The sequence below is a fragment of the Antennarius striatus genome, chromosome 5 (assembly GCF_040054535.1).
Source record: "Antennarius striatus isolate MH-2024 chromosome 5, ASM4005453v1, whole genome shotgun sequence".
NCBI lineage: Eukaryota > Metazoa > Chordata > Actinopteri > Lophiiformes > Antennariidae > Antennarius > Antennarius striatus.
The window spans coordinates 7,016,233-7,304,590 of NC_090780.1; the positions used below are offsets into that span (position 1 = coordinate 7,016,233).

The 288,358-nt window shown below is 42.7% G+C and overlaps 3 protein-coding genes and 1 long non-coding RNA gene across 6 annotated transcripts; 2 read left to right on the forward strand and 2 right to left on the reverse strand.

The window, feature by feature from the left end:
- The first annotated feature begins 32,457 nt into the window (after positions 1 to 32,457).
- Positions 32,458 to 42,966, forward strand: LOC137595951 (uncharacterized). The gene is made up of 4 exons (XR_011035480.1): positions 32,458 to 32,595; positions 33,991 to 34,029; positions 38,653 to 38,738; positions 41,446 to 42,966. It is a non-coding gene; the product is annotated as an uncharacterized lncRNA (long non-coding RNA).
- On the forward strand, positions 34,090 to 37,227 carry LOC137595950 (piggyBac transposable element-derived protein 4-like). Its single transcript, XM_068316328.1, has 2 exons — positions 34,090 to 34,993; positions 35,429 to 37,227. Exons 1-2 carry the CDS (start codon positions 34,618 to 34,620, stop codon positions 37,045 to 37,047), a joined length of 1,995 nt encoding a protein of 664 aa, XP_068172429.1. The 5' UTR covers positions 34,090 to 34,617; the 3' UTR covers positions 37,048 to 37,227.
- Positions 42,967 to 49,741: 6,775 nt separating the features above from the next.
- shmt2 (serine hydroxymethyltransferase 2 (mitochondrial)) lies at positions 49,742 to 107,882 on the reverse strand. Of its 2 annotated transcripts, XM_068314364.1 has the most exons (13): positions 107,729 to 107,882; positions 81,976 to 82,167; positions 81,478 to 81,502; positions 74,965 to 75,044; positions 71,000 to 71,200; positions 70,799 to 70,880; positions 60,044 to 60,166; positions 58,266 to 58,405; positions 53,923 to 54,085; positions 53,284 to 53,383; positions 52,171 to 52,326; positions 51,577 to 51,684; positions 49,742 to 51,377 (listed from the first exon to the last, which is right to left on the reverse strand). In XM_068314364.1, exons 2-13 carry the CDS (start codon positions 82,092 to 82,094, stop codon positions 51,250 to 51,252), a joined length of 1,425 nt encoding a protein of 474 aa, XP_068170465.1. In that variant the 5' UTR covers positions 82,095 to 82,167; positions 107,729 to 107,882; the 3' UTR covers positions 49,742 to 51,249. The 2 variants fall into 2 exon arrangements, with proteins under 2 accessions (XP_068170465.1, XP_068170464.1); XM_068314363.1 differs by lacking the exon at positions 81,478 to 81,502 and having other exon boundaries at positions 49,747 to 51,377.
- A 1,391-nt stretch (positions 107,883 to 109,273) lies between these two features.
- Positions 109,274 to 170,922, reverse strand: LOC137595582 (neurexophilin-2). 2 transcript variants are annotated; one of them, XM_068315785.1, is made up of 3 exons: positions 170,545 to 170,922; positions 110,383 to 111,093; positions 109,274 to 109,975 (listed from the first exon to the last, which is right to left on the reverse strand). In XM_068315785.1, exons 1-3 carry the CDS (start codon positions 170,596 to 170,598, stop codon positions 109,877 to 109,879), a joined length of 864 nt encoding a protein of 287 aa, XP_068171886.1. In that variant the 5' UTR covers positions 170,599 to 170,922; the 3' UTR covers positions 109,274 to 109,876. The 2 variants fall into 2 exon arrangements, with proteins under 2 accessions (XP_068171886.1, XP_068171885.1); XM_068315784.1 differs by having other exon boundaries at positions 109,274 to 111,093.
- Between the last annotated feature and the right edge of the window lie 117,436 nt (positions 170,923 to 288,358).

The window sequence follows — 288,358 nt, forward strand, 5'->3', positions numbered from 1 at the left end:
CTGGCAGTCTTTTTTTTAAAAGGATGCATGCTGACATCCAGGTGGATTTTCTTTTCTCCTGTTGAAATCATATCAATATTGGCGCAAAAAACAGGAGCAGCCGACAAGTAAAGTGAACAGATGCACATATGCCTGGAAAAGTTAACCACCATAAGTTTCCTTGAACGCCTCATGGAAGCCGCACCATCGAGACCCCCTAAAGCTGTGTGACAGCTGGCTGTTGTTAGTTTGAAATGAAACTACATGAGAAGAGGGCCGGTAATAAAGCTCACAGAGATGGGACTCCTCAGCCAGAGGCCCCCAGAGTCTATGAGCAACCTGTGAAGAGAGCAACAATGATTGTCTTTGAACTTCCTCAAGCAAATGTTGGTTTGACCTGATTGGTGCTTTCTTACTTTTCTACCTTGTTCAAGGAGGTTGAATTGAAGTGAGGACAACAGCAGCTTCGACACTTCTCATTCTCCACCACACCGGGGAGCTCCTGAACCACAACTGCTCCTGCCTGGCCCGTGCGAAGCGTCAGCATCACAAACCTCCTGCTTCTCAGCAGAATCAGTGTCTTTGTGCTCTTAATCTCATCTAGAGATACACAAGCATCGCGATTCATCTCTCCTCATGCATATCAAACTTCTTGTGTTTGGTGTCACCAATCGGTTTCAGCCGAACACAAATGAAGTCGGCTTACACAGTTTGTGAAATTACTCAGAATATAACAACTCAGACACATGATAACTGGTTTGTAATTCAATAGGTGCACGAGCCTGAATAAAAATACACAACATTTTGAATAAATCACCATCATGATGATGCAGCATGTTTTTCCGGTCGGATAAGGTTCACACCACACTGACCAGATTTAGCCCTCATAAGGATTCATTATTTCTAGCTGTATGCTGTCACAGCAGGTACAGTGCCATTGCCCTCTGCTCTTGTTCTCTTCACACACCCTCTTTCCTCAAAGTTTGATGGGTCAGCCAGTGAAGCAAGCACACCTTGCTGGTGTTGTTTCCCTGAAGATTTACCACGGATTGAATGGTAGCTACCCTGAACAAGACCTCATCACCTCTGTGTGTGTGTGTGTGTTTGTGTGTGTGTATGAGTGTCTGTGCGTGGTTCTTGGCCGAGTAAATAATTCAGTCAAGAGAGCTGTATAAGGAGAACTAAGAGTGCTGGTGGTCTGTGCCAGATATCAACGCTTGCTTTATTCAGAAATAGGAGCCTTGACAGCACTGTGACACAAGCTACACACACACACAGACACACACACACACACACGCGCACACACACACACACACACACACACACACACACACACAGAGGAAGAAGGAGATGCCCGGTCCTCATTACCCATGATGAGGAGAGGGAGCTGCCATCGCCTCTCCATCCCCTGCATGTCCCCCATGGCTAGGAACAAATTGGTGATAGCGCTCCCAGCCACTTCGTCGGGCTACCTGATCCACACTGGGCTCTGTCGAGGCTCCTGCTTCCTCCCTGCTGCTGTGAATTTGCGTATCTCTGTTTTTTTAGCTTCCTCTGAAAACACACACACATATAAGAAACAGAAGCGAGGCCGCAGCTCCTTGATTACACTCCTGCTCACCTTTCGCTCGTTCCAGAACTGAGTCAAGTTTCAAGTGCAATACTTCAATTGGTTGGCCTCCAGTTTGATGAGGGTCGCCTCTCCCAGCACAAGGGGTTCAAGGGTTTCAAATGTGTCTCAGCTCCAGACTCAGGCCCGCTGCACCTTTTTATTAAGTCAGACGCGTGGTCAGTGTGACTGTTGTCACGGCAGCACAGACTGAAATCATTACAGTACAGTTAGGCTGACACAAGTGTTGGAAGGGATGTGTGAGTTGTTGCAAAGTGCTGATGCAAGCAGTGATTTCTAAACATATGGCACAGTGCACACACACACTCTCACAAACACACACCTTATATGCATACTCAAATGCACTTCCTGACAAGCTGCCTGTTTCCCCTCCCACACCCTTTTATTTTTCCATGATTATTTTCTTCCTCACTGTTTCCTCTCCGCTGTGTTCTGCACCTGCTCATTATCTCACTAAATTCCCTTTCCCACCTCTGTATCCCTGTCTCCTGACCCACTCGGTAAACTTCTTAGCCCTTCAAGCGATCTTGTATAGCGATGGAGAGACACCTACTCCGTTAACTTCACAGGTTCAAAGAAATCCTGTGAATTTCTTTACAGCAGAGTATGGTATAAAGTTTCAAGGTACGAACTTCTCTCACCCTTTTTTTTGTGCCTTCACCCTCTTTTCCTTGTATTTTTTGTGACCAAACCTCATTTCCTCCTCCTCTTCTTCTCTCTCGTCTCCTGTCTCCATGTTAAGTTTAGCAGATGCACCTGATGGCAGCATCATCCTGAAGCACCTGTCAGCTGTCTGCCTTCATCACGGCTCCTCTGCTGCCACCGGGGCCATGGGGGAAGCAAACCTGGAGACAGTTGCTACTATCAACAGCTGCATCTTTTTATTTTAAACACTGTGCCAGTCAATTTCCACCAGAGATGCACACATTTATTCATTTATTTATTTGTTTAGCGTGTGTGTGTGTGTGTGTGTGTGTGTGTGTGTGTGTGTGTGTGTGTGTGTGTGTGTGTGTGTGAGACACCTCTTCCTTATCATTATTGCTCCTTTGGATTCAGAAACTCAGCTGTTAAATGCAAGCAATTAGACTGCAGTAGAGATGGAGGCAAGAGAGGAAACAGAGTAGTGCAGAGTTTATCCAGCCGGTGACAGAGGAGAAAGGGGGTGAAGAAGCAGCAGCCTTAAGTCAAAGTGTTCCTGACAGTTGCGGAACATGTTTATAACTGTCTGTTAGCTGTATGCCTGTTACCTGTCGAGCAGGCAGCTGGGTCACTCAGCTCGCAGTCTGTTCGTGCAACACTGGATTCAAAGCTTAGCCGCACAATGACAGAGAATCTGCCTACAGTGGATTCACAACTTTTATAAGAAATCAAAACACTAGCAATGGCATTTCTTCTTGAAGATTTACTCATAATTATCAATAACAAAAAGTCAGCATCAGATGCATGAATGAGAGTAAAATGAAACATAAGTGGATGAAGGGTTCCTGCTGTTGAACACGTTCAACATTTCTCCTGAGCTCAAATGTTTGTATTGGTGTGGAGCTATGAACCTCTGCTTTATAACAAATGCATTTTCAACATTAGTTTGTTATCAGTTTGTAGATAAATACCACCCATTTAGCCCCATCAGCTGATTTCATTTGGGTATGTTTCCCTCCATTCAACTGTGATGTCCTGTCATCCCAGTTAATTAGTAGTGCCTGCTAGTTATGGTATATTTGAGATATCTGTAAATGAATCCAGGTGGGGATTAATGCATGCTCTGCAGTGTGTTGCCTTCTGGTTTATCGTAAGTCAAATGAAGCAAATTAACTCAAATACAGTACATCATGCTATGGAAAACTGACAATGTTCCAGAGGCTGAGCTACAGGACACGTGTATTTTTAAGGCCCGCTTGTCTCCCACCGTAGTCATCAAATTAATATTTTAACAATAATCCACTCAAATTTATGCTAATTCTGATTATACTGAAAATTATCAAAAGTAATCTCTGGGTTTTTTTCTGTATAGACTCCAGTTCATAGTCCATGTAGACCATGTGTGTACATGACTGTAATGTAGGTTAGATGGAAGGGAGTTCTGCATCGGTCTACTGCAATAGTTTGACACTTTTATCCTCTGGTACAACACAAGAATCCTCTGAAGATGACATATCCTCAGTCATCATCAAAGAATCAAGAGTCATGAAGAAATAAATATATATGCAGAATTGCGAATCATAGATTATTTCTAAAATTAGTTGAAGCTGTACAATTTCTTGATAAAATAATTTGTCAGGATAAAAAAATGATTACAGATGAACAGATGGCCAGACAGATGGTATGCGCTGACCGTTGTACTGTAAACCTCCCTCATTTTCTTTTTTCCAGCGGTTATGGCAATAAATCAATTATTTGAAGATATGGAAAAGCTACAAAAATGTATTTATAGAGTAATTCAGAGACTCCCTTAATAATTGCCACTTCTATATTTTAACTTTATGCTTGCCTTGTACAATTACAACTTCTTTTATTTTATTCAGATATTAAATCTGTGATTAAAGTTGAGAGAAAGAGTGGTGCATTCACTTCTACTGCTGCGACCTGAAATATTCATCCTATTGTTCGTCAGTTATCTTGGCTCTTTGTTTATGCGTACATTTACAGATAAAGCTGCGACTGAAACACTCCACATGAACAAAAAGGTTTCAAAATAACACTCATCTTTAATGGTTGAATAAAATACATTTCACATCATTAACTTTATAACTTTAACAGTTACTGGGTGTACAGCTTCATCTTCTGTTACAATGTGAAGCAGCAGCAAAAAAATAATTCAAGATGATACTAAAAAATAAAAGCTTATGTCGTTGTTTTCTTGTTTCCTCCTTAAGTGATTCCTTTATTAGTCTCCTTACGTCCTTTGCTTCTATACTTACTTAACCGCTCCCTTCATCGTCCCTTCCTTTCATCACTTTCTTTGTCCTCCACTTTTGTATGTCTCATTTGTCATTTTCCATCTTACTTTCCTTCGTCTGCAGGTTTTCCTTTCTTCCCACCAACAGTAGCTTCCTCACTTTCTGATGGCGGCTGATTCTCAACAGGAATGAGAAAGAAAAATACCTCTGACTTGTTTTGCAATGAGTTAACTGAGCAGTTCTATATTTATTTGTCTGTTTTTGTTTCTTTGTTTGTTTCTTTTTTTAAAAATGTAATACATTGAAAGAATGTGAGTTCTCCACAGTGGTGCAAAGATCATATGGATTAATTTCTGCATAAAGTATAATTTTGCTCAAGGGCTCTTCAACAAACAGATTTGCTTGGAAACTATATTATTTCTAAGTAACAGTATTCCAGAGAAAAAGTAAAAGCTAACATCAGTTCTGATTCCAGATCAAAATTTATGGAAGAGCAGAAACAATGCAGACTACAATAGAAAATCATAGAGCCGAGATAATCCGTCATGATCAGTCTGTTTGTACTCTGGGAGTAGAGTAAACCAAAACTACAGCAATAGTTGAAAGCGATCGAACTGTTTGGCTGTGCGCTCTTCATAATGAATGTATCTCATAAATCCTCCCTAAACGATTCCTCCTTAAATGATTCCCACAGCTCAGACTGTCTGCTCAGTGGAGGGCACTCATGGATCAAACCATTAACTGGAACCCAGGCTATGGAGACCGGTGGAGGCCAACAAGATCAGGCCCCAGATCATCACCCTGTTCCAAACCCGCTGCCGTCCCCAGCCCTAATGGAAAGAAAACAGACAGACAATTTCTTTCAATTAGCCTGAATTGGCCGACCCAATAAATTTTAGTTTGTTCCTCACGACGTACGAGCTCTGTTGCATGTCCCGTTGAAAATGAAGACTAATGGGGTATTGTGAAGCTGCTGAGTGCTTGCCTTTGTACACCATTCATGTCCCTGCCCCCCCTTTCCACTCTGGCCATGCCTCTTACTCTGTCCAACTGGAATCAGTGCTGACCAGGCACAACACAAATGTTAAATACATTTCTTCACAATTTGGGTTTTAAGTCCATAGTTAGCTGGTGTTATTCATCACAGATTGACTAAACCTATGAATATTGTTTACCCTCAGTGTAAGCTGGAGTGATGTCCTGTGGTTTGATGTGGAACTGTCACACCTTTGCTGCACCTCACTATTCCTTTAAAAAAAAACGCACCTCTGAGATAGCAATGGACTTTGTAATACCAAATGTATGTCTGTGGCCAGTGCGGCAACAGGACATAGCATTATTTTAATTTAATTTTCTTAAATTTTAAGAAAATACTTTCTATAGGGAAAGTATTCATTCATTTATTCAGTGTCTATCGCTTTATCCGCTGTGGCGGGTCACGGGGAACTGACTGAGGGCGTGAGGCAGAGGAAACTCCAGGCGTGACACCAGTGCACTGCGGTAGCGAAATACACACACACACACACACACACGCACACGCACACACACACACACACGCGCGCGCGCACACACACACACACGCACACACACACGTACACACAGTGGAGGAAATAAGTATATAAGTATGTCATACTAAGATATAAATTAACAGTCTTGGATTTTTATGGCAGCTTTACAGTATTTTAACAGTAAAGAAAGAATATTAAAAAAATTGAGAAAATTACATGAAATGAAAAATAAAAATTAATTTGCATGTAACTGAGAAAAATATGTATTTGATCCCTGACCAACGTTGACCAATGTTGGCTCCCACAGACCATTGACATACTCCTAGTCTCACATACAGTATTACCTGCATGACAGACACCTGTTCCAAATTGTCACCTGCATAAAAAGCCACCTCGCTACAGACTCTGTAATACTCCACCATCTCCACCATGGGTAAGACTAAAAAGTTGTCAAAAGATGTCAGGGACAAAGTTGTTGAACTCCACAAGGTTGGAATGAGCCACAAAACTGTAAGTAAGAAGTTGAATGAGAAGGTGACAACTGTTGGTGCAATTATTCGGAAGTGGAAGAAGTACAAAATGACTGTTAATCGACCTAGGCTGGGGGCTACATGGAAGACATCACCTCGTGGGGTTTCAACGATCATAAGAAAGGTTAGTGATCAGCCGAGAAGTACACAGGAGGAATTGGTTGATGATCTGAAGGCAGCTGGGACCACAGTCACCAAGAAAACTATTGGTAATACACGCAATGGCTTAAAATCCTGCAGTGCACGCAAGGTCCCTCTGCTCAAGAAGGCTCACATCTAGGCCCGCCTTGAGTTTGCCAAGGAACATATTAATGACTCAGAAAGAAACTGGGAGAAAGTGTTGCGGTCAGATAAGACCAAAATTGAGCTCTTTGGCCCAACTCAACGTGTTTGGAGGAAGAGAAATGCTGAATAAAATAAAATAAAAACGTCATCCCTACTATCAAGCATGTTGGTGGAAGCTTTATGTTTTGGGGGTGTTTCTCTTCTAATAAGTCGACCACATCGACTTATTATGAAAGTCGATGTGGTCAACTTCACCACATCGATGGGAAGATGAACGGGGCCATGTACCGCAAAATCTTCAGACCACCTTGCCTCCACCAGGACACTGAAAATGGGTCGTGGATGGGTTTCCAACATGACGACCCAAAACATACAGCCAAGGAAACAAAGGAGTAGCTCCATAAGAAGCACATCAAGGTCATGGAAAGGCGTAGCCAGTCTCCTGACCTTAATCTTATTGAAAATCTATGGAGAGAGCTGAAGCTTCGAGTTTCCAAGCACCAGTCTCAAAAACTTCAGGATTTGGAGATGATCTGCAGAGAGAAATGGACGAAAATTACTGATGTGTGTACAAACCTAGTGAGCAAATACAAGAATTGTCTGACAGCTGTTCTTACCAACAAGGGTTTTGCCACCAAGTATTAGATCCTGTTTTGCTAGGGGATCAAATACTTATTTCCCTCAATGATATGCAAATACATTGTTATATTTCATTTCATGCAATTTTGTCAATATTTTTCTTAATATTCTTTTTATAACCATTAAAATAAAGCTGTCATAAAAATCCAAGGCTGTATATTAATTTCTCAGTATGACAACTGCCAAAATCAGTGAAAATCCAACAAATAACTTGTGTTGTCTACATTATCGTATATGATTGATACTTCATAATTGCATGATCAATTATCATGAAATTAGCACATCAACATATTTGGTTAATGTGCTAATTTCAACCAAATCAGTGTAGCCTCTGACATTTAAAATATTTCTAAATATACTTTAAGTATATTTTGTATGTAAACTAACAATCTGAACGGTATTGAGCACACGCTGTTGTCAAATAAATGTAACGGAGTAAAATGTCCAATACTTCCAAATAGAGGTACCTTGTGTAAATTTTTACACTCAGTTAATTTCCTTGCAGGTCATAAATGAACAGTTTTATTAGTGTGTTGGCTTTCAGTAAAAAAAAAAAGGCAGAAATGCCAATAACAATGAAAATGAATAATTTGAAATATATTTGCAATCAAATCTAAACACGAGAGATCCTCAGGCTAGCCCTGGTTGATGAGGGACGAAACAAAGTTGCTTTGTCATGGGGAGAGATATTTACTAGAGAACAGTGGGTAAGGAGACATTGATTTTACAATTCAGCACTCAATCAAAGAGATTTATGGATGGCAGGACTACTGTGATTTGCCTGTGCTACTCATTAAGCTTAACATCCTCGGTGTGTATCTCCCTCTGGCAATGCAGGAATAAGATTTACAGAAGCAGGTTAAATCCAGTACAATACTTGAGAGGTGAAGTCACATGATGGCTAATAATGGTGGGTGAGCCTCAAAGGGAGAACAGAGAAAACAAAACATGAAGGGGAAACAAAGAGGGAAGCAGAGAAGAGGAAGGGTTGGATGAAGGAGGTGAATGGAAACAGAAGGGAGAACAGACTGAGGGGGAAAAGGAAAGAAAGAGATGCCCTTATTATGATAGCCTGAACTTATACACCATGCATATAAAAACAGAGGATTTATTGAAAAATCATTTTTATGCGTGCTGTGAGGGCATAAAAATGAGAGTCCAATGTTCAAACACCAAAATTCAACATTGCACAAGCCAGTTTGTGGTTTTTTTCTGCATCCTTTCCCCAAGATTCCCAATCAGATCTTGTAGCTCCCTGCAGGCTTTTACGCCAGCCACAAATTGTGTGACTGTCAGTCTGACAAACACGCAATCACTCAGAGAAGAGGAGGAAAAAGCCTCTCCAACTCAGCCTTTTAATAAGCTCATGAAAAGAGCAAGTAATCCTTTGCAATGATTTCATTAGATGCCCTCATCACACCTGGAGATAATTCCATTATGATTGCGGCAATAAAATGAGGTTTTCATCACGACTTCCAGACAGAAGGAGGAAAAGCTATTATTCCTTTCGTATCCAGATATGACGTTGCTTCTAATATTATGATACTAGGCTATTTGGCAGAATTTATGACACTTAAGTTAATCCATAATGCTTCTAGACAGTTTCCCCACTAACAATACCAAACATTTTAAATGTGCCTCATGCTGCACCCATAAAGGGAGAGTGATTTTTGGTGTTAGGAAATTATACATTATAAAAAAAAAATAAACTATTTTTTTTTGGAACCATATATTACAAGTGAATTAAAGCTTTTAAATGAGGATGCTGGCTTAGATGAGACAAAAACGGCCTGTTCAGCTTAGTATCTCGCGTAATTTTAAATGTATTTTGTGTTTAACACCAAACAATGTTGGATAAATATACCTGTAAAACTCATCACCCAAAAAGGACAACAACACTTTTATCATAATGGTCAACAACTTGTTTGTGCGATATTTCCTAAAGAACAAAAAAACAAAAAAAACAAAATTGCCTTAAGATAATGTGTATAAATTTAAATATAAGATAATATTTCAGGTAATATTTCATGAATAATTAATCATTGAGCTGCATTGACAAAGGTTTGTTTGTTTGCAGTAGGCCCCAAAAACCACTCGGCACATTTTTTGAAACTTGTTACGGTGAGGAAGAAGTCATTACATTTTGGAGTGCATTCATTGGGTCACGGTCGGGGATTTTTGACTACTTGTTGGAACAATGCAATATCTTCTGCTTGACAACCTTGCAGAAATATTTCCTGTGAATCATCAGGTTTGAGTCCCTATATGATGTCATTGTTCGGAAGGGTGAAATAGAGGAGTATACAGGCATCCCACAAAGCATGATTTAGGCAAGTGTCCTCAGTGGTATTTTTGGACCTTAAAATTAAAATTGTTAAGAGTATAATATTAGACCTTTAAGGAGAACCATGGACCAGCCTTTTGATTTAATTTGATTAAAAGAGACTGAGAGTTGGTAAGAGATCTACTGGATGCCCTTCTAGTTAATATTCTCTACTAACTAATTTGTGGGCCAGAAAAACAAAATAAAGTTAAAAAAGAAACTGCTTCTGTAGTTTGAAATTTACTCCCTGTGGTTTTGTTGTGACAAGCCAAACCTTTCCTCTATTAAATAAATTTTAAACAATAAAATCATAAAGAACACCAATGTAAATAAAAGTTACTTATTAATATGAGACAACATCCAGGTTTTCCAGTTGTATTTTTTTCTCGGTCTGCATAAACAAAAACATTCAGAAAATCAGGTCACTCCTATAAAACATTCTCAAGAATGAGACAAAGAGAGGAAGGAGGGAGAGGATTTCATTACAAAGTGTTCAAAAACAGAACACAGTTCTGTCAGCTGGCAGAGTGGAGGTACAGTATAGGCCTCCACGCACAACTTATATGATTGGAACAAAAATTCCTGTATAGCTAAGAAAATGTGACAAAGTAGAACTGGTGTGGATAGTGTGTGCTGTCTGGAGGAATTGGAAGCTGTGTGTTTTTGGCATTCATGTCACAGTCCTTTTGAAAAATGCATCAAAGCAATTGCAGAACCTGTGGGACTGGGTCTGGGCACACAAAGTCGTGACCATCATCCAAACCTCAGTGGTGTGGATGGAAGCGAGCTGCTGTTTATAGTGGAAGGTTTGAAATGGGCTACTGTGCCACTTAATAATAAAAAACAAGCATCCTGCCAGACCATGGTAACACAGATTCCTGTAATTTCTGTAGATGTGCCTGTTTCGATATAGAATGTATTTATGTGCGCGTGGGCCCACACCACTGTGTACAGAAGCAATTTGTTGTGGCTTTTATTTGTATTTTTCATGCCTCTTGAAAAACGGGGAACAGATTGTGTTGTGTTTCATGCTTACATTCACACATGACTATTAGCTGAAATGCCTTCTGCTATAAGAATAAGTCTCTCTTCTACCTTCTGCTTGACAAAATCGCAAATACTGATGGCCACAGCCTAACTATGACTTTCTTACATGCGCACTGATTGTTAGAAATTGAAATTAGATCACTGGCAGGTGGATAACTCCCTGCAGATGTTGTACGCTCTACTCATCCACTTTTTAATTCTTGGCCAGGCTTCTCTGAAAAAGAAAAAAAGTTAATCTCTTTCTGTGATTAAACTAGCAAAGCTTCTGCTGTTGCCGTTTCTAGTAAGTAAGTCAATGAATGCAGAGTAGAAAAATATATATGATCCTGTAATAAAATATCAGCATTATTGATTGCATCAGGCTACAAATAACCTTTGTTTGACAAATGAAGCCAGAATCCACCTCAACTTTTTTGTTCCAACTACCAAACTGCCAAAACTCAAACTTTAGCAGTACTTTAATTTGAACATGGTAATTTTCTTTATAGATCTAGTGTGATGGTATGGGGATGTGTTTGAGCCAATGAAATTCATAATTTGCACAATTGTGAAGGCATTGTCAATGTTTAATGGAAAATACAGATATTTTAACAACAAAACTTCAAATTCAATATCAAATTCATCAATCATCCGCTTCATCAGCCACCACCACCACCACCAGTGTCTGGACTCCTGAGAGGGAGCTATACAATATACAGTATCCTGCTGCTGCTGCCCAGCATCAACATTCTAAGAGGCAACAATACAAACAATGCAGGTAAAAGGTTTTCTGAAATATTGAAACAATAACCCTGAGACCCAGTAATTGTTTTGTATGCTGCAATGTATATTTACTTTTTACTTGTATCTTTCTTTAAATGACTCTTTACTAACTTCTGCATGTCTTAGAGGGGACAACATTGCCTTTAAAATGATGTCACACTATATGCATATGCTCATGAAGTGAACTGGTACCACTCCAACCAGCAGTTCCAACTCCACACTTATTTTGGTCTTGAACCGGCTCCCCTCTGATCCACAGCTCAGGACTCAGTGGACTGACCCACTGGACTAATGTACTGCCTTCCATGCTGGTAACGTACTCAGCACAAAAGCAACAGGGTCGTCAGAAATCATGGTATCGAGACCAGATTAAATAGCAGTCACCTGTTTGGGTGGATAACATGCCTGTTGTCATTCATCTGGTCAGTTGATGAACTGACCAGAGAATTTCATTTCACTGATTTGGCCAACACCAACTTGTGGCGTCAGTACTGATGAGACATTCAGGCTTTGCAATGAGCTGCAAATAACACTCCCCACAACCTGGATAACAAACTTTTCTTGGCTGAATAACTGGTAATTTAGGGACAAACGTCAACAGGAACTGAATGATTCAAGCAATCATGGGTTCGCTGCAGAAATCAAGAATACACAGAAAAGACTGAGTGGAAAAGCCATACATATAAACTTTGTAAGACTATATTAAAAAATAAGGCCTCCATTTTGATCAGTGGAACAAAACAAAACAAAATGCCTTATGGTATTTCAGATTATGTTCTTGTAGGAAGCAAATAATACTCCCTTGGGTCCTTGTAGGAAGGCAACATTGAACTGTTCTAAACATGCAGAATATTAGGAACACTTTTCATGTCAATAAAGCTATAAGAAATGTTGCCTCTTATTGTTAAAAAAAACTTTAATATTTACAATAAATAAATAACAGCATTCGAGGATCAGAAACAACTGCTAGCGCTGAGCATCCCCTCCAAAGAGTCCGTTCTTCCCACATTACATTTCTATTTATATTCAACACCAGAGTTTAGATTTTTTTTCTCTATGACAGCACCTAGAATGTGGATCTGTCCTTATTTATTGTAAAAAGTAAAACAGCTGAAGAGTCAGCATTTCCTGTTCTGCTGGGAAGATTCTTCCCATCCCTAAAAGTTTTATCCAAATCTGTCCAGAAATAGAATTAAAGGGTTTTACTGGCTGATTTTGGTATTGTTGTAGCCTGGGCCGCCTGATGTTGTGGAAGCTTGTCTTAAAGCAAACATGTACACACACACACACACACACACACACACACACACACACACACACACACACACACACACACACACACACACACACACACACACACACACAGATTCGAGAAGCATTTGAGCCACCGTCACTTTATTTGTATGACAAAGACATTGTCACCAACTATGACCGTTTAATATAACTCGTGTTAAGTGGGATGCAGAAGTTTGTTACCGTGATTTGTTTCAGACATTCTGCAGGTGTTGCTTTGCAGTATAGCCAACACAACATTTAACTTGATGCAAAGCATTTGAACTTTGCTTGTAAATAAAACATAATTTAATAACACATAATTTAAGAAAACAAAATTTTCTTTTACCATCTCTAGCTATTTCTTTACATGTAAATTTTGGTTGGTAAATGTGTGTCAGCATCTTTAGAAAAATGAACAAAAATTTAAATTTGGTGACGTATATGATTGTTGTCATCACTGGTGAAACTCACAGCAAACTAAAATGATTGGACAAAAGTTGCAAATCAATATGTTGTGAGTTTGTGAAAAGTTGTAAATTCATGCAAAGTTTGCAGTAAGTGGTTGAATTTGCATCAAAGTCTTCATTTCAGTAATGACAAAACTGGTCCTTTTTCCACAATCTGAACTTGTGGTAAGGGATAAACAGAGACATCATCTCTGTATAGTCATGAGACGTAATCACAAACAGAAACCAGGAACAGACCCATCTATTATTCAGTAGCTTTCCTAGTGGGGTCACATGTTGGGATTAGCTCTTGTTTGTACTGGGGGACAGACACAGCTCGGATAACACTGGTGGATTCCTTTGGATGGTTCCCAAGGGGACCTGTGACCACTTTACCACCCTCCAGCAGAGGGAAATTGGGTGAAAAAATTATAGGAGCTCTGAGTCTGTGTGTCAGGTCATGTGAAGGTTTTCAACAGCATGATTATATGACCTCACTGTAGTGGGGTTGACATTTGTCCAACTGTACATAATGCTCTGTGTGATGGAAGAGGCAAGAACATGCATGACACAGCAGGATCCTGTGCCGCGGGTGCATTTCATCAAAGAAAGACAAAAAGAAGTTATTTGACTTTATTGGAGAAAAAGTTTAAATTCACCAAATACCAAAACTAGAGATCAGGTCTGCCTGTTGTAAAATCCAATGAAGGTCAAAGCTCAATGCAGTAGAGGTTATCTTTTGAGGAAGATATACCCAAATCTAATCTAACACAGACTGCCTTTAGGCGAGTAGGAAACAGTGAAACAATGGTCATAGCTACTAAATTTAGCTGCACTTCATCCCCCATGGAAGAGGTGTCTAACTCATTTTCAACGAGGGCCACATCAGCATAATGGCCAAATGTAACTTAAAAAATGTAACTGTAACTCAATGTAAAGTAATTGTAAAATAAATGTAACTATACTTCTTAATGTTAAATAACACTGACTTTAGTACCAACAGTATTTATGATAAATTAATTTCCCTGACAGAACCTCCTTAAGGGATAAATAAATTTATACTCTACTCTACTCTACCTATTCAAGTATAAACATTACAGTTATACAGAACAAATGTTTGCTTGTTGCTCTGTTGTAACATAAATCCTTTTGTCAGGTTATGAAACCCACAGAACTCCATCAATCAAGGATCAAACTATCCAAGTGAATGAAGAAAAATAACATCAAACACAAGTTAGGACATCAACTTTGTTCAAAACGTTTTTGTCAGAGTTAAAATGGGATGAATTACTGCATTGTGGGAAATGTAGTTTTTGGTCAAAACACATTTTGACCCAATTATTTTTAAACACTCTGACCTTTTGTGCTCTCGAGGACCACATAAAATTATGTGGCTGGCCACATTTGGCTCCTGGGCTTTGAGTTTGACACATGTGTCCTATGGGAATAATTGGCCAATTCTAATGGTGTTGTGTTGAACCTTGTATTGGGATGCTGCCCTCTGGTGGAGCTAGCCGTTTTTGATATCCTCATTTTAAAGGAAGCTCGTACTACTTTTTTTGTTTGTTTTACTTCACTTAAAAATAATAAAAATAATCTACTTTACAACACCTGATCATTTCATAATTTACATGTGTTATTGATAAAGTTTTCATTCTGAGTGTCTGATTAATACAAAATTGCATGTAGCATACAGTTTCAATATTTAGGATAATAATGTTAACGTTATTATTACAACAGAAACCAAAATGGCACAAATGATAAGAGCTAAATAAATAGCAAACAACTCCTTGTCAGTACTTGGCTGCAGTGTGCAGAAGCTTTCTGAAAAACACTATAAATTACTTTTTGATTATGCCTTTGAAATTCAACAAATATGGAGCCAAGATATATTTCTTCATAAAAAATGGTCAAAGATAACACAAGTTAGGGATTTTTAATACTTGGGAAGATAGCAAACATATTATTAAAGCAACACAAATGAATCAAAAGTATATTATAAGTTAGAATAAAATGAGCCAGAAGACATTACAACCAACCACAAAGCTGATAGGAGCTGAAGATTCTACTGCATCATGGAGTCATGTGAACAGCTATAAATATCACCATATTGATTAGTAGACAGAAAAAAAGAAGGTCCACTTTATTAATCCCTTACAGGGAAATTGTCTATTCACTCCACACTTTATACAGTTACATGCATATATACTGTACATGCATATACAGTACAGTATGTATTCAACCATGAATACATCGTTGTGTACAGGCCCCTGAAAGACAACACACTAGGGGCCTGTAGACATGTGTAACCGGCGCCAGACCTAGGGGAATCTGGACCGGCTCATGTGATGCACGGGCTAAAAGCACTGTGAATCGGTGGTGGTGCACTGGCTGTGGATCAATAATGGAGCACACAGATTAACGTCTTCACAAGCCAGCATTGTTTTATTAATGACATAACACCAAACATATTTAAATATTCTCCATCCATCCATCCATCCATCATCTACCACTGATCCGGGTGGCAGGGGCAACAGTCTCAGCAGGGATGACCATACTTCCCTCTCCCCAGACACCTCCTCCAGCTCCTCCTTCCCCAGGCCATCCGAGAGACATAGTCCCTTCAGCGTGTCCTAGGTCCTCCTCGAGGTCTCTTCCCGGTAGGACATTCCCGGAACACTTCCCCAGGGAGGGGTCTAGGAGGCATCCTGAACAGATGCCTGAGCCACCTCAGCTGGCTCTGCTCGAGGCGGAGGGGCAGCGGCTCTACTCCGAGTTCCTCCCTGGTGATTGAGCTCCTCACCCTATCTCTAAGGGTGCGCCCAGCCACTCTACGGAGGAAGCCGCTTATATCTGGGATCTTATTCTTTCGGTCATGACCAAAAGCTCATGACCATAGGTGAGAGTAGGAACGTAAATTAATCGGTAAATCGAGAGCTTCATCTTGCGACTCAGCTCCCTGTAAACCACGACAGACCTATACAGTGACTGCATCACAGCAGAAGCTGCACGTTCCATCCTTCTCTCACTCATGAACAAGACCTCAAGATACTTAAACTCCTCCACTTGGAGCAAGGACTCTCCACCGACCTGAAGAGGGCACACCACCCTTTTCCGGTTGAGAACCATGGCCTCGGTTTTAGAGGTGCTGATCCTCATCCCACTCGCGTCACACTCAGCTGCAAACCGTCCCATTGCAAGCTGAAGGTCCAGGTTTGATGAGGCCAACAGGACAACATCGTTTGCAAAAAGCAGAGATGAAATCCTTTCATCCCCAAACCGGACTCCCGGACTCCCTGGTTGCGCCTTGAAATTCTGTCCATAAAGATTATGAACAGAACCAGTGATAGAGGGTAGCCCTGCCATAGTCCAACATGCACCTGGAACAGGTCTGACTTACTGCCGGCAATGTGAACCAAGGTCTGGCTTCAGTTATACAGGGACCAGACAGCCCTCAGCAAAGGGCCCCGGACCCCATACTCCCGAAGCACTCCCCACAAGATATGAGGGACACAATTGAATGCCTTCTCCAGATCCACAAAACACATGTGGACTGGTTGGGCAAACTTCCATGAACCCTCGAGCACTCGATGGAGAGTGTAGAGCTGGTCCAGTGTTCCACGACCAGGACGAAAACCACATTGTTCCTCCTGAATTCGCGGTACAACTATAGGTCTAATCCTCCTCTCCAGTACTCTGGAATAGACTATCCCCTACAGTTGGAACACACCCTCCAGTCCCCCTTTTTGAAAAGAGTGACCACCGTCCCGGTCTGCCAATCCAGAGGTACTGTCCCCAACTGCAATGCGATATTGCAGAGATGTGTCAACCATGACAGTCCCTGCACATCCAGAGACTTGAGGTACTCAGGGCGAATCTCATCCAGCCCCGGTGCTTTGCCACCGACGCGGTGACTTCAGCTTGGGTGATGGACGAGTCCACTTCTGAGACCTCAGCCTTTGCTTCCTCTGTGTAAGACATGGCAGCGGAATTGAGGAGATCCTCAAAGTATTCTTTCCACCTCCCGACAATATCCCTAGTCGAGGTCAGCAGCTGTCCGCCTCTACTGTAAACAGTGTTGGCTGTGCACCGCTTTCCCCTCCTGAGGCACCGAATGGTTTGCCAGAATTTCTTCGAGGCTGAACGATAGTCTTCCTCTGTGGCCTCACTGAACTCTTCCCAGACCCAAGTTTTTGCCTCTGCGACTACTCGAGCTGCAGTACGCCTGGCCTGCCTGTACCTGTCAGTTGCCTCCGGAGTCCCACAATTCAACAAGATTTGATAGGACTCTTTCTTCAGCTTGACGGCATTCCTTACTTCCGGTGTCCACCACCGGGTTCGGGGGTTAACGCCGCGACAGGCACCAGAGACCTTGCGACCACAGCTACGAGCAGCCGCTTGAACAATGGCGGTGGAGAACATGGTCCACTCTGACTCAATGTCCCCAGCCTCCTGCGGGATCTGGTAGGCAGGAGTTGGAGACCTCATTGATAGAGGGTTCTGCCAGATGTCCCCAACAGACTCTCAAAACACCTTTGTGCCTGCTGAGTCTGTCTGGCCCCCTGCTCTGCCAGCGGATCCAGTTCACCACCAGGTGGTGATCGGTTGACGGCTCTGCCCCTCTCTTCACCCGAGTGTCCAACACACGTGGTCGGAGGTCTGATGATACGACAACAATATCGATCATTGACCTCCGGCCAAGGGTGTCCTGGTGCCATGTGCACTTATGGACATCCCTGTGGTTGAAAAAGGTGCTCGTTATGAACAAACTGTGACTAGCACAGAAGTCCAATAACAGAACACCACTCGTGTTCAGATCGGGGAAGCCGTTCATCCCAATCACCCCTTTCCAGGTCTCACTGTCATTGCCCACGTGAGCGTTGAAGTCCCCAAGGAGAACAATGGAGTCCCCAGTCTATTCAGTACCCCTCCCAGGGACTCCAAGAAGGCCGTGTATTCCACACTGCCATTTGGCCCGCTGGCCGACGACAGTGAGACAGCTGTCCCCAACCCGAAGGCACAGGGGACAGGTGTCGTTCACCAGGGTGAACTCCAACATATGACGGCTGAGCTGTGGGGCCACAAGCAAGCCCACACCGCCGCCTCTCACTTTGGACAATACCAGAAAAGTGGAGAGTCCAGCCCCTCTCAAGGGTTTGGGTTCCAGAGCCTAAGCTGTGGGTGGAGGTGAGCCCGACTACATCTAGTTGGTACCGCTCAACCTCCCTCACAAGCTCTGGTTTCTTTCCCCCCAGTGAGGTGACATTCCATATCCCTAGAGTTAGACTCTTTGTCTGGGGATTGGGTTGTCGAGCCCCATGCTGATGACTGCCACCCAATCCACACTGCACCTGTCCCCTACAGTTTCCTCGGTGGGTGGTGAGTCCAACGGAGGTTGGGCCCACGTCGTCTTTTCAACAGGCAACCTGCTCCTCTGAACCTGCTTCTTCCACAGTGTCATCCCTTGCTGGTTCTTCCTGTACTTCCACAACTAGTGGTGTAACAGCCGGTGTGTGCACCTGTACTGGCTCTGACTCTGCAACCGGCTCAGGTTCTGGTGGCTGTTGCTTTTGAGCTTTCTCACTTACTTGCCTCATTGGCTGAAACACTGGAGTTACGGCACTGAGTTCTTTATTTGGCTTTGACTGAGGCAGGGGGGGCTCGGACTCTCTCCCTATGATACACCAGTATGGTTGGAGGTAATAGGTGTATTCCTCCTCTTCATCAGAGTGTGCAGATTCCTGCTCGACAGTCTCATTATTCTTTACTCATTTGTCTCCTTTTTGTCTTTTGTTGGCTGTACGCTGATGCTATCCATCTTGTTCCAAGGGTAAGTTATTGACAGGTAGCAGAAGGTTACGATGCAGGACACAGGGGTTCCGGTCTGCATACACTGGTCCTTTCCCTATCCTTTCCACAACACAATGGGTTCTCTCTTTCCAGTAAGCATGAAGTTTGCCTGGGCTGCCTCTCTCTGACATACTGTATTTCTGACAAGAACCCGATCTCCCAGCTGCAGCACAATATCTTTAGCATGCCGATCATAGAGCTTTTTTGCCTTTAGCAGAGGACTTTCCACTTTCCTATATGCCTCCTGCATGTGGGAAGTGCATTTCTGTGTATACTTTTGTCTGGACTGTGACTCCTGCTCAGGTTTTAAATCAAAGAGCAGGTCAATGGGCAAGCATGGAGCTCTTCCATACAGGAGAAAAAAAGGTGAATAGCCTGTTCCCTCATGTCTTGTGCAGTTGTAAGCACGAACTATATGGTGTAGGTAGGCTTTCCACTCAGCCTTTTTCTCATCTTGCAGAGTTCAACAGGATTCCCCTGTGGGTGGTAGGGGATTGTTCGAGTATGGGCAAAACCAGCCAGCTGCTGGGGTCTGTGGAAAAGGCTGTTCTTGAATTCCCATCCCTGATCATGATTTAACTTTTCAGGGTACTCGAAACGTAGAACAAAGTCATATTCTTGATCAGATAGGCTTGTGCAAAACGAGTAATGTGATCTACTAATACTTAAATGTATTCATAGCCTCCTTTACTTGGTTCAAGATCGAGGTAGTCAACCAAGATGAGCTCGAAAGGGGCACTGGTTGTTATAGAACCCATTGGTGCTCTATCTGGGATGCTTGGCCGTTTCTGTTTAACACACTGACATTGACGATTAACATAGTCTTCAATTTTGCGTCGCATAAAGGCCAGTAAAACCTTACTCAGGCCAAATGAACAACCTTATCTGCTCCGACATGTCCCATATCATCATGCCGTTGTTTCGACATACTAGGGAGAACTGTTTCTGTTGTCCTGTCTGCCTGTATAATATTCCTTTGTCTAGAGTCTTTTCCATTCTTGGACTAGTCTATGTCTCTCATCTCATTTGTCTCTTGTCTTTATCATTTGGATTCCATCCTCTTTTCTTTAGATTCATCACCTCACTGATGTGAGCATCTTCCATTTGAGCGGCTTGGACACCTTTTGGAGTGATGACTGGAGTGCTTTCAAAAATTGTTGGCACATTGATGCAACGCAGCTACCTAAGGCACATCACTGGCCTTTTGAGTTTCGTTCTCCTGGCAGATGGCTGAGACTACCTCTGGGGGCATTGCTTCAGTGTACTCATTTATAGTTGTGTTCAAAATAATAGCAGTCCAACATGAATAACCTGTTTTCGGTAGAAATTATATTACTGCATGGCAAATAATTTACCAGTTGCTGTAGTAGAGTCAAAGAAAACCAACAATGTTTGGAGGATGGCGCCGCGTGCACACACAGCGGCTCCTCTCTCTCCCGATACAGCGTTTTTTTTGTGGGTTTTTTTGTGTCTTGTCTCCCTGTGTGTTTGTCCATCTTTGTCACGTCCATCTTCATCATGTCTACTTACCCCAAGGCTCTCATACTCCCGTGAGTTTCTGCTTGACATGCGCAGAACAACTTTATTGGACTTAGACCCAGCTGACGCGGAAGTGCTGCGCGAGTGCGGTCTGCTCTAGAGGCCTGCTCAACCACCGACCCCCACTCCTGCTCCCCACCCGCAGTAGAAGCGCCACAAGCGGAACATGCGAAAGCAGAATCGGGGCAAGCGCGGAGGCATCCGGGCTAGGCTAGCGGCTAGCTCTCACCGGCCGGCTATCCCGACCATCACACTCACCAACGTACGCTCGCTGGACAATAAACTGGACTACATCCGCCTGCTCCGATCATCAGCTCAGTCTGTGGATGAGTGTTGTGTCTTCGTATTTGTGGAAACATGGCTCACTGACAGCGTCCCAGACTGTGCCATTCTGCTGGACTGGCTAACGTGCTAACGTTAACGTGCTGACAGATAACTCGTCAAGGGGGGGAAGACCCGCGGCGGGGGACTCTGTTTACATCAGGGATGCTTGGTGCCGCGACACTGCTGTGGTCTGCACACATTGCTCTCCTCTGGTGGAGCTTATGATCATCAGATGCCGGCCATTCTACCTGCCCAGGGAGTTTTCTGCCATATTGCTGGTGGCAGTATATATCGCTACCACCTCCATTAACAACAGGAGTGAGGCACTGAATGAACTCTACCATCACATCAGTGAGCAGCAGACAGTCCACCCAGATGCCTTCCTCATTCTGGCGGGGGACTTTAACCATGCAAACCCCAAGAGTGTGTTTCCAAAATTGCATAGACATATCAACTTTGCCACCAGAGGAGCTAACATCCTGGACAATATCTACACGACACATAAAGATGCCTACAAGGCTTGCGTCCTCCCCCACCTTGAGGCGTCAGACCACACCACTGTTATGCTAACGCCCACATACAAGACCGCTTGTTAGAGTCGTTAAACCTGTGAAAAGGCAGATACGGGTGTGGCCTGATGGGTCGTCAGAGGCACTCCAGGACTGCTTTTAAACCACAGACTGGAGCGTATTCAAAGACGCAGCCACCCACAACAACACCACAGACCTCCAAGAGTACACGGAGACCGTCACTGCATACATGAGGAAATGCATGGATGATGTCACGGTCACTAGAAGGATCTCCGTTCGAGCCAACCAGAAGCCTTGGCTGACAGGTAAAGTCCACAGGCTCCTGAAGGCGCGGAACACGGCCTTCAGAGCTGGGGACGAGGTGGGCCTAAGGACAGCTAGGGCCAACCTGTCACGAGGCATCCGAGTGGCCAAGAGACAGTACTCCAGGAGGATTGCCACCCACTTGAGCGACAGCAGAGACACCAGGAACCTGTGGCAGGGGATTCAGTCCATTACGGACTACAAGCCCCTTCTGCAGTCCTGCGACAGCTCCACCACTCTGCTGAATCAGCTGAATGACTTCTTTGTGCGCTTTGAGGCAGACAACGGCATCCCGGCACAGAAGGCTCCACCCCCTCCTGGCGACCAGGTGTTGACGCTTTCTCCAGACAGCGTGAGGCAAGTCCTCAGAAGGACCAACGCACGGAAAGCCCCAGGTCCTGACAACATTCCTGGTCGTGTCCTGAGAGACTGTGCTGATGAGCTCACAGATGTCTTCACAGACATCTTCAACATCTGCCCGAGCCAGGCTGTTCCCCACCTGCCTCAAAGCCACCACCATTATCCCAGTCCCAAAGAAGTCGCCCCCACCCGGCTTCAACGACTACCACCCAGTTGCACTCACTCCCATCCTCATGAAGTGCTTCGAGCGGCTAGTCATGCAGCACATCAAGTCTGCCCTCCCTTCAACCCTGACCCCTTTCAGTTTGCTTACCAGTCCAACTGCTCAACTGATGACACCATCAGTTGCACTACACTCAACCCTCACCCACCTGGAGACCAAAGACTCGTACGTCAGAATGCTGTTCATCAACTTCAGCTCAGCATTCAACACAATCATCTCCCAGCAGCTCATCTATAAACTGGACCAGCTTGGACTCAACACCTCCATATGCAACTGGCTGCTGGACTTCCTGACAGGGAGACCACAGGCAGTTTGAGTAGGTAACAACACCTCCAGCACCATCACACTGAACATGGGAGCCCCCCAAGGATGTGTTCTGAGCCCCCTCCTCTTCACTGTGTTGACCCACGACTGCACACCAACTTTCAGCTCCAACCTCTTCGTCAAGCTTGCAGACGACACGACTGTAGTGGGTCTCATCAACAACAACGATGAGACAGCCTACAGGAATGAGGTGGGCCTCCTGGCTATGTGGTGCAAGGACAACAATCTCCATCTGAATGTGGAGAAGACGAAGGAGATTGTTGTGGACTTCAGGAGAGCACGCACCCAGCATGCTCCACTAACCATCAACGGTGCTGCAGTGGAAAGGGTCAGCAGCACCATGTTCCTGGGTGTTCCTCCGAGGACCTGTCCTGGGACCGCAACACCGCATCGCTGGCCAAAAAAGCCCAACAACGCCTCTACTTCCTCCGCAAACTGAGGAGAGCAAGAGCCCCACCCCCCATCATGCTGACTTTCTACAGAGGCACCATCGAGAGCATCTTAACCAGCTGCATTACGGGGTGGTACGGTGCCTGCACCGTTGCCTGCCGCAAGACCCTGCATCGCATTGTGAGAGCAGCTGAAAAGATCACTGGTGTCTCTGTCCCTTCCCTTACAGACATTTATAACACCCCCCTCACCCGCAAAGCCATCAGCATTGCAGGTGATCCCACCCACCCCTCTCGCAGCCTTTTCAGCCTGCTGCCATCAGGCAGGACACTGCAGAGTCTGCGGGCCAGAACCAACAGGCTCAAGGACAGTTTCTTTCACCAGGCAGTCAGGAAGCTCAACTCCCTCCCTGCTCTGCCCCCTGCCATAGCCTTGAACTCTACCCTCACACTGCCCTGCCCTCCCCCCAGCACCTGACTACCTATCTCTCCCTCCCCCCGTCAACTCAGGGACTGCGCACATGTCACTTCCCCTATGAGATTAGAGTGTATAGAGTTGTTTACCATCTCTTGTGTTTCGTCTTATACTTCGTGCTGTACTGCCTGTTGTACTGCATGTGTTGTACTGCTTGTTGCACTGCCTGTGTTGTACTGCCTGTGTTGTCCTGCCTGTGTTGTAATGCCTATGTTGTCCTGCTTGTGTGTCCTGCCTGTGTTGTACTGCCTGTGTTGTCCTGTGTTGTACTACCTGTGTTGTTCTGCCTGTTGTACTGTCTGTGTTGTACTGCCTGTTGTACTGTCTACCGTGGGTCAGAGAGGACTGCAATTTCATCTGTGCTGTATGTCATGCATACGGTATATGGTACATTTGACAATAAAGCTGACTTTGACTTTGACAGAGCCAACATTCATGATATGTATGCTCCTGAGTCTGTGTAATTGAATAATGAATTGAAGGGGCGTGTTCAAAAAAATAGCAGTGTGGAGTTCAATTAGTAAAGTCCTTAAATCTGTGAAAAAACAGGTGTCAATCAGGCGGCCCTTATGTAAGGATGAAGCCAGCACATGTTGCTCATGCATGTCTCTCTGAAAACCTGAGAAAAATGGGTCATTGTTCAGAAGAAAAATGTACTTTGATTAAAATGTTGATTAATGAAGGGCAAACGTATAAAGAAGTGCAGAAAATGATGGGCTGCTCGGCTAAAATGATCTCTAATGCTTTAAAATGGAAAGCAAAACCAGAGAGACGTGGAAGAAAACGGAAGACTACCATTCGAATGGATCGAAGAATAGCCAGAATGGTGAAAACTCAGCCAATGATCAGCTCCAGGATGATCAAAGACAGTCTGAAGTTACCTGTGAGTACTGTGACAATTAGAAGATGTCTGTGTGAAGCTAATCTATCAGCAAGAAGCTCCCGCAAAGTCCCAGTGTTAAAAAAAATACAATTTGCCAAAGAACACATTGGCTGGCCAAAAGAGAAATAGAGAAACATTTTGTGGATGGATGAGAATAAGATTGTTCTCTTTGGGTCTAAGGGCCGCAGACAGTTTGTCAGACGACCCCCAAACACTGAATTCAAGCCACAGTACACTCCAAAGACAGTGAAGCATGGTGGTGCAAGCATCATGATATGGTGATGTTTCTCTTACTATGGTGTTGGGCCTATTTATCGCATACCAGGGATCATGGACCAGTTTGGATACATCAAAATACTTGAAGAGGTCATGTTGCCTTATGCTGAAGAGGAAATGCCCTTGAAATGGGTGTTTCAACAAGACAACGACCCCAAACATACCAGTAAGCGAGCAGCTTCTTGGTTCCAGACCAACAAAATTAAAGTCATGGAGTGGCCAGCCCAATCCCTGGACCTTAATCCAATAGAAAACTTGTGGGGTGACAATAAAAATGCTGTTTCTGAGGCAAAACCAAGAAATGCAGAGGAATTATGGAACATTGTCAAATCATCCTGGGCTGGAATACCTGTTCACAGATGCCAGAAGTTGGTCGACTCAATGCAAAACAGATGTGAAGCGGTTCTCAGAAAAGTGGCTATACAACTAAATATTAGTTTAGTGATTCATAGGAATGGTGAATCCTGGATATTTTTCAGTTTATACAGTAAATATTTGATTATAAGTATAATACAGTTTTTTTGAACAGCCCAATGTTCACTTTTCATCATTTTCTGTCAATTAATTAAGGAATTTCTGCTTTTTTCTTCATGTTTTGATTTAGAATATAGTGTGCAGTGTTCCCAATGCATGGAAATAAAAACCATTATAAGGATTTTGGGCTTTACTCAATTTTTTAAACAGACTGCTATTATTTTGAACCCAACTGTATATGGTCATGCAACTGCACAGTATATCGTGACAGGGTTTTAGCGTCTGCATTTGACTTGCCTGGCTGATACCTGATGGTAAAATGGAAGTCGGCTAACTCACCCATCCACCTATGCCCAACTGCGTTCAAATTGGCTGTGAACTGGGTAAAATGTAAAATGGGCAAGGAACTCGAGCTTGCCAGAATTGGGTGGTAGTTCTTTTCAGCAGGCATGAGTGTCCTTGAACCAAAAGCAATGACACAAAGTTTGTTTTCCTGTTGCTGACAGAGTACTGCTCCCAGACCTTCATTGGAGGCATCAGTGTGAAGAACAAGTGGCAATTTGAAGTCTGGGCAAGCTAAGATAGGTGGACTGGTTAGCATGTCAACAAGGTGCGACACCGCAGCACTGTGTTCTGACATCCACTGGACAAGAGCTCTGGATGAGAGCTGGCCAACTTTTGTACTCTTAGGCTTAGCTTTGCTAGGCTTAGCTGGAGAAGGCATCTGGCTAGACTCACTGGGACTTTCTATGAGCTTAAACAGTGGCCGGGCTATCCTAGAAAAGTCGTGTATGAAGGTTCTATAATAACCTAAAAGCCCTAGGAGGGCTTAACCTTTCCCACACTCTGGTTCGCTGTCCTTCAAATGCTGAACTACCTCAAGGTCTGGACACCTTCACTGGTCACTAGACATCATACATATCTGATCTACCTTTTAAATAACTCGGGTTTTTTTTTTTAATCATAGTTTAACACCATGCTCTCTCAGATGGCAGACTACCTGCCTCACATCATCAAATTGGTTGCAAAAGGTCTTCGAAAAACAGAGCACATCATCTAAGTATGGGGAGTAGCGCTCATACCTTAACCCGTCAAGGGCTCCCTCCATACATCTTTGAAATTCCCCCGGGGGCAAATGGGAGGCGGATCCACTCGTAGAGACCCCAAGGCATACTAAAGGCAGTCACATGTCTGGAGCTCTCATCAACAAAGCCCTGATGGTAAGCGCTACTTTGGTAAAGTAGGGAGAACCACGAGTACCCCCTTAAGTTATCTAGCAGATCTTGGATGCATGGAAGAGGGTTGTGGTCGGGGAATGTTTTGCTGTTTACACCCTGGAAATCAATGCAAAGGCGTAAGCTCTTGTCTTTTTTTCTGACGCAGACCACCGGGGACGAGTGGGGTGAGATGGACTTTCTGATCCTGCCCTAGTTAAGCAGGTTTTGGACATATTCTTTTACCTCTTTATACAACAGCTTGGGAACTGAACTGTAGGACGTTTGGACTGGCGTTTCATCTTTTAAGGTGGATTTTCAGTTGCAAATTTGGGATGCAACCAATGTCAGAATCGTCCTTAGCAAACACATCTGATTATTCATACAACATGTCTCTGACAATCTTTTGCTCATCCTCTTCCAGGTGTGACACATCAGCAGGTGGGTGCCATTTTTGTTTCGTCATGGTTTTATGGTCATGTTTACCCCTTGTTTTCCTCTGCTTGTCTGTACTTTGCGAACATAATTTATAGTGGGGTGATAAAGGGGCTCTGAACCACCTGGAAAGCATTTGACCGGTTTCACTTCAGCCACTAACCTAACCTCACAAATCTGCCCTGATGGAATAGTTGCACCTCTCTTCCCTGTTCTTATACTGCACTCAAGGGCCGTTTCCTCAGGAGTGAAAACCTGGAGAGCTGGGACTAGAGCTTCCACTGCACTGTCGCTGATACTTAAAGCTGCTTTGAGTAAAGCAGAAATATCAGTCTCACTCCTCTGGTCTTTGTGTGATTCAATGATCTCAGCTATAACATTACTGCCTAACAGAGGACATTTAAGAAAGTGGTGACCGACCAGTAATGGCACTTGTATGGTGACATGTCCTTGACTCTTACTACATACAGTATCTGGAGTTCAACATTTGCCCACTCATCGAAGGGAACACCGCTACCATTCGCTGCCGTAATCTCCAATGTTAGGTCTGACAGTAGCGATTCAAGAGGCCGGATCTGAACATGGGAAGCACTTTTTCTATCCAGACTCTTCCCACCATAGTCACTTGGGCCCCTGAGTCCAGTAACATCTGGAATGGAACTCCATCAACAGCGCATGAAACCATACATCGCTTACATATCAGTTGTGCGAGGCGTTTCTTTTGTTGAGACTGCGTGTTCGCTTTGTAACCCTTTTGGAATGGCTGGCTGGTGATGGGGATCCTCTAGCTGTTGCTGTCACTGACTGCCCCTCTCCAGTGACCTCAGCCCATTTCCCGGAACCCTCTTTTGCAGACAGCCAATGTCAAGGTTGGCTACAAACAAACCAGTGAGGGCAGCTCACCTTGCTCTGCTGTATACAGTCATTGCACCTGCCCCTGATTTCAGACACTGGTGTTGGAGAATGGGCTGCTGGTGAGCAGGGGTCCCCAGGTGTCACAGCTGTCAGGGAGTTTCACCATTTGGGCCAAAAATTTGGTCAGGGAGGACACTTGCGCTGTCAGTTCTTTTATAGCAACACGGTTAGCCTGTAACTCAATGTCAACGTTAGCTTCTTTGACTGGGTCACTACTGTCAAGCTGAGCTGAGCTCACGGTCACTGGTCGAGTTTTAGCTACTGTACCAAACCGTCTTAGTCTCTCTGCCTCCTCACTAGTAGACTTAGTGATTTGATCTAAGAGAAATTTGTTTAGGAGGGGTTTGAGGTCATGTCAAACATGGTTGTTTTTCTCATTTAACCCTTGGTACAGTGTGTGGAGGAAGGTACCTCGAACAAGTTTTTTGTCATAGCTAAACTCTGCACCAAGCTGTTTTGACTCAAACAGAACGCGCTGTTTCAGCCCCATGATCCTATACAAAAACTGCTGCAGGCTCTCTTTGTCTTGTTGTTTAGCATTGCTTAACTCTTGAAAAAGTTCTGTACTGTTTTTGTCTCTGATATGCGCCCGGAGAAAACGCTTTAGCTCATTAACAGTTAAATCATCCTTTTATTTAACATTTCTCTGAATGTGCCAGGTTTTGTGACCTTAATCACTGTGCAAATTACCTCTGACTCAGTAAAACCTTCTTGAAACCCTTCATCTATCACACTCTGACAGAAATATCCAACTACTGTAGTTATAATGTCCCGTTTTGGTTTACTGTGTGTGGAAAAGTTAATCGCGCTACCGATGCTAACGCGCTAGCCCGTCAATACGATTTTCCATATTATGTTAGCATTGAGCTAGCCGCCATTTGTTACTGGTGAACTGTGTTGAATTAAAAACAACTCTAGTTTATATTAATATGTCTTGTATTTACGAATGTATAAGGATCAGGACCTGACATACTGTTTTTGTATGTTTTATTTCAGTGTCACAGATCTTCTCATTAAAATGACCCGTCTATCACTTTTGTTTACGTTTCGCGAGTGCCATAATCGTGCGATAATCTGGTCATAAAATATTCATACAATACCTCCAGTAGCTCCAGACATTAATTAAATATCCATTAAACCTCGGGAGTTCAGAATAAATACTATGGGTTGTCCAGAAAAAGTCTTACCTTCTAATCTCTTTGGAAATCCTCCGAGGTAAAGTGCTCACGACAGATCCTCTGATCCTTGGTCATATTGACCTGGTTTATCCGTGCTCTCCATCTCTTTTCTAGCTTCCCAGAAGGTATTCTAAAGAAAGACAGGTCCTTGTCTTTGTGTCTTCTTGATGTTCTGTTGACACAACCATTCACCGCGCAGGTAACCATGATATTTTTGGAGTTAATCCCGTCGTGGATTGCATTGTTTCTTATGGCTGCCAAGCTATGTTGGGCGCCAATGATTAATGACGCCCACGAGACCACTGAATGCGGAAGCTGCTGCAGCGCGGATTTTAAGCTTTTCTGACCAAAGGGATGATGCTACATATATAAAATTAATTTTTTCTTCTATTTTTCATATATGATGAACAACATTTGTGTCACTTAAAATTAACTTTACTGTCCCTTTAAGTATTTTCACTGTAACTGTGGATTAATAACGGAGCGCACGGATTCACGTCTCCACAAGCCAGCGCCGTTTTATTATCGACTAGCGGGGTAAAGCTTGCAAAGACATCGCCCCGCACGATCCACAGGAGCACGCGAGCGCCACCCACTGATCTGGCATTGCAAGTGCTTCCCAGTCACTTCCCATTCTGCTAAAGTAACTCTAAATAACTTCACAAAAAAAATAAAGGGGGTGCTTATTTCCTATTAAAACTGGTTTTCAACCTATTACACATGCAATTAGTAAACAAGTACTAACCAGTAGGTTGAGTGATGAGGTCGATGAGGTAGAGTGAAGGGTCATGTGAGGAAATGCGCCCAAAACGAGCAGCTTGTAGGGGAAGGCTTCTTGCGCAAGGGCGCCTCGGCAGTAGCTGGGAGGAGAGCTGATGTCTCCCACCATCAGCTCACACTCGGAGGATGTCTTGGCAGGAGTGGGAATTGAACCGCTGCTGGCTGGGAAATGTCTGGTCTTCTAGATGTCTACCCTACCGCTGAGCCACTGCTGCCCCCAATTTTTTCAAAACTTTAAAATGAGACTTTTTTTTATTTTAAAAAGGTTTTGGTCATTCATACTTGTCAATTAAACAGATTACCATGAACTGGGTGGCGGTGTTGGCACTGGATGGTTCCTCGGTGATTTTGTGATGATTAAAAATTGATGCAAATTCAACCACTTCCTGCAAATTTTGCATGAACTTACAATTTTTCACAAACCCACAACATATTGATTTGCAACTTTTGTCCAATCTTTTTAGTTTGCCGGGAGTTTCACCAGTGATGACAACAATCATATACGTCACCAAAATCAAATTGTGTTCACCGACAGGTCACAGTCCAAAGGATGTCTTGGCGGAAGCAGAAAACAAACCACCGATGGCTTGGCGATGTCTGGTCTTCAAGGCATCTGCTCTACCGCTGAGCCACTGCTGTCCCCAGAGTTGTTTTTTTTTCAATCCCCCAGGCAGAAAAAATTATACAAGAAAAGTAAATGAAACAAAAAGAAGCTACACATAAATAAATGTAGTGTTTTGTTGAACCTGAATCGTGTAGATGTTTCAAAGTGGTGGAGATTTGTTTGGGGTAAGGTAAGGACTCAAGACAGCCTCAGCCTACTGTATCCATTCTTAGAGAGAAAATCTCATTAAAGCCACTCTTAGCTACATCACCAGTGGGAAACAGATTTGGATAGAGCACTCTAGCTTGTCTTTCACCCGCCCTGCGATCCGTTAGGGGGAACAATGGAGGAGACGAGGGACGAGAACAAGTATTGACTTTTTCTCTCTCCTCCTTTGTCTTAATGCATCTAATTCTCCACCATCCTTTTTGTTGAACACCTTTGCTTCCCCATCACCCATCATCAATCTCTCCATCCTTGCAGGGTGAAAAATTGCACCCATTACCATTGTCAAGCTGTATACAGAAATAGCATTCTTTGCACTGACAAACATGAAGTAAAACACGAGACTGTAGGATGAAACCAGCAATGCATAAAACACTTAAAAATAAGTGAAACAGTGAAACAAACTTGAAGAAATGGGTGCTTGTCCTGAATGATACAGAGCAAACTCAGATTTGTAACCCTTATAAATACTAATCCCAGCGAATACTACTCCAGATAACTGTTTAGTATCACACCAGTTAAAAGAGGTTTAGACAAAATTTATTTCAGTGTCTTTAACCTCTTGATTCTGAGGACAATATCTGTTTTATTCAATAGAAAATATGTTCAGATCATGCCAGTAGTTAACAATGACAACACCAATGTTGTAACCCTCAGCAGTCATGTTGACTGAGTTCATTATCTAAGCACACTCACATTAGCCAGATAGCACTGATATTAAGTACAGTGAAGAGATGGAGAAGTAAGTCTTCAGCTGTTGAATCACTGTGTTATCTAGTTTTGACCCAGTGAAGGCACCAGATGAAAACCCAGCAGTTCATTCTGTGGGAAAGATTTAGTTCCTGAACCAAATTCCTGCCAATACTTCAAATTGTAGCAAGTCAAAACACAATCCAATAGTCAATAGTCGACAATGTTTTTTTCCAGTGTGTCTGGTAGTTGTCGACATGCTTTGCTGAATAAGGGAAAGATTGAACCGCTAGTGGTACAAGATGAAGAGCCAGGACATTACCAGACTCATCATGATTTGTCTTCAAGGGCCTTTGAATATCGGTGTACAAAATGTCATTGAAATCTGTCTGACTGTTGTTGAGATATTTCAGTCTGGAGACAGATCCACTTACAGACAAAGCCTTCCCCAGAGTCACAACACAAGTGCGGCTAAAAATGCAACCACTATACCTCAGCCACTTAAGCATGATGAATGGTGGGAACACAGCAGAAACCTTAAATAAGGAATAGTAATGACCTGCATTTTGCATAGAGAAGCATTTTTGTATTAATTACATTAGGTTACAAAGTGCTATTAAGGAAACTGAAAGGTCTGCAGGAGCTGCATCACTGACTAATCAATAGCCATTATCACAACCGGAGCAAAGGTCTCGACCCCAAGGATGTGTTGTATGCTGCGAGATGCTGTGCAAAAGTAGCGCTGGTTATTAGCCGCGGGAGGTTGATTTAACAATTTAGAGTGATGACAGTCCATTGAACCACTGACATGTCATTTTAAAACAACAAGAAAAAGAACAGCACAACAAGTACAACATAAAAGATCCAACACAATGGCCACAAAGGTTCAGGATGCTCTACTGCCACACATTCAGGAGGAAATGTTTGCAAAATATCACAGTGTGTTATCCTCTAGTATGAATCAGGTTCAGCGCTGACGGCCTCATTGTGTAACAGAACACTTTAGGACACAGAGAACCCTACGAGGTGCAATGGAAACTAAGAGCGTCCTCAATAGATGGGATTATGAGGATTAGGATCCCCCCCCACACTTACACACACACAGCAGAGAAGGGAGATTTGCAACAGGTTTTCATTCACATGGACACACTCATCCGATTTTAGTTGACTGTTTTTCTCCTGAAAGAGTTCTGTTGTTGTTTTGGTTTTTGATTTTCTTCATTGTTTGGAGAAAAATAAAAATGTTTAAGACCGTTATTCAACATGCGAAGAAGCATCCAGGGGTAGGTTGCATCACACTCACATCTAATGTTGACTATGTTTACATTTAGAATACCAAAGCCTTTTGTTATCATGTGTATATAGAAGATAGTAATGATTGTGCTTTTTAAATATTGATTTTTTCAATTTGAACATATTTAGGTGATATTTATTTGATCAGTTTTGACTGATAACAGAATGGTGGAGAAGACTGACTCATCTCTTTTAGAAAATAGACTCTATAGCTCATGAACTAGATATTTCTATCTCCAAAACAGTATTTACATTAAATTTTACTTTCTTTCTCAGTAGCACTGGTGCTCCCAAATTTAGAAGTTAGTAGCACCAGCAGCAAAGAGTTTAGGAGCACCTATCCAAAAGCAAGGCAGTGACGGAGCGGTAGAGACCGCTCCGTCCATCTCCGTTCCGCGCGCCTCTCTCCCTCGCCCAGGAGAGCAGCCGCAGCTGCGCTCTCATTGTTTCCTGGTAGGACCGCAGGAGCGCGGTCTCTCAAAAAAGGCGCACCTGATTTTTACCCGTAGTCTCACTGGTGCTCCCAAATATACTTAATAGTCGCACTGATAAAAATATGGGCGCATATGCGACCAAAATGGGCGCAATTTCGAGCCCTGTAATAGAAATACTGTAATATAAGAGCTTTGTTAAACACATTTATGACAATGGGATGGAGCTGGAAACTCTAAAATCAAACAAGTAGACCTTTATCATTATAGATACTTTAAGATTGTCATAATTTTTAAACAAGTGCTGTGATGGGTTATTATAACCCAACTGATTTTTCCCTACATTTTATTAATATAATCTGTCGACGAATAAATTTTAAAAATACACTGAAGCTATCTCAGTTTGTTTTTCTCGGCTTCCTCAGAGGAATGTGGAGAGTGACCCAAATTCATGGTTTGACCAGGCTGGTTTGGCAGAGCCCCACAAAAATAATAAGGACAACTTCAGTGTCAAAGCCCAGCATAAAAAACCCTTCCTATGTCGGTCAGGCTGAGCAGTGAGAGGTGAAACACTCAGTGAGGCACAATATGCAGATATCAAGAGTGGGCAGTGGACAAGTTACTGTGTGTGTGTGTGTGTGTGTGTGTGTGTGTGTGTGTGTGTGTGTGTGTGTGTGTGTGTGTGTGTGTGTTTGTGAATGAGAGAGAGAGAGAGAGAGAGAGAGAGAGAGAGAGAGAGAGAGAGAGAGAGAGAGAGAGAGAGAGAGAGAGAGAGAGAGAGAGAGAGAGAGAGAGAGAGAGAGAGAGAGAGAGAGAGAGAGAGAGAGAGAGAGAGAGAGAGAGAGAGAGAGAGAGAGAGAGAGAGAGAGAGAGAGAGAGAGAGAGAGAGAGAGAGAGAGAGAGAGAGACATGAAAGCTGACCTGCTTCCTGTGTTGTGTACTTGTTTACCTCAGATCGAAGCTTAGCGTCTGCGGTGTTTGGTGCACTTATGTGTGAGTATTTGCATGTTTGTGTGTCTTTGCAGTGAAAACACTACGAACATTTTCCTAAAAATAACTTAGAGAACTTGAGACGGTCAGTAATATAGATAACTACCTGTGAAGAAGACAACTAATTAGTTAATCGATCTGTCATAACAAAAGAAATTTTAGTTAAAATCACATGAAAATTGATTTAATTAATTTTTTCGTATTAAACAATGCCAGTTTCAAATTATCAGATGTGATTAATTATTATGGTATTAAACTCACATCATCATTTTCATACAGATTAGTGGTTGGGCCAATAAGTCATCTGAAGATCTCATCATTGGTTTGTTCCAACATTTTATAACATTTAACTCACAGAGTGCCAAAGACGTCATATTTCGTCTTATAGAATCCAAACGTTGAGTGCCAAAGACGTCATATTTCGTCTTAGGCGTTTTTTATAGGGAACGTTAGATCAAAGCGTTTCACACATTCTGTGTGATTTTCAGCCTTGTATTCCATTTATTCCGGTCGGGGGCAGTGTTTCACACCCTAGATCACCAGATAAAACGACGAAGAAGCGTCGGGGTTGGGGCAGTAGAGGAGAGCAAAATGGCGAAGCGCAAGGCGAAAGCATGTGGAGGAGGCAGGTTCAAGCAGCTCACACTGGCACAGAGCTTGTCTGGCGGTGTAGCTGCTGTGGAAATGAGCGACAGCGGTAAGGATCGGGGGGCAGGAGATGCACCCAAGGAGATTGAAGACCGGATCGGAGGCGAGGAAAGCGTGGCGGGTTGTAGCGGGGCCCCCCCGCAGTTCGGCGGCGTCCCACGTGGGAGCGCCGCTGCGGAGGGTTCTCCGCTGCGTCTGTCCGGTGACGGTTCTGACTCTGAACCGGACCCGGACTCGTCATCTGACTGGATTCCGTCGGAAAGCAGCAGGGAGTCCTCCCCAGACCTGGGGGAGCCCACGGAGGAGCTGAGGAGCAAAGGTAACTATTTTGCTACTTTGTTACATGATGTAAAAAACACGTGTCGGCCCTCCATCCCGCATAAGTTGTTCCCCATCCATGAATGTATTACTCTTTTGTGTAGAATGGTACTTATTTCAGGCATGTGTGTGTATATATGTATAATATGTGTGTGTGTGTGTGTGATTTGTAAAATGGTACTTATTTCAGGCAAGTGTGTGTATATATGTATAATATGTGTGTGTGTGTATGTTTTGTAGAATGGTACTTATTTCAGGCATGTTTGTGTATATATGTATAATATGTGTGTGTGTGTGTGTGTTTTGTAGAATGGTACATATTTCAGGCATGTGTGTATATAATATATATATATGTTGTGTAAAATGATATCCTACTTATTTCAAGCATGCATATATATATAGTGTAAAATTGTATATTTATTTCTATATTTTACAGTCCCTAAAACGAGTAGAGGACGTGCACCTGCTAGAGGGAGAGGTGCGAGGAGACGCCAATCACTGGAGGTGGATGCAGGTGTTTGGAGTCATGATGGCTGGAAACCCACTAAGTTCCCATTCGTGGCAACCCCTGGTCCCCAGAATGCGGCAGCAGACCTGGATTCAGACCAGCCGGTTGACTTCATGGAGCTGTTTCTGACCGACGAGCTGCTGGGTCACATTGCGTCTCAGACCAACCTGTATGCACGGCAGTTTATACTGGCACATCCTGAAGCTCTGCCACACTCCAGAGAGAGGGTGTGGAAACCGGTGACCGTTCCAGAGCTCAAAAAGTACTTGGGTCTTACGTTCCTCACCGGCTACATAAAGAAGCCCAGCGTCAGCATGTACTGGAGTGAGGATCCAATGGAAGCCATTCCATACTTCAACAACACCATGCCACGCAACAGGTTCCAGCTAATTGGGAAGTTTCTCCACTTCAATGACAATGCCTCACAGGATGCTGGAGATAAACTTTATAAAGTGCGTCCTGTCCTTGATTCAATTATTTCTAAATTCAAAGAGCTGTATCAGCCTCATGAAAACATTTGCATTGATGAGGGGATGTTGCAGTGGCGTGGACGCCTGAACTTCAGGGTTTACAACCCTCAGAAGCCAGTCAAATATGGCATAAAATCTTATATTTTGTGTGACTCGCGGACTGGCTATTGTTATAATATGTTGCCTTATGTTGGCCAGTCGAGCACACTCCCAGACATTGTGTTCTCCCTCCTTGACCGCCTGACCGAGCAGGGGTACACAGTATTCATGGACAATTTTTATAATTCTGTAAAACTGTGTGAGCAGTTATGTAAAAAAAAGACTAATGTTTGTGGAACCCTCAGGAAAAACCGTGGCGAACCACAGATCATCAGGGAGCCGTCAAAGACAGACTTGGGTGAGGAGGGGAAGGTGGTGCGACACAACGGCCGGGTACTGGTCTTGGCCTGGCAGGACAAGCGCCTGGTGAGGATGATAACAACCTGCCACAACGACAGGATGCAGAGGGTGGAGGTGTGGCAGAAGGGTCAGCGGGAAAAAGTGGCACAGCTCAAACCGGAGTGTGTGGTACAGTACAATTCCTGCATGAATGGGGTGGACAAACTAGACCAGAACATTGCGTACTACCCCTTCATTAGGAAAACTCAAAACTGGACAAAAAAGTTTGTCGCTTATTTGTTCCAGATTTGTGTGTACAATGCCTATGTGTTATTCAGGTCCAGGAACCCAGGGATCAAGAAATCGCACCTTGATTTCATGAAGTGTATTGCAAGGTCCTGGACTGAAAAGGGGTACGTGTCACATGAGGAGGGCGAGGAGATGGAGGTCGAAGACGTGCTGCAAACCAGGTCAGTCAGAAACAGAGACCCAGAAGGCAGACTCGATGGCCTGATGTCCAGGCACAAGCTGGAACGTTTGAGGGCCACCACAAAGAAGGCACATCCCTCAAGGAAATGTCGGGTGTGTGTTAGAAGGGGTGGGAGGAGTGAGACCAGGATGTGGTGCAAGGCATGTCGTATTCCCCTGCATGCAGGAGAATGTTTCACTGCGTATCACACGCAAAAAAAATATCATTGATTACACTCGCACTCACCCACACACACTCACCTGTAAATGGTTCTGACAGTTGACAGTGAAATGAATGTACTTTGTTATGTTTTGTCTAATTTTCAAAATTGTTATAAAATCATTTGTTCATCAAAAATGTTTTTTCTAATGTTGTTTGCATTGTTTCAATAAGTAAAAGTATTTTCAGAAGTTGAGTTTTGCTTGAATTTGCTTCTCTGCAGTAAAACGTCATTATCTCAGTTTTCTGGTCAAAATCAGCCGTTTTTGCTGAAACCACCCTGTGTTCTACGGGCAATAACTAAACACACATAGATGCTAGAAACAAAAATTTTTTTGCTGATGAAAGAAGACAGTCTAAAGTTTCGGGTGATATGTGGAATTTTTATGTAGCCTAAAAAATGATTATTTGGTGGGCCTTCAAAATTCAGTGAAAATGCTCAAAATCTCTGGCACTGGGGAGCTGTCCGCGCTGAAAGTGTCTGGCAGTCAATGAGTTAATGGACAACATGCTAGAAGAAAAATAGGTCAGTGGTGCAGGTTAATAACTTTAAATTGCCTCCCTTTTCTTTGTCTGTATAAAATCATTTATTTACAGAAAAATTAGCAAAAGTCAGATTGCAAGCTGAGTGACAGTTGCCGAGTTGTTGTGTGCAATGTTTGACTTGAATGTGTAGCTGTGGGAGAGCTGCTTTCTCCATCTCTACACGGCAGTGCATCTCAAAGTTTTATTTCCAGACATTCTCTTAATCTACAACAAGGCAAGTGGCAATGCAATCAGACAGAAGACAGATGTCCGGATGCGGCTGAATGGAGACATCCTTCAGTTCAACCTGATCAAACTGTCATCTCTCTGCAAGCTTGATGAGATCTGTGTGTGTTGAGAACAGCTGTTTGCCAGTGGTGTGATTCTCTGCCTCTGTCTCTATGTACAGTATCACATTACAGGAGAATGAACTGATTGGCGGTTTGTGTGTGTGTATGTGTGTGAATAGTGTTTGTGAATAGATGCAGTGTAAAGAGAAAGACACTCAATAGTTTGGGGAGCTTAAGACTGACAACCCATTGAAAACCAAAAGGTGCTTGTCTAACTTAATTCCTGTCAACATCATCATTTCAAATGACAAATAAGAATGTTTTCCTGCGTGTGTGTGCATGCGTGCTCACGCGTGTGTGTGTCTGTGTGAGTGTGTGTGTGTGTGTGTGTGTGTGTGTGTATGTGTGTGCATGTTTGTGTGAGACACTGTCTCTCAGTCTGACAGGTGTAATGTTGAGCAGAGGTCTCAGAGCAGCAGCAGCTCTCCCTCCACATTGTCCTTGTCCATTGAATCCAGGCCGGTCGTAGGCTGCCTCACACACGACCTGGGCCTCATGCATATGGAGGAGGACATGGGAGCAAGAACAGGAATAACAACTATGTGTGTTTGTGCATAATGTGTGTATGTGTATTTCACACAGATGTATGTTCACGGAACGCATCACAGCTCTCACTCAGTAGAAAGTTTTTGTTTTACTTGTTTCTCCTCTCCTCTCCTCTCCTCTCCTCTCCTCTCCTCTCCTCTCCTCTCCTCTCCTCTCCTCTCCCCCCACCCCTCCCCTCCCCTCCTCTCCCCCCAGTTAATTCCTCAGTTTGTCTTCCTGACTATTGGTATGGGAGGAGCCACCCTCTATCTAATTCGTCTGGCGAGTGGACCTCATGTCACGTAAGATTGCCGTCTCTTGGTACCTCACACAACTTTCACCTCAACAAGAAAACTATTGATTTTCTCCAGTGTAATACATGTAAACAAGAGTAAACACATGCACATGAAAGTTTAAAAAAACAACAACAACATACTTTTAGCTCCAGCTATGATGGTTGCAGAGCGTTCTCCATCTATTACATATTTAATTTTTTTTAAATTTCCCAGCTTGGGATGAATAAAGTCCGTCCGTCCGTCCGTCCGTCCGTCCGTCTGTTTGCCCTGTTGAGCCCACAGCCCTGCTTATCAGGACACCGGTGTCCTGATCGACCTGGTTTTCCAAGGACTTTTGGAAGCTGCTATAGTGTTTGCGTGATTGGAGCCTTAATGTAGTAACTTTTTCTTTCCTGCTGTAATATTTCAGAGATATTTTTTCTGCTATTGTCAGGTAAATTGAGAACCTTGGGAATAAAAATTTTAATGCTGCAATAAGGGTCAGGATCTGAGTGCCAGATGTCTTTAGAGTCTGAGTCCATGTCATTAATAAACCAACTTTTGCTGAGCTTAGAGGCAAATCAACTTCCAGGAATCATTGAAAAAACAAGCAGACAGACCTCAAGAAAATTAGGAAAACATTGTAATCAATTTAAGAATGCTCAGCAAAATCCATGATATTTAAAGTTTGCGTCATTGTAGTCCATTTATTAACTAAAAAAATAATTATGTCATGCAGTATTTATTAAATATTGATAACAGGGATGTCTGAGGAGAGCATTTGTCGTGGTCGTTTATACTAAAGTGCTTTCACTTTAGCACTTCAGCAATTTTTTGGAGTCGACTCCACATAAGTCACAAACTACAGCTGCAACAGTTTGAAAATGAGCTGAATTAGCATCAGATGTTTTTGCAGTTGTTAATGTTGTTGAATTCATTGATTAAACAAGTGCCTTTACATGTTCTTTAGATAGATAGATAGATAGATAGATAGATAGATAGATAGATAGATAGATAGATAGATAGATACTTTATTAATCCCGGAGGAAATTGTATATATCCACTGCTCAGGCATTACATAACGAATAAATATTTTAGAACCACTTCGTTTGTATTTTTGCTATTGCTAGCAAAAAGTATTCTTGTAGCAACAAACAGGAGCAGCAGCATCAGCTCCATCCATAGAAATCCAATGGCATAGCTCAAAACTACATTTCCTCTCACCCATCAAAATATTTACACATTTTGGTGAATCTTTATTGTTTTTTTTATTTGAGATATTTGTCAATTACAGCACAAACAGACATGAATATGTCACTCATGTTTTAACATTAAAAACTGTAAATAAATTTGGTTGGTAAATATGTTTTAAAAAAAGATATGTTTTAAAAGGGACATTGATTTCAGCTGTTATAATTATTTTGAGATAATTATAACTTATAATTATCCATCCATCCATCCATCCATTTTCTGCAGCTGTATCTGTCGTAGCGGGCCGTAGAGGAGCCTATCCCATCTTAAAATCATAATTTACAATCCTTAAAATGCAGCTTTCTGGCACATACTACACATGCAAGTTCAGATCAGTTTTATTCACTGAATTAAACTGTCTTTCTTCAGTTGTTGAAATCAAGATTAGATGTGGATTCACTATGCTATTACTGGATTTAGATTTCTCAAATTCCCAGTGTGAACTTCATTCAAGTAGGAATTTGATACTGTAACCAAAACCAAAGATTTCATTTCTTTTTAAAAAGCTTCACGAGTTTATTTAAATCTTATTTGCCTTTGTTCATCTCTCACAGTAGAAAAGCTGCACCAGCCGACCTGAACCCAGTGACTGCTTACATTAATGCGCTCTGCCTGTCCTGTTTCTGGGCCACACAGAACCGTTTGTTCTGAGGGTCAGTCATAACACCTGACCTCAACCCAGATGGTGATGAGTGCCCCGGTGCTTCTTTTTTTCTCCACTCTCGCTGAGACTGTCGAGTGTTTGCAGTAATGGGGAGAGAGGGGAAGACATGCTTGCTCTACATCACCCTGTCTGTCTCTTTGTACAGTGCACCCTCGTTCTTTGCGGTTAATGCGTTCCAGGAACCACAAGCGATTAATGAATTCCTTGATAGAACTATCTTATTATTTACGGTAATTTACACGTTTATGACCCTCCCCATACTGATATTAAACCACCTTCTATCTGTATTACCTTTTCCCACACTTATAGACTGTTTAAAGCACTTTTGTGTCTAACTTAAGTCCAGGACTTACGGAACCGAGCACACTTCCGGATGCCGTCAGCCAACAGAATAGAATAGAATAGTATCACGTGACTGCCGACCAAAAATCTGCGATGAGCTGAAGTCGCGAGCTTTGATGCGCGGATGCGCGAGGGTGCAATGTATATGCTTTGGTTGCGTAAAGTGCTGCCAGAGGAGGAGGAGGGCTGAACAGTCACAGAGGAGAGCTGTGAAATCCAGACTTTGGTTAATGAACAGCGGCACGCTGCCAAGTCATTGGGCTGAGTTCACCCCATCTAATAATCACCTCTCTTATTTCTCAATTTCTGTGTTTTCATCTTCTGTTTGTCCTTCTGTTCTGTCCTATTTATTTGCATCTCAGTCTGGTCTTCATCTCAGAGTCTTAATATTCTATTCTCTTCATGCATGCCAACGACCATTTCTCTTCCTTCTTCCTCTGTTTATTCTGCGTATCTTGTATATTTCCACCTCTGTAGCCTCTGGAACAAGAGGAAAAATCCAGAGCCCTGGAACAAGCTTGACCCAACCTACCAGTACAAGGTGACACCCCCCCACCTCTCTTCTTGCACGTATAAAGAAAGACCAAATACCTGCTCAGGCCAATTATGTCTGAGAGGAAATGAATCTAGGTGTGAGTGACATGGGGTGACATGCCATGAGACTACAAATCTACCAAAACAGATATGGACCAACCGATGCAGACAAAAGAATGTCCTACCAGCTCTACTGCCTCCTGGCGTTCTTCACACCTGTTTAAACAATGAAAATCTAAGAGTCTTTCAAAAATAAATGATGGCAGATGGAACTAGGAGCATTTTTGTGTTCTGTAATAATTTGCCTCTTGAACAAGGCCAGAGCCATCGACAAACCAATGGAAATATTAATAACCCTGACCCAAAATAGAGTAGAAAAACAACCAGATGACAGGTCCCACAAGAAAAGAGTTGGATGATATGTTTTTCCAGATAAAAAAGATTTTTTTTACGGATTTCAATGCTGTGTTGCTTACAAGTGGAATGAAAGTGACGGCAGACATAAGGTCAGCACACAGCATGTTTAATTCTCCATAGCGAGTCAAAGGTCTCACATCAAAATTCCACTGAAGTCCAAACAATGATTGTAATGAGGAGGAGGGGGAGACATAGAGGAAAGAGAGAATGGGGAAGGCAAGAGTCTAATGGCAGACCAATCTAAACAAATACATAAGGAGAAAATAAACACTGCAAATGCAGAAATGTGAGTTTATCACGGTTTCGTGAGGCTATTTGTGCCGACAGTAGATTTAGTGCAAATAACATCTGGCATCATTGTCAGTCCCAGGAGGATAAGACGAACGGTGGAGAATCTTTTAAAGAGTGCAAACTTGCCAACCCACTTCAAACTCAAAAAAGTGTTTCATTTTGGAAAGACTTCATTACAGAACAAAGCCGTGTTGTGTTTACAAAGCAGCTTTTGTTTCAATTTAAGTGTTAATAAAGTTCAATCCACACTGTGATAAATATGGTAGTATTATGACTGCTTGACACATTATTATTATATTGTTGTTGTTGTTTGTCTTCTTTTTAAACATTGAAATAGATAAATATAAAATTCTTCTTTACGAGTTGCAATATAAATAACAACAACAATGTTGGTTAGTATAGCTCTTACATCAAAACCATTGTCACAAGGTACTTTACATCAAACACAAAATTCAAGGGATTTTATACATTTTGTTTTCATAAAGGTAAGAACAGAAAGTTTGAAATTTGTCCATGAGAACAAATGTTGTTCTTTTTTAATTCTGATTATGTTAACTTTTTGTTAGTGAGTTTAATTTTGTCTACAGTACAAATATGTCATCCAGAACGTCTACAATCTCATGGTAAATACGTGTATTTGAGTGAAGATGTGTGCAGAGAGAAAAAATGCATCACTGTTTTCCCTGTGTTCACTTAAAAACAATGCTGAAGACATGGATTTAAGCAAACTACAGTTAAATATATATTAATTCTATCCTCTGCAGTTTGTGTCCATCAATACAGACTACAAGAACCTGAAGAAACAGGGCCCTGACTTTTAAAGGTCCTGCACAAACTCCAGGAGCACCGAGTTTGGCACAACCCCCGATGCTTCCACTGTGAAGCGGAAAGTCTTCCTGGACATTACCTGAGTCTCACCTCATGTTTGACGACAACTCAAAATTAACACTGTAACCCCATAAAAAGCTGTTGTCATTTGTATACACACTCTTCAGCTGGGTGGAAACAGTATCCAGCAAATCAGACACTCCCAGTTGGGTTTGTGTTTCACTCTCATTATAGTCACTTCTCGCCTTACTCCTCCCTGATTTGTTCCCACTGAGTCTTCCGGACTCATCCACCTCCGTATTCATCCGCCTCCGTCGTCCCTGCTAAAATTCTTCATCTGGTTAAATGTTGTACCTTTCAATTGAACAAGAAGTGACAGCGCTGTGACTTCAAACAGTTTGAAAGTAGTAGACTGGAAATGTTTTAATATCAGACCATCTGGCTGAGATGGCTCATGGGAAAATCTGTCCAGAAAAATTAAAAATCATATGAGACCGAGGTCTAGTTTTTTAGAACATGATTAAATACAGATTGGATACAAGGTACTGTCTGTCTCGTATGCTTCTTATTTAAATGATGGTACTAATATTGGTACTAATATTTTCCTATATGTTGATACTTGATATGACAGATACTTTTGATTTTTATGTTCATATTATACTGTATTTATATTCATTCACTAATTCTCTTACTTGTGTGAACCCCCAGCTCAAAAGTCAAAGGTCAGTGTCCACCACTGATGAAAAGGTTTACAGCTCAAACGACATTTGTAAGAGAGGGTTCCGTCCGGCTGAAAAACCCAGAGAAAACCCAGTTCTATTGAGCAAATTAAAATCTAACAACTCAAAATTTTTCTTTATGGTTCATAAATTTCCTGTTCAGTCTCAGTGCTCTCGTCATCATCACTACTGAGCAGGCAGCTGTTGTCAGGTAAGTGATCCCACTGCATACACTATGCACTAAATAACACACAGTGTTATAGATCAAGTTAGATGGTGGAAAATTAAGAAGTTACAGAGTCAGATATGTAACCAAGCAACTGATGGAAAGAGTAGCAAAGAAAAAGCTAGTAAATGAGAATCTGATGCCAAAGTCAGAGGTTCCTTAAAGTTGAATATTTCTGATTGACAAAAACCAAAGTCTTGTTTTAAATTATAATTTTAAATAAAAGGACAAAACATTTTTTACTGATTCACATCCATAAATCTACTGCTGGGAAAGGCAAGTCACACATGCCGAGAAATGAAATTGTAGATAAAGAGGACTAAAATAGAAATCAATCATGAGAGCTGAATCTTTGTGTGGGTCACAGAGCTCTTTTAAACCAGTTTTCATTCCAAGAATGATGGAGTCCAAAGAGACAAATCAGTGAACTGTTTGATCACTGCTTGTCTGTGGGGAAAAAAAAAGCCAAAAAATATTTCTCACTTGGGAAAAATGACAAGACAAGACTCTTTCTGCAAATGTGTCTCCTGCTGGTGTAATTCTCCAATTTTGGAGAGTTCATTAGATGATGAATGCTTGTGTCAGTGTGTGTGCGCTCTCAATATCAGCACACAACCCACTGCAACATAAAACCCTCTTCTGGTGGCACAGAAACTATGCCAATGACGAACTCCTGGGTTCTCTTGATTCTGTCCTTAATAGACAATCTATGTTCCATTGTGTGTGTGTGTGTGTGTGTGTGTGTGTGTGTGTGTGTGTGTGTGTGTGTGTGTGTGTGTGTGTGTGTGTGTGTGTGTGTGTGTACTCCCTTTGAACAGCAGTGTGCCTCCTGTGCTACAGTGTGGTGCATGCCCCATGGATATTGTCTGTTGCCAGGTGATAATTTGTGTGCCTCTGTGTATTTGTGTCAGGTGCATATAACCTGCTGACAGGTAATCAGCCAGGCCAAAGCATCACACTGAGGCATAATCATGAGGTCTCACACACACAACGCACATATACACAACAGGCGGCAGTTATTACCGAACCCAAACAGCTTCAGTCTCAGGTTGTTGCGATCTCATTGCCTCTGTGTGTTCTTCTTGTTCTGGAAATGTGAGGTGAGGCCCACCGTGGCCTTACAATCAAAGAAATTGACCAATTAGAATGAGATTATGCATTATGTTTTCGCCTCTACATATTTGTCTTCTATTTATTCCAACCACTCATTATCCGACTTTACTTAGCATGTTGTTTCAGCTCAGAACTGGATTGAGATTATAAAGCTAAATCATGACTTTGCTTCAACAGTTGCTCACTGTGCTGACAAACCCGTGCAGTCCTTTCCTAGACAGCAAATATTATGACACATAATCTGAAACAGGCCTCAGCAGGCAGTGAAGTGTGCTGGTGTGTGTTTAAGATTCCATATTGTGTCATTTTGACAGAAGTTGAAATGAGACAATTTTTTCAACACACATTTAAATACTTGTCATTGAGAGTGAGGGATAGAAGAGAAGGAGACTGAGAAAGGCCATCTCCTCCTCGATTACATCCTCTCTGATGAGCAAGACTGGATATTTTTAGAAGAGGATTAATTTTAATGGGTAAGATAAGATAAGAAGTGAGTTGTGGGTGGAAGAGGGACAAATACTGTAAATAAGTAAATAGGACATGCTGCAAAACAGGACGCAGTGGTGGCGATGTGAAGGTAGCGTGGATGATGCTGGGAGGCCCTGGGCAGATCCACTGATTCAGTGGAGATACTGAGGCCTTTCATCCTCTGATGTTGTCTCCCAGAGGTGGAACATGAAAATAAAAGAGTAAACCAGTGTGTGTCCTCGACTGCAAACAGGACGGATGGCGCTTTTTATTCTCAGTTTTTCCAATTTTAATGTGTGTGTGTGTGTTTGTGTGTGTGTGCGTGTGAATAGTATACATTTAAATCCATTGCTTTATTATACTAAAACTTCAGATTAATAATAATTAATAACTAGTTTTGCTAAATGCTTGCATTGCAGAAGTGGTTGCTGCATTTGTTTAACATCTTCTTTTTACTTTTTTTTTTACATCCTGCGAAGCTGTAATGTATTGTAATTGTCAGTGTTTGTGTGTTCGTCTGTCCGTCCACGAAATATCTTCACAATCGTTGCAGATAGAAAGATGAAACAAAAAGCACATTACCTTAAACAGCAGAAACCTGAGGAGGAAGAGAAGACAACATGGAGGGACAAGCCCCTAGAAGAAGAAGTACACTTTATTAATCCCCGCAGGGAAATTACATAGTCACTCATGTATATTTTTACATGTTCTTTGTGTTAGTTTTTATGACAAGCAGTGTATACACAGGCCCCGTGAAACACAGCACACAGGGGGGCCTGTAAGCATGCAGTTAGCAGTTAGTACACACATTAAACAACACACATAGGGAGGCAGAGTGACGGGCAGCGGCTTCAGGAACGCGCCCCAATTGAGCAGCTTGTAGGGGGGACGGCGCCTCGACAAGGCGCTCAGGGGCGCCTCGGCAGTGGCTGGAAGGTGAGCTGACACTGTCAGCTCACACTCCCTCCGAGGATGTCCTGGCGGGAACGGGATTTGATCCGCCGATGGTTGGGGCGATCTGTCTACAGGACATCTGCTCTACCGCTGAGCCACTGCCGCCCCTACACGGCATGTACCTCTGTCAGATAGAGGAAGTGGCTGATATCAAGAAGACCTACCAATGGCTGAATAAAGCTGGACTGACAGACAGCACAGAGGCACTGATCATGGCAGCACAAGAACAGGCCCTAATACAAGAGCAATAGAGGCCAATATCTACCACAGTAGATCTGACCCAAGGTGCAGGCTATGTAAAGAAGCCCCAGAGTCAGTTCAGCATGTGGTAGCAGGGTGTAAGATGCTCGCCAGCTCAGCATACATAGAAAGGCACAACCAAGTAGCTGTGATAGTATACAGGAACATCTGTACCCAGTATGGACTAGAAGTACCCAAATCCTAATGGGACATACCACCGAAGGTGGCTGAGAATGACAAGGCTAAGATCCTGTGGGACTTCAGCTTCCAGACCGACAAACAGCTGCTGGCTAACAAACTGGACATAGTGGTGATGGACGAAGAGCAGAAGAGAGCAGTGGTGATAGATGTGGTGATTCCAGTTGACGCCAACATCAGGAAGAGGGAACACGAAAAGATTGAGAAGTATCAAGGGTTGAAAGAACAGCTAGAAGAGATGTGGAAGGTCAAGGTTAATGTGGTCCCCGTTGTAGTAGGAGCACTTGGGACAGTGACCCCCAAACTGGAAGAGTGTTCCCAGCAGATTCCTGGAACAACATTTGAAGCCTCAGTCCAGAAGAGCGCAGTCCTAGGAACAGCTAAGATACTGTGCAGAACCCTCAGACTCCCAGGCCTCTGGTAGAGGACCCGAGCTTGAGGATGACACACAGATACCACCCCACAAGGGTGAGAGGGACATTTTTTTATTTTATTTTTTTTATGCATGATTACTAACTAACTAGAGTGTGCCACTAATTTCCCTACGGGGATTAAAATCAGTATATCAAATTTAAAAAACTAAAGCAGGTCTCACAGCAGCAATATATATATATGTGTGTGTGACTTTACCAGTTGCTTCTCATGTCTGTGTAACATTTTAGCACTATTTACTCATTACTGTCATTTGTGGCCACAGCTGTCAATGTAAAAAACAAAAGGACATACAGAGGCTGAGTTTAAATCACCTGTCTGAATACAGCATGGGTGTTTTATCTAAACTTAAAATAAAAGTCCAACTCAATAAAGGCCAAGCAAAAAAATCAGCATCAGTGTATTATAAATCCTCTCATACTTAACAAACCACACAGAACCTACTGAAGCTAATCTACTTAGTCACCTATTGGTCTATCTGTTTGGGTGGACTACCTCTACTGGTCCTCCTGTTGGTTTATCTGTTTGGGTGGACTACCTCTACTGGTTCTCCTGTTGGTTTATCTGTTTGGGTGGACTACCTCTACTGGTTCTCCTGTTGGTTTGTCTGTTTGGGTGGACTACCTCTATTGGTTCTCCTATTGGTTTATCTGTTTGGGTGGACTACCTCTTCTGGTTCCCCTATTGGTTTATCTGTTTGGTTGAACTACTTCTATTGGTTCTCCTATTGGTTGATCCTCTAGCTTCATCACTCTTACACAAAAGCTGGATCATTGATATCAACTGTAGGGGCAGCAGCAGTATGGATGGATTAGTACTGGGATTAGGATTGTTGTTCAGGCAGGTAGCACTCAAGACACTGAGGGGATGTGGTTGCATTATGAGACACAATCATGTGTCATTACAACATAATTACAGCACATTATTGTTTAGATGTCAATACGATTTTGAACATCATTACACCCAGTCCTCCTATCTATATACAGATGTTGTGCTATCATTCAGCTCCTGACAGGTTTATTCGTGACATTGAAGTGACAGCGGTATATGCATAACACACACAGATATATATATTTGTAATTAGTTGCTGACACTGTCATTTATCCCCCTCCTCATTGGACAGACATGATTTAATATCTGATCAGCTACAGAAGGAACTGAATTCTATCATCTTTTCTTTTCACAGATTAGAGGGGAGTTATTATGATTTTGATGTATGGCCAACATTATGGGGAAATGTACCAGATGGGTAATATGGTGTACAATTATGACAATTACAACTGTGAAGCACTTTTTCATTGGACTTTTTCTGCTCATGGAACTATTCATTTTCCAGAGTGATTTAAATTTGTGCTCCAGCGCTTAAACACATCTCTCATCAGTGTTGCCTCTACAGAATGAAGAATATGTCTCAGACTCTACTGTAGAAAACAACCACATTAAAACCTGCGTAGAAATTCCTCCAATGCCACCACTGTTCAATCATAAAGTGTATTAGTACATCTCAGTGTTGTAACAGTATCAAATAATGCACTGAGGTATTTAGTAATTGATCTACGCAGTGATTTTATGCTTTGTAAAAAACAACATTTTTTCATCATTGATTACAGTACATGATAGTAAGTCGTCAGTGTGCCTTACTCCAACTCCTCATTTCAGTCCAGGACATGTAATGCAGGTGAAATGGCAACTGAACGGCTGTGAATACAAACAGTAAATCACCACTAACATCTCCCATCTAAAACTAAACTGCAAAGATTATTTTTTAAATTAAAAAAATCTTTGATTATTGCTGTTACACATTGAAACAGAAATCTACTGTATATACCTGTATAAAAAAACCAAGATTCTTTCTCGTGTCTGTGGAGATTGTCAGTCTTACAGGTCATGGTAGATCTCCACTTTGAATAAAGTCAACAGGACTCATAAGAAAAGCTTTAAAATTAATGTTACTTTTTAACATCATTAAACTACAAATAGTGTATTTCCTTTTGACATTTTTTTCCTTAGGAACAGAATTAAATTACCAGAATGGTCACTGGTGGTGGGAGGGGCTATGGTATGGACATCTGTAATTTACAAAGGTGCAATTTATTGATGTCAGTTTGCACTGAGACAAGATCTCAAGGCCCATCCTATTCTATTTGTCCAACATCATCACCTGATGTTGCAGTAGGATGATACATGGTCCCACGTTGTATAGACATGTGCACATTACTGGGAGCCACAAACATCCCAGATCATACATTGATCTGATTGATTACATTGTTGTGGGCAGAGAAAAACTCCAGATCAATAAAAGTCACGACAAAAATAATCTAGAATTTTCTATTGTGGTATTTATACCACCTTCACAACCTTCTACTAATGCCATGATTTTTTGATGCAGAGATTATTCTGATGAATGTTAAGTGACAATGTTCTACACACTCAAGACATTTATCAGTTAGATCAGCATTAACATGACAGCATTCCGACACAATTTCTCAACAAATGTTTTTTCTTTTAGAGTGACAAAATGACTCATGATTCACATATATAAGAACAAAACACACATGGCTTCCATATTGCATTTTATTATGACTCAAATGTTTTATTAATAAAAATGCTGCTGTAATTTAAGCTTGTACTGATGTAAATAGTGGCAATATGTCATATACAGTTGACACAATAGTAAAATATTTAATGGTATATTTTGGCGAAGTAAATCCAGAAGCCATCAAAGCTGTGAACTGTGTAAAAAGCCACATTATCAAGACCCTTTCCTCCGTTGTGCTGTAAGGCTGTTCTTCAGACAGAAATCTAGGTCTCACTGATACAGTGACGTGACAACAGTTCTAAACATTGAACCACACAACGTGTGGCATCTCAGCTATGTAGTTCACACTATTTAAACACTGTTTCAAATATTATATTCTCTTTGTAAACAAAATGAAAGTGTGAAATGGGTTATTCCATACTTTTTGCAATTAAGTTCCATAAGTCACCACAAAATCTAAAGAAATTAAAAACTGCCGTCAATTAGATGATAGAAAAAAAGGAGGTGACATAATTAGAAGAGCACAACAAGAAATTAATTCTGAAAAATAGATTTTCACATGAGGTGAACATTTCCTTTTGTGATGCAAATTCCACTTAAATTCCAATTTCAAATTTTGAGATATTGGAGATTTGTTTACACTGGAATGTGGACACCCTCTGCAGCATTTCTTTGGAGGAATGAACCATAATTATTAATGTGAAAATGTAGTCCTCCTATATAACTTGACAATTTCACTATCTTTCCAACACTATTTTCTTACATTATTTCCTATTTTAGACTAAATGTACTCAACAAATATTTAAAACACTCAGCCCTGGAAATCATGTGGCATAAAATTATCATGCAAACATCTTTTTTTAATCAAGGGTTATGATAATCTACATTGATATTAGTTAAGACTCTTTACAGCATCAGGTCATACACTATAATGATGAAGTATACACGAATCAGCTTAGAGGCTAACACCAGCTGCTGTCCGTAAGACAACTGAAAGGCCTTCACAGACAATAGAAGATAAGTTCTTTGGTACTACAGAAATTGTCACTGTTTTTTCGCCCAACATGTTTTAGAAGAATATATTTACTTAATTTTTTTAATTCAACATCTAACCATGTAAATCATTAAGAACAAATTGCTACAGTAGCAACCTGGCAATTTTGATCGACGACTGTGAAGAAATATAAAATGTATTTTGGAAAAATATGGGGAACATCCCAAGGCCATCCTGATTCATAGGCACAGAACACATTAGATTACCAGTCTCCTTCCAAACCTCTGTTATGGCCCCATGACTCTACACTGATTATGTACTGGTTGGTCTAATGGTCAAGGAATCCTGGCATTGGGAACGGTCTGGCAAAAGTTTCAACACGGTGGCGTAGTTCGGCGATGCGAGCCACAGTCTCTGGGTCATGGAGAAGAAAGTTCTTGAAGTCCTGGAGCTTCCCTGGAGAAGACCAGAGGAGAGAGAACTAAATGACTCAGCTTTCCATTATTAGCCTCCTCTTTTTTCACCACTTTGATTTTTGTTTTAACACAGCATGTTGTACAAAAAAAGGCAGTAGTTTCATTTAAAAAGGCAAATAAATGAGGCATAGGCTCTTGCCGAACATCAAGCTACGGTATATAGTTGGTCTCAGACTAACCGGTCTTTTTCTTGACATCCAGGGCAATCTTGAAGCCGTCGTCCATGAACTCCACAACTTTCACAAAGTCTGCTTCTTTGAACTGCCTGGAGGTCAGAGCTGGAGCTCCTGCAAAACAGACAAGATTTTTTTGTATTTAATTGAATTGGGTTACTAAAATGTACCAAATATCTCAATACAATAAACGACTAAGAAGGCAATAAGCACATCTAAATATAACATTTATGCTAAAAAATATAGCAGTGAGGATGTGGAGCTTCAAATCAAAAACAAACGTGATTAATCGCCATCGGCTTAATGCTTACGGCATTTACTAATTTCTACATGGAAAATTGCATTTAAAAAAATAAGTGACACAGATTCCAGTGGTGAATGTTAAGGGCAAAGTAAATCTGTTAAAACAAAAACAACATTCAACACTAACACCTCAAGACAGGTTATCTGGACAAGAATAAAAATAATATGAAGATGATTGGAGATTTAAATGTTTTGAAAAATTTTGAATCAGCACAGTTTCAAAGGAGATTTCTTATTATAACCGATACAGCTTGTTCGAGGTTCAGTAGAATGCAGAGGAATACAGTTGTTCCTTACCAAGCCTGAGGCCACCAGGCGTCAGGGCGCTCTTGTCCCCAGGGCAGGTGTTCTTATTGGCAGTGATTGATGCCAGCTCCAGCACCCTTTCAGCGCGAGCCCCATCAATACCTTTAGGTCGCAGGTCAACCAGAACCAAGTGGGTGTCAGTTCCCCCTGAAATACACAGCATTCTTGTTAACAATCTAGAGACGGAGGCTGAGTCTTCATAGACGTTATCGTTAAAGCTACTGATAAGACTGCCTTAATCTGTAGCATGGATAATGTTACTTGAATTATGAGTTCATGACTCAAAACTGAAGCTCCATTGAGAACCAGAACAAAAATTGTTTATATTTTATATTGTTGGAGGCGTATCAAGTTGGTTATCAAATCCCCTCAGTTGTAGAAATTCACATGCCTATTTTCTACCTGTCAACATCTATTGAAATGATCACTGATGAATCAACACTCACTAAAAATAATTAAATAGCTGACTTTTATAATCTTCACCAGAACAAGATTTCCAAGAGGACTATGATGTTAGGCTGTTTTCATTTTAGGTGGATAAACTGACAGCATACTAAAATATTCCTGCAATGGAGGCTACTGCATGTATTGATACATTTTTTGTACAATGTTTTGTAAGACAAGGCAGTATTTCCCCTACTTTTACATTAGGGGGTAATTTCCCCCTCCCCTCAAAAGTAAACAGGTTATGTAAGTATCATCATACTTTTACTGTATACAGAATATCTTGCAACGCATATAGAAAGGGATTGATAACACTTTGAACATAATGCAGCGTAAGCACAGGACATGTCTGTGTTGTTAGGGTGTGAGTTGAAGGCTATAAATCAATAAAGAGCTGAGGTTAGCAAATGAAATGCAGTACAAGATTCAAGCATTTGCTCACAACAAGCAAGTAATCACTCTCATCTGCTCTTATTTTCTTGACTGACAGGATAGCTTCACTGACATTTGCCAATTTATACATCATGAATTTAAATGCTTTTGTTTTTGATCTTGTTGCTAAACTTGCATTTTACGATAATATGTTCCTCTTGCTTGACTGTATCACTGATTTTTGTGTCTCACCACAAATTACGATTGGTTAAATACAAGTTAGATTACCTGAAACGAGGGTGTAGCCTGTGCTGAGCAGAGCTGTGGCCATAGCCTTGGCATTCTTCATGACTTGGTTGATGTATTCCTTGAACATGGGTGTTTGTGCCTGGACACACATACAATGTTTTCAGTTTGAAGCCAAGAAATGATTCATGAGATAAAGGAAACTTTATCTCATGAATCATTTCTTGTATGACCATATTTCTTGTATGACCATATTCAAATTTTAACACATGAAATAAAACAAAAAAAAAAGGACATTCTTTAGTAAAGTTGACAATTTTAGGTTTTGGAGAACTTTCTCCTTTATCATACATGTGAGAAGCACTGCCCTGACTTACAAAACATACATCTTCCCATTCTCTATAGTGGGTTAAATTTCAATAGCTGTCAAGTAGGCCAGAATTGGGATCATGAAAGTGCATGATCCCAATGCTAGGAGAAACTGCAGATGACAACAGCAACTTATGCAATCAGTTTCTGAGTCTGGTGGCGCCGCAGCATCTCAATGGTAGAATTTTTTTTCACTATAAAATTTTATTTAAGGCTCATCAACTTCTTATTAGGAAATATCAGACCAGGTCAATATAGAAAAAGCTTTACATCAATAACTACCTTTAATCAAAGTTAGTTTGTTATGCTGACCTGTCTGAGTGCCACAGCTACACCAGCGATGGCGTGGTTATGAGGCCCCCCCTGCAGGGACGGGAAGACAGAGAAGTTGACCCTGTCCTCGAGATCGTACATGACTTCCTTCCCCTTCTTGTCCTTTGAGCGAACACCCTTACGGAAGAAGATGAGGCCAGCCCTGGAAGGAACCGTCATTAAGATTCATCAATCTACTTTATTTGTATAGCCCTGTCCAACAACTGAAAGGTACCCAAAGTACTTTACATTAATATCAAAAGGGCAGAAAAATAAAAGGATCAAATCAAATAAGGTGATGCAGGAACATACCACAGCACTGTCATCTTAAAAGCCATTCAAATAAATAAGCTGGACATAACTGGAATAAAAACACACATGAAATCAGGACAATTACACAATGCTGCAAAGAATTATAAGCCACTATAGATAAATGGGTTTTGGGCCCTAACTTGAACACTTTTGGGTCAGAAAGAGTGAATATGACTGCCTTGTTTGTTCTATAGCTGGGCGACAGCAATGGCAACGAAAATTCAATTAGCATTTTACGTTTACAGGAAGATAAATTTGTAGATGAAAAGACAGACTGTGGTTTGCTAACTGACCAAAGAGTTGGTTCATATAGTAAGAAGAGGATAGGGCCAAGAAAACATCCCTGCAGGACCCCACAAGACACAGAAAACGTCCTGTTGGCCAGAAGTCACCTAAACTACTGACGTGCGAGTGACACTGGGTGAGGTACACAGATTGAAAAAACTGCTGTTCAGGTCCAGCCAGTGTTATTTCCTTCTTTCAGCAGTGCTGAATTTGTGCTATGATGGGATCTAAAGCCAGACTAGAATCTTCAAGAACTACATAAGTCTCTAAAAAGGACTGTAATTGTATAAAAAAACATCTTCTTTTAAAACCTTAGACAAGAATGAAATGAGAGACAGGTCTACAGTTTGACAGTACAGAAGGGTAAAGGTGAATTTTCAGGAGTCACTTAACCACACCTAGTTTGACGGCAGATGAGAAAGACCGTGAACTATATGTGTTCCTTGAAACAAGCAGGCCTGACCAAACAGAAGCTAAAGAAGGAGAAAATCCTGTCCAGACAAAGAGAGAAACCACGCCATTGTACACATAAAACCGAGTCCCTGAAGGTAGCAGCAAACTCTCCATCAAGAGCGTGAAGATGTGATGTCTACAAAGTGGACTAATGGGCCTGCAGGCAGGTGGAGCAGTGAGCTGAAAAACAACAGGAAAGTATTAGAAATAGAGGTCTATATGTCTCTGAGGGAGACAGAGTGCCCATGAGATATGTTCCAAAGTGGGTCCATGCTGATGTGTTAGCCCATTAACTGACTGAATCAGGCTTTCTACATCAAATCAAATAATGGATAGACAACAAATATGATTATTACAGTTCCCACAGACTGAGAGAAACTTCAATTAAGTACTTGTTAAATTGTGTGGGGATAAACTACAGCACATTGCAAAGGACAAGAGGAGTCACTCAAAAATAGCTCTAGTTCAAAGCTGGAATAATTATGAGAGGTAAACCGACGGCTTCTGTAGCTGTCCCTGAACACACCCGTGTCGACCTGAATCACGCAGGTGGCTCAAGAAGGAATAGCCAGAGGGGAAAGGCTCCAAGAAGATGGTGTTCATGAGGAGGATATCCAGATCAAACATATTCAAAGTCAGTCAGGATAAAAGTCTAATTTATGACAGTTCTGATGTTGATGAGCTCCATGTGGACAGAGCATTAGATGTTCTGCTGGGAGATGAGAGTGATCAGGCTGCGATTCCCCTCCTACCAGCCCCACCTAGTTACCCTCAAATGTTGACAACACAGAGCCAGCTCCTGGAGCCACCAATATCTGTACTTCATGGAATCAAAAGCACCAAACCTTTTGGACAAACAGACTGATGCATGGCAGGGATCATGAGTGGACCAAGTTGAGTAAGCCTTCAACCTGGTACATAACAAGAACTCCACTTGTCTACTTGTGAATGATGTGGAGCAACCAGCAGGAAAGATGCTGTATGTATGATGGTGTGGAAAGGAGGCAGCATCTTTAATCACCACTGCCACAGATTGGCAACTTTTCCAATGAATCACAGATTCCGAGAAGGGTCAGGGAATCATACACAAAGAGCAGTATCACACCCTGTGAAACAATCAGCAAACAGAGGCTACACTCTCGCCTACCACTACCCTGCAGTCCCTGATCTCCTTCAGATCACACCATCTACACAAGATGTAGTCTGCCTGTGTGCTCCTACCTCCACTCTTATTGGTCACCCTACTTTCCTGCCTCGTCTGTAAGAAAGTATTTACTACAGCCATTTCCATCCTTTTTGCAAAGTCAACCACCAACTGTCCTTCTGCATTCCTCTCCTGGATACCAAACCTGCCCATCACCTATTTCCTGCACCAACATGCTCATTAAAGTCTTCACCAATGACAACTCTCTCACTTCTAGGTATGCTCTGCATCACTTTATCAAAGTCCAACCAGAATTTCTCCTTCTCTTTCAGCTCACATCCTACCTGTGGAGCATACCCACTAACATTGAACATCATACCTTAAATTTCTAGCTTCAGACTCATCACTATCTGACGCTCTTTTTACCTCAAGGTAATTCCTAATAAACTCCTACTTCAAAATAACTCCTATTCCATTTATCTTCCTATCCGCACCATAATAGAACAACTTGAACCCTGCTCCTATACTTATAGGCTTGCTACCTTTCCACTTGGTCTCCCGGACACACAGTATGCTTACCTTCCTCCTCTGCATGTCAACCAACTCTCTACCTTTTCCTGTCATAGTTCCAACATTCTATGTCCTTACTCTCATTCCTACACTATTGGCGTTCCTCTTGTCTCTCTTCCTACGAAGCAACCCTCTGCATTTATCCGAACTTGGGACCGGCACAATAAGACACTGCCTTGTGCCCTCTTGCAGCTACATTTCTTGTTTTTCATGATATGACGGTAGATTTTTCGGTGCTAAGCGTGGACCTGCTTCCTCAGTCTTTGCCGAACAAAGACTCGTGGCTTATTGTATAAACATGAGACCAGTCAGTGAGATAATTACATTCAGCTTCAAAGTGATGTACAGTGATACTTCTACTTACGAATGTCTCTACATACTAAATTTTCTACTTACGAAACGCCTCAACAGGAATATATTGCCTCTAGTTACAAAAGAAATTTCGAGTTACAAAAGGTAAAAATACAGTACGGGCTGCTACTCGCAGCTCCCAAAGTTTCCTGAACGCAACATTCTTATAGCTCCTCTGCCATTGGCTATTACCTAGCATCCTGGCATCCCATTGGCTAAGAGGGACCTCTGTGTGCAGCAGCGTCCTTGTCATTCGGCCCTCGACCCATGAGGTGTTCTGATAGTTTTACGCAAATATATTAACTTTTTGAGTATTCGCTATGGACCCCAAGAAAGTAACGAAGAGGAAAAGAAAAGACAAAGAGTTTTTTTGTCCATACAAAGCAAGAGATAATAGAAAAGCATGAAAAAGGGATGCGTTTGCGATCTCGCCAAAGAATATAACCGTAATGCATCTACAATCGCCATGTTATTAAAACAAAAGGAAGTTTAAGGAGTTTAAGGGATCGCATGGGTGGCTGGAGTAGTTCAAAAGGACGACTGGAATTCATTCTGTTGTTTCGCATGGTGAGGCAAGAGCCGTGAACCAAAGAGGGCAAAAAACAATGAGGACAGCAGTTAAAAGGTAAATGACCATCATTTTTATTCTTTATTCTTTGCTTTTTACATGTTTTGATGCATTTTTTATGCTTTATAAAACATTTATGTCTGAATTTTGGGGAACTTGGAATGGATTAGGGCATTTGCATGGAAAACACGTCTCTACTTACGAAATTTCTTCCAGAACCAATTAATCTCATAAGTAGAGATACTACTGTATTCTGATAGTTAAAACTGATTTTTTCGAAAATTGTCATGGACAATGACAGATCATCAGAGAGAATAACATAAGAACAAATTATTACTCTGTTATGACATCATGCCGTACGTGTTGCATTACTGCTTTTTTCTATCTCCCATCCTTTAGAAAAATAATGTAAACAGGGAAAGCACCAAGAATATAAAAGAGGATTCGGCACAGATATGCTCTCAGAGTGGGGTGGAGATCTGGAAGTACTGCATATCTCTGTTCTCCTCGTGAGTAAAAATACAACTGTTGTTTTCTCCTTTTTGTGTGTTTTCAATGTTATAGATTGTTTGAACCCGACACTGATCCTCTGCTCCCTGGCTCCACCCGGAACTCCACAGCGGTTAGAATAGAGTTAACTGGGATTTGTGTTGTTCTTACCTGGCTCCTCGAAGGGATTTGTGTGTGGTAGAGGTGACCAGGTCAGCATACTCAAAGGGAGAGGGGATAGCTTTAGCTGCCACCAGCCCACTGATATGAGCCATGTCTGCTAGCATGTAGGCATTAATGTCAGTACAGAGCTGCGAGTATGGAGAGAAAACCGGAAACACACAGAACATTTAGAATAATTTTACTATAAATACTTTAATTGGTCAATTATTAGTGACCCAAAGTCACAAAAATACTGCTTCTGAAATGCATTGTACAGTATTCGCAACATAATACTACCAAAAACCAAAATACATTTTTAAACCTTCCTTAACTGTGCTTTAGATTTAAAAAATGTGAGAATGTCTGGTCTTGAATAAATCTACATTTCCCCCCATGGTAACGATTTTATGACCAACTTCACATCTGTTAGCAGCACCTATCTAAAAAGGGCAGATATTTCTCAATCTGCCCTGTAGAGACCTGTAATATTTCAGTGTAATTCAATAAATCTTATGCAGCTCTTGCCAACATTTATTGAAAATGGCACAAATACCTCTCTAAAATGCAAATGAATTGCTGGCAAATGGTTATAGTAAGCAATCTTTTTATTGCTCCAATTAATATGTATAATCATGACAATATCTCTTCCTCTCATATCAACACTGGATCAGTGCATGTTTATTAGATTAAAAGGTACAATGGATGGCAGGACTATTGGGGCAGGGGGGTGGGGGTGGTAAAAACACAAGAGGGTGACATGCAAATGAATGCTGATAGCAAGACAAGTTTCAGATTAGGATAAAAATGCCTCCAACCTAGGTACCGGAATACTGGAGAGGAGCCTGGCCCAGCAGATTCTGCCATAAAACGGTGAACAGTTCTATGGAGACATGCCAGTGGGTAAATATGGCCCCACTTCAGGCCTAGTGGCAGAGTACTTATGGTGCTTAATAAAAAGACAGCTCTGTAATGGTGGGCCACTACATTTAATAGTATAAGCTAAAGTGGAATTCTGCAACAAAGGGGAGCAAGTCATGGAGTGAATGAATCAGTGGGTGGATATAACAAAACAGATAAAGGGGCCTCTTGTGCACCTCCAAAAAAAGCAGTGAAGTGAGCCAATAAAAGTTGCTGCTGCTACTATTGCATGTGTGAGTGTGTGTGTGAGGGAGAGAGAGAGAGAGAGACAGAGAGAGAGCCAGAGAGAGAGAGAGAGAGCCAGAGAGAGAGCCAGAGAGAGAGAGAGAGCCAGAGAGAGAGAAAGAGAGCCAGAGAGAGAGAGAGAGAGCGAGAGAGAGAGAGAGACAGAGAGAGAGAGAGCCAGAGAGAGAGAGAGCCAGAGAGAGAGAGAGCCAGAGAGAGAGAGAGCCAGAGAGAGAGAGAGAGAGAGAGAGAGAGAGAGAGAGAGAGAGAGAGAGAGCGAGAGAGAGAGAGCCAGTGTGTGGTCAATTTGGACAAGGTAATAGAGGAAGAAAGCATCTGTGTTGTTAGAAGTGTGAAAACCTCTTGAAATTCAGTTAGCATTTTGAAAATAAATGCTCAGTATTTAGCCTCTGCTGTGGAAAAGAATTCAGTGATGATGGGGTTGTGATTGTGGATCAATCAGATTTTATCAGCAAGAGAAGCAGGTGTGACAGTGAGCTGGAAATGATGACAATGAAGAGAACAAACCTGATCCAAAGGAAGAAGCAAGAGTGGAGGAGGATGAATAAGACAAGCACAAGAAGAGAAGAAGTTAATATGAAAGCTAGGTTTGAGAAAGAGAGAGAGCGAGAGAGACTATGCACCTTCTTGATGCGGGCGTAGTCAATGAGGCGGGCATAGGCGCTGGTGCCAGCGATAATGAGCCTGGGTCGGAATAACTTGGCCGTCAGCTCCATCTGGTCGTAGTCGATGAGTCCTGTTGCAGGCTGCAGAGTTAAGAGAGGGGGAGACAGAATGGGGGGCAATAAAAACAAGAGAAAACAAGACAAATAGTGGATCTTAGAGGGAAAGAATTAAGAAAACGTATCAAGTATTTTGAGGAACCAGAGCAAACGTCAACGTGAAACATTTTAGTTCTGTGCAGGAGAAATTTCAACCTATCACATTAAGGAAAAAGATGGAGGAATACAGTAATGCACCCCTACTCATTCTAAACCAGCCTCTCACAAATGTGTCCAACTGGTGTGATGAGATCCAACAGATCAGATGATGTTTGGACACTCATTCCCTTGGTAAACTATTTGATGAATGTGTTGGACTGTTCAGGAGACACATGAAATGACTGGACCAGTCAAATGACCATTGTACCTTGTAACCAAGATTAGTTTTACATTATCTCTCCCCTCTCCGCACATCAGAAAAGCATAGCAAAATGGAGAGGGGAAGGAGAGCAGGAAAACAAGATGAAAGACAAAATGGATGGAGAATAAGCCAGAGAAGAAAAAGGAGAGTGAAAAAGAAGAGGGAGAGTTTTATTTAGACAACCTGATAATCTCCCATCTCCAGAGCACATCTGTGGATGCCCCCTCACTCAATCAAGCTGCTCATTGTGAAGACAGAGCCAGTGGTTCTGGCCAGCTTGTCGATTTCCCATTATCTCTCTCGCTGAGGGGTCCTGCCTGCCCATCCATCAGAAGGTCTGGAAATGCAGACTCTTATGGCCATCCATCAGCCATTACACTACCCTACAACTAAGACCCCAGTGATATAACACCGGACAATAATACATAATGGATTGGCCACATCTGCATGCTAACTCATAAAAGGGATACTGGCAGTATACACTAGATGGCAGCACTGATGGAAAACAGGACTTAGAGTTGACTAATTATTATACACAAATTGAAAATGAATAAGGCGCATACATCAAACACCTGCATGAAAGAGGCTCTGCTGCCAACTGCCAGCTAGGCTGATATTTCTTTCTCTGTATGTATATATATATATATATATATATATATATATATACACACACACACACACACACACATATATATATACATATATGTATATATATATATATACATATATATGTATGTATATATATAATATATATCTGTATATACTGTACAGTGGAGGAAATAAGTATTTGATCCCCCACTGATTTTGGCAGTTGTCACATTAAAAAATAAATCAAGTCTTGGATTTTTATGGCAGCTCTATTTAACAGTTAAAAAAATATGAAAAAAAATATTGAGAAAATTACATGAAATGAAAAATAAAAATTGATTTGCATGCCAACGAGTATTTGATCCCCTCGCAAAACATGATCTAATACTTGGTGGCAAAACCCTTGTTGGCAAGCACAGCTGTCCGATGTTTCTTGTATTTGCTTACAAGGTTTGCTCATCAGGAGTAATTTTCGTCTATTCCTCTCTGCAGATCACCTCCAAGGCCAAAGGTTTTGAGGCTGGCCCTTGGAAACTCCCCCAAAGTGAAAGGCTTCCACCACCATGCTTGACAGTAGGGATGGTGTATTTGGGGTCATATTCAGCATTTCCCTTCTTCCAAACATGTCAAGTTGAGTTGAGGCCAAAGAGCTCAATTTTGGTCTCATCTGACCACAGCACCTTCTCCCAGTCTGAGATATTAATAGGTTCGTTGGCAAACTTGAGGTGGACCTGGACGTGAGCCTTCTTGAGCAGGGAGACCTTGCGCGCACTGCAGGATTTTAAACCATTGCGTCTCAGTGTGTTACTAATAGTTTTCTTGGTGACTGTGGTCCCAGCTGCCTTGAGATCATTAACAAACTCCTCCTGTGTACTTCTTGGCTGATTGCTAACCTTTCTCATGATCACTAAGACTCCACGAGGGGATATCTTCTATGGAGCCCCCAGCCTAGGTCGATTAACAGTCATGTTGTACTTCTTCCACTTGCGAATAATTGCACCAGCAGTTGTCACCTTCTCATTCAGCTTCTTACTCATAGATTTGTAGCCCAATCCAGCCTCGTGGAGTTCAACAACTTTGTCCCTGACATCTTTTAAAAGCTCTTTAGTTTTGCTCATGGTGGAGATGGTGGAGTATTACTGAGTCTGTGGGCAGGTGACTTTTTATACAGGTTGGAACAGATGTCTGTCATGCAGGTAATTACTTCAGTGAGATTAGGAGTATGTCAATGGTCTGTGGGAGCCAACATTGGTCAAGGTTGGTCGGGGATCAAATACTCATTTCCCTAAATGACATGCAAATTAATTTCTATTTTTCATTTTATGTAATTTTCTCAATATTTTTCTTTATAAATCACTGTTTGTTTGGATCAACAATTTCAGTTAAATATATCATATAGCCGACAGAGTAATATTTGAGAAGTGAAATGAAGTTTTTAGGACTTACAGAAAGTGTGCAATTATCATTTTAACCATAGTAGGCAGGTGCATAAATTTGAGCCCCCTTGTTATTTTTTTGATTTGAATAACTTTAGCACTAATTATTGGAACACAAAATTTGTTTAGTAAGCTCATTGACCCTTGACCTACATACAAAGGTGAAGCCAATCACGAGAAAGGGTATTCACAGTGGCCAATTGTAAGTTGGTGTCCTATTTGCATTTTTTATGAAGAGCGGCAACAGAGGAGCCTCAAAACAACTGCAAAATGACCTGATAACAAAGATTGTTAGACATCATGGTTTAGGGGAAGGATGCAAGAAGCTATCTCAAAGATTTTAGCTATAAGTTTCCACTGTAAGGAACGTAGTGAAGAAATGGAAGAACACAGGCACACTTCTATAGTTGGAATGATAAGTAGTGTAACCCTGGCCACATCACTGTTAAGAAGCAGTGCTGCTGTCAGGATATTGACCTGTTGGCGGTTGGTGTGCGGCCATATTACCTGCCGCGGGAATTCTCGCACGCCATTGTGATAGCTGCGTATGTCCCCCACCTCTGCTGACGCGGATGCAGCCTGCGACGTCCTCCACTCTTTAACGAGCAGGCTGCAGACACAGCAGCCACAGGCCCTCATCCTCATCTCTAGGGACTTTAATCACACCTCTCCGTCCTCCACTCTGCCCATCTTCACCGAGTATGTGACTTGTTTCACCAGAGACAGTAAAATACTGGACCTGTGTTATCCCAACACCAGGGAGGCATACATATCATCACGAGCTGAAGGCTGTGGGGAGGGAGCTTAGGAGAAAAATCAGAGGGGAAGAACATCTGCAGGAAGAAGATGGAAGACCAGCTGCAACAAAACAATGTCAGTGAGGTGTGGAGAGGCCTGAAGACCACTCAGGCCGTAAAAGACCCTACCATCAGGTCACTGGGGACCAGAAGTGGGCAGATAACCTGAATGAATTCTTCAATAGATTCGATCAGGCATCCACTCCTCCCCCAGCCCAGCCCTCCACGCTGCAGCCCCCTCTCCCTCCTCCTGCCCCTCTCCAACATCACCAAATCTCTTCCCCCTCCCCCTCTACAACAATCAGCTCACGGCCGCCGCCCCCCACTACTCAGGTCATGTTACAGCCACCCCCTGCGGCTCACCTCTTCAACCCACCCCCCTCAGCACACAGTCCCCCTGCTCCACCCTGTCCCTCACTGAATCCCAGGTGAGGAACCATCTCCGGAGGATAAAGACGAGGTAGGCTGCGGGTCCAGACGGCATCAGCTCCAGGCTCCTGAAATCCTGCGCAGACCAGCTGTGTGGGATTGTTGGACACATTTTCAACATGAGCCTGAAGCTGGGAAGGGTTCCACAGCTGTGGAAAATGTCCTGCTAGGTTCCCGTACCTAAGACTCCACACCCCAAGGACCTTAACAGCTACAGGCCGGTGGCGCTAACATCCCACCTTATGAAGACCCTGGAGCATCTGGTCCTTTGTTATCTCCGCCCCCTGGTGAGCCCATCACTGGACCCACTCCAGTTCGCTTACCAGCCTGCCATTGGGGTGGAGACCTCAGCAGAGGCTGAGGTCTCAGAGGTGGATTCATCCATCACTCAAGCTTAAGTCACCGAGGTGGTTGCCAAATTCCTCGGGGCGGTGGTCACTCTTTTCAAAAAGGGGGACCGGAGGGTGTGTTCCAACTATAGGGGATCACACTCCTCAGCCTCCCGGGGAAAGTCTACTCCAGGGTACTGGAGAGGAGAATTAGACCTACAGTCGAACCGCAGATTCAATGCGGTTTTCGTCCCGGTCGAGGAACACTGGACCAGCTCTACACTCTCCGTTGAGTGCTCGAGGGTTCATGGGAGTTGGCCCAATCAGTCCACATGTGTTTTGTGGATCTGGAGAAGGCCTTTGATCGTATCCCTCATGGTATCTTGTGGGGAGTGCTTCGGGAGTATAGGGTTTGCGGCCCTTTGCTGAGGGCTGTTTGGTCCCTGTATGACCGAAGCCAGAGCTTGGTTCGCAATTCCGGCAGTAAGTCAGACCTATTCCAGGTGCACGTTGGACTTTGGCAGGGCTACCCTCTATCACCGGTTCTGTTCATTATTTTTATGGACAGAATTTCTAGGCGCATTCAGGATCCGGAGAGAGTCCGGTTTGGGACCCCAAGGATTTCATTTCTGCTTTTTGCAGACGATGTTGCCCTGTTGGCCTCATCAAACCTGGACCTTCAGTGTGCACCGGGACTGATTGCAGCTGAGTGTGACGTGAGTGGGATGAGAATCAGCACCTCTAAATCCGAGGCCATGGTTCTCGACCAGAAAAGGGCGGTGTGCCCTCTTCAGGTCGGTGGAGAGTCTTTGCCCCAAGTGGAGGAGTCTAAGTATCTTGAAGTCTTGTTCATGAGTGAAGGAAGGATGGAGCATGAGACTGACAGATGGATTGGTGCAGCCACTGCAGTAATGCAGTCGCTGTATAGGTCTGTCGTGGTTTACAAGGAGCTGAGACGCAAGACAAAGCTCTTGATTTACCGGTCAATCTACGTTCCTACACTCAATCGTGGTCTTGAGCTTTCGGTCAAGATCCCGGATACAAGGGGCTGAAATTAGTTTCCTCCGTAGAGTGGCTGGGCACACCCATAGAGATAGGGTGAGGAGCTCAGTCTCCAGGTAGGAGCTCGGAGTAGAGTCGCTGCTCCTCCACCTCGAGCAGAGCCAGCTGAGGTGGCTCGGGCATCTGTTCCGGATGCCTCCTGGACGCCTCCCTGGGGAGGTGTTCGGGGCATGTCCTACCGGGAGGAGACCTCGGGGAAGACCAAGGACACGCTGGAGGGACTATGGCTCTCAGCTTGCCTGGGAACGCCTTGGGCTCCCCCAGAGGAGCTTGAAGAGATGTCTTGGGAGAGGGAAGTATGGGCATCCCTGCTGAGACTGTTGCCCCCGCAACCCGGCCCCGGATAAACGGTTGAAGATGGATAGATGGACGTATATACATATATACATACAGTGATACCTGCACTTACAAATGTCTCTACTTACGAAATTTTCTACTCACGAAATTTCTCAGCAGGAAAATATTAGCTTTACTTACAAAAAAAAATTTCTACTTACATAATGTAAAAACACAGTATCGGCTGGTACTTGAATAAAAACACAGTATCGGCTGATACTCGAATCTCCCACTTGTTCCTGAAAGCAACATTCTCATAGCTGCTCTGCCATTGGCTATTACCTATTACCTATCTTCCTGGAATCCCATTGGCTAAGAGGGATGCCACTCCACCTCTGTGTGGAGCTAGAACAGTGCTTATGGAGTGTCTTGGCATTCGGCACTCGACCCGTGAGGTGTTCTGATAGTTATTGCGCAAATATAATAACTTTGTCAGTACGTATTCGCAATGGACCCCAAGAAAATGACCGAGAAAAGAGGAAAAGAAAAGACGAAGGAAAGTTTTTCTGTCCATACAAACAAAGCAAGAGATCATAGAAAAGCATGAAAAAGGGATGCGTTAGGTTGATCTCGCCAAAGAATATGGCCGTAATGCATCTACAATTGCCACGTTATTAAAACAAAAGGAAGTTTAAGGAAATTAAGGCACTGCGTGGGTGGTTGGAGAGGTTCAAAAGGAGGACTGGTATTCACTCTGTTGTTCGGCACGATGAGACAAGAGCGCATGACCCAAAGAGGACAGCAGTTAAAAGGTAAATGACCATCGTTTTTATTCTTTACTCTATTTTTTGTTTTTTACATTATGCACAACTCTCATTTATTGTGTAATAATCTAATCGCAACATGTATTTGTTACATGTTTTGGAGACTGCTTATGGTGGAGAAATAAACATTCAATGCACGAGCAACAGATCTGGTTGACATTCCTGCTGTCAGCATGCCAACTGCACACTCCCTCAATGCTTGTGGCATCTGTGGCATTTCGCGGTGAGACAAAACTGCACATTTCAGGGTGGCCTTTTATCGTGGACAGTATAAGATACACCTGTGCACTAATCATGATGTCAGATCAGCATCTTGATGTGGCACACCTGTGAGGTGGGATGGATTATCTCAGCAAAGCAGAAGTGCTCACTATCACACATTTAGACAGATTTGTGAACAATGTTTGAGAGAAATGGTAATATTGTGTATCTGGAATGAATCATACATCTTTAAGTCCATCTCATGAAAAATGGGAGCAAAAATAAAAGTGTTGCGTTTATATTTTTGTTGAGTGTATATACAGTGCCTTGCGAAAGTATTGCCCCCCCAAGAACGTTTTGACATTTTGCCACATTTCAGGCTTCAAAGTGAAAGATAACAAACTGCAAATATTTTTTTGGTTCCACTTCACGATTGAGACACAATCGTGAAGTGAACCAAATTATTCAACATTTTGTACTATTTTTACAAATAAAAACTGAAAAGTAGGACGTGCAAAAGTATTGGCCCCCTGTTCTCTCAGCTCAGCTAACCGACTCCAGAAGTTCCCTGATGACTTCTGAATGATCAAATGTTGACCTAAATGACTAACAATGATAGATATAGTGCACCTATGTCCCATTTGGTCTCAGTTTAAATGCACCTGCTCTGTGATGGTCCCAGAGGTCTGTGAACGGAACACTGGAGAACAAACAGCATCATGAAAACCAAAAAACACACTTGGCAGTTCCGGGATAAAGTTGTGAAAAAGTTCAAACCAAGAATGGGATACAAGAAGATTTCACAATATTTAAACATCTCCTGGAGCACTGTGCAAGAAATACTATTAAAATGGAGAGAGCATAAAACCACTGCAAACCTACCAAGACTGGCCGTCCCTCTAAACTTTCAGCCCAAACAAGGAGGAAACTAAGCAGATAAGCAACCAAGAGACCTATGATCATCTGGATGACCTGCAGACATACACAGCTGAAGTGGGACAATATGTCCGTACGACAACTATTACTCTGCATAAATCTGGCCTTTATGGAAAAGTGGCAAGAAGAAAGCCATTTCTGAAAGAAAACCATAAAAAGGCCCATTTGGAGTTTGAAAGAAGCCACATGGGAGACACAGATGGCATGTGGAACAAGGTGCTCTGGTCAGATGAGACTAAAATTAAACTTTTTGGACTGAATGTGAAATGTTACGTTTGGTGTAAAAGTAACACTGCACATCACCCTGAAAACACCATCTCCACTGTCAAAAATGGTGAAGGCAGCATCATGCTCTGAGGTTGCTTTTCTTCAGCAGGGACTGGGAAGTCCGTTAGAGTTGATGGTAAGATGGATGGAGCCAAATACAGGGCGATTCTGGCAGAAAATCTGTTGGAGTCTGCAAAAGACCTGAGGATGGGGCGGAGGTTCACCTTCCAACAAGACAATGATCCTAAACATAAAGCCAGATCTATAATGGAATGGTTTAAAACTAACCATATAAAAGGTCTTAGAATGGCCAAACCAAAGTCCAGACCTCAATCCAATAGAACATCTGTGGAAAGATCTGAAAACTGCCGTGCACAAACGACCTCCATCAAACCTTAAGGAACTTGAGCTGTTTTGTAAGGAGGAATGGGCAAATATTTCTGTGTCAAGAAGTGCAAAACTTATAGACATACCCAAAAAGACTTGTGGTTGTGATCAGAGAAAGGAGGTTGTATAAAATATTAACTCAAAGGAGGTCAATACTTTTGCACGTCCTACTTTTTTTTGTAAACACAATATAAAATGTTGAATAAATCTGGTTCCACTTCGCAATTGTGTCTCACATGTTGTTGATTCTTGAAAATATATTCAGTTTGCTATCTTTAAGTTTGAAGCCTGAAATGTGGCAAAATGTCAAACAGTTCTTTGGGGGCCAATACTTTCGCAAGGCACTGTATTATAAACACACACATATACAAGTGTGCCCTCATTCTTTGTGGTTAATGCGTTCCAGGAACCACACGCAATTGAGGAATCCGTGATCAAGATAGCGATCTATTTACCTTACTATTTGCGGAAATTTAAACGTTTATGAACCCTCCCCATATTGATATAAAACCACCTTCTATCTGTACTACCTTTTCTCAAAGTCTTATCGACTGTTCATAGCACTTTTGTGTCTCACGAAAGACCGAGACCGACAGACGGAGTGCACTTCCGGATGCCATCAGCCAATAGAATGCACATACAGTATCACATGACTGCCTACTAAAAATCCGCGATGAGGTGGAGTCTCAATCATTGATGCCCACTGTACATCAATTGTCCCATTCTAAACGGAAAATTGTTTCAATAGTTATGACACTCTAAAATTATGTCAACTGGGAGGTCCATGTATAGTCATTTCTTCTCCTAACATAGCAGATGCCTTACGCCATATTGTTCACGCGATTCCTTCTGGCAGATGTGCCATGATTGGTTGGGTGGAGTTGGTTACAGCGTGAGACTATTCAAGTGAGCTTATTCAAATATATAGGTGGGGATTATACATATTTGCATCAGTATCCTGTAGTAAAGCTAATGGCTCCTACAGAGGTAGCCATACTATATAAGATATTGATTGACTGATCGACATACATAACAGCACTGTAATACAAGAACTATGAATAGCAGAACGTGTGTTATACCTGTATGCTTGGAAAGTATTAGCGATAATTCACACACTGAATTTACTTTGCAGTGACATCACAACAGACTTTCTCCACAACATATTCAGAGTATGTTCGTCTCTTAATATCAGCACATTTTCTACACAGCAGACCTGGCAGACTTTGGCACAGTGTTCACGTTGTGGTCAGCATGTCAATCATCTAGTCAGTACAAACTTCTCTTTGTTTGTACTGATATTCCATGATTGACATACTTGGACTCCTTCCATCTGACAGTGAAAGAAGATCAAAACATGTTTCCATCATCTCCTTTTGGCTTTTCCCTTCAGGGGTTGCCACAGTGAACCAGTTGCCTCCATCTAACCCCGTCTTCTGCATCCTAACCCTAACCCTCTCACACCAACTACCTTCATGGCCTCTTTCACTACATCAATAAACCTCCTTTTTGGCCTTCCTCTGGGCCTCCTGCCCGGCAGTTCAAAACTCAGCAACCTTCTACCAATATATTCACTATCTCTTCTTTGGACATGTCCAAACCATCTCAGTCTGGCCTCTCTGACTTTATTTCCAAAACCCCTAACATGTGCTGGCCCTTTGATGTACTCATTCCTGATCCTATCCATCCTTGTCACTCCCATAGAGAACCTCAACATCTTCATCTCTGCTACCTCCAGCTTTGTCTCCTGTCTTTTCCTCAGTGACACTGTCTCTAGACCAAACAACATCGCTGGTCTCACCACACTTTTGTACACCTATCCTTTTAGTTGAAAATCTTCGATCATACATCACACCTGACACTTTTCTCAACCCATTCCATTCTGTCTGTACACGCTTCTTCACCTCTTTTCCACATTCTCCATTACTCTGGACTGTTGACCCTAAGTACTTAAAATCCTCCACCTTCTTGATCTCTTCTCTCTGTAACCTCACTTTTCCACTTGGGTCCCTCTCATTCACACACATGTACTCTGTCTTACTGCCGCTAACCTTCATTCTTCTCCTTTCCAGGGCAAACCTCCACCTCTCTAGCTTCTCCTCCACCCTGCTGTCACTACAAATCACAATGTCATCTGCAAACATTATAGTCCATAGAGATTCCTGTCTAACCTCATCTGTCAGCCTGTCCATCACAATAGCGAACACGAATTGGCTTGGAGCTGATCCCTGATGCAGATCCCTGATGCAGTCCTGATGCAGTCCCATCTCCACCTTGAACTCCTCTGTCATACCTACAGCACACCTCACCACTGTCTTACAGTCCTCATACATGTCCTGCACCGCTCTAACAAACTTCTCTGCCACTCCAGACTTCCTCATGCAATACCACAGTTCCTCTCTGGGCACCCTGTCACAAGCTTTCTACAGATCTACAAAAACACAATGCAGCTCCCCCTGGCCTTCCCTGTACTTCTCTATCAACATCCTCAAAGCAAATACTGCATCTGTAGTTCCCCATCAAAACATGTTTCCATGCACAATGAATATAGAGAATTTTGAAAAATAGTGCATTCTGCACCTACTTCATTCTTTTCTAAAACACTTATTGTTGTCTCATTCCCATCAATTTTCCTTACCATATGCAAAATAGCTGAAGGGACCATTTAAAGACAGTTTAAATACTTTAAAACTTGTTGTTTGTAGTCCTGCAGGTGTGTTTACTTACATTTAGCTTGTAGGGCATGGACTCAAAATAGATCGAAGTTGCTGAGATCCTCTTTACATCAGACATGTAGCCATGGGTCAAACTGTGGTGGAACAAAGAAACACAGACAACTTGGTTTTAGACTACAAAAGTCTAAGAGTGATAGAAATAAAATGACAGGGTGGTGATTGGGAACAAAACATGTAGCAGTAAGCTACTGACTGTCCTCCATCAGGGAGGTCGAGGCCCATGATGCGATCATGAGGACTCAGCACAGCGGTGTAGGCAGCAAAGTTAGCAGGGGAGCCAGAGTACGGTTGGACGTTGACACCCCATAGAGCTGGGTCCAGGTCAAAAGCATCCAGGGCTCGTTTCTGACACAGCAGCTCAATTTGGTCAACCATTTCTGCTCCACCATAGTACCTGAGGACAGAAACCATTTAGTTTTAAGTAAATCTGGGAATCATTTATTTGTAGATGCATCACTCCTACAAATCAGGAGTAGTAGCAGGACCCAGCTTTACAAAAAAAATCATCAACAACCTGCAAAACTAAAATGTTTTAACTCTAGGGCAGTGGACAAATCCCTTTTAAGTTAGTGTAGTGAATCATTGATCAACTCCATCACTTTTTCAGGGATTTGTTTCTATCCACTCCAATAATTCAAATATAGTTTTCTAGCTCTTTCTTCTGTCTCCCCATTTTCTGCACTGGATGTAGCAACTATATCCAGTATAGTGCTTAAGTTTGTCTAACATCTGTCTGGTGATTAGGAGACAACATACATTGGGCTTTAAGAGAATTTTGTTTTTTGTATTTTTTGCCAGAAACACCAGAAATCAGTGGCTGCAAGTCAAAGTCCCACAATTGTAGCGCAAGCAAGACTAATGTTACCCTATAGTGTACTCCCGCAGAGTATAAGAGACATCTTTGCTTAAAATACTCATCAAATCTTGGGAATTACTGATAAAGGAGCAACAGATGGCTGCTGTACAACCCACAAATTCAGTGAAATCAATTTTGATTTTTGTAACATTAAAGTGATAAAAGGAACACAGGTGTGATGGGGCAAAGAATAATAAAACTAAACTTCATTCTGAGAGAGACATTTATGGCTAGGGACATACTCATCTCTCCCCACAATGGTCCAGTGTGTAGACTGTCCCACACGGAAGAACAGAACCATCGATCTGTTCTACACTAATGCTAAGGAGGCATACACCGCCACCCCCCTCCCTCCACTAGGTAAATCAGACCATAACCTAGTGTACCTACAGCCCACCTACATCCCGCTGGTGAAACGGCTGCCAGCAACAACACGACAGGTCAGGAGGTGGTCCCCGGAAGCAGAGGAGATGCTGAGGGACTGCTTCCAGACCACCGACTGGGATGTTATTGTGGGCTCACATGGGGAAGACATTGAGGGGGCAGCTCAGTGTTTTACAGACTACATAAACTTCTGTGTGGACACCGTGGCCCCTGTCAGGACAATCAGGTGTTACCCCAACAACAAACCATGGGTAACCAAGGAAGTCAAGGCTGTCCTGAACAGGAAGAAGCGGGCGTTCAGGAGCAAGAACGAGGAGGAGATGAGGAAGGCCCAGAAGGAAGTGAGACTCTGCCTGAGGGAGGCCAAGGAGGCGTACAGGAGGAAGCTGGAGAAGCAGCTGGGGCGCAACCAAGTGCGGGAGGTCTGGAATGGGATGAGAACCATCACCGGACACGGGAAAGGGCGCAGCACTGTGGAGGGGAATATTGAACGAGCGAATGAACTTAACAGCTTTTTCAATCGGTTCAGCTCCCCCACCACTCCCGGCTCCTCGTCCCAGGCCTCTCCTGGCCTACAGACCTGTCCTGGCCTACAGGCCTCTCCTGGCCCTACAGACCGCTCCACTGATGCTCCCTCCTCCTGTGCTTCCTCTCCTTCCACCCCTGCCACTTCTCCCGAGCCCACTCCAAGAACTGCGAAGCTCAACGGCCCCACCTCAATCACTGGACTTCCAACCTCGCCACAACCTCCTGCTCCCACCACGACCGAGACCATCATCACTGCAGACCTGGTGACGACAACGCTGAGGAGGCTCCGTCCCTACAAGGCGGCTGGACCAGATAAGGTCTCCCCAAGACTCCTCCGAGCCTGTGCTTCGGAACTAGGGGACCCCCTGCAACAATTGTTCAACCTCAGTCTGCGGCTGGGGAGGGTCCCGTCACTGTGGAAGACCTCCTGCATTGTCCCTGTACCCAAGAAAGGACGCCCTACTGAGCTCAACGACCACCGACCGGTCGCTCTTACCTCCCACGTAATGAAGACCCTAGAGCGACTGGTCCTGGAGCTCATGCGTCCACAGGTGCAGGGTGCTATGGACCCTCTCCAGTTTGCCTATCAGGCCAAGGTTGGGGTTGACGATGCTGTCATGTACCTTCTCCACCGCACACTCTCCTACCTGGACGCCGGGGGCTGTGCCGTCAGAGTGCTCTTCTTCGACTTTTCGAGTGCCTTCAACACCATCCAGCCCCAGCTTCTGCAGGATAAACTGACTTCCATGGCTGTGGACCCCTACCTCGTGAGCTGGATTACGGACTACCTAACGGACAGACCCCAGTACGTCCGTATGGGGGACTGTTTGTCTTCTATGGTGACCAGCAGCACGGGGGCGCCACAGGGGACCGTTCTATCCCCCATTCTCTTCACCCTCTACACATCAGACTTCAAGCACAACTCGGATACATGCCACATACAGAAGTACTCCGATGACACCGCGATAGTGGCATGTATCCGGGAGGGTGATGAGGGGGGGTACAGGGCATTGGTGGCTGACTTCGTGGAGTGGTGCCAACAGAACCAGCTCCAGCTCAATGTCTCCAAGACAAAGGAGATGGTTCTGGATTTCCGGCGGGCACCTCCCTCTCCACAGCCGGTGATCATCAAAGGCAGTGAGGTGGAGGTGGTAGAAAACTATAAGTACCTGAGACTGCAGCTAGACAGCAGACTGGACTAGTCACTCAACTCCAACTGTCTGTACAAGAAGGGGCAGAGCAGGATGTACTTCCTAAGGAGGCTGGCCTCCTTCAACATCTGTCCTAAGCTCCTTTTCATGTTCTATCAGTCCGTAGTCTCCAGTGTGCTGTCATACGCCATTGTGTGTTGGGGTGGGGGGGCCAGGAAAAGAGATATGGACCGTCTGAACAGACTCATCCGCAGAGCAGGCTCAGTGGTCGGGCTGAGCCTGGACTCTGTGGAGACGCTTCTGGAGATCAGGACCATGTCTAAAATTAAGGCCATCATGAACAACACCAGGCACCCCCTACACACCACCTTCTCCCAGCAGAGAAGCACCTTCAGTGGCAGACTGCTGTCACACAGCGCCTCCACAGAGAGGCTGAGGTCCTCCTTCGTGCCCCGTGCCATCAGGGGGTACAATGACTCTCTCAGGAGGAGCGGGGGGGAGGTGGCGAGGTCAGCACGGGGTTGAATATGGATTTAATTTAATTTAATTTAAATTTAATTTTATACTGTTATATATATATATATATACAATTTATTTATTTTTTATACTGTTTTATATTTTAATTCAATTTTATACTGTTTATATTTTAATACTGTAATATTTTTAAATTTTATACCGATTATATTTTAGTTATAGTTTAGTATATAAGTCCTGTTAGTGCTGCATGTGTCTGTCTGTTAGTGTAATGTATGTCTTGTGGTATGTCCTGTGATGTCAATGTTTCCTTTTCTCCTGGTGTTTATCCAGTATTATTTGTTATTTAATGCCTGAGCAGTGGATATATGCAATTTCCTCCGGGATTAATAAAGTATCTATCTATCTATCTATCTATCTATTCCAGAAATAACAAGCATCAAAAGATAAATAATCAAATAAAGTCAGCTGTCTGTTTACTGCTGATGAATATTAATTATAATAATTAATTTATTAAAGAACCAAAAATAGGAAACTAATAAACACAAAAGAAACAACCACTAAATTTTTCTAATGTTCACATCATAACTTTCCTTTTGCAAAGGCAGTGAATACACGGTTATGCTGTGTGGAAAGCTTGTACTATTATAAGACCAACAAAAGTACATAGTATACAGTATATTAGCCTGTGTTTACACATGAAAAAATATCCTAAAGCTATAAGTATCAACTGCTGTAAGTATCTTCCTGAATTAACACACGCACCTTCTGCCAGGGTAGCCTTCAGAGTATTTGTTGTTCAGACAGGAGCCCTGAGCTTCCAGCGCTGCCCGACTGCAGAAATTCTGTGGACACACACAAACCCACACACATGCGCACACAGATCAATGGTGTGAGTGGACAGAAGGGACAATGAGCACAAATTAAAGTCTGTTAAGTTATAGTGACAAATCCCCCTCCAGCTAAAGGCAATCATTACAGTATTGAACCTCTGGACTTCCATAGACTAACACTGCACTTCACAAAGCTTATCGCCTCCTTGCTGGGGGATAAAAGTAATAATGTAATAAACTTTTCAACACATATTGCGATACATTGGTGAAACCTTTTTCAATCATTTTCCGATACATTTTGCAAGAAATTTTTTTTACTTTGTATAGTTGACTCAAACTGGTAGAATTATCCCTTAAAAAGTTTTCCTTTATATTTCATACTTAGCCCATCAGATGAACTCTTATTCTAATTAGAATACTGAATTACATCCTATTTTTGAATATTTAACAGCTGTTTAATCAGTTACTGACAAGTGGATCAATTATTTTTCCTCCTAAAAAAAACCCACTCCTTTGTTCACACCTCTAAAATGGGAGGACTTTCTCATATTGTCTTCTCTTGTCACTGTAATGTGAGTTACTACCATAATGTGCGCGCGCGCGCACACACACACACACACACACACACACACGTTGCCACCCAAATCCATATCTACTCATTCATATAATTTAAGTTCAAGATATTCAATACTTATTTCTTGGCCAAACGGATAAAAAAAATGAACATAAAATGACATCATTTGTAGTGTCTGCATATTTAAATACATACAGTGGTACCTCTACTTACGAATGTCTCTACATAATAAATTTTCTACTTACGAAATGCCTCAGCAGGAAAATATTGCCTATAGTTATGAAACAAATTTCGAGTTACGAAATGTAAAAATACAGTATGGGCCGCTACTCGCAGCTCCCAACTTCTTCAACCACGTAAAACTAATGGACACACTGCCCAGCTTCTACCAGCACGTTACTATTCCCACACGTGGGGACAAAACTCTGGACTGTGTATACACCAACCTGCGCGGTGCATACAGATCCCTCCCCCGACCACACCTCAGACCCTAACACCCCCTGAGACCATATCTCCATCCTGCTGGCCCCAGCATATCGTTCCCAGGTGAAATCACTCGAACCCACGAGGAAAACTGTCACTGTGTGGCCCAAGGATGCAGCCCCAGTGCTCCAGGACTGCTTCCAGCACACAGACTGCAGGTGTTCAGGGAGGCGGCCACACAGGGGGGAGAGGTGAACCTGGAGAAATACACTTCCTCTGTCCTCGGGTTCATCTCCTAGTGTGTGGACGATGTGAGTAACACCAAAACGATCACCGTCTACCTGAACCAGAAGCCCTGGCTGAATGCAGAGGTGAGAGCTCTGCTGAAGGCCAGGGATGCTGCATTCAGGGTGGGGGAGGAAGGGGCACTAAGGGCAGCGAGGAGGGCTCTGGATAAGGGCATAAAGGAGGCCAAATCCACCTACGCTCAAAAGATCCAGGGTCACTTGACCTCAGGGGACCCACGGAGCATGTGGAAGGGTATCAAATGCATAACCAACTTTAACACCAGGAATGCACAGACTGACCCCTGACAGACCCCTCCCTAGCAGATGCCCTCAATAAGTTTTATGCCCGCTTTGAGGACCCTAACACCCCCTCCAGTCCGAACTAACACCACACCCCGACGACACGCCCTTCAGTGTGACCACAGAGGATGTGAGGAGGACCCTGCAAAGGATTAACCCTCGCAAGGCTGCAGGCCCTGGGATTAGTGCTGAAGGACTGTTCCCATCAGCTAGCAGAGGTGTTAACAGACATCTTTAACCTTTAACCTCACTGCAGCTAACAACGGTCCCCAGCTGCCTGAAGTCTGCCACCATCGTCCAGGTCCCCAAAGGCCACTCGGTGAAGGACCTGAATGACTATTGGTCGGTGGCCCTCACCTCAATAGTCATGAAATGCTTCGAGAAGCTGGTCATGGCACACATCAAGGCCTCCATAGACATTACGATGGACCCCCACCAATATGCCTACAGGACGAACTGCTCCACTGTGGTCCACACTTCCCTCTCCCATCTGGAGAGCAAGGACTCTTACATCTGCCTGCTCTTTCTGGATTTCACCGCTGCATTCAATACCATCATCCCCCAGACCCTGGTGCAGAAACTGTCAGAGCTGGGACTGTCTGCCATCACAGGGAACTGGGTCTGGGACTTCCTAACAGACAGATCACAGACTGTCAGGATTAACAACACGGTCTCCTCCCCCATCACCCTCAGCACAGGCTTCCTGCAGGGCTGTGTGCTCAGCCCACTCCTGTTCACCCTACTGACATATGACTGCTCAGCAAAACACCCGAGCTGTCATGTAATAAAGTTCGCAGACAACACAGTAGTGGTGAGACGCATCCAGAACAATGAGTCCGAATACAGAGAGGAGGTGGAGCACCTGGTGCAGTGGTGCGGATGCAACAACCTCTGTATCAACATGGGAAAGACCAAGAAGATGGTGGTGGACTTCAGGAGGAAAATTCACTCCCCTCCCCCCCTGCACATCGGAGGAGCAGCTGTGAAAGTGGTCTCCAGCTACAGCTCCAGTGTTACAACTGGAGCTGTAACACTTCCTACCTGCTTAGGAACGCCCACCAGCACCTGTACTTCCTCAGGAAGCTGAGGTGTGCTGGACTGGGGAGTGCCGTCCTGAAGGCCTTCTACAGGGGTGCGGTGGAGAGCATCCTCACCACCAGCATCACTGTGTGGCACGGCAGCTGCTCTGCAGCAGACAGGAAAGGACTGTGAAGAGTTGTGAAGGCCGCACAGAGAACTGTAGGGGGTGGCCTACCTACCACCACAGAAATCTACAGGAGTAGGTGTAAAAGGAGGGCCCACCCACATCATGGCAGACCCCACCCACCCAGCTCACTGTCTGTTCCAACCCCTCCCCTCAGGCAGGAGACTACTGAGCATCCGGAGCAGGACCACAAGACTGAGAAACAGTTTCTTCCCAGAGGCTGTTAGACAGCACCTGTGGTGCTCTGTAGTCACCCTCACGACGCCCCGTATGTCGCCACAGACACACAGGGATTTGATGCAATATGGTGCTTCATCATGTACAATAGACAGAGCACCAACACACTTAAGCTGCTGCATTGCAAATAAATTTTTGCTGTTCAGACACTTTACACTTTATATGTCTTACATTTTAAACTTTTCTTGTTTTTCTTAACTTCTTATTTATCGACCGGGCTTACTGGGACCTTCAGAGACGTATTTTGGACTGTCAAATGAGAAAACGTGTGTCAGTATGACAAATAAAGACTCTGATTCTCTGATTTTGATTCAAAGGGTCCTGAACACAACATTCTTATAGCTGCTCTGCCATTGGCTATTACCTAGCATCCTGGCATTCCATTGGCTAAGAGGGACCTCTGTGTGTAGCTAGATAGGTGTCTATGCAGCGTCCTCGTCATTCAGCCCTCGACCAACGACGTGTTTTGATAGTTTTACGTAAATATATTAACTTCTAGAGTATTTACTATGGACCCCAAGAAAGTGACGGAGAAAGAGGAAAAGAAAAGACGGAGAAAAGAGTTTTTTGTCCATGCAAACAAAGCAAGACATAATAGAAAAGCATGAAAAAGGGATGCGTTTGGTTGATCTCGCCAAAGAATATGGCCGTAATGCATCTACAATTGCCACGTTATTAAAACAAAAGGACGTTTAAGGAGTTTAAGGGATTGCGTGGGTGGTTGGAGAAGTTCAAAAGGAGGACTGGGATTCACTGTTGTTTGGCACGGTGAGGCAAGAGCGCATGAACCAAAGAGGGAAAAGAACAATGAGGACAGCAGTTAAAAGGTAAATAACCATCATTTTTATTCTTTACTTCTTTGTTTTTTTTACATTATGCACAACTCTCATTTATTGTGTAATGAGCTAATTGTAAATTTATTTGTTACATGTTTTGATGCATTTAATGCTTTATAAAACATTTATGTCTGAATTTTGGGGGGCTAGGAACGGATTAGGGCATTTGCATGGAAAACGTACTGTATCTCTACTTACGAAATGTTCTACATACGAAATTTCTCCCAGAACCAATTAATTTCATGAGTAGAGGTACCACTGTATATACTTTATTAATCCCGGAGGAAATTGCACATATCCACTGCTCAGGCATTACATAATGCATCAATACTGGATAAACACCAGGAGAAAAAGAAACACTGACACGAGAGGACATACCACAAGATATACACTATACTAACACACATTTGTATATTACTTTTCACTGGAACATTGGTCATGCTAAATATTTATTTTCAAATTGTTTGCAATGCAAATGTTTTGACATCAATGTTTTTTATAAATTTAGGGTTGTTTGCATTTTTCAGTTATTTTTACTTTTTTTTTTCTTGATGCAAAAGTTCATGCACATAAAGTTAGGACTGAGCATTATTTGCTTGAGGCCTTGCAAAGTGAAGCACTCCAGATAAGACACCAACATTTTTTACTTGGCTTTGTTAAAGGTTAAATATAATTGTACAAATATTAACTATGTTTTACACACATGACAGCCAAGTCTCCACTTTCTCCCTTGCTGAAGTACTGCATGTGTGTGTGTCTGTGTTAATGTTTTACCCAAGAGCCAAAATGTGATATACTGTATATATCACAACTCCAACTGGCAGACTGAACCTTTCTGTTCAGTCTGCCATACTAACAACTGTACACATACTGTATTTGAAAAAACTGGATTTGCTCCTCAGCTCCTGTTGGGATGTTTGAACAGAGAAACGCATATCTGTTCATTCAATTCATGCCTGCTTGCAGCTGTAATGTGGAGAGGAATGCAGAGTGAGGTAGGAAGAGGCGGAATAAAAATATCAGTTTTATCACACACTACCGTAATCGGGCTTTGCGTCAGGAGACTGAAGAGACACTACAGTGAACAACTATTTTGGTGACAAAGAATTGGGATAGTGAGGAAGACCAGTATAAGATAAAATGTCACTCATCTTGAATGGTAAAGTTTCCCATTTCACAACATCCAGCACCAGCAGGAATTATACAAAAATACATCGTTTTTCATGATTCACCTTTCAGCTGATTCTGTGTGTGTGTTATTTTATTGTTGTCCATACTACTTTAAAACTTGTTTTTAAATAGAATACAAAACTAAAAACTATGTCCAAAGACAGATACGCAGCAACCTCTGAAAAATGAATGTGAAAATAGTTTACAGAATACAAAAAAACAAAGAAACAAAAAAGGATAATTGAAGGCAAGAAATTCCACATGCAAAACTTCAGGGATTCCGTGAACGTGAATGAAATTTAAATGAAATCTGTAAAGTGGTCTCAGGTCTCACACACTATACACATCATTTAGGGTTCCAGCATACTAAACAGCACGTTTAGATTGAGTTGGCAGGCTGTTGTGTGTTGACATCATCCAAAACATTGACAAAAGATCAGTTATCTCCAAAAACAACTCATCCAACGAGCTAATTAATACACAATCTACAATAAAACTGATGTCACGTCCTTAACCCTTACAAGTCTAGATTTTCAGAACTTTTTTCAAAAAAGTATAAATCTTAAAACATCCAAAATAGGGGTTAGGAGGAAATACATATTTTAATGAATGAACCTTAACTACACCTAAAATGTGTCGTATTAATTGTGCTGTACTTAGTTTTTATCATCAAAGCCCTAATAAACCACAAATGAAGGTTCTGACATGATTCAGGAGGATAGGAAGTCTATCCATTTGTCCACTTGTTCTATTAGACTATTCACCATAGCTGATGAGGCGTTCTGGGCTTTCTGTATGGCCACAATAATGTAAAAGTTGCTGCCAGCTCCGGCAGGTATTCAAGTTCAAGTTACACCTTATGAACAAATTAATGAAATCCTCCAATGTAAAATGCTATGCAACAGATTTGATGTTTTGTTACATCCCGCGAAGAGGTGATGTATTGTAATTGTCAGTATGTGTGTGTTCGTCCGACCACCAAATATCTTCATAACTGTTGCAGATAGAAAGATGAAACAAAAAGCATATTACACGGGCGGCAAAGGGGATGAAAATGAGATGACCTTGCAAAAACTAGGTCAAGGTCAAATTTCAACTTTTGTACTCATTGCGGATTTTTGGAAGGCAGTCACGTGATACAATATGCCTATTCTATTGGCTGATGGCATCTAGAAGTGCGCTACGTTCTGTGACTCTTGGTCTTCCGTGAGACAAAAGTGCTTTAGACAGCTGATAAAGAGTGTGGGAAAAAGTAATACAGACAGAAAGTTGTTCAATATCAGTATGGCGAGAGTTCATAAACGTTTAAATTACCGTAAATAATAAGATAGTTTGTCGCTCTATAGCGGAATTCGTTAATCGCATGTGGTTCCTGGAACGCATTAATCACGAGGAACGACGGCGCACTGTTTACCTTCCTAGGTACACATCTCTGAAACCTGATGAGACATAATCACAAAACAAAAAACATTTTCAGGAAGACAGAGGCACAATGTGTAGGTCAGGGTAAATTGTTGAATTCAGAGGTGTCACAGGATGTTGCAGTCTCTGACTGCCTTGTTAAAAGCTAAATTAGTCTTAACGATTTTTTTCCTTTAAATTCAAAGCACCGTTCCTACAGTTATGTCAACTTCATGACATTTGTAAGGCATGACCAAATGACTAACCAATTGAGGCAATGTATGCTGGTGTAAAGGCTAGATGTTTTCAAATAGCATTCAAGATAAACATCTGACATGTGGAGGAAGCCAGTTCATTTATAAATGGACACATAGTGTCACATAGTTATTCTGTTGGAAATGGTAGCTCAATTAATTCCATCTCCATCCACTTTAAACAAATGATTTCAAAGTCCTAAACATGTCAAAAGAACAAACTCAAAATTATAAGATTCATAGTTGTCATACTATACCTCAGACGCAATGAGTTCCAAGCCACGACACTGTCTGTCCTTCTCTTTTTGCAACAGGTCCCACATCTCAGGATCATCCTGGGCCAGACTCTCTTGGCCGGTCCACGGGCGGTCATCATCCACAGTGTGGGAGGCTGCGTGCGACTGCTGACCACGTGCACTTAGGCAAACTGGGGCTCGCCTGCACAATGGCTGGGGAGCAGGTGGGAAGATGCATGACGACAGAGGAAGGATGAAGAATAACACAAGACATAAATTGTTATTGTTGCCCTAATATGAGTCTTATAGTGGCTGGCATAGATGGCCAAAGCTATTGCATTGAATTTAAAAAATATTAAAACTGTGACTTGTCCTATATAAAGCGGACATTTAAGCCTCCTCTGTCCGTCATACAGCCAAAACTGTAGCCTGGTATAATTAGAATCTGGTGTGTGTGCATATCAATAATCGCATGGCTGTTCAATTATGCCTCTATCAGCACTTCTACAAACTGAGGGACTGACTTTTACAGCCTCAATGTAGCGAAAGAGGCATACAGAGAACAGATTCAGCACTTCCTGCTTATCTAATCTGGAATGGGGTTGCTGAGTCTTCCTGCTGCTGCAATGCCACACCATTCTGACAGCCTCCATTTATCTCTTTGTGCTTTAGCCTTGTTAATTATTTTAACATTAATTTCTGCTTAGTATTAAAATACAGTATATTCTTTATACAGACAAAACGTAATAAGAACCATGATATTGTTATGTATTAATGCTGTATGTGGGCTCTGCAGGTCTCAGCTTCTCTTTATACCAACTAGGGAGAGTAGTTTCATTTGACTCATAAAAAATCGTCGCTCTTCCATAATTTAATCATCAATATGATGATGACTCTGTTGAAATCAATCCCGCCACAGACAAACTATACTTATCATCTGTACAGGTGTGCAAGGGTGTGAGGGACAGCCTCCCTTTAATAGCACCATTAAAAAGCAATTAACGCAATGCTTGGAGGACACCCATAATAAAAAGTAATTTTTGTTTATTCCATGTGGTGTAAAAGATGTTTGACTACTTAAATCTTTTGCTTGGGCTTTACTACACTGTTAATCTGGAAAACGACTGTAGTTTGAAACCTGTTTTAATTAAGAAATGCATTGTTAATGTCAGGTGGACATGTTCAAAGCATTTGAGGGAAGAACAAATGAAGAGCCATAGTCTCATAATTCCTTTATTCCTTTGTGTAAAGTAAAACTGTTAAAAAGGAGTCCTTATTCTTAGGAACAGCCTGCAGATAGTTTATCTACTCCATCGCAGTTCGACCCGTCCCTCTCGACTCCGCCTCTTCATCTGCTCTTGGGTAATGGTTGGGACAGTGGCGACACACCAGGGAAGCATCTGGCACATTAATGGCTGACTTCTAACAGTCTCTACTCTGACCTTCTGTCACAGGTGCCAGTGGTGATGGTGCTGAAGGGGAGGAGGACCCCCTCTGGGTTCTGGAAGACAAGCAGGCCTGGGGAGGCAGGTTGAGCTGCCTCTGTGGAAACGTTCCTCCCAGAAAAATCATGTGGGTCATTAATTCTTGACGGGAACTGTCCTTTGCTGTCTGCTTAACTGCTGGGACACACCATGGCCAGGGAAAGCAGTGGCAAAAAAACGCCAACACATGCCAAAGCTGGCATTGTCACTGTGATACTGATATGTTTGCAAAAATGACATGTGTGCCTCTCCATCTTTCTCATCTCCACTTTCCTTCCTGCTTTCATTTTCTCACCATTGCAGTTCCCAAACGCATCACCCTACACCAATAAGTACACTCACTTTAATAGCACTTGTCATCAGTTACACTACCATAGTGTCAAATGGGATTAGGGTTAATACACAGGTCAGTGCCTATAGCATTTCTCCTAGCTTTCCTGCCTCATTTGCCTGATCATTATGCAAGATGAATTAATTAACACAAGTTACACTGATCCAAGGAATTGAGAACCAAGATACAAGCACCAAGTATGTCACAGTAAGACTATTTTTAGACAACAGACGATGCTGCCATTTGAAGGTGAACTTCATGAAGACACTTGTGAAAAAAGAAGCAGAATAGGCCACATTAACTTGGTTGCTCAGTTTCTGAGGCAGCGCCTAGCGAGTTAATTTTACAGATGATTGCTGTCCATCAGTGGTGACACCAAACAATCACACTGGAAACAAGAAAAACTGGAGGGACTAGAGAAGATGCAGCAGAGGAGAAAGATCCGTAAGGTTAGACAGAAGACGTGTCAACCGAGAAGCTGCATCTGTCAGTCTGGCAAGCTGTTGCCACTTCCTCTGTCATTGACTAATAACAGGACTGTCGATTACAAATTGTTCCATGAGTCAGTATGGATAACACTAGACTGAAAAATCTGGATGGGGTGAAGAGGCGTGAAGGGACTGCACTATTCCACTCTATTTAGGTCAAAGGGTTGTCAGGGTGACAACTTGAGACTGATGCAATGCTGGCAACAAAGCCAATCTTCAGGAGAGGTAGGCAGTGGAATGATTTATCCTCTTTGCACAACTTGTGGTGAATATTATGATGGGAAAGGCTACAAACTGGGCTTGATGGAGCCTCAGTGAATCAGATGCATTATGTGAAGTCATGGCCTTCATTCCACCTGTGTCAACAAAACTAATCCTGTATCAAGTATAAAATCAATTTAACCAAAAATAGAAACATGTCCTTGTAAAATCTTATTTAAAACATCACCCACTGCAATAATTTCGAATAACCTAAGGACAACTTTATGATCCTAAATACTGCATTAGCATATGCTTATACTGAAGTTGCAAGAAAGAATTGTGATGCTTTAGAGGAGGTTATTATATTAGCTGTGAAAGGCCAGGAATCACATTTTTTTGGTGTTTGTTTTTAAATTCATTTGAAAACTGTGCATTCTGACCCACTAAAAACCAAACATTGTCTCCAGTGTAGGAAAATAGACTAAGATCAAATAAATCTCATTCATTCAGTTCATTTTGTTCTGTATAAATTGACTTAAGCTTCCCATTTAGCTTCTTGACTTGAGGGTAGGAACAAAGGCCAAGAATGTGATCAGTCAATGTTGCAATGTCTGCATGTCGGGATTGAAATGGAAATTAAAATTTGGTGCCAAGTTTTTCATTTTTTCATATATTCATAAAAAATAAAACCAGAGTGTGAAGTCTTAAATAAGTTCTGTATATTCCACAGCTCATATTAATACCTTTGATCTGTATATTTCACTGTACATACTTCTTGTATATCTCATGTTTAAACTAGAGTATATCTTCTTCCATTTAAAATAAGGTAAATCTTTCTCTTAATTCTTCTCCATCCCCAAATTAAATTCTTCTTTTTAGTTTCCATCATTTTTTTCATCTTGTTTGTATATCTTGAATGCTGCTGCATCACGTGAATTTCCCAGAAGTGTATCTAAGCTACAGAGAAACTCGGTTTGCAGGTAAAAATAATATCAACTTGCAATCTGCAGGCCATAAAACTGAATGCATTAAAAAATAACACACTGTCTTTAGAGCTTAGTAACTTTGTCATGGTCTGATCGAGTGAGAAGCTATATTTTTCCTTTTAATTCAGGAAAAAAAAAATGTTTCCCTCGGCCCCTGAATGTTTGTGGGTTGTTCACTTACATTGATAAACCTATGAGTTTCCTGGAACATTGATCATCCATGCATAACAATCATTCGTCATGACTGGTAGTGATGTACAGTATATAATTTTGTTTTTGAATTGGGCAACCCTATTACCTCTTAGATATATACTTTAATAATCCCGAAAGAAATTCAGGGTGACATCTGCTCCCAAAAGATACAAATAATACACATAACAGTGACTGACACAGACAAAAACACGTTACATAAATTACATATCGTATTGGCCCGAATATAAGACGGTATTTTTTGCATTGGAATAAGACTGAAAAAGTGGGGTTCATCTTACATTTGGGGTCTAGACATTATACCCATTCACAAAGCAAGATGGGGCCAGATATCTTTAAAGCTAATGCTGAACTGATCTCCCCAGGCCAAAGCGAACCCCTGTCACAAAGAAGAAGAATAAAAATAGCGGTGAAAAAGAAAAAAGAAGGTAAGAGATAACAGAAAATGGAGAAACGTAGCGACAATCTGGAGAAAAGTTGGTCGAAGATCGGCCAGGTTATCCCGCAGCTGAGAAGTTATGACGCAAACTTAAACGTTCAGATATTAAGATGTGATAAGGTTTTTGCATGATTTGAATGAGGCAAAATAACATGCTTTTTCTCTCGAATATATCGTTATAATCATTTGTTTCAAATGTACTGTAATTATTTTCTGTATAAAAATTAAATTTGGTGTTCAAAAACTCTATTTTCAAACTTGAGTCTTGAAAAAGAGGGGGTCATCTTATAATCAGGGTTGTCTTATATTCGGGCCGGCCAATACGGTAATTAACATAATGGCATAATTACAACAACAGAAAAATGTAACATAAAAAAGGAAGCATAGGAACCTGAAAGAAGCATTAGATGTAGAAGATGCAAAAGAAGATATAAGATCAGAACACGTGGATGAACCGAATTGTAGGCTGACACTAAGGACCCCCACAAAGTATCCCACAGTGCAGCCCCAGTGCATCCCAGGCCCCCCTACTCTATTCCCTCTCGGCCGACCTTGATGACCCTGCGGCTTCCGCTTCAACCACCCTCTTTGGGGTGTCATCACATCCAACTGGAGTGTCTGTTTCAATAGACTGATCGATACTTTATTAATCCAAGAGAAAATTGGAATTATTTCTTATTTTACCCATCCACTTTTCTTGGTTAGTTACTTATCCACCTTGTGGGTCTGCTGGAGCTATTTTAAGGGCTACATGCAAAGGGCGGAGTACAGTCTGGATGAGACGCCAGCTCATTGCGGGGACATTCCTAATTTCATTCATTCATTTTCTCCAACCGCTTCATCCCCCTGTGCAGGGCGCGGGGAGCTAGAGTCTATCCCAGCTGACTAATAATTTTCCTCATTTCCTGAAATGGCTGGGCTTGCGCTAGCCATTCGCCACTTCGCCATAGGCGAAGTAAATTCCAGTTTGGCTACAAGGTTTTTAGACTGTGTAGCCACAGTGGCGTTCTTATTTTTACGGAAAAAAGGCTAAAACTTACAACTTTTTCACTCGCTAGAGGCGCTCGCTATTTCCGCGATGGAGCGGCTCTAGCGCCACTACTTCCGCTAGCGCCGCTACTTCTGCTAGCGAAAGTAGCGGAAGTGTCTTCTGCTTGCGAGCTGCGCTAGCGAAAATAGTGCCACTATTTCCGCATGCCGACGGAAATAGCCGAAGTGACCCGAACACTCCCGATCATTAAATATGCAATCGGGTCATGACCTCCTCTTGTCCAATGAAATACAAAAATATCGTTTTTTTACAAGCTGAACCTGCGAATTGGTGCAAGACAAGGTGAGGACCGTGTATAACCTGGTCTTTAGGCCAAAGAGCAGCTTTTGATTGCCTGATCTTTTTGTTCGCACAGGTACATGGTTATAAAGCAGATTTGTTAAATATTGAGGCACCAGCACATGTGGGGATTTAAAAATCAAAAGTAAAATTTTAAGCCACATCCTACCTTAAGTGTTGCTTATTGAATGCTCAGACAACATGGATGCCATTCTGGGCTTGCACTAAGAGCTAGTATATGACTAAGGTACTGTGGCTCAGTGTAAAAGAATTGAGTAAGCCACAAAAAGCCACACTCTGTGTCCAAGACAGTGGTGCATCGTGCAGATGACCAACGCTCGTCAGGGGGGGCGTGGGAGAGTCCTCCCCCGGGAAATTTTTGAGAAAATGGGGTTGTTGTCCTGCATTCTGAGGGCAAAATCTTCTGTTCAGTTTACCTACAAAAATCCCCTAGAGTCAACAGTTCAAGCTGAACTATCTTTATATCTGTCCTACTTTATGCAGGTATGAATGTGAGATTCAACCATTGAAAACTTACATTCACTATTTGAAGATACAGTCATACAAAATATTACTCAATGTTTACTTAAGTTTTACTTAGACTAGAAGACATTTTAACTTTGACCACCACCAACACCATTGGTATGCCATTGTTTGTTTTTTTCAATAAAAAGATTAAAAAGGCATGAAAAATAGGAAGCGAGGTGAATACACATTTACATGCATCGCTGGTTATTCCTGCTGGTCATAGGGAACAAAAGTCTAAGACTACAAACAAGTATTGATAATATCTTTCATTACCCCCCCTCTCAGCAATCACCATTTGTTTATTAATGAGGACTTTAACACAAACTCTACTATAAAACACTGGATTCTTTTGATCGATCGTCCTCTCCTTGTCGTACACTAATTCGCGGGTTCAGCTTGTAAAAAAACATTTTTTGTTTTTCATTGGATCAGAGCAGGTCATGACCCGAGTGCATATTTAATGATCGGGAGCGTACGGGTCACTTCGGCTATTTCCGTCGGCATGCTTCGGCTAAATTCCGTCGGCATGCGGAAATAGTGGCGCTATTTTTGCTAGCGCCGCTCGCTAGCGCTGCTCGCTAGCGCCGCTCGCTAGCGGAAGTAGCCTAACGGAAATAGCGAGTGCCGTTAGCGACGAAAAAGTTGTAAGTTTGAGCCTTTTTTCCGTAAAAATAAGAACGCCACTGTGGCTACAGAGTCTAAAAACCACTCGCTAAAGGAAATAGCGGCGCTAGCACCACTCACTAGTGGAAATAGCCTAGAGGAAATAGGGAGTGCCGCTAGCGAGCGAAAAAGTTGTAAGTTTTAGCCTTTTTTCCGTAAAAAATAAGAACGCCACTGTGGCTACACAGTCTAAAAACCTTGTAACCAATCTGGAATTTAAAACCTTGTAGCCAATCTGGTTATGTTCAGAGAGTCTGTTACTGCGGTAAAAAACCTAGAGATTCAGTTTACCTCGCTTCATGGAACAGGTCAGGGTTACTGCTCTAAATATTGGGTTACCTCCCTTTGTGAAACCGAAAGCCCTGGTTTTCCCTGATTTCAGGGTTAACTTACCCTGGTTTTCCACTAAACCTGCTTTCTGAAACAGGCCCACTGTCGTGAAAGATATGTTGTAATTATGGGATCAGAAAACAACAACTGACCTCTTACAGAGCAAAGAGGTTAAAAATGGCCAGAAAAATCTGTTTTCCACAAGAAAAAATTTTAAGAGCTTAATTCATCCATGACCTAATATGATTATATAGTATTTTCCACACTATAAGGCACACTGGACTATAGGCGCACCCTCAATAATTTGTTTGTTTTATCATTTATTTCATATATAAGGCGCACCGGATTATAAGGCGCACACAATAAAAATAATTAAAATTTATTTGATAAACTGCAGCGGCTGTAGTTGCGCAATCCGTCCACTAGAGCCACGCTGCTAAGGCAGTAATGATTGCTTTCATGACTTTCTGACTACCTTAGGAAATACTGACATCGGTCAGTCAGTCAAATTTTATTAATAGAATAGTTGAAAGTTCCTTATGTTTTGCTACGTAATCACCGGTGCTCCTACAGTCTGCTCTACCGTCTGAGAGCAGCTCAGTCAGAGCCGGGATTTCGGTGACGCCCCTTGACAACCGTTGTTAGGGGGCGTAGGCCCGAGTGCATTGTGAGGGTGCTCCTCTGGTGGCGGAGTGCGGCATGACTGGCGGCCAGACTGCCGGCTTTTTTTCAGCGATCATGTTTTAACCAATATTAATATGAATATTAATCCATATATAAGACGCACCGGATTATAAGGCGCAATAAGGGTTTATTGAGAAAATTTTAGGCTTTTAGGTGCGCCTTATAGTAATGTAGCCACAAGAGGACACAAGCCAGTGTCTTATTGTGCCGGTCCCAAGCCCGGATAAATACAGAGGGTTGCCTCAGGAAGGGCATCCGGCGTACAACTTTTGCCAAATCAAAGATGCGAATCAAACCTATGACTTCCATACCAGATCAGTCGAGACCCGGGTTAACAACGACCGCCATCGGCGATGTTGACCTACAGGGCGCCGGTGGAAATTGGATTACTGTTGGTCGAAGAAGGAGAGGAGGAAAGTGCGTTCGCACGAAGAAAGAGAAGAGGAACACCAAGAGTATAGGACTAAGAGTAGGGACGTTGAATGTTGGAACTATGACAGGAAAAGGTAGAGAGTTGGTTGACATGATGCAGAGAAGGAAGGTAGACATACTGTGTGTCCAGGAGACTAGGTGGAAAGGTAGCAAGGCTAGAAGTTTAGGAGCAGGGTTCAAGTTGTTCTATCATGGTGTAGATGGGAAGAGAAATGGAGTAGGAGTTATCTTGAAGGAGGAGTTTGTTAGGAATGTCCTGGGGGTAAAAAGAGTGTCAGATAGAGTGAGTCTGAAGCTAGAAATAGAAGGTGTGATGTTCAATGTTGTTAGCGGTTATGCTCCACAGGTAGGATGTGAGCTGGAGGAGAAGGAGAAATTCTGGTCGGACCTTGATGAAGTGATGCAGAGCATGCCTAGAAGTGAGAGAGTTGTCATTGGAGCAGACTTCAATGGACATGTTGGTGCAGGAAACAGAGGTGATGAGGATGTGATGGGCAGGTTTGGTATCCAGGAGAGGAACGCAGAAGGACAGATGGTAGTTGACTTTGCAAAAAGGATGGAAATGGCTGTAGTGAATACTTTCTTCCAGAAGAGGCAGGAACATAGAGTGACCTATAAGAGTGGCGGTAGGAGCACACAGGTAGACTACATCTTGTGTAGACGGTGTAACCTGAAAGAGATCAGTGACTGCAAAGTAGTGGTAGGTGAGAGTGTAGCCAAACAGCATAGGATGGTGGTGTGTAGGATGACTCTGGTGGTGAGGAAGATCAAGAGGGCAAAGGCAGAGCAGAAGACGAAATGGTGGAAGATGAAAAAGGAAGAGTGTTGCATGACTTTTAGGAAGGAGTTAAGACAGGCTCTGGGTGGTCAGGAGGTTCTTCCAGATGACTGGACAACTACAGCTAATGTGATCAGGGAGACAGGTAAGAGAGTACTTGGTGTTTCATCTGGAAGGAAAGTAGATAAGGAGACTTGGTGGTGGAATGAGGAGGTACAGGAGTGTATACAGAGAAAGAGGTTAGCCAAGAGGAAGTGGGACACTGAGAGGACTGAGGAGAGTAGACAGGAGTACAGGGAGATGCAGCGTAAGGTGAAGGTAGAGGTAGCAAAGGCCAAACAAGAAGCTTATGATGACTTGTATGCTAGGTTGGCCAGTAAGGAGGGAGAGACTGATCTATACAGGTTGGCAAGACAGAGAGACAGAGATGGGAAGGACGTGCAGCAGGTTAGGGTGATTAAGGATAGGGATGGAAGTCTATTGACAGGTGCCAGTAGTGTGATGGGAAGATGGAAAGAGTACTTTGAAGAGTTGATGAACGTGGAAAATGAGAGAGAACAAAGACTAGAAGAGGTTACTGTTGTGGACCAGGATGTAGCAAAGATTAGTCAGGATGAAGTGAGGAGGGCATTGAAGAGGATGAAGAGTGGAAAGGCAGTCGGTCCTGATGATATACCTGCGGAGGTTTGGAAGTGTCTAGGAGAGGTGGCAGTAGAGTTTCTGACTGGGTTGTTCAACAGGCTCTTAGATAGTGAGAAGATGCCTGAGGAATGGAGGAGAAGTGTGCTGTTGCCCATTTCTAAGAACAAGGGAGATGTGCAGAGTTGTGGCAACTACAGAGGAATAAAGCTGATGAGCCATACAATGAAGTTATGGGAGGGAGTAGTGGAAGCTAGACTAAGGGCAGAAGTGAACATTTGTGAGCAGCAGTATGGTTTCATGCCAAAAAAAGAGTACTACAGATGCAGTATTTGCGTTGAGGATGTTGATAGAGAAGTATAGAGAAGGCCAGAGGGAGCTGCATTGTGTTTTTGTAAATCTGGAGAAAGCTTATGACAGGGTGCCCAGAGAGGAACTGTGGTATTGTATGAGGAAGTCTGGAGTGGCAGAGAAGTATGTTAGAGCAGTGCAGGACATGTATGAGGACTGTAAGACAGTGGTGAGGTGTGCTGTAGGTGTGACAGAGGAGTTCAAGGTGGAGGTGGGACTGCATCAGGGATCAGCTCTGAGCCCCTTCTTGTTCGCTATGGTGATGGACAGGCTGACAGACGAGGTTAGACAGGAATCTCAATGGACTACGATGTTTGCAGATGACATTGTGATCTGCAGTGAGAGCAGGGAACAGGTGGAGGACAAGCTAGAGAGGTGGAGGTTTGTCCTGGAAAGGAGAGGAATGAAGATTAGCCGCAGTAAGAGAGTACATGTGTGTGAATGAGAGGAACCCAAGTGGAAGAGTGAGGTTACAGGGAGAAGAGATCAAGAAGGTGGAGGATTTTAAGTACTTAGGCTCAACAGTCCAGAGCAATGGAGAGTGTGGAAAAGAGGTGAAGAAGCGTGTACAGGCAGGATGGAACGGATGGAGGAAGGTGTCAGGTGTGATGTGTGACAGAAGAGTTTCAGCTAAAATGAAAGGAAAGGTGTACAAAACTATGGTGAGACCAGCGATGTTGTTTGGTCTAGAGACAGTGTCACTGAAGAAAAGACAGGAGACAGAGCTGGAGGTAGCAGAGATAAAGATGCTGAGGTTCTCTCTGGGAGTGACCAGGAAGGATAGGATCAGGAATGAGTACATCAGAGGGATAGCACATGTTAGAAGTTTTGGAGATAAAGTGAGAGAGGCCAGACTGAGATGGTTTGGACATGTCCAGAGGAGAGATAGTGAACATATTGGTAGACGGATGCTGAGTTTTGAACTGCCAGGCAGGAGGCCTAGAGGAAGACCAAAGAGGAGGTTTATGGATGTAGTGAGGGAAGACATGAAGGTAGTAGGTGTGAGAGAAGAGGATTCTAAGGACAGGGCTAGATGGAGGAAATTGATTCGCTGTGGCGACCCCTGAAGGGAAAAGCCGAAAGGAAAAGAAGAAGAAGGTGCACCTTATAGTGCGGAAAATACGGTAATCATAAATATAAATATCATAATGATTATGTGTACACACACACACACACACACACGCACACACACACAGACAGACACACACACGTTTAATTTGTTCCATCACTGAGCTCCCAAGTCAAACTATTCGTAAACATTTGTAACAAAGACATTTTCTCTATTTAAAATAGCTAAAATCATTTTAATCAATTCCAACCACGTCAAATAATCAAAAATCCCCTAAATTATGAAACTAAAACACTTTTCATCAACCGATAGACATGCATACTCTCTTCTTTTCCTTTTAGCTTTTCCCTTCAGCAAATCAGTTGCACCCATCTAACCCGGTCTTCTGCATCCTCTTCTCTCACACCAACTACCTTCATTTCCTCTTTCACTACATCCATACACCTCCTCTTTGGTCTTCCTCTAGGCCTACTGCCTGGCAGTTCAAAACTCAGCATCCTTCTACCGATATATTCACCATCTCTCCTCTGTCCAAACCATCTCAGTCTGGCCTCTCTGACTATCTCCAAAAGCTCTAACATGTGCTGTCCCTCTGTCATACTCATTCCTGATCCTATCCATCCTGGTCACTCACAAAGAGAACCTCAGCATCTTCATCTCTGCTACCTCCAGCTCTGTCTCCTGTCTTTTCCTTAGTGACACTGTCTCATTGCGGGTCTCATCACAGTTTTGTACACCTTTCCTTTCATTTCAGCTGAAACTCTTCTGTCACACATCACACCCGACACTTTTCTCCACCCGTAACATCCTGCCTGTACATGCATCTTCACGTCTTTTCCACACTCTCCACTTTTCTGGACTGTTGACCCAAAGTACTTAAAATCCTCCACCTTCTTGATCTCTTCTCCCTGTCACCTCACTCTTCCACTTGGGTCCCTCTCATTCACACACATGTACTCTGTCTTACTGCAGCTAACCTTCTCTAGTTTCTCCTCCACCTGTTCCCTGCTCTCACTACAGATCACAATGTCATCTGCAAACATCATAGTCCATGGAGATTCCTGTCTAACCTCATCTGTCAGCTTGTCCATCACCATAGCGAACAAGAAGGGGCTCAGAGCTGATCCCTGTTGCAGTCCCACCTCCACCTTGAACTCCTGTCACACCTACAGCACACCTCACCACTGTTTTACAGTCCCCATACATGTCCTGCACAACATACTTTTCTGCCACTCCAGACTTCCTCATACAATAACACAGTTCCTCTCTGGGCACCTTGTCATAAGCTTTTTCCAGATCTACAAAAACACAATGCATCTCCCTCTGGCCTTCTCTGTATTTCTTTATCAACATCCTCAAAGCAAATACTGCATCTGTAGTACTCTTTTTTTGGCATGAAACCATACTGCTGCTCACAAATGCTCACTTCTGCCCTTAGTCTAGCTTCAAATACTCTTTCCCATAACTTCACTGTATGGCTCATCAGCTTTATTCCTCTGTATCTGCAACAACTCTGCACATCTCCCTTGTTCTTAAAATTTGGCAACAGCACACTTCTCCATTCCTCAGGCAGCTTCTCACTAAGATCCTGTTGAACAACCCAGTCAGAATCTCTACTGCCACCTCTCCTAGACAATTCCATACCTCCGCAGGTATATATCATCACCAAGTGCCTTTCCACTCTTTTTGCTCTTCAAAGCCCTCCTCACTTCATCCTGACTGATCTTTGCTACTTCCTGGTCCACAACAACCACCTCTTCTAGTCTTTGTTCTCTCTCATTTTCTTCATTCATCAACTCTTCAAAGTACTCTTTCCATCTTCCCAGAACACTACTGGCACCTGTCAATACACTTCCCTCCCTATCTTTAAATCACCCTAAACTGCTGCACGTCCTTACCCTCTCCGTCTCTGTCTTACCAACCTGCATAGATCAGTCTCTCCCTACTTAATATCCAACCTAGCATACAAGTCATCATAAGCCCCTTTTTTGGCCTTTACTACCTCTTCTTTCACCTTACGCTGCATCTCCCTGTACTCCTGTCTGCTCTCCTCAGTCCTCTAAGTGTCCCACTTCTTCTTAGCTAACTTTTATTTTCCCTATGCACTCCTGTACCTCCTCATTCCACCACCAAGTCTCCTTATTTACTGTCTTTCTAGATGACACACTAAGTACTCTCCTACTTGTCTCCCTGATCACATTAGCTGTAGTTGTCCAGTCATCTGGCAGCACCTCCTGACCACCCAGAAGCTGTCTTAAATTATTTTCTAAAAATCATGCAACACTCTTTTTTTCAGCTTCCACCATTTTGTCCTGTGCTCTGCTGGGCTTGTGCTAGCCATTCTCTACGTCGCCACAGGTGAAGTAAATTCCAGATTGGCTACAAGGTTTTTAGACTGTAGCCACAGTGGCATTCTTATTTTTACGGAAAAAAGGCTACAACCTTTTCGGTCGCTAGCAGCGCTCACTAGCAGCGCTCACTAGCAGCGCTCGCTAGCAGCGCTCGCTATTTCCGCTAGCGAGCGGCACCACTTCCGCTAGCGAACGGCGCTAGCGCCGCTATTTCCGAATGCCGACGGAATTTAGCCGAAGCATGCCAACGGAAATAGCCGAAATGACCCGAACGCTCCCGATCATTAAATATGCACTTGGGTCATAACCTCCTCTCGTCCAATGAAAAACAAAAATATTGTTTTTTTACAAGCTGAACCCGCGAATTAGTGTACGACAAGGCGAGGACGATCGATCAAAAGAATCCAGTGTTTTATAGTAGAGTTTGTGTTAAAATCCTCATTAATTTACAAAGGGTGAACGCTGAGAGGGGGAAGGAGTGGTATTCTGCCTTCGCAGGAATATACTGCATCTGACTCCTAGCTTGGCAGATAGTTAAACAGTTTCTCAATAAAACATCGTAGTGTGCAGGTTTGATATTTTACTGAAAATTGCTGTAAAACAAATAAACATACAAAAACAACATGTCAGACTTTGATTCCCATACATTCACAAACACAAAACGTAGTAATACAACTAGTTATTACCAACTTCACACAGTCTAACAGTAACAAATAGCGATTAGCTCAATGCTAATATAGCATGAAAAATCCCATTAACGGGCTAGCATATTAGCGCCGATAGCACGACCAACTATAACATACACAAAGCAAACGAACCGTGACACCACGACCAGCAAATTTAATCTAAAATAAATGCATGTACTCACAGACTTATAAGCTTTTCAGGCATGGAAGAAAAACGAGACCGTGAGTAGAAACAACTGTCGTTATTTGCTGAACTACAACGTAATGCTACGGAAGCCCGCGGGGACAAACTGCGCAACAGCTCCAAACGATCCTCCGAAAATGTTAGAGGGTCAGACCACTCCCCGTCTGGCATATTACTATACCACTATGTACCCTTTAGTAGTACCACTACATCTGCGGAAGGTCTGCGATACATCTTGAGGGAACCTTACGGACACTGTCATCCCAACCTGGAAAGGTGTTAACTATGAGTCCCGTCGGCCATTCATTACGTTTGGCTTGACTGTCTTTTAGAAGCACAATGTCTCCAATTTGCAGGTTGGGTTTGTCTCCTTGCCATTTTCTCCTCGATTGAAGTGTTGCCAGTTACACTTGAGGCCACAGTTTCCAGAATGAATCAGCGAGTCCATGGACTTGCTTCCACTGACTCCTATAGAGGTCCTTAAGATCAAGGTCTCCAGATGGCACAGACACTGAGTCAACCTTTTGCGTTAAAAGCATGGCAGGGGTAAGCACGCTTGGCATGTCGGGATCTGATGACACAGGAACTATTGGCCGTGCATTCATTATGGCGGCAACCTCTGCTATCAGTGTCACAAGGACTTCATGTGTCAGACTAGAGGGATGCATCTTGAGCAAGCCATCTAAGATACGCCGGGCAACTCCTATCATTCTTTCCCATACTCCAACCATGTGGGATGAGTGTGGAAGATTGAAGTCCCACGTACAGCCTTGGTCTTTTATTTATTTATTCAGTTTATTTTCTTCTTTCCAGGCATGTTATTACAACAGATTTTACATTCATCATTGTTGAAACATCGGCAACATCACCCGAAAAGAAAAAAAAGGCTTGACGGGTAGAAGCCATTGGCTTGTGAAGTTCCCGTCCCCTAAATCAAGAACATCTCTCTCATTACAGCACATTGTCAATTAATACATACTTTGCATGTCACAATTCAAATTCAATTATTTTATTCTGATACGCTGTTGTCTTGATCCATCCATTTAGTTCAATAGGCGTGCGTCTTTGCACACCTCTTTATCAGTTCTTGAGAAGAGACCTAATTTTGTTATTGTTCATTTTGTTATTCTTTTCAAGGGTTGTTTCTGGTCAGGTTATTTATTAATCGCCGTTGGAACACCTTGCAAGTGCCCAATTTCTGCACAGAGGTTGTAGTGACATTTGTTTCACAGAATTAACAACATGAAGTTCATCTCGCCAAAACAGTTCAGTCCTTTAACCATCATTTGCGTCAGAAATATAACCTTGCAAAATCTTGTTTTTTAGTGCTTTTTAAAAGGCAGTTGGCGTTCCCACACTCCTAATTTCATAATCCAGTCTATTCCAAAGTTTGACACCAGTGAACGATAATGAAAATGTTTTTAGTGTTGTTCTTGCTTTTTTCTGTACAAATGCTTTGTTTTCTCTTAGTTGGTAATTGGATTCATTAATCTGTACTTGTGATTGTATATTTTGTGGTAACTTGTTATTGGTTGCTTTATACATAAGTTGTACAGTTTTATAGCTGATGATATCATGTATTTTCAGTAGTTTAGATTTAATAAATAATTGTGAATTATAATGTTCATTGTGAATAATTCTCAAGGCTCTTTTCTGGTTCAATAATAAAGGTTGCAAGCCACTTTTATATGTGTTTCCCCATACTTCAGCACAGTAGTTCAGATAGGGCAAGATTAGTGCACAATATATTATATGGAGCGCCTTTTGATTTAGGAATTTTTGAGTTCTCCAGAGTATGGATACACTTCTGGCTAACTTTATTTGCAGTTGTCTTAGGTGAGGTTTCCAATTTAGCAATTTGTCAATAATCACTCCTAGCATTTTAAATTCATTAAGCCGTTCAATATTTATATCATTCACCCTAATATTAATTTTGTGTTTGCAGCTTTTCTTCCCAAATAACATGTACTTAGTTTTTGTTAGATTCAAGGATAATTTGTTTATATCAAACCATAATTGCATCTTGGCTAATTCCTCATTGACTGTTTGGGCTAGTTTATATCATGTCCTTTGCAAAGGATGGTTGTATCATCCGCAAAAAGTATCATTTTAAGTACCTTTGAGACCTTACATAAATCATTTATGTAGAGTATAAATAATTTTGGACCCAACACTGACCCCTGTGGCACCCAACACACAATGTCTAATGTTTTTGATGCTGTCCCGCCCAGAGTAACATATTGAGACCTCTCACGTAAATAACTCTTTATCCAATTTAGTACTGTACCCCTAAATCCAAATCGTTCTATTTTCTCACTTAAAATTTTGTGATCAATTGTGTCAAAAGCTTTTATGAGGTCAATAAAGATTCCTATGGAGTACATCTTTTGATCTATGGCATCAGTAATGAGTTCTATTGTTTGTCAGCGCTAACAGTGGAATGCTCCTTTCTGAAGCCGTACTGACTACAGTCAAGGAGATTGTGTTTTGTTATAAATTTGTCCAGTCTGTTGTTGAACAGCTTCTCTAGGATTTTTGATAACTGTGGTAGTATTGAAACAGGTCTGTAGTTTGTAAATTCACAAGCATCCCCATTTCTATATATTGGAACCACTTTAGCAATCTTCATTTTGTCAGGAAAAACCCCAGTTTGAAATGACAGATTACATATGTGTGTAAATGGTTGCAGAATTCCATCCAGTATGTCCTTAATTAGTTTCATATCAAATCCATTCACATCAGTAGAAGTTTTTGCTACGCATTGACTGACCAGGTGTCTTATCTCTGTGTCCTTCACTGGCGCCAGAAACATTGAGTTTGGGTTCCTTTCTCCAATGTCATCCAAATAATCCCAGTGTAAGTGTGAGACAGGAATGTTTTCTGCCAGCTCAGGTCCAACACCCACAAAGAATTCATTAAACTTATTAGCTATTTTATCCATATCCTCTATTTTTGTATTTTTAATATTAAAGTATTCTGGATAGGATGATTTGGCCTTACTATGTTTTATAACAGTATTGATTATGTCCCATAATTTTTTGGTGTAATTTTTATTTTCTGCAAGAAAGTTGTAGTATTCTTTCTTACATGTTTGTATTATAATGTTTAATTTATTTCTATATTTTTTGTATTTAGTTTCTGCTTGTTCTGTTCTTTGTTTAATAAACTTTTTATATAATGTATTCTTTTTCCGACAAGCATTTATCAGTGACGACGTCATCCATGGTTTCTTAACACCTTTTTTGTTTAGATGAATTTTCTTCACTGGACAATGTAAATTGTACAATTCGTCTATTCTATCAGTTAGTCATATGCAGTGTTAACATCCTCAGCAGTGTAAACATCAGACCAATTCAGAGCTAACAGATCATTTCTTAATGCATTCATTCTTTCTTCAGTCTTGACTCTCTTGTAGAACATTTGGGCCTGTTCTCGACACACGGTTTGTTTCCAGTCGTAGTTGGTAAATATTGGGAGGTGATCACTTATGTCATTGATCAGTAGGCCGCTCATAGTTTCACTGAGCATAATATTAGTGAAAATATTATCTATCAAGGTGGCACTATGAGTAGTTATTCTACTTGGTTTAGTCATTAAAGGCTGTAGACCAAATGTGTATATCATATTTATGAAGCTTTCAGTTTGTGCGTTATTGTTGGGGTTTAACAGATCAATGTTGATATCACCACATAAAAACACATGTTTGTGATTGATTTTCGAGAGTAAATTTCCCACACATTCAGTAAAATCTTCTATTTTAGAATCAGGTTTTCTGTAGACACAACTTACAATATTTTTACCTTTTTTCACAAACACTTCCACAGTTACACATTCCATTATATTATCAACAGATAGACATATTTTTTAGAGTCTCAAATTTAATATTATCAATAAACAGCTCCCCCTCCTCCTTTGTTCCTCCGGTTCACACAAGTCATGTTGTATCCCTCCACCTGGAAATCCATACCTTTGTTTTCATTAATCCAAGTTTCTGTCATAGCGATGATTTTAAATGGATTATCAAACTGGTTTAGGTAATCCTTAATGCGTCCAAAATTGGTGTATAGACTCCTGCTGTTGAAGTGAATTATTGAAAGCTGGCCAATAGGTTTAAACTTTTTGTTGTATTGCTCCTGGGTGTGATATCCATTATTTCTCATTGTATCTTTGTAAAAATTGTTATCCGGGTCAATGATTCCATTTGGGTCAGACAGGGTATAATCCACGAAGTGATCGGTTTTCAATTCCAGATTATCTTGATCAGCGATTCTCTGTATCAGATCTTTCATTTCTTCAGACAGTGCACAGATGGTTGTTCTCGGCTGTGTTGAAGTTACAGAGGTTTTCTCTTTGGTCATACCTTATTGGTTGAATTTCTCCAATTCCTCCACATTTTTGATCACCATTGTTTTCATCTGCTCCGGATAAAGCCCTTTTGTTTTGATGAAGATCTTGCAGTTGTTGGTCCAGGTGTTTTCAATCAGCCCATTCTTCTTCAGCTGTCGAGCTCTTTTAGCGATATCAGCATTCTTTTTGGTGAGGTTCTCGTTGATGTAGACGTCTTTTCCTCTCAGTTTAGGGCCTTGTTTCAGAAGAGCAATTTTGGACTTGCGGTTGTAGAACTTTATCAGCACTGCAGGTGGTCTCCTACCTCCAGATGGTAGTGGGTGACATGTCTCAATCTGGTCCGTCTCGATGTTAATCTCCAGGTTCTTCAGTTGAGTAATCACCTGTTGTTCCACCGACTCATAATCAGTGCTGTGTTCTGTTTCCACTCCTCTGGTCACGGCATGAGCAGAATTTCTTGGCTTAAGTTTGATGCCAGTGATGATCACATCATTTATTCGAATGCTTTGTTCGAATTCCTCCTTTCTTTGTTGTCCTTGTTCTGCTCCTTTCTGTATTTTTTCCATATCATCCTCCACTTTTTGCAAGCGGTTGATTATCGGTTGCAGCTTGTCTTCCAGCCTCTTATCAAGTTCACTGTTGAACTTATCGAAGTCACTCCTGAGCTGGTCCACAGCACGGGTTAGCGCCTCCAACCCAGAGACCATTCGTTTCAGGGTTTTATTTTCATGTTCATTCTCAGACTCCTCAGATTTCCCTTTTCCTTTTGGCATTTTGAAGGAGTCAGTGAGAGTTAATGAGTGTTTATCCAGAACGAGTTCGAGAGAGATAGCAAAGTTAGCAACAACGAGAGACAGAAGAAAAGACGTCTGCTCTCATTGAAAGCCTCTCAACCTTCTGCAGGTGACACAGTTGTGTATAATACGTAATGTCAGTCTCTTTCCTCCCAGAATCCACAGTCCGGCAGACCTAATGGCTCCTTCAGTGATATGCCTGCCCTGGTGTGCAACTTGCTTGTGATAATACTGCACTAACAAGTTTGCTACATGGATGTTTTTAGGGATGATAATGGGATGCTGTTCTTCCCAGGGTATTGGAGCTGACGTCAGGCAACCGCCAATCCTCAGCACACCATCTGTGTCGAGAATGGGATCAAGCTTCCTGAGAGGGCTATGTTTTGAGACAAGTTCTCCTTTGGTCAAGCTCTTGAGATCCTCTCTGAAGGCTTCTTGCTGCACAGTTTGAATAACTACTGTTCTTGCCTGTACAAACTCATCTGCTTTTGGCGTATCTCCCTTTGGAGTTGTAGCACAAGATCTGACCTTCTGAATGAGCTTGGCTACTCCATGTGACAGCCTTTTCCAGCTAGAAAAGTATGCAAATCTGTGTGAACCAAGCAGCGTTGTAGAAGCACTTGTGGCAAAAGTTGCATCTACTGGACGCACATCTGCTTCAGTGTCTGGTTCAACGAGCTCATAGCAGTCTGGATGAGTTGGGGTAACCTCGTCATCTTTCCTGAGAAAGGAGGGACCTGAAAACCAATTTGTCTCTCCCAGGAGCGCAGCTTGAACTGGTGGTGTGACATGATCTGCAGGATTGTGTTCCGTGTTGACAAAGTGCCACTGTTCTGGGTGTGATGACTTCCGGATGGGTGCGACCCTGTTAGCGACGTACACATAGAACATGACTTGGATGGCAATGTCGTCGGTGGTGAAGGATGCAAGTCCGTCGTCAACATAAAAGTTTCTGAGAACAAACTGTTTTGCCTCTGTGCCGTATTCTTCCCGTCCCTGAAAAGCTGCTTTCCTGAAACCATATATGGCAATGGCAGGAGAGGGGCTATTACCAAAGACAGTCATACGGTATTCTGTGATCTTTCGTGAAGGATCATTGTCCTCAAACCAGAGGAAGCGTAAGAAATCTCGATGTTCCTGGCAGACCTTGAAGTAGTAGAACATTTGTTCAATGTCGGCTGCCACAGCCACAGGTTCCTTACGGAAACGAATGAGGACTCTCAAAAGCATGTTATTCAGATCAGGGCAACTCAGCAGGACATCGTTAAGGGAGACATTGTAATGTTTGGCACTGGAGTCAAACATCGCTCAAACTTGGCCTGGCTTGTGTGGATGATAAACTCCAAAGATTGGTAGATACCAACACTCTTGTTCCTCACCGAGTGGTGGGGCTGGTTCAGCATGACCTGCTTGAAAGATCTTTTGCATGAAGGTCACCATCTGTTCTTTCATGTCTGGCTTTTTCTCAAATATACGGTGTAGTGCCACGAGGCGCTTAACTGCTTGGGTTCTATTGTTGGGTAGTTTACACCGAGGCTCTCTGAAGGGTAGGGGTGCTACCCAACTGTTGGAGTCATCGATGAAGACCTCCCTGTCCATTATTTCCAGAAAGGCTTTGTCCTCCACAGACATGGCGGTTTTATCGTCGTTGGGCGTTTGCTGGAAGACTCCTTTACCAATGCCGTCTCCCTCATTAAACATTTCTTTCAGCTTGTTAGCCTTTGGAAAGTGATGACGCTGTACTGGAGTTTCTGGGCTCTCTTTTATGTGAATACTGTTGGTACAAGGGTCAAACAAGGATATACGTCCATTACTCAGCACATTAGTCCAGCAGACGTTGGCGTGATCTAATTTGTGGGCTCTTCCAACACAAATCTCTCCCACGATCACCCAGCCCAAGTCGAGACACTGGGCGTAGGGGGCATTATGGGGGCCATTACATTGTTTTCGAACCTTGTGTGCCTGTGGCAGGACTCGGTCGAGCAGGATAAGGATGGATGCAGAGGGTTCGAGAGCTGGGAAAAACGAGACCGTGAGTAGAAACAACTGTCGTTACTTGCTGAACTACAACGTAACACTACAGAAGCCCGCGGGGACAAACTGCGCAACAGCTCAAAACGATCCTCCGAAAATGTTAGAGGATCGTTTTGTGACTGTGGTGACAGACCGATCAGAAGGTAAATGAAAGATATTATCAATACTTGTTTGTAGTCTTAGACTTTTGATCCCTATGACCGGCACGAATAACCAGTGATGCAAGTAAATGTGTATTTACTTCGCTTGCTACTTTTCATGCCTTTTTAAATTGAATGAAAAATCATGTCATTGAATTTAAAAAATAAATAAACTATGGCATACCAATGGTGTTGGTACTTCTACTCTAAGTAAAACTTACAAGTAAACATTGAGCAATATTTTGTATGACTACTTTCACATAGTGAATGCAAGTTTTCAATTGTTCAATCTCACACTCTTACCTGCATAAAGTAGGACAGAAATAAAGATAAGTCAAGCTTGAACTGTTGACTTTAGTGTATATTTGTAGGTAAACTGTACAGAAGATTCTGCCCTCAGAATGCACCAGAATGAAGGAAAACAACCCCATTTTCCGAAAGATTTCCCGGGGGAGGCCCACCGGACCCCCCCAGTGGGTGGGGGGGTGTCCCTCCCACTCCCCCTGCGACAAGTGTCGGTCATCCGCGTGCTGCGCCACTGTCTTGGAGTGTGGCTTTTTGTGGCTTGCTCAATTCTTTTACACTGAGCCACAGTGGCTTCGTCATACTAGCTCCTAGTGCAAGCCCAGCTCTGCCTTTGCACTCTTCATCTTCCTCACCACCAGAGTAATCTTACACACCACCATCCTAGGCTGTCTGGCTACACTCTCGTCTACCACTGATTTGCAGTCACTGATCTCCGTCAGATTACACCGTCTGCACAAGATGTAGTCTACCTGTGTGCTCCTACCGCCACTCTTATAGGTCACCCTATCTTCCTGCCTCTTCTGGAATCAAGTATTCACTATAGCCATGTCCATCCTTTTTGCCAATTCAACTACCATCTCACCTTCTGCGTTACTCTCCTGGATACCAAAACTGCCCATCACCTCCTCTGTTTCCTGCACCAACATATCATATCTGCACCAATGACAACTCTCTCACTTCCAGATATGCTCTGCATCACTATATCCAAGTCCAACGAGATTTTTTCCTTTTCCTTTTCCAGCTCACATCCTACCTGCAGACCATACCCACTAACAACATTGAACATCAAACCTTCGATTTCTAGCTTCAGACTCATCACTCTGACACTCGTTTTACCTCCAGGACATTCTTAACAAAATCCTCCTTCAAGATAACTCCTACTCCATTCTCTTCCTAGCAACACCATGATAGAACAACTGGAACCCTGCTCCAAAACTTCTAATCTTGCTACCTTTCCACCTGGTCTCCTGGACACACAGTATGTCTACCTTCCTCCTCTGCATCATGTCAACCATTTCTCTACCTTTCCCTTTCATAGTTCCAACATTCAACATCCCTACTCTCAGTCCATACTCTTGCAGTTCCTCTTCTCTCTCTTCCTACGAACACACTTTCCTCCTCTCCTTCGACCAACAGTAGTCCAATTCCCACTGGCACCCTGTAGGTGAACAGCACCGATGGCGGTCATTGTTAACCAGGGCCTCAACCGATCCTGTATGGAAGTCAAAGATTTGATTTGTATGTTTGATTTGGCAAAAGTTTTATGTCGGATGCCATTCCTGACACAACCCTTTGTATTTATCCAGGCTTGGGACCAGTGCAATAAGACACTGGCTTGTGCCCTTTTCCGGTTACACTGACATGCATACTTTCCTGTGCATGATTATGATTGTAAGTTCCATAAAAAATGATAAAGTATGAAAAAAAAGAAGTGCAAAAGTCACGAGCATACAACATGTGAACGAGATGCAGTCTTAGCTGATGTTGTGCCCATCTGCCAACTAGCGGTGACTCCTGACTTGGATTTTCGCTCTTATGTCGAACAAAATTATGTGTGACACACACACACACACACACACACACACACACACACACACACACACACACACACACACACACACAGAAAAAACTCTGATGCAAGTCATGCTGCGAAGAAACAGCAGCAAAAAGGTCATGCAAGTCTAACAAACTCAATGAATATGCACAGTTAAATGATTACCACCATTGAGAAAAGTATGCAAACATATGATTCACTCACTTTATTACAAAATTTCACATATACTGACAGTGATTTGTGAAACAATATGATTTTGGTAGAAACCCAATAAAAACGAGTTGTTTGAGAAAGTACATGAAATTCACACCATCTGCAAACTGGGTCATCTCATGAAGTTCAAATGAGGTAATGAATCAACTCAATCAACTTCCTTTTTCCCCGAGTCTCATCTAAATTAATAATTTGTTCATTACAAATTACACCAAGGAGGCTACAATTACTATATGTGTTCTAGCGTGGGAGAGGGTGACATTAACATTCATGATTATAGAGGAATTCACTTATCATTCTAAGACATTCATGAAACTGGGTACAACTTTATACAATTTCTATTACTAAATCATTACAGCCTCAACGGTGATCAAAGAAACAAGGTGTAATCTGTATTGTTGAGGTGTTAGTTTTATATTGAAGAGATTTAAATACATGCTATTCATTATTTCGCTGGCTGCATAAGTATTTAGTTTTAATCATGCAATACAATTTTATATCACTGTTTCAGTAAATCTCCACACACTTAAACTCATCTAATTTGACACATACACACAACACACACACATACACACATGGTTGCAGTGGCAGTTCCATTTGGAGGACGTAGGCAAACTTATCTAATCTGACACACATACACACACACCCAAGGTAACAGTTCCATTTATGGAAGTTTTCAAACTTATGGGGTGATCAGGATGTAGGCAGGTTTGTTTGCAGGATGAGACCGGAAACGCAATTCCGCAATTTCTAATCTGAATTGTTTAAATTTGACTGGGCCAAGACAGAATTTGCTCTTCTTCAGCTGCTTCTGATGTAAGACCCGTGTAGTACCGGCACTCAGGGACACGGAGAGAGCCCGGATATCTGTATTAAACTTCTTGTCAGGAATAAACTTTTTAAACTTATGATGATCGGCTAAGTCTCCTACTTTACCTCAATAACAAGAACACATGGAATAAAAAAGCTTTGAAAACACTTTGCTTCAATATGCAGTAAACTATTTACAAATGAAGTGAGTAAATAGTAAATAGAAAATAAATCAGTGTTCAGCCCTTTGAGAGAACTAAATTAAATCTAACATGGTGTTTTTTACTAAACAACCTGTTATGAAACATTTCAAGATTTTAATGCTTTGAATTTTTGTACAGAGTTATGTGTTGAGGTACCTTTACTGTCACTTTGGGGGTAGCCATTTATGGAGATTGTGTAATGTACTTTTGTCCAACACAGTTGTGTCAAAACTGCACGTTTTTTTTATTTACTATGTGTTTATTCTACCATTTACTGAAGAAACAGGGTCTGAGATCAGGTAACCTTTGACCTGGGACTCACACTATTTTTGAACTCATCAAGTTTAGAACTCACTAGGTTTTGAATTATTATTTAACATAAACATTGCACTAATATTCACTATTTATTTTTATCGTTTGTGTTTACACTTTGTTTTCACTTTAACACCAATCCTGCTCTACATGCTTTCAATTGCTTTTTGGGACTAATAGTTTTTTTGAATTTGAATTTAAATTAGAATGATACCCCCAACACAAGTATTAAGCTTACATTAACCTGACAACCAATCTAAAGCCACTGATATACCTGCACTCAATTAAATGTGTTCTCAAGTTGAATGAAAAACATTATTATCTGTTACATAACTAGTAAAAGTTTGCACTTCGAACGTTATTCGAGGTCAAAGCTTAGTGTCTATAGTCGTTAATGGATAACTGTTTTTGACTTTGTTTACTCTTCGATTATCGATTGGGAGCCATCATGACGTTGTATGAAATTAGCCCCCATGAGTCGGGCTTCGTTAAGCGTAACTCTAGCCTAAGACAGGCAGTGAGTTTCCGTGACACGAAGACACTTTCACTCGTGTTTTCCCCTGCGGACTCACCCGGTGATGAAATGGAGCAGCCGCTGTTGCATCATTACGTCGACGGAGCGAACATGGACTCCTAACCGCTAGCTAACCAGCAACCTGCCGGAGCTTCAGAGCTAACACAGCATTCCAGAAGGGAAAAATTGTAATAAATACAGCTAATATCAGACATTTGATGACAGCTGCCCGCACCTTGACAGGAACGCCACGTGAAGTCCAGCAGCAGCGCTACTGACTTACACTGACGATGACCTAGCTGCACGCTGAACCGGTTCGGACCCACCAGCAGCCCGTGGAGGAGGCAACAATAACAGAATCGGTACCGACTGACCCACTTACCCGCGTCAGTTGTCTCAGCGCGAACGACAGCATGTTTACAGACAGGTCTCAGACACGGAAAAGAAGCAGCACAGCCGGGCAAGCACACCACTGATGGGACGTCTGAAGAGGCAGTGCTGGTAATGATAATCATGCCGCAGGGGTCTATGGGTATTGTAGGCCGTATGAGAACAACTGCGCAAACTGTTATGAGGGTTTAGTAAGTATTGATAGCCCCCCCCCCCATTTATTCATTCATTGATCGTCTATTTCAACCTTTTCCACTTAATCCGCACAGTGACTGAATTTATTACAAGTTTCAGCTTTTCCTGATAAATTATATAATTTAAATAACAAACATTTATGTTTAAAAAACAAACAAAGGCACCGAACGATTTTATTTTGTAAATGGAATCTTATTGTATGGTTTTATATGTTAGCTGTAAATGCAGACTACACCCCTGAACTTGGATAAATCAACCCACACTTAAAACTAACTAGGTTTTGAATGCAATTTTCATACTTGATTTTATAGTCAGTTTAGATTAAACAAGTTTAGCATGTCGTATTTGTACTAAGTGACTCATGGAGATATGAATCTATACTCTAACAGCCTTGTGGGTAAATTTGTAGGACAAAAAGCTTATTGAATAGCTGAAATTTAATTGATTGTAGGATGATACCTGGCAGTTTCATGGATTGAATCTAAGGCCCTGATACTTTCTCTATGCTATCCAAGAGCTGTTTAAGTCAATCCACTGGACGTTAAGAAAGTTTTTGAAGATGTTTCGTCTCTCATCCAAGAGACTTCTTCAGTTGTAGAAGTCTCTTGGATGAGAGACGAAACGTCTTCAAGAACTTTCTTAACGTCCAGTGGATTGACTTAAACAGCTCTTGGATAACCATGACCTGGATGACTGAGAACCTACATAGACATTTCTCAATGTTGTTTCTCTGTGTTCTCATCCTCAGTTTGCCTCCAACATAGTAAGTAATTGGGCGAGTGTGTCTGCGCTCATCTGATTCTGTAAGTCTGCGACAAAGAAAACATGATACAGAATCTGGGTCATTGTGTCTCCATCAATCTCAGTGTTCCAATTGTCCACAGCAAGTTGTGCAAGATACACAGAAGACCCTGGATCACCATCTCTATGCAAAAACCATAATCAAAACCATAATGGGATATTGAGCCAGAGTGAAATGAAGAAACAATTATCAATGTATGTTTTGTAATGAAATACTGAGCACTATTATCGTTACATCAAAAGTGTGGTGAACAAAGAGCCACTCAGTACTGAAAGTGGAGTTCATGAAGTAGACGGAGGGTCCGAGATAAAAGTAGCGTGTGTGAAAGATGTGTGTGAGGTTTGTTTGTTTTTTTAAATTACTGTCCTGAATGCATTTTGGCAATCCATAAACTACACATCAATCTTACATTAATAATTTTTGGCATCAAAAAAAAGAAAGAAAAAATACAATTAGGTTGCTACAATTTGAAAAGGGGGCTCCAGTAATACTTTATATAATGACATAGCCACCCGCAGCTTCAGCAGCTCAGATGTAGCATATTTTTTGCATGATCAAACAACAAAACATAAAAACAAACAAACCAGTCAGTTATATCACCTTTAATAAATAGCAAATAGTTGTTCTCTTCATTCAGGGTAAATGTGATTACATCCAATGCCTTTTACAGAATCTATTGTTGCACACTGAAACTCATTCATAAAGATTCAAGCATTATCATAATCTTAAGAATGTTTCATGGATAGTTTTCATCTTATAATTGAAATTTTAACCTACTTCCCTTCAATATAGTTTAGAAAATTAAAACAACATATCTTCACTTGGGCTTGAATTTTCAATCAGGGTTAAATATAACATAATTTCAATAGTTTCCTTGGTGAGTTAGATAACATGAACATGCTGTACAGCTTGTGCAAAACCATTGTGCTTCCAGCTTTTTACAAAAATATTTAAACAGAAACGAGAGACAGTTAAAGAAATTTTAATGTGCTTTTTCATACAGTATATTGACTGCATATCCAGCATAGCATATCTCATACACAGTCAGTCATCTTCAGATTACCACCACTATATCCGCCGCAGCGGGTCTCTTATATCCAGGGTTTCAATGTAGAGCAGAGGGGGTTATTAACAGTCAGTACATTATGTGTACCATACCGTGATGGCACAGCACAACTGTCTTAGAGGTTCCCATTGCACTCTGGGTGTACGATATTGGTTCCAGCTGTTTACAACTGAATTCTAAAAAGCAAAAAGGAATAACACAGGGAAACAATTATCTTAAAACAGTAAATAGGATGAGGTTCAGGTAATTATTTACAGGAAAAATAAATTAAAAACAGAAATTAGCAATTGTAAAGTAGGAAAATAAGACAAAAAAGCAGCTTAATGATAACCATCCACAGCTCTGATTATACTTTATTTAAATCCACAATTCACAGAAGGTTAGAGGAAAAAATTGTCTCCTCATTATAATCATTTCCATCATCATAATTCTAATCATCATTGTTGTCTTTTTCGTCTGTCGTCAGTTCAGTCTCACTTACTTATCCAAAGTAAGGGTGCTCACTTTGAAAGTTGTAGTCCGGACACACTTTCTGAACAAGCTTGTAATCGATGCTAAAGAATGAAATGAAGATGCAGATCACCTTGAAAGGTTTAGCACAGAGCCAGGCAGCATGGGACTGGGTGTGCTCTGTGAAGCAGGTCTGAGATGGATCATACAGGCAGGGCTTGGGCTTCTTGGATCTGTTGGTTTTCTCATACTCCACTCGACAGTTAAAGGTTTTTGCCTCTTTGGGGTCGATGGTGGACTGATGGGTCTCCTGGACCTGAATGTCATGCTGGGGGTGGAACTGCTGTTGCTGGATGACCTCGAATTCCACCACTTTGGTTGGGGGCACAATACTAACCGACACATTTCCTAGGCTGGATGAGTTGTGGCGAAAGTAAACGGTGAAAGTCCCATTGATGTGGTCCACAATCTTCCCTGTAACCAACAAGCTGAACTTCATGGTCTTGACGTTGAAGTAGAAGTCCCCCCAGCCAAAGATCTTCTTGGTCTTCATGGCTGTTTTTAGCGAGGGCTTACGCTTGGAACGGTAGCCTGTCTGGTCCAGGAGGAAGGACTGGTTCCGGGCAGAGTCGTATGGATTAAAGAAACTGTAAGTAGGTTGCTTGGATTTCATGGGTGTCTGGTCGATGGAGGTGGAGAAGACACGCGTTTGGTATGGAGGCTTGATTCCTCCACCTGTTGGTCCTCCCAGTGTGCCTCCACCCATTCCATAAGGAAGAGTCTTCATCACTGACCCCACTGGGTGCAGATCTGACAACTCCACTTGCTTCTCCAACCCTTGGACCTAGAGAAAAATTAACAGACAGAAAAAAGACGAACATTTAATTGGCCTTAGCATTTCATTGAAATTTGTTTCACACACAGAATTCTGTATGTGAGTGTTTGTACACACACACACACACACACACACACACACACACACACACACACACACACACACACACACACACACACACACAGTATATATAAATAGAGCGAGAAGGAGAGTGAACATGTAACAGTGCACATTTTCTCTAGTAGGCATCCTGAGAAACAACATTACTCATTTTAGAAAAATCTCAAAAACCGAAGAACATGCTTTAAATGTCATGAATAAATATAAACATTTATTCTGGCTGTTTGCATAATGCAAACACAACTCAAACTTTAAGACAGATCACTGCATTTTCTGTTTTGGCCTTAAATAGACATGTATATAAAAATGACCTGACATTCAGTCTTGAGATAATTTTGGATAATGTGCGCATCTCCTATGAACACAAAATTTAACCATTGAAGGTTCGTAGAATCACATTTATAACTTACACACTGTAATTTATGAATCTCAGTTTAAATTAGTTTAACATAGCCTGCCTTGTGAATGTGTAGTTAATCAGGAACTACCATGGACCAGAAGAGACAAAAGTTTTGTGGCAGGATGTTCCTCAGAATCAGAATCAGAATCAGGCTTTGATAGAAATGATTAGAGCCCGGGGACATATATGAGCAGGCTCTAATCACACACATCAATCAAAGTCAAACACACACATGGTGGGGAATTACTGCAGTGAACAAAGTGGGACAAAGTGACAGAACTGTAGCTGATATTAAAAAGAAAAAGAGAGCATGTAAAAGCAATATCAAAACACTGAGTGTAACTGTGTCTAAAAATAATACAAAAGTAAGTCTTTTAATTCCTCAGATATGTAACTGACTGAATCAGAGGTTGGAGATTCATATGAATCAAAATATTTGTAAAGGGTGGACACATATCCCAAACTGCACTATCCTTCATCACCAGCAGGAAGATTGTGCAAAATGAGCATCAAATGACAGAATGGGGAGAATATATCATACATGGGGCCATCTTCAGATATCCACCGCTATATCCGCTGCAGCGGGTCATGGGGAGCCGGAGCCTATCTCAGCGGCATAGGGCGTGAGGCGGGGGACACTCCGGGCACGACGCCAGTGCACCGCGGAGCCACACACAAAGACACACAACCATGCACACACACACTCATTCCTACGGGCAATTTGGAACGGCCAATCAACCTGAAGTGCATGCTTTTGGAGGTGGGAAGAACCCGGAGAGAACCCACGCAGACACAGGGAGAGCATGCAAACTCCGCACAGAGCTCAAACCCGGGTTCGCCGTGTTGTGAGGCGACAGCGGTAACCACTGCGCCACCGTGCCGCCCTGGGGCCAACCAATTGTAGAATAATGAAAATATATGAAGTAGTGGGCACTGACCAGTTCTGTTACTGATAGTCACAAAACACTGTTTTCAGTTTGAGGAGTTGAACAAACAATCTGCAACCAGCCTTGGTAAAAAGAGATGTACACTAGTCCTTTCTTGCAACGTTCTGTACCAAAGTTAACATGCAAAAAACAGCCATGTCCAATTTTATTTTTCACACACGTCCGTGATCTTAAATCATGTACAGGTCAGTTTCTTTAGAGATCTTTTTACCTCACATAATTTTTATTTTGACAAGCATCCAAGTTGTTAGAAGTCTCTCTGTTTCATCACTTGAAAAAAAAACATCTATTTTTGTTAACAGACTTTAATTTTGTTGTCAGTGTTGCTCCAGAGAGAAAAACAACTCTAAATGTAAAGTAATAGATGTGAGCCTTTGTTAGTTCAGACAGCGCTCTGCCTTTAATCCACAGCTTAGGTGGTTATTCACAGGGCAGATTGACTGGAAATTTTGTCCCGCTGTTATTCATGTCCCATCAATCACATCACTGCCATCCTACCATCTATATGCATATATGTACAAACACACACACAACACACACACACACACACACACACACACACACACACACACACACACACACACACACATACACACACATATGAAAAAAAAGCACACACACATTCTAACCACAACCTTGATGCTGTCATGAAGTGACAGCATAATGCTTTGGTATTAAAAGTACATGCAGAGGTTACATGTACACCTTAGCAGATATTGAGATGTAGCCATCCAAACAGAATAATAAAACTTAAAAATGACAAAATAAAGGTGAGAGTAGAGATTTGTTTTTACCCCTGTGAGGCCGATTCCAGTGTGCCTTCATTTATAACTAGGACAGTGGAACCTTAAGTTCTTCTCATTTTCCCTCAGTCATTTAGCCTAATATTAATTGCATTGCTAGTCACAGAAGCAGCAGTCTAGTACTCAATACAGACATTAGTGTATTTAGGAATACAATTAATGTCTCTGCAGGTCCTCAGTTATCCAAGTTGAGGTAAATCAAAGAGAGCAGAAAAGAATCAACTGGAATTGCTTTAGGCTGGTTGAAGATGTTTCACTACTGATGCCAGAGTCCTCTTCAGTTCTAACTAACTGGTAGAGCGTTCAAATACTTATATACTCCTTTTAAGACTTATGAATGGTAAGGACTCTTAATGAGACTTATTGTCTTGGTGGTTTCTGTCCTTTGTTTTCTACATCAAAAGGAGCAGAAACAGGTGAAACATCTTTGAGAGAGAGACCTGTGACAGAGAGGGAGACAAAAGTAAAGAGAGCAAAATAATCTTCTTCTTTTCCTTTCAGCTTTTGACTTCAGGGGTCGCCACAGTGAATCAATTGCATCCATATAACCCTGTCTTCTGCATCCTCTTCTCTCACACCAACTACCTTCATGTCCTCTTTCACTACATCCATAAACCTCCTCTTTGGGCTACCTCTAGGCCTCCTGCCTGGCAGTTCAAAACTCAGCATCTTTCTACCAATACATTCCCAATCTCTCCTCTGAACATGTCCAAACCATCTCAGTCTGGCCTCTCTGACTTTATCTCCAAAACCTCTAACATGTGCTGCTCCTCTGATGTACCCATACCTGATCCTATCCTCTCACTCCCAGAGAGAACCTCAGCATCTTCATCTCTGCTACCTCCAGCTCTGTCTCCTGTCTTTTCCTCAGTGACACTCTCCAGACCAAAAAAATCCCTGGTCTCACCACAGTTTTGTACACCTTTCCTTTCTTTTTAGCTGAAAATCTTCTATCACACCTGACACTTTTCTCCAACCATACCATCCTACCCTTACACGCTTCTTCACTGCTTTTTCACACTCTCCATTGCTCTGGACTGTTGACCCAAAGTACTTAAAATCTTCCACCTTCTTGATATCTTCTCCATGTAACCTCACTCTTCCACTTGGGTCCCTCTCATTCACACACATGTACTCTGTCTTACTGCGGCGAACCTTCATTCCTCTCCTTCCCAGGACACACCTCGACCTCTCTAGCTTCACCTCCACCTGTTCCCTGCTCTCATTGCAGATCACAATGTCATCTGCAAACATCATAGTCCATGGAGATTCCTGTCTAAGCTTGTCTGTCAGCCTGTCCATCACCATAGCGAACAAGAAGGGGCTCAGTGCTGATCCCTGATGCAGTCCCACCTCCACCTTGAACTCCTCTGTCACACCTACAGCACACCTCACCACTGTCTTACAGTCATCGTACATGTCCTGCACCGCTCTAACGCACTTCTCTGCCACTCCAGACTTCCTCATACAATAACACAGTTCCTCTCTGGGCACCCCGTCATGAGCTTTCTCCCGATCTACTAAAACACAATACAGCTCCGTCTGGCCTTCTCTGTACTTCTCTATCAACATCCTCAAAGCAAATACTGCATCTGTAGTACTCTTTTTTAGCATGAAACCATACTGCTGATCACAAATGCTCACTTCTGCCCTTAGTCTAGCTTCAAATACTCTTTCCCATAACTTCTTTGTATATAGCTTTATTCTTCTCTGGTTGCCACAACTCTGCACATCTCCATCGTTCTTAAAAATGGGCAACAGCACACTTCTCCATTCCTCAGGCATCTTCTCACTATCTAAGATCCTGTTGAACAACCCAGTCAGAAACTGCACTGCCACCTCTCCTAGACACTTCCTACCTCCACTCTTATAGGTCATCCTATCTTCCTGCCTCTTCTGAAATAAGGTATTCACTATAGCCATGACCATCCTTTTTGCAAAGTCAACTACCATCTGTCCTTCTGTGTTCCTCTCCTGGATACCAAACCTGCACATCACCTCCTCATCACCTCTGTTTCCTGCACCAACATGTCCATTGAAGTCTTCATCAATGACAACTCTCTCACTTCTAGGTATGCTCTGCATCACTTCATCAAAGTCCAACCAGAATTTCTCGTTCTCCTCCAGCTCACATCCTACCTGTGGAGCATAGCCACTAACAACATTGACCATCATACCTTCGATTTCTAGCTTCAGACTCATCACTCTATGTGACACTCTTTTTACTTCCAGGACATTCCTAACAAACTCATCCTTCAAGATAACTCCTACTCAATTTCTCTTCCTATCTACACCATAATAGAACAACTTGAACCCTGCTCCTAAACTTCTAGCCTTGTTACCTTTCCACCTGGTCTCCTTGACACACAGTATGTCTAACTTCCTCCTCTGCATCTTGTCAACCAACTCTCTACTCTTCCTGTCGTAGTTCCAACATTAAACCTCCCTACTCTCAGTACTATACCTTTGGCGTTCCTCTTCTCTCTCGTCTTACGAACACAGGAGAGAGAAAAAGAATAATTAAGAAATAAAAAACTTAATTCGTTCTCCACAATCATTATCTTCTGCAATTATGTCTTTTACTTTTTTCCTTAGTTTTTTCAATCTATAAAACTCCAGTCTGTAAAAACTGGTTCACCACTTCTTGTTTTACTTTTCATATAAACGCTGACTCTATCCAGAAACATGTGAGGTCAGGAAATGTTTTTTGTACTTTTGCCCTTGAACCTTTTTTGTCTTGCAGGAATTTTAAAAAAATGTTTTACGAATCATATTTTTCTGTACGGCCTCTTTCAGACAGAGAGAGAGAGAGAGAGAGAGAGAGAGAGAGAGAGAGAGAGAGAGAGAGAGAGAGAGAGAGAGAGAGAGAGAGAGAGGAGAGAGAGAGAGAGAGAGAGAGAGAGAGAGAGAGAGAGAGAGAGAGAGAGAGAGAGAGAGAGAGAGAGAGAGAGAGAGAGAGAGAGATGAGAGAGGAGAGAGAGAGAGAGAGATGAGAGAGAGAGAGAGAGAGAGAGAGAGAGAGAGAGAGAGAGAGAGAGAGAGAGAGAGGAGAGAGAGAGAGAGAGAGAGAGGAGAGAGAGAGAGAGAGAGAGAGAGAGAGGACGAGAGAGAGAGGAGAGAGAGAGAGATGAGAGAGAGGAGAGAGAGAGGAGAGGAGAGAGAGGAGAGAGAGAGAGAGAGAGAGAGAGAGAGAGAGAGAGAGAGAGAGAGAGAGAGAGAGAGAGAGAGAGGAGAGAGAGAGGAGAGAGAGAGAGAGAGAGAGAGAGAGGAGAGAGAGAGAGAGAGAGAGAGAGAGAGAGAGAGAGAGAGAGAGAGAGAGAGAGAGAGAGAGAGAGAGAGAGATGATTCCTATGTGAATTGATTGAGGGAATAATAACTGAACATTTTGAACATTTATTGACCACTGGAGGAATGAATCACCAAAGAACAACAAGGTGTGAGAAATGAATGGTAACTGTAAAAATGAACCAATAACTACTTTGAACAGCCTTTGACTCCCTTTGGTGCCATGATAATGGGCTTATGCAGTGGCTTTGCAAGTGTAAACTGGTGAATTGTTGATGTGAGCTGACTCAGGTCATGACAGATATGAATAAGCTGCAGATGATGGCAGAAAAACATCAGAATCCAGAAAGCTACAAACGCTGTGTATAGAGGTTGCAAGTCCGGGACTTCCTGTGAATGCCCTGTCTGCAGTGCTGTCAACTAGCTCGATGTGTCAAGCTAACATTGCGGTCCTAAACAGTACTCCTGCTGATGGCACAGAGCTTGAACTAGCACCATCATCATAATCCTTAACCTTCTATTGTTGAAACATCAGGGTATGAACCTCAACCCAACCTCATAAGGTCAACAGTATGACTTTATGCTGGGGTCTGAGGTCAGTATGAGTTTTTTTGATGAGGGGAAAGCAACAGCATCATTAACAAACATTGATTGAGTGGAAAAAGATGGGTATGGATAGAAGGGTCCTACTTCTGCTGCATGGAAGCAACAAAATGCCAACTGAAACCAATAAATGGATGCACCTTCTATTAGCAAAAATATAATTTTTTGGAGGTGGACAGTAAATCCATTTAAAGTGTGAGGTTCTGTTAGAAGAAATATCAAATATTTTCTCGTGACATGAAATCCATGTGCTATAGACTTTTTGCAAAACAGTGGATATTTGCTATAAGGTCATATCAGGCAAATGGTGACAGATAGACTGCTTGAAAAAAAGACCTTAATGTTTATCTTCATCCTCAACCTCTATTTGTTTAGGTTAAGTAACTTTTAGAACAACAGCCAAAGGGATGATGCTGAGGTGATGATGCTCAGTGCACACAGGTGAATGAACACAAGCACACCGCAAACAGCTTTTGTTCACTCAGCGACAGAGGCTTAGATTTTACGGGTGAAAAGACCGTATGCAGTAACATACTTTATTGTAATTCCTCAGTCAAATGTAAAGTAAATGTTGAGAACACCAGAATGATAAGATAAAAAAAAAGCATTAGATGTTATGATGGTTAATATTACCAAACACATTTTAAGTCCTATAAATTCCTGTACTTAAATTTGGATTAGTCAATAAAAATCACTGTCTTTAGTAGGTTACACACAGCTTCAACTTAGTCATGTCTGTTCTTAATCCTGTTTAGCACTTACATTTAGTCTTTATACAATAATTTAGAGGTTACTAATGATTTTATACTAATGTCATATCTGATATTGGTATCATCTTGTTAAATTTACTGACCATTAAAAACATATTTAAAATAATTACAATGAACTGCATTAGTTGCATGGCACAGAACTCAATGAAAAGCTAATTCAAATTTAGGAAGTTATTAATAGTAACATTAAGTAATAGTAAAAAGACGAAGGGGACAGAAATGCCTTACTTTTGCAAATAATTTCTGTCACAAATAAAAATGAAACAATAATAATAATACCATAATAGGAAGTGTTAAAAAAAAAAAGTAAAACATCTCATAGTCAATCCAATAACTTGAGAAATTTTATTAAAAACAACAAAAGTGACTCTTTCCATGGTGTGAAATGAAAGTCAGAAGAAAATGAACGTCATTAATATTCATCTTCTTAGGATGTATCTGTGGAGATTCTCAGCCATCCAGGTGATGAATGAGCTGTGTTGAAAAAGTCAACTGGACTTTTTGTCACGTCTCTGTCCTATGATTTTCCTGTGTGTTTTCCTGCCACTAACATGTCATATTGTTCCAGATCCTGTGTCATCCTCAATCAGTTCATTCCCTGCACCTGCCTTCCCTTCGCACACCTGCAGCCACTCCCTAATCTGTCTCCACACTACAAATGCCAGTTCAGCTTTTTGCTTTCTGTCAGATTGTTCAGTGTCCGCCCTGACGCTCCAGCCTACGTATCCTGCCTTCTATCGTGACTGTTTTCGAATCCCGTCTGCTCTTTCGACCCAGCCTGTTGCCTGCTCCTCATCAGATTTGTCTGCCTGGTTTGTGGATTATTTGGAATTTGACCCCTGCCTGTTCTATTAAACCTGCTCAGAGACTCTTGACCTGCCCGTTTGTCATGCTTTTGGGTTCCCCGTGCCAGTTGTGCTCAAGCTGTGACACTTATATGAAATGCTTGAAGACTTTTCGCTTCATACAAGAGGCTCGTTTGCTCATGAAGGGCTGGTGGGGAGTTCCACATAGTTAACCTAGTGGGTATGGTGAGGATTGTGAACTCATAATGAGAGCCAGTCTATAGATTCCACCTATATGGCTGCCTAACCCAGGGAAGATGGAGTCACCTCACAGTCATTCAGATAATGGTTGCATCATTTGCTGTGTACAATCATGCAAAGTAACTCCCTGGGGAGGGAACACATAAATGCATTTTACTTGGAGGACAGTTGATGGTCAAACGCTCCTCCTCAGCAGCACTGAAGAAACCTCTTGGATGACAAATGAAAAGTTTTCAAGCTTTTACTACAATCCTAGTCGACTTTATTCAAAGGACCTTTTCACAACAATTTGCAGAAAATTAAAAAATCCCTTCAGTGGTGGTTGAGATGTTTCAGTCTTGCCCAGCATACCTTGTCAACCTTTGAGCCATTTTTGGGTGAAAATTAACTACTGTATATGCTGTGGCTCAATGGAAACATAAATGCAAATGTGTAAATGTATATATAGGGAAATTGGTAGCATACTCTAGATCACACTGTTTTAGTTGTATGCATGTATTAGTGTGTACAGGCCCGGCAAGACACAAATACGATGATCCTATAGGCATGCAATAGGGGGGAGGTGAGTGGCGGGCAGCTCCCTAATGAGCAACTTATGAAGGGGACGGTGCCTTGCTCAAGGGCGCCTCGGCAGTGCTCGCCGAGGCGCCCAGTGTGAGCTGACACCTCCCACTGTCAGCTCACACTCCGTAGTGACTGGGCGGGAACTGAAATCGAACCACCAATCCTGCGATAATTGGACAACCTGCTCAATGACCTGCTCTACCAAATGAGCCACTGCCACCCGAAAGGAGCTGCGTTGAAATCAAACCCAGGTAGAATGCTTGGAAAGCAGCTATGCTAACCACTATACCACCAGTGCCTCACAACCAAATCATAATTTTCTTGCAAAAAGTAGTCAGACAACATCAAGGCTTTACTGTCTTTCTCGAATAATACTTTCTAAAAGAAGCAAGAAAGACCGTTTGAGCCCATAGTAAACCATTCAGTCCACTACAAATTATAAAAAGAAACCTGCTGGGGAAGCGTTGGGTAATGTCCCCAACATGGTGAAACTTTACTCATGTCAACATGGCAAATGACATTTCTTTGGCAGGATGCTGGGGAAATTGTAACAGAAGGTAGAATAAGTATTGTTGTGGCCTTATACATATGTATGATGCAGGCAACTCAATAACAGCACTGCCATAGATTAGAAGGAACAATCAGATTACAGAGCTTGGAAGATAGAGGAAGATAGAGAAGAAAATGTTATTAGTAGAGAAGTAAGATGAGAACAGGACAGAGTAAGGAGAGCTTGTATATTTTCTAAAAGTGGGTAACATTAATCATCTTTAACTTCATTTGGAGGTTTGTCTGAGCAAAAAGCATCTGTAGTTGCTGCTTGGATGGGAGGCCTCCGACTGACCTGACAGCACACACAAAAAATTAAATGTAAGGATTGTTTAATCAGAGGATCACGAGTGTAGCTCAGAGAGAGGGAAGCAGAAATAGAGGATGAGGCGCTCATTTGGCACAGACAAGGGTCTCAAGACTGCATGGTGGAAGGCCTCACATGAGCTTATTAAATTTGTGAAGGTCAGATGAGCTCTGGAGTTGACTGCTGAAATGTGATATATCACATCCCACCACAATTAAGATCTCTTTTCATCATTAAGGAAGGGTTGGATCAATGATAACAACTCTGTCTCTACTAGTTCATACTCCCTCTGTCTATCGGCTGTCTGACCCTCCATCTGCAATTCACTCACTCTCACATTCATCTATGACTTACCCACCTCCTTGATAGCCAGACTGCTCAGAGGAAATGGACCTCTCAGCAGCTTTCCACCACACTCATGACTCCCTCTCCTGTCCCCCACCCTCTGATCCCCCCCACCACCATGAGGACTGATGTGAAGATGAGAGATGCCTGTCTTGGAGCTCTCTCCCAGGCTTGTTCTTCTGTTTAATTGGAGTTTTATCGGTGACAATCAATTAATTTCTATCTGGGCTCCAGGCTGCATTGATCCGCTGTCAGAGAGAAAAGTCAACTGTATAGTCCCACTCCAACTGCGTTATAAAGAACACACTTTCATGCTTTTTAACTTTCTGTTTCTACTGCATTATTTACCGTACTATAAGGCGCACTGGACTATAAGGCACACCTTCAATGAATGGCCCCTTTTTTAAACCTTTTTCATATATAAGGCAAACTGGATTATAAGATGCATCTAATTATAAGGTGCACATTCAATGAATGTGAATCGAGTTGTTAGCTGTTGTCATCAACAGCTAACAACTGCCTAGTGGTATAGTAACATTCCTTCTTTGTCAACCAGTCCTCTTGCTGCTGTCTTTTTACATATGACTCTCCATTGCCCTACTTCTCTCATGTTGCTGTTTTGCATGCCCTCCAACTCCAACTTTATCATTCTTATGGGGCATCAGCCACCCCCACCAGTTGCAAAACTCAGTTGTGGAATACATGGTCAGGTGTACTGGGAGCAACTAAATTCCAACTTCCAGGAAAGAAGTACCCATTGGGGTGCTCCATAAGTGCTGGCTGCTGACTTGGAAAGTCAGGAAAACCACAACGCCTACAACTTAATCCAAGTTGTTGATTAAATCAGTTGTACACATAATATTATCCAGTATACGGACATTGATGTGTTGCTATAGTGTTGTTTTGGGATATTGATATTGGTCTCGTGGTTGAAATACATAGATAATGTATAGAGAACCACCACTGAACCTGAACTCCAACACTCATGGAAGTGTATAGTTACTCTAATCACCTTGTACTGATGCAGATAATGTTAATATTAGAGTTGCTTAAGTATTTGAGTTGATATGTTTACACTCTGTAATGTAATGTTTAGTCTCTGGATGAGACACAGATAGATGTGGAAAAAATTGTGATATTTAATGCCCGGGCAGTAAGACCTGGCTGTTTTATAAGTTAAAAAAAAAATTCAGCATCATGAGACCATGCATTGGTTCCGGGCAGCACTGTGGAAACACAGCCAAAGATACAACGCAAAGTTAGTTACACTGATTGCTAATAGGATGCTGCCTGGAAGCTGATCTGATGAGGTGGGATTGGTGGCAGCTGAGGAAAAAACACAGCCTTTTCTGAGACTGACTAGGAGACCATGGGTGTGTCCAGGGTAAGGACCCAAGACATCCACAGAAGGAGTTTGAAGTAAAGGTGCTGCTATTCACATTCAAAGGCCCCACAAGAGGTACTTAGGGCATTCATGGTTGTTGCAATATCATGGACGTCTCAATGTCGCGCCTCAGGGCAGACCCATAGGTCTACTCCCAGGGATTACAAGTACATTTTGCACGAAGGAGCTGAAAAAAAAATAAAATCCTGAGCTGCTTTGCCTGGAGCTGGCTTAGTGATGAAAACAGATGGCTAGATGGCTTTGGATAGAACTGTCGAGAACAGACATCATAGAACTGCAATAGGTTGAACTCATATCCATTTTTTAAAAATTATATTCAAAGAACGCTTTAGTGCTGTAATGGAACTACTTTAAAAGGAACAAATTAAAAAGGGAAAGATAAACTGAAAAAGATGGTCGTTGGCTCAGACAATTTTACCAGGAGTGACCCCTGTCTGTTTTGAAAACAATCATATATTAAAAAAATAAACTTTTATTGCCTTCATCAAAAAAATACGGAAAATGACATTTAATTACAAAAATCAAAATAAAGCCAGGAGGAAAAAAGATAAACTAGTGGGAGGATGGAATGGAGAAGTAAAAAAAGAAAAAGAAAAAGCAGTAAAAGCGATTTCGCAGTCCAGTGATGTCGCTAAATTATCATGAAAATGAAAGCTACTGAGTCAGGGAGTATCAGGGAGCGAAGACATGGAGCCGAGACAGATAACGCAGTAAGGGAGAAGAAGAAAACGAATATGAGAACTAGTGTAAAGAAAGCAGAGAGAGGTCTGTAAGACAATATGAAAAGAAAGTGCAAGGAAAGGGAGAAAAGGTAAAAAGACAATATATATACGACAAGAAGTGAGATTATGAGTGCAATAAGCCAAAAATGAGAATCACTTCACCCCATAGAGAATAATCAGAGGTTTCTTGAGAAGTAATATCTGTAATATTGTTTCAAGAAGACCAGCTCAGCTCTGAAATTATTTTTAGTAGGAGATGAAGTATTTCTCCCCCTGTATAAAAGTCTACTGGTTGGGCATGAGCAAAAGTTTCACATAAGAAAGTAGGAACTTGGTGTGATAGTTGGATATGTTGCATTTCAAATTGGACTCAAATAACTTGAACATTATGAGATGAAATGCAATTTTCAAAGTTGAAATGTAGCAACAAGCAGCCAATTAATTTTATCTGGATTGAGGAATGTAGTGGAAATATGATTAAAATCTAATTTAATTAAAAGGGATTGTTGAGCCTTTTGCCTACTGTTTTTTCTTTCTTTACAGAGCTTTTTATTTCATAAGTTAGCAACTAAAATTAACCTTGGCCTTTAAAGGACGGGTTTTTTATATGGAAAATTTAAAATTAAGCAAGACATTTAGTGAGGAAGAAAGGTCACATATTACACAAGGTCACATATTACATATTACACCAATTAATTTCATAAGTAGAGGTACCAATGTACAATTATATCTGATGATATTAACCGCAATTCAGCAAAAGAGAAGGGACTTCCTTCTTTAAAATAAGATAGTAACATAGTTACGCTTTCTTTGTGTTTTTAATCTTTAAAAACACAAAGAATGTTTTGTGATAATGGTATGATTTGATATGGAGGGGTGAATATAACTAGCTCTTTCCTTTGATAGAGCAGGATAACATGCAGCAGATCATAGAACCCACATTCACAACCACACAAGACTTGAAATTAAAAGGATTAACACACATATTGAAAGAGGAAGTTTTTGATGCATCTTAGTCTGTTTACACCAGAATGTTTTTTTTCCCCAGGGCCTAAAAATGCAAACCTAAAGAAAGTCGAGAATCAAAACTTTTGTAAATGCCACCTTAACATTGTTGATTAACTTGGTAAAATTCAACACCAACGAGAACCAATGCAATCAGAGACTGCAACATCCCGCGACACCCCTTAATTCAAAATTGTACCCTGACCTACTTGCATAGGTCTAAGATCAAAGCTAGTGCTCTTACCTTACTCACACTGGCCTTCTCCCTCATCTTTTTATCTTATCCAGTTCCTGAGTGTACAAAAGTTAAAATTTGACCTTGACCTAGTTTTCTCAAGATCAAGGTCATCATCTCATTTTCATCCCCTTTTGCCCCCTGAGTAATCGACTTTTTGTTTCATCTTTTTATCTGCAACGGTTGCAAAGATATTTGGTGGACTAACGGACAGATGGATGGACTAACGGACGGACACACAAACACTGACAATTACAATACATCACCGCTTTGAAGCAGGTTGTAATGACTATGATGTCAACACATCCCTGCTTCACACACACCAATCAGAGTTCCTGCCAGACTTGTTCATGCAAACAGAAAACAGCCATTCTGGAATGGCAAAGACAAATATTAGTGTTGGATACTTTCCTTTCTGTTGCAGACTGTCCAGTCCATCAAAACACCTTCAATGTAGATTTGTTGAACCACCACCATGATCTTATTGTGCGATGCTGGTTTTGAAAACTTACAAAATCAACTACAGCCATGGCATACATCCTGCACCATTTCCACTTTTTTTTTTTTTTTGCATCAGTATGTATGAGGATGCCAGGTGAATAGTGAACTTTTTTAAAACGCAAAAAACTATTTTCAGCGAAAACATTTTGTGAATGGGGCGAAGATTTTAAATTGGGGCATCTCTATCACACAGTGGTAAACATTACCCCATCCCTGTCCATAAAAACCACACCTCAAAGAGGCATCGTTACAAATGAACCAGTTTATCTGTGGAATGTTTAAAACTAGAGGTTAAATACATTCACTCCATCGTCTCAACTACTTTCAAACTAGTTTGTCAGGCATGATAATTTCAAGACTGTTTCTTCACGCTACACATACAAAAAAATTGGTCACAGGTCACATAATTTTGAACAGTGTCTCCAATTAACAGTACACCTCTAGCGTCTCCAAAAAAATTTAACTACAATTTTAATATTAATCATTATGACTAGTACAGTTGAATTTGTATCATGATGCAGATTTTACTCTGCATCATAATTCAAACTCATCCCATCCGACTGTCACACACGCTTGTGGATAACTAAATTGAATGAACATTGGGATTATGTAGTGCACTAACTCACATGAAAAACAGAAACAAAAAGAAATAAACACTGAAGGTACGATTAAATCAAATATTTTTTCCCTAATATCTAAAGAGAAAGCACTGATCGTCTACATCTATAACACAAGGGATTATAGGGGGTATGCGTAAAAAAGGTGGTGCTCTAAGTAAACGGTGCTTATTAAGACCATCCTTTGTAAAACAAGGTGGATTATGAAGCTATGTGAGATTACAATACTGGGAATTTAACAATCTGCCTGTGAGTGTGAAAGCTTCCAAATAACGATACAATGCTTCAGCAAAATCAACATCAGGACCTGCATTGTGTGTCGGAGTTTTCAATCATTGATGTCAAAACATGATGCCTAAACAAAATGATTTAAAACTTACAAAACGGATGGACTGGCTAGCTTGAATCCCACATGTAAACCCTAAAGAAAACAATAGCGCTACTACAGCTCCTTCAAAATATGTCCAAAGTGTCACATATGACAGAAAATGTTTTAGTATGTAAAAATAGAAATGAGAATACACAATCACAATAACATTACTATTGTCTTATGCAGAATATATTTGAGTAAAATCATATATATTAATGATATTGTGGCCTTAAATTTGTATTTATTATGTTAAATTAATATTAAAGACAGAGATAAATGGAAAAATATAAAATAGGGTTTGTGGTGTATACTTATATGTTTTGCATAGTTCTAAAGTTATTAGCCAAAATGAAAATTACTCTACCTAATAATTTTAAAGAATCCTGTAAAAATTTTCAGGAGTTAATCCTAAACTTGATCCAGGACTGGAGCACAATCAAAACGCAATTACCTCTAATATATGCTAGAGTTCATCTTTGGTGAAAAGTGCATGCAGATCCATGTACTTGTTTTTCTGTAATCCTCCAAAATAAATAAATAAAAATAAATAAGAAAACTTACAAATACACAGTTCTTAGTGTAGTACACTGAAATTGTACTAAAAGTACTTGATTCTAAGCAGCTGCATTTAACCCAATTAATTCAAGTACAATAATTCTATGTCTGCTCCACACCCACACGTTTTAAAGTGTCTCCCATCTCTCTCTATGCCATCTGCTGAAAATCAGGCATGGACAGGAGTGAACACAAACAGAAGAATGCTCTATCTACAAAGCCATCAGAACATTTTGCCTGACTTCACAGGAAATTGATCAACTGTGCCCTTGTTTCTGCTATTTCACTGTACACATCAGATCAGCATGCAGTGTTTTCTCCTTGCTGGCTGGGTGGGCCGACTCCTCACATGTCTTCAGTGATGCCATGGCACTTGATCAATCATCCCAAAGCAACTCTTTTGGGATTCATTGGGAAGGAAAGGAGGGATGAAGAAGCAGAGCGGCATTGGTGAGGGTGTCTCATTTGCATGCAGGATGGCAGGCAATACATCAAAAGATGACAGCTATCCCATTCTTCTCTAAATAAGAGTAGTGAGATTCTTACTGGCTGTAACTTAACTTTAATCATTCATCTAAATAACTGTTTCAGAAGTCTGCTAGCAGGAGGGGCTGAAGTTCAGGCAGGCTGCCACATTCTTGGGGCAATAAGAAAACTGACACTGCACTCCTGGATTTCTCATTTGTAAATATGTAAACATATATTTGACTCAGATTGCAACAGCACAAAAGCACTTGTCCTCATCACCCACAAATACACCCTCCTTCATTTCGCTCACTCTCACCTGTCTCTCACTGCTTTATATATTGAAAGAATTTTAAATTCATTGATGTTAGACCAAGCAAGCATATTTCGGAGGAGGTGTGGAGTACTGAGGCTCCATCAGCATGAGCGACATGTTGAGCAGCTAAGTGACAGTGATTGATGCCCTCTGGGTTTTGCGACTTATCAAGCACATATATACATTCTCGTCAGACAGATAAGCAGCAGAATCTTTTGTGATTAATAAGGAATCAAATAACCACAGAGGAATAACAAAGAAAAGAAGAAACTAAATATCTGCATAATGAATAGATGCAATAAAAAGAAGGAGGGAGAAGAGAGGTAGAGATTCCCAGCGGGTGAAGCTAAGCCTGGGAGATGTCAGTAGAGGAGGGATACAGGGACACATGGGCCTCTGACGACTCAGACAAGTCACCCAGGCGGCAAAATAAAGCCTGGCTTCCTCAGATTTGTTTCCAGTACTCATCAGTGGGAGAGCTGGATGACGGATGGACTGGCACTGGGCGCAACGCAAGCGTGTCAAAGTTACTCACCATAATAAAGACCCGCTCTTTTTTCTTCCATTCCCTTCCCTTTTTTTCCAGCCACCCAAGGTACCACTGCCTACAAACCATTTCATTTCAATTCATTTCAGCTTGGGTTTTCTTCATCTTCCTTCAACCTTCAATTTCACCATCCTTCCTTATTTCCATATCTGATCTGTCTTCCGAACTTCCATTTTCCCATTTCTTCCATGTCTTCATCCCTCCAACTATGGATGAAATGACTAATTCTCCTTTATTCATTCCTTTTTCATCTATCTCTCCATCCTCCTTATGTCATGCAACCTCCCATGCCTCTATCCTTTCATTCATTGATCCATCCAGGACAACATGACTTAAATTTTGACTAGCTCCAGGTGTGCCCTTCTCAAATCATCCCTCATTCTTTCTCATTCTCTTCATGTTTTCTTCTGTATTTTCCATCATTTCCTTCCATCCGTGACCAAAATTACAACTGATATGCCTTCACTTGTTTCTTGTACTTTGATCCTCCCATTTTATATTTGTCATTTCTTCATTCTTATTTGCATGTTGTTATCCCGTTCTCCCACAACCTTCCATCGGTACACCCATATATGACAATAACTGTGACATGCCTTTATTCATTCAACTTCTTCAATCTGTCCACCATTGCTATATTTTAAATTTCTTAATCCCTTCAGTCACTCTCCCATAAATGACAAGAGCATAAAAGTCATAACAAGCACCTGATAATCCATTCCTTCATTCCTTAATTTCACTCATCCAATTCCCTAGATTCATCCATTACTTCAGTCATTTCTCATCCATCATCCCTCTTTCATTAAGTAAATCCTCTGCCAATCAACACTTTTCCTTTCATTCCCCCATGACCGAGATGCTTGACATCCCATTTCATCCTTACATCCTCATTTTCTTCCTTTCTTTTCATATATCTCTATCCATTTGTTTAATGTCCTCTTTCCTGGTGTCCTCGCTGTTTCTTTACTATGAAATGATTAGTTTTATAACATCACTAATAGACTCCCCTGTATCTCCTTCCATAGTATTTGTGAAGCCTAATTGCTGTCCTGCCCCATTCTTTCTTTATTCTCCTTACTTTCCTTCATGTATAAGATTTGTACCTCTACCCACCTATATCTCTGTTACCAGAACCCTGACAAGCTGCTTTCTTAGTGTCTTCAACCTTTCATCCTTAATATCCTCCACCACATTTGCTTCGTTCACACTTTTCTTTCATGCAGCTGTGGGAGTCCAAGCCCCTCACCCTCTGTTCCCCCCTCGTTTTGAGAGTCCATTTACTTGGGAGGTGACAGCATTATTAGATGGAGATGAAAAGACTAAGCATTTCCATGTTCCTTCCCCACTGTGAAGAATGCTCTCCATGTGTTTGGGCTCTAAGCCAAGTAGGGGTGAGCAGGGTTGGGTGGGGGCAAAGCTCAACCTATGAGGGGATATGTGGCTGTCCAGCTTGAAGCACACTGTCTTTACTGGGGCTGATGGAAGAGTTAATTGGAGAAAAAACAGTCAGAGGTGCCCATGAATAAAACCCCCCAGAGATGCTGGCAGCAGGTCATGGCGACATTCCCCTGTTCAATTCAAGGTTATGCGTGCACACAAAAAGACACACCTGCTGTGGAGGCAGAAGTGACATAGCTCCTGTATTTTACAAAAGATTTCAATAAGATTTTATTGTGTCTATTGTGTCAATAAGATTTTATTGTGAAAACATAATTTTAATAAAGTGGTGGGGATACAATAAATAGGATGTATAAAATTAAAGACATTGCATGCACATTGAAATGCACACATATAGTGAGCTTTCTCTGCTCTTTTTGGATGCTTTTGCCAGTTTATTAATCAACTGGCTTCAAGGACACAGCGTTGGGACCCCTAACTGGGATTTTTCACATCCACCATCTGGATGTAGAAAACCAGATTGCTGACCGGCGGACCTGCTCTCATTCTGTTTCTCAGGATGAGCCATGAGGGTCGACTGTATACTGTAGAAACCGAATCAGTTCAGCGTCTTCTTAGTGGGAAATGAAGCTGATACACAATCTTCTCTTGAGACTGAAGAGTTGATGAAAGCAGTATAATATTCTGAGAGAAGAGAAAGGAAAGGCAAAGGCTTTAGAAAAGAGGGAAAAGCCAAAGTGTTTCTGCTCATCTACAACTCATTCATTCATTCATTTTCCAACCCGCTTAATCCGCTAACGCAGGTCGCGGGGTAGCCAGTGCCTATCCTGGCAGTCTCAGGGCGTGAGGCGGGGGACACTCCGGGCACGACGCCAGTGTACCGCGGGCTCATCTACAACTGTTTGACATATTCGTTTACAAGCTCCCTGCTCTAGAAATGGTGTTCTTCCATCATTCGATATAGTTCACACTCTGAGATTTAATATCAAAGTGGATCTGACCAGAATTGACACACACTGGATTGTCTTTCCACACACGATTGTGTCCACTGAGATAATGTGTGTCAAGCTATCCATTGTAGTAAGTAGGCCTGAATCTCTCTGGGTAGCCTCTGCTTTCTTTCTGTGATTACTAAGAACAGCAGTATTTCTCTGTCTGGCCTGATAAGAGTGCTGCTCCGCTGCTGCCCTGGCCATCTCACCTGCAGCGCGCTGCTTGCTGGTCACACACACACACACACACACACACACACACACACACACACACACACACACACACACACACACACCACACACACACACACACACACACACACACACACACACACACACACACACACACACACACACACACACACACACACACACACACACACACACACACACACACACACACACACACACCTGTATCTATTAATGTCATCATGTTGCCCTGGCAACAGATTTTTAACACTGGCTGTATAGGCACAATCATAATATTCTTTCATTTCTTTCCGAAGTGTTTTCCACGATCACAGGGGCTGCTGGAGCCTATCGCAGTGGATTTAGGGGCATGAGGCAGGGAGACGCCTTTGACACGGTGTCAGCACATTACAGAACCACATAATTGTTTATTATTGTTTTGTCTATTATTTTGTTATTTATTAGTTAGCTATTTATAAGTTATTATTTTTCAAAGCGCAGTTGTGGTTCTGTTAACAGCTGCTCAAGGATTATCAAAGCCACACATGAAGTACTAACAGCACTTTTTAATATTAACACATAATCATAATTTTAATACAAATCTCTTACCAGATGTATAGATATAAGTGATCAAGACAGGCCTGTCATTGCTTTCAGGCCTGTCAGCACTGTCCAACACAGATATGTTTATTATGAGTTCATGTCAGCAGAACGTGTGTTAAAGAAGGTGAGCTGTAAAGAAGATTTGCAATTGAATGATACTGTTGAGCTTTATTTTTAAGGCCACACGATGACGGAGTTTTTTGAAAACGCAAGTTTTTGAAAACGCATCGAAAACGATTCATGTCCACACGACAGCGTTTTCAAAAAAATCTCCGTCCACACGTAAACGCATAAGTGCGTTTTCGAACACGGCTATAAGCATGCCAAACCATGTGGCGGCAGTATTGAGTCAAATTGTATCCAATAGGAATCCTCCGTGTTTTGTTGTCACAAAACGCCTGCAAGAATGCTGCCATCAACACGAAGAAGAAGTACACTTTATTAATCCCCACAGGGAAATTAGATAGTCACTCAGGTATTTATACATGTTCTTTGTGTTAGTTTATGACAATCAGTGTATACACAGGCCCCGTGAAACACAGCACACAGGGGGGCCTGTAAGCATGCAGTTAGCAGTTAGCACACACATCAAACAACACACATCGGGCGGCAGAGTGACGGGCAGCAGCTTCAGGAACACGCCCCAATTGAGCAGCTTGTAGGGGGGACGGTGCCTTGCTCAAGGGTGCCTTGGCAGTGGCTGGGAGGTGAGCTGACACCTCCCACCGTCAGCTCACACTCCCTCCAGAGATGTACTGGCGGGAGCTGGATCCGCTGATGGTTGGGGCGATTCTGTCTACAAGACATCTGCTCTACCGCTGAGCCACTGCCGCCCCAAGGTTTGTACATCCATCATGTTTGTACACACGGGCCCATAAATGTGACGTCACAGCGATTTTCGTCACAGGCAAAACGTCAGCGTTTTTAAAAAGTTGCGGATACACCGTCCACACGGCAACGCAGACCCAGCGTTTAAAAAAAAATCCACCTCGGCCGGCGTTTTCAAAAAGTTGCGTTTTCAAAGTTGCGTTTTCGTTCCGCATATCTGCGTTGTCGTGTGGACGGAAGGCGTAAACGCAACAAAAAAATTGCATTTTCAAAAAGTTCCGGCATCGTGTTGATGGGGCCTAAGTGTACTTCTTGTCATTTGAGTTTTTTTCACTTCCACTTTATGAATTCCTTTGAGCAAAGACGTCACCCAAATATTGACAATTCACTGGGTAAACTGTTAGAATCAGTTTGAGTTCATCTCTAAATAAGCTGTTCTAATGGTTATTGTGATTATCCTCTTACCACATTATTTGACCCTCGCTCACAGAAATGGCTGCTGAATGAAAGTCTCTAACAGTTTTTCACTGGTACAGGTGACCTGTAGCAGAAAAAAGTAAATTTGTGCCATTGCTGTGTTTGTATTACTGACCTGCTCTTATTCACACAACTTTTGTTGATTCAACAGTAATAAAAGGCTCTGAACCAACCTAGACTTGTAACTAATAGTCCAGCAGGATCTGAGGTTCAATTATTGCATGGGGCAGCTCTCCTTTGTCCCTGGGCTAGATGCTTCACTGGAATATCTTTAGTAAACACACAAACAAACACTCACACACTCACACACACACACACACACACACACACACACACACACACACACACACACACACACACACACACACACACACACACACACACACACACACAAACACACACACACACACAAATAGCCTTTATATATGTGATGTCACTGACCAAAGGACATCAACGCTGATACATTTCTCTCCCTGGTTTATCCCTTAAAGATCTGTCTGGGAGAAACAGATTGGAAGATTGGATATTGGCATTATCTAAATGAATGTTTTCAGACCCTGTGGAGGCAAAGACTGACGCCGTCTGGGTCTTTAAGAATCACAGGACAGCCGATGAAATGCTTGGCTGTAAAGCCACAATAAAGAACAACAGTAAAAAAGAGAAAACATCGGAAATGAATTGTGACCTACGAAGTCAATTGCAGCTCTTGCACAGAATTCTTTTGACGGTTTTTGGGAAAGGCTCATCTGCTACTACTGATGTAGCCAAAACTCTCCCCAAAGCAACCAAGTGTGACAAATAGCTTCACAAGTGAGGAAAACTATCTATTTTCTGTTTCATGGTGAACAGCCCTTTTAACCAGTTCTGGCTGTATTATTTCTTTCAACCTGATTATGTTATGTGCATCTTTAGAAAATAAGCGTTTGACAGTACAGAGGGTTTTTTTTGCAGCCACATTTTCAGCCACATTTATAACCAACAAAACGAGTTTGCCCTTGGCCTCGACACTTTTAATAAGAAAAGGATTCAACCAAGGTACAGCACCAAAACTGGCCCAACCAGATCTACAGCGACAAACCAGATAAGCACAAACACACAAACAAGCCCACACTGCGTAAACAGACTTGTCTAAAGATCTGGCATGCTTCCAGAGCAGATGGGTGTGTTGGGTGGAGGAATGGGGTGAGTCTGGTGGGTGGGGGAGTAGGAGAGCTTCAATCTGTCATTTCTAACAAGCCAGGAGACTTGGAGCCAGGGCAGGTCACAAACACAGGACACACACATGGCCAGTCCTCATCCTCATCACATTCCAACTGTGGCATTCCTGCTAATTTGAACACAAATTAATGATCCAAGTAAGTGAGACAGACTGAGTCTCTTTCCCTCTAGTCAAACACTAGTCGGCCTCCATGTTCCATCCTTTTTTGTTGTTGCTGCTTCTGATTCTTATTCCTCTTGCCTTCTTTTTGCCTTTTTAAAATGTTTTTCCTTTGCTCATCTATCCACTTCCTTACTTCTCCAAGGCAGGTCAGACTAACGCCCTATGAATGATGTGAAAAGCAACTTCTTCATGGTTTGTGAACACAGTGAAAAAAACCCCAGGATTTTCATTCTTTTTTCAGGTTTTCTTCTTATTAGAACTAAAGATACATTTACATTATAGGCAATAGAGAAACCACTCTTGCTGCAGTCACACTTAATTTGTAAATTAATGTATAACGCTAATGAATCTCAATGATCCTGTGTATTTCTTTATTATTTTATTCATTCAATTTATTGAAATAAGGCAACTGCTTTTTAAGATCACACAAAATACAACAAATAAAAAATATATTAGAGTGCCTACATAAAATTACACATTAAACAAACCACAAAGCAGCCTTGCTTGCAATCATACAAATATGCAAATGGGAACAGCCCATCTAATTTAGCACATTTTTCCGAATAGTTCCACTTTTGGGAAGCATTATATTCTAACACCAGATCCTCAATCTCAGTATCATTATACTGATTGCTAAGAACCATATAGCAAAGGGACTTTGGGACAACCTTAGGCATGATCTATGGTGAAACAGACCTGTAGGTAGTCAGCTGTTCTATTCTGAGTTTGAGCTTTGGTCACCCAACATCTTGTATTCAAGCTCTTTTCTCAAAGTCTGTTCAGGTGATTCAGTAAAGCATGAAATATACTGTATTAAAACAAATGTTAACATCTAAATAACCAAAATTACTTTGAGGAAATTGCTTAAGTTTCAACAGTTGCTAACCTTTTCTGTTACCAACTTCTCTTTTAAAACTTTTGGAGGGGGAAAAAACAAACTACAGTATTTTCCACACTGTAAATCGCACCTAAAAGCCTAGAATTTTCTCATAATCCCATAGTGCGCCTTATAATCCGATGCGCCTTATATATGGATTAATATTAATATTAGTATTGGTTAAAAAAATGTTCGCTGAAAAAAAGCCGGCAGTCTGGCCGGCAGTCATGCCGCACTATGCCACCAGGGGCACCCTCACAAGGTATTCGGGCCTATGCCCCCTAACAACTGTAGTCAAGGGGCGTCGCCAAAGTGGCGGCTCTCATTGATCCTCAAAGCTGAACTTCCAGCCTTTTCTGAAATTTCAAGAGCAGAGTCACTGCTAGATAAAGGTGTCTGGTGTGCTGCATTGATTTGCAAATGTAGTTGATAGCTCTGGGCGGACGGCGGAGGGGCGCATTTAGGCTTGTGTATTCTGTCTGCAGGGACGTGCTGTGAGATTCACGGTGGTGAGACACCGACGTTAAAGTCAGTTCTATGAGTAAAACAGTGTCACTTTTGCCAGTAAATTATCAGCCTGACATTAAAAGCTAGTTAAAAAATTGTTTAGGACACACAGCTGCACCTCACCTCCGACTGGACTACTGATCAATGGAAACAATATTTAATTAATAAACGAAGATGAACGTCAGAGCTTAAATATCTGCTTCGAACTTCAGATCAGTAAATAATCCGCCCTGTTCAAACTGAGTGGTCCACTCATAATGAATTTAACCAGTTTTTAATGTCAGGTTTTTTTTTAATGCATATGGACTTCTTTCTAAGATGGCAAAGTGATCATTATGAGCCTTGATGAGGCTCATAATGGCTTCATTGAAATAACATAGGGTCATTCACAGCTGACTAAAGGTACTCAGAGTCATGAATGCTCTGGCTAGTGGACGGATAGAGCAACTACAGCCACTATTTTTTTAAATCTATTTACATTTTTTTAATTATATGTGCCTTATAGTCCGGTGCATCTTATATATGGAATAAATTATAAAATAAACAGTTGCACCTTATAATCCAGTGCGCCTTATAGTGCAGAAAATAATGTATATTCTTCTCTGTACTAAATCATTGCCATGCTGATGCAGCAGTGACAGTACAACCTCCGAGCATGTCTGGCTGGTCTTGTATTACATGATTTTATTCTTCATGCTACTCCATTGCATATGTCATATTTTAAAACTAGCCATTTCCTATGGCACTTTCAATGTCAGCGAGCGCCTGGTGGCCAGGTCTTCCACGGGGCCCGGCCGGGCTCAGCCCGAAAAGGCAACGTGGACTCTTCCCACCCCTGTGGACCCACCACCCCCAGGGCAGACCGATGGGGTCGGGTGCACTGCCATATGGGTGGCAGTGACGACGGGGGGTCACGACGGACCAGACCCGGGCGGCAGAAGCTGGCTTTGGGGATGTGGAATGTCACCTCACTGGCGGGAAAGGAGCCGGAGCTTGTGTTGGAGGTGGAGTGTTTCCAGTTGGATCTGGTGGGGCTTACCTCCACGCATGGCCTGGGTTCTGGATCCAAACTCCTAGATAGGGGGTTGGACCTTGTTCTACTCCGGAGTTGCGTCAGGCGTGAGGCGCAGGGCAGGTGTGGGGATACCCACAAGCCCCCGGCTGACCGCCGATGTATTGGAGTTTACCCCAGTGGATGAGAGGGTCGCCTCCCTACGCCTTAAGGCTGTGGGAGGGAAAACTCTGACTGTTATTTGTGCGTACGCACAAATGTCAGCAGTTGCAGGGTACCGACGGTTCAAAAGGACTGCAGCCTCGGCTTTGATGGAGGCAAAACAGAGGGTGTAGGAGAGTTCATAGAGGCCATGGAGAAGGTCTATCAGACGGCACCAAAGTTGTTCTGGAGGACTGCCCGACACCTCAGGAGGGGGAAACGGGGGACCAGAGTAGAGCTGTTGCTCCTTCGCGTGGAAAGGAGTCAGTTGAGGTGGTTTGGGTATTTGGTGCGGATGCCTCTGTGGCACCTCCCTAGGGAGGTGTTTCTTGCACGTCCAGCTGGGAGGAAACCTCAGGGCAGACCCAGGACCAGGTGGAGGGATTATATCTCAACACTGGCCTGGGAACGCCTTAGGATCCCCCAGTCAGAGCTGGTGGATGTGGCCGGGGAAAGGGAAGTTTGGGGCTCCCTGTTGAAGCTGCTGCCCCCACAACCCGATTCCGGATAAGCGGTGGAAGATGGATGGACCTTCAATGGCAGACATGCACAGCATTATGTTTTTATTTATTAAAAAAAAAACATTATTTGAATTATAGAATGATTATTGACTTATTTCAGGCTCGAGCATTGGGTTTTAATAACATGCCGTGACCTCAGTCTATCAGTGTGTTCCACTGAACATTAGCGAAGCATCAAACAAGGTCTGTAGCTAGTCAGGTGGTTCAATCATACCTTCCTTTGGGACCTTAGAATCATGCTTCCTTTATATTTTCTTTTATCATCGATTGTCACATGAAATTATTGGTGTACTATATTATCTAGTAGGTGCCTGGAAAAGTGGACACTCCACATGTTACATGTAGACAAAGTGTTGTAACTATGCTCAGACGTGCACTCCTGCCTAAATCACACATCCTGTGACTGTATCTGTTATTCTTTCAGGAGGAACAGCAATACATTGTGGAGCAAAGTCACAGAAAACTACAACAACAGCAAACTCAATCTGCTCTTCGGTCGCCCAGGACACCTCGTCCATGATGCATCAGTGGATGTCTGACCTTGAGTGTAAGGCATCATTAGGACTGCATCCACACCAGAAGGCTAAGAATAGGAACATAACACAATCACTCACTCGTCAGCTCTTTATATCTTTAATTTTTTTCTTTCTCTATTTCATGATTTTCAGACAAATTTTTCAAAATAGCTAAAAATCTGCAGCAGTAAATATGAGTGAAAGTAACTTCTACATTCACAAAAAAAAATCCCAATAAAAATAACAATAAATAACAAATAACAATAAACAGTTTCCAAAATTAATTTAATCTCTAAAATTATAACCAACATAAACACACACACACACACACACACACACACACCCACACACACACACACACACACACACACACACACACACACACACACACACACACACACACACACACACACACACTGCAATCTAGCCGATAGATGTAACTGCTTGACATAATTATAAATTGTGAACCTTCTAATGATATATATTTATATACTTTTCTTTCAAAGGGTCCCTACATGTGGATGGCTTAAATGAGTACTAGAATATTTATAAATTGATCCGAATGAATCGATCAGACTAATATTTATCTTCACTTTCACATCAGTAAGGAAAAGGCATATAATAGTGAAGTCAACTGAAATAAAATAATACATCTCAGCTTTATCTTTGCAGCTGCCTCTCTTAAGTGACATCATATGCAGTTATATTATTCTGACATGTACTGGCCGTGTCGCTGCTTGTACTTGCATCTTACACTCATTGCGACTGTTAGATTGCCTCCTCATGGCAGGACATGTTACAAACAATGTGATGTGACATAGTCTGTCAGTCCATGAAGTGTGGCTCCTTTCATTTATTCAAATAAAAAAAAAAAAAGAACCAAGCTTGTTGTCAAGTATGGTGGAAAAACACACACCCAATCATCTATGGTTCTTTCTCTTCACTCTGTCGGGGTTCCGTCTCACAATCAATACCTTTCAACTCTAAGCCAATCTGCAATAATAAAGGCATTACAGATGGGGAAAAATAACACCAAATCTTATTAAACATGGGAGATGGTTTCTTCCCTTCTATGTCTTCCTGTCTCGTGTTGCCTAGGTGAGCAGGAAACAGCTCAGGTCGCCGAGGCTGGATATATCCCTAAATATAATGGGGTGATCAGCAGGTTCAGGATCTGCGCTGGTCCTGAGGTTTACAGTTAGTTTGGAGATTAGAATTCTGTTCAGCTCTCATACCAGCCATGTATATTTCACAGGATTGCCTTTTATATTCAGTCTGTGGCTCATAGCTGCACTCATCTTTATTTCATTTGGTGGCATTTTTTAATTTTAGCTGAGATTTTTTTCTTCCTTCTACCTCGTCTGCTCCCTCCATCCTTCCTGACAACTCCCTCTGCTGACTGAATCAATAATGACATCATGTATTTTGTACTCTGGAGCACTCAACAAAGGAAACGGTAACTTCTAGCAATCAGACTTCAGCCTTTATTACGCCAGGCCAGGGAAAAGGAGATTCAATATTTATGTTGTAAAAACACATAGGCCTTTTTCCCATAATGAGCAAAAACAACAACAACAACAACAAAATGTCAGAAACTCGCCTCTACGATTTATAGTCACAGGTAAATTTATAAATGACACATAATTTTTAAAATTTTAAGAAAATTATCCAGCCAGCTCCTGATGGGATTCAACCAAATGTTTTATTTAGCTGGTTGTGAGAGTTCAGCTGCTTATATATATTGCTTGCATGACTCATATCATATAAATGTGTTTGCCTTGTCCATAGTAATAATACTCAGGGGTGTGCACACCCCTGTAGTGTGTGCACACTGAGGGGTACAAGGATCTAAGGGGTATACATAAAACAATTCTGTAGAGTAATGATCATCATTATATTAGTGATCAAGGGGATGCAGATACATTTGGTGTGAAGAGTGTTGCTAGCAAAAGCCCCAACTCTAAGCTAGATTCCCAAAATTTAAGTTGCTCTTATTTTTCTGTTTGCCACATAAAATTACGGAATCACATTGACTGTGAATGAAGTACTGTCTTGTAATTTTATGATCATTCCATCACCAGCTTTTGATATAAATGTACATACACATCTCAACGTGTATCTAATGCTGTAACTGCACACTGTTGGTGGTGGCCATCAATTGACAATGTGTTGATTTTGTATTTTGAACTGAAAGACAAGTTCAAAATGTTCTTCACTGATAGCCTTTTTTATTTATTGAAAAAATTGCTTGACAATGACTGACTCACAAGCAACTGTGGGTCTATTTGGAGAATAGTATTACTCACCTAAATGAACTGAATCTTAGCTGGTGGAGTTCTTCAATTATGATGACGGTCAAAACCAAGGCCTTGATTAAAAAGCTGGTTTGCAAATGATGTCAGACTTGCTAGGAGTGTAAAAAGTGTCACTCTGCTAACACAGTACTGGGTTATTTAGGCACTTTGTAGAAACAGGACAGAGATTGTTGGATCCCACCTGATCTGCTAAAGTCATCTACCTCTGTCTAAGTGACAGCTTCTTTGAGATACTGATATTGAGTTCAGTCAGAATGTGCAGACAGGTTTCTGTATTATGTTCCATGCAGAGCATCATGAATGTTTTGCCTGAATAGGGCGTTTATACCTTAGTCAAACCATAAATTCCCACAACGGTTTACCTGGGTGACAAGGGGTTCTCAGTTCTTGAGAACATGAAGACAAAACACAAGAAGACAGAAAAGGTGTAGAAAACGATCTGGAGGTGTCTCTCACAGAACTCACCATGTCACCATCACCATTACAGAGCTCATATTATTCCTTGGTGATGAGACATCATGTTCAAATTAATTTTTGCCTTGTTTATACCCTTACAGCAAATGTTCTGCTCTCAATTTGTTTCCTAAATGCAGTGTGTCTGTATACCCAGCTACACATTAACATCCTATGTGTTATATTTTTCCCTAAAAGACTAAAATGTTACAGGTAGCAAAAAATATATAAATTGAAACTCTGATATGTAAATTACTATTTCATTGATTTGTTATTTGTCAGAAAGCTCAATAAACACTTTACTTTCAAATATCTTATCGCCTGGCACTTATTTCATGGTTTGGGATTTATGGGCTTGAAATAAAAAAAGAAAAGAAGAAGAATCAGAGACAAGACATTCAAATATATCAGAATTCCTCATTGCAAAATTATTAAAGACACCATAACACCCAGAATGGGTGATTGGCTGCAGCCTTGCACACCTCCAGGAACGGTTCTACACAAGGACTCGTAGATGTGCAGCCAGGATTGCTGCTGACCCCTCTCATCCTGGCCACAAACTGTTCCAGACCCTACCCTCTGGCAAGAGGCTATGGTCTATTTGGACCAGGACCTCACGCCACAAAAATACCCGGCAATAAACTATTTTCTGATTCTGATATGTTGATGTGTGATAATGTGTGTGCCTTCAAGCTTACGAATAAGAGGAGATGGTATTAACTCTGTTCACAAAGTCCCCCCAACCACCACCTTACCCCCAGCTAATAAATGAAGTATTAAAATATAGTCATCTAGATGGACCCAGGTGAAAATGCAGTCATTCCACTATGAGGTTAGGCTAAACTCAGCACATAGTTTGTGAAAATGCACTGTTCATCTCAAAACAAGGTCCGAGACCTTGGTGATTTTATTTGATGTAGTAACTGCAAATTAGTCTTGACTCCATTTTTAAAATTCATTTCAAAATAATTTAAATGATAAAATACAGTATTGTTCTAACCTACAAATCAGATATACTAAATTCACTGTGAACACGAGACGATTTATGGTGTATTAAAGAAACAAGGATGACGATAATGGTCATGGGAACAATGAATAGGAAGATGGTGATTACTGTCAGGTGATTTGTCCTACGTACAGTATAAAAAGCAAACAAATATGTCACTGTAATTAATTTTGTGCAGTTTCAACTCCAGACAGTAACATCCCCTGCTGCCTTTACAGCAAGATGGAATAAATGCAAGGCATAATTAGTAGAAAGTTGTATTTGAACTCTTCTCCCTGTGATCCAACTTAGCTCAACAGATACTAAATGTATCAAGAACCAATGCAGTCAGAGACTGCAACAACCCACGACACACCTGAATTCAACCTATGACTTACTTGCATAGGTCAAAGATCAAAGCTACTGCTCTGACCTACTTACATAAATCAAAGCACTAGCTTTGATCTATGATTTTACACTGGCCTTTTCCCTCATCTTTCTATCTTCGACAAAGACCTTGACCTAGTTTTCTTAAGGTCAAGGTCGTCATTTCATTTTCATCCCATTTGTTGCCCGAGTAATATGCTTTTTGTTTCATCTTTCTATCAGCAACGGTTGCGAAGATATTTGGTGGACTAACAAACGGACGGATGGACGAACTAGCGGACGAACACACAAACGCTGACAATTACAATACATCACCGCTTTGAAGTGGAATGTAATCGACAAATGCTCAGCTCCTGTTTGGGGCTAGTGTTCAATGGAGTATGTACTGTATGTGAAAATCTAAGGCTAAACATGGCATTTAGGCTGATCTGTAAAACAAGTGTGAAATTATATGGCAACCGATTGTAACCTTCTTTAGTAAAATGAAATGAAGATGCCTGGGCTTGATATCTCAATAGGAACAAGAATGAAATCATTAACTAAACCATTTGGCAACAGAATCCAATATTTGCTACATCAGATGTGGTAAATGAAAATGTGAGGGTGTGCTGATATCTCAACAAAGAACATTTGTTATCACAGATGAAAATCAATTCTTACCAAAATAGAAGTCTTTATAGAGACAATGTGAATGAAGACACCAGAGGTGTTTGCTGTTGGGTGGGGTATAAAGAGCATGGTTTAAGAGCTTATGATGTTTTATGAAAACCAGTATTTAGGAACCCACATTCGATTTTGAAGCCTTTTATAATCCTGTAAATGGTAAGAACTGTTGTGGCTATTTTCTAAAAATTTTTATACACTGTTATAATTCCCGAAGGGAAATTAAGAACGCACACTCTAGTTTTTTTTTGTTAGTCAATCACACACATGCATATTAGTGTGTACAGACCCCTGTAATACACACAATCACACACAGGGGGGCCTGTAAGCATGTAGGGGAGGTAGAGTGGCGCAGGTCCTTCGTGGTGCGCCCAAATGAGCAGTTTGTGAGGGGGATGGCGCCCTGCTCAGGGGCGCCTCGGCAGTGCTCCAGAGGTGAGCTGACACCTCCCACTGTCAGCTCATCTCCGGGTGTTTTTATTTTTTTGGGTGGGAGCGGGAATCGAACTGCCGATCTCAGAACATTGGATGACCCGTTCTACAGTATTTTCCACACTATAAGGTGCACCAGATTATAAGGCGCACACAATAAAAATAAATAAAATTTATTTGATAAACTGCTTCGGTTTTAGTTGCGCAATCTGTCCACTAGATAGAGCCGCGCTGCTCAGGCAGTCATGATTGCATTCATGACTTCCTGACTACCTTTCAATGGCCCCTATTGTTATGTCAATAAGCCATTCTGAGCCTCATCAAGGAAACCTGATCACTTGATCACTTTCTCATCATAGAACGAAGTCAACCTGCATATTAAAAAACCTGACATTACAAACTGGTTAAATTCATGACAAGTGCAGTCAGTGCGAACAGAGCGGATTATTTCCTGATCTGAAGTTCGAAGCAGATATTTAAACTCCGACGTTTATCTTCTTTTATTAATTAAATATTGTTTCGATCGATCAGTAGACCAGTCGGAGGTGAGGTGCAGCTATTTGCTGCTGTGTGTCCTAAACAATTTTTTAACTAGTTTTTAATGTTAGGCTGCTAATTTACTGGCAAATGTGACGCTGTTTTACTCCTAGAACTGACTTTAACGTTGGTGTCTCACCGCCGTTGGCACCTTTGTCTAGCAGTGACTCCGCTCTTGAAATTTCAGAAAAGGTTAGAAGTTCAGCTTCGAGGGTCTTTCGTTCACTTTTATGCCAGTTTCTCCCGTGTGTTTCCACAGACTAATAGAATGGACCGTCACTAGATTCCAGGTGACAGCACAATGGCATTTTTAAGACCAATTGAGTTTAAAGTGGGTTATTTCCAACGCCAAATAGTTAGGAAATACTGAGATCAGTCAGTCAGTCAAACTTCATTAATAGAATTGTTGAAAGTTCCTTATGTTTTGCTATGTAATCACCGGTGCTCCTACAGTCTGGTCTGCCGTCTGAGAGCAGCTCAGTCAGAGCCGTTGTTAGGGGGCGTAGGCCCGAGTGCCTTGTGAGGGGGATCCTCTGGTGGCGGAGTGCGGCATGACTGGCGGCCAGACTGCCGGCTTCTTTTCAGCGATCATGTTTTTAACCAACATTAATATGAATATTAATCCATATATAAGACGCACTGGATTATAAGGCACACTACGGGTTTATGAGAAAATTTTAGGCTTTTAGGTGCGCCTTATAGTGTGGAAAATACGGTACTTGAAGCATTTATTTTTAAATCTTATTTTAATCTCTATGTGGCAATCTCCAATGATGCTGATCAAGTTAATTACAAATTGCTTTCCCTGACTAGAGTTTGTACGATGTGATAAACCTTGAGGAGATGCAATACTGTTAAAGCAAAATTTGTGGACACATCATTTCTAATATCAATCTAAGGTTAAGTCCTCAAGTTTATCTCAAAAACGATGCTCAGCCAATAAACTGTGTGATAAATTCTGTCTCTAAATGCGAGGGTTTACTCACTCAAGGTCTATACAGGGATGTTTGATACCGAATGACAGCACAGGTAGGCATACACAGGGATATTTTTTAAAAAAAAACAACCGTTAGGCAGTTCTATTTTACAAGGCTATGGGGTAGTCAATCTCTCAGTGCTACCTTTTTAATCTCTTTCTTGCTGTCCTTGTGTGTGCATGTGTTTGATTTATGTGGCTCAGCAGCCCATCAGAACTCAAAGCTGGCCTCTCAATACTCTGCTGTCTGATGTTGCAAGACACAAGATCACACTGACCTCCTTATCTCAACTACAAGAAAATATCAACCACACAGAGTGATAGAGAAAAAAATTTAGAGGAAATGAATACATAGAAAACAAACAAGAGTTGGGATAACACTGAAAAGTAGAATTGATAGCGGCATGCAGGGGCAGACAAGAGACCCACAGGAGACTGCAGCAGCTCTATGAGGTTGGAGCACAGCTGGCGCTTTGGGCTAAGTTCTCAATGGGAACTTGCCGAATGATGATGTTGTAATTTGCCTTGACACATTGAAACATATAACACAAAAAAAATACAATGTCCTAGATGATGGCACTGGATTAAAAAGTTTGTGGACAAAAGTAAATTAGTGTGCCCTCGCGAATCAGCGGATCAACAATTGTGACTCCACCTCATCGTGGGTTTTTGGTAGGCTGTCACGTGATACCGTACGCGCCTTCTATTGGCTGACGGCATCAGGAAGTGTGAGACACAAAAGTGTATTAAACAGTTTATCAGAGTGTGGGAAAAGGTAATACAGATAGTAGATTGATGGATGGATGGATGGATGGATGGATGGATGGATGGATGGATGGATGGATGGATGGATGGATGGATGGATGGATGGATGGATGGATGGATGGATGGATGGATGGATGGATGGATGGATGGATGGATGGATGGATAGATACTTAAATAATCCCGGAGGAAATTGTACATATCCACTGCTCAGGCATTTCATAGCGAATAAATACTGGAAAAACACCGGGAGAAAAAAAACCACTGACATCACAGGACATACCACAAGACATACACTGCACTAACAGACACATGCAGCATTAACAGGATTATATACTAAACTATAACATAAGGTGGTTTAATATCAGTATGGGGACGGTTCATAAATGTTTAAATTACCATAAATCTTAAGATAAATAGTTCGCCGCTATATCACGGAATTCATGGTTCGCGTGTTGTTCCTGGAACACATTAACCGCAAAGAACAGGGGCACACTGTATTTCCATCTGTCTCTAGAGTAACAAATCAACTCAAAAATACAAATGTCCACCTTATTAGAGGTGAAGCTGGAAAACAGGTTTGTACTTATCAAGGATATATGGTCAGGATTTCTCAGTTATCTATTCCATTGTTGAGATTTTCAATGTTGGACTATTATTAAGCTCACAGATACATCTTATGTCAAATTAACCCCAAAGGAATTATGAGGGTAAATGTACAAGAAATATTAAAGGTATAGGAAACTTATTTTAAAGTGATATGTAATTTGTTTATCATTATGAAAAAAATGAAAAAAAAATTCCTGCAGCAGCTTCTGTATCGGGCTCCCCAACAGGGGTCACACGTCATCGGCGACACACGTCGCTTCATCAGTCAGGGGAGCCATTACAAAATAATACAATCAGTAAAGCGATACATCTGATAAAATGATGGTTACCTGTGAGGTGAATGGATGTTCCACCGCCACAGGAGTTAGACACAAAGATAAGAACCTTTTTAAGAATCTTTTTTCAAAGTACCTTCTGGAAAATCTTCTGGAAAGATTGGAGAGCAACGAAAAGCAAGGATAAACAGGGTCAAAATGACCATAAAGCTAAGAATCTGTCATGAACATTTCACCCAGGATGATTTTCAAAGAGATTTGAAGTTAAGATCCTTTTTGGACAACCCTTAGTATTTATTCAGAATTCCAAAGGTTTAGTGGATAATTAATTCATGTCTGGAGCTACTGGAGGTATTGCATAAATGTTTTCATGACCAGATTATCACGCGATTAGGGCACTCGCGAAAAGTAAACTATCAACAGTGATAGACAGGTAATTTTACTGAGAAGATTTGTGAAACTTAAATAAAACATACAAAAACAGTATGTTCGGCCCTGATCCTTATACATTTGTAAATATGAGACATATTAATATAAAGAGTTGTTATTAACTCCACACAGTCCAACAGTAACCAATGGCGGTTAGCTGAATGCTAACATAACATGGAAAATCCAATTGATGGGCTAGCGCATTAGCATCGGTAGCGCAGCTAACTTTTACACACAGTAAACCAAAACGGGACACTATATCTAGTAAGTCACTCAAACAATATGTGCATTCACTTACAGACTTATGAACCGTCTAGGTACAGCAGGAAGAAAAACAACGGTCAAATCTTTCACAAATCTTCTCAGTAAAATGACCTGTCTATCACTGTTGATAGTTTACTTTTCGCGAGTGCCCTAATCGCGTGATAATCTGGTTATAAAACCATTTATGCAACTGACATGACTAGCTGAACTATAGCTAAGACAGTGAAAAATGAAAAATGGAAGAAATAAATGAAATGGTTATATTTATCCAGTTATTATTATATTATTTATTATTTATTTAACTTCACCAATTGTAGGTTATTTTTACTCAAAATCGCTGAATTTTCACATTTACCGCTGAAATACGTACTGAGAAGAGACCTGCCAGCTGTGTCTCACCATGGATTGCACATGGTGAAACCGTAATGTTATCTCTCGAAATGTTGCTATTAAAATGTTCAAACACGTTTGCTCTATGAAGTAAATTTCCATAATTTAGATAATGTATATAATGTACAGTGTTTTCTTGTCAACAACTGCATGTGTGTAACTTTCTTGAGTTGAGCGGTCCTGAAACCGCTAGGAAGAGGCACTATGTGAGGCACGCAGTTCTCCTGCCTCATGGTAGGGGGAGCTGGTGACCCCAGGGATCCGGCTAAGGATTCCTCCTCTTCAGTTGCAGAAGAAGTGACAGCAATCTACAGCCGTTCATTTGTTTTCCGCTCGCCTTGCCTTACTATATAAATGGAGGATTACATATCTCAGCTCAAATTTTTTTTGCTGCTTTTGTTCAGAAGGAGCTGCAAATGGACTTCAGTTATAAGTAAACATAACGTATAAACAAACATGTAGTAACAACGTAACAACACTTTTTTAAAATCAAATGTGCTTATTTGTGTGTTACGGTTTGTACGTATAAATAATCCTGCACTGAGCCTTTAAAAATAACCCACTCACTGTTGATAATTAAATGATGAAAAAGCTACACTGTAGGTTTGTATGTTTGTAAATCTAATTCTAATGAAATCAGTGGATCACCAGCCATGAACCTCACCGCACGTCACTGACCTAAAACTACAGAAGTGTGCAGGGACAAACTGTGCAGCAGTCAAACAATCTACTGAAACTCTTAGAGGGTCAGCGCATCATGATTTGAGATGATTTTGCGTTGAATAAACATCATAGTAATGGCTTGTTATGTTGTCGATTGCTGTATATTTACATGACGGCGCTGATATGGATTCACCGTGATGTCTACGATTGCGTCACTTCCACTGTCATGGCACGCAGCGTAATATAATGTAGTTTGTTTTTCCAAGTCCCCATTGATCATAAAGAAATAAAAATGCCAGAAAAAACTTTTGTTTTATCATGTATTTCAAATATACACTTGGTTCATTTAGACTTATCGCTGCCTCAGGATCAAATATAAGAATAGTGAAAGGAAGACAGGACAGTTTGAAAGAAAAGTTAGTTAATCATTTATCCATTGTGGTTCTTCTCTGATACAACTGTGACAAACATCCAAATGATTAAAACTCACTATTATTATTATTATTATTATTATTATTATTATTATTATTATATTTATCCATCCATCTTCTTCCACCGTTGGAAGAAGATGGATGTTTGTCACAGTTGTATCAGAGAAAAACCACAGAATTGGGTCGCGGGGGCAGCAGCTTCAGCAGGAAGCCCCAAACTTCCCTTTCCCCGGCCACATCCACCAGCTGTGACTGGGGGATCCCAAAGCGTTCCCAGGCCAGTGTTGAGATATAATCCCTCCACCTGGTCCTGGGTCTGCCCCGAGGTCTCCTCCCAGCTGGACGTGCCAGAAACAGCTCCCTAGGGAGGCGCCCTGGAGGCATCCGCTCCAGATGCCCAAATCACGTTAGCTGACTCCTTTCCATGCGAAGGAGCAGCGGCTCTACTCTGAGCCACTTGCGAACAGCAGTGTTTGTCACCTTATCTCTAAGGGAGACACCAGCTATCCGCCTGAGAAAGCCCATTTCAGCCGCTTGTATCTGCGATCATGACCCATTGCTCATGACCATAAGTGAGGGTAGGAACGAAGATTGAAAGGTAGATGGAGAGCTTTGCCTCTCGGCTTAGCTCCCTTTTTGTGACAACAGTACGGTAAAGCGACTGCAATACCGCTCTTGCTGCCCCAATTCTCCATCCAATCTCACACTCCATTGTTCCCTCATTCGTTAACAGGACCCCAAGATACTTAAACTCCTTCACTTGTGGAAGGACCTCATCCCCCACTCGGAGAAGGCAGTCCACTGGTTTCTTGCTGAGGACCATGGCCTCAGATTTGGAGGTGCTAATCCTCATCCCCGCCGCTTCACACCGGACCAGTGAGTGCTGCAGGTCACAGGCCAATGACGCAAACAGGACCACATCATCTGCAAAAAGCAGCGATGCAATCCTCAGGCCACCAAACCGTAACCCCTCCTCACCGCAACTACGCCTTGATATCCTGTCCATGGAAATCACGAACAGAATTGGTGATAAAGCGCAACCCTGGCGAAGGCCAACAGCTACTCGGAACAAGTTCAACTTAGTGCCGAGAACCCGAATGCAGCTCTCACTTTGGGCGTACAGGGATTGGATGGCCCTGAAGAGAGGCCCCCTCACCCCATACTCCCGCAGCACCTCCCACAGTATATCCCTGGGGACCCGATCGTATACAAGGATGCTCATAAGTGTACCTGGTACCAGAGCACCCTGGGTCAGAGGTCAATGATTGATCTTGTGATCATATCATCTGACCTTCGACCATGTGTTTTGGATACTCAGGTGAAGAGAGGGGCAGAGCTGTCAACTGATCACCACCTGGTGGTGAGTTGGGTCCGTTGTCAGAAGAAACCTTTATAGATAGACCTGGTAAGCCCAAACGAGTAGTGCGGGTGAACTGGGAACGTCTGGAGGAGGACTCGGTCCGAAGGAGCTTCTCGTGCACCCCTATGGAGGCTGGGGGCATTGAACCTGAATGGTTGATGTTCAAAGCTTCCATTGCTGAAGCTACAGCTGAGAGCTGTGGTCTCAAGGTCTTGGGTGCCTCAAGGGGCGGTAACCCTCGAACACCGTGGTGGACCCCAGTGGTCAGGGAAGCCGTCCGACTGAAGAAGGAGGCCTTCAGGGGCATGTTGTCCCTGGGGACCCCTGAACCAGTTGCAGGGTACCGACAGGCCAAAAGGACTGCAGCCTCGGCTGTGATGGAGGCAAAACAGAGGGTGTGGGAGGAGTTTGGAGAGGCCATGGAGAAGGACTATCGGACGGCACCAAAGTTGTTCTGGAGGACTGTCCGACACCTCAGGAGGGGGAAACGGGAGACCATCCAAGCTGTATACGGCAAGGATGGGACACTGTTGACCTCGCCTGAGGAAGTTGTCAGTCGGTGGAAGGAACACTTTGAGGAACTCCTGAATCCAACTACCCCAACTGCCCCGTCATCTGTTGCAGAGGCAGAGCTGGAGGATGATGGGGGATTCGCGTCAATCTCCCGGGGCGAAGTCACCGAGGTAGTTAACCAACTTCACGGTGTTGATGAGATTTGCCCGGAAATGCTGAAGGCTCTGGGTGTTGAGGGGCTGTCATGGATGACACGCCTCTTTAACATTGCGTGGAAGTCTGGGACAGTGCCAAAAGAGTGGCAGACTGGGGTGGTGGTTCCTCTTTTTAAAAAAGGGGACCTGAGGGTGTGTGCCAACTACAGGGGCATCACACTCCTCAGCCTCCCTGGGAAAGTTTACTCAAAGGGCTGGAAAGGAGAGTCCGGCCGATTTTCGAACCTCAGATTGAAGAGGAACAATGTGGGTTCCGTCCTGGTCGTAGAACGACGGACCAGCTCTTCATTAATTATTATTATTATCAATAATATTATTATTATTAATAATAATTATAATAATATCATTTTCATTATTATTATTATCATTATTGTTGTTATTATTATTGTTGTTGTTATTATTAACAGTCTTACTGGAGGCTCGTTATGCTACAAAAAGACCCCCTTAATTCCACTCTTTTTCTGCATCTACCCCAAAATGCAATGGGGTCTATTCTCACCGAAGACACCCTACCATCAAGTGAACTCCATTTTTTAACTTTTGAATAAAAGCATGCGCTACAGATTGTTTGGCCGGTCCGAAAAATTGCCCGTAGGAGTGAATGTGTGTGTGCATGGTTGTTTGTCTTTGTGTGTGGCTCCCTGGTGCACTGGCATCGTGCCTGGAGTGTCCCCCGCCTCACGCCCTGTGCCAGCTGAGTTAGGCTCCAGCTCCCCATGACCCGCTACGGCGGATGAAGTGGCAGAAAATAAATCCAATCCAATCTAATCCAACTTTATTTGTTAAGCACTTTACAACAACCACAGTCGACCAATGTGCTGCACAGACAAATAAATAAAAAACATTATAGATAAAAGACAAAATGGCTCAAATGAATGAATAATCCTGCTAACAAACAAGGAAGCAAACAAAACAAATAAACAAATAAACTTTGGGGTGTTAACTGTTTCTTTTAAGGTAAGGATGAACAACGATTTATTCAGAAGGAGATCAGGGAATAAAAACAATGCATTCAAAGCATCCCAATCTACTACATATGAGATTTAAAAGAACATGGTAATACACTTCAATTCCATTCAAATGGCGTTACAGTTATCTAACCTACAGTGGGGCTTTATTGAGTTTCTGGAAGTTTTTGTTCAAGGTGTAAAAGGAAGACAGTTCTCAGTGAACATACTGGGAACAACCTTGCTGAAATCAAAAATCTGAATTTTAAATCTTTCCATTGCACTTCAAGAAAAAAAAGGACTCTAAAGTTTTTTCCAAAAATTGTAGAAGAAATGAAGTGAACTGAAGCTATGTGGCGTGTTCGGGATGAATCAAATGGATCACAGACTTTGCAAATTAACTTCATTCATTCAAGCGATTAGTTTCTTTTCATCCCTAAGCTGTAGTTAGTTAAACTTCATGCAGTCACTCATGCAAACGTATTTCACTTCATGCACTGACAGTTTAAGGTTATAACGCCGCCAACTTTGGCCAAAGTCATGAGCAGAGGAGGAAGTGTCTCATCAGCATTCCTTCCTCCAGGTTGTGCAATAATCTGCTGTTGCCCTCCATGTTTATTCATTCATTAATTTTCGTCAAGACGAGACAATCATTAGTCTTCTTTTCTTCAGCTGCTTATCCGAGTTACGCTGGAGCCTATAGCTGAATTGGGGCGAGAAGCAGGATACACTCTGGACAAGTCGCCAGTTCATTGCAGGACCACATAGAGACAAGCACCCACTCATTCACACAAAAGAGGCTAATTCACCAAAGCTGCATGGTTTTGGTGCGAGGAAGCTGGAGAATGCAGAGAGAACCCACACAGATATGGGGAGAACAGACAAACTCCACACAGAAAGAACCCAGGTGGTCTTTCTTGAACCAAAAACCTTATTGCTGTGAGGCAGCAGCGCTACTCATTGCACCACCACGCTGCCCCACCATGTTAATGCTGTGCTACCATGTTCAGGTGAACATACAGAACCACAGCTCTGTGCAGTGAGGCTCCCACTTCTCGCTGGTGGAACATATGTGTCTGTTTCTCCATCTGTCCCTCTGTCACCTCCTCGGCTTCACTCACTGTCTGCTTCTCTAGGTGCCACATTATGTCACTGTCACAGACTGGTCATGTTGCTACTTGCAGGTTGGGGTCTGGTCCAAATGTCTGTCGAGGGGAGGGTGACATCTGGTGAGCAAAGCAAACTCAAGCTTCAGTATACTGTCTCCATCTGTGGTTTTCTGACCGGGACGCAGAAAAAAAGACATTTTTTGTGGTATGAGTGTGTGTGAAATCCAGCTGTGGCAAAAAAATCAAATGGTGAGGGCAGCAATTCCTGCTGTTTTTATTACAGAAGAAATCTGGATTTGGGTCATAAATTTCATCCACTAGATTTGACTCGCATGTGTGTTGTTCTCATTAAAGTTAAATTGCTGATTTAATTTAGATCTTCCATTGTTTTCAGACCAACCTCTACCAATATGTATATACTCTATATATACACATACATGTGTGAGTGTGTGAGTGTGTGTGTGTGTGTGTGTGTGTGTGTGTGTGTATACATATACTGCATATCCCCACCTATATATTTGAATAAGCTCACTTGAAAGTCTCACGGTGTCACGCTGTCACCAACTCCACCCACTACCTGTCAATCAAGCACCTAACCCAATCACGGCGCATCTGTCAGACGGTATCATGCGAACAACATGGTCTAAGGCATCTGCCATGTTAGGAGAAGAAATAACTGTACATGGACTTCCCAGTTAATATAATTTTAGAGGGTCATAACTGTTCCAACAATTTTCATGTTTTTGAGCAGAGTCCAAACAGCAGGAACGACACAGAAAACTGCAACAAATTCTGAATGAAACTAGCTGGCTAGCACAAACAGTCTGTCCAGCTATGGTTTCCGTTTGGAATGGGACAATTAATCTAGTATCCAAAATGCTTCTCGGGCATCTGACAAAAACGGTCTTTAGGTAACTACATACAGTTCTGTTCATGTAGTCAGCTAAAAGATCTCTTCTCTAAAATTTCTTTTCCACTTGCTCTTTTGACAGGTGCCTTTTCCTGTAACGTTAGCTCCTTTCCCAATCTCAAAATTAGTTAGCTTTCTTTCTCCAGTTAGCCTGCTGTCATTCATCTACAGCAGGGGTCAGCAAACCTTAAACGTTCAAAGAGCCAAATTGAACCAAAAAACTAAAATCAAACCTGTCGGGAGCCGCAAAAAATTATAAGCTATATATGAAGGCAACACAAGCTCTAAGTGTCTATACTAGCTATATAAACCTATTATCAAATTGATTAACTAGTCTACAAATGCATAATGAGATTCATTATTTATTTTCCATGCAGTGCATCCTGGGGGGAATGACGCACCACGTGACTACTCTGTTGTACCATATTTGGTGCTTTAAGTTTTAACTTCCATTACTATAATACTGTATTTTGTTTTGTTGCATTGACAAACTTGTTAAATCTGCTCCCAAATTCAGCTCACATATCAAAGATCGCTCCTAAATACAGTAATCCCTGTTCAGTGTGTGATGGTGATGGAGGGGTCGTCTCCGGACTCTTTCAGGGAGGGGGTGGTGAGAGCCTTGCTGTTCACCCCTGATGAATACAGTCAGCTTGAGCTCCAATGACAAAACTGTTTTCCGCTCCTGGAGACTTTTATTGAGCATGTTTAGATAAAGTGTTTTAAACATGCAGTGCTATTAACTATCATTTCTTCTTGCGGCTCGTCGGAGTTTACATACCTGCACAACAGCCTGTCTGTTCAATATTGATCACGTCAGACGACTCATCACGTTAAATTGATAATGCTGGAGTTGAATTAATGCCCTAGATTTGCTGATTGGTGATGTGGCGTCTTCTTTCCTTAACTGTCTTTGCAGAGAGAAGCATGTCGAACTTTCTGTATTGTTTTGTTTTCATTATTTTAATGAATGGGTCCTCCATGTAATCACCACCTATTAGAGATATAATTGGGGGAACTGTTTGTGTGTTGGAACCACTTTATCCACAAGCGGTAACCCCGGTCAGAGAGCAGGCACCACACAGGGAACAGTTGATTTTTGGCATTCAATCAGTAACTTGCAGCATTACAGAACATAATTTCGTGAACGACTCAGTTTTGCAGTTCACCGCGCACTCCAGAATTGTCTCCATCCAATGGATGTGTCTTCCTTCAACGGAGCAACAGGCGCTTCTCTGGTCCTGAACACGGTCCCGATTTCACCCTCTACCAGAAAAACCTGCCCTGCAGACAGGCCATGCATACATAATATTACACATAATAAGGCTGAACAAACCAAATAGGAACATACTTGTTTGGATTAATGATAACTACAGTATTCACATTGCCATTATTAACAGTGCAATTAGCACGATTAGCGTGGCTAGCGTAATTAGCGTGGCTAGCGTAATTAGCGCGGCTAGCGCGACTTTCAATTCCCGACTAATCTGTATGAACTCATATACATGCACATACCAGTATATGTGTACCGACAAGCAGCGGACCTTCTCCACTCACCACTGAATGGCCGCAGCACTATTGTCCTTTATTGACTAGAATGTGGAATCCTCGTTGCTCTCTCTCAACCTGACATGGTCCGGCAGCCCTCCAGGACAGAGGTGTAGTGCTGCGGCTGACGGCAAGGAGTAGACGCAAGTAGACCCACCCACAGGTGGCCAGAGATACCAGGAGTCTCACCCAATTGGTCAAGACCTATGTCACATCACTTATCATCCGCCCACTGTGCTGCCAACCAATCACCACTGCTTTCTAAAGCCAGGGCAACAATCGCCTAGGACCCCACATTGCATCTAAGCTGTCCTAAAAGGTGCCTGACTAAATTTGTAAACAACACGATAACAATGATAATGTAATAAAGCATAGGAAATTTACAACAATAAGTTTTGTTTTTTGAAGATTTTTAGCTATAAGTAGAATATCTTTCTATTTTTTTCTGTTAAGTATTATTATTTTTTATTTTTTGTTAAATCTTCAGGGAGCCGCAACAGAGGCACTAAAGAGCCGCATGCGGCTCTGGAGCCACAGGTTGCCGGCCCCTGTAAGAAGCTGTAGATTCTACAGCTTCGCAATGCCCGTCCAGCGCAATCCATGATTTGCCAACACAAAGTCGTTACGTCACCGCGTTGATTTTGGGCTTCGTTGGGTGCGTTTGGTTTATAATACCGATACATTTGTTTTCATGTTTGGTATAAAGTCTGATATTGTTTCCACCGGTTCCTGCCCGTGTGTGTGTGTGTGTGTGTGTGTGTGTGTGTGTGTGTGTGTGTGTGTGTGTGTGTGTGTGTGTGTGTGTTAGTGTGTGTGTGTGTGTGTGTGTGTGTGTGTGTGTGTGCATATACACATATATATGCATATATATATGTACAGCGGTACCTCTACTTAGGAAATTAATTGGTTCTAGAAGAAATTTCTTAAGGAGAAAAATTTGTAAGTAGAGACGCGATTTCCATGCAAATGCCCTAATCCGTTCCAGACATAAATGTTTTATAAAGAATAACAATGCATCAAAACATGTAACAAATAAATGTTACAATTACATTATTACACAATAAATGTGAGTTGTGCATAATGTAAAAACAAAGAACAGAGTAAAGAATAAAAATGATGGTCATTACCTTTTAACTGCTGTCCTCATTGTTTTTTGCCCTGTTTGTTTAATGCGTTAGTTGACTCACCATGTCGAACAACAGAGTGAATTCCAGTCCTCTTTTCGAACTTCTTGAACCACCGAAGCAATGCCTTAAACTCCCGGTGTTTTATGGCTTCCTTTTGTTTTAATAACGTGATGATTGTAGATACATTACGGCCATATTCTTTGGCAAGATCAACCAAACGCATCCCTTTTTCATCCTTTTCTATTATCTCTTGCTTTGTTTGTATGGACAAAGAAACTCATTTATTCTTATTTTCTTTTCATCTTTTCTGCATCATTTTCTTGGGGTCCATAGTGAATACTCTAAAAGTTAATATATGAACATAAAGTATCGGAACACCTCATGGGTTGAGGGCCGAATGACGAGGACACTGCATAGACACCTATCTAGCTACACATAGAGGTCCCTCTTAGCCAATGGGATGCTAGGTAATAGCCAATGGCAGAGCAGCTATAAGAATGTTGAGTTCAGGAACCTTTGGGAGCTGCGAGTAGCAGCCCAAACTGTATTTTTACTTTTCGTATCTTGAAATTTCTTTCGTAGCTTCGGGCAATATTTTCCTGTTAAGGCATTTCGTTAGTAGAAAATTTCATATGAAGAGACGTTCGTAAGTAGAGGTACCACTATGTGTGTGTGTGTGTGTGTGTGTGTGTGTATATATATATATATATATATATATATATATATATATATATATATATATATATATATATACAGACGCTCCTCTACTTAAGTTCATTCGTTTTAAGTTTTTTCGACTTAACATTTGAACTGACTGTAAAATACAGTGATACCTCTACGTACGAAAGAAATTTCGACTTACGTAATGTAAAAACACAGTATCGGCTGATTCTCGAATCTCCCACAGGTTCCTGAACGCAACATTCTCATAGCTGCTCTGCCATTGGCTATTACCTATTACGTATCTTCCTGGTATCCGATTGGCTAAGAGGGATGCCACTCCACCTTTGTGTGGAGTTAGAACGGTGCTTATGGAGTGACTTGGCATTCGGCAGTCTGATAGTTTTGCGCAAATATAATAACTTTGTCAGTACGTTTTTACCATGGACCCCAAGAAACACCCATGAGGTGTTCTGATAGTTTTAGGCAAATATATTAACTTTTTGAATATTCACTATGGATCCCAAGAAAGTGATGGGGAAAAGAGGAAAAGAAAAGACGAAGAGAAGAGTTTTTTTGTCCATACAAACAAAGCAAGAGATAATAGAAGAGCATGAGAAAGGGATGCGTTTGGTTGATCTCGCCAAAGAATATGGCCGTAATGGATCTACAATTGCCACATTATTAAAACAAAAGGACGTTTAAGAAGTTTAAGGCATTGCGTGGGTGGTTGGAGAAGTTCAAAAAGAAGACTGGAATTCCCTCTGTTGTTCGGCATGGTGAGATAGGAGCACATGAACCAAAGAGGGCAAAAAACAATGAGGACAGCTGTTAAAAGGTAAATGACTGTCATTATTATTCTTTGTTTTTTTACGTTATGTACAACTCTCATTTACTGTGTAATAATCTAATCGTAACATGTATTTGTCACATGTTTTGATGCATTTTTATGCTTTGTAAAACATTTATGTCTGAATTTTGGGGGCTTGGAACGGATTAGGGCATTTGCATGGAAAACGCATCTCTACTTACGTAATTTTTTACTTACGCAATTTCTTCTGTAACCAATTAATTTCGTAAGGAGAGGTACCATTGTAATTTTGTAAAAAAAAATGTTTGTGAGTGAATTTTTGAGTTTAGCTCGCTCTCCGTAGTACGAGACATTCAAACGATCTTACGTTTAACACTGCGTCCATTGTTTACATGGCGCAAACAACAGACTGAATGTGCTTTGCCTATTCCCAGTTCATTGCGTGTTACCCTTGTGTTAAGACGTCGTATTTATTTGAAATTAATGTTATCATTTTACAATGTTATGTTTATAATTAATGATTTAGGGGTGTTTTATAAGATACGGTAATAGAATTTATGGATGTACCGTACATACATTATGAACGGTCACACATTACTGGAATGTACAGTAACAACTTACGTTCATTTTCACATTACGTTCAGCCGTTCGGAAAGTAACTAAAACAGAAGTTGAGGAGTGTATATATACATATATATATATATATATATATATATATATATATATATATATATATATATATATATACGACATGGAGGGACAAGCCCCTACACGGCATGTACCACCGTCAGATAGAGGAAGTGGCTGATATCAAGAAGACCCACCAATGGCTGAATAAAGCTGGACTGACAGACAGCACAGAGGCACTGATCATAGCAGCACAAGAACAGGCCCTAAGTACAAGGGCAATAGAGGCCAATATCTACCACAGTAGATCTGACCCAAGGTGCAGGCTATGTAAAGAAGCCCCAGAGTCAGTCGAGCATGTGGTAGCAGGGTGTAAGATGCTCGCCAGCTCAGCATACATGGAAAGGCACAACCAAGTAGCTGTGATAGTGTACAGGAACATCTGTACCCGGTATGGACTAGAAGTACCCAAATCCCAATGGGACATACCACCGAAGGTGGTTGAGAACGGCAAGGCTAAGATCCGGTGGGACTTCAGCTTCCAGACCGACAAACAGCTACTGGCTAACAAACCGGACATAGTGGTGATGGACAAAGAGCAGAAGAGAGCAGTGGTGATAGATGTGGCGATTCCAGCTGATGCCAACATCAGGAAGAAGGAACACGAAAAGGTTGAGAAATATCAAGGGTTGAAAGAACAGCTGGAACAGATGTGGAAGGTTAAGGTTAATGTGGTCCCCGTGGTAGTAGGAGCACTTGGGGCAGTGACCCCCAAACTGGAAGAGTGGCTCCAGCAGATTCCTGGAACAACATCTGAAGCCTCAGTCCAGAAGAGCGCAGTCCTAGGAACAGCTAAGATACTGCGCAGAACCCTCAGACTCCCAGGCCTCCCAGGACCCGAGCTTGAGGATGACACTCAGATATATATATATATATATATATATATATATATATATATATATATATATGACTAACTGATCACCCAATTTAATAAGAAGTTTTTCTTTCTTCTTTTTTTTTTTTGGTAACAATTTTTCCAGTCTCATCTTGTTCCATTTTATTAGTGAGTTGTGTTAATTAATATGCTATTTTATCTGTCGTTTCCATAGAAACATAATTTTTAAGGTGGTCTTGAAGGCTGGTGAACATCCCAGCTTCACCAATCTTTAAATTAACCATGACAGAAGTTACATGGTTAATTTAATCATGTAAGTTCTGCCTTTTTTAGAAAAATAATACTTTAAGGTGACACTGATAGTCATAACCAAAATAACTCACATTTCTGTTCCTCAAAGGATTGTGATATGTTGAGCACTGAACAATATTTGTGCCTGGGGAGTAAGACACCTTGAGATTGTAGAATTGAGTTGTAATTGTGTGTCTGGCTTCTCCGTTCATTTTTTTTCCCAAGCAAACAACCAACAGACTCAGCTCAAAATACCTCTAAGCACAAGTGATAAACTTACAACCTCAAATGTGGACCAGTAATGCTCTGCCATTAGTCACTGTGTAAGTTAGATTCAAGTTTGGGGCTGGCTAATCAGAATCTGGATTGAGGGAATTTTGTCCTCTGGTTTGGGTCTTTGGATATTAAAAAAAAAATTACCAGATGAAACATAAAGATATCTTATGCTACAAATAACATTCAGACAAGGCAGAAATTAATAATGGTCAATGTAGTGAAGTGTTATTTCATTTTGTAGTGAATTATCTGACCATTATTTAAGTTAGTGCAGATTGTCGGGAAAAAACAACTCACCGCAGTGAGTATACATAAAGTGTCATCTTGCAAAGTTACTCACACATTTATGACTGACAACCCATCGGAGCATAATTACTTTTTCAAAAACTGTAATAACATTAAATGTGTAAAGTGGTAGCATGCATGTCAAGGTTATTTAACAAACACCTACAGTTAAGCTCTGCATGAGAAAGTATAATGAAATTTGCCAGTGTTAGAGTAGCTGAGACATGAGATGATGTCCCAATTTTATGCTGTGATCCTCTTCTACCTCAGGACTGACTCAGTCCCCCTCCACAATAACCTCCTTTGGGCCAATTTGGACAAAGTTAAAGGAGAGATAGTCTACCCGTCGCACCAGTCCTACCCTCTTGCCATCAATCTCCCCGACTCCACTGCTTCTTCACAGCTTGAGCTAATTAACTAAAAACCAAGCAGAGATTTTATACACTGTAATTCAGCAGCGACTGCCATGTCTTGATTCAGAAGCTCCCAGAGAGAAACACATTGACAGGAGCCAGAAAATACCAAGAGAGGGAAAAGGAAAAATAAAACACAATTCTCGCCTCCGCCAGCATAAGCTATCACAGCAAAAGGAGCTGGAAGCCAAAACTATTAAATTGTCTTCACATATTTTATTTCTTCCAGGGCAACATTTTAATCAAAGACACTGGCAGAGAAGCACTGGATTGGGCACGACTATCATCAATGCAGGCGGGCAAGGGAAATGAGAAAGGGGAAAGAACATGCAAGAGGAGTAGTGGTGTGATGGAGTGAAAGATAGAGGCTCAATTGTGATGATTTTGACGGGCAGGTGGCAGGTGAGAGAGGTGTGAGATGAAAGACTGCAGGAGAGGAAGACTGAGAAATACATGGGGGGAAATGTGAGATCTGTGACTAAATGGTTCTGCAGTGTGTTTGCCTCTCCACTGAAATCTCAGGACCACTGTCCATTATGGACCAGTCAAAGAAACAATATATAAAGAAAGTTTTGACAAGGAAAATCCTAATCCTGGGAAGAACATCCCCCTCCCAAAACAAACAACAACAACCAGCATAAACATATTTTCCTGCTTTCATCTCAATATTACATCCCATGTAGCTCCTGATCTCCTGAAAGGATGTCCAAGAACAGAAACAATACTCCTTTATTACATGCCTTCTGAAAAAAAAATTCTTGAGATTCTTGCATGTCTAGTTCATTTCAGTGAGATCCTTTTTTTATTAAGATTGCAGATGGTTCAGGACATACTGAGGCTTACCAAAGAGGCCACCATACGAGCTGGGTTACCTAAGAGTTTTTTCTCCTGTCACCCTGCCTCAGTTTTCCAATAAATGCAATGCATGTCTGAATTAATCCATTACAAGGCATGGTGGAGATATTAAAAAATGATAAAAACTAATCCCTCTTCCACAATCCCTTCTGTAGCAGGGTCTTCACACTGAACTGACCCTGAGCTTTTTCTGCTGTCTGCACCATGAGTTATGATATTTGGCATCACTCGGATTACACTTCAGTATTTCATTACATGCACAAAATCATGTTCTATATATCTCCTTGAGGTGTGTCACTATTATTCATAAGATGCTGCAAAAAGCCAAAGGAAGGGAAATACCATCTTTCTTGTGTTACACTGATACACAAATAACATGTGCGTGGAATCAAACCACAGTACAGTATCTGCAGCATGCTTTGACAGACACACATCTACTTATACATGAAACCTCCTTTTCTTAGGATGCTGGTTCAATGTGAGCCCATGCTGAGTTCCTACGCTTTCTCTTGTATCAATAAGTACATGTGAATGCATTAGAATACACATGGCTATATCAAGCAGTAAAAGCATGAAGAACAGTGTGTGGTTTCTCTCAGAGAGAGCTAGGACCGGGCAACACCATGGACTGAGGCGCGATGCCATAACTTGGGCCCCCACCGAGAACTGGGCTGCTCATCATACATGTATGAAATGAACACAGTGCCCATCACTGCGAGCCAAGCGTCCATTCTGATGTGGTTTATTTCCAAAGCTCGAATCTGCACCTCACAGCCAGGAAAGAGAGAACGCTAGAGAGAGAGACAGATTAACATGCAGCTCACATCACAAAGATGACTGGGGACCACTCAAAGTGGAGCAACACCAGTGGAGCAGTCCAAAGTAAAGCTGACCACTTCACACTCACAGTCTCCCTCTGCTGCTTTATTTATTAAGTCATGCAAAAGAGGACAGCAAGAAAACCACAGTGGAGGTTAAGGAAAGCCAATACAATGGTACCTCTACTTACGAAATTAATTGGTTCTGGAAGAAATTTCGTAAGTAGAAAATTTCGGAAGTAGAGATGCGTTTTCCATGCAAATGCACTAATCCGTTCCAAGCCCCCAAAAAGTCAGACAAATTTATTATAAAGCATAAAAATGCATCAAAAAATGTAACAAATACATATTACAATTAGATTATTACACAATAAATGTGAGTTATGCATAACGTAAGAAAACAAAGAATTAGGAAAGAATAAAAATAATGGTCATTTACCGTTTAACTGCTGTCCTCTATTGTTTTTTGCCCTCTTTGGTTCATGCGTTAGTTGCCTCACCATGCCGAACAACAGAGTGAATTCCAGTCCTCCTTTTGAACTTCTCGAACCACCCAAGCGATGCCTTAAACCCCTTAAACTTCTTTTGTTTTAATAACATGGCAATTGTAGATGCATTATTGCCATATTCTTTGGCGAGATCAACCAAACGCATCCCTTTTTCATGCTTTTCTATTATCTCTTGCTTTGTTTGTATGGACAAAAAAACTCTTTTTGTCTTTTCTTTTCCTCTTTTCCCCATCACTTTCTTGGGATCCATAGTGAATATTCAAAAAGTTAATATATTTGCCTAAAACTATCAGAACACCTCATGGGTCGCGGACCGAATGACGAGGACGCTGCAGAGACACCTATCTAGCTACACACAGAGATCCCCCTTAGCCAATGGGATGCCAGGATGGTAGGTAATAGCCAATGGCAGAGCAGAATGTATAAGAATGTTGCGTTCAGGAACCTTCGAGAGCTGCGAGTAGCAGCCCATACTGTATTTTTACCTTTAGTAACTCGAAATTTCTTTCGTAACTAGAGGCAATATTTTCCTATTGAAGCGTTTCGTAAGTAGAAAATTTAGTATGTAGAGACATTCGTAAGTAGAGGTACCACTGTAGTTGAATTCATTAATGCAGGAAAATATAAATAAAAACTTTGCTTATGAAAGAAGCAGAAATGTTTTAATTAAAAATTAACTTACCAATATGACAGAAGAAATTTAATATTGAAACAATGGTTATCTTTTATACCAAATGTTCATTAAAAAAACAAACAAAACTGAACCTCATGGTGGCAATAGAGGATCACCATTGGTTGTTGGTGTTTAGTTTAGTTGTTGGCATATTTGGCCCTGGTTCAGAGGAATGGATTGGCTTCAAAGAGCAACGATGCTGCCATGACCTAAAACAAGCAGTCATACAACAATATTACCTAAAAACAATGCAATCTAAACACTAACAACCTATCTATAATCAATGATCAAACAATTATTCAATGATACATTTAGTGCAGTTTAACTGGTACAAAAGAACCGTACCTAATATTCTGCCTGATTTGTAGCCGTAACACAAATACACCATCAAAACCATAAAGATGCCAAAATATTTAAAATCTTAAACATGTTTAAAAAAGTGTGGTGATGAATAAAATCAAGAAGCTTCGCTCTGCACTTCTCGGCTCAGGACATGCCGCTGTGATGGATGTCTGCCCTCTTAGTGGACGGCGTTACGAGGCCGTGATACATCCAGCTGTAATGTTCCTTTATCGGCTTCAGCTAAGTGTTCATTTTCTCCACTCTGCCATTCATGGCTATAATACCTCAGTGGTAATTGCTGCGTAATAGACACGCTCTTTGTCCATCACACCTTGGTCATGACAACAATTGGACACTTGCATTGCCTGCATTGCTTAATTTTACCTCTTGGTTGTATGTGTTTATGTCTGTACTCGGGGATATTTGATCTTATCACAGCTCCATTCTGTGTCACATACCTGTGCTGCAAACAGATTACAAGTAATATTTTCAAACTGATTCCTTTTCAGGCATTATTGTCTCCTCAGACAATGCCATTTTTGCTCCCCAACCCTCCCTGACAACTCCTTTCAGGGAGCAATTTTCTATAGTCGCTCCATAAGGCTTGGTAAGTCATGCATAGTACTATTCTAATAATGGCAGTGCATCTATTGAGGTAGGCTGGTATGCATTAAAATGCAGTGAGAGTGTGCTCTGCAGTGGGCACAGCTCAGTTCAGGACAGATCAGGTGTGGCATTCTTGACCTGGACCTTCACATGCGCCCTTGTCCTCTATCAGAGATGGAAAGACAGGGATACAGCAAAGTCAGAGGAAAAATGAAGACAATGACAACATAGAAATTTTACAGACTAGGTGGAGTGTTTGCATTCTGCAACTGCAGCCCAACAGAAATCTCCATCAACCTCTACCATTACCTCTTTCACCACAATGCAAGCTGGCAGGCACATTGAGCTGTGTCATAGACTGGACTGTGGATCAGGCCATGAGATCTAAGACCCTTTTGGGGTTGAGGCAACAGCTGTGCTCAGGCCTTCTCCTTCAGATCATCCTGGCAGTGGAACCTCAGCGTCGTCTGCTGTGAGGCCCACTGTTCTGCTTCTTGTTATTGGTGGCCGTGTTCTCTCTGCAGCTCCAAAGCAAATTTTCTAATGACAAACCACTGATATTTTTTGATAATTTGAGAGCTTGTTCTATGCAGTTTCTGTTTAAATGCTGCTTTCGGTTTCTCACCTTCAAAATCACATTTAAATTCAGTTTTCTCTGGCAATATAGTTAGTAGTTACTTAAACTATTATTACTGAAAAGATGTCTTTTTTTATGCAACCTTGGTAAATAGAGGTGCAAGATGACGTAAGGTAGACTGTCCAAGTATCACACTGGTTTTACCCTGATGGATGGATGTTTCCTTAAACCAGTGTTTTTTCTGTGCCATAAATAACAGCATCTTACTTATACTGCCATTTTAAATAGACATATTTAAATACACCTTTTGAAAAAAATATTTTTAATTATGACTGCTTACTTTGTTTGTACTGAGCTGTGACTGACTAAATAATCTGACTAAAAACTACAGAAAAGTAAAACGTACTTTCACACTCAAAGTACCTAAGGAATAAATACCACCTACAGACTTTCATTAGAAACCGAGGCTCTATTTAAACACAATTTTGATTTTTGCATTACATTTGCCTATATATCAGATGACTGTATATTCTATATAAAGTATGATTGACTTACACTTTAAGATATGATTTATCTGTATACTGTGTAATAAACGTTTGCAAAATATAGTGCCCTGTTAACAACTTACCACCCTAGAGTGTATAGAGTAGAAAAAAATGTATTTTGTGCTAATTTGCAAAATGAAAATGCTGAATATATTTTATTAAACCGGAATCACACATTGTGACATTTTATACACTGATAGGTTGAATCTTTAAATCAATATTACTTCTCCAATCAAACCTCTGTGCATTCACTTTGGTGAGAATCTGTATGTAAGACTTTTTGCACTATTTTGATATTTATATTAGGTAAAGGTAAAGATCTTCTTCTGGCACTGTCTTTTAGTTATCATTTCTCATACATATTTACTAAAGACTGTATTGTGTTGCATTGGGAAGATGTTGCCTTTTTTCTATGTCAAAGGAGTATTTTATTGTGCCATTAATAATCCCATGGGGGGACCAGATTTTGCAAAAGCAATTCTTAGCATCTCTGCCTAATTGAATAAATGTGACACCATACCCAAATGGTTCACGTTCGTTTCATATTCATCAGCTAAAGTCACAATGTGATGGCCTCATCATCAAGCAACACAATTTGTGGCTTTGAAGGAAATTAATGTGGATATATATTTGGTTGGGCAACCATTTTCTTAAATAAACAATGATCTTGATTAGGCTTTTTGTTCCTAGATTTTATTTTTCTTTACATAAATACAGAATTCCCTAATATGCAAACACAATCTACATTGACACAGAGCAGCACCATTTTTCAAAATTATTCAATTTTGCACTCATATGATATGATCATCCACTGCCTGAATGAAAACTAACTGTTTTACATGAAGTAATCATGATTAAAGCTATTTTCCTTCATTGCTAAAATTCACATTTGCTTTCACTAATTGAAAAATTATACAGAAAACAAATTAACAGACTTTTAATGGAGACAGTAAAGGTAGAAAATAACTAAAGAAGAAACCAGTGGAAACAAATTTTCTGTACCTGAGCACTGCCATAATGATACAAAGTTAATATTCAAGACATTCTATTTACCATTTGATATTAACCTGGCCTTCAAGGGGTTGTTTTCTTTCAAGCTGTTTGCTTTTGCTTCTCTGAATTTCCATAATTTCCTTCCTTAATAAAGGCTTCTAGAAATAACTAACATTATTTGCAGCTCTGTGAAAGCCCACCATCTGGCATTGACAACCACGTCAATCAAAGACCCATCCGGCAGCTTTAGACTAGTTTGTAAAATTTAACAGAAATCTGTGCTCTTCTGCACACCAGGAGAAAGACATTTAAGATCTGACATAAATGAAGAGGAAAATACCTCAAACAGAGAGCTGTGCTGACCAGTGATAGTAAAGCAGTCTGATCTATGAAATATGGTGAGTTTCTCAAAACATATTTGTACGCAAATGCCAGATAAACTGTAATGTCCTTCATATCACAATCAGTGTGATTTTATAGTCTGAGCTGATGCAAATGGAACTGAGTTCTTGTGTGAAATTCTTAATTCTTGTGTAATTCTTCAGAGATTATAACAGTATATGAAATAAAATAAAAAAATCAAACCTATATCCTATATGTAAAAGTCTGTTTAGTTACACATGAATGTAATAAACAATACCTTGTGTGACAATTTTTTTGATGCCTGTTGGGGCTGAATATTAATTTGACTTTAAGAAGTTCACAAAACAAGACTTAAATTAGAGAGGAGGCCAGTTGAATGTGTGACACTGAAAGCACCTAATCCCCATCTCAACATCTGTTTCCTTTCTGCCTGAAAAAGTGTGATGTGCCTCAGCATTATAACCTGAGACACATCTGTTCTGCTCTGATTGGATAGAAGTTGGTTGTAGATGCTGAAATATTTAGAAAGTAAAGATAACAATGTGTGTTGTTATGAAAAGAGATTGATTCATTGTACTTGTGTGTATGTGTTATACTTTGTATCCATTTCTGCTCAGGTTCAAGTAATTAGTAATGTGAGAGGTCTACACCACATGAAGCTGTGATACATGAAGCCTAACTTATTTGTTAACTAGTTGTAGTATTGTAGTATTGTTGCATTCCATCTTTTGTGTGTGTGTGTGTGTGTGTGTGGGGGGGGGGGATGCTAAAAGCTATCACCTGAAAAAAAATAACCACAAAAGAACTACTGCGTTGAATGAAAAAGTGTTAGATCTGTGCCACAAATCCCCGGTGTAACTCCTTAGTGCTGAGGTGAACTATAAATGTGAAATTTTATTTCATTATTTCCAGCTCATTACTTTTTTACTCCACTATATTGTACCATTCAATCCACAAAATCCCATTTTCACATTTTTTATCAGATCTACCAAATGACAAATTTACAGAGATATTTAATATTTATTAGAACTACTATCATGTGCGCATATAATATTCAGATTATAATCCCATATGTTATTAGAATATAATGTTGCAAATAAAAGAACAAGAGTCATGAGGGCAGCTCTTATGAATATATTTCTTTTTAATACTAAATGCAGATTGTGTACATCTAAAGCGTGAGTTAAACTTGCAATGGATAATTTTCACTCTGTGTCAATGTTTTTCTTATTCAGGGATCTAAATACATCACTGGTGGAAACGTACTCAGTAATCGTGACTCAGTTTAATGAAAAATTACAATACTGATGAATTACATTCATCAGTATTTTCTCAGGACCACCTTTAACATCTACATATCAAACATGAACAGGTGGCTCCCACCAGACAGAACCAACAGGACTGTTCTGCTCAGCATGGAGAGCAGCAGCAGCTCTTCACGCTCCTGAATATGTTCTGGCTTTCTCTTCCATTGTGCTTTTAAAATAATGTATCGACGTATCAATCATTCCAAACCATAATACTTCTTTTTTGGAACTTCAGGTTTAATCGAGGTGTCAGTCAAGCTGAGGGTGCACATGTTGTGCGTAATTGACTGTGGGAACCACAGTATCATTTCTGTGCCTTCTTTCTGCCTCCATTAGCATCTACATGAAACTAAATATGAAATTGCACAACAGCAGTGGATTATGAGGTGGATATTATATCACAACTCCTTTTTTTTGCCTTTGTCTGTGATGAAGTTTTATTTTAGATTATTCCAAAGTATTGGACATCTTCACGTAGTAAAATAAAACTTCCCTCTCCTTAAGGATAATAGAGAGCTGGAAGTGGAACTGTTCACTCACCTGACAAATGATAACTCATTTTAATGTAATAGCTTGTCAAAATGGGGGCATAGGGTGGTTGAAAGGTTAGAAAACAAATTAAATAAAAATGGATCTTTGCTTAACCTTGTGCTAACCATGTTAGAATCCATTAAAATACTGAATAAATCTGAACCGTTTTTAGGTTAAACAATGTTGTGATCTCTGGGAATAATTTCAGAGGCTATAGATACAGCAGTAATGTGATTGCTTCTGTCATCATGATTCAACAGATTACATATCTAATCGGTTTGTGATCAGAGAATATCATTTGCAGAGATTACAGACCAGTGGAGCAATCTGCTTGTTGAAACTGGGCCGCTTGACAGTTTAGATGATCCACAGACAGATGGACATGTGGACAAAAAGACAAAGTGGGAGGGAAACCACCAACCAACTGGTTTAATCCATGGTGAAAATATCATCCGATCCTCCTCTTCTGATAGCTTAAATGTAAGTGCATATCAAGTGGGCCTCAACAAGAGGCATGGAGACACACTCGGTTGTTTCTTGTACACATTTTACCGGCAGAGAGACTGCACTGAAATGCAAAGCAAGGCTGAATATATGATACATGATTGCAACGGAAATAGGCCTATATATAATGAAATTAAAGTGACTCAGTTGCTGTAATATCCTTGGGGTATATAGCTAGTTGTTTTATGGGGGGAGATAAGAGGATTTTGTCAGGTTGAGACGACGGCTAATGCTATTGTTCCTACTGGGAGCATAAAACAGCAAAGAAGCTTTTCACACATCTTTCTTCTTTTGTAGTGCTGTTACTGTAGATATCATTTCAAAGCACGAGGCGGAGGGAAATTAAAATATTGCAGCATTGGACATCATATATAATTTATTTAAAGAAAAAATGTCAGAACCCACGTACAAAATGTTTTTATCCATGTATGTAAAATATTTTTTTTAACTCAACTTTAAAAACACTACTGTATGAAAGTATATTTGTCATGCGGTCAGAAAATGCCAGCAATACAAAAATATCATGTAAGTATCCACATCCTTTGTCATTTTGTGCACTTACACATGTACTTCGTCGGACCTGAACATTGCCATAAATACCAGTGAATGGGTGACATTTGTTCGAGGAGATCATGAAATTAGGTTAGGTATCCTTTTCCTCTTTCCCCATCAGGTTGACTCTTCTCCTGTTTCCTCCTCTGTTCATAGAATACTGTATTTCACCTGCCTTCACTGTTTCACTGCCTCATTTACCTCCTCACCTATTAATCCCTCAAGCTAGAAGGGCTCCCAAGGATGTAACTTGTCATATTATGTCAGCCAAAGCACTTTGTCCTCCACACCACATTGCTGAAAACAAACGGAACTCTTACCTTACCCTCCTCCTCAGCAAAAATAAAAGAAACAAGAAAAGATCAAACACAGTAATAAACAGAAAATCGAAAGAAATATAATGTTATCCCAAACTGATCAAAACGCTTTGGCCACAACAGTCATGCAGAACATGCAGAAGAGTTCAACTTAGCGTCTTCAAGCAAAAAAAAACAAAAAAACCCTGGACACAACCTCACTCAATCTGCCAGCTGCATGTTTTTAAAAATTGATCTGCTAAAATTATGCCAAGACCCCAATTTGTTTGTATTTGCGAAGAAATGCCTACTGTGGGCCACTAAAAAAAATCTCAAAGGAATGAAAGTTCCCAACCCAGCAGTCCTAATGACATGGATTGCAACTTGATTCCTGTTTGGCTCGTACGAAACTTGTTTGGGATGTCAGATTCCTTTGAAAGCTTTCAAAAATAGCAGATTAAAATAGACTCAACAGTTATGGTTTTGCTTTGTTTGTTTTTACTGTAGATCTACAACTATTAATGTGGTTTTCAATGAAGAAAGAAACAGTGAGGGTGAATGGATCCATGATGGAAGACGAGGGTGAGAAATGGGAGGAAAAGAACAGGAAGAAGGAGGAAAATGAAAGTCAGAAACGAAGACATGGGAAGAGAAGAACGTCATTGTGAAAGGCCGTGTCTCTATTCTCTTTCATTTCTTACAGAGGCCAAAGGAACACTGAGCACACATGGTGTGAACTAGCCTTGACACGTAGCCTTCTTCTTTTTATTCTGTTGAATTGCATTGTAGCTTGGTATGTGAGCATATAACTATGTTAACACAACAACACAACATGCAGTACAAACAGTGAAGAGAGGTGCGCAAACTCACTCACGCACGCCTTTGATGGAACATATAGCAGCTGCATCACAGCCAAAGTAGGCGAACAAACTATTTGCCACAGCGATGCCGAGATAATAACACAAGCCACGGGCGTGTTTAACTTCTGAAGAAAAATTAGAGGAAGTTCCTGCCAGCGCAAATAGATAAATAGATAAAGTGGCTGCTTAACTGGGAGTAAAGGAGAAACGCTCACGCAGAAGGAACGTGCGCGTTTGGAGATTGGGTGAAAGTGGCAACGTCATTAATATAAACTAAAAAAAACCCAACTTTAATTCAAACTATAATCAAAATAAGTAAAATCCTTGTTCTGTAACCAAAGTTTGTACGAAAAGTCGCAAAATATAGTTGAACTACGATCAAATCAAGATAAATACCCAGGCAGGCCGTGTTTTATTTTGAAATAATTAAAATTGTAATGGTCCTTTAAAGTATTGTTGATTTTTTAAATTCATCTTAATGATGTCTAGCAAACTGTCCCTCTAAAGGAAGAAGACAGGTGGTTCTCTCCAAACGCAGCTTCGACGCAAAAGGTCTTCTCTTTTGTTAACGCGTCTTGGTGTGAAAATAAACTCACCTTCTGTAGAATCCACTGGCAGAGGAGAACTAGGGTCCAACTGAGAACTTGCATGTTACCTTCCTTGTAGCGGTAAAAAAAACTAGTCGTCTCCTCGGCTGAACATATAAAAGACACGGCGCGGAATCCAAGCAATCCGTCCAGTCCTCAAGTAAAAAGTGTTAGGAAAGCAGACAAATTACGCGCAAAGTTGTGTGTCTGATCAGTCGATGTCACGGCGGTTTCTACTGGAAAACTTTGAGTGGTGGTTTCAGTTTGTGTGTGTCTCTTTTTGAGGCACATCCATGCTGTCTGCCGCCGCGAACCTGAACCGTTACTGGAAGTTTACGCGGAGACAAGTCGGCTCGGAGGGTGGGAGCACAAAAAAGGAGACCTCAGTGAGGATCATCAACGCTTGTGTTATGAGATTCCGGCTTGCTGATTTGGAGAGATGAGAACTCTCTCTCTCTCTCTCTCTTTCTCTCTTTCTCTCTCCCTCTCCCTCTCCCTCTCTCTCTCTCTCTCTCTCTCTCTCTCCCTCTCTCTCTCCCTCTCTCTCTCTCTCTCTCTCTCTCTCTCTCCCTCTCTCTCTCTCTCCATCCCTCCCTCTCTTTCCACTCTGTCCACGCGCGCGTCACGGCGCACAGCAGCTCTCGATTACTGGCAAACGCAACATCACTGACCACAGCAGCGTGGATAATATGTCTATACTGTCAACGTTTGGATAATGATGCGACTGTACTCGACAAAGCACCAAATCTGAGAAGATGCCGGGAATGTTTGACGCTCCTTGAACTTGGTGTCACCACATACAAGCAGGCGTGTTCTTTAAATCAGGACTCTTTAATGCGAACTTTCATTCATAGTATTATATATCAATGGATCGTCTGAACGGTAACGAGAAGAATATGCGTTAAAGGAATATAAACAATAATAATCATTTACTGTTTCCAACTTGACCAATGTGAGGTTTTACTGACTCTGTTTTAGTATAAGACAGCAAAGGTTTTTGTGTTTTTCTCGGTATTTGGAACAAAACAACCAATTTAATTGAGCAGGCTTCTCTAAAATAAAGTTATCTCTATCTATCTATCTATCTATCTATCTATCTATCTATCTATCTATCTATCTATCTATCTATCTATCTATCTATCTATCTATCTATCTATCTATCTATCTATCTATCTTAAACAATCACTTAAGTGACTGTGTGATGGAGACTAACAGCACAAAGCTGGCCAGACTATAAATTCGCAGGAAAAACAATTTTGAAATATTAATGTTGCATGGCTATATTGGGGCAGTGCGGCCTCACATCTCTCCCTGATGGCCAGTCCCAGCTGCTGTCTGCCTGATTGTAGACCTTAAAAATGAACCGATGTGGAATGCACAGCATTTGTTTGCCTACCTCTCGAGTTGATCTGTGTGGAGATCAGTGTATCTGTCTGCGCAGCCTTACAAGTAAATCAGTCATTTATATCTGAGTGAGTGATTGGCAGATGTCTCTTCTGTGTAAGCATATAGTCTGTCTTGACTTTCCATCTTTGTTTTTGATGAAGTATGTCACGCCTGTATAACTGTCTGCCTGAATGACTGTCTTTTCCCAAAAGCAGGCTGCTTCTTTCCCAGTGCCTCTATCAGTGTTTTTATGTCATGAACATCTTAGAAATAGTATTTAGTATAAATACTAACAGTATACATTCACTATATATAATATGAACTTTTCCCACTGCTTAATTCATGATCTTCTCGCTCAGTTATATTGTATTGTCCTCACAACCCCGTGTTTTCATTTTGCATGCTATTTCATTCTTTATATTCCATACAGATTTTTTTTTTCAGATCTAGTTTCAGACAGTAATATTGATTTCAAAAAGTGCAATTCATTTACAGCTTACCCTGGCCACAATCGCAAACTAATATCCAGTATGTTGCCTGTCAGATGGCACAGATAAACAAACAAGTAGAGGACATTGATGGATAGCAAGTCCCAATCAGTCTCAGATTTACATCGTGTATTCTATATTATGTTTAAGTGAAAATATTTTGGTCTTGAACTCAAAAATATGAATCAAACACAGACATTAAAGCAGTTTTCTCCTCAGATAGCAGACATTGCAGCTCACCTGTGTCACAACTACCTACTTTGTCTTGTAATGGAAAAGTCGGTTTTAGGAACGACTGTCCAAAGTACATATTATGACTAGAAAAGATGGGCTTGCATGCAGTGGGAGGACCTGTCACAGATGGAGAGGAGTGCCAGTGGTACATGCTTTGTGGTTATGTTTGTCTTTATGTTTTGTACATTAGCAGTCTATAATGACTATTCACATTGCTGGGTTTTTGTAGTCTCTGCAGCTCTCAGCAGACACAGAATGACACAGCACTGCCTCCCTGTGAGGCAACGGGTCATTGCATACAGAGACAAACAGCGAAGGACTTGAAAGCTGGCAGCCTGTTTATTTACAGTCTTATTTTGTAGTAGAGCTCTTGTGTCATGTACTGTCCTTTCCTTTTTCTGTGTTCATGCTATTTGTTTCCCTTTTGATTTTTCTTCCACAGTGGGTGTCTGTTTCTCCAAATGCCTGGTCCTTCCAAAGCCACCTGACACTCATTGTCTTGTTGGTCTGTGTGATTCCTTGTGCCCACTGTCAGCTCACCTGTTTTGCCATGTTTTCCTTCCCTTGCCTGAGGCTGGAATTTCTTTTGAAGGTTATTTCCTTGTGGAATATGTTTATTCATGTGTTTTTAGACTGAGCTTCCTGTGGATAATTTCTTTGTAGATTTAATGTAAATCATTTTTCCCTCGGCATTTATGTGATATTTAGGTTTTGTTTTCTTACCTGTAGATCTGTTCTTCATCTGTGTAGGGTCTCAGTCATCCAGGTTGAGGTAAATTAAGAAGAGCAAAACAAATCAAATGGACAATCACCTTTCAACCAACCTTAACCATTTTGTTTGCTCTCGTCTTTGGTTTTATGAAAGTGGTATTCAAGAAAAGTGCCATGTGTTATATTCATTATATACCTCAGGTTTTTGCATACGCATGAAGATCAAAGCAAGTTACAAAATGATTATGGCTTTAGAGCAACTACCTGTCAGGGTTTCTAACACACACCGAGTAAAGACCCAATCACACTCCTAAGCCCTCCTAAAGTTCCTAAAAAAGCAGTCCTTAGTGTTCAAGAAGGTTTTCGGTGCTCAGTCATCAAGGCATGTGGATCCAAGCGAAGGCAGAGTCTATGTCCAAATCAAAAGTCAAACTAAGATATCACTAGGAATGGGAATGGTGGAGAAGCAGAAATGCAGAGGTAGTCCCTATTTGTAGCAAAGCGGGACCAGCTCATAGGGTATGGAGCATACAGCCCTAATATACGAGGATAGAAACGACAACATGAAACAGGTGAAACACATTAGGACGGGACAGGCAGTCCCACAGGAGGGAATCCTGACAGAAAGCTATCTAATACGAGTCTTACAGACAAAATACAACTGAAAACTGAAATGTAAAAACACAAACACATGAAAAGACATGTCATTGCCCATCACAGAAAGTACTGCTGGGGTAAATAGTGCTAGCATTGTATACTGATTTAACAATGAGATGAAGTTAAACAATTTAGCGATAATTTAGAACTTAAATAATGCCATAAACCAACAAAGGCAAAAAAACAAAATATGTATCAGTAAAACTATATTTATGTCCTGTGTGAGTGGCACAAACATTTTCCATAAAGAGTCAGCATATCTTTGTGTACCAACTGAAAGAATAGGAAGGTAGATGTGTTTTCTGCATGCACAACATTAGATATTGTAACCCAAGTACAAGTAATCTAACATTGACATAAATTGGAAAGACACATTTATGCTCTACATTAAAGGTGAATACGGATGGACATGATTATGCATATTCTGCATATTGTTGGAACATTCGAAATGTTCCTGACTGCATCAAAACATAGACTGTATATGGCCAAAAAATCTGTTTCCATATGCAGAGGGAGCTTAATTGGCCTTTATGGTAATGTAGGGGAAAGAGAGTGTGTGACATGTTTGTGTACGCGCAAATTCAGTATGTGTTTGCAATGACCACATCTAGTGTGTTGCTCAGACAGTGTTCTTCCAACACCACCAGCTTAATTCTCTCAAGAACACTAGCAGAAAAATAAAAGTAAAGAACAGGGGAATAATAGATGCAACAGATGCCACAGCATCCACGCAAACTGGTTGATAAATGCCAGTAAAAAAATCATGTGACTTTCTGCAGCAGAACTCAAGCACATCACGTAACAGCTGTGTGTTCCTGAATCATTATCAGTTCAGTCCTCAGCCTTGAGATCTCATATGATCTACTCCTCTAGCAGTCAACTTGAGTTCCTCACACTTTTTTTTTACTTGTCTCTTCGAAAACAGTAATTCAGTGAACCTGACACTCATTTCACTTTTGTGAGGTGCAAATTCATATCACTCTTTTTAGAAGAGACTGCTGAAGTAACTATGATAGTTACAGTTATGTCTCCATCAAAGTTTTTGTGGTAAAAAAACCCCCAACCCATTGTTCGAAAGAAAATGAATTGGGTTAATTTATTAGTATGCTGTGTAAAACAGTTTCAGACATACTAAATTATATTCAGATGCTTTCAGACCAATACTGTGACCGGAAACAATAATAATCATGAATGTGACCATTAAACACAATATCCAAAGCTGTTAAGTCAATGCACAGGACTTTAAGAAAGTTCTTGAAGACGTTTCGTTGTTGAAAGTGATTAGCACTGACCACACCCCACAGGGTTAATAAGCTGGGACAAGACCAGCCACCTTCAGAACTGAAGAAGTCTCTTGGATGAGACACAAAACGTCTTCAAGAACTTTCTTAAAGTCCAGTGGATTGACTTAACAGCTTTGGATAACCATGACCTGGATAACTGAGAACCTACACAGACATTAAACACAAATGAGATAAGTTATGTTTTTGCGCTGTCATTCATTCATGTCTTTATATCAGCGTGTGACACTTCATACCTCATCATTACGTGTCCACTTCCCATTACCATCACCGCCCTCCATTCAATCTAGTGTTTGTGATTTGTATGGCCACAGCACATTCTGTCCCTGTTTCCCCTAGTCCTCCCCCCGCCCCCACTGTTGGATTGCTGGTGTGAGTGCAATTTCTGATACACATTGGAAGTGGCAACTGAATTTCACCCAGCTGCTCCCTTTCTCTTTTCCACTTAGCAGTGATGCTTTAGTTCGTAGTCACTTGGCCGCTGCATGGTTATGGTAAATGAATGAACATACTCAGAGCAAAAGCCCAGTGCATCTACTTTCACAAAAATCCCCCTCATGTCATCCCTTCTCTATTTCCTATCTAAATGCAATGATGAAGTTTCATCTTTAAAGAAACTGTACACCTTTGAGGAGGCTTCTGTTTATAGCTGTCCTGCATACAAACAATTTAGAAATAAAACATATTATTAAAGCAACGAAGACAAAGTGCAGCTCTAAATCCACACTCATTTAACTATTAAAGTGATTGGTGATCAATTGCGTTTGGTGAACAAAAGCAGGTGGAAGAGAAGAAGGTAAATATGTGTGAGGAAGACAACAAAGTGAGTAAACTAGAGGAGGATAAAGAAGCGAGTGCAAACAGGACATTCAGCAAACTATAAAGAGATGGTCAGGATGAACAGGAAGCGGTAGCACAGGAGGAGAAGGCGGCAGACTCAAAAAATGAGGAGGAGAAGCAGATGGAGAGACAGGAGGGACAAGAAAGGGGAGCACTGGGTATTCAATGTAAACCTGGGCTTAGATTTGATTTTGATCCGTAATTCGGCTTCACAATTAGGCAAGAATCACCACAACGTTAGAAAGATTTGACTATACAGGAAAATGATTAGACTATAACATACTATCCCTGACTATGAAGTGGGTGGAATTTCAGGATTGGGTGTGCTAAAATGTGTCCTAGGTGCCTTCTAGAAATTTTCATTTTTCATAATTCATAGGTCATTTTAATTTAACGTCCTCATAAGGTTTCTCATAACTTGAAAGGCGTGGTCATAGCAATATCAAATAATATCAAATAGCAGTACCAACTTCTTTTATAAAGGTGAAACTAAGTCCACAGTTCATGATCCAGAATGGTCCAAACTCTACATGCTGATTAAGAGTCTCAGTCTGAAGACACTCACATAACAAACAGGAAGTGTGCCCCTGCTGCCACAGAAAGTGTGCCCGTGCAGTTCAGTGTTAATAAACTGAGTAACAAGACAAGCAGCGCTTTATGAAGCAGCGGAGGCCAACCTTCAGGCTCACTGAGATACAGACATGAACACAAGACATTTATGGACAAACAGTTGTATAAATACACAGCCAACGGTAATTTCACATGGTGTGATCTCCATAGCGAGTAGACCGTGAAAACAAAGCTGAGACAGACAGCGGTTAAAATACTGCCAGTATACTTTAGAGAAGTAACGAGTAGCAAATTAGAGACCATAGCTGTAAACCCCGGTGGTGGAAAAACATGTTCATCACATAAAAGAGCACTCAGATCTTTCTTTCTCTAAAACCGCCAGGTCCAGGTTTTTTAAGTGGTTCGTCATAGAATCCATGATAAACTGAAATTTCTGTCCCACTGCTGTTATTGTGAAGTGATTTGATGATACATCTCATCTGACAGGGACATTTGGTTGTTTCATGTGTTCTTCTCACCTTAACGGCCATGTGTCAGCATGAAAATGGTTTCAATACAGTTACTAATTGAATGTAGTAATGATTTAACTGAATAAATGACTCATTAATTAACTGCAATTACTGCGTCATGAAATCAATGTCAAAACCATTTGATGGTTTAAGAGCTTAAGTAAAAATACCGATCATCCGGTTTAGGTAAAGGATCACTATGACATGTAGCAATTAAATTAATCTGTGTGTCCCAGAAATCCATTAATGTTATAATCAGGCTGACTGTTACCATAGGGGCGGCACGGTGGCGCAGTGGGTAGCGCTGTCGCCGCACAACACGGCGGGTCCCGGTTCGAGTAACACTCTGTGCGGAGTTTGCATGTTCTCCCTGTGTCTGCGTGGGTTCTCTCCGGGTTCTCCGGCTTCCTCCCACATCCAAAAACATGCGCTTCAGGTTAATTGACCGGTCCCAAATTGCCCATAGGAGTGAGTGTGTGTGCGGGGTTGTCTGTCTTTGTGTGTGGCTCCGCGGCACAATGGCGTCATGCCCGGAGTATACCCCGCCTCACGCCCTATGCCAGCTGGGATAGGCTCCAGCTCCCTGTGACAGAAAATGGATGGATGGATAGTTGAGCATATAAAATATTAGTTTTAACATTTGCTATTTAAATTTTATTTGACCTCAGGATAAATATAACTTTACAATAAATAATTTTATTTTTTTTATTTAATGTATTAAAACATTTTATAAAGTTCAGATTAAGATTAAGAGCATCCCTGATTATGATGTGATTATGTAAGCAGCCAAAGTATAGATTGGGTTAATCCTAATGCCAGGTAACAAAATGGATTAAACAAAGTTCAAATGCTTTTATTAATCTTTTATTGATAAAGAGTTCATCTTCTGTTATTTCACAGAAGGAAAGCAAACTGAAAATACCAGAAAAAGGAGAAAATAATAATAATCATCATCATCATCATCATCATCGTCATCGCCATCATCACCATAATAATAAGAAGGCATGGGCACTTCAGCAGCTCATCAGCACAAACAATAAAGTACATTGGCCCTGAAAAACAAAACACACTGGCATACACCCCCCCCCCCAAAAAAAATCACAACAAATTGTGATTATATTTTCTAAATTATTTAACTATGTGTGTGTGTCAATTTTTTAAAATATACATATTTTACAGTAATATTAATTGTCAAATAAATGTTCTATCTCACAACATTGAAGGGACTGATACATATTTCCTGCACCTGCTTCAAAAATCTGCTAACCTCATTTTCAGAGCAAAAAACAATACATTTACCATTAAAAATTAAATTTGATTCGTTTGCCTTCTGCAAGCAAACCAACAAATAGACAAACAGACAGCTTACAAAGAAATCACAACTGCCGTGGTGGAGGTAAAAGTTGCTTTATATATTATTTTTTTATTCATAGACTGGTTATTGTGGTGGAATCAATTAATTTTTTTTCAACTTGCTTCATATTCCTCAGTGGTCTCTATTCTCACCTCAGTCATGATGTGTCTCAACATAAAATGCAAAATCCTCACATCCAACATCCAGAGTAAATGCAGTATAACGCCATATCTTTCCAGCAAGGTAAGACAATATTCATCATAATTATGAATGAATCTCCAAATGAGAAAGATAATCAGCCATGCCTTGTGACATTTTTTGAAAGCCGGAACTTTTTAATAGCTGCGCACTAATTGCAAACCTGCCAGCAAAAAGAATGTGTGAAAAAATAATTCAGTATGAATGACAGATTCATTGCCTTTGTATGAGGATCGCTGGTAGACACAAAATGATGTTGCTCAATCGTACACATACTCACACACATTGGAGGGACGATACTAGGATATCTAACTAGAGGTTAGGGACACAATGATGGGAGGTCACCTGGCAGTAATGGAGCCTTTTGTGTGTGGAAATAGTCATTTCCTTGTGTAGTCTCTGGGTATCACAGGAGTGATATGAAACTCTGTCATTTTGTTTTCGTTTCAATCGATTTTAAAAAGGGGAATGTGTGGAGAGGAGAGAGTGTGAGAGAGGCATAGGAGAAGCGCCTGAATGGTGTGCCTGTTGTGGGTATTAGGATTATGCCATTGTTATTCAAATGTTTCATTGCAGGAAGAGAATTTGAGAAAGAATGGGAGATGAGCTGTAATGGGGAGCAAGGGGAGGAATGACATTACTGGATTTGATTACAACTGTCTGTCAGAGCAGGACACGACTTAATATGCAGCTGGAATTATTTTAATAGTGTTAGTGTGAATTCTGTGAACATGGTCTGATGTGAAGAATGATAATGGTGGAATGTGAGATTTTCTTCCCTGCTATCAGTGCGGCTCTAAGGATGGACAGATCCGTACTTCTTCACTCCACCATGGGTATCTTAATCTTCAATGGTTGGATTGCCATGATGGGGACACTTCAGACGATTGACGTTTGACCCTGATTTACTATGTCATCACCTGGATGGAGGTTCTTTTAAGGGTTTAAGCCTGAGGAAGCCTGAGGAATGGAGGACAAGTGTGCTGGTGCCCATTTTTAATAATACGGGAGACGTGAAGAGTTGTGGCAACTACAGAAGAATAAAGCCGATGAGCCATACAATGAAGTTATGGGAAAGAGTAGTTGAAGCTAGACTAAAGGCAGAAGTGAGCATTTGTGAGCAGCATTTATGGTTTCATGCCAGAAAAGAGTACTACAGATTCAGTATTTGCTTTGAGGATGTTGATAGCGAAGTACAGAGAAGGCCAGACGGAGCTGCATTGTGTTTTTGTAGATCTAGAGAAAGCTTATGACAGGGTGCCAGAGCAGAACTATGGTATTGTATGAGGAAGTCTGGAGTGGTAGAGAAGTATGTTAGAGCGGTGCAGGACATGTATGAGGACTGTAAAACAGTGGTGGGGTGTCCTGTAGGTGTGACAGAGGAGTTCAATGTGGAGGTGGGACTGCATCAGGGATCAGCTCTGAGCCAATTCTTGTTCGCTATAGTGATGGACAGGCTTACAGACGAGGTTAGACAGGAATCTCTATGGACTATGATGTTTGCAGATGACATTTTGATCTGTAGTGACAGCAGGGTGGAGGAGAAGCTAGAGAGGTGGAGGTTTGCCCTGGAAAGGAGAAGAATGAAGGTTAGCCGCAGTAAGACAGAGTACATGTGTGTGAATGAGAGGGACCCAAGTGGAAGAGTGAGGTTACAGGGAGAAGATATCAAGAAGGTGGAGAATTCTAAATACTTAGGGTCAACAGTCCAGAGCAATGGAAAATTTGGAAAAGAGGTGAAGAAGCATTTACAAACAGGATGGAATGGGTGGAGAAAAGTGTCAGGTGTGATGTATGATCGAAGATTTTCAACTAAAAGGACAGGTGTACAAAAGAGTGGTGAGACCAGCGATGTTGTTTGGTCTAGAGACAGTGTCACAGAGGAAAGACAGGAGACAGAGCTGGAGGTAGCAGAGATGAAGATGCTGAGGTTCTCTCTGGGAGTGACCAGGATGGATAGGATCAGGAATGAGTACATCAGAGGGACAGCACATGTTAGAGGTTTTGGAGATAAAGTCAGAGAGGCCAGACTGAGATGGTTTGTCCAGAGGAGAGATAGTGAATATATTGGTAGAAGGATGTTGAGTTTTGAACTGCCAGGCAGGAGACCTAGAGGAAAAGCAAAGAGGAGATTTATGGATGTAGTGAAACAGGACATGAAGGTAGTTGGTGTGAGAAGAGAGGATGCAGAATACAGGGTTAGATGGAGGCAAGTGATTCGCTGTGGCGACCCCTGCAGGGAAAAGCCGAAAGGTAAAGAAGGATAATTTTTCATGACTTTTTTTCATGATTTAAGAAACAAATACAGTAAATCAAAGGTAGGATGATGGTACAATTGGTTTGAAACGCTGATCTGGCCTTTCTGTGTGGACTTAATCCCCCTGTCTATGCTCCCCCTCTCCCAATACGTTAGGTGAGTTGGTGACTCTAAAATGCCTATATTGTAAATTTACATGGTTGTATAAATGTATCCGCCTCATGAAGAGCTGGCCTGCTGTCCATTGTCTTGCCCAATGACAGGTGATATTAACTCCAGTCCCTCATGACTCGGGGCTACTGGATTCAACAATAACACAGTTTTATGGAGAAAGACTGTCAACTGTGGAAAGACTGTAATGTATTTTGGTGCGGAAGTTGTAGTTACTGGATCCCCCTAACTCACTTTTGTGTTATCATCTGTGAGAAGTCTTTTACACAATGGGGTATTGGCTCTCCTCTGAGAGCTGCCACCTTATCGTGGTGGGAGAGTTTGAGTGCCCGAATAATCCCAGGAGCTATGTTGTCAGGGGCTTTACGCTCCTGCTAGAGTCTCCCTTGGCAAACTGGTCCTGCGTGACGGGCCGGGCGAAAATTCCTATGATGAGTAAAACATCAAGGACCGTGACGTTGCCCGGTATGGCGCAAACAGGGCCCCACCCTGGAGCCAGGCCCAGGTTTGGGGCTCGTATGCAAGTGCCTGGTGGCCGGGCCTCCGCCTACGGGGCCCGGCTGGGCTCAGTCCGAAAGGACAACTCGGGCCTAACCTTCGATGGACTCACCACCCGCCGAGGAAACCATAGGGGACGGGTGCAGTGTGGATTGGGTGACAGTCGTCAGCATGGGGCTCGACGACCCAATCCCCAGACAAAGAGTCTAACTCTAGGGATATGGAATGTCACCTCATTGGGGGGAAAGGAACCAGAGCTTGTGAGGGAGGTTGAGCGGTACCAACTAGATATAGTCGGGCTCACCTCCACCCACAGCTTGGGGTCTGGAACCCAAACCCTTGAGAGGGGATGGACTCTCTACTTTTCTGGCATTGTCCAAGGTGAGAGGCGGCGGGCTGGTGTGGGATTGCTTGTGGCCCCACAGCTCAGCCGTCATATGTTGGAGTTCACCCCGGTGAACGAGAGGGTCGCGTCCCTGCGCCTTTGGGTTGGGACAGGTGTCTCACTGTCGTTTTGGCCTACTGGCCAAATGGCAGTGTGGAATACCCGGCATTCTTGGAGTCTCTGGGAGGCGTACTGAATAGTGCTCTGACTGGGGACTCTGTTGTTCTCCTTGGTCACTTAAACGCTCATGTGGGCAATGACATTGAGACCTGGAAAGGGATGATTGGGATGAACGGCCTCTCCAATCTGAACACGTGTGGTGTTCTATTATTGGACTTCTGTGCTAGTTACAGTTTGTCCGTAATGAACACCTTGATCAACCACAGGGATGTCCATAAATGCACATGGCACCAGGACACCCTAGGCTGGAGGTCGATGATCGACTTTGTTGTCGTATCATCATAGCTTCGGCCACGTGTGTTGGACACTCGGGTAAAGAGGGGCAGAGCTGTCAACTGATCACCACCTGGTAGTGAGCTGGATCCGCTGGCAGAGCAGGGGGCCAGGTAGACTCGGTGGGCCCAAATGTGTTTTGAGAGTCTACTGGGAATGTCTGGCAGAACCCTCTGTCAGTGAGGTCTTCAACTCCCACCTCCGGGAGAGCTTCTCCAAGATCCCACAGGAGGCTGGGGACATTGAGTAAGAGTGGACCATATTCTCCACCTCCATTGTCGAAACGGCTGCTCGGTGCTGTGGTCAAAAGGTCTCTGGTGCCTGTCGTGGCGATAACCCCCGAACCCAGTGGTGGACACCGGAAGTAAGGGATGCCGTCAAGCTGAAGAAGGAGTCCTATCAAATCTTGTTGAATTGTGGGACTCCGGAGGCAGCTGACAGGTATAGTGTTGGGTCTAAATCTCGAACACTCACTCAAAAACTGTTCTAAGCTAGACCAGGGTCATCAGACAAAGGCAGCCAGAGAGGTTTTAAAGTTTTACCAGCTGCAGCAGGGAGAGACACAGAAGAGATGCACTTGACTTGGTGCAATTCAAAGTAGACTCTGACTCTGTCCCACCCGGCTGCTTTCTTTTATTAAAAAATGGATAGAGCAGGGTTAGATAAAGACGCGCGCAGGCGTCGTAACAGTTTAGATCACACACAAGGTCAAGAACAATAAGATGTTTTTCTACATCTTGGGTGTTAACTTGTGATTATCTATGTTGGAACATTCTAATCGTCATCAAGGTTGTAGCTGTCTGCAGTAGGTGATTAACTGGAACAGGATGTGTTTGTTAGTACATTCGGGTGCAGCGCTTCTAAGGTAGATTATGACACTTTAGAAACACACATATACTTCATTTAAATTTTAGCTTATCTTACATTTCCCTCCTGTTGTGGGTTTCTAAACATCAAACACAACTTTGTCTCGAAAGCTTTTCATCGTGTCATCATGGGAGAAACTTCACATACAGGTGGTCAACCCAGGGAGGGGCGAAAAACCCTAAGCAAATTGGAATGGGAACATGGAGAAATGCACAGTTAGGGAAAATTCCCCTCCTACCCTCCGCATGGAGCGGCAGTCTCATGACCTGGATGACCTGTGGGAAAAGGGTGAGCCTGACCAAAGGCGCCACAATCGCTTAAGTTGCGACGGGTGCTTGGTGGTGGCTATACCACGCAGCAGGGGACGAGGCGGGTGCCTGCTCCCCCGACGAGGGAGAAAGTCCTTTAAACAGAGGATAGTTCCTCGTCAATGTCAGAGTCAATGTCCTCAATTTTGACAAGGTTGTAAGCATGGAGGTGGGCAACGAACATCTGACTCATCATGCGTTTAGACATGGGGATCACACAACATGAGCAAAAGGCACATGTCAGGAGGAAGAGGATGACGATGGCGACAAAGGGAAAGATGAGTTTTATCAACATTTGAGACCATGTGCCAGAGAAGAGCCAATCGAGCCAGCCGACTTGGGGGTGAGTAGTAGAGGGAATGGAACGGATTGTTTTGCAGTGACTTGGAATGATGGAGCCTTTCAGATTGGCTCCAGTGATGTTGACGCACAATTGAAAGCAGGTGCCATTGATACCAGTGCAATGGTCCAGGTCATTGTGGTTGAGAGTTGCTCTAAGACCTAGGGGCGTAGCGTTGGTCAAACGTGGCAGTGGGGTATACCGAGGTGTGTTTGGGTCTGTGGGGGTGAGTCCCAGGGTCTGGTTCAGGATGCTGAGAGAGTGGGTTTCGCTGAGTAGGGATGCGTAGAGGTGTGGTTGGGACACAGCGTGGGGGAGGATGGAGCAAACATAGCAACCAGACTTGTTGGCTTTATGGGCTGTAAGGTTGGCGTACTTCCACCAAAGGTTGGCGTGGAACGGAGAAGGATGATCGAGGTCGTTCTCATCGTCGTGTATAGTCCATGTAGACCCAAAGTGGCTGGGGTCGTCGTGTGGTACTGGCGGGATGACGGCTGGGGCGATGAGTCTTTTAGCTGCTGGGAGGGCAGGGTTGCCTCCGACTACGGAGGGAATGGTTTTAGGTGATAAGACACAGACGCGAATGTTGAATTCTGGGTCCGGGCCATCTGTTGCTGGGCACAGGCTGAATCTGACGCATCCTGGGGCGGTGGGCACAACTGTTATTACTATGTGGGTGTCGTTTGTTGACATCTTGGGGAAGAGCGTTGTTTATTGGCTTGTTTCCTCCAGGAGTTGCAACGGTAGCAGTAGGTGGTCAGTAGTAGTAGTCCTTCCAAGGGGATGGTGATCGATGCCTTGGTTCCATTGAGGGGTAGGCAGTATGTGTAAGGTTGAACACCTCTATCATAGCTGGTGGTGGTTGGGCATTCTGTTGCTTTGTACTCGTCTCCCCAGATTTTTGCTTGGATGTTCTGCTGGTTAGTTGGGGCGGCATTGTAATTCTTGGACCTTCTTGCAATGGGACTGGTGTATCCACGTGTCTCGTTCAGCAATCTTGACAGCCGTGGGGGCGGTGATCAATACTCTGTAGGGCCCGTCCCACTTAGGACTTGACCAGTTTTTTCTCTTGATCACCTTAAGCAAGATCAGGTCCCTACGAATGACGCGTGGTATACCGTGTTCTGGGATGATGTGTTTGCATAAGGCTTTGGCAACTGTGAGTGCGTCTGCATGTTTGGATGGGACTAGTTCGACCCATTTGATTAGTGTATCAATCAACACTAGGCAGTACTTGTAGTTTTGGACTGTGTTAAGCTCGATGAAGTCCATGTGGATGATTTCAAACAGGTAGGAGCCGACTGGATGTTGTCCTCGTTTTGGTCTAACGTTGCCTTGGCTGTTGTGGCGGCAGCATGTGATGCAGTTCCTACAAAAGTTTTTGAAGAAGGTTTGGAGGCCTTGTGACATATGAAAGGCTTGTTCCACTATTGATATCATCCCTCCCGTTGAGACATGGCTCTTGCCATGACTCAGCACAGCAATCGTGTGGAACAAGCTGCGGGGAATGCATGGCTTCTTGTCAATGTGGTAAAGTTCGTCGGTGACGGTAGCACCAGACAGCATCCATGAGGTCTTTTCTTTGTCCGGGGCAGCCGATTGCATGTCTTTAAGGACTTCAAGGGGGATCAATTCAGGAACACGCGATCTGGAGGCTTGATGAAGGTGCATGGAGACGGCGTGTTTGGCTGCAATCTTGGCGGCTGCATCAGCCTTGGCGTTGCCTAGGGAGACTGGGTTGGTGCCTGACGTATGGGTGGCACATTTGCAAACTGCTATGGTTCTGGGTAGGAGGACGGCCTCCAAAAGGTCTTGGAGGAGCGTGGCGTGCATGACGGGTCAGCCCGAGGAGGTCTTCATACCGTGTCTGGCCCATTGGGCGGCAAAAATGTGGAGTGTGGAGAATGCATATTGGCTGTCCGTATAGATTGTGACGTCATCCCACGAAAAAGTTTGCATGCTTCTGTGAGGGCCGTAAATTCTGCAGCTTGGGCAGACCAATTGCCAGGCAGTTTTCCAGACTTTAGAGTAGAGGTTTGTGTGACTACGGCATAGCCAGTGTGGTTCGTTCCATCAGGGGCTTTGGAAGAGGAGCCATCAACAAACACAATATGACCAGTCGAAAGCGGTGTGTCCTGGAGATCTTTTCGGGGCTTACAACAGACAGACGTGCGTTCTTGGCAGTCGTGTGGGTCACCATCTTCGGCAGTAGGCAACAGTGTAGCGGGGTTCAGGGTGCCGCACCGTTTGATGGTTAAATGGGGCTGTGAGAGCAACGTAGCGGTGATGTTGAGATGTCGAGCTGGTGAGAGGAAGGACATTTTGGTTTGGGTGAGCAAAATATCGATTGCATGGTTAACAAGTAGGGTCAGAGGGTGGAACAGGACCAATTCGGCTGACATGGTGATAGCCATGGCGGCGGCACAGATGGCCTGAACACATGGGGGTAGCGCAGCGGCGACAGGGTCCATTTTCTTGGAGTAGTAGGCTATTGGCTTGAGCTTTTGGCCATGGGGTTGGAGGAGGACAGATGTCATGAAGCCGCTTTTGCAATCAACCATTTGGGTGAAGGGTTTTTTGTAGTTGGGCAGGGCCAGGACCCCGGAGTCTGTGATGACGTGTTTGAGTGCTGTGAAGGCCTCTGCAGCTTCGGGGGTCCAATCCAGGCGGGCAGACAGGGGCAAATCCTCTGAGTATATGAGGTTTAGAAGTGGCTGTGTTTTCTCGGCATAGGATGCAATCCATGCACGGCAGTAGTTTGTCAGGCCCAGGAATGCCATCATCTGTCTCTTTGTGGCAGGGCGAGGTGCTTGTAGAACAGCGTCTTTTCTTTCTGCGGTCAGTTGTCGAGCTTCTCCAGAGATCCTGTGGCCCAAGAAGGTGACTTCTTGCTGGCACCATTGTATCTTGGCAAGTGAGGCTTTGTTTCCTGTGTTGGCCAGGTGCGTACACAAGGATGCAGCTTCGAGTTTATTTTCTTCTGGTGTAGGGCTGGCTATGAGGATGTCATCAACGTAGAGTAGGATTTGGGTGCTTTGGGCATGGCCATGGAGTGCGATACAGTTGTTGATTTCTTGAGAAAAGATGGTGGGACTTTCGGAGAAACCTTGAGGGAGTCTCGTATAAGTGTATTTCTTCTCATCAAAAGTGAACCCAAACCAACCCATGGCAGAGGGGTGGAGAGGAATGGAGAAAAAGGCATTGGCGAGGTCAATGACTGTGAACCATCGTTGCTCCGGGCAGAGCTCATTCAGTAGAGTATGTGGATCTGGAACGCACGGGGCTCGTTGGACGATGGCTTTGTTGACTGCTCGGAGATCATGGACCAGGCGCCACGTAGTGGAGTCTGCCTTTCGAACTGGGAAGATGGGTGTGTTACACTCAGCTGCAGGGCACTCCACGAGGATTTTGGCAGCAATCATGGTAGCAATGACGGGACGGATGCCTTCCTTGGCATTGGGCTTTAAGGGGTATTGCTTCACTCTGGGTCTGTACGTTGTCTTTGGTTCGATTGTCACTTGGGAGGCTGTGGTCAACAGACCCACGTCGGCTTTGGAGGTGGACCAGAATTTCAGTGGAATCTGTGGGAAGTCGAAGGCTACATGAAGGGCTTGGACTGGTTGTCAGGCAGACAAGTGAGTCGTTGGAGAGGCCGTAGTAGTCCATCCGAGGGGGCGTTTCCACATAGTGCCGTAGTAGTGATGGTCCAAACGAAAAGTGGTTGGGTCAACTTGTTCCCAGTGACGCGTCTTTTCAGCTGCTGATGCGCGTTGGTTCAGCTGTTGCCATGACATCTCAGCAGAACGAGCTAAGGTTACATGCGGCGTTGCATCACAGGGCATCATGGCTGATACTTCCTCCTGGACGGTTGTGACTGCACAGGCCCAGTTTGGACCCCACAAAAGGTATTTGATGTGTAGTCTTGAGGGCCGTAGGCGGTGGAACCTCAATAGCCATTGGCGGTCCACTGGGTGGTGAGGGAAGAGGATGGTCACATGGAGGGGGAATTGCGTTTGGATGACTATAGAATGGCATGGGACTGAAGATTTTGTCTGTGCGAGGAGGTCTAGGGTCACCGAAGAGGGCCCTGCTGTGGTTAGGTCCAAGGCATAGAAAGTGGTAGGCGTGGACGGACTTTCGAGGACCAATAGTGATGTGTTGTCCATTTTAGAGACTTTGAGCGTCGTTCCGTCAGCGAGAATACTGAGGTTGAGTGCTACAAGGAGGTCTCGGCCTAAAAGGTTGACTGGACAGTGTGGGCTCAGAACGAAGGTGGTCGTGACTTCTTTTTATCTTCGTCAATGACTTTGCATTTTTTAGACCAGGGATTGGCCGTTGGTTTTCCAGAGGCCCCTACCACGAGGATACTCCGACTGGAGGGTTTCAGACCTGGAACTTCATCACGGATGAGAGACACCTCAGCTCCAGTGTCACAGACGAAGATGACGGCTGTTTGCAGTGGGCCTACCAGAAGGGTTCTGGTGGCTTCAGTTGGAATTACTAGGGACGAAAAAATGGCCTGCAGGTCTAAGATCTGGAGGGGCACGTCTGGATCTGGTGTATCACTTCCTCCATCGTCTACACTGCGGTCCCGTGCTAGTCATTGTGAATGACTGGGGTTGAACGGGGGGTCTCGTCTTGAAGGGCCTCTGTATCCAGTTTTGGGAAGGGGGCAGTCCCGGGCAAAGTGATCTGCCTTGTTGCAGTTGTAGCAGATGTTGTTTTGAGTAGCCGTGCGGCGTGAGTAGCGTCTGTGGTCCTGGTTGGGACGGCCTCGTCCTCTGCTGCGACGGGCGTTTTGGTAGTAAATGCCAGTCAGCGCTGGGGGGTCGACCGTGGTGAGGGCGTCGACTCCTTCCAGGATAGTCATGAGTTTGGCTGTTGCGTCCGAAGCTTTGCATTTTTGTTGCACCTCAGTGGCATGTGTTGCCCACTGGACGATTTCCTGAACTGTGGTAGTCCTCCAGGTAATGAGGTATTTCTGGATGAATCCTAGGATGGACTCTTGCATGCCATCCATGAGGTGACTCTTAAGTTGGCTTTGGTAAGCACCATTTGGGTTTTGGTCATCTTGGAGGCCGCTATTGGCTCTGAAGACCTCTTCCAGGCGGGCTCTGTATTCTTCGACAGACTCAGAGGGTTGCTGGCGGCACTGGCGGATCTTGGAGTAGTCTGGGACTTTTCTGAAGGTGTGTTCCACTCTGTGGAGGACTGCTGCTGTCCTTCAGGCTAGGTCGTGTGAGTCGTGTGGGAGGGGGGCGCCATCGGTTCCGTTCGGGTTGAAGGAGCCTCGTACTCTGCTCCAGCGATGTCCTAGAGCCATTCTAAGGGCGCTTTCCATTTCTCTGCCGTTGAGGTGGTAGCTAAGAGCCAAGCTGCGGAAGTTCATTGTCCATTCTGTGGGGTTATTTTCGACGTCCCCAAGGCCCTTGCAAGCTTCGGCGCATTCCTGCTGAGTCCATGGGCGGTGTACCAGGATGGTTGGTGGCTGGCCATCCGGCTGGCCTGTGTAGGCCAGATTTGCAACGGCGAACATGGGGTATTGGGTGACGGCCCCAGTTTTTTGGGCTGGGCTATCGGGGCATGAGAGGGGGCCGTCGGCTTTGGGGAGTGGTTGAAACTGTGGGCTGCCTGTGTATGCTGGAGGGCTGCTGGTGGCGAATGGGTTGTTCATTTGTTGGGGTGAGGTTTGCACGCCCTCTTGTGGTAGCTCAGGATACAAGCGTTCTTGCTGTCTGCGAGCATGACGGGTGAGGGAGGGTGAGCTATCATCTGGTAGGCGTGGGTTGGCATTTCTTTTGAGGCGGTTCTTTTGGGTCCGCCCCTCGAGGGTGCTCTGAGGATCTTCCTGTTTCTTGTCAGACTTGCTTTGGCTTTCGTGGCGATCACTTGCTTCAGTCGAGTGTTCGGATGGCTGTTTGGGCGTTGTCTCGTGGTCTGGGGAGATGCCCAGTGCAGCCATCGTGGCTGACTGTTTTGCCTTCTTTTTCTCGTCTTTCTCTCGGATGGCGAGGACTCTTTTTGTGCTTTGATCGAGCCAAAGTTTGGCCATTTTCAGCTCCTCATCTTTCACATTCGTTTTCTTTCCTTTCCTAAATTTTTCCTTTCGCTCTTCTCGCAATCTTCGGACCAATTCTGTCATTTCCTCAGAGTTCTTCAAACATGGGTTGAATCCGTGTTTCTTGATCCATTTTTCCAGAAATTGACATGAGTCCGCATGACATTGTTGCATAAAGCGGACGTCGGGTTTGGTTGCAATGTCTTTTGCTTGGGTCTGTCCCATGGTGCAAATGTTTGTGTGTGCGTGTGTGTGTGTGTGTCTGGGTGTGTGTGTGTGTGTGTGTGTGTGTGTGAGGAATGAGGGCTTGTAGTGTCCCAAACTTCAACCAGGAATTAAAACAAACAAAAAGAAAAAGAAAAATTCATTCTAGTTTTAAATAAAATCAAAATATTTCAGAAATTTCATGCGGCGGAAAGTTCTTTACATTAAATGTGAGTAATAATGTCTTACAATTAAAAGGATGATTGTGTGTGTGTGTGTGTGTGCGTGAATGGGCGACGCGCGCGATCGGAACAAACGCTTGTCCACAGACAAAATCTGCCACACAGCACAGAATGGATCCGCTGATCCGATGTTAGTTTATCATTCACTCTTAACTTTCCCGTTTATAGCCAAGCAGTGGACACATCGAACACAGACATGACATGAAACAATGAGTTTAACACTTTTGGGTTCGAACCATTTTATAGTGCACTTTTCCTTCTCTGGGCTTTTAATGTATTTTCTGTGAAGGCAGGACCAATGTTTGGTTCTTAAAATTTAGGGTTTCTTTATAGTCGACTCTGGTACGCGGAAACGTTGCACCGAAGACACACTGCGTCGGTCTTGACGGACTCTTAACGTTTTTCGCCGCGGAATCAGTTTGAGACACCGTGGGTCGGTTCCCGGAACTCGACACGCACTGCGGTGAATGCAGGAAGATTCAGGTCCTAACTCAACTCAATAGGCACCCCTTTACCAGCTCTCACGAGTTACTTTACGTGGGAGGGGGCCCGGTCAGTCGTCCCGGACGGACTGAACCTATTAGGAGATCTCTTGCTTATTTAAATTGGTATTATATGGTCCAGCCTTGCAACACAAAAAAATTTCCTTTGAATTCTTTTTATTCATCAGATTTTACCTTGTCCAATGTTGCCCTGGTTCACGGGGGACCCGTCACCGGAGCTTCTCTTCGGCGCAGGAAGTCGAGTTTGGCCTTTTTCGGAGCGACGAACGTAGTGTGATGGAATGTGGTTTGGTTCGATGGCCTTCGCGTTCCCGCGTCGATTTGAAGTCCAGGTCTTGGGTCCCGGGTTTCGGCACCAGAGAAATGTTGGGTCTAAATCTCGAACACTCACTCAAAAACTGTTCTAAGCTAGACCAGGGTCATCAGACAAAGGCAGCCAGAGAGGTTTTAAAGTTTTACCAGCTGCAGCAGGGAGAGACACAGAAGAGATGCACTTGACTTGGTGCAATTCAAAGTAGACTCTGACTCTGTCCCACCCGGCTGCTTTCTTTTATTAAAAAATGGATAGAGCAGGGTTAGATAAAGACGCGCGCAGGCGTCGTAACAGTTTAGATCACACACAAGGTCAAGAACAACAAGATGTTTTTCTACATCTTGGGAGTTAACTTGTGGTTATCTATGTTGGAACATTCTAATCGTCATCAAGGTTGTAGCTGTCTGCAGTAGGTGATTAACTGGAACAGGATGTGTTTGTTAGTACATTCGGGTGCGGCACTTCTAAGGTAGATTATGACACTTTAGAAACACACATATACTTCATTTAAATTTTAGCTTATCTTACATATAAGCAGGCCAGGTGTACTGCAGCTCGAGTAGTCGTAGAGGCAAAAACACAGGTCTGGGAAGAGTTCGGGGAGGCCATGGAGGAAGACTACCGGTAAGCCTTGAAGAAATTCTGGCAAACAATTTGGCGCCTCAGAAGGAGAAATCAGTTCACAGCCAACATCGTTTACAGTAGAGGTGGAGAGCTGCTCACCTAGAATGAGGATATTGTCGGGAGGTGGAAAGAATACTTCGAGGATCTCCTCAATCCTCAATCCCACTGCCATGTCTTACACAGAGGGAGCAGAGGCTGAGGTGTCAGAGGTGGACTCGTCCATCACTCAAGCTGAAGTCACAGAGGTGGTTGCCAACCTCCTCGGTGGTTGCCAACCTCCTCGGTGGCAAAGCACCGGGGAAATGAGATGAGATTCGCCCTGAGTACCTCAAGTCTCTGGATGTGCAGGGACTGTCATGGTTGACACGTCTCTGTAACATAGCATGGCAGTGGGGACAGTACCTCTGGATTGGCAGACCGGGGCGGTGGTCCCTCTTTTAAAATAGGGGGACCGGAGGGATCACACTCCTCAGCCTCCTGGGGAAAGTCTATTCCAGGATACTGGAGAGGAGGATTAGACCTATAGTCAAACCGCAGATTCAGGAGGAACAATGCGGTTTTCGTCCCGGTTGTGGAACACTGGACCAGCTCTACACTCTCCATCGAGTGCTCGAGGGTTCATGGGAGTTTGCCCAACCAGTCCACATGTGTTTTGTGGATCTGGAGAAGGCATTTGATCGTGTTCCTCGCGGTATCTTGTGGGGAGTTCTTCAGGAGTATGGGGTCCGGGGCCCTTTGTTGAGGGCTGTCCAGTCCCTGTATGACCGAAGCCAGAGCTTGGCTACATTGCCGGCAGTAAGTCACACATGTTCCAGGTGCATGTTGGACTCCGGCAGGGCTGCCTTCCTCTATCACCGGTTCCGTTCATAATCTTTATGGACAGAATTTCTAGGTGCAGCCAGCCCGGTTTGGGGACTAAAGGATTTCATTTCTGCTTTTTGCAGACGACGTTGTCCTATTGGACTCATCAAACCTGAAGCTTCAGCGTGCACTGGGATGGTTTGCAGCTGAGTGTGACGTGAGTAGGATGAGGATCAGCACCTTAAAATCCAAGGCCATGGTTCTCGACTGGAAAAGGGTAGTGTGCCCTCTCCAGGTCGGTGGAGAGTCTTTGCCCCAAGTTGAGGAGTTTAAGTATCTTGGGGTCTTGTTCACGAGTGAGGGAAGGATGGAAAATGAGATTGACAGACAGATCGGTGCAGCTTCTGCAGTGATGCAGTCGCTGTATTGTCTGTCGTGGTGAAGAAGTAGCTGAGTTGTAAGACGAAGCTCTCGATTTACCGGTCAATCTACGTTCTTACTCTCCCCTATGGTCATGAGCTTTGGGTCAAGATCTCGGATACAAGGGACTGAAATGAGTTTCCTCCGTAGAGTGGCTGGGCGCACCCTTAGAGATAGGGTGAGGAGCTCAGTCACCAGGGAGGAGCTCAGAGTAGAGTCGCTGCTCCTCCGCCTCAAGCGGAGCCAGCTGAAGTGGCTTTGGCATCTGTCACAGATGCCTCCTGGCCGCCTCCCCGGGCATGTCCTACCGGGAGGAGACCTCGAGGAAGACCTAGGACACACTGGAGGGACTATGTCTCTCGGCTGGTCTGGGAACGCCTCGGGCTCCCCCCGGAGGAGCTGGAGGAGGTGTGTGGGGAGAGGTAAGTATGGGCATCCCTGCTGAGACTGTTGCCCCCGCGACCAGGCCCCGGATAAGCGGTAGATGTAGGATGGATGGATGGGCTTGGCTCTGCTGAACTCGATGTATTTAGTTCTCCATTATTAAAACAAAATACCCAGAGACTATAATTTTATAATCACCTCTGTTTGTAAAAAGTTACTAGAAGGGGTCAAAAACACTGCAAACCACTGATTGTTCAGACTCCCTATTGTGTCATTAATGTATGGTTGTATTAGCTGTCCTGCAAAATATAAAAATTTCTCATTGGCATCAGGTCTACTTTGTGTTTATATTCCTTTAACAAATGCTATCATCCTGACCCGATATACTGACACAGTAGCTTTACACATGCCAAACATCATCATGTTACAACTGTTGCTGTGCGACTGCTAAGATTCAGTATACAGAAAAAAGCCATGCATCAGAATCAAGTCAAAGACTGTGTTGGGTTGGGTATGTGTCTTCAGATTCAGGTGGGACATGAAGTACAGTGATGAAGTTTGAAGGCTTGTCAGAGAATAAAAAGCTGCTTTGCCATTTGAATTCTTTGTGGATTCAATTGAAGATTGAACTCTGTTAATAATACTTTGCCACAGGTAAACTATGGAAATAACATTCAGATTCCTGAGTTATGTACGTATGGCATTGTGTCTTGTCTGTCTTGAAATTGTGTCTGATAAAGATGCTGCATCTCCCTGGACATCACTGGACTGTCCTTAATCACATGATTGACAGGAAACATAAGACAGAAAAATATGGCTTTCGATTTTTTAAACTTCAGTTAGTAGATGAGTGGTCAGCAACCTTTCTTATACCACAGACAAATTCAACGTCAGACAATATTTTCACAGACTGGTATTTAAGGTGTGTTGGATAAATACAACAAAATAAAATGATACTGACCAGCATAGAATTGGTATTTTGCAGCTTTCTTTTTTCTTCAAAGGCATGGGTCCTGCTTCTGTCTCCTCACTGGTTCTTTAACCCTGTGCAAAGAAAGTTTCCAAAGATGTTTGTTTTTTGTTGGCTATGCTTGCTTGGGAGTTTCAATTTGAAGATGCCGATGCACCTCCACATTGTTCTGACAGTTAACACATCTTCATCTTCCGCTGCTGTCATGTGATGGGCAGCAACTTTTTGTGTACTTTATTTACCATTAACCCAGACCTTATGTAAAAGGTGTTAGGATAATGACTGATATGTAGACGACAGGTAAGAATTGGATCCGAGCCCGGAAATAGTCGATTCCAGCCTGGAGGCATTGGTGAGTGCATCAAATCTTTAAAGATCGCAATCTGTCTCTGACCTCAGGTTACACTGTTGATGTGTCCAAATGCATCAGACAGTGAACAACATCAAACTCACCTGACAACCTGCTCACATTCCATCCAGTGAAAGTGAGGCGGTAGAGCAAACATAAATACCGTAAATAGATTAATTAATCTAATAAAAGTCACTCATATCATCAACCGTAATAAAATCCCCCTGTCTGATTCTGTCATCCACTTTGGTTTCTGCAGAACCCCTGATCCATTTGAACAATTTCAGGTGCTTAATGTATTATTTCCATGAATAACGCTGTCACTATATGGATGTATACGTCATGTATTAAAGCCACGCAGCTGTTGTTCAACTCATGTCCTATTTCCTGTTTACTTCTCAGACATAACTCAAAGATCTAATAGCCATCTCTTAGTTACACAATGCAAATGCCCTGTGTTTACCCACATTATAACAACTCTACTAAAACCAGTGTTTGTCAAGTTTTAAAGAGAATAGGCAGGGCTCAAAACTGACCAGATTCGATGCACACAAGTTTGCAAAACCATATTTCTTGAGGGAACAAAAAAATAAGACATATTCTAAACACAAAAGGCTTGATTCAGTCTGAGAACTGGAGTAGAGAATTCATAGCAAATTTACGCCCTCACTATGGAATGAAATGGTTAATGGCTTAATGATTAACAAGAAAAAAGTGTAACTATTAGAATTACAGTTTAAAACTCCATTAAAATTAAGTTTTATTACAAGATATGATATGGAGGATATAATATAACTTTATCATTATTTTAAAAAAATGACAAATTGAGAATGTGGTAGCATATGACAAGCTCTTGAAATTAGTATGCATATATGCTCAACGGTTTACACTTGGTAAGTTTGATTGAAATTTAATTTGTACAATATTGAATACCACCTGACCAGCATAGGATGATTTTGGTCTGCTTCCAGACAAACTCCATGGTGATTACACTGAAATATGAACCTAAGATGAGAAAAAGAAATAACCAGAAACTATTGTTTGTCTTCAGCACACTTTGGTCAATGTGTGTAACGGAGGAATTCTTGGTGCTGCTTTGATTCCTTTGTGTTTCATTAGACCTTTATGAGTCCTCAGACTAAAACATGCCACCACAGAACCACAAGTCTCCTGAGCACATTTAGCACACAGCACTTTTATAGAGCTCAGTTCAGCTGAGAAAAATGTTGTACTGTAAAAACATCATAAAGCTGTCCAATCAACCAATTGTTTCCTTGTCCTTATGTCTTTTAGGTTGATACTGACAATACAAATATGAATGCTAAGCGAAACAGTTTGACACGCGTGTCTGTAAAATATGTATTTGAGAACTATTTGCCGTGTTCTAGACCAAGACAATCAAACTTCAAGAGTGAACACACCATTAGAACCTATGTATGGGTCAGCCTTTCATACTCCAGCAGAAGTATTTTCAGCTCGACAACAGTCAGAGTTTTGCAAGAAATTATTTTGCAAGAGGGCAGCATGGTGGTGCAGTTGGAAGTGCTTTTGCCACACAGCAAGGCGGTTCCGGGTTCGCGTAGTGCACTGTGCGGAGCTTGCATGTTCTCCCCGTGTCTGCGTGGGTTCTCAAGCCAGCTAGGATAGGCTCCAGCTCCCCACGACCCGCTACAGCGGACAAAGCGGAAGAAGATGAATGAATGAATCTTGCAAGAGAAAGTTTTCTGCATGAATAAAATGAAATTAAGATTTGAGGATAATGTCTGTTGTCAACAACGCAAGATTTCGGAGGTTAAAAAACTTGCTGGAGCCCAAGTACACCATTTTGACCCATCCTTATCTTAGTCAGTGTTGATACCAGTTTTGTACCACGAAAAAAAGACAAAAGCTAAGACAGAGCCTAACAGAAGCACCTCAGTAACCATAGATGAGGTACAGGTCTAATAAGGAGCACTGCTAACCAGGGAACAAGAAACATTTTGCAACTCAACTCAGCCTCGCTGAGGTTTTAAAATATGTTCTGGATTGGATTTCTACCGCTCTACCTGTCATTCCGAAAAGTCAACCGAACATGCTACCCCTGACTGCCTTGGTTTGAAATGGTACTTTGTGAAATCATGCATTGCAATAGATCATTGATGTCATTCTTTAAAAAAAATACATGCTTAAATAATGAATGGCTTCTTTCCTTTAAAAATATACACAAATAACAAATACTGAACTAATCACATTATTATCATTATTATTATTATTATTATTATTATCATTATTATTATTATTATTATTAAATCTCACTGCGCATGCGCGAGCAGGCTGCAGTTTCCTCTGCTCTGAGCGAGTTTGTTGTGCTTACTTTTGCATTTTTTTCTATGTTTCTGTGTATATTATTCTAACATAAATTTAGATAATGTATAGTAATATGCTAGTGTACTCCAGGGAGGAGTTGATGTCTATAAGGGTCAAAGGAGACCCAGCAACATGCGATCTCATCCCTGCCGAGCTCCGATGGAGATATCGCGGATGTTGAGTGGGTCGCGTTGAAAGGGCTAGACTAACGGCTAGAGCTGCTAACCAGAGGCGAGTCAAGCCCTCCGTCTCCTCCGTCATCTTGGGGAACGTGAACTCACTACCAAACAAGTGGGACAAACTGACGGCGCTGTGCAGGACTGAACAGCGCTACCAGGAGACCAGCTTGTTTGTGTTCTCAGAGACTTGGCTAACTGGCGACGTGCCAGACGCGAACGTCGGACTAACCGGCTTCTCCTCCATACGAGCAGACCGGGACACAAACACCGCCAGTAAGAAGAAAGGAGGTAGATTAATCATCTATACCAATGATAGATGGTGCCATCCGGGACATATGTCGGTGAAATCGACACTGTGCAACCACGATCTGGAGCTAACAGCTGTTAGCATCAGACTCTACTACCTGGCACGTGAATTCTCACACGTTATTGTCCTACATCCCTCCACGGGCCGACGGAGAGACACGAGAGACCATATGTGGGACCAACTCCGTTCTTCGGACCTGGCACCCTGAGGCACTCGTCATTATCACCGGTGACTTTAACCACGTCACTTTGGAATAATCTCTCCCCACAATGGTCCAGTGTGTAGACTGTCCCACACGAAGAACAGAACCATTGATCTGTTCTACACTAATGCTAAGGAGGCATACACCGACACCCCCCTTGGTAAATCAGACCACAACCTAGTGTACCTACAGCCCACCTACATCCCGCTGGTGAAACGGCTGCCACCAACAACAGGACAGGTCAGGAGGTGGTCCCCGGAAGCAGAGGAGACGCTGAGGGACTGCTTCCAGACCACCGACTGGGATGTCATCGTGGGCTCACACGGGGAGGACGTTGAGGGGGCAGCTCAGTGTTCTACAGATTACATGAACTTCTGTGTGGAGACTGTGGCCCCGGTCAGGACAATCAGGTGTTACTCCAACAACAAACCATGGGTAACCAAGGAAGTCAAGACTGTCCTGAATAGGAAGAAGCGGGCATTCAGGAGCAAGAACGAGGAGGAGATGAGGAAGGCCCAGGAGGAAGTGAGACCTGAGGGAGGCCAAGGAGGCGTACAGGAGGAAGCTGGAGAAGCAACTGGGGTGCAACCAGGTGCGGGAGGTATGGAATGGGATGAGAACCATCACCGGACACGGGAAAGGGCACAGCACTGTGGAGGGGAATAGTGAACGAGCGAACGAAGCTTTTTCAATCGGTTCAGCTCCCCCACCACTCCCGGCTCCTCGTCCCCGTCTCCCGGTCATGCAAAGCGCTCCACTGATGCTCCCTCCTCCTCCTGTGCTTCCTCTCCTTCCACCCCTGCCACTTCTCCCGAGCCCACTCCAAGAACTGCGAAGCTCAACGGCCCCACCTGAACCACTGGTCTTCCAACTTCGCTATGACCTCCTGCGCCCACCACGACTGAGACCGTTATCACTGCAGACCTGGTAACGACAACACTGAGGAGGCTCCGTTCCTATAAGGCAGCTGGACCGGATAAGGTCTCCCCAAGACTCCTCCACGCCTGTGCTTCGGAACTGGGGGACCCCCTGCAGCGATTGTTCAACCTCAGTCTGCGGCTGGGGAGGGTCCCGTCACTGTGGAAGACCTCCTGCATCGTCCCTGTACCCAAGAAAGGACACCCTACTGAGCTTAACGACCACTGACCGGTTGCTGTTACCTCCTACGTAATGAAGACCCTAGAGCGACTGGTCCTGGAGCTCATGCGTCCACAGGTGCAGGATGCTATGGACCCTCTCCAGTTTGCCTATCAGGCCAAGGTTGGGGTTTATGACGCTGTCTTGTGCTCTCCTACCTGGACGCCGGGAGCTGTGCCGTCAGGGTGCTCTTCTTTGACTTTTCGAGCACCTTCAACACCATCCAGCCGAGGCTTCTGCAGGATAAACTGACCTCCATGGCTGTGGACCCCTACCTCGTGAGCTAGATCACGGACTACCTAACGGACAGACCCCAGTACGTCCGTATGGGGAACTGTTTGTCTCCTATGGTGACCAGCAGCACGGGGGCGCCACAAGGGACTGTTCTCTCTCCCATTCTCTTCACCCTCTACACATTGGACTTCAAGCACAACTCGGATACATGCCACATACAGAAGTACTCCGATGACACTGCAATTGTGGCATGTATCCGGGAGAGTGATGGGGGGGGGGGGGCAGGGCATTGGTGGCTGACTTCATGGAGTGGTGCCAACAGAACCAACTACAGCTCAACGTCTCCAAGACGAAGGAGATGGTGCTGGATTTCTGGCGGGCACCCCCTTCTTCACAGCCAGTGATCATCGAGGGCAGTGAGGTGGAGGTGGTAGGTAACTATAAGTACCTGGGACTGCAGCTAGACAGCAGACTGGACTGGTCACTCAACTCAGACTGTGTGTACAGGAAGTGGCAGAGCAGGATGTACTTCCTGAGGAGGCTGGCCTCCTTCAACATCTGTCATAAGCTCCTTCTCATGTTCTATCAGTCCGTAGTCTCCAGTGTGCTGTCATACGCCATTGTGTGTTGGGGTGGCGGGGCCAGGAAAAGAGATATGGATCGTCTTAACAGACTCATCCGCAGAGCAGGCTCAGTGGTCGGGCTGAGCCTGGACTCTGTGGAGACGCTTCTGGAGAGCAGGACCATGTCTAAAGTTATGAGCAATACCAGCCATCCCCTGCACACCACCTTCTCCCAGCAGAGAAGCACCTTCAGTGGCAGACTGCTGTCACACAGCGCCTCCACAGAGAGGCTGAGGTCCTCCTTCGTGCCCCGTGCCATCAGAGGGTACGATGTCTGTCAGGAGGAGCGGGGGGGAGGTGGCAAGGTCAGCACGTGGTTGAACAGATTTTATTTAATTTTATACTGTTTATATTTTAATTTAATTTTACATTGTTTATATTTTAGTTATAGTTTAGTATATAAGTCCTGTTAATGCTGCATGTGTCTGTTAGTGTAGTGTATGTGTTGTGGTATGTCCTGTGATGTCAGTGTTTCTTTTTCTCCTGGTGTTTTTCCAGTATTTATTCGCTATGTAATGCCTGAGCAGTGGATATAGTACAATTTCCTCCGGGCTTATTAAAATATCTATCTATCTATCTATCTATCTATCTATCTATCTATCTATCTATCTATCTATCTATTATTTAGGTACATTTTTAAGTGGTGTTATTGTTTTTTTTATTATTGTAGTAAATATCGTATCATGGACTGTAACAGTGACTTCAGAGCATGACTGTTATGTGTTGTTATATTCCTAGAGACAAGTACAACCTTAGGGCAGCCCCACTTGAGCTTGTTTTTACATTTGAATGGATCTCTATGTTGAATTAAGTCAACTGGACCAGTCAACTACAGAAGCCTCTTGAATCCAAGAGGCTTCTGTAGTTCTGCCTTTCGGACGAGCGTTTACCATGAACTGACATTTGGATGGATATTTATCAGCTGAGGAATAGTGACGCGTCTGTCACCATTCAAGTGTGACATAGCTGCTATGCTATATCACCTCAATGATCATATCCAGTATACATTTTCAGTTGCTTTTTTCATGTGCTCACCTTCTCACAAAGACTCATTTGTGTGTTTGAAAGCATGTCGACCATTATTGCTCCATTACATACAAAAATAAAAACATAGGGCCACAGAAATGCATAAACACAGAAAGCATAAACACACAAATAACCAGATATGCAGTGGAGTGGAGCTGCCTGCTCTGCTGCTGTTGGAGTGTTATATCAGTAACCATTGAAGATAAAAGACACTTTAAGCAACAATGGTTATAAATTACCAAAAATAATCTGCCAGCCTGGAAACATGCAGGGCCTGTCAGCAATCCACAACGCCCCATCTGTCACAAACACACACACACACACACACACACACACACACACACACACACACACACACACACACACACACACACACACACACACACACACACACACACACACACACACACACACACACACACACACAAACAATAACAGCAGCAGCATGCATCTGCTCCCACCTATTCCACCACACCCCCAACCCCCCACCGTATTAAGATTCATATCCCCGAACGGTGACTTCTTAGGCGGGCATAGTGACAAGCTCCCAACCCTCAGCACCCTGCCTGGAGGAAGAAGCACAGTGACAGGTAGCTCTTCACTCCCCTGGGCCCCAGGCAGGGTGCAGAGGTGTGTGTGTGTGTGTGTGTGTGTGTGTGTGTGTGTGTGTGTGTGTGTGTGTGTGTGTGTGTGTGTGTGTGTGTGTGTGTGTGTGTGTGTGTGTGTGTGTTTGTGTGTGTGTGTGTGTTTAGGAAGGGGCTCAGGGTAGTAAATGTGATGGGTAGGATTATCAAGTCAAAGATGCCCCTAGTTGGAGGACATCTCTGTAAACACTCCTGTGTGAGACGGAGCCCCTCATCTCTTACCTGTCTGTCTGTTTGTCTGTCTCTCTATCTGTCTGTCTGGGCTTATCTGCCACTCTCCTCCGACGGTGTACTATTCTTTTCATCCTCTGCTTCTCCATGCCAGTACAACAAATGAATATAGCCACTTGACTTCTATGTTGTTGAAGGAAATACTCAGCTCACAACAGTAGCCATATGGGAGGGCAAAGATTGCACTTATTCTCGTTCCCCTTGGAGTACTATTTTGTAGGAGGTTCATAGTTCCCACTTTGTTTGTTTGCCTTCCATTGCAGCTAGGTTGTTGTTGTGTGTGCTCTGTTTTATCCCATCAGATTTACTATGAAGCCTTTAATCATGCAGAGATACACACATTTTTACATCCACAACGTTTATTTCATGTGTAGCTTTCCTCAAATAACACAGAGGGGACAATCAACACCTGGACTGTGCATGTGATGTGGAAATAGTCTGCACATACTAAAAACACAACAGTTGCTTCTGTGGTCCATCTCAGTCTTATTTAGGATATTTTGCCATTAATTTCTGTGGATCACTATATACCTGCTGGTTGTCATCATTCAATTCTTAAATCAGGACAAAAAAATGTCTGGGCAGTAATCAGATGGACTATAGACAAACTAATAATCTACTCAGAGTAAGTCAATCGCTTTATTGATGTGTAAATCTAGGGGTTAACACACCCAAAATAGTTATAATAATCACTTATTATAAGACAAAATCCTACATGTAAAACCTATTGGTGGATGATTGGGAGCTTGGTTACACATTTTTTACTGGTCATTTCATTTTTTCATGAAATCTTGACCCATCCTTGAGGAGCAGTCAACAGCTCTTACGGCCCCTGCCTGGGGAGGATTGACCTTGTCCTTACAAATGAACGATGCTCTCACCACCCAAGTCACAGCCACCCCCAGTTTTTTAGATCATATATGAATTTTTTGAATAAAAAACTCGATAAATATTACACCTTTAAGATAAAACACTGGCCAGTGGCGCCGATCAGTTCAGGTGTTTAATCATACGATCCAAGCAGACAGACATGGAGAATACCTTGACACCAGGCTGATTAGTGTGAACCTCCCCTGGCAGTCCGAAGCAGGTCAACGTCCCAACTTGGCAGGCGTGATAGTTCGTATTCATCCATCCATTTTCATGTACCGCCGCTGTATCCGCCGTAGCGGGTCACGGGGAGCTGAAGCCTATCCCAGCTGGACACTCTGGGCACGACACCAGTGCACCGCGGATCCACATACAAAGACATACAAACACACACACACACACACACACACACACACACACACACACACACACACACACACACACACACACACACACACATACACACACTCAATCCTACGGGCAATTTGGGACCGGCCAATCAACCTGAAGCACATCCTTTTGGAGGTGGGAGGAAGTCGGGGAACCCGGAGAGAACCCACGCAGATACGGGGAGAGCATGCCAACTCAACACAGACCAGGACTCGAACCCGGACCCAGAGTGTTATGAGGTGACAGCGCTAACCACTGCGCCACCGTGCCCGCAGTTCGTATTCATATTACACTATATTATACTTATACATTTTTTATATTTAACACATATATAAAATACAATGTTTTTGTATAGCTTAGAATAGAGAAATTATGAGAGTAAGAGCATTTTAATGTATCTTTATATTTTTTAATATATGTACAGTATATGTCCTTACATCCGTTCCGTGTTTTTACGTTTTTTTGCTGTGATCATACTGTCATACATAATTCACTGCGTATCCTGCGCCATAGAGCAGCAGTTACATATTGTAACCATAAGCATGATGCTTTGGTGACAGAAAATGACCTGAAAAAATGAATTTTCAATCTGGTTTCTGTTTATTGGTCAAACTATTGTTTTGTAGACTGTGGTGGAAAGTTTTTAATACAATAAAATAATACCATAAAATAATATAATAAAATAATTCATTAATTCATTCATCGTCTAACCCGCTTAATCCGCAAACGCAGGTCGCGGGGGAGCCGGCGCCTATCCCGGCAGTCTCAGGGCGTGAGGTGGGGGACACTCCGGGCACGACGCCGGTGCACCGCGGAGCCACATAGAAACAAACAAGCCGTGTTGTGAGGCGTAATAAAATAATATAATAAAATAATATCATTTCATTGACCCAAAAATCTAGAGTGTGTGTGTGTCAAATCTTTCATCACTTGGGAGAAACGGCCCCAGGAAGTCTCGAGGTCATGAAAGATTCTGCATGAATCTAATCTGTTTTTAGAAGTGTTTGCTTAAATGTCAGTATCTTTTTAATAATTTTGTCTGCACTAAATGTCTGTGTGACTGATTAGGTTATGTCATCAGCCATGTGAAACTGTCGACTCTCAGGCCTTTGTGTGGTGGATCATCGGCAATCGGCTACCTCTGTCCACTTCCGTGGCTGGTGATATCACAAGCTGCACAATGGTTCTGTTTCACCATCCACTAGGGGAGTGCTGGTTCTGCCTCATTTGGTTCTGCTGTGGTTTTTGGGTTTTGGCAGAGTAATCTTAAACTATGACTTTTTTGAGATAAATGACTTAGGCACTGTTTGGTTTGTCCTCAGAGTGGTGGATCCTCAGCAATCGGTAATCTCTGTGTGCTTCATCAGCTGGTGGTGACTCGCTCTACTGGATGGATCAGCATGTCTTTGTCATACATTTATTATTGTTATTGTTATTGTCATTGTTATTATTATTGTGTCTGTACATGCGATATATATTGCTTCGTCTGTCCACTCCTGGAAGAGGGGTCCCTCCTCTGACGTCTTCCTGAGGTTTCTCCCATCCATTTTTTCCCCTGTTAAAAGGGTTTTGGGGGTAGTTGTTCCTTATCTGATGTGAGGGTCGTACTGCTCGCAGTGCACAAAGGTCAGAGGGATATCGTCCATGTGCAGATTGTAAAGCTCTTTGAGACATTGTTTGTGAATCTGGGCTATATAAAAATAAATAAACTTGAAACTTGACTTGATGTCTCTGCTAACTTCTTGAGGTCATGATGTACCTACTGAAACTGGGGGAAAGATTAGTGGAGAGCAGAGGGAACAAAGTTAAACAACTGATTCGCACCTCCCATAGTTACGCCTTTAGAGTATAAAAAGATAGGTGATCCGTTTCCTAGTTTGTACTTGAAGTTTTCCTGTACCCAGAATATCCTGCAACAACAACACCTCAAATGGACCATTCATCATCTCCAGAGCTCTCATCATGATTTGATAAGTATTTGTTGAAATTGTCTGTTGAACCTGTCTGTCAATATCATTGATGATGTTATCGGACTCATACTCAACCTACTGATGATATTTTACATGATTTGAATTGGCAAATAAATACCTTGTATTTTACACACTGTCTCCTGTCCTTAAGAGAAACGAAACCCCCACCACAAGACCTAATCAACATCTTCAGAAAGCAGGTTTAACCTCTTTATGACCACGCATTGTCTGAACAATCCACGTTAATAATGTGTGTAGGTTCCCCATCTGCCTATTGTACTGCAGCTGAAGAAAAAAATAACTAGTACACATTTAAACACAAAATGGAACTAATTATGGTCCAGTGAGTCTGTGAAGACTTTCTGTCAACCAGGTTATGGTAGATGTCTGTGTGGAATTAACACAACTTTTCAGTTTTGCACTGAAGAAGCATCTTGAATTCCAGGTCCAGAATTTTTCTCTTGGGCCTTACCATCATATGGCACCAGTAATTATTAGTATTTGCAATTAGTGTGAAGAGTAGAGATTTCTTTACATAAAATTCAAACATAAAAAGATGTAAGAAAGACAGAAGGAACCAAAACAATGGAAAATAAATATACGCTATTTATTTTAACTGACATTTTAAATTATACCAATTTTATTGCCTGATGGCAATAGCCAACTGTCTGCTTCAATTAGCAAAATTCTCTTAATATCCTTTGAGCAACCCTGCTGAGACCATGAGCCTGAAATGACCTGTCAGAAATAGACACAAACAAAAAGAAAGTCTTTCAGAATTTGTTTGCTCAGGTTCTGCTATTTCTTGTGAGATGTGGATGGATCCGGGTCGGGCAGGAGCTGGCAGGTTAGCAGGATGGGCTGCGGGTCTTAATGAGTTCCTTGGTGCCTTCCCATCAGCATAAAGGCTGTGTTCCCCTTATGCAGCACCTTGGGAGCTTGTTAAGAACATTCCCTTTAAAATAATCATCCTCTCCTTGTTTCTCTTGTTTTCAAACTTATGTGTCATGCTGACTCTCTGCTCTTACAGTATTTTTTCTCCACCTTTCACGTAAGCCATTTTTTTCCCTACTCATCTTACTATTTTCTCGATGTCATTTTTCAGGCATTTTGGTCAGCATTCAGATTTGTAGAAGTGGATTCCCCAGACAGCAGATCCAGAATCTTAATCTCAGTCTTACGTAGTTAACTGGGATCAGAATGGCTGGAAGTGGATAAGATTGAGTAATGGGTTGAAGTACAGCAAGATGTAAAAAGACCTGGTGAGAGGCGGTAAAAGCAGGAGTTAGTGAGCAAGAAAAAAGTTGGTGACTGTAGCATTTGTGATAAAGAGAGGTGGGTGATTGTAAAGGTGTTTATTTTATTTTATTTTTTTTTAATTTTATATACTGTATTGATCCCCGAAGGGAATTAGCTAGTTGCACACTCTTGTTCACACTGTTAGTTTTTATTCATGCATACCGTATATTGTAAACAGGTGTTCAGGGGCCCGTATACGATGTTTGTGTGTACTCTGACTAACACATATATATATACAGTATATGCATGTAGAAAATAAAAACTGGAGTGGAAAACATAATTTCCCCTTTGTGTGGACGAATAAAGTGGATTTAATCTGATTTAAGGGACCTGCAGGCATGCAATGTGGGGGAGGTAGAGTGGCGGCCAGCTCCTGCGTGGTGTGCACAATTTTTTATTTTTTTTAATTTTATATACTGATTTTAATCCCTGCAGGGAAATTAGTGGCACACTCTAGTTAGTTGAAATTATGCAGTGCTCTAGAGGTGAGCTGACACCTCCCACTGTCATCTCAAACTCTGAGGTGGCTGGTGGAGAGCGGGAGCCGAATTGTTCGTGGGACATTGGATGAATAGCTCTACTAGCTGAGCCATTGCCACCCCAGAAAATTCAGAAAATTTACCTTAATTCGAAAATATATTAGGTTATATATAACCTAATATACAGTACAGTGATACCTCTGTACTCGACCGCCTCTATATTCGACCAAATCGGTGCTCGACCAAAAAATTAGAGTAGAAAATGTATTGGACCCCGAACAGATTTTCGGTACTCGACGAGCCGAGTCGACCCAAACGCGCTCCTCGGCTGCGCTCCTCGGCCAGCGGGTAAGCGTCAGTTCGACTCAGACCGCCAGTGGAGTAACACGTACGCAAATTACGTACGCAAAGACGTACGGAAATTATAGCAAAATATGAAAGTGGTATACGAGTGTCCGACCTCGCGTCGCAGTACGAAATGAAAGTCAACCATTTCCACTATCTGGAAGCAGAAGCAACTGACAATGGACAGGTTCCTTCTTAAAGAAAAGAGGAAGGCTACTGCCCAGCCAGATTCACCTCCACGGAAGAGAGAGAGAAGGGAGAAAACCCCTGGAGGCGCGTTACCTAGCGTCATCATGGAAGGGATTCCCCTTCCATGATGACGCTAGTGCCATCAACCGCTCTCTAAAACACAAGTAAATTATACAAAATGGTTTATAATGCTTTATCTTTATCATGTACTGCTTGTGCACATTTACGTATTCATTGTTGTTTAGATACACGTTCTTATAATATTTTAGGTATTTTTCTAAATGGTAAGAACGGATTAAAATATTTTCCATTATTTCTTATGGGAAAATTGGTTTCGGTGGTCGAACAAATCGGTGCTCAACCACCACCTCAGAACGGATTATGGTCGAGTACAGAGGCATCACTGTATATCAAAAGGGCACACAGTGTATGCTTTGTGCTGATGCACCTTCACAAACAATAGCCAAACACCTCTATACAAGAAACTTAACATTAGTTTTCAGATTTTATGTAATCTGGACAATTATTCAAAAGCATTTGAAGCTCACAGTTGCTGCTGTGGAAAATCAAATATGACATATTCAATAGTATTCGTCTTTGCCTCACTTACCGCCATAAACTATCTCAAGTCCTGTCTATGTGCACAGTGCTAACATAGTTTTTAAAATGCTATAAGAGGTTATAGAGAGCAACTGTGCTGGAACATAAATAAAGTGATAATGTGGTTCAGCCTTTCTATTCAACAACTTCTCAAAAACATTGATGTGAAACTTTAGGGGCTACATCTAATGGTCATAATAGAGTCTGATGTTATAAGTTTTAAATTAAAATGCTTCTGCTGGAAATCCAAAATTCTGTTCAATCTAGTTTGTTCTTTAAAGTCCAGGTGATGTGTGCTTATGCCGACAAACATGCTCATGCACTGAAAAAACAGATCTCATGAAAATAAAATATCTTAATAATGGGCTATAGTCTGTCACATAGCTATTCACCTATTGACAACAGAACTGTGTGCATCATTACATCCAAGAAGCCATCTGACAATGTTTTAAAAATTTGAGAGCTGTTGTTTATCGTATGGAATTTAAAGCACTAATGCATTTATCATCTTGCCATACATCTCACAGTTTCATTATTGCCTCAGATTAATTTCTTTCTATGAGCAAAACAATCTAATTTTCAAGTATTCGTACAGGTACATTAATCATAGTCATAATTTTATTGCAAGCACAATGTACTATTCTATAATTTCATGTATTACTTAAAATAAGTATATTCCAGGGTGTATAGTTTTAGTTTATAATTATGGAAATAACACTGGATGCTACATTGCATGGATTTGCCAATTTAAGAAGGAAAAGCTGCTCACAACAACTCCTAAAATTGAGAAAAATCACCATCTTTAGATGCGCTTGATATGCTTATCAAGTACAACTGGTTCACTATTTCTTCTTTACCTCTGGACTTTTCCTTTCAGGGGTCGCCACAGCGAATCACTTGCCTCCATCTAAACCCGTCTTCTGCATCCTCTTCTCTCACACCAACTACCTTTGTGTTCTCTTTCACCACTTCCATAAACCTCCTCTTTGGTCTTCCTCAAGGCCTCCTGTCTGGCAGTGCAAAACTAAGCATCCTTCTACCAATATATTCATTATCTCTCCTCTGGACATGTCCAAGCCATCTCAGTCTGGCCTCTCTGACTTTCTCTCCAAAACCTCGAACAAATACTGTCCCTCTGATGTACCTGTACTCATTCCAGATCCTATCCATCCTCGTCACTCCCAAAAGGAACCTCAGCATCTTCACCTCTGCTACCTCCAGTTCTATCTTCTGTCTCAAACAACATCGCTGGTCTCACCACACTTTTGTACACCTTTCCTTCCATTTTAGCTGAAACTCTTCTATCACACTTATCTCCAGCCGTTCCTTCAGGCCTGTACACACTTCTTGACCTCTTTTCCACAATCTCAATTGCTCTGGACTGTTGACCCTAAGAACTTCAAATCCTCCACCTTCTTGATCTCTTCTCCCTGTAACCTCACTCTTCCACTTGGGTCCCTCTCATTCACACACATGTACTCTATCTTACAGTGGCTATCCTTCCTTCCTCTCTTTTCCTGTTCCATGCTCTCACTACAGATCACAATATCATCTGCAAAAATCATAGTCCATGGAGATTCCTGTCTAACCTCATCTGTCAGCCTGTCCATCACCATAGCGAACAAGAAGGGGGTCAGAGCTGATCCCCGATGCAGTCCCACCTCCCCCTTGAACTCCTTTGTCACACCTACAGCATTACAACTAGTTCACTACAATGGCAGATAAATTGACCTGTTGAATGTCAATATAAATCTTTCACAACTAAATGATAAACTTTGACAGTGTGGTGAGTGTTTTGACTGCAGCTACACATACATGATTCAATTGCTTTCTGCGCGGAGTTTGTATTTTCTCTAGGTCTTTGCATGGTAGCGTCAAGAGGGCACAAGCCAGTGTCTTATTGTGCCGGTCCCATGCATGGATAACTACAGAGGATTGTGTCTCCTTTCCAGGACAAACCTCCAGCTCTCTAGCTTCTCCTCCACCTATTCCCTGCTCTCACTGCAGATCACAATGTCATCTGCAAACATCATTGTGCATGGAGATCCCTGTTTAACCTCGTCTGTCAGCCTGTCGATCACCATAGCGAACAAGAAGGGGCTTAGAACTGGTCCCTGATGCAGTCCCACCTCCACCTTGAACTCCTCTGTCACACCTGCAGCACACCTCACCACTGTCTTACAGTCCTCATACATGTCCTGCACCGCTCTAACATACTTCTCTGCCACTCCAAAGTTCCTCATACAATACCACAGTTCCTCTCTGGGCACCCTGTCATAAGCTTTCTCCAGATCTACAAAAACACAGCTCCATCTGGCCTACTCTGTACTTCTCTATCAGCTTCCTCAAAGCAAATACTGCATCTGTAGTACTCTTTTTTGGCATGAAACCATACTGCTGCTCACAAATCCTCACTTCTGCTCTTAGTCAAGCTTCCACTACTCGTTCCCATAACTTCATTGTATGGCTCATCAGCTTTATTCCTCTGTAGTTGCCACAACTCTGCACATCTCCCTTGTTCTAAAAATGGTCACCAGCACATGTCTCCTCCATTCCTCAGGCATCTTCTCACTATCTAACATCCTGTTGAACAACCCAGTCAGGAACACTACTGCCACCTCTCCTCTACACTTCCATACCTCCACATACCTCCACAGGTATATCATCAGGACCTACTGCCTTTCCACTCTTCATCCACTCTTCATTGCTACTTTTTGGTCCACAACAACAATCTCTTCTAGCCTTTGTTGTCTCTCTTCGTGTCTTCGTCTCTTCATGCCCCGTACCATCAAACACCACAGTCCCTAGCGATGCCTGCAGTACTGGAGGGGTTCGGACCCAAATGCAGAACACTGACGACACCACTTTTGCCCATAGCTTTAATCAAAAACTAAACTACACGGGCAAGATACAAACCAAAACTCAGGCAGACCAAGGCAGCAAAAGAAGAACAGACATACAGGAACCAAACTTGAGAAAACGAACCAGCACCGAGCTCTCATCGAGCCAGGCTTTAAAAGCCTTATGGTCATTAGCACAAATAAAGTCCAGGTGTGAAAATCAGCCACTGGTGCATGGATGAGTATCAGGTGTGGAGAGGACCCACAGGTATGGAGCCGTGGCTCCACCCACAAGCCCGGCCCCTCTCCCTGCCACACACCAGCACTACCACGCCGAACCGTGAGAACAGATCCCATCACACCCGAGGACTGAAAAAATTAACAACAGGAAAGCCCCTGGCATCTGTGCAGTAACGGCTGAGACGCTAAAATCTGGTGGTGACAGTCTTGTTGAGTGTCTCACCCACACCTTCAACCATGTGTGGGAGACAGAGAGACTTCCCAGTGACTGGACTAGGGAAGTCATCCTACCCTTCTGGAAACATAAGGGTGACAGGCTAGTCTGCAGCAACCACAGATGCATTACACTTCTCTCCATCCCCGGCAAGCTCTTCACTAGGATCTTGCTCACCCGTGCTCTCCCAGCCATCAGAAGTCGCGGCCGTCTCCAGAAGGCTGGCTTCATGCCTAACCGCTCCACCACAGACCACATCTCTGTTGTTCGCCTACTCATAGACAAGGCCCATGAATTCCACAAAGATCGCCAGCTATACATCGGGTTAATTGATTTGAAGGCTGCCTTTGATACTGTCTGCCATGCCTCAATCTGGAGTATTCTACAAACCCTTGCAGCACCACCTAAGATCGTTGCCCTGCTCAAGCTGCTCTACAGCAACGCAGAGAGATATGTCTGTATCAATGGTACAGACTCTGGCTGGTTCCCCATCTCCTGTGGCGTTCACCAGGGCCCCTGACCTTTTTAACTGTATCACTGACCATCTGATATCCAGGGTCTGTGAGCGAGTCCCTGGGGTGTCCCTTGGAAACTACCACCTGACCGACCTGGAGTATGCTGACGACACCATCCTACTCAGCTCATCCTACAGCCAGCTGAGAGACACCCTGGATATATACAGAGGAGAGGCAGAGAAGCTTGGGTTTCAAGTGAGCTGGACCAAAACCAAATTCATGCATGTTGGTGACGGACCAGATCCACCTCCCCTGCAGCTGGGTGATGACACTGTGGAGCCTGTCAAGAGCTTTGTGTATCTGGGGTCCATAGTGACGGACAATGGGGACCGTAAACCAGAGATTCTCCGTAGAAGAGCACTGGCAGCATCAGCTCTGCAGTCTCTTTGGAAACCACTCTGGCGGCACTAGTCCATCCCACGCAAGACGAAGCTCAGAATTTACAACTGTGCCGTCCTCTCCATCCTGCTGTATGGCTCGGAAACTTGGCCCTTAAATAAGACCCTGGCTGCCAGTATAGATGGTTGTGGGTGACCTCCGACAACAGGGAGTCGCTGTGGAGGATGCAGAGCAGCTAGCACAAGACGGCCAGCGTTGGAAAAAACTGACTCATGTGGTTGGCTCAGGGATGTGCACAGGGACGGGACAACCCCCCATCGCAAGAGCCCTACTGACTGACTGACTGACTGACTTGGCCACTCCAAATAGTCTGTTTGTTGGGGGATCACTACTATTATCACAGCTGCATGGAAGAATGCAGAATGACGATGGGGGAAGGAAGGAAGCAGGTCCCTAGCCAATGGATAACTGAGTACCAATTATCTCCATTTGTGTCCTCCAGGGGAACAACCCCGTCAAAACTTACAGAAAAATATGAAATAACAGGCACATTGTGACAAGATTTTCTTAGGGGTAGCCTATAGTCTGCATTGCTGGCTGTAACTTTCAACCTGACCTGAAGTGTCTTCAGTCTGGATGTTCACGTCCCCATTCACATAAATACATTGTGTGTGAAGACAAACGAATAAAGAAGTAACATCTCAATTTGGATGTATGTATGTGCTTGAAACAAGCCAGTGCTAAAATGTGTACCGCCTCTGTAAAATAGACATCATTAAATCAAACTCGGGCATAATAATACAGTATCCTGTCCAGAAAAGGCCTGAACGAAAGGCTGATGGATGAGGTAAAGCTTGTTCTAGAGCAGAACACTCCAACCACCATTGTAAGTATGCATGATTTGCCTCATTTCCATTAGACATCATCAATACACCCTCTTAATTGGCGGCCTACTTAAGGTGAAAAACTTCCTATCTCTGTCTCTGCTGTCAATGCTGCTCCTGCAATTTTAGCCCCATCACCACCATAGCATTCTGATTTCTCCTCAGTATAATAAAAGCATAACTGTGAGGAATGGTGAGTCAATATTTTGGACTCAATATGTGTCCTACTTCTGTAGAAATAGAAATATTTAGAAATATTTAAATTGAAAAAATAAACTTCTTTTCAGTAAAAACTGCTACTTTTGCAAAACTGTTAACGTCTGTATTTTCAGATGATGTGTGCTAAATGTTCTGGCAAAATTGAATGTCAGTATTTTGGCTGCCAAAAGATATCACAATATGCAGCACAATATCACACTACATCATAAGATGAACATGCACTGTGTTTTGAGGGACATACTGTACATGTGAGTATGACAAGTTATGGCTAAAGAGTGTCAATCAGTTGAACTAACAGTAATTTGTTAGGCCTGGAATCTATTCACGTTTGGCTAAAAAGGATGTGAAAGATGGATAACTTCTCATCATATCAAAAGAGACTAATAGAGAAAGAAGCAACAGCGAAGGTTTTCTACTATCCACAGCGCAGGTCCATGTGGGTATATTGTGAATTTACCAAGAGGTCTCTAATGTGGGGACGGCACACCTTTTTAATGAATCACTAATGGTGGCACTAATTATGGTGGGCTAATTTTATGTCATCATGAACTCCTCATATACAGCATCAAAGGAAATGGGTCCAACAGAAACTTTTCTGTCACAGCCCTTGGCCTAATCTCTGATCACTTCCCTGACATACAAAAACCTCTCTGCTCTGTGGATTTCAAATGCAAGATTATCAAGACAGCATCAAACAATATTTATACAACCACTACTCAGTTACAAATTTATCATATAAATCTGTGTCTTACAATCCTTTTTCTTCCTGATTTGCACAGCTGTAGTGATCAGTGTCTCGAAGCTTGGCTCAAAGTTTGCATGGAAAGCCAGCAGACAGTGAAGAGTAGTATTGATGACACTGCAATTGTGGCATGTATCCGGGAGGCTGATGAGGGGAAGTACAGGGCATTGGTGGCTGACTTTGTGGAGTGGTACCAGCAGAACCAGCTCCAGCTCAATGTCTCCAAGATGAAGGAGATGGTGCTGGATTTCCGGCGGGCACCTCCCTCTCCACAACCAGTGCTCATCGAGGGAAGTGAGGTGGAGGTGGTAGGAAACTATAAGTATCTGGGACTGCAGCTAGACAGCAGACTGGACTGGTCACTCAACTAGGACTGTGTGTACAAGAGGGAGCAGAGCAGGATGTACTTGCTGAGGAGGCTGGCCTCCTTCAACATCTGTCCTAAGCTCCTTCTCATGTTCTATCAGTCCGTAGTCTCCAGTGTGCTGTCATACGCCATTGTGTGTTGGGGTAGTGGGGCCAGGAAAACAGATATGGACCGTCTTAACAGACTCATCCGCAGAGTGGGCTCAGTGGTCGGGCTGAGCCTGGACTCTGTGGAGACAGTTCTGGGGAGCAGGACCTTGTCTAAATTCAGGGCCATCATGAACAACACCAGCCACCCCCTGCACACCACCTTCTCCCAGCAGAGGAGCACCTTCAGCGGCAGACTGCTGTCACACAGCGCCTCCACAGAGAGACTGAGGTCCTCCTTCGTGTCCCGTGCCATCAGGGGGTACAATGACTCTCTCAGGAGGAGTGGGGGGAAGGTGGCGAGGTCAGCACACAGTTAAATTGATTTAATTTAATTTTATACTGTTTATATTTCAATTTTATACTGTTTATATTTTAGTTATAGTTTAGTATATGTCCTGTTAATGCTACATGTGTCTGTTAGTGTAGTGTATGTCTTGTGGTATGTCCTGCTTTGTTTTTGTTTTTTTCCTGGTGTTTGGCTGAGCAGTGTATATGTGCAATTTCCTCCGGGATTATTAAAATATCTATCTATCTATCTATCTATCTATGGGGAAGACACAATCCACTCCCACCCCTAGGGCTTTTCCATTATCCCACTCTTTCTGGATCATATAACATAGTGCCGTTTGTGTGCGTGTGTGTGTGTGTGTGTGTGTGTGTGTGTGTGTGTGTGTGTGTGTGTGTGTGTGTGTGTATAATTGTGTAGATAGGAAGAGAAATGGAGTAGGAGTTATCTTGAAGAAGGAGTTTTTTTAGGAATGTCCTGGAGGTAAAAAGAATGTCAGATACGGTGATGAGTCTGAAGCTAGAAATCGAAGGTATGACGTAAATTGATGTTTGTGGGTATGCTGCTCCACAGGTAGGATGTGAGCTGGAGGAGGAGAAATTCTGTTTGGGCTTTGATGAAGTGATGCAGAGCATACCTAGAAATTAGAGAGTTGTCATTGGTGCAGACTTCAGTGGACATGTTGGTGCACGAAACAGAGGTGATGAGGAGGTGATGGGCAGGTTTGGTATCCAGGAAAGGAATGCAGACGGACAGATGGTCGTTAACTTTGCAAAAAGGATGGAAACAGCTATGGTGTATACTCTCTTCCAGAAGAGGCAGGAAGATAGGGTGAACTAGAGTGGAGGTAGGAGCACACAGGCAGACTAAGGCACACTACGCCGGAACTTTTTGAAAACGCAACTTTTTTTTTGCGTTTATGCCTTTCGTCCACACGACAATGTAGATATCCGGAACAAAAACGCAACTTTTTGAAAACGCTGGCCAGGGTGGAATTTTTAGAAAACGCTGGGTCTGCGTTGTTGTTTGGACACTGTATCCGCAACTTTTTCTATCCAGGGGGCGTGTCCCTACGAGGAAAAGCGCTGTGACGTCATGCTTGTGAACCGTGTTTACATTTACAAACGGAGCTAAAACCGGATATTTTATGATGTATAACAGCTCCACGTCGAAGATGCATTGATAAACATGCTTTGCACTTAAATAATAGTTTGTCTGTTTCTTTATTCATGTGTCATAAAGTTTATGTATGTATGTATTTATTTATTTATTTATTTATTCATTCATTCACAGTCCTCGCCAAAGACGCCAACGCCAGTTCTGGGTCAGACCGAGATGCACTGCCTGCTGGTGGAGAACTCTGTGATGGAGCTCATCCTCCAAGAGGAACAGCGTGAATTTCCACACGTCCCGGTCCTCTCTCCAGTAGTTTTATGCATGTGTTGATCAACGCACTGATGCGGATACGTGTGGACGGAGATCTTTTTGATCTGCGTTGCGTTTTCAGAAAGTTCCGGCACCGTGAAGACAGGGCCTAAGATAAAATAAGATAAGATAATCCTTTATGTGCGGCACGGTGGCGCAGTCGTTAGCGCTGCCGCCTCACAACACGACTGACCCGGGTTCCAGTCCTGCTCTGTGCGGAGTTTGCATGCTCTCCCCGTGTCTGTGTGGGTTCTCTCTGGGTTCTCCGGCTTCCTCCCACCTCAAAAAGCATGCGCTTCAGGTTGATTGGCTGTTCCAAATTGCCCGTAGAAATTGCCCATGGTGGTGTTGGAGGGGGGGAGGAGGAGGAGGAGGGGGCTGCAGCGTGGAGGACTGGGCTGGGGGAGGGGTGGATGCCTGATCAAATCTATTGAAGAATTCAGTCAGGTTATCTGCCCACTTCTGGTTCCCAGTGACCTGATGGTCGGGTCCTTTATGGCCTAAGATGGTCTTCAGGCCTATATATATATATATATATATATATATATATATATATATATATATATATGCATATACTGTACATGAATGAGTGAGAAGATAATTTCCCCAGTGTGGGATCACTAAAGTGAATGAATTTAACTTAATTTAATTTTAATTTAAGAAGTCAGTCACACTTTGTAGCTTTATTATGAAACTTTGTCGTGATCATGTCTCCTACCCCATACTATAGTTGTCAGGGTGTCTATTCTGTTGTCTGTTACTCATCATATAACAGGAAACACACTATTAATAAAACCATGCACACCTATCTTGTAATTGTCACTTGTGACAACACATTTGTGGCAGTAGTATAAGAATGAATGTTTAATTCCATACCGTATATTTTTGCTCATTTTGTATTACGGTAGAAATTTTAGTTTGTCTGCCTGTATTGGCATTCCTGTAACATGACTGCTTTCACACGACGTTGCATCATTTCATTGTGTGTGGAGTTTGAATAGTTTCCTGCTCGGCCAGCACTACTTCACCCATAACCCCTAAACCTATTTGTACTTGAGTGTGGTCAAACCCTGTGTACTTTACCTGTGTGTTGATAGACATTCCATGTCAGCCCCTGTGGCATGGTCAGAATATACCGGCTCACTCTCATTTATTGCACAGCCCTGTCTGCAGCTTCACAAAGCAATGGAATAATGAGTCCCACGACAGTCTGGTGGAATGAGCTCTGAATAGGCAATGATGGAGTGTGAAGGTGTTGGAGACCATGACAGTGTCTGATTGTTGGTTATAATCTGGTCTTGGAGCATTCCTCTCTCTCCCCATCAGTGAAAGTTGTGCTGGAACAATATCTGATACATAAAATTCACTGTATAACAGCATGGCTGTGTTGAAATCACGTTCCCTACACATTGCCATCTTAAGCATATTATGTTCCCTATCTGTAGGTAATGGTCTATACATACAGGATTCCCTCCATGTGTATGCAACACATGCTATTGGTCTCATAAAGGTGCAAACAGCAAGACATACAGCCGCCATGACGCTTTATATTCAGAGGCAGCAGAAGCCAGACAATGACTAACTGAATGCCGGGACCTAAGCTGAAAATTATTGCGTTACATTTAAATAACTTAAATTCTTTCCAGCTCCAGCAGTGTGTTTTATTGTGTTTACGTGTGTCATGGCAAATGATTTCTATATTTTTTTCAGTCTTAACTCATGTATTTCTGTATTTATACTCGGAGAGAAGGCATAACTAACACCTGAGATGAGAAAAAGTTCTGGGAGACAAATAAAGAAGTGTGTAACAGACACTGATGGACAGTAGTGGGCAGTTATCTCTGCACCTTCCAGGTTTTGCAGTGGGGGAAGCAGTGATTTCTGTATCTCATCTCCAGAGCCAGACATAAAAAAGCCACATATTCCAATTTATGGCTCATCTCATCATCATCATCGTCCCTCGGACTCATTTACTGCCCTTGAGATTTCAACTTGTCCTTTAAATGGTGATCAGAGTTTGGACAGAGTTACATTTATAACTCTAAATTCACATGTCTGTTACCAGCTGCTCAGTGTCACTGCTGGATAATTCCTTCTCTCTTCTTGGATTTGATACCGTTAGATTACTGTAGCTTCACATACAGTGTATTTATAAACAGTTATAGAGAAAGTAACAATGTAAAAAGTAAATGACAACAAAACTATTGTATTTGGCTCATAAATAATCACACATGCCAATCAAATTGGTGTGGGTGTACCAAATTTATAGATGTGCACTCTACAAAATGTATTTTAAGGTAAATAATGAACATGTAGGTTTTTGGTGAGTAAATAATAAATAATATAATACCCAGGGTTCAAATACACCTGTGGATGTTATATAATTACATTCACAGGTAATTACGTCTGCGGGATGGGCATACATATATACTGTATGTCCATCCTGCACATCGATCAGGGCAGATACGAGTGTGGTCTTCTACTGATTGCTGTGTTTTATGAAGGCTGCAGGTATTAAATTGTAAGATATGTAGCTTTAGAGTAGAGTCGTGTTCGGTTTGATTGTTCTCTCCACAAATGTGTGTCCTTTAGTTTGTTGATTGGTTTGTCGGCAGGATCAAGCAAAAATCACTTCATGGATTTACAAGTAACTTGAGGGAAGAACAAACACTCTTGGATGTTGGCACTGACATTTAGTGACATTTAGTTTAATTTCTCAGGTAATAATAAACGGATCTTAAATATGTCCTTTATATTTAGAGGGTTGGTATCTATGAGTCTGTGCAAGTTGGTGCAGGCAAAAATCTGGATCCATTAGTTTTGATGGTTGGCTGTCACAAATTCAATAACCTTAAAGTATTGTTACATGACTACTGTATTGTGGATAAGGATTGATTAAATTCAAGGTAACTGTTGGACCTCGTAAGACAAATGTACTCTACTGTCATTCTAACTCATTCTACTGTCTCTCTAACTCATACCCTTAGTCACTCTCACTGATTCTCTGCAAAATGATGAGGAAGAGGAAAATCGGAGGAGGATGGGAACAAAAATATGAAGGATACTCTAGACCAGATGGTCTCTTCTATGAAAGAGTTAAAGAGCGAGTTAAAGAGCGACTTTGATAAGTTAAGGAGTGACTTTGATAAAAAGTTGGAAGAAAAGTTAAAACCGGTGCTAGACGCCATGGAAGAAAAAGACCGAAGAATTGTTATCTTAGAACATTTTTTCAACATGGCGCCGTGCTAAGTGGCGACTGTTACAGTAGCTCCCATGTGTTTCTTTGCTTTTGTATCTGTTTTTGTATTCTGTCCTTTCACCTTTGTTTTTACTACCTGTCGTTGCCAACTAGGGAGGTAACGACTTTCTTATCATTTTACAACTTTTCTGGACATATACCCGGCATTTTTGTTAGTGTGGTACCCATGGCAACCGGAGAGCGCATTGTTTACACCCGCGACCAGCTGATCGCGCTGCGCTCAGCTGTGCCGCTGCCCGGAGTGAGGCCTGACATCCCGAAGGAGCTGAGGAGAAGAGCTGGGGCAAAGCTGAAGGCGAAGAAGATGAGGTTTCATCCAGCAGTGCCGGCCATCATTACGGGGAACGTGAGGTCTCTCGGGAGTAAGGCGGACGAGCTTGCCGCGCTGATCCCCCTATCAGCTGACGCACCAACAGCATGTAGAATCATCACCTCCACTGTCGCCAGGGTGCAGACTCAGCACCCAAACTCCTTCACAGTGATCACCGGTGATTTCAACCATGTCACCCTGGACCAATTGCTGCCCACATTCCCTCAATATGTGGACTGTCCCACCAGGAATAATATGTCATTGGACCTGCTGTATGCAAACACCAGGGATGCATACAGCACGACAGTCCTTCCTCCCCTGGGCAGATCAGATCACAACCTGGTCCTGCTAAACCCCAAGTACGTCCTGCTTGTCAGGAGGCAGACTGTCCACACCAAGACGGTCAGGACATGGTCTCAGGAGGCTGCTGAGGCACTGCAGCCTCCTGCAGTGCCTCAGATAGAGTCCATGGACTGGGATGTGCTCTGTAGGCCACATGGGGAAGACATCAACAACCTTACGGACTGCATCACAGAATACATTAGGTTCTGTGAACAAACCACTGTGCCAACCCGGTCTGTACGCCGCTTCCCCAACAACAAGCCATGGGTTACGAGTGACCTGAAGGAACTCCGAAATAAGAAGAAGATCTGGTCTGGTGACTGAATGGAACTGAAAATAATGCAGCATGAGGTCCAAGACAAACTGAGGGAGTTTAAGGAGATCTACAGGAGGAAGCTGGAGGCCAATCTCCAGCAGAAAAACATGAAGGATGTGTGGTCGGGAATGAAGAAGATCACAGGGAGCTCAGGGAGACAAAGACAACCATCAGGCAGTCTAGATAGAGCCAACGAGCTGAATGTTTTCTTCAACAGGTTCAGTACACAGCCCTCCGCCTTCCCCTCACATCCCGACCCCCATGCTCCTCCTCCACTCCCCCCCCCCCCATTGGTGGGCAGTCCTGGGCATCACCCACCCTCTGCACACCTCTACAACCTGAGCCTGAGCCAGGAGAGAGTCCCCGTGTTGTGGAAGAAATCATGCTTGGTCCCTGTCCCTAAGAAGTCGGCCCCATCGGAGTTGAATGACTACCGAACAGTTTCCCGCACGTCCCACCTGATGAAGGCGCTGGAGAGGCTGGTCTTTGCCAGCTTGAGGCCTCAGGTGAAGGAGCTTCTAGACCAGGGGTATTCAATTACACGGCAGTCCGGTCATAAAAATTTCCTATGAGTAAAAGGTCTGAACCCAAGTCGAGTTTGTGTCTTATAGGCACTGCAGTCCCTCTGTCCACATTATCATTTATTATCAATTTTCAATGCAGGATATGTTTAACTGAGTGCACAGCTAGCTCTTTTACCACACCATAGATAAAAGTGGACCCAGGCAAATAAATTTCAAACTTTTATGTTAGATTGTAGAACACACAAACCTCAGAATTAAAAATAAATTGCAAAAATAGCTGAACAATCCTTTTTCCCGTAAATTAAAGACGTCCCGGCCAAAGAACTGAAGGCCTACACTTCAAGTAAAAAAAATTAACATCTTCAGAAAGCATGAGTACAAACTGGCTCTTTCAGGGGAAAAATGCAAACAGAACTTCCTTAATGAGAGAGAGGGGCATGTGGCCTGCCAGTAATGTACAGTACTTGTGCACAAGGTTACTTGTTGAAAGCTTCCACTGTTTGGCACACCCCCCTCTCTTTTCCCACCATGACAAGGTGGTGGAAAAAGAGGGTAGTGGTCTCTGTCATCTGTGGTGACTGAGACCACCCTCTTCAGATCTACCGGATGTCCCTCTTTGTCAGCATTTTATTACTGCATACATGTCCTCTCCTCTTGTGTGTGTTAGTGGTGTTACATCCAGCAAAGAGCTCCTTGTCTTTGTGAAGGGACCTAACACACACAAAAGCTGGACATTACTAGTAACATCTGTAGATTCATCAATGGCCACAGACATGCATGGTGCTCTCTGAATCGCTGTATCAAGCTGTTAATATTTCTGATTTTCTGGTTGCTGTTGAAGTTGATATCTGGATTTGTTTGATTTTTTCACACATCTTATGTTTCTGTTTTACCTCAGATAATGTCTCAACAACAGTGCTTAAGAACTTCGTCACAAATCTCCCATCACTAAAAGATTTTTTATGTTAACCCCAAAATCCACCACTCCTTTAGTGAACATTCGTTTGCATTTTGCTCGGTTATTTTTGACTTCAGCTCAGACTTTAGGAGGTAACTTTGCTCAAAAGCTCTGTGCTGTGTTTTGTAGTGGCTCTTCACGTTACAATTTTTAATTAATGCTACATGTTTGGACCATATGAGGCACGATGGTTTTGAATGGCCTGACGGAAGAATAAACAAATTTCTCCGTCCACTCATTGTTAACCAGCGATTTTCCTTATTAACCTCCCTTCGTTTGGAGCTATGCTGTAATGTAGCCACAAGAGGACACAAGCCAGTGTCTTATTGTGCCAGTCCCAAGCCCGGATAAATAGAGAGGGTTGCGTCAGGAAGGGCATCTGGCGTAAAACTTTTGCCAAATCAAACATGTGAATCAAACCTATGACTTCCATACCGGATCGGTTGAGCCTCGGGTTAACAACGGCCGCGCCATCGGCGCTGTTGACCTACAGGGCGCCGGTGGAAATTGGATTACTATTTGTCGAAGAAAGAGAGGAGGAAAGTGTGATCATAGGAAGAGAGAGAAGAGGAACGCCAAGAGTATAGGACTGAATGTAGGGACATTGAATGTTGGAACTATGACAGGAAAAGGTAGAGAGATGGTTGACATGATGCAGAGAAGGAAGGTAGACATACTGTGTGTCCTGGACACCAGGTAGAAAGGTAGCAAGGCTAGAAGTTTAGGAGCAGGGTTCAAGTTGTTCTATCATGGTGTAGATAGGAAGAGAAATGGAGTAGGAATTATCTTGAAGGAGGAGTTTGTTAGGAATGTACTGGAAGTAAAAAGAGTGTCGGATAGAATGATGAGTCTGAAGCTAGAAATCGAAGGTGTGATGTTCAGTGTTTTTAGTGGGTATGCTCCACAGGTAGGATGTGAGCTGGAGGAGAAGGAGAAATTCTGGTCGGACTTTGATGAAGTGATGCAGAGCATGCCTAGAAGTGAGAGAGTTGTCATTGGAGTAGACTTCAATGGACATGTTGGTGCAGGAAACAGAGGTGATGAGGATGTGATGGGCAGGTTTGGAATCCAGGAGAGTAACGCAGAAGGACAGATGGTAGTTGACTTTGCAAAAAGGATGGAAATGGCTGTAGTGAATACTTTCTTCCAGAAGAGGCAGGAACATAGAGTGACCTATAAGAGTGGCGGTAGGAGCACACAGGTAGACTACATCTTGTGTAGACGGTGTAACCTGAAAGAGATCAGTGACTGCAAAGTAGTGGTAGGTGAGAGTGTAGCCAAACAGCATAGGATGGTGGTGTGTAGGATGACTCTGGTGGTGAGGAAGATGAAGAGGGTAAAGGCAGAGCAAAAGATGAAATGGTGGAAGCTGAAAAAGGAAGAGTGTTGCATGACTTTTAGGAAGGAGTTAAGACAGGATCTGGGTGGTCAGGAGGTGCTCCCAGATGACTGGACAACTACAGCTAATGTGATCAGAGAGACAGGTAGGAGAGTACTTGGTGTGTCATCTGGAAGGAAAGTAGATAAGGAGACTTGGTGGTGGAATGAGGAGGTACAGGAGTGTATACAGAGAAAGAGGTTAGCTAAGAAGAAGTGGGACACTGAGAGGACTGAGGAGAGTAGACAGGAGTACAGGGAGATGCGGCATAAGGTGAAGGTAGAGGTAACAAAGGCAAAACAAGGGGATGATGATGACTTGTATGCTAGATTGCACAGTAAGGAGGGAGAGACTGATCTATACAGGCTGGCAAGACAGAGAGACAGAGTTGGGAAGGATGTGCAGCAGGTTAGGGTGATTAAGGATAGGGACGGAGTCTATTGACAGGTGCCAGTAGTGTGATGGGAAGATGGAAAGAGTACTTTGAAGAGTTGATGAATGTGGAAAATGAGAGAGAACAAAGACTAGAAGAAGTGACTGCTGTGGACCAGGAAGTAGCAAAGATTAGTCGTGAGGAGGGCATTGAAGAGGATGAAGAGTGGAAAGGCAGTCGGTCCTGATGATATATCTGTAGAGGTTTGGAAGTGTCTAGGAGAGGTGGCAGTAGAGTTTCTGACTGGATTGTTCAACAAGATTGTGGTAACTGGGGAGGCTGGCTACCTCTGAGTCCGACAACGCCACCTCCTGAGACTGGGCAGGAGGACCCACAAAACTTTTCCAAGCGTGGCGTGGCTGACACTATATCTTCCCCGCTGAGGGACAATTGATAAGAGGCAGGTATATATAGCTGTATTCAAAATTTATTGCTGCCCCTCAGGCATAGCATAAAAACAGTTAAAAACATTTCCCTTAAAACATTGTTATAAAAGGCTGGTGGATTCTCCTTGGTCTAGGAAGGGCGGTCCTGCAGATGCAAGACCCCTGCTACGGAGGCCCCTGGTGAGACAAAGGTAAAAACACGGGCCCAATACCAACAAAAGCATGCAATAATAAAACTCCGCACTTAAAATCTAATAAAAACTATAAAATATCACACCGTGTTAAAATTGTTAAAAGTACACAGCGAGGTCGTGTCTCACCAGTACAATCCCCCTATGAGGTGCAAGCATCAGCGTAGGTCCGGCCTTGTACAACGAGTATCCTACGTCAAAGACACAGTTAGAGAGGAGAACCACCAGCACCCCTTGAAAAAAGATAAAATTCAGGAGGGCAACACAGAACAAGAAATTTTGGTCTTGTCAGCTGTCCCACCGCATATTTGGACAGGAAAAATTGTGGTTCACGTTCTGTCTACCAAACGGTCTCAGTGAAGTAAATCATTGAGAGGAAATCTGTGTCCTCCAAGCAATGAAAATTATCCTGGTAAAATGAAATGGATAGGCATTTAGAAGATCAAATGGCAGTGAGTAACATTCTACCATGAAGTACCTGCAGAAAAGTGAGCGCAGCTCCCACAACCAGCAAACTGAAAACCTCAAGGAGAGTCATCCTACCGTCAAACCTTTATCACCTCCTAATTGGACCCAAAACATGTGACCTGGCCGTTGAGTGGATGTGGACCATCTGCTGTGGACCTGCACCTCCCATCCACCAGTATCACCCCTCACCTAACCATCGACTGGGGTCCTGCTGCCTCTCTTCCTTGGTGTCATCTTACTGTTCCACCCCTCATCCGTAGACCTTCCTCTGTGGACCTGCACCTCCGAGCCCACCAGTATCACCCCCATCTCTCCATGTGCTGTGGACCTTCTCCTCCAAGCCCACCAGTACCACCCCTCAACTATCCATCGGCTGGGGTCCTGCTTCCTTTCTTCCTCCGTGCCGCCATACAGTCATCCACGCGGCTGTAATTGTGCCTTGACTTTAGCAACCTTAACCATATTGATACTGTCTCTATCTGGCCTATCTGTCACTCTCTCTCTGTCTCTCTCTCTCTGATGCTGTTCTTATCTTCCTTTGATTTCTTTTCCACCCAACCGGTCGAGGCGGATGGCCGCCCAAAAGAGTCTGGGTCCTGTCCGGAGTTTCTTCCTCATCGAGGGAGTTTTTCCCCGCCACTGTCGCTTATGCTTGCTCTGGAGGGTTCAGTTGGTTTTCTCTGTCTGTTAAAGCGCTTTGAAATGTCTGCTGCCATGATTAAGCGCTATATAAATAAAACTTGATTGAACTTGATTGATTGATGTGATGCAGCTGTGTTGTCTGCCTGCCTGTGTAGGTTCCCACAGGATCTTAGATAGTGGGAAGATGCCTGAGGAATGGAGGAGAAGTGTGCTGGTGCCCATTTTTAAGAACAAGGGAGACGTGCAGAGTTGTGGCAACTAGAGAGGAATAAAGCTGATGAGCCATACAATGAAGTTATGGGAAAGAGTAGTGGAAGCTAGACTAAGAGCAGAAGTGAGCATTTCTGAGCTGCAGTATGGTTTCATGCCAAAAAAGAGTGCTACAGATGCAGTATTTGCTTTGAGGATGTTGATAGAGAAGTGCAGATAAGGCCAAATAGAGCTGCATTGTGTTTTTGTAGATCTGGAGAAAGCTTATGACATGGTGTCCAGAGAGGAACTGTGGTATTGTATGAGGAAGTCTGGAGTGGCAGAGAAGTATGTTAGAACGGTTCAGGACATGTATGAGGACTGTAAGACAGTGGTGAGGTGTGCTGTAGGTGTGACAGAGGAGTTCAAGGTGGAGGTGGGACTGCATCAGGGATCAGCTCTGAGCCCCTTCTTGTTCGCTATGGTGATGGACAGGCTGACAGACGAGGTTAGACAGGAATCTCCATGGACTATGTTGTTTGCAGATGACATTGTGATCTGCAGTGAGTGCAGGGAAAAGGTGGAGGAGACGCTAGAGAGGTGGAGGTTTGTTGAGCCGCATTTTGCAATAACGGTGCATTTTGTAATAAATAGTCCAAAATTTAATAATTTTTTCATTTCATTTTTTAATAAAGCCGCATTTTGTAATAAAGTACCCCAACGCATTATGTAATAAAGTACCCCAAAGCATTTTGTAAAAAATTTTGCCACATTATGTAAAAACTTATGATATTTTCGATGTTTAGTACAAAATGCACTGTTATTACAAAATGCGACTCAACAAGGTTTGTTCTGGAAAGGAGAGGAATGAATGTTAGCTGCAGTAAGACAGAGTACATATGTGTGAATGAGAGGGACCCCAAGTGGAAGAGTGAGGTTACAGGGAGAAGAGATCAAGAAGGTGGAGGATTTTAAGTACGTAAGGTCAACAATTTTCTGGGAGAATAATTTTCTCCCAGATTGCCCGTTAACATCAGCGGGGACGGTAGCTTGAACTGCTCCATCGCTCCTTTTCCACCTGTTGTTGTAGGTCTGTGTCTCTCCCACTCTCTCCCTGGGACGTTAACGCTAGCACAACTTTTAGTTAGTAAAACTCCCTTGCTTTTCTTCGGCGACAAACTGGCGAACTGGACTCACTTCTGACACCATGTTAAACAGTAGTTGTTGGTGACCGCATAACTTGTCTTAGATCACAGATGCTCGAAGACCAGGGCTCGAAATTGCGCCCATTTTGGTCGCATATGCACCCAAATTTTTATCAGTGCGACTATTAAATATATTTGGGAGCACCGGTGCAACTAGGGAAAAAAATCTGGTGTGCCTTTTTTTGTGAGACCGCGCTCCTGCGGTCCTGCCAGGAAACAATGAGAGCGCAACTATGGCTGCACTCCTGGGCGAGGGAGAGAGGCGCGCTAAACAGAGATGGACGGAGCGGTCCCTATCACCCCGTCACTGCCTTGCTTTTGGGTAGGTGCTCCTAAAGTCCTTGCTGGTGCTACTAACTTCTAAATTTGGGAGCACCAGTGCTATCAAGAAAAAAGTTAATTTCGAGCCCTGTCGTAGACTCATCGTAAGCCTCTAGAGCGGCATTTTCTTCACATACGTTACACTCTCTCAGCCATGCCGGTGTCCGGTCTCATCACGCTCCGTCTTCTATCACTCCGCCCACTCGTCACTCACGTCAGCATCACAGTATAAGTGAGCGGCACCATATACTACACCCACCAACACACACACACACACACACACACACACACACACACACACACACACACACACACACACACACACACAATCGACCTGATCCATCCTCATGTCTGCAGCAGCGCTGCATGTAGTGCTCCGTTCAGTTTTTCATTTTTTATTTGGAAATGGTAATTTTCCTATATAATGTGGAAGATACTCAGTGAAACTTTTACCCCAGTTTTTCTATTTCCCCGGAGACAAAACCGTCAGAATCATCAAGGCAGAGTTCCACAGGACTGCAGGTGAATGATGTAGAAATCTGATAAATTAATTTGAAAGTATGTTCTCTTAATGATATTGTGCTGCAATATCAGACTTGGGTTGGTAACATTAATTTCTTTTCGGATGTCCCAATGTAATTTGCTGCCATAGATGGTACCCACATTCCCATCAAGGCTCCCTCACATAATGAAGGTGATGATGTGAAGAAGAAGTCAATTCACAGCAAATATATGAAGGTACAGGTAGACTGAGTACTGTTTTAACACGTTAAAGACTGCATCATAGATAAACTAACATCTGTCCAGATCATGTGTGATGCTGCAGACTACATTTTCAACCTTTATTTGTATAGAACCTAATCACATTAGCAGACATTTCAAAGAGCTTTAACAGACTAAGACATCCAGCAGAACCTCCAGAGCAAGCATAAGCGGCAGTGGCGGGGAGGAACTCCCCTCAGTTCTGATGTGGAGACGGAGCGGTCCTGATCGGTTCCTGACTCACGGGTGTATGATGAGTCTCACCTGAGCAACAGACTGTAATGCAGCAACTAAAGACTAGCACAGTAATTAATTTGTCTCCATCGTTTAATCCACTCTAATGAATCTACTTTCCATCACAGGAGAGTTTGATGGTTGTTTTCTGGGGGACAGGGCGTACCGATGCCAACCTCGGCTGCTGACCCCTTACTAACCCAGGCCCCCAACATAACTTCAAATGGGTTCACTGCAGGACGAGAGCCCAGGTGGAGATGACCATAGAACTGCTGAAAAGCTGTTTCCAGTGTCTATGACACCTCAGGATTATTCCTGAGAGGACTTGTGATGCAGTTCTGTTCTTCATAGTAGTATTGCCACTATCAGAGGAGAAAAACACCCTAGCCTTCAAACTGAACACCACGATGATGACCCCGTCCACCTGCCAGCTATCCAGGGTGACAGAGCAGTGACACCATCAGCCAGAATCATTTCAGAGTCTGTCCAAGTCACCATCACCACAGCAGGCAATAAAAACATACAATACACATTTCATTTGGTCTTCTTCATTACTTATGAATACAAAGTTATTTCTTTGATTGTTCCAGTGGTGAACATTCACCTGTGAACAACAACCACCTCTAACTTGTGCTCCACTTTTTGTATGTCCAAATCTGCCCTCCTAATCTGGAGGTCCGAAGAAACCATCTTTTATCTGTTGTCTATATTTCGTAGAAAGTGAATTTGATAAACGTATTTAACAAATAGCTGGAAGTACATGAAGAGAACATTAAAACAACATACAGTTGCATATGAATTCCACAGAATGAACCACTGGTGTTCACTGAGCGTCTATCACACTGTGTAGTGGATGTGACGGACTGTCCAGCTTGCTCTGTTAAAAAAGGGTAAGAAAGTGTAATACTTCAGTGGAGGCTAAATGTCACTCTGTATTGCACCAGAATGTTAAGCGATAGGAACAATCGGTAACAGAAAATATTTGACCTTACTTTTCCTCATTTACCTGTTAATTACTTTTTCTTTTTATCAGTTACAGAGAAGGCCAGAGGGAGCTGCATTGTGTTTTTGTAGATCTGGAGAAAGCTTATGACAGGGTGCCCAGAGAAGAACTGTGGTATTGTATGAGGAAGTCTGGAGTGGCAGAGAAGTATGTTAGAGCGGTGCAGGACATGTAAGACTGTAAGACAGTGGTGAGGTGTGCTGTAGGTGTGACAGAGGAGTTCAAGGTGGAGGTGGGACTGCATCAGGGATCAGCTCTGAGCCCCTTCTTGTTCGCTATGGTGATGGACAGGCTGACAGACGAGGTTAGACAGGACTCTCCATGGACTATGATGTTTGCAGATGACATTGTGATCTGTAGTGAGAGCAGGGAACAGGTGGAGGAGAAGCTAAAGAGGTGGAGGTTTGTCCTGGAAAGGAGAGGAATGAAGGTTAGCCGCAGTAAGACAGAGTACATGTGTGTGAATGAGAGGGACCCAAGTGGAAGAGTGAGGTTACAGGGAGAAGAGATCAAGAAGGTGGAGGATTTTAAGTACTTAGGGTCAACAGTCCAGAGCAATGGAGAGTGTGGAAAAGAGGTGAAGAAGCGTGTACAGGCAGGATGGAACGGGTGGAGGAAAGTGTCAGGTGTGATGTGTGATAGAAGAGTTTCAGCTAAAATGAAAGGAAAGGTGTACAAAACTGTGGTGAGACCAGCGATGTTGTTTGGTCTAGAGACAGTGTCACTGACGAAAAGACAGGAGACAGAGCTGGAGGTAGCAGAGATGAAGATGCTGAGGTTCTCTCTGGGAGTGACCAGGAAGGATAGGATCAGGAATGAGTACATCAGAGGGACAGCTCATGTTAGAGGTTTTGGAGATAAAGTCAGAGAGGCCAGACTGAGATGGTTTGGACATGTCCAGAGGAGAGATAGTGGATATATTGGTAGAAGGATGCTGAGTTTCGAACTGCCAGGCAGGAGGCCTAGAGGAAGACCAAAGAGGAGATTTATGGATGTAATGAGGGAAGACATGAAGGTAGTTGGTGTGAGAGAAGAGGATTCAAAGGACAGGGCTAGATGGAGGAAATTGATTCGCTGTGGCGACCGCTGAAGGGAAAAGCCGAAAGGAAAAGAAGAAGAAGAAGAAGATTATGTGACTAAAAGACACAGATAATTTAACATGGAATGCCTAAAAGCAGTTATAAGCAGTACAATGCCACCGCTATTGATGTAAGAACTGAAGCAGTTGTAGCTATTACTGTGTCAAGGAAACCATCCAAAAGGACTAGATGTCCATCCTTCATGCCAGTTCTTTGACAATATAGGTATGGTATGAATATTCTTCTTGTCAACTGTTTTTGTAACGTGCGTATGCCGATTTACTGTTTAAATTACCTAACATGAAAACGTTTAAAAACATTTCCTTATTTAACAGAACTTGATATTGATGAGAATACATTTATGTGTGTGACAAAAGCATTATGTTGATGATAAAACAACTGAAACCTGAATGTCCACTTAATATTTACTGTACAATGTCATTATGTTAATGATAAGGAAGAGGAGGATCCCTAAGGAGATAGTGCAGAAGTCTGACCTGTGTGAAAGATGTTTTTAAACTTGTTTTTCAGCTGCTGGCGTGTGCTTCTCCCCCACTGGATTGTACATAATAAAATAATTTAATAAAGTATTATTCAAGCCGTTTACCTCCATAATTTTACCGTGAGTACAACGGACTACGTTTAGACGTACGCATCGACTTGAGCAGCAGTTTCAAGTCAACTCTCTCTTCTTTGCAGCAGCAACACTTTTCCTCTTTTTGTCCTCAAACTTTTCATACGCATAGATTACAATCTGTACTTCAACTGTGCAAAGCGCGTCTCGGCCGTCGTCATAGTGAATCGTAGAATCTGGGCTCCATTGATGATGACCTTTTAAAGTGGCGTAGCACCTGTTGAACTGGGTTACAAACTTACCCTGGGTTACAAAAATTAACCCTGAGAAGCGTTTGTGAAACCGGAATCCCTGGGTTTCCAATTTCAGGGTAGGTCAACCCAGAGCCACAGGTTGTACTCGGGGTTTGCTAGCCCTACTTCGTGACATGGACCCCACGTGTTCTTCATGAAAGCAGGGTCTCCTCCCACTATGCCCCCTCGATAAAGCCGATCACGCCGTTTCATTCGCAGATTTGGTTGGACTCTTGACTTACGTGTAAGAAGACAAAGCATTATTACGGGACCAGTGCGCAACCATGGTGTGTCCCTTTTAAGAGTATCCCGTCCACGAAGGTGCGGCATTTCTGCGCATGGAATTACATCTCTGGCGTGAGAGGATTTTATGACTGCGTTTAGATATCATTCCCTGATAATTATCTTTATGAGAAGTACCGTTTCACGTCCCGGACAATTGAATATATCCACGACCTGATCCGACCCTATATCTGCAGCAGAACGAATCGGAGTCGGGCTCTCACGTCTAAAGAGGTGCTGTGTGCAGCACTGCGTTTTTACGCAACGGGGACTTTCCTGTACAATGTGGGAGATGTGCAGCACCTGAGTAAGGCGGCTGTGTGCAGGGCGGTCAGGAAAGTTACCCTTGCCCTGTAACAGCTTTTACTCCGCTTCGTTCGGTTCCCTGCAGATAAAACCATCAGGGCCATCAAGGAGGCGTTCCACAGGATTGCATGGTGAATGATATTAATTAATTGTAAAGTATACAGTAATCCCTCCCGCGTTCCAGGACCACCTGTGAAGAACGACGTTCCGCGAAATACCGACAAACTATTTATTATTTACAGTAATTTAAATTTTATGAACCCCCCCATACTGATATTTAATCTTATATCTGCATTACCATGTCCCAAACTCTTATCGACTGTTTAAAGTACTTGTATTAAGTAAACTTTTATGAGGAACCGCGAGTCTTGGAACGCAGTACACGTATGGATGCTGTCGGCAAATAGCATATGTGTGCGGTATCACGTGACTGTCTAATAAAAATCAGCGATGTAGTGCAGCTGCTCATCTTGAAACGCAACTATGCGAGGAATTACTTTATTTTCGCAATAACACCATGCCTCAACATTGGGCTTGGTAAAATGCTTCCACTTGTTTGTAGAATTTCCCAATGTTATTATGGATGTATGGATGGAACCCACATTCCCATTAAGGCCCCCTCAAAGAATGACGGTGACTATGTGAATAGGAAGTCTGCTCATAGCATACTGTAAATGTGCAGGCACGTGTACATTCACTATAGTCTGAAATTGTTATAGAGTGCATCATAGCTAAACTAACGTCTGTCATTGTCTGCACTGCCAAGATCATATGTGTTGCGGAATACCACAACACTAATGTGGTTGCGAAGTGGCCTGGGTCAGTCCATGACTCACGGATATACCATGAGTCTTATCTGAGTAGAAGAATGCAACGTAGTAGGTAACCTGAAGATCTGTACAATATTTCACCTATGTCTGTCCTTTAATCCACTGTACTGAATCCACTTTACAGGAGAGTTTGATGGCGTTCTGCTGGGGGACAGGGCGTACCCATGCCAACCACGGCTGCTGACCCCTTACCCTGAACCTGAACCAGGTTCCAGGCAGAACTTCAACCGGGCTCACTGAAGGATGAGAGCCCGGGTGGAGATGACCACAGGTCTGCTGAAAGCATGTTTCCAGTGCCTACGTCACCTCAGGGTAACCCCTGAGAGGGCCTGTGATATAATCATGGCATGTGTTTTGTTCTTCATAATATTGCCACTATTAGAGGAGACCAACACCCTGCCCCACAAATTGATGACCCTGATGACGACCCCATCCACCTGCCTGCTGTCCAAGAGGGCAGAGTGGTGCGTGAAATTTGTGAGAATTTTTTTTCATATTAAACCCACCATCACTACCACCATAGTAAAAAATAAAAGTACAAGTCACATTTCATTTTGTCTTCTTTATTTCCTACAAATACAAATGCAAATGTTACTTCTTGTGTCCTGCCAATAGTTAACATGATTCACTTGTAGCCATCACCCACCTCTAACTGGTGCTGCAAAATTTCTACTTCCAGATGTTTTTTTAAATTTCTTTCATAAGGTAAATCCGGTACAGCTCCTTCACCGGTAGCTGTGGATAGATCCAAACATGAAACGATGGAGTTACATATGAATTCTATAGAATAAACTGGTGGACATCTTTCTCAACTGTAATGATCATTGCGGTGGACGTCGAGGGACCCTCCTACTGTTTGCCAGCCATGCTCTGTTCAAAAGGAGAATGTGTTAATACTTCAGTGGCAGCTAAATGTCACACTCGAAATATCACTAGACTTTTAGAAAATGGGAAGAGGACTCTCAGTAACACAACATGTTACCTCTAAAGTCCTTCCTGAATCCCCCTCAGTGAAGGCGGCAGACATTGCACCACCAGCATCAGTTAGGACTACAAGAAATGGGGATATGAAAGACAAACTAATATTTATATGACTAGGATACAAATAAAGGCGGTACAGTCATGGACTACATCATTAGACCACCCTTGTGTCCTTCAATGTCTTGTTAATGTCTTTCTCTTGCTCATCAGTTAAGTGAACCCAGTGTGTATAATGTGACACAAGAAGGAGGAAAACGCACCTTGCTTAAAAGCTGCTGTACAGTGCCACAGCTATTGCTGCAAGAACTTAAACAATTGTGGTGATTACTGTGGCAACAATGGAAAACAGCTAGATATCAGCTGTTACATAACATTGGTATATGTACGGGGACGACTAGTGTTAGTGTGTAATGTAAGATTACAATTACAAAGGGATCAAGGTATTCTCATGAGCTATTTTTATTATATTTTTCAATGCAAATGTACCATTAATACAATATCATTAACAGAAAATTGAGGAAACAACGTGGTGTGATATTTTCCCCATGACTGTATGTAACCCGGGCCATCTGACATTACTTGTGTCTTGGAGGGTGGGGTCACATGATGACGTCCGTCTGGGGATCCCCTCAGCGGCTGGCCTTCCCACATTTTGGCTCAGGACCAGCTCCTCTGCCTCCGTTAGAGGTGGGGGTGCTGGACCGCCACCCGTTCTTCTGGCGTCCACCTTCTTTGTGTTGGCTGTGGTGAAGTCTGTTACTTAACAGTACGTTTCATCTCACTGAATTTGATGTAGGCAAAGCCACATTAATGTGGGTGACAACAGTGTTAAGGTGGCGATAGAACTATTGCAGAGTCATCAGCCACCTTTATATTTACTGTACAACAGCGGACCTCGACCACCGGGTCACGACCCGATACCGGGCCGCGGGCCGTTAAATACCGTGCGGCACAGAACGTTTCAATTTTTCCTTTTTTATTGATTATCAGTGTAAAAATGTTTTCTTTTGAAAAGTGACTTCTGTGCGGAATGAGGCACAGTAGAATGCCCGTGTCTCTTGACAGGTCTCAGTCACCTGACAGGTTACCAGTCGTGAGCCCATAATTTAAGCCCACAAGCAAAAATGAGTGTTCTGCCAGTGTTCTGGACTAAAGTCAAGGCAGAACATCCTGAGATCAACCAAAAAGCACTTAAAATCCTCCTGCGATGTCCAACTTCCAATATTCCTGAAGCAACATTTTCGGCAGTGACAGCACACACACAAAAAAAAAAACTAACTACGGAGTAGACTGAAGTACACTGGACGTACGGAACACACTTCATGTATCGTTGTCTCCCGTTACGCCTAGATGGGACTAGGACCACCGATGTCGCTGATGACAATGTGAAGAATGCCTTCTTTGACCAACTCTATCAGGCTGTTGGCCAGGTCGTGTGGTGAACACAGCATCACCGTTATTCTCACTGACGCCAATGCCACTCTCTCCAACAGTGATCAGTCCACAGGCTCACCTGTCAGCACAACTTTTGCTGACTGGCTTACAAATGGCAACGGTCACTGCCTTCTCCTTCTCTGCCACCAAAACAACGTCTGTGTTGCTGACACCTGGTTGCCCCGGAAACTAATCCATCACTGGACAGCCCAGATGGCAGAACCAGGAAAGCGTTGGACCACATCCTCATCTCCCGAAGCTGGAAGTCGTTTGTCACCAACTGCACTGTGTACAGAGGAGCAGAGCTTAGCAACACTGACCACTGCCTGCTGGTGGCCCAGCTTAAGTTAAAGCAGTGAGCCAACCAGCTCACCAAGACTCAACCTCACCTGGACTCCTCCCTACTCAGTGATCAAAACATTGCCACTGAGTTCAGTTGCTCCATCCGCCGCCCCTTCGATGCCCTGACCACTGACAAAGTGACGGACTGGCAGACCCTCAAGGATAGTGTGATCCAGTCAGCTCATAATGTCGTTAGATACTGTCGTTAGATGCCTCACTCTGGAGCATTCTACAGACCCTTGTAGCACCACCTAAGATCAGTGCCCTGCTCAAGCTGCTCTAGAGCAATGCAGAGAGCTGTGTCTGTATCAACGATACAGACTCTGACTGGTTCCCCATTTCCGGTGGCATTTGTTAGGGCTGTGTGGCCGCTCCTGACCTTTTTAACTGTATCATTGACCATCTGATGTCCATGGTCTGTGAGCGAGTCCCTGGGGTGTCCCTCGGAAACTACCACCTGACCGACCTGGAGTATGCTGACATACACCATCCTACTCAGCACATCCTACAGCCAGCTGAGATATACAGAGGAGAGGCAGAGAAGCTTGGTCTTCGAGTGAACTGGACCAAAACCAAATATATGCATGTTGGTGATGGACCAGATTCCAACCCCTGCAGCTGGGTGATGACACTGTGGAGCCTGTCGAGAGCTTTATGTATCTGGGGTCCACAGTGACGGACAATGGGGACCTTAAACTAGAGATTCTCCGTAGAAGAGCTCTGGCAGCATCAGCTGCAGTCTCTTTGGAAGCCACTCTGGCGGCACCAGACCATCTCCTGCAAGACGAAGCTCAGAATTTACAACTCTGCCGTCCTCTCCAACCTGCTCCATGGCTCAGAAACTTGGCCCTTAAATAAGACCCTGGCTGCCAGTATAGATGGTTTTGATAGCAGGTCTCTCAGAACCATCGAAAAGATCAGGTGGCTCCAGCAGGTTTCCAACAAAATGCTTAGAGCCCGCATGTGCCAGCCCAGATCTTCTTGCCAGGCGGCGCAAAGTCGTACCCGCTGGTTTGGTCATGTCCTCCACCTTCCCGCTGATCACCCAACAAGAGCCATTCTCCAGTTTGACCCTAAGACCGCAGGGTGGAAACGACCTTGAGGCAAGCCCCGCACCCGATGGCTTGACGTCGTTGCAGACGACCTCCGACAACAGGGAGTCACTGTGGAGGATACAAAAAAACTGTATACTACCCATTTATAAACTACAGTACTGCTTCCTGTTTAGTTAAGCACTTTGTTAAGTTTGTTAAGATGTGAAATCTATAAATAAATCATTGACAGAGATGTAAATGCCCATTTGATGGATGAGAGTTACACATGCTATGAATACTCATGCATAATTGTTGAGCTTAATGAAAGTCATAGAGTCTCACAAATGAAACACAATTAGTTAAATCTGGCACTTTTTTTTCTTGGCTCTTTTTCTCATTGACAAGTCTAAGGAGTCATTGAGTGGGTATAACTCCTCATATGCTAAATACATTTAAAGCTATTCTAAAATCTATTTATGGATGTTTGTGAGAGTGAAATGAAGCTGTGCACAGGCACCTGTTCCGCCAGCGAGAAAGTTAAATTTATTGAACAGAATCAGGGGCTCTCATAGCTGTATAAATCTGTCAAATTGAATATGTTGGCATATTTCTACCAGATACAGAGTTTTGGTTGTGAATATACAATGAGTTTTATGCATTTTAAAGCACAGTTCAAACCAGTGACTATAAAAGTTATATGAATTATCTAACATCTGCGTAATTGTTGCTATAAGCTTCATTATTGAATCACAATCCTGGAGGATACAAAACAACACAATACTGTTGCTGGAGGTAGCCGAGATGAAGATGCTGAGGTTCTCTTTGGGAGTGACCAGGGTGGATAGGATCAGGAATGAGTATATCAGAGGGACAGCGCATGTGAGAAGTTTTGGAGATAAAGCCAGAGAGGCCAGACTGAGATGGTTTAGACATGTCCAGAGAAGAGATAGTGAATATATTGGTAGAAGGATGCTGAGTTTTGAACTGCCAGGCAGGAGACATAGAGGAAGACCAAAGAGGAGGTTTATGGATGTCGTGAAAGAGGACGGAGTGAGAGAAGGAGATGCAGAAAACAAGGGTTAGATTAGAGGCAACTGAGTCACTGCGGTGACCCCTGAAGGGAAAAGTCAAAGGAAAAGAAAAAGAGGAAGAAGAATCCTAAGCATTATTCTGCCCATCAAACAGATGGATGCTGCTATAGAAGGAAATTGCACAGAGCTGCTGAATAAGATAGTTGTCTATCATCCAACAATATGTCTCCTCCTTAAAACTCAGTGTCTCATTCTTATTTCTTCAAGTATACATTATTTAAACATTTCCCAGAAGAACCTTTCCTCTTTCTATCTTCAGTCTTGCAGAGGGTCAAAAGCATCTGATGAGGGGAGTTAAATCCGGACAACAATATAGACCCAGAACATCAGAATGAGGTTTTTTAGAATATGTCAGCATTACCATCAAAATGTACAATGAATAGGAAAAGAAGAAGAGGAGATAGATGGTGAAGGAATGCATAAAAGACCGCTACGGCCCTTTCAGCTATAAATCTAAAGACTTTTTCCAATCGAGTGGCTGAAGAGTCATTGCAGGTGGGTTTGCCCCTTTCTTTCCATCTGTTAAAACCTGGCTGGTAGTGGAAAAGGTGCTGCCATATCAGTGTGTTTGCGAGTGTGCAGGTCAAAGCATCCACGCACACCTAATGTTTCTATCAGTCTTACGTGGGGTTCCCAGGGCCAGCTGCTAAGGGCAGATTAGCCCCCAAACACACTGTGCAGTATCCATCCAGTCATCTCCTGCCATCCATTAAAGATAACAGGAGCAAGGTGCTCATATGTGGTCTAATTCACCGTGGTAGGACTAAGTGGTCGTGGCAGGGTTTTATACCACAGAAACTTGTATTGCACTCATGCATGTACTCCAGTGCTCTTTATCTGCTGCCCACTGCCTCCACCTTCCTCTCTCTCTCTCTCTCTCTCTCTCTCTCTCTCTCTCTCTCTCACACACACACACACACACACACACACACACACACACACACACACACACACACACACACACACACAGTCTGTGCTTAAGAAAATGAACATTTTTCACTGTCAGGAATCTGCTTGAAGAAAAATGCCAACAGTAAGGTATGCTGATTTCAGCAGGATAGGGATTTAAACCTCATACCTGCATTGCATTGTTACTGTGGGAGCCTCTTCACTCTGCACAGAAGTCATCCATAAAAATGTAATTATTTTTTCTGGACTCTGGCAGCTGATGTTAGGCTCTAGTGGTGAAGATATCAGAGGCAGTGGAGCCCAAATCCCCACAGTGCTTTAGCTGACTGGGGATAAACTATATTGACCCTTGTTACAATTGTAGATAAGAACTGGGTCAAACGCAAACAACAGCCACCATGGCTGAATGGAGAAGTCAGTGTGAACATACTGTATGTTCATATACACCTGTATAGCTGCATAATAATAACTTAATACTGTACCACATATTTTAAACAGGTGGTTTCATGGAGAAATTTTCATTCAAAGACTGGAAATATACATCTGGATGAAGAATATATGATACAATATAATAATTCTAGTTAATCCATTCATCTGATTTCTATCATTGTAATTTTTACGCTTGAGCCTGTCACAGGTCAAGAAGAGGGAATTTACTCTCAGTGCAAGTGACAAATCTGATTGAGTGAATATATGAGTAAAACTAGGGGAGTAAATAGCAGTGAGCTGTAATGATTTCAATAGAATGATGGGAACAAACTTACTAAAATGCACATCATACTTACACATACTGGATATGTGTACTTTTTTGATTCTGTAAATCACTAGGCCTGCATAGAAGGCTTTAGTGGCTCTGACCGCATCTAATAGAACTATAAACCAGTCTTATTATGTGGTCATGGTCCCAAATTCTTCATCTGCTGTCTTTGGCACTCCACCTAATCATGTTCTGGATGAAGCCTTAGCCATGGCCTAAATGACTTTTCAGACCAAATGCTTTATTTTTTTCTGAAATGGAGGCATGATTCAGTATCTGCATGTGACCAGATAATTAAGAAAGTTTTGTAAATTATTAAAACCAAGAAACTGTCATGGGTTCAATCAAACCATGAAAACCTGCAAAATTTGTAAGATAGATACCACAAGGCATACACTACAGTAATACATATACAGCACTAACAGGATATACTAAACTAAAATATAAACAGTATACAATAGAAAAAAAGTGAAAGTGAAGATGGTAGGAGGCCCACATGATGGCTAAGGTACACCCTTCTTACCTTATAAGGCATGTCACTATCTAATGTCACATCATCACAACACCTTGGCCCCACTACACTGCAGCACAGGAGTGTGGTAAAACCAGCCTGCCCTTACCACTGAAATGGGTTAATTATTTTTAGTCTGGTATATTGTAATTTATTTTTGCTCCACATGGTCAGCACCTACCCAAACATTTGTTTGCTACACATGACCCAACCTGAATCAGCTGTGAATCACATTTGTTTTCAGTTTGTTACAATTTTTATTAGCTTATATGTACATTTCACTCAGTTTATAAAAGACACACAAAAAATATGTTTAAATGATTTATTTAAAGTCAAATCAAACAAATGCTGTGATACTTACCTTTATGTCCTGGCATAAATTGCCTAAAAGATCCACACCTGGTTTTCATGGTCATTTTATAGGGAGGTGAAAATGACCAGAGCATACCGCTGTGAAAGGGGTGTTTGAGTTTGGTTAAAAAGTATAAATCGATGTTACCAATACTGTGGTTGCTGCATTTCAGCAGACGGTTCACCATGAGTATGTGAGTTATGCCATGTGTTTTGAAATGTTTTTTTTATGTTCATCATTGTCACCATAATTATGGTTGGGTTTGGGTTTGGTTCCCTGGAGAGGACAGTTGGTCATGACCAGCAGTATAAAGACTCTGACCGAAAGCATGGTGGGGGAATTTTCTCTAAACTAGCTCAAGGTGGAGGATGTGCTGCTTACGGTACATGGTCTTTTTGTTGTTGTAAGTAGAGAAATAAAACAAAACATTTTTACCTGCAATTTTTTGATTGCCTCATTTCTGTACACCTGGCCCTCATCAAACGAACTTAATTACAAGGAGTCAGGAGATGCTTCCAGATGACTGGACAACAACAGCTAATTTGATCAGGGAGACAGGTAGGAGAGTACTTGGTGTGTCATTTGGAAGGAAAATAAATAAGGAGACTTGGTGGTGGAATGAGGAGGTACAGTTGTGTATACAGAGAAAGGTTAGCTAAGAAGTGGGACACTGAGAGGACTGAGGAGAATAGACAGTGCAGGGAGATGCAGCGCAAGGTGAAAGTAGAGGTAGCAAAGGCCAAACAAGGGGCTGATGATGACGACTTGTATGCAAGGTTGGACAGTAAGGAGGGACAGACTGATCTATACAGGTTGGCAAGACAGACAGAAATGGGAAGGATGTAAAGCAGGTTAGGGTGATTAAGGATAGGGATGGAAGTCTGTTGACAGGTGCCAGTAGTGTGTGGAAAGAGTACTTTGAAGAGTTGATGTACGTGGAGTATTTCAGTGCAGCAGTATGGTTTCATGCCAAAAAGCAGTACTACAGATGCAGTATTTGCTTTGAGGATGTTGATAGAGAAGCACAAAGAAGGCCAAATGCAGCTGCATTGTGTTTTTGTAGATCTGGAGAAAGCTTATGACAGGGTGCCAAGAGAGGAACTGTGGTATTGTATGAGGAAGTCTGGAGTGGCAGAGAAGTATGTTAGAGCAGTGCAGGGCATTTATGAGGACTGTAAGACAGTGGTGAGGTGTGCTGTAGGTGTGACAGAGGAGTTCAAGGTGGAGGTGGGACTGCATCAGGGATCAGCTCTGAGACCGTTCTTGTTCGCTATGGTGATGGACAAGCTGACAGACGAGGTAAGACAGAAATCTCCATGGACTAAGATATTTGCAGATGACATTGTGATCTGTAGTGAGAGCAGGGAACAGGTAGAGGAGAAGCTAGAGAGGTGGAGATTTGTCATGGAAAAGAGAGGAATGAAGGTTAGCCTCAGTAACACAGAGTACATGTGTGTGAATGAGAGGGACCCAAGTAGAAGAGTGAGGTTAAAGGGAGAAGAGATCAAGAAGGTAGAGGATTTTAAGTACTTAGGGTCAACAGTCCATAAAAATGGACAGTGTGGAAAAACATGTACAGGCAGGATGGAACGGGTGGAGGGATAACTACAGCTGATGTGATCAGGGAGACAGGTAGGACAGTACTTGGTTTGTCATCTGGAAGGAAAATAAGGAGACTTGGTGGTGGAATGAGGAGCAACAGGAGTGTACAGGTCCTTCTCAAAAAATTTGCATATTGTGATGAAGTTAATTATTTTCTGTATTGTACTGATAAATAATAGACATATATTTTAGATTCATTACACACAACTGAAGTAATTCAAGCCTTTTAATGTTTTACTACTGATGATTTCGGCAAAAAACTAAAGAAAAACCAAAAACTCCTATCTCAAAAAATTAGCACATCATGAAAAGGTACTCTAAACAAGCTATTAACCTAATTATCTGAATCAACAAATTAACTTTAAACACCTGCAAAAGATTCCTGAGGCTTTTAAAAACTCCCAGCCTGGTTCATTACTCAAAACCACAAACATGGGTAAGACTGCCGACCTGACTGCTGTCAAGAAGGTCATCATTGACAACCTCAAGCAAAAGGGTAAGACAGAAATTTCTGAGCGAATAGTCTGTTCCCAGAGTGCTGTATCAAGGCACCTTAGTGGGAAGTCTGTAGGAAGGAAAAAGTGTGGCAGAAAACACTGCACAACCAGGAGAGGTGACCGGACCCTGAGAAAGATTGTGGAGAAGAGTCGATTCCAGACCTTGGAGGACCTGCGGAAGCTGTGGACTGAGTCTGGAGTAGAAACATCCACAGCCACCATGCACAGGTGTGTGCAGAAAATGGGCTGCAGGTGCCGCATTCGCCAGGTCAAGCTATTTTTGAACCAGAGACAGCGACAGAAGCGCCTGACCTGGGCTACAGAGAAGCAGCACTGGAATGTTGCTCAGTGGTCCAAAGTACTTTTTTCGGATGAAAGTATATTTTGCATGCCATTCGAAAATCAAGTTGCCAGAGTCTGGAGGAAGACTGGGGAGGGGAGAAGGAAATGCCAAAACGCCTGAAGTCCAATGTCAAGTACCCACAGTCAGTGATGGTCTGGGGTGCCATGTCAGCTGCTGGTGTTGGTAAGTGTGTTTTATCAAGGGCAGGGTCAATGCAGCTAGCTATCAGGAGATTTTGGTGTACTTCATGCTTCCATTTGATGAAAAGCTTTATGGAAATGAAGATTTCATTTTTCAGCATGACCTGGCACCTGTTCAGTGCCAAAACCACTGATAATGGTTTACTGGCTATTGTATTACTTTGCTCAACTGCCAACTCTCCTGACCTGAATCCCATAGAGAATATGTGGGATATTGTGAAGAGGAAGTTGAGAGACACTAGACCCAACACTGTGGATGAGATTAAGGCCTCTATCAAAGCATCCTGGTCCTCCATAATACCTCAGCAGTGCCGCAGGCTGATTGCCTACATGCCACTCTGCATTGAAGCAGTCATTTCTGACAAAGGATTCCCGACCAAGTATTGAGTGCATAACTGAATGTTTTGAAGGTTCTTTTTTTGGTATTAAAAACACTTTTTTTATTGGTCAGATGAAATATGCTAATTTTTTGAGATGGGGATTTTTGTTTTTTCTTTATAATTTTGCCAAAATCATCAGTATTAAAACAATAAAAGGCTTGAACTACTTCAGTTGTGTGTAATGAATCTAAAATAAATGAAAGTCTAATGTTTATCAGTACATTACAGAAAATAATTAACTTGATCAAAATATGCTAATTTTAGAGAAGGACCTGTTTTAGAAAAAGAGGTTAGCTCAGAAGAAGTGGGACACTGAGAGGACTGAGGAGAGTAGACAGTACAGGGAGATGCAGCTAATGGAGAAAGTAGAGGTAGCAAAGGCCAAACAAGGGGATGATGATGACTTGTATGCTAGGTTGGACAATAAGGGGGGAGAGACTGATTTATACAGGTTGGCAAGACAGAGACAGAGATGGGAAAGATGGGCAGCAGGTTGGGGTGATTAAGGATAGGGATGGAAGTGTATTGACAGTTGCCAGTAGTGTGATGGGAAGATGGAAAGAGTACTTTGAAGAGTTGATTGACGAGGAAAATGACAGTTAGATCGATCCCGGAGGAAATTGCACATATCCACTGCTCAGGCATACGCAATGAATAAATACTGGATAAACACCAGGAGAAAAAGAAACACTGACACTACAGGACACATCATAAGACATACACTACACTAACTGACACATACAGCATTAATAGGACATATACTGAACTAAAATATAAACAGTATAAAATAGAATAAAAAGTGAAAGTGAAGATGGCAGGAGGCCCACATGACGGCTGAGGTACTCCCTTCTTACATTGTAAGGCATGTCACTATCTAATGTCACATCATCACAACACCTTGGCCCCACTACACTGCAGCATAGGCTGACATCCCATCTCCTCCCCTCCATTCAACCGTATGCTGACCTCAGGCTCTCCATGGAGGCACAGTGTGAAAGCAGTCTGCCGCTGAAGATGCTTCTCTGCTGGGAGAAGGTGGTGTGCAGGGCGTGGCTGGTGTTATTCATGATAGCCCTGACTTTGGACATGGTCCTGCTCTCCAGGAGCCTCTCCACAGAGTCCAGGCTCAGCCTGACCACTGAGCCTGCTCTGCGGATGAGTCTGTTAAGACAGTCCATGTCTCTTTTTCTGGCCCCGTCCTCCCAACACAGAATGGCGTATGACAGCACACTGGAAACAATGGACCTGAGAAGGAGCTCAGGACAGATGTTGAAGGAGGCCAGCCTCCTCAGGATGTACATCCTGCTCTGCCCCTTCTTTTACACACAGTCTGTTTTGAGTGATCAGTCCAGTTTCTTGTCTAGCTGCAGACCGAGGTACTTATAGTTTCCTACCACCTCCACCTCACTGCCCTCGATGATCAGTGGCTGATTACTGGCTGCCGGAAATCCAGCACCATCTCCTTCATCTTGGAGACATTGAGCTCAAGCTGGTTCTGTTGGCACCACTCCACAAAGTCAGCCACCAATGCCTTGTACTCCCCCTCATCACCCTCCCAGATACATGCCACAATCGCAGTGTCATCTGAGTACTTCTGTATGTGGCATGTATACGAGTTGTGCTTGAAGTCCGGTCCCCTGGGGCTCCCCCATGCTGCTGGTCACCATAGAAGACAAAGAGTCCCCCATACGGATGTACTGGGATCTATCTGTTAGGTATTCCGTGATCCAGCTCACGAGGTAGGGGTCCACAGCCATGGAGGTCAGTTTATCCTGCAGGAACCGGGGCTGGATGGTGTTGAAGGCGCTCGAAAAGTCAAAGAAGAGCACCCTGACAGCACAGCCCCCAACATCAAGGTAGAAAAGCACACAGGGGAGGAGGTACAAGACGACATCATCCACCCAAACCTTCGCCTGTGGGCGCATGAGCTCCAGGACCAGTCACTCTAGGGCAGTGGTTCTTAACCTGGGTTCGATTGAACCCGAGGGGTTCGGTGAGTCGGTCTCAGGGGTTTGGCGGAGACGGAGGTCAAGGCAAAACCCCCGACAAGATGTGTCGAGTGTTTTTGCTGAACATACATGAATCACTGTGTACGTTTGACACATCGTGTCAATTCGTGATGACACGCCCCCCTTAGCCATCACTGGCTGCAGGTGATCATGCTACATAGATAAGCCTACCTGTGCTATATGGGATTTTGGCACTCAGTTGTCGATTTATGCCTGTGATGATGGTACGTCTTTTAATTGCTTTATTAATATTTCATTCATAGTAACTATGTTGAGCAAAAAAAGAAAGTAGTCGGACGAATATGTGCAACGTGAATTTACATGTACTGTATAACGGAACGTGATGGGAGTCAGCATTCTGCATGATTTGCAATGTCAAGTTGAGCAACTCTAGTCTCGCACTGGCAAAAATAAAGGAAAACGTCCTTATGCTGCATGGAAAACATAAGAAACAGACTTTGCTGTGAAAATGACATAAGAGTAGCACTTGCCAAGGCGAAGCCACGCATATCTGAACTGGTCTCTCAATAACAACAGCAGAATTCACACTGATTTGTTCTTTGAAAAAAAGGGACATTAGTGCATAATTCATTAAATACACCAGTAAAACATGCACTTATGTCTTAAATTAAAAAAATAAAAAATAAAAATAAAGAAGGGTTCAGTGAGTAAGCATATGAAACCAGCAGGGTTCGGTACCTCCAACAAGGTTAAGAACCACTGCTCTAGGGTCTTCTTTACAAGGGAGGTAAGAGTGACCGGTCGGTGGTCGTTGAGCTCAGTAGGGCGTCCTTTCTTGGGTACAGAGATGATGCAGGAGGTCTTCCACGGTGACAGGACCCTCCCCAGCCAGACACTAAGGTAGAACAATCGCTGCAGGGGGTCCCCTAGTTCCGAAGCACATGCTCAGAGGATTCTTGGGGAGACCTGGTCCAGTCCAGCCGCCTTATAAGGATGGAGCCTCTGCAGCATTGTCGTCACTAGGTCTGCAGTGATGATGGTCTCGGTCGTGGTGGGAGCAGGATTTCGTGTCGAGGTTGGCAGTCCAGTGGTTGAGGTGGGGCCGATGAGCTTCAAGGCTCTTGGAGTGGGCTCAGGAGGAGTGGCAGGGGTGGAAGGAGTGGAAGCACAGGACGAGAGAGCATCAGTGGAGCGGTCCGCAGGACAAGGAGCCAGATGTGGCGGGGGGGCTGAACCGATTGAAAAAGCTGTTTAGTTCATTCGCTCATTCACTTTTCCACTCCACAGTGCTGCGCCCTTTCCCATGTCCGGTGATGGTTCTCATCCCATTCCAGACCTCCCGCACCTGGTTGCACCCCAGCTGGTTCTCTAGCTTCCTCCCATACGCCTTCTTGGCCTCAGGTAAAGTCTCACTTCCTGCTGGGCTTTCCTCATCTCCTCCTTGTTCCTGCTCCTGAACGCCCGCTTCTTCATGTTCAGGAGAGCCTTGATTTCCTTGGTTACCCATGGTTTGTTGTTGGGGTAACACCTGACTGTCCTGACAGGGGTCACAGTTTCCACACAGAAGTTCATTTAATCTACAAAACACTGAGCTGCCCCCTCAACGTCCTCCCCATGTGAGCCCACAATAACATCGCAGTCGGTAGTGTGGAAGCAGTCCCTCAGCGTCTCCCCCACTTCTGGGCACCACCTCTTGACTTGCCGTGTTGTTGCTGGCAGCCATTTTACCAGCGGGATGTAGGTGGGCTGTAGGTACACTAGGTTATAGTCCGATTTACCTAGTGGGGGTAGGGGTGTGGCAGTGTATGCCTCCTTAGCATTAGTGTGGAACAGATCAATGGTTCTGTTCTTACATATGGGGCAGTCTACACACTGGACTATTGTGGGAAGAGATGAGTCCAAGATGACATGATTGAAGTCACCGGTGATAATGACGAGTGCCTCCGGTTGCCGGTCTCAAGAGCAGAGGTGGTCGCACAGATGGTCTCACGCGCAGTCTCTGGGTCTGCACGTGGAGGGACATAGATGGTGAGGACAATGACATGTGAAAATTCACGCGCCAGGTAGTAGGGCCTGATGCTGACAGCTATTAGAAGAAGAAAAAGTACACTTTATTAATCCCACAAAGGGAAATTACATTGTCACTCAGGTATAGTATATACATTCTGTGTTAGTTTTTAACAGTACACAGGCCCCCTGAACACAACACACAAAGGGGGCCCGTAAGCATGCAGTTAATACCCACACAACAAACCACACACACTGGGAGGCAGAGTGACGAGCAGCGGCTTCCGGAATGCTCCCCAAATTGAGCAGCTTGTGGGGGGGACGGCGCCTTGCTCAAGGGCGCCTCGGCAGTGGCTGGGAGGTGAGCTGACACCTCCAATCCTCAGCTCACACTCCGGTGATATCATGGCGGGAGCGGGATTTGATCTACCGATGGCTGGGGCGATCTGTCTGCGAGACATCTGTTCTACCTCTGAGCCACTGCCGCCCCTGTTAGCTCCAAATTACAGTTACACTGCGTGGATTTCACCGTCAGATATCCCGGATGGCACCATCTATCGTTGGTACAGAAAATTAATCCGCCTCCTTTCCTCTTACAGGCGGTGTTTGTGTCCCGGTACGCTCGTATAGAGGCGAAGCTGGTTAGTCTGACTTTAGCTTCAGGCACGTTGGCAGTTAGCCACATCTCGGAGAACACAAACAAGCTGGTCCCCCGGTATCGCTATTCAGTCCTGCACAGTGCCATCACTTCGTCCAACCTGTTTGGCAGTGAGTTCACGTTCCCCATGATGATGGAGGGGACAGAGGGCTTAACTCACCTCCGGCCAGTGGCTCTAGCCGTTAGTCTAGCCCTTTCAACGCGACCCGCTCAGCAGCTGCAATATCTCCGTCGGGGATAAAGTTGCTGGGTCTCCTTTGACCCTCATAGACATGAACTCTTCCCTGGAGTACACAAGCCTAGTGCTATCCATTATCTTAAAGTTATGTTAAAATAACATAACACGTAAACACAGAAAAATGCAAAATCAAGCAAAAAAAAAACTCGCTCAGAGGAAGCAGAGGAAAGCAGAGGAAAGCTGCAGCCTGTTTGCACATGCGCACTGAAAGAATACTGAAAGGATATACTGGCCTCAAAATTTCACGTGGCACACATTTTTTTTAGCTCCAGCATCATTTTTTCCCCCTTCTTCTTTTCCTTTCGGCTTTTCCCTTCAGGGGTCGCCACAGCGAATCAATTTCCTCCATCTAGCCCTGTCATTTGAATCATCTTCTCTCACACCAACTACCTTCATGTCTTCCCTCATTACATCCATAAACCTCTTTGGTCTTCCTCTAGGCCTTCTGCCTGGCAGTTCAAAACTCAGCATCCTTCTACCAATATATTCACTATCTCTCCTCTGGACATGTCCAAACCATCTCAGTCTGGCCTCTCTGACTTTCTCATTCCTGATCCTATCCTTCCTGGTCACTCCCAGAGAGAACCTCAGCATCTTCATCTCTGCTACCTCCAGCTCTGTCTCCTGTCTTTTCCTCAGTGACACTGTCTCTAGACCAAACAACATCGCTGGTCTCACCACAGTTTTGTACACCTTTCCTTTTATTTTAGCTGAAACTCTTCTATCACACATCACACCTAACACTTTCCTCCACCCGTTCCATCCTGCCTGTATACGCTTCTTTACCTCTCATTCACCTCTTCCTCACCCTCTCATTCACACACATGTACTCTGTTTTACTGTGGCTAACCTTCATTCTTCTCCTTTCCAGGACAAACATCCACCTCTCTAGTGTCTCCTCCACCTGTTCCCTGCTCTCACTACAGATCACAATGTCATCTGCAACATCATAGTCCATGGAGATTCCTGTCTAACCTCGTCTGTCAGCCTGTCCATCACCATTGCGAACAAGAAGGGGCTCAGAGCTGATCCCTGATGCAGTCCCACTTCCACCTTGAACTCCTCCGTCACACCTACAGCACACCTCACCACTGTCTTACAGTCCTCATACATGTCCTGCACCACTCTAACATACTTCTCTGCCACTCCAGACTTCCTCATACAATACCACAGTTCCTCTCTGGGCACCCTGTCATAAGCTTTCTCCAAATTTACAAAAACACAATGCAGCTCCATTTTGCTTTCTCTGTACTTCTCTATCAACATCCTCAAAGCAAATACTGCATCTGTAGTACTCTCTTTTTGGCATGAAACCATACTGCTGTGCACAAATGTTCACTTCTGCCCTTAATCTAGCTTCCACTACTCTTTCCCATAAATTCATTGTATGGCTCATCATCTTTATTCCTCCGTAGTTGCCACAACTCTGCACATCTCCCTAGTTCGTATAAATGGGCACCAGCACACTTCTCCTCCATTCCTCAGGCATCTTTTCACTCTTTAAGATCATCTCTACTGCCACCTCTCCTCAACACTTCCAAACCTCTACACGTATATCATCAGGCCCAACTGCCTTTCCACTCTTCATCCTCTTCAATGCCCTCCTCACTTCATCCTCACTAATCTTTACTACTTCTTGTTCCATAACAGTCACCTCTTTTAGTCTATGTTCTCTCTCATTTTCCACATACATCAACTCTCTTTCCATCTTTCCATCACACAACTGGCACCTGTCAATACACTTCCATCCTTATCCTTAATCACCCTAACCTGCTTTACATCCTTCCAATTTCTGTCTCTCTGTCTTGCCAACCTGTATAGATCAGTCTGTCCCTCCTTACTGTCCAACCTAGCATACAAGCCATCATCATCCCCTTGTTTGGCCTTTGCTACCTCTACTTTCACCTTACGCCACATCTCCCTGTACTCCCTTCTACTCTCCTCAGTCGTCTCAGCCTCCCACTTTTCCTTAGCTAACCTCTTTCTCTGTATACCCTCCTGCACCTCCTCATTCCACCACCAAGTCTCTTTATCTACTTTCCTTCCAGATGACACACCAAGTACTCTCCTACCTGTCTCCCTGATCACATTAGCTGTAGTTGTCCAGTCATCTGGAAGCACCTCCTGACCACCCAGAGCCTGTCTTAACTTCTTCCTAGAAGTCAAGCAACAGTTTTCCTTTTTCAGCTACAACCATTTCACCCTCTGCTCTGCGTTTGCCCTCTTCATCTTCCTCACCACCAGAGTCATCCTACACACCACCATCCTATGCTGTTTGGCTACACTCTCTCCTACCACTACTTTGGTGTCCTTCAGATTACATCTTCTACACAAGATGCACTCTACCTGTGTGCTCCTACATCCACTCTTATGGGTCTCCCTATGTTCCTGCCTCTTCTGGAAGAAAGCACACACTATAGCCATTTCCATCCTTTTTGCCATGTCAACTACCATTTGTCCTTCTGTGTTCCTGTCCTGGATACCAAACCTGCCCATCACCTTCTCATCACCTCTGTTTACTGCACCAACATGTCCATTGAAGTCTGCACCAATGACAACTCTCTCACTTCTCGGTTTGTTATATATGAGGAGTGGAATTAAAACATTTTGTTTTGCTACATAACATTTGTAATAACTTACTATTGAAAGACAGTTAGTAAAAACCAGAAAACAAAAGCAATGTAACGGCTGAAATTAACATTTCAAGTAGTGGTAAACATCATCCATTGTGTAACTTTTTGAAGAACAAACTTACTTATCAAATTGCCATTTTTTACAACTCCTCTCCAGTTTGTCTTAATCAACTAGCTTACCTCAAGGTAAAAAATACTTGCAGTGCAGTTTCCTTTCCTCTGGGAGTTACGCAAAGTTTAAATATTTCATTTTAACCTCTTCAACATGAAGAAAAGACTTACATGTGCCCTTTCCTGGGCCCATTGTCTGATGAGAGTTCTGTTCCTTAACCTTTATTCAGTGATATATGAGCTTAGAGAAATGGCTTCCGGCCCGTGCATCCATAATGTCAGAGTGGAATTGAGTATGGCACAGCGGGAGTGAGAAAGCCATAAATAGGACTGTTATCTTTGTAATTTGGTTTAAATAATTAAAAACAATGTTTAACTCTGCAGCATTGAACTCTTATCACTCCAACATCTCTGATTCAGGCTTCACTAATGGGAAGATTGGCTATTTTTTTCTGTTTTATAAAATTTCCATCTAGGCTGTTGATAAAAGAAATCCGATGATTTTGAAATGTCAGCTTTGGTTCTGTGAAAAAGTTGATTTGTTTATATGACTGATAAAAATATGTTGTCACTTGATCTCCTTAATAAACACTATTTTGGAAGTTGCTTTGAATTGTGCTGTATTTCCTACAATATTTACATCAATGACAGCGAACTAACTTTTTATATAACAGCAGCACTAAATCAATCCCCCAAAATTATTTTAACCTTGAATAATAATCATTATTGCCTTTAAGAAGGGAGGATTTACTTCGGTACCATTACATTAGACTTCATAGAATGTAGACTTTGGGTAGGTATAACTATAAACTGTTTCCTTGATAGAGAAGCTTGCATAATTTTATACCCTCATACTCCAATAAACAGCTCCACAAACTGAATAATGTCTGTATTTATTGTGTTTGTGTGTGTGTGTGTGTGTGTGTGTGTGTGTGTGTGTGTGTGTGTGTGTGTGTGTGTGTGTGTGTTGGGGGGGGGGGTTCTTCCATTAGATATATAACTACTCACCTACCAGGCATGTATTCTGCCACAGCTATAATAGAGGCTTATCATTTGGAGGCAGTTTCACACCATTCCACCCTTAATTGAAGTCTGTTTGTTACACCATTTCTCCCTCTCCACTCTCCCAGCAAGCCTGGGGAAAGGCCTGAGAAATGACAGTCTCTCCGTCTCATTGAACATCCTGGAGCTCAAACAAAGCTCACAGAGCTGTGCACATGAGTGTTGACTCACTACCTTTCCCTCTACTGTCAGCTTGTGAAGGAACACAATGGACAAATGGAGAAATATGAGGAGGGGGGGGGGGGGTTGTCTGTGATTGGCGTCATACTTTTGTGGTCAAAGCTGTTTTTCTTCTCTGATTTTTGGTAAAATTTGTAGCACAAAATAACACAGACCAATCAAATCTTTTATCTTACTCTAGATCTGTTTCTCTAGTTCAGGGGGGAAAAAAATGCTCCAAATGTGCCAATGCAAAGACTTAATGAGATGACGAAGCTGTAGTCGGTGACCCATAGTTCATTAATCTTAATTAATACGCCTCTAATTTAGAAATGGCTGAATGTTCATCAGCTTGAGAGGAAAGAAGCAGGAAGTCACAAAAAAACTTAATTGGGCTACTGATTGACTTGTGCTACTGAAGGCGAGCGCTGAGAGCGCAAAGAAGTGGGAAAAAGCAGGGTGCCGAGAGTCACAAAGGGAAAGAGGGCTGTTGCTGATGTGAACAGCATGTCACTTCAGTATAGTGTGAGATCCTTCTCCAATTAAAGCCACTGAGGTTCGGGCTCTCGTTCTCGTTCTCCCCATGTCTTTGCTTGTTAATTACTGGTGGGAGTTTTGAAGTACCAGCTTGTGAAAACTAAGTGTCTACTCTTTTCTGAAAAAATTCAACAGTTTTATTTGAAATACACTTGTACCAGCTGTGGATAGGGGAAGGAGATGAAAATGTATAAATGTTTGTTAAAAACTTTCTCACACCCCGTAATATGAAGCCTGAAAGGTGATGATGCCCATTATTACAATGCTCAAAGGAGGGGGAGGGCTGCTGATTATTACAGGACTGATAATATGAGCTTGACATCTTTGTTCGCCACTGCACCAACTTGTCTCCAACTTTGCTTCACTGCAGAAAGTCATTATTACTGAAGTTTCTTACAGTGCTTCCATTGTCACCGCAGCAAAAAATGCACAATTCATGAAGAGAATAACCTTTAATCCACCTGCTGATGAGAAAGAACTTGAAGAAAATCACTAAAAACTTGGTGAATATTGATATGATCAAACACAATCAATAATGGAAATAAAGAAACTCCTGTCCAAATGCAGCCACCAAATGACTTCTCCGATATTCTTGCAAGTCAAATAAATTAAGATCTGCCAACTGTTTGTTTTTGTCCTCTCAGAGGTTAGCCAAAATGAAACACAATACTGGCAAAATGTCAACATCAACTTTGGTCCTTGGTATCTTCGAGATTTTCTCAAGACAATCATTGGTAAAACCAGCGCCCCAATAGGCAGCAAATCCAAATGAATCTAAAAGGTGATTGCCAACTACTATGGCAAAGAGTGGTGAACCTATATGTAGACGTACATACAAACTTGAACAAAATATATTAGACAATATTTACTTTTCCGTGGAGAAAAGGGCCAGCAAGAGCTCCTACAAGTCCAATGGACTTTATTCAACACAGATCTAACTCAGAATTCAAGTTCAGACATAAACAATGAAATTGTGATTGTGGAAAATGCTTTATTAAATACATATCCCAGAATTTGTATTCTGGAAATACATAAATGTAGTGTATAATAAGGATAATAAGGAAATATGAAGACCAGTCCTTTTGTAAACAATGAAGTATTTGCTTGCTTTTGTGTAATTTACTGTAAGTATGCTATTGGTTGTTTATGCAAACATGATTACTATTATGTTTATTTTTTATCTGTGTTTTGGAGAGGAGAAGCTTTTGTGTAATCCAGTAAAAAGAAAACCACTAATGTGTGCCTATGCTTGGAGGGAACTACACTAATGACACATGCAGCCTGGGGTGTCTGTAAAATGTACTTTTATTTTACTAGGTAAGGTGGATTTCCCAAGCAAACCAGAAGTGAAGCGTCACCTCAGTAAACAATACTAGAAAACCAAAGAGTGGTCCTTTATACATTATAAACAGAGGTTAATGTGGGATCTGGTAGGTGGGAGAATCTTAGATTCCGGTGTAGCTGAAAACAGAATAGGTCCACAGATAATCTGTAATTGCATTAATATTTCACTCCATACCTAAAACGTGTACAATATTATGACATTATAATAACAGACTGGAACTGCTGTACTCACTGATACAACTACTAACAGTCAAGTCACTTGATTACCGTATTTTCCGCACAATAAGGCGCACCTAAAAGCCTAAAATTTTCTCATAAACCCGTAGTGCGCCTTATAATCCGGTGCGTCTTATATATGGATTAATATTCATATTAATATTGGTTAAAAACATGATCGCTGAAAAAAAGCTGTTATTCTGGCCGCCAGTCATGCCGCACTCCGCCACCAGAGGAGCACCCTCACAAGGCACTCAGGCCTACGCCCCCTAACAATGGTAGTCAAGGGGCGTCAACAAAGTCCCGGCTCTGACTGAGCTGCTCTCAGACGGTAGAGCTGACTGTAGGAGCACCGGTGATTACGTAGCAAAACATAAGGAACTTTCAACAATTCTATTAATAAAGTTTGACTGACTGATCTCAGTATTTTCTAGCTATTTGGCGTCGGAAATAACCCACTTTAAACTTGATTGGTCTTAAAAATGCCATTGTGCTGTCTTCTGGAATCTAGTGACGGTCCATTCCATTAGTCTGTGGAAACACGGAGAAACTGGCATAAAGGTGAATGAAAGACCCTAAAAGCTGAACTTCCAGCCTTTTCTGAAATTTCAAGAGCAGTCACTGCTAGACAAAGGTGCCAACGGGTGTGCTGCAATTGATTTGCAAATGTAGTTGATAGCTCTGGGCGGGCGGCGGAGGGGCACATTCAAGCTTGTGTATTCTGTCTGCAGGGATGTGCTGTGAGATTCACGGCGGTGAGACACCGACGTTAAAGTCAGTTCTAGGAGTAAAACAGCGTCATATTTGCCAGTAAATTAGCAGCCTGACATTAAAACTAGTAAAAAAAATTGTTTAGGGACACACAGCAGCAAATAGCTGCACCTCACCTCCGACTGGACTACCGATCGATCGAAACAATATTTAATTAATAAACGAGATGAACATCGGAGCTTAAATATCTGCTTTGAACTTCAGATCAGGAAATAATCAGCTCTGTTCGCACTGACTGCACTCTTAATGAATTTAACCAGTTTTTAATGTCAGGTTGCGTGTTGACTTCTTTCTAAGATGGCAAAGTGATCAAGTGATCAGGTTTCCTTGATGAGGCTCAGAATGGCTTATTGACATAACAAAAGGGGCTATTCAAAGGTGGTCAGGAAGTCATGAATGCAATCATGCCTGCCTGAGCAGCGCGGCTCTATCTAGTGGACGGATTGCGCAACTACAGCCACTGCAGTTAACAAATAATTTTTAAAAATTTTTTATTGTGTGCGCCTTATAATCCGGTGCGCCTTATATATGAAATAAATTTTAAAATAAGCAAATTATTGAGGGTGCGCCTTATAGTCCAGTGCGCCCTATAGTGTAGAAAATACTGTATATGACACTAATTAAATGTTGAGCAGTATTGCCTTCAACACATTAAACACTTTCAAAAATATGCATAATTACACAATATACTGTATATGAAATAAACTTCATTCACTGAATCCATTCATGAAAAAAGATCCTTGGTACTTCTGTTAAAGTCAACTCCATTTCAACTGTATGTCATTTCTATACATTTTAGAAGAGAAAAGATCATCAGCACAATTGAAAAAGAGAAAAAATATTTATTGAAAAAATGGTTGGAATGATTAAAATTCTACTTGTATGACAAAGTTTATTTAGCTGACAAAAATGGAAGCCAATATCTGTGGATGTCTTGCATCTGAAAAACAGCAAAGGAGTGACATTGTGTCACAAAAGTGATCTTCTGTCTTTCTTTGTGTATTAGAATAGATTATAATTTTTAATTTCTAACATGAACAAAAAAATCAGTATTTGAAGAGATGCATACAAATGAAATTAACAATTTGGTGTAGATTTTGTAAATATAAATAAAGAGTGATATGTTTCTGCATACACTATCTTTGTAAGTTTTGTAAAGATGCATTTTTAATTGTAAAAAAAAAATCATCATTTAAACCATATGTGCAAAAATATATATATACAAAATCATTCCACAAATTGATGTGTACCATGAATCTCAGTGGAATTTCTTGTGTCATCTGACCTTCTCCCAAAAGTTTTATTTTTTCAAATAGTTATCTAGATCCTACTAGTCCTGCAAAGATCCATCCATAGAATGATTACGTAGTTTTGTTAACATGTTTATTTTCTTTAAGTTATCTCTGTTAGGTCAGCATAGCGACAACTGCATCTTTCAGCAGCTCGTCAGTGTGTTATTAATCTATTTTAATAATACCAAAATTTCTGTGATTGTCCACATTGTTAACCCTCACACCAGCTCTAGTCATGTTGAACTCATTCTTGCTGAGCTAGATCTCTGTATTTGAATAAAGTCAACTTGACTTGTCGGAAAAGCTTATAGATGCTTTATTTCTCATCCAAGAGGCTACTTTATTCTGAATGGCTGGTGGAGAGTTCCAGATATTTAGCCTAGTGGGAGCCGTCACATTCATTAAGTCGCAATGAGAGTTGTTGAAACCAATACGGTTCACCTACGGGATGTAGACACCCAGCCCTGGGAGGCTCATCTGAAAGACATTTGGAAACCAAAGGCCCTGGTCCCACTGGTGTAAGTGCACTGCTGAGTCTTGCCCGAGGTCTTTGATCTCCAGTGTTGCACCATCTGTTTGTAGATTGGTTGTCTTGTTTCCCCAATGTACACGTCTGGGTAATTCACGGAATGACACAGCACTCACAAAGGCAATGTGTTTGAAGATAACGATGTACACATGTTGGCTAGAGAAAACCATTGGGTGAAGAGACGGGTTTAAAAAACCATATACAGTATGTAAAACTAGAATGGCCATCCCTCAACAGAGGAGGAAGTATTTGCCATCATAAGTGAAACCAACGGTTGGGTTTTAATAGCTCTCATTATGACTTTAGTGTCTCTCACTAGGCTTTTATAAAAATCTGCAACTCCCCACCAGCTGTTCAGAACTGAAGAACCCACCAAGATGACAGGTGACACATCTACAAGCTTTTCCCACACGTCCAGTTGACCTTATTCAACACGGCTATCCAGGATGACCTGGATGACTGAAAACCACCTCTGCTACATGAGGTAGTGTGTGCTATTAATAGGTTGCTTCTTTTGTGTGTAGCTTTTAACTTAAGCATTCATCAGCTTGTTGGAAAAAGTACTGAAAGGAAAGGAGGAGAATTGTTATATGTGCTGATTTGTTAAATATCTTGTTGGTACCTGCAGGAAAACATTAGAAATCTTCGCAAAATTTGTTGAATAAAAGAAAAAGATGCAGAATAAATTGGAATTAAGGCTGAAAAGCTGTAGACACTAATTACTTGTGAAAAAACTGAACATGGAGTAACGAACTCAGGTCATCTGCGTGGGTGTTAACTGCCCCAAACACAAGGATGTTTAAGATAGTTACTACTAAAATAAGACTTTTCATTCATTTGAAAATACAGGTGGCTGCACTATTCCACAAAGACATCTATTGAATTTTCATGACTTTTCTGAAATGCAGAAAATCTGTATGATGTACAGGAATTCTTTCTCTATTAAGTCGATGTATGTCGATGTGACTGTATTTATGCAGTTTCAATCAAGAATGTTTGAACTAGAATACACCACCCATAGCAAATGTCCACTCCGTGTTTGATGCTAAATGCAATTCTATGCGAAAAAAAAAATAAATTTTTGAGTAACAGAGCTTCCATCTGTTTCTGTGCCTGTTAGCAGGAGACTAAATCTAATTCTGCACTACTATTACTTCACAGTTTTCAGATAGTGCCAATTATTCAGAAGTGACCATGCATAATCTCACAGTAAACTGATGGAGGTAAAGGTTCTGTCTCAAAATTTGATGATTAAAAAACTGCTTGGATGAAAACATACAAGTGCAGCCACAACTGTGTGATTTATCCCTGATGTTTAGGTTTTTTAATCCAACTGCCCATACCACTATGCGTGTGTATCTGAGTTCAGCCTGAGTAAATATGCCAACCTATCCTGGTCTTTTTCCAACTGTTCTGGATCTCATAAAGTCAATCTACAATCCCATGACACCACAATTTTGTTAACACCCTCCCTTTTCATGTTATAATCCTGTCATCCTCCTTATTCCAAGTTGTCCTGTTCCTCCAATCCTCCTTTGAGTCAACAAACCTTCAACTTAACCTCCTGTCATCACATTTAATTTTCTACTGTCTTCCAGTCTCTCCGTTTCCTTCAACACATCTCTTCTCTTCTCCCAGCAATGCGTTGCATTCCCCTTCCCCTGTTGCAGAGGCTGTCTGCTGTATGATGAAGTGAACATATTGAGAGACTCTGGTTCCCATCTTCACTTCCCTTTATCTCCCCCGTTTGGAGTGTCATTGTTATTAATGCAAGCCCAGGGTCTACACAAGGATGAGAAACACAGAGACAGAGAGGCAGTGAGAGAAAGAGATGGCATATGGACTTCCTGAATCAGTAAATATACAGGTAGGAGTAGAGGAGTAGGAGGTGTGTCACAGTCTGATTTATTACACAAGTTTCATTAAGCAGCAAACAAAAGGTCAGGAAACCTTAAGGTGGGCCAAGGTGAATGATGGAACATGCAAACAATCGTAAGTATTCTTAGATACAATTAACCTTTTCCTTCCAGCTCTTCTTTCTCCCACTCTCATTTCACGTCTCCCAGACTGCAGCCTGGTTGTTACAGGTTTCATTGAGTGGGGCTGGTGTTCAACACTTGTTATGATGTAATGTTACAGTAGGTAATTTGTCATATTTTATTAGTTTTCTTTTCAATTTTTGGGAATGATTGTCCTTGGTACTGTGAAGTGACCTGTGCACTGATATTCATGTTTTTTCCAAGACAAATTATTGGTAAAACTAGACAGTGTCCATTCAGTCAACAAAACAGGATTAGTTTTAAATATCTTATAATAGCTCTTGTAAACTTTATTTTCCATGTCACAGTATATGATTTTGTACTTTGGTGTTTTGGCTTGAATCTAAGATGAATAAAAAAAATTCTATCAGCCTAGTGACATGCTGCCGAAGTTATTATGGGCCTCTTGCTTTAAAAGTGTTTGAATTAATGAATAATGAATTAATTCATTGGAAAGTATAACCATTATGACTATTAAACTACGATTAACTCATAAGTTCCACATGTATAAATTTCTATAGTACAAGGAAAGGTGATGTTTTAAAATCAACACATGAAAAAAACGCATTTAACATCAATTTGTCAATTTAATTGTCTGCTGACAATGCAAATATTAAACCATGAACTTATATTATTTCAGTTATACAATTCACAATCTGAAATGTTTATCATTACTGCAGAAGAATGTACAGTACAAAATTTTAAGTTTGCTGTCAACAAACCTTCAACTTAGAGATACCTTCAACTTAGAGATACTGAGGGTGATGAATTTGAGGCTTCAGGTGAACACATGGGTTGTGATGGTCGGGTTGGAAGTAAAGGAAACACTATGCATGCAGAGTTGATCACCAGAGTGGAAGGGTCAACTTTATGCTGAATATGAAGAATTGGGCATGTCATGTGTGTGTAACCATACAGTAGTAGAATTACTAATTGGCTTGAAGTGGTATGCAGGTTTCAGTTTCTGATTTACTGTAAATGTTTACTTTTTTAAGATCACTGGTGGATAAACACTCACCGAACCAACCACCCAATGTGCAATAGTAGAGTCAAGACAGATAGAAATATACACGGTGTGTTAAAAAGTGCAGGAATGCATGAACTCTGTCTGTGCAGTTCAGACGTTCTTGTGAAGCCTGATGTAGAGTTTTGGAGGCCAAGGATGATAAGGACCCAAAAGACTTCAACACAGAGGGAGGCAGGTTGAGAGCTGCAGTGGTAAGTGCATCAATTCTTCCGGTGAAGAGTACAGCTTTCAGATGGTAGGCTACAGATCAGGCACACATCACAGAGCAGTAAGGTGAGGTACGACCTCATCATGGATTTATCTGTTGGAGCTGCACTGTCTGAGACTGCAGGCAGCGATACCAGCAAAGCAGTGGTTTTAAATACTATTAACTTTATTGTACAGGCAAACCTCGGTTTCCGACCACAATTTGTTCCGGGAGGCTGTCCGAATAGTGATTTGTTTGAATTCCAAATACATTTTTCCCATTACAAATAATGTAAATGGTCTTAATCCATTCCAAGACACTAGAAAACTATCTTTTTTCATCATAGTATTTTATTTCATAATGTCATTTATATATCAAAATTGTATAGTAATGAAACATATCAAAGAAATGTAAAAGAAAGAAGCAAAGAAAGAAAGAAAGAAAGAAAGAAAGACAAAGAAAAAAACCCCATCAACGTAATCAGGCTAGCCTAAGGTACAAGTTACCGTCGTCTTTTGGACAGAAGTTTACGGCACCGTAACTCGTACCATAGGCAATGGAACGCAAATTAAGTGAAAAATTATTGAATACAGTAAACTAAAATAAAAAGCACATTACAGTTAAAACATATGAACAAAAAAGATAAGATTTTTTACCTTTGTGGTGGTAAGCAGTTGGCATACGTGAATGTTGGAGAGGGAGAGGAGGATGGATGTTACTGCGTTTGTTTCGCGTTCGATTTCCAAATTTTGTTTGACTTCTAAGACAAAAAAATTCCGAATTTTTTGATCGAATTCCGATTTGTTTGATATCTAAAGCGTATGAAAACCAAGGTTTGCTTGTATCAGTATAAACTAATTTTACATTGTTTTGTGCACAAACTCATGATATCCCAGTTCGCAGTTTTCCACTGTGTGTGTGTGTGTGTGTGTGTGTGTGTGTGTGTGTGTGTGTGTGTGTGTGTGTGTGTGTGTGTGTGAAAAAACGATTCATGTGATGTAAAATGCATACAGGTTTGCTGGTAGTGAGAGCGTAGGTTATTCTAAACTTTGTGTTACTTTTAAAATTGATACATGTAGTCTCCCCCATACATGAGCAGAACTACTGGAACTTAAATTACCGTTTTAATAAGAGTGTAAAGGTGTTTTGGATTCATAACTTCTGTAATTCTGAACAACTGAATTCTACTTGCCAAAGATAAACTTTGGCAAGTAAAATTCTTTGTCTTTAAATTATTTATTCTACCACAGTCTATGGTTGATCCATTGAGACCTTGAACTTTTGGAATGCAGGATAGAATCCTCACTACTGTAGTTTTAATCTCCATAGTGGTTATGACCATCTCAATATATCATCCAGAGAAGTTGCATGTCAGTACAAGGGATTACAAGATGAAACAGCCACAGTTTACTAAACAGACAACCACACATGGTACCATTCACAGGTAATGATTCAGCTTTGTGTTTGACATGACGTTCTTGGTGTAACATACTTGGGCACGTTTTGAAAGCAAGTAATGTGTGTATAGTGTAGTAATCTTGTCTTTCTGATGTTTAGATTAAACAATCAAAATTTAGAGGTTATTATATTTCAACTGAGAACAGTTTAATGTATTTGACATTGATGTTGACAAGGTGTTGAGGACAGAATGCTTTATTGACAGAACTACTAGAGAACAAACTTGATCCTGATGCCGGAGACAACGTTTTTTTCCTATTGGCAAGATATTATTTTAAGTTGACTTTGTCTACAGTCATTTATTTAAAATTATATATAGTGTGGATTATTTTAATTGGATCAGAGAAACAGAGAGTAGAGTAATGGTGCATAGATACACAGCAGCATCCCATGATTCTTACCCAATACTAAACGTTAGTAGCTGACAGGCTGACAGCATAGGTGTTTACAGTATAGGTGAAGAGGTTGGGATGAAGATTTCACCATATATCACCACTGAATTGTAATTAATATTGCTGTTTTATGAGATGTGTTCACAATCTTTCATAATCCAGTTATGAGTGATGGTTAATATTATCATAACTGTACTGCAGCTTATATGAATTAACCATATTTAAGTACCCACATTTACTTAAGCCCAATCATATGTTTAAATTGAGCGAGAACAAACATTCCCTGAAATTGCTCATAAATCCAATGGGAGGTGACACTGATTCCCAAATGTTTTTATGCCTTCAACATTTCTCAACAGTCACTTTTTTCAAAGTTGATTCCAGCAGTGATGCAAATTTCTAAACAACATAACTTTTGTGGAGTTCATTTATGGGTTCATTTATGGTATTGCATGTTGTGTCAATCTGGGAATCATTCACTGATGTCTTATCTATGACTACTCTTTTCGTTAAAAAAACCCAAACAAACTGCAGTGCTATGGCTGTTGCAGAAAATCTGTAATACCCTTGGCAGTCTTTTCTGGAAATGTGGATAATTAATGATGCTTAAAGTACCTGTCTGCAATTCAAACAGTCTGATTGCTTGTTTGAGGACATTATAATGTGCACGACACATCAGTATGAAGGAAATAGAGATATCTGTGACCTGTCAAAATTTGTTTAGTAAAACTGGGAATGCATATTTTGAGGGTTTTGTGTGTGTGTGTGTGTGTGTGTGTGTGTGTGTGTGTGTGTGTGTGTGTGTGTGTGTGCGTGCGTGCGTGCGTGTGTGTGTTTTGTTTGGATTTTGTCTTACAAGAAAAAAAGAACCAATGTGAACTGTAGTAACAGCGATAATATTTAGCAATATGCAATAATGCCAAGAACAGTTGTGAAAGGCAGTCATTGCAATTCCTATTCTTTGTGACACGAGTCCTGATAGTGCATGTGTTTCCCACTGGCCTGGGACCCTCTACCCCTAAAATCAAGTGTGTTGAACTCCATATTGCAAAAAGCCTGCAGGTTTACTGAGTTTTGAAAGTCTTAAATGTCCTGCTGTGGCTCTTTTCTGCAAACAGATGCTTTAGTAACTGCTAAGTGACCGTTTAGATTTACATTTGTGCTAGACAGCAGCTGAAGCACTACAGTGATATCATAACACCACCTGTTTTCTCTTGGTCCAAGAGAAGCAGAGAGTCTGTCTGTGTAATGGCTTCTCTCAAATCTCATGCACTGCTTCACAATTCCATCTTCAGCCCTGAACTTCCCTCTCTGTGATTTAGCTTGTAGTGTTCTCTGTCTGTGCTTTTCTTGACATTCTAGTTTACTGGAAAATTTGCTAAGAAATAATAAGTGAAAGAATGGTAGGGGAGATTTGTTGATTCAGAGAAACACCTGATGTAATGTCTCCTGGGACAAAGGCAAACAATGTAATGTGTCAGTGATGGGCAGTACGGTCCATGATGCTCAGAAAGTGTCTAAAATCTGGACAGTGTATGAATCCCGAAATCATAAAATACACACCTTGTCTTTACTCGTGTATATGCATCCATGGTGAATTTGAGACACATTGAAATATGAGTTCATGAGGTCAGTAAAAACACATTTCAACAAGTGGTCATCAATTCTATTCATCCACGGATATCCCAGTTAGTACAGGTAGTACTTCCACCAAAAAAGGTGGAAGGGGTCATGTGATCGATGTCGTTTGCCAGTGTGTGTTTGTGTTTGCACGCGTGTGTGTGTGTGTGTGTGTGTGTGTGTGTGTGTGTGTGTGTGTGTGTGTGTGTGTTTGTGTGTGGTTTCAATTACATTTTGTGTTAAGGTGGACCCATAGGAAGGAAAGAGGAGATTAGATGTTGAGATTTATCTGATGTAGCAGCACAATACTTTTTGATGTCCCACCATGAAAGAACAAGTTGCTATTACAACATTATCCACTTTAGATTCAGAAACACTGGGGAATTATATCAATGTGTGTGTGTATGTGTAGGTGTGTGTGTGTCAGAGAGAGAGAGAGAAACAGAGAGAGACAGAGAGAGAGAGAGAGAAAGAGACACAGAGAGAGAGATTTGATTTTTAACATCAGGTTTATTCATAAAAGTCAAATTACAAAATAATCACCTTGACGCAAAATCCAAAAGAGATTCACGCAAAGAAGATTTTCAATAGTACCGTGAGTTTTCTGAACAAAGAAATATCTAACCTTTTAACATTTAACAAACTCAAATATTTTTCTTTTCCTTTTGGCTTTTCCCTTCAGGGGTCGCCACAGCGAATCAATTTCCTCCATCTAGCCCTGTCCTTTGAATCATCTTCTCTCACACCAACTACCTTCATGTCTTCCCTCATTACATCCATAAACCTCTTTGGTCTTCCTCTAGGCCTTCTGCCTGGCAGTTCAAAACTCAGCATCCTTCTACCAATATATTCACTATCTCTCCTCTGGACATGTCCAAACCTTCTCAGTCTGGCCTCTCTGACTTTATCTCATTCCTGATCCTATCCTTCCTGGTCACTCCCAGAGAGAACCTCAGCATCTTCATCTCTGCTACCTCCAGCTCTGTCTCCTGTCTTTTCCTCAGTGACACTGTCTCTAGACCAAACAACATCGCTGGTCTCACCACACTTTAGGTACACCTATCCTTTTAGTTGAAAATCTTCGATCATACATCACACCTGACACTTTTCTCCACCCATTCCATCCTGTCTGTACACGCTTCTTCACCTCTTTTCCACATTCTCCATTGCTATGGACTGTTGACCCTAAGTACTGAAAATCCTCCACTTTCTTGATCTCTTCTCTCTAAAACCTCACTCTTCCACTTGGGTCCCTCTCATTCACACACATGTACTCTGTTTTACTGCGGCTAACCTTCATTCTTCTCCTTTCCAGGACAAACATCCACCTCTCTAGCTTCTCCTCCACCTGTTCCCTGCTCTCAATACAGATCACAAGTCATAGGCAGACAACATGGTCCATGGAGATTCCTGTCTAACCTCGTCTGTCAGCCTGTCCATCACCATAGCGAACAAGAAGGGGCTCAGAGCTGATCCCTGATGCAGTCCCACCTCCACCTTGAACTCCTCTGTCACACCTACAGCACACCTCACCACTGTCTTACAGTCCTCATGCATGTCCTGCACCACTCCAACATACTTCTCTGCCACTCCAGACTTCCTCATACAATACCACAGTTCCTCTCTGGGCACCATGTCATAAGCTTTCTCCATATTTACAAAACACAATGCAGCTCCCTCTGGCCTTCTCTAATTCTTTATCAACATCCTCAAAGCAAATGCTGCATTTGTAGTACTCTTCTTTGGCAGGAAACCATACTGCTGCTCACAAATGTTCACTTCTGCCCTTAGTCTAGCTTCCACTACTCTTTCCCATAACTTCATGGTATGGCTCATCAGCTTTATTCCTCTGTAGTTGCCACAACTCTGCACATCTTCCTTGTTCTTAAAAATGGGCAACAGCACACTTCTCCTCCATTTCTCAGGAATCTTCTCACTATCCAAGATCCTGTTGAACAACCCAGTCAGAAACTCTACTGCCACCTCTCTTAGACACTTCCTTACCTCCACAGGTACATCATCAAGACCGACTGCCTTTCCACTCTTCATCCTCTGATTCCACTCTCCAATGTCCTCCTCACTTCATCCTCACTAATCTTTGGTACTTCCCGGTCCATAATAGCCACCTCTTCTAATCTTTGTTCTCTCTCATTTTCCTCGTCCATCATCTCTTCAAAGTACTCTTTCCATCTTCCCTTCACATCACTAGCACCTGTCAATAGACTTCCATCCCTATCTCTAAAGGGACAGTAAACTCAATTTTAAGTGACATATACAATGTTATTCATCTGTGGTGGGGTTTCGTTTTTCTTAAGGACAAGAGACAGTGTAAAATACAAGATATTTATTTGTCCATTCAAGTCATGTTTAGGTTGAGTAGTAGTACAATAATATCATCAATAGGTTGAGTATGAGTCCAATAACATCATCGATGATATTGACAGACAGACAGGTTCAACAAACAGACAAGTTCAACAAATACTTATCTAAGCATGATGAGAGCTCTGGAGACGATGAAAAAGTCCTCCGGTGTGTTGTTGCAGAGTACTCTGGGTACTTAAAAAACTTCAAGTATCAACTAAAAAATGGATCACATCTCTTTTTATACCCTAAAGGTGTGACTAGGGGGAGGTATTAACCTCGGCCCATCTGCTTTCAACCAGTTCTTTACGGGCTTTCAGTTGGTACGTTACCTCCAGATGTTACCAAAAATATCAAGTCGACAGTTTCACAAAACTATTTGATGATATAATATAATTAGTCATGCGAACCATGTGAGGATCTGCTGCAGACATTCTTTGGATGAACCTGTGCAGAAACATACATTCTAATTTCAGGTACAGTGTATGAAATGATCTGGCTAGCTGCTTCTGTCAGTGTCTAACTTCTTCCAAGGATACCCACAGTCATGCAAGCATTTCCAAATATCGTCTAACAGGAATTATTTTCATGCAGCGTCTTCATGACCTCGAGACATCCGGGGGGCCACCTTCACAAGCGCTGAATAATATGACACACACAACAATCTAGATCTTTGGTTCACTTAGATGATATTGTTTTACTATATTATTTTATTGTATTAAAAACTTTCCACCACACATCATTATGAAAAATAGAAGAAAAAATAAATTTTATATGTGTAGCGTCATCTCTTAGGTCAGAAAACCTTAAAATCTGCGCTACAGAGGCTTCCTTATCCACTGGTCACGTGGGCATCATACGTCATTGGCGACATACTTAGCTCGGCAGCCATAGAACACAATGTGATCAACGAAGCGATAAACCTGATAAATATCGTGGTTACCTGCGAGGTGAATGGTTGTGCCAACACAACAGGATGAAAACACAAAGACAAGGACCTAACCTTCTTTAGAATACCTTCTGGGAAGCTAGGAAGGAAACGGAGAGCACGAATAAACCGGGTCAACATGACCAAAGATCCGAGGATCTGCAATGAGCATTTTACCTCGGAATATTTCCAAAAAGATTTGAAGGTAAGATCATTTTCGGACAAACAATTGTATTTATTCAGAATTATCAAGGTTTCGTGGATAATTAATTCTTGTCTGGAGCTACTCGAGATATTGTGGAAATGTTTTTTTGACCAGATTATCACGCGATTATGGCACTCGCAAGAAGTAAACAATATCAAAAGTGATAGACAGGTCATTTTACTGAGAAGATCTGCGAAACTGAAATAAAACATACAAAAACAGCATGTAAGGTCCTGATCCTTATACATTCATAAATGCAATACATATTAATATAAACTAGAGTTGTTATTAATTCCACACAGTCCAACAGTAACGAATGGTGGCTAGCTCAATGCTAACATACAGGAAGATCCCATTGACGGGCTAGCGCGTTAGCATCAGTAGTGTGATTAACTATTCCACACACACACAGTAAACCAAAACAACACATTATAACTATTTGGATATCTCTGTCAGAATGTGATTCAGTTGAAGACACCTGGGATGAGTTGCTAGAAGTCCAAACTCTCATCCTCCACATACATTAGGTGATAATTATACGGGATAATTAACCCCCAGGTGGGTTCACTGGGAACTCATCCTCAGGATCTAATGATTATGACATGATTTTAGGTGATCTCCTGATAAATAATAATGAAAATGTCGGCTTTTTACGTAGTCGCTTGCTTTATCTGCATTGATATGGATTCACCTCGATGTCTATGACTGCGTCACTTCCGCTGCCATGGCGCGCTCCAATACTTACAATAACTTACAATAAATTTTGTTTTTCTAAGTCCCCATTGCTCATAAAAAATTAAAAATACCACCACTTTTTTTAATTATGTACTTCAAATACAGACCTGATTCATTTTGACTTTACTGTCCCTTTAATCAACCTGACCTGCTGCACGTCCTTTCCATCTCTGTCTCTCTGTCTTGCCAACCTGTACAGATCAATATCCCCCTCCTTACTGTCCAACCTAGCATAAAAGTCATCATAAGCCTCTTGTTTGGCCTTTGCTACCTCTACTTTCAACTTACGCTGCATCTCCCTGTACTCCTGTCTACTCTCCTCAGTACTCTATGTCCCACTTCTTCTTAGCTAACCTCTTCCTCTGTATACACTCCTGTACCTCCTCATTCCACCACCAAGTCTCCTTATCTACTTTCCTTCCAGATGACACACCAAGTACTCTCTTTATTCTCACGGAGACGATGTCGGTGGGCAGACCGTGGAGCCGAAAGATGTGTCGGAGGACCAGACTGGCAGTCTCTTTGGCAGAAGGAAGCTTGGGAAGGGGAATGAAGTGTGCCATCTTGCTGAACCGGTCTACCACTGTGAGGATGACAGTGTGACCCCTGGAGGGGGGTAGACCGGTAACAAAGTCCAGGGAAATGTGTGACCAAGGGCGATGAGGGACAGGCAGGGGGTGCAGGAGGCCGGCTGGTGGGTGACGAGGGGTCTTATTCTGGTTGCAGACAGGACATGCGTTGACATAGCCACGGACATCCTCCTCCAGCGAAGGCCACCAAAAGCGCTGCTGCAGGACATCACAGGTGCGCTGAATGCCTGGATGACAGGTGAGCCGGGAGGCGTGCCCCCACTGGAGCACATCAGAACGGAGCCTAGCCGGAACAAACAGGCGGTCAGGAGGACAGGAACTAGGACCGGGCTGATCCTCAGCGGCTGCCCGCACCCTCTCCTCGATCTCCCAGGTGACGCCAGCGACGAGGCAGGAGGCTGGAATAATGGTGGAGGGTTCAGGTCTTTCATCCGGGCTCTCAGGAAATCGGCGGGAGAGTGCATCTGGCTTGGTGTTACGGGAGCCTGGCCGATAGGACAGCGTGAAATTAAAACCTGTCAAAGAACAGTGACCAGTGGGCTTGTCTTGAGTTCAGTCTCTTGGCCGAGCGAATATATTCCAGGTTGCGGTGATCAGTCCACACAATGAATGGCACCTCGGCCCCCTCTAGCCAATGGCGCCACTCCTCCAAGGCTGCCTTTACCGCCAGAAGCTCCCTGTTACCAATGTCATAATTCCTCTCTGTGGGAGTGAGACAGCGAGAGAAAAAGGCACAGGGATGGAGCTTCTGGTCTTTGGTGGCGCGCTGGGACAGGATCGCCCCCACCCCCACGCTGGATGCATCCACCTCCACAGTGAACTGGCGCTCTGGATCGGGGATCTGGAGGATGGGTGCAGTGGAGAAACGAGTCTTGAGGGTGTCGAAGGCTCCTTGAGCTGCATCGGTCCAACGGAAGGAGGTCTTGGATGAGGTGAGGGCAGAGAGGGGAGATGCAATGGAGCTGAAACCTCTGATGAAGCGCCGGTAGAAATTGGCAAACCCCAAGAAACGTTGCAGTTGCTTGCGTGTCTCCGGGACTGGCCAGGAGGTTACAGCGGAAACCTTAGCAGGGTCCATCTTTATGCAGTCTTTGGCAATAATGTACCCCAGGAAGGAGACTGAGGGTACATGGAACTCACACTTCTCCGCCTTGACGAAGAGGGCGTTGTCCAGGAGGCGGCGGAGGACGGATCTGACGTGGACGATGTGCTCCTCCTGGCTGCGGGAAAAGATCAGGATGTCATCCAGATACACAAAGACGTACTTATTTAGCATGTCTCGGAGCACATCATTCACCAGGGCTTGGAAAACTGCAGGGGCATTTGTCAAACCGAAGGGCATCACAAGATACTCGTAATGCCCCGTCGGGGTGTTGAAGGCAGTCATCCACTCATCTCCCTCCCGGATGCGAACCAGATGATACGCATTCCTCAGATCGAGTTTTGAGAACACCGTCGCCCCCTGGAGCAGTTCAAAAGCCGTGGAGAGGAGCGGGAGGGGGTAGCGGTTCTTAACCGTGATATTATTAAGTCCACGATAGTCTATGCAGGGGCGCAGTGTCTTGTCCTTCTTTTCTACGAAGAAAAATCCTGCGCCAGCAGGTGAAGAAGAGGGGCGGTTGATCCCTGCCGCCAAGGAGTCTTTAATGTATACCTCCATGGCTTTTCTCTCTCTCCTTTGGGAGGTGATGTGCCCGGTAGTAAGTCAATCGCACAGTCATAAGGGCGGTGTGGCGGCAGGGAGGTGGCTTTAGCTATGTTAAATACCTCTTTTAGGCCGTGGTACAAAGCAGGAACCCCAGTGAGGTCTGGAGCAGGAGTAGAAGCAGGAGCAGGAGCAGAAGAAGCTGACGACGCCTCGAAACAGGTCCGCTGGCAGGTTGCGCCCCACTCCCGAACGGAGCAGGTTGTCCAGTCGATGTTAGGATTGTGCAGGCGGAGCCAGGGGTACCCCAGAATGACGGGCTGGTTAGGTGTGGACAGAAGCAGAAACTGGATGCTCTCACCGTGCCCCCCTGGCAGGAGCATGCGCACCGGGTTGTTTTGAGATGTTACCCTCCCCAGCACATGTCCGTCCAGGGCTCTGGCTGCAATGGGCGACGGCAGCGGCTCCGGGCGTAGTCCCAGCTGAAGAGCGAGGTTCTCATCCATGATGCTCCCCTCAGCCCCAGAATCGAGGAGGGTGGCGATGGAGTGGGAACCAGAAGGCAGCAGGAACTTGGCGGTGATGCTTGGCCTTTCAGAGGAGGCGGGATCAGCGATGGAGCTCACCAGTATGCCTCCGTTCACTGGTGAGCTCTGGCTTTTACTGGGCACCGGCTGACGAAGTGCCCTGGCTGACCGCAGTACATACAGAGGTTCAAGTGCTGTCTTCTCTCCCTCTCCTCAGGTGAGAGGCGGATGCGGCCAAGCTGCATCGGCTCCGGATCCCCCTCACACACAGGGGTGACTGAGGCAGACAGGAGAGAGGTCGGCGCCGCTGTAGGCTTGGAAGGAGGAGGACTGCGGGGACGGGCAGAGCGTGGCTGGAGCTCAGAGCGTCTTTCTCTCCGGCGTGCCTGGATGCGCAGATCAATGCGGGTGGCGAGTTCAATGAGGCGCTCCAGTGTTGACGGCAGCTCATACGCAACCAGCTCGTCCTTGATGTATCCAGCCAGGCCCCGCAAAAAGACATCACGGAGGGCGACCGGGTTCCAGTCACACATTGGGGCCGTAGTACGAAAGTCTATAGCGTAATCCGTGACTGAACGGCTGCCCTGGACCAGATCCAGCAGTTCTCGGCCCCAGAGGTCCAGTACCAAAAACCTTCTGGAGCTCGTCGGCGAAGGACCGGAAAGAGCGACAGGCGGGAGTCCCTCTCTGCCACTCTGCAGTGCCCAACAGACGTGCCCGCCCGGTGAGGTGATTGACGGTATAAGCCACCTTAGCCTCCTCCGAGGAGAAGGTGAGCGGCTGGAGGGAAAAAATTATGGAACAGTTGCAGAGAAAGGCATTGCAGGTGGCAGGATCTCCGTCATAACGCTCCGGTGCTCCCACGTTCGGCTCCCGGATCAAAGGTGGAATGGCGGCGACACCCGCTGAGGCGGACGGCGGAGCAGCATTGCCCGCCGAGGCAGGTGACGAGAACGTGGCTCCCGGTGAGACAGACGGTGTTAGCCCCAGGGCCTGGGTGCGGGCGTGGAGACTTGCTACATCACACCGAACTTGTGCCAGAACCTGCTGGTTTTCTGCTGCAGCCGCAAAGGAAATCGCAACCAGCTCGTTAAGCATGTCCTCCATCCGGGAGATCCAGTGATCAATCTGTGCTGGATCCATTTATGGCCAGATTGTACTGTAACGGGTCAGAGGCAGGACCCACGTACAGCACAGACTGAGACCAGAGCAGGAAAAGTCCAACAGTTTATTCTGAGGTTTGCACAGAATGGCAGCAATATTCCTGAAAAACAGTCTCCATAAACAGGAATCCCAGGTGACAGGTATCAGACAAGGAACGAGCAGGCAGAGTAGTCAAGGACAGAAGGCTGGTCAGTTTACCGGGGCAGAGACGATGAGGAAGACTGGTTGAAGACAGGCAGGGTCGTAACCGAGGAAGCAGTCCGGAGATCAACGCGAGAGAGCTATGCATGACACAAAGACAATCTGGCAGAGACTGAGAGGAATGGGAGGGTATATGTACTGAACAGGCAGGTGATAATCAGGTGAGGAAACACAGGTGAAGGCAGTTGCACTGATGAGGTGGGAGTGGAAGGCAGGTAGAGCTGGGCGGATGAGGGGAAAACCAGGAGCGGATTGTGACAGGAGGTGTGAATTGAAGGCCTCATGGACAGAGTCCTCCTCCAGATGTTCCCAGTTCACCCGCACTACTCGTTTGGGCTTACCAGGTCTATCCAAAGGTTTCCTCCGCCAACGGACCCAACTCACCACCAGGTGATGATCAGTTGACAGCTCTGCCCCTCTCTTCACCCGAGTGTCCAAAACACATGGTCGAAGGTCAGATGGTACGATCACAAGATCAATCATTGACCTCCGACCCAGGGTGCTCTGGTACCAGGTACACTTATGAGCATCCTTGTGTTCGAACATGGTGTTAGTTATGAACAATCCGTGACTAGCACAGAAGTCCAACAACATAACACCGCTCGGGTTCAGTCAGGGAGGCCATTCCTCCCAATCACGCCCGTCCAAGTGTCTCCATGATTGCCGACGTGTGCATTGAAGTCCCCCAGGAGAACAATGGAGTCCCCTGCAGGGATTCCTTCAAGGACCCCATTTAGGGACCCCAAGAAGGCCAATTACTCTGAACTGATATTTGGTGCATATGCACAAATAACAGTCAGAGTTTCCCCCCCCCACAGCCGTAAGGCGTAGGGAAGTGACCCTCCAATCCACTGGGGTAAACTCCAACACAGCGGCGCTCAGCCGGGGGCTTGTGAGTATCCCCACACCCACCCTGCGCCTCACGCCTGAAGCAACTCCGGAGTAAAACAAGGTCTAACCCCTATCCAGGAGTTTGGATCCAGAACCGAGGCTATGCGTGGAGGTAAGCCCCACCAGATCCAACTGGTAATGCTCCACCGCCAACACAAGCTTCGGCTCCTTCACCACCAGTGAGGTGACATTCCACGTCGCCAAAGCCAACTTCTGCCGCCCGGGTCTGGTCCGTCGTGACCCCCTGTCATCACTGCCACCCATATGGCAGCGCACCCGACCCCATCGGTCTGCCCTGCAGGTGGTGGGTCCACAGGGGTGGGAAGAATCCACGTTGCCTTTTTGGGCTGAGCCCGGCCAGGCCCCGTGGCAGACCCGGTCACCAGGCGCTCGCTGACGGGCCCTCCGTCTAGGCCTGGCTCCAGACGTGGGCCCCGGGCTTCCTCCAGGCAGGGTCACATTTTTCCCTTTCCAATTTGTCATGGGATCTTCTGAACCCTTCTTTGTCTGGCCCTTCACCTGAGACCTGTTTGCCTTGGGTGACCCTACCAGGAGTACAAGATTCCCGACAACATAGCTCCCAGGATCCTTAGGGCACACAAACCTCTCCACCACGATAAGGTGATGGTTCCTTGGAGAGGTGATGGTTCCTTGGAGAGGAACCACCAGAGTAGAACAACTTGAACCCTTCTCCTAAGCGTCTAGCCTTGCTAACTTTCCACCTGGTCTCCTGGACACACAGTATGTCTACCTTCCTCCTCTGCATCATATCAACCAACTCTCTACCTTTTCCTGTCATAGTTCCAACATTCAACGTCCCTATTCTCAGTCCTATACTCTTGGCATTCCTCTCCTCTCTCCTCCTACAAACACACTTTCCTTCTCTCCTTCTTCGTCCAACAGTAGTCCAATTTCCACCTGCACCCTGTAGGTAAACATCACCGATGGTGGTTGTTGTTAACCCTGGCCTCCAACGATCCGGTATGGAAGTCATAGATTTGATTCGCATGTTTGATTTGGCAAAAGTTTTACGTTGGATGCCCTTCCTGACACAACCCTCTGTATTTATCCGGGCTTGGTACCAGCACAATAAGACACTGGGTTGTGCCCTCTTGCGGCTACATTATTTATCAAACTAAAAACAGACAAAAGTAAGAAAAAAAACAATTATCCGTTCTCCACAATCATCTCTTCTACAATCATGTCTTTTACTTTTTTCCTTAGTTTTTTCAATCTATAAAACTCTTTGTCTGTAAAAACTGGCTCACCACTTCTTGTTTTACTTTTCATATAAAAGCTGACACTATCCAGGAAAAAAAATTTCTACTTCGCTTATGTGTGCTCTGGAAGGCATTGTTGGCTTTCTATCTGTAAAGCGCTTTGAGATGTCTTCAAATGTGATTAAGTGCTATATACCTGTAAATAAAAGTTGATTGATTGATTGATTGACACTTTTGCCCTCAAACCTTCTGTGTCTTGCAGGAATTTTTTATCTTTTCCAAATCATATTTTTCTGTTACAACCTCTTTCAGACTGTTGTCATTTTCATTGTCAGAGCTACTGATATCAGGAGGTGTCTCAGGTGTTTCTTTATTAATTTTTTTCGCTTTACTCGTTCTTGTGTTAGATTTTTTCCTTTTTAGAGCTATCTTTAATAATTCCTTGTCTTTCACAATATCATCCTCCTCCTCGTCCTTCTCCAGTAGAGACTCTACCTCTCTGTCTCTCTGACCCCTTCAGCCTTCACCAAATCGCTCTGTCCATCCTTTGTGCTGTTTTCTGTGGCTCTGGGTTAGTGGCTGGCGACTGTTTAACTATTCTGGCGGCTGTCTCTCTGGCCCCCTCCGCCTCCGTGTTATTCTGTGGTTTTGGGTTGGCGGCCGGCGACTGTTTAACCATCCTGGTGGATGTCTCTCCGGCCCCCTCATGCTCCGTGTTATTCTGTGGTTTCATGGTTGTTTGCCGGCGACTGTTTAACCGTAGCCATGTCACCTGTGACCTCTGGGTTGATACCCGGTGATTCCGCAAGGCTTTGATTGTGAAATCAGGACTGCAGTACTGGAAGACACCAGAGGGATTGTGGGAGAGAGATTAGATTTTTAAAATCACATTTATTGATGAAGTCGATATTACAAGTTACATTAACAACATCCAAGAGAGATTCACTCAAACAGGAACACACACTTAAAAAAACACATCACATGATTTGTGGGCAAATCTACTTAAATTAAACTAAACACTGACTGAACATAAGTTACTCATTTAACCCAGAACATACGAAACTTTTCACACACCATAGGTCTGTAAAAGTATCTAATTATTCATAGCTCGAAAATAGTTAAAATCAATTCTGATTCTTGTTTGAGACATTCTTTAAATGGCTTCTGCACTGCAGTCAAACGAACCTTCTACCTTTTCCTTCCTGCTTAAATAAATCACCATCTTTGCTTGGCCCAGAAGACAATTTAGAATCTGGCAATCCTTTTTAAAAAAAATTTCTTTGTTTCAGACCAATAATGTATCGCTGTTTTTAAAAAATAAGACCGAATGAGAGAAAGATTCCCTCTAAAAACGGGAATAGCTTGTCGAGTCTCTGACAGTATAGGGAGCAGTGAAAAATACTTTCCTTATGAGAACAGAACAGAGAGTTTACTGACATATTTGGATTCAAAACTGCAATAAAACTGCAATAAAACTATTGCGCTGTGTAAAATCCTCCAATGGAGATCTCCAACCCTCTATGTTAACAGCGGCTTGTAGAAATACTCCCATGAAGGGTTCACATTCACTGTCAGCCCAAGGTGAACCCTCCATGGTGTGACAGAGAGAGAGGGGGGTGGTGGGGTGGAGGCAGTGTGCAGCAGATAAAGAGCATCTTAATCTTAATTTTTAACATCAAATTTATTTATAAAAGTATAAAAATATAAATTACAAAATAATGATATTGACACAAAATCTGAAAGAGATTCACATAAAGAGGATTTCCAATAGTACTGTGGGTTTTCTGAACAAAAAAATATCTAAACTTTTAACATTTATCAAACTAAAAAAACATACAAAATTAATTAAAAAAAAGAGAGCTTGGAAGCACTGAGAAGATGTATCTAGAAAATCCCACTATGCAACACCATGATCCACCCAAACTTTGTCTTGCATTGGCTTGATGATGATGATTCTCATAAGTCAAAGTTCTGGCAGTGCAAGTCTAGATTGGAAATGTTATTGCCATGCCAAGCCAATCCCTTTCAGAGTAGGACAGCATATGGACTAACCATGGAAGGAGTTTTAAATTGGATTGGCAAACATAACTGCTCTCCAGAGTTGAAACTATGGTAAGAGTGGAACATGAGCCATGGATGGGCTCATCAAATGTTGAAGTGGATATGGATAAACTGACTTTGAAGGGAATTGTTAAATTAACATAGATCACCAAATAACTGGAACATGGAAATCCTTGAATAAATGTCAAATCCACCTAAAGAAGCACATTTATTCCCTTTGATATTGACTTGCATCAACTCCAAAACACTGAATTCAAATCATTCACAGAAAAAAAAAAACTGTCACAATTATTTCAAGTTAACAGGAACAGTGAACACAACAGGTGTGTGTCTTGTTTGCATTTAACAACTGAATATTTTATTAAATAATTAAAAAGTGAAAGCTTTACAGTATTTGATAATTTGCTTGGAGGTGATATGAGGCTTTCAGCTGCTATTACCATGTCTGTAGTGTTCCAATACCAATCAGCTTGGCTTCTTTTCGTAAAAATGTCATCAGTGATAAACCGATCAAATGATGCAACAAATCACTGTCATGGGCTACAGTTGTTTCCACTGTGGAAAATTAGCTGCATGTCTAAGTCTGAAATAATGTATTAATTATAGTTGTTTACAATAATCATTACAATTACACTTAATTAGCCTTTGTATTTGTGTACTGTATATCAGGGAGAAGAACAACAAAGGTGTTACTTCATGTTTCTTACATGCAACTATTGATATTGTACAATATAAAAAAATAGAGATTGCTGATTGATTGATAAAATGAGTTTGTAAATAAGCTTCATTAATAATTAGATAATAATTAAATCTGACGGTTGCATTACAAGCAATCTAGTGATGATTTGCAGTTGAGTAGTGGTATTACGTAGGCGTGTGTGTGTGTGTGTGTGTGTGTGTGTGTGTGTGTGTGTGTGTGTGTGTGTGTGTGTGTGTGTGTGTGTGTGTGTGTGTGTGTGTGTGTGTGTGTGTGTGTGTGTGCGTGCGTTTTAGGGGGTAATTAAATTGTTTCTTTATTGTGGGAGGTGGGGTTGAAGTCATGCATCTATCTGCGCTCATGCTACTTTTCTGACTGATGCATTTTGTTGAAGAAACTCCTGCTTTGGTGATGACTCCCCTTGTAGGTGGTTTTCTCACCTGCTTTGGCTTCAGCAATACCTACATTTTGATACAGACATGGACTCTTTGAGACCTCTGAAGGTTTGTTTTAGCATCTACCACCAAAGTTAGCAGCAGGTCCTTTAAACCTGTAAATTCGGATATGGGGCCTTCATGGGGCAGATTTATTTATCCTGCAATTCCTTAAGATGAACTGCTGAATATAGAGGCCAGGTTTAAATTTGGAGCCCAGTCATGACTGGGTTAGGGTTAGGGTTATCAGGAAGGACACCTCATCCAGTCCACCGCTACCAAACCCCATGCAAGCAAACCGAAATTGAGCTTGGTATCTTCCAACCGTAAAGTATCATCTAATCAGAACCACTGTTATTATTTTATGTGATTTGTACTACAGTAGCTCTTCTGTGTGATCAGACCACACAGCCTTTACTTCCCTCTTGCGTCAGTTAGTCTTGTACAACCATGACCTTAATTCTCTAGTTGTCCTTCCTTTGACCACCTTCGGTCCAGACTTAGAACACCCAACAAGCCCTCGCATTCTGGTGACGCTCTGACACAGCTGTCTGTCATGGTTCTGTTCTGTTGGTATGCTCGGCAGGTCTGTTGTTGTGAAAAGCTTATTCTCTCCTGACAGGTCCAGGCATACCAGTTCCCACTCTGCTTATCAGCCTCATCTTAAAAGGCCTGGCTTTTCCCTAAGAGGGTGCCAGATTATTCTGTCCTGTTTCTCTGATGCTAGTGTTGAGTGTTTCTCTCAGTTGCCAGTTATTTCTATGTTTTTGGAGTTTAGCCGTTTTTGCTCAGCTGCTTTTTGTTATCAAGCTCACTTGCGGTTTTTTGTTTAGCCTGAGTAATAAAGCTGTTGATTTTTACTCGTGTGTCAGTCTCTTCTCCTTGGGGTCCAGACTTCAACTACCCATAACAGAATAATCTGTCCACATGGACCCCGCAGAGACTGATGGTATCCGGCAGGCTTTGACCTGTCAAGGGGTCCATTTTGGAGTCCATGAGAGAGCACTTCAGGAGATCATGGACTCGCTCAGCAAATTCAGTTCCAAGGTTAATCAGCTCGACAGCCGCTTGGATCAGCTTTCCACTCAGTTTCCTACGCCTGCCACTCCAGTCCACGCTCCAGCACCTGTTCTCCCTGCCACCGAAACCAGCCAGCACAGGGAACCCTTCATTCCCACTCCGGTCAGGTACTCAGGAGTGCCAGGGTCGTGCAGGGAGTTCCTCCACCAATGCTCACTTGTTTTTGATCAGCAGCCATCAACTTATGATTCAAAGACGTTGAGAGTAGCGTTTATAATGAGTTTATTGTCCGATAAAGCTGCTGCTTGGGCTGTAGCAATGGCCAGCAATAATTCATCTCTCGGCAGTAATTATTCATTGTTCACCGCCGAGATGCGGAAAGTGTTTGATCATCCTCTGCAAGGAAAGGAGGCCAGTAAACGGCTCCTTTCCCTGTGTCAGGGCTCAGACCCTGTGGCCATGTACTCCATTGACGAATGGAGTACATGGACTCCATTCGTCATACATGGACGAATTAGCTGCTAGGGATCAGACTGCTTCTCTAGATGAGTTAATTTTTTTAGCAATTGGTCTAGATAACTGTCTTCGTGAGAGACGCAGGGAAAAGACAGCCAGGGAGAGTGTTCCTATTCCCCTCTCACGGCCAAGACAATCTTGAAAGCAGCAACCACATCCCCAACCACCTCCCTCTGGCTTTTCTTCACCACTGGTTTCGTCTACTTCCAACGGTGAGGAACCCATGCAGTTGGAGAGGATGAGACTTACGCCTGGAGAGCGCCAACGTCGCTCTGAACTGAGGCTCTGCATCAACTGTGGCCAGGCGGGTTACAGGAGAGCGCATTGTCCCGTCCTTCCAAAAAAACAGACTCATTAGTGTCAGGAGGGACACTGGTGAGCCATACGTCTGCTGAGTCGCCCTCCTCTAACCACATTGTCCTTAAAGGTACTGTATCCTTGCAATAAGTTTCTTTCCCTTTACAAGTTTTAGTAGATTGTGTTTATAATGAAAGTTTTATTGATAATGAGTTTGTCACTAGTGCCAACTTACCCACTGAGCCCCTTAGTGAACCCAAAGATGTGTTTGCTCTCGATGAGGGGCTTCTAGCTCGAATTAATCATCTTACAGCCCCTTTGTCCTTGTTGCTTCCTAGGAACCATCACGAGGTAATTTCCCTGTATATTATTTCTTCCCCCAGTTCCCCACTAGTTTTAGGTTTTCCCTGGTTAAAGCTCCACAACACACATATAGAATGGTCTTCTTCTGCAATCACCAACTGGAGTTTGTTCTGCCACTCACATTGTTTGCATTCTGCCATTCCTGTTTATGTATCATCCACGCCTACTCCGCCTTTGCCAGTAGATCTCACCTCCGAGTTCCCTCCGAGTACCATGACCTCCAGGAGGTTTTTAGCAAGGACCACTCCACATCTCTCCCTCTTCACTGACCTTATGATTGTGTGATAGACTTGCTCCCTGCTGCCTCTTACCCGTCAAGTAAACTCTATAATCCAGACCCAAGAGAGAGGCCATGGAGACCTACATTGCTGACTCACTTGCCGCTTGACTCATCCGTCCCTCATCGTCACCGATGGGGGCAGGATTCTTCTTTGTGGAAAACAAGGAGGGGACACTCCGGACCTGTATTGATTATAGGGGCTTAAATGACATTACCATGAGGAACAAATATTCCCTTCCACTCATTGATTCAGCCTTTGGCCACCTCCACCAAGCGACCATTTTTTTCTCTGTTGGACCTTCTTAACACCTATCACTAGGTTCGAATTAGGGAGGGGGATGAGTGGAAGACTGCGTTTAACACTCCTCTCGGTCATTTTGAGTATTTGGTCATACCATTTGGACTAACTAATGCCCCTGGGTCTTTTCAAGCATTTATTAATGACATACTTACGGGACATGCTTAATCAATTTGCATTTGTTTAACTTGATGATATTTTAATTTTTTCCCGCACTTCTCAGGAACATGTCCAGCATGTTAGACTGGTGTTACAGCGACTATTAGAGAATAGACTCTTTGTTAAGCCTGAGAAGTGTGAGTTTAAAAGGAAAAGCTGATCAGGCAGACCAGCTCAGTGGTTGGAATGAAGCTGGACCCAACGGTGGCAGAGAAGAGAACCTTGGACAAACTGCTGGACATCATGGACAATGTCAGCCATCCTCTGCATACCGTTACCAACACCATAGAAGCCGGAGAAGCCTGACCAGCCAGAGGCTGCACCTCCCAACACGCAGGACCAACAGACCCCCGAGCCATTAAACTGCTCAACTCCTCTCTGGGGGAGGTGAAGAAGAGAGTCCACAAGAGAGCTGAGGGATGATATACATAATACACCAAAAATAATGCAAACACAATAGCAACTTCACTCTACCCATGCATAACTAGGCCTGTTTATTTATGCCTTTTTATTCCTATTCCTATTTATGCCTTTCGATTTGTATATTCTTGATGGGCTATTTATTACCCTTTCTATTGGGTGTTGGTAGGTTTCTATTACTTTCTGTGTGCTGGTGCTTTCTGTGTGCTTTTTCTGTGTTTTTGTGTACTCACTGTGCTGTGTGTACTGTAACGGAGAAGTTAATTTCTCTGATGGAACCTCCTTAAGGGATCAATAAAGTTCTACTCTACTATCTACTCTCTGTAAATCGTCCGCAGTGGTTTTATGTAAAATCCAGACATCAACAAACAACCTTTTTTTTTCTCATAAATTTATAATCAACATTTCAATGACGAAAATTAGTAGTTGGGGACCACTGATCTAGGGGTAACGGGAGACAACGACACCTGAAGTGTGATCCAGACTTCCGGTCTTTTCCGCAGTTTGGTTTTCTTTACGGTTACTACAGAAAATCCCGCTTCACAAAAACAGGAGGTTGGAAATGTAAGCAGGGTTTTCGATACTTTATGGGTTTTCGATACTTTATGAAAGTCAAACTTTCTGTGCTGCCCGGTACCCATTGTCCCGCGACCCAGTGGTTGGGGACCACTGACATAGACGGATGCAACAGTGAAATGGATCTTCTTCTTCTTTTCCTTTCGGCTTTTCCCTTCAGGGGTCGCCACAGCGAATCAAATTCCTCCATCTAGCCCTGTCCTTTGAATCCTCTTCTCTCACACCAACTACCTTCATGTCTTCCCTCATTACATCCATAAACCTCCTCTTTGGTCTTCCTCTAGGCTTCCTGCCTGGCAGTTCAAAACTCAGCATCCTTCTACCAATATATTCACTATCCCTCCTCTGGACATGTCCAAACCATCTCAGTCTGGCCTCTCTGACTTTATCTCCAAAACCTCTAACATGTGCTGTCCCTCTGATGTACTCATTCCTGATCCTATCCTTCCTGGTCACTCCCAGAGAGAACCTCAGCATCATCTCTGCTACCTCCAGCTCTGTCTCCTGTCTTTTCTTCAGTGACACTGTCTCTAGACCAAACAACATCGCTGGTCTCACCACAGTTTTGCACACCTTTCCTTTCATTTTAGCTGAAACTCTTCTATCACACATCACACCTGACACTTTACTCCACCCGTTCCATCCTGCCTGTACACGCTTCTTCACCTCTTTTTCACACTCTCCATTGCTCTGGACTGTTGAGCCTAAGTACTTAAAATCCTCCACCTTCTTGATCTCTTCTCCCTGTAACCTCACTCTTCCACTTGGGTCCCTCTCATTCACACACATGTACTCTGTCTTACTGCGGCTAACCTTCATTCCTCTCCTTTCCAGGACAAACATCCACCTCTCTAGCCTCTCCTCCACCTGTTCCCTGCTCTCACTACAGATCACAATGTCATCCGCAAACATCATAGTCCATGGAGATTCCTGTCTAACCTCGTCTGTCAGCCTGTCCATCACCATAGCGAACAAGAACGGTCTCAGAGCTGATCCCTGATGCAGTCCCACCTCCACCTTGAACTCCTCTGTCACACCTACAGCACACCTCACCACTGTCTTACAGTCCTCATAAATGTCTTGCACTGCTCTAACATACTTCTCTGCCACTCCAGACTTCCTCATACAATACCACAGTTCCTCTCTGGGCACCCTGTCGTAAGCTTTCTCCATATCTACAAAAACACAATGCAGCTCCCTCTGGCCTTCTCTGTACTTCTCTATCAACATCCTCAAAGCAAATACTGCATCTGTATTACTCTTTTTTGGCATGAAACCATACTGCTGCTCACAAATGTTCACTTCTGCCCTTAGTCTAGCTTCCACTACTCTCTCCCATAACTTCATTGTATGGTTCATCAGCTTTATTCCTCTGTAGTTGCCACAACTCTGCACATCTCCCTTGTTCTTAAAAATGGGCACCAGCACACTTCTCCTCCATTCCTCAGGCATCTTCTCACTATCTAAGATCCTGTTGAACAACCCAGTCAGAAACTGTACTGCCACCTCTCCTAGACACTTCCATACCTCTACAGGTATATCATCAGGGCCGACTGCCTTTCCACTCTTCATCCTCTTCAATGCCCTCCTCACTTCATCCTGACTAATCTTTGCTACATCCTGGTCCACAACAGTCACCTCTTCTAGTCTATGTTTTCTCTCATTTTCCACGTTCATCAACTCTTCAAAGTACTCTTTCCATCTTCCCATCACACTACTGGCACCTGTCAATAGACTTCCATCCCTATCCTTAATCACCCTAACCTGCTGCATGTCCTTCCCATCTCTGTCTCTCTGTCTTGCCAACCGGTATAGATCAGTCTCTCCCTCCTTACTGTCCAACCTAGCATACAAGTCATCATAAGCTTCTTGTTTGGCCTTTGCTACCTCTACCTTCACCTTACGCTGCATCTCCCTGTACTCCTGTCTACTCTCCTCAGTCCTCTCAGTGTCCCACTTCTTCTTAGCTAACCTCTTTCTCTGTATACACTCCTGTACCTCCTCATTCCACCACCAAGTCTCCTTATCTACTTTCCTTCCAGATGACACACCAAGTACTCTCTTACCTGTCTCCCTGATCACATTAGCTGTAGTTGTCCAGTCATCTGGAAGCACCTCCTGACCACCCAGAGCCTGTCTTAACTCCCTCCTGAAAGTCATGCAACACTCTTCCTTTTTCAGCTTCCACCATTTCGTCTTCTGCTCTGCCTTTGCCCTCTTGATCTTCCTCACCACCAGAGTCATCCTACACACCACCATCCTATGCTGTTTGGCTACACTCTCACCTACCACTACTTTGCAGTCACTGATCTCTTTCAGGTTACACCGTCTACACAAGATGTAGTCTACCTGTGTGCTCCTACCGCCACTCTTATAGGTCACTCTATGTTCCTGCCTCTTCTGGAAGAAAGTATTCACTACAGCCATTTCCATCCTTTTTGCAAAGTCAACTACCATCTGTCCTTCTGCGTTCCTCTCCTGGATACCAAACCTGCCCATCACATCCTCATCACCTCTGTTTCCTGCACCAACATGTCCATTGAAGTCTACTCCAATGACAACTCTCTCACTTCTAGGCATGCTCTGCATCACTTCATCAAAGTCCGACCAGAATTTCTCCTTCTCCTCCAGCTCACATCCTACCTGTGGAGCATACCCGCTAACAACATTGAACATCACAACTTCTATTTCTAGCTTCAGACTCATCCCTCTATCCGACACTCTTTTTACCTCCAGGACATTCCTAACAAACTCCTCCTTCAAGATAACTCCTACTCCATTTCTCTTCCCATCTATACCATGATAGAACAACTTGAACCCTGCTCATAAACTTCTAGCCTTGCTACCTTTCCACCTGGTCTCCTGGACACACAGTATGTACCTTCCTTCTCTGCATCATGTCAACCAACTCGCTACCTTTTCCTGTCATAGTTCCAACATTCAACGTCCCTACTCTTAGTCCTGTACTCTTGGTGTTCCTCTTCTCTTTCTTCGAGTGAACGCACTTTCCTCCTCTCCTTCTTCGACCAACAGTAATCCAATTTCCACCGGCGCCCTGCAGGTCAACAGCGCTGATGGCGGTCGTTGTTAACCCGGGCCTCGACCGATCTGGTATGGAAGTCATAGGTTTGATTCGCATCTTTGATTTGGCAAAAGTTTTACGCCGGATGCCCTTCCTGACGCAACCCTCTGTATTTATCCGGGCTTGGGACCGGCACAATAAGACACTGGCTTGTGTCCTCTTGTTGCTACATTGCAACAGTGAAATGGATAATTTTTCTAAATAAAACATCTTTCAGACTCCAAAATAAATAAAACAGAAGTAATGGAAATTATTTTTTCTTTCTGTGTACCCCGGTACTAGATTACCCATGGACCGGTACCGGTACGTGACCGGGGGGTTGGGGTCCGCTGATCTGGCATGTTCCTTATCAAACACTAGAGCAGATCGTCTAGAATTCTCAAAACTGTCTGCTGTAAAGTAAGTCACATAAGTGATCAATATTACCCATTTATGTTATCATGCAAACTAAGTAAGCATGAGAAATATGCACTGAACAATAGTTCAAAAGCTGCGAAACTAGTACCTGAATACGATTTAATGACGCTTGTCTTCTGATTACAGTCCATTAAATCTAGAATTTGATCAGGACTAAAACTGAAGGATGCATCGTTTTTCCCTTTGGTCCGGACCAATAGAACTGAATTCCTTCCTCGATAGACTGCAGCTGGTGAGGCTTCGCTCCACATCCTGCAGACCCGTCTCCACACATACAGAGACGTGTTGAAAGAGAGAGGGGCTGGCAACGACAGGTGGAAGCTGTGACAGATTTCAAATGGATAAGTATCGCTGTATACAATGTGTTGATTGCTCTTTGTAAAAAATTTGTAAAAAAATCTTTGGATTTTGAAGCATTCTGGGAGAAAAATTAATGGTTTCACACACACCTTTCACACCACATAAAACAGTAGTAATTAGGGTGAAAAATAATGTTTTGTTTACAAACTGTTAGTACATTTTCACTCTGGATTGCGAGAAAGCATGAGAAGACATAAAATATCAAAATGTTTATAATTTTTGTTTAAAAGTGAGGAATTAATAATCTCACATTGACTATACAGCATGCAGTATTGCATATCTGTGCTTACTTATATCTACATGGCAGCACAGCAACTTGTCAGAGGCAACAGATGGGAGTGTGTCCATGTGTGTTTTTCTAAATGTACAAATGCTGTGTGTGTATTTTGCGTTTGAAGCAGTGAAGTGCTAGGTGACCTTTCGGGTGGTGTATAGGTGGCATCACTGTGACAGTGTGACAGAGCGGCCCTCAGCCTTCCTGTAATGGATGGGCACTCTCAAGGTGAACACCTCTCCTTCTCCTCTCTCCTCCCCCGTTATCCCACGTGTCCAGATTTCCACAGAGACATGCTGCATGTGGCCCATCTCCTTTGGTTGTTTTTGACCCAGTGTGTGATGACTTCTTGCTTATTTTCCTGTTTCTGCTATTATATATTATTTTTTGCTCTTTTTCTAAAAGTCATGAATATTTAAATAATGTACTCATTAGTGAATAAAACTCCCACATAGACCCATCAGATTGATTACATTGTGTATTTATGGGCTTACATTACCATCTAGTCCATTATACAAAATAGAGCTTATTCTGTCAATTAAATTTGTGTAGTGTTCAACAGTCTAGCTGACACTGCCCTTTCAAAGAGGGGGATATGTATGATAATGATTTTGAGTGAGTGAAGGTAGGGGAGGGGGTGTGACGGGATGTGCAATCTGTTAGTAAAATTGATCTAAGCTAAGGGGACATGCGTGGCAGGTCACAGCAACATACTTGTATGATATTGATGGGTGGTAAAGTCGGCCACCCACATATCTCAGGAATGGACGCTGCAGTTCGCCCTTGAGACTTGAGGAGTGTGGGAGGCTGGAGTCCTAATCTTCAGTTGCACTTAAGCACTTAAGATGAGGACCAAGAACCGCCATTGACATTGCTTTACACATGACAAAGAAACTCTGACTTTGACAGACACATAAATCGTATATAACAACCTCATCTGAGGTACAGTGTATTTAATGTAGATGTTTTTGTTTAAAATGTAGTCAATGGTATAGACACTTTTGGACCATGCTGAAACAGCAATACCCCCAGAAATGCTAGGCACACTGTAGCCATAATTCAGTCACGGCACAACAAAAATTATTTAAAAATTTAAAAACATCAGACAATATTTTCATGGATCGGCCTTTAAGGTGTGGCAGATAAATATTTTTTTTCTAAATACAATAATAAATGTGAATCCAATGTGTATGCAACTTTTTTAGCAGTGCCCTCATAACATCGTACTAGTGTTTGTTTTTTGTTTGTTGTACTAGCATGGGAGTTTCAATTTAGCAGTAATGTATTCTGTGTTAGTGGCCGGAGCAGTCACTTAAAGAAGGTAGTCATGTGACCAAGGCAAGCATGTTGACAAGCGTAAAGAGTGACTCATAAACAGATGTGGCGGAGAGAATTTTACAATTCAAAACGTCATTCAGAATCAGAATAAATAAACCAGTACAAGGTTCTGGACTAGTGATTTAAGATACTATACCTCAGTGCCACGGCTAAAATACATCACTCAGAGATATTTGAATATGCCTTAACTGTCCAATATGGTACTGTAAACATCTAATGAAATGTATTCAGTTAATTGACAAATCATTAAACAATAATTATATGATTAGGGTGATGCTCTAACAGGCTCAGCATACAATAGTACAACACCAGTCCTCACCTTGGAATCGGAAACAGCAGAGCAATTCAAAGAAGATTACATATGTGACAAACACTATTCCAGACTCATCCATCATGCTTGCCAAACTTAGACATTCATTATAAGGTTTGCCAATGAATGCATCCCGTTCTGCTCAACCTTTCATTTTTGGACCCCCCCTTCCTCCACCCTTTCTTTCCATCTCCATCTTTTTACCTCTTTCTGTCTTTTGCTCACTTTTCTGTCTCTCTATGTACAGCAAGGTGTGAACGAGTTTCTGCTGTTCCTTCTCCAATACTGTGGAAGGAAGATGCTGAGCAGCAGTATTACAAAGGAGGCAGTGCATTAATTAAATACAGAAATTTGCTTTCCTCTCCTTTTGTGTTTTGGGAACCGCACTGCTAAGATTGATGAGGCGCTGTCTGATACACAAGAAGCCCACTACATCTATATCTGAGGCTGATTGTGATGGAACACCCATTGAGTGGCCAGTATGTATTAAAATGTCAGCTTATATTATAAGCTGTGTGGGTCAGTTTACTCATATTTTATTGCATTTAAGTTCTTTTCACTTTTGTATAGATAAGGATATTTGTTTTATCAGGCAGCAGTCATGCTAACTGTGACTTGCAAACTATGCTGTAGTGCAACTATTTCTGAACAAATTCAAAAGGGCAGTGAACAAAGGAGTCTGACTGTGGTGAGAAAAGTCAGTTAAAAATATGGTGAAGTGCAGAGAATTTAATCCAGAACATAATCCTGTCTACGTTCTCCTTTAAACCTAAGTAGTGTGGTAAACAGGATGCTGTCACGTTCTGTAAACATGGACATTAAGCATGTTGGCAGCCATTCCTTGAGAAGTCAGCATTATATGTATTCAGCAGATACCCAAGATGGAGACCAGTGTGTGTTACCTACCCCCATGGAAAAAACGAAACAACTTTAGCAGGGTTGAAGGAGGATAAGTAGAGGAGAAATGGTGTCCAAGTGATAAAAACTCCCATGAAAGAAAAAAAGGAGCGCTTGAGGGTCGTCTCATTATCATACAACCCTGCCTGGTTTTCACATTTCAGGGCTGTAATGCCCATTTAATGAAGGTTTTCATCAGCCACATTCACATTAGTAACTGCAAATTATTAAATAAAACTATTTGGTTATGTGAATCCTTTGGGCATGTGTCTGAATGCATATGAGCAACGTGGCTCTACTTTGGTATGTACAGCGGCATAACCAGTGGCAGAGTCATGTGGATATAAATGGGGTGGCTTGGATGGGCCACTAATCACTATGAAGTGGTAATCACAATTATATTAAATCAGTGTTAGAATATTTACTTGACAATGGATTTTATTGGCAAATTTTGGTATTGTTATTCAATATATAGAAGCATAAGTTAAAATGATGCTGTCATAAATGGGCTCTTACACACAAATATATTGTAGGAGGTGGACTGAGCCGAAGAAGAGTTTACAAAAACAACAAAAGAAAGACTCAAGCATATGTTATTAAAATTTTGCAAACAGCGAACAGACAACATTTAGCAGTGACTATAGATCAACCTTTAATGATTATTTATAGAGGAATAACATAACAAACCTCTGTAGTACCACTTACTGCCCACTCATTCTTAGCAGAGCTGTGTTTTGCCCCTTGTTTCTGTTGTGTTCCCTCTCTAACCTCTGGACGTCCAAGATGTTCGCCTGAACGGAGCCACAAGCCTCTGACGCAGTGACGGCCTGGCCCTGACACCGACAAACCACTGGTTAAATTGGTGTTATTAGAGGTTCAGGAGTCCCTGCAGCCCTCAGGGAA

What these genes read in the sequence shown, in the direction of transcription:
- LOC137595950 (XM_068316328.1), top strand. Translation starts at nt 34,618, where the DNA reads ATGGCGAAGCGCAAGGCGAAAGCATGTGGAGGAGGCAGGTTCAAGCAG. An exon ending in GGAGGAGCTGAGGAGCAAAG is followed by an intron (nt 34,994 to 35,428) that starts GTAACTATTTTG and finishes TATATTTTACAG; the next exon opens with TCCCTAAAACGAGTAGAGGA.
- LOC137595582 (XM_068315784.1), bottom strand. Translation starts at nt 170,598, where the DNA reads ATGCAAGTTCTCAGTTGGACCCTAGTTCTCCTCTGCCAGTGGATTCTA. An exon ending in GCCAGTGGATTCTACAGAAG is followed by an intron (nt 111,094 to 170,544) that starts GTGAGTTTATTT and finishes ATTTTTCTCTAG; the next exon opens with GTCCAAGGGTTGGAGAAGCA.
- shmt2 (XM_068314363.1), bottom strand. Translation starts at nt 107,761, where the DNA reads ATGCTGTCGTTCGCGCTGAGACAACTGACGCGG. An exon ending in CGCTGAGACAACTGACGCGG is followed by an intron (nt 82,168 to 107,728) that starts GTAAGTGGGTCA and finishes CCTGCTCCCCAG; the next exon opens with CCATTGTGCAGGCGAGCCCC. An exon ending in GGATGTCAAGAAAAAGACCG is followed by an intron (nt 51,378 to 51,576) that starts GTTAGTCTGAGA and finishes GGTCTTCTCCAG; the next exon opens with GGAAGCTCCAGGACTTCAAG.